The 251,052-nt window shown below is 42.4% G+C and overlaps 5 protein-coding genes and 1 pseudogene across 10 annotated transcripts; 4 read left to right on the forward strand and 2 right to left on the reverse strand.

Annotated features, from left to right (window-relative positions):
* The first annotated feature begins 1,736 nt into the window (after positions 1 to 1,736).
* On the forward strand, positions 1,737 to 43,826 carry mrpl48 (mitochondrial ribosomal protein L48). 2 transcript variants are annotated; one of them, XM_080197956.1, is made up of 8 exons: positions 1,737 to 1,822; positions 4,656 to 4,711; positions 10,076 to 10,116; positions 18,272 to 18,357; positions 22,713 to 22,882; positions 23,611 to 23,713; positions 31,159 to 31,248; positions 43,563 to 43,826. In XM_080197956.1, the coding sequence occupies exons 1-8, from the start codon at positions 1,802 to 1,804 to the stop codon at positions 43,635 to 43,637; spliced, it is 642 nt and encodes a 213-aa protein (XP_080054082.1). In that variant the 5' UTR covers positions 1,737 to 1,801; the 3' UTR covers positions 43,638 to 43,826. The 2 variants fall into 2 exon arrangements, with proteins under 2 accessions (XP_080054082.1, XP_080054084.1); XM_080197958.1 differs by having other exon boundaries at positions 10,076 to 10,113.
* Positions 43,827 to 59,773: 15,947 nt separating this feature from the next.
* Positions 59,774 to 88,567, forward strand: LOC145349151 (proteasomal ATPase-associated factor 1-like). Its single transcript, XM_080197545.1, has 12 exons — positions 59,774 to 59,862; positions 59,965 to 60,005; positions 68,997 to 69,100; positions 69,209 to 69,298; positions 71,824 to 71,922; positions 72,589 to 72,739; positions 73,934 to 74,128; positions 77,726 to 77,817; positions 79,895 to 80,010; positions 82,408 to 82,490; positions 84,198 to 84,280; positions 87,098 to 88,567. The coding sequence occupies exons 1-12, from the start codon at positions 59,813 to 59,815 to the stop codon at positions 87,173 to 87,175; spliced, it is 1,182 nt and encodes a 393-aa protein (XP_080053671.1). The 5' UTR covers positions 59,774 to 59,812; the 3' UTR covers positions 87,176 to 88,567.
* A 16,546-nt stretch (positions 88,568 to 105,113) lies between these two features.
* On the forward strand, positions 105,114 to 148,171 carry dnajb13 (DnaJ heat shock protein family (Hsp40) member B13). Of its 3 annotated transcripts, XM_080197959.1 has the most exons (8): positions 105,114 to 105,274; positions 110,642 to 110,745; positions 116,619 to 116,780; positions 126,599 to 126,753; positions 129,072 to 129,185; positions 135,486 to 135,599; positions 142,015 to 142,091; positions 147,889 to 148,171. In XM_080197959.1, the coding sequence occupies exons 1-8, from the start codon at positions 105,207 to 105,209 to the stop codon at positions 148,040 to 148,042; spliced, it is 948 nt and encodes a 315-aa protein (XP_080054085.1). In that variant the 5' UTR covers positions 105,114 to 105,206; the 3' UTR covers positions 148,043 to 148,171. The 3 variants fall into 3 exon arrangements, with proteins under 3 accessions (XP_080054085.1, XP_080054086.1, XP_080054087.1); XM_080197960.1 differs by lacking the exon at positions 116,619 to 116,780; XM_080197961.1 differs by lacking the exon at positions 142,015 to 142,091 and having other exon boundaries at positions 147,889 to 147,956.
* Positions 148,172 to 156,483: 8,312 nt separating this feature from the next.
* On the reverse strand, positions 156,484 to 207,918 carry ucp2 (uncoupling protein 2). Of its 2 annotated transcripts, none has more exons than XM_080197547.1 (8): positions 207,841 to 207,918; positions 188,396 to 188,548; positions 165,608 to 165,837; positions 164,099 to 164,306; positions 162,322 to 162,519; positions 160,168 to 160,269; positions 157,599 to 157,779; positions 156,484 to 157,104 (listed from the first exon to the last, which is right to left on the reverse strand). In XM_080197547.1, exons 3-8 carry the CDS (start codon positions 165,731 to 165,733, stop codon positions 157,008 to 157,010), a joined length of 912 nt encoding a protein of 303 aa, XP_080053673.1. In that variant the 5' UTR covers positions 165,734 to 165,837; positions 188,396 to 188,548; positions 207,841 to 207,918; the 3' UTR covers positions 156,484 to 157,007. The 2 variants fall into 2 exon arrangements, with proteins under 2 accessions (XP_080053673.1, XP_080053672.1); XM_080197546.1 differs by lacking the exon at positions 207,841 to 207,918 and adding an exon at positions 189,153 to 189,308.
* On the reverse strand, positions 204,813 to 204,953 carry LOC145349620 (U2 spliceosomal RNA; annotated as a pseudogene).
* A 9,752-nt stretch (positions 207,919 to 217,670) lies between the features above and the next one.
* Positions 217,671 to 243,175, forward strand: LOC145349153 (dicarboxylate carrier UCP2-like). 2 transcript variants are annotated; one of them, XM_080197548.1, is made up of 7 exons: positions 217,671 to 218,111; positions 220,685 to 220,868; positions 235,826 to 236,033; positions 239,895 to 240,092; positions 241,165 to 241,266; positions 241,344 to 241,524; positions 242,373 to 243,175. In XM_080197548.1, the coding sequence occupies exons 2-7, from the start codon at positions 220,743 to 220,745 to the stop codon at positions 242,482 to 242,484; spliced, it is 927 nt and encodes a 308-aa protein (XP_080053674.1). In that variant the 5' UTR covers positions 217,671 to 218,111; positions 220,685 to 220,742; the 3' UTR covers positions 242,485 to 243,175. The 2 variants fall into 2 exon arrangements, with proteins under 2 accessions (XP_080053674.1, XP_080053675.1); XM_080197549.1 differs by lacking the exon at positions 241,344 to 241,524.
* The last annotated feature ends 7,877 nt before the right edge of the window (positions 243,176 to 251,052 follow it).

The raw sequence follows: 251,052 nt of genomic DNA on the forward strand, positions 1-251,052 counted from the left end.
CTTCCCCCCTCCTTGATCATTGGCCCTTTCCTCCCACACCCCCTCCAGTCATCATCCCCTCTGCCCACCCCCAATCATCGGCCCCTTCACCCCCCCCCCAACAAATCCACCCATCCCCCCTCAGTCTGAGCTGCCACCCACCTCCACCACCAGTTCCCACATTGGCCATCATTAGCATCCCCAGCTCCTCCATCCATTCCTGGCCACCACCACATCGAAATGAATTCCCTCTTGTCTTCTATGAGGCTCCCACTAGGGCTTGGTCCAGATTGGTACTGCCAGATTGGCATGGGCATGCTATTATGGCAGTACCAAAGAGTTGCATTTGCCTAATACCTTTCACAACCACTGACATCTCAAAGCATTTTAAAATCCATGAAGTATTTTTGAAATATGGTCACTGCTGTAATGGAAGAAACATAACAGCCAATTTTATGTACAGCAAGATCCCACAAACAGCTATGTAATAAATGACCAGATTTGCTTTTGTGATGCAATCTGAGGAATTGGTCAGGCTACTCCCCTTCCCTTCCCTGGAATAATACCATGGGATCTTTGATGTCCCACAACACCAGTTTAAAGTCCAAACAGGTTTATTTGTAGCAAACGCCGCAAGCTTTCGGGACAGCCTGTCTCTTCGTCAGGTGGCTGTTTTACCTCAGTCCAACACCAGCATCTCCACATCATCTTTGATGTCCACCAGAGAGGGCAGATGAGGTTTCAGTCCAATGTTTCATTGGGAAATACAGTATTCTCTCACTGTATAAATATATTCCATTGTTACATATTAGGAATTTGGATTAATGCAATGTTTGATAGAGTGGTGGATACAAATTCAATGGCCACCTTCAAAAAAAAACCCCTGCGGTCAGCAGTGAAGGGACTGCACTTGCAGGAAGAGTCTTGCTTTAGATGGGGATCGGGATACAAGCTCCACCTGGTTTGCTCATTATCATTCCCCAGTGAGATCATATTCAATGAGCCCAAGTGGGAGCTCAATTAATGATTCCCCATGCAGATCATGGGGATTATCACAAAAAAGGAACTAGATAAAATGCCTTGTTGAAAAAGAAGAAAAAATTGTTGGGATGTGGAGAAATTGGGGGAGTATGAGATCATCAGTGGAGGTGCAAAATGAACCTTCTGTGCTGTATAATTTATTTGTTGTATTAAATGCAGTTCTTTTACCTGCTTTATTGAAATAAGTTGCATAAATTATTGTACACACATGTATAGAAATGTGCCATAAGTCTGTGAGATCACCTAGATGTTGTCTACAAACTATCCATTCAAACCCAGTCAGGCAAAAATAATTTTATTTTCTGATGCCTTAAAAGAGCCAGATGGCCACTCCCTTACCACAGGTATATAATGAATTATATAATAGAGGAAAAAACGATAGATTCGACTCATTAAACGAGTAGGGTTATTTTTCTTTGCAAAGGTACATATGGTTTACGGGGGTGGTGACTGAATATTAACTATCAGTTAATTTAGTTCAACAAAGAATAAACATATCATTATAAAATACATTTGCTTCCTCCCCTGGAAAATCTCTTGACCCACATATTTAGTTACTTCTTACGATTTTATTTAATTTCTTCCTTAAAAATGGAAATTATTTTCATGACATTATTGCATTACGCGCTATTCAGGCTGAAAGCGAGCTGCGCTTTTCTACCCGGAACGCATCTTCTCCGGCTTGGTTGCTGGGGTGGGAGTTTTCCGGGCGGCTTTCGGGAGGGGGAGAGATTTGTGTGAAGGACATGAAGTAGTCAGTTCATCTCTGACTGTCTGAACCATGAATCCTGTTCTAACGAAGGTGATTTTGATTTATGGCATATGTGTGTGTATATATATAGCAGGACCGTTTCAGGTTTCAAGACATGTTTGTGGTGTCAGTGTATCAGTCAGCACTGTAGATTCACAATCTGCACCCCAGTGTGGGTGGTCTGGGGAGGGGGGGAAGAGTGGGCCCAAGGGCAGCTGGGCTGGAGTTTAGGAAAATAATAACATTTCTCAGGGTTGCCAGCAATCTTCCAGTGGTCCTGAGTGACACACATCCCAATTTCACCACACACAGGCTTCTAAGCAAAACCTCCCACAAATCACAGAACGTCTGTGTGGATTTTGCACATTCTCCCTGTGTCTGCAGGGGTTTCCTCCCATAGTACAAAGATGTGCGGGTTAGGTTGATTGGCAATGCTAAATTGCCCTTTAGTGTCAGGGGATTAGCAGGGTAAATGTGTGGGTTTAGGGGAATAGGGCCTGGGTGGGATTGTGGTCGGTGCAGACTCAATGGGTCGAATAGCGCCTTTCTGCACTGTAGGGCTCTAATAAAAGGGCTTCAAAGCTCCCACAAATGGCATGGTGGTGATAGGGGTGGCAGATGGTACAGTGGTTAGCACTGCTGCCTCACAGTACCAGGCACCTGGGTTTGATTCCCGGCTTGGGTCACTGTTTGTGTGGAGTCTGCACATTTAATGTGGGGAGGAATTGCACTTGTGTGGGCCTGTAGAAGCCTTGAGTGGCAGCAACTGGTGACCAGGGATTTATTGATAATATTTAGCAGCTCTTAGATGCTCTGTGTGCCCCTGTGCCCAGGGGAACTCCTGTGCTTCTGACACATGATCCTTTTGTATCCATGTTATCCCAGTGTCCACATGTCCACCAGGTCTACAGTGCCTAATGTGACCACAGGACAGCTCAAAGTGCTTTACCGCCAAGTGTAGTCACTTGTAGTGCAAGGAACATCAGCCAATTTGTGCCCAACAAGCTCCCACAAATGGCATGATGATAATAGGGGTGGCAGATAGCACAGTGGTTAGCACTGCAGCCTCACAGCACCAGGCACCTGAGTTCGATTCCCGGCTTGGGTCACTGTGTGGAGTCTGCACGTTCTCCCGTGTCTGTGTGAGTTTCCTCTGGGTGCTCTGGTTTGTTTCCTCCCACAGTCTGAAAAATGTGCTGGTTGGGTGCATTGGCCACGCTAAATTCTCCCTCACTGTAACCCAGAAAGGTGCCGGAGTGTGGCGATGAGGGAATTTTCAGTAACTTCATTGCAGTGTTAATGTAAACCTACTTGTGACAATAATAATAAACTAAACTAATCAAACAGCAACATAATGATGACCAGCTAATGTTAATTGTGGGATACATACTGGCTGTAACATCAGGGTAAACCAAACTGCTCTCCTTTAAGATAGCGCCACTAGATATTTTATCTCCAACTGAGAGAGTGGAATTGGCACTGATTTGGCATCTCTGACAGTGCAGCATTTCCTCAGTACTCCGTTGGAGCTAAGCCTAAATATTTGTGCTGCAGTCTGGCACTGAGACTTTAATCCACTGCAACCAGCTAAGTCGTGCTGACAATAACAATGAGGAGATCTTTCTTGAAGCTGTCTATTCCACTATACCAACCTCCCCCCCATCCCAATGAAATCCTTTTTTGCCAAGTTCCAGAATTTAATTGGAAAAGAAACCAGTTTTTGTTATCAAATGTTTTCTTTTCTGCTGGTGAAAATTTACCATCTTGAGCAACATTAGTCCATATCATAAGGCATGATTGAGTGACATTCAGTTTACAAATTAGATAGTTTCACTCAGCCCATTCAAAAATAGTAACTCCATGTACAGCAATATTTTATTTTGTAGAGTCTGACATAATACAAAATAGATTATATTTCACCAGAGTGAGCAAATCTTACGGCTAAGTATGAGACATGGCAGGTTTTGTTTCTGTGTTTCACTGTGCGTTGCATAACTTCAACACAATTCTTTAGAGCAGATTTTCAGTCAGTTTTTAAAAATTTTCTTATATAACATTATTGTTTGACAGATAGATCAGCTCTTTACTAATTCATTGTCTCTGAATTTATCTAAATGAGTAGCTGAGCCATAAAGAAGAGGAATGGGGTAACATGGCCACACAGTGGTTAGCACTGCTGCCTCACTGTGTCAGGGACCCAGGTTTGATTCCAGCCTCGGGTGATTGTCTGGAGTTTGCATGTTCTTCCTGTGTCTGCGTGGATTTCCCCCCACAGTACAAAGAAAGATGTGGGGGTTAAGTTGATTGGCTATGCTAAATTGCCCCTTAGTGTCAGGGGGATTAGCAGGGAAAACGTGTGGGGTTAAGGGAATAGGGCCTGGGTGGGATTGTGGTCAATGCAGACTCAATGGGTCGAATAGCCTCCTTCTGCACTGTAAGGATACTAGGAAGATCTTGGGGTTCTACTGGGGAGTAGTAGGAGTGCTACAGTTGGCCTCAGTGCCTCATATTTTGTGGCGAAAAATTTAGTCAGTTGTTGATTGCTTCCTAGCACTCTGCTGGAAGTGTGCACTAGTAATGGATGGACACGAGAATGGACCTTACTGCAGTGGCAGTCAGAAATAAAAGCTTTTGGCACAATCAAGGCCCACACATGAATAATGCATACTTGATTGAGGCAATGGGTGACTGTTGCCCATGAATAGGAGAGAAAACTCACTCTCCTCGTTTAACTAAACAGTTGTTTTCTACATTTCATGTTAACTGATGCGCTAAACTGTGACTGGTTCAGTTTAAAAAGTGCAGTTGATTTCAGTTTAATAAAGCAGCCAAAATTTTGATTTCACAGTATTTCTCACCATGTAATGGTAAATCTTACTTGCAGATCCTGTGTGAAAGACATGTCACCCTCTTAAAACAAGCTGCAGCTACAGTCTTCAGGTAGGGATTGATAAATGGAACCACCTGTTGTGAAACCTACAATTTACCAATCTGTTCTGGAATAGTACAGCCTTTGTTCTGTTTCTCCCTCTCACTCCCACTCTTATCAAGAGTACCTGGCTATGATTCACAAAAACTCATTTTCATCTTAACTGCTGAGCATGAGAGCTGGTCTGAATATTAAAAAAATCTTAAGAAATAGGAATAGGCCATCCAGCCCCTTGAGCAGACTCCACTTTTCAGTAAAATCATGGTTGACATCCGATCTCATCTCCACTTTCCTGCCTACTCCTATATTTTCTTAGTTTCCAAAAATCTATTGATCTCAATCTTGAATATACATAGAATCATAGAATCCTTACAGTGCAGGAGGAGGCCATTCAGTCCATCGAGTCTGCACTGATCACAATTGCACCTAATCCCTATTCCCAAAACCCCATGTATTTACCCTGCTAACTGCCCTGACACTAGGGTTATTTTAAAACGGTCAATCAACCTAATCCACACATCTTTGGAATGTGGGAGGAAACCGGAACACCCGGAGGAAACCCACACAGACACAGGACTCCACACAGACAGTCACCCAAAGCCAGAATTGAACCTGGGTCCCTGGAGCTGCGAGGCAGAAGTGCTCGCCACCATGCCCCCCATGAGGTCCACAGTCGTGTGCAATAGAGAACTTCAAAGATTCACAACCCTCTGAGTGACAATCTCACCCCTCTCATCTTAAATGGCTGAATCTTTATCCTGAGAGCATGACGATTTCTAATTAGCACCAATTAGCCCAATCAGACTCTTTCTCAAACCTCTGCCGCTGAAGATAGGTGGGGGTAATGTTTTCACCTTCAGTTAGCCTGTTTCTAAGTACACCATATATCTCAAAAACCAGCGCACGATTTCAACGGAACTTGGCGCACAGGTTATGGCCCAAGGAAGGACTGTTTTGATGAAGATGTGGATGTTGGAATTTTTTAAATGGTCAGTTAAAGTTGAGAGATGGGCAAATTGACATTTCTAAACAATATTGTTTTATTTAGAATTTTATTGATTGTTTTAGAATGTTGGGGATTGCCTCAGGTGCTGTGGTGGAATTTGTCACAGCCATCAAAATATGAACAGAGCTTTCAGAGCAGATTGTTGGCTATGGATGGGTCTGAAAGCCTCCTCAGTAGATTGGAAGCTTTTAATTAAGTTTTTTTTAAGCTTTGTCGTACAGAGCATCAAACAGGCAGGGAAAACCCTCAAAGAAGAGCTCTGTAATTGTAATAATGAGTTAACATAGTGTGGCAAAAGTATGCACTTTATTATGTGTCCACAGTAAGAAGTGTTAAAAAAGTGTTTCCTTTTGTTTGGATAATGAAGATGATGCGCCATAATTATGCAAGTTTTACATGTGTTAAACTTTGCTGAGCTTGGGTCTGTATACCTTGGCTCTGGGGTTAACAAGAACCAGTGGCACAAAATACAGAACGTGACCAGAACTTTATGCTCTTGTCCTCCCCAACCTGGTCACGATTTTGCACGTATACAGGCAGGGCCTTGGAAGGGGAGCCCGCCTTTGCCCTTCCTGTCTATCCTTACTCTTTAGGTTGGCAGGCAAATGATAGATGAGCGGGTGAAACCCAAAACTGAACCAAATTCAATCTCAGGCAGGAAGGCATGGAAAGTGCCTCCATCAGAATTATCCTTTTGACTGAGGGTGTCTTCCCTTAGGGTATGGTGACCTGTAGCCCTTGGAATGATCCCCAAGGTTCTCATCTCCCCCCGACGACTCCCCAGATTCTCCCCTTTGCACTCCCCAAACCTCCCTCAACTCTCCTAACTGTCCTCCTGACAGCTCCAGACCTCCCGACCAAACACCCCCACACCCCTGATCATGAACCTCCCACCATCTAAAAATTCTGGCCCATGCTTGTTTTGAACTAACCTGCTTGTAAAGCTTGTTTTGCAATGGAGAACATAAAACTCTTTAAAAAGCCTGCTATTTAAAATGAAATGTTTGCTCAGTGAAATATTTTTTCGAAGCCCTGAATGTTGAACTCTTAAAAGGTTTTGCAATAAAGTGTGATCAAGATTAATATTTTTGTTTAATATAGAAGGTTTGATGGCAGACAATTTCATTCTTACAGGCTTTTTAATGGATGACGTCCATGACATTTAAAATATGCACCAGAATCACTTATGTTTATAATTTATTTATCCTCTTTTATGACCTTGTTCTCTTGTGTCGTGTATCCTCCCTAACTAAGAGAGCAACAAAACAATTTGTCACCAATTTACTATCAGTGTGACATGGCAACTGATTGGGGATGTGACCGATTAGTCTAGGTTAAATTACTATCCATCATTCTCTTTGGGGAGGTTTCTTATCTATTTGTTCATTATATGTGGGCTTAACGAACAAGGCCAACATTTATTTCTCATCCCCAGTTGCCCTTGAGAAGATGTTGATATGCCATGTTCTTTAATTACTACAGTCTATAGATGGCACGGTGGCACAGTGATTTGCTTTGCTGCCCTACTGTGTCAAGGACCTGGGATCAAATCTGGCTTTGTGTGCAGTCCTCTCCATGTCAGTGTGAGTTTTCTCCAGGTGCTCTGGTTTCCTCCCACAGTCCAAAGATGTGCAGGTTAGGTGGATTGGCCATGTTAAATTGCCCCTTAGTGTCAGGACGATTAGCAGGGTAAATGCATGGGGTTCCAGGAAAAAGCCTGGGGGGATTGTTGTCAGTGCAGCCTTTATGGGCTGATTGGCCTCCTTCTGCACTGTAGGAATTCTATGTGGTGTAAGTATGCCTAGAGTGCTATTAGGACAAGATTTCCAGGATTTTAACCCAGCAGTTCTGAAGGACCAGCAATATGTTTCCAAGTCAGGATGGTGTCTGACTTGAAGGGGAATTTGCAGGTGGTGCATTCCCATGTTTCTCTTGCCCTTTTACATGGTGGAGTTCATAGGTTTGGAAGGTGCTGTTGAAGAGGCCTTGGTGAGTTGCTGCTGAGCACCTTGTAATGATACACACAGCAGTAGAGATGGAGCAGGTGCTTGGAGAGTGATGAATGGGGTGTCAAGCAAGCATGAGGCATATGGAGTTGGGCAATTGGAACCCTGAATTCTCTGAAGCTTGAAGGGCTGGTAAAGGTTACAGAACCAATGAGGGCAGGGCCATAAAGGGGTTTAAACATAATGATGACAATATTAAATTTGAAGCTTTAAGAGAATGAGGAGCAATATTAGGCCAGCATGGGCAGAGATGATCAGTGAGTGAGTGGCACTTGGTGCAGGATGAGATACAGTCAGCAAAGGTTTGACTAAATTGATGCATATGGTGGATGGGAGACTCGCTGGGAGAGCGTTGGAACATTCAAAACTGAGTGCGATAAATGCTGAGGGTTTCAGAAGCAGATGATTTAAGGTAGGGGTGCAAGCGGATGATGCTGTGGAGGAGAAAGACTGCCTTAGTGGTAGAGGGATTGTGAATATGGAAGCTCAAGTCACGGTTGAAAGGGCATTGAAATAGTGATCCATTTCATTCAACCTTTCAAGTAATAATAGACTGGAGGGTGTTAAATGTAATCCCGCTATTTAAAAAAGGAAGGAGGGAGAAAACGGAATTACAGACCAGTTGGCTTCACACCAGTAGTAGGAAAAATGCCAACTTCTGCAATGACAGGATATTTCAACAGGATTAGCCAAAATCAACATGGATTTATGAAAGGAAATCATTTTCACAAACCTACAGAGGTTTTTTGAAGACATAAGTAGTAGAATAGGTAAGTGTGAACTCGTGGGTGTGATGTATTTGGATTTTCAGAGAGTTTAAGGTTAGTGTGCAAAATTAAAGCACAGGATTGGGGGAATATACTGGCATGGACTGAGAATTGGTTAGCAGACAGGAAGTAGAGAGTAGGAATAAATGGGTCTTTTTCAAAATGGCTAATGGGGTTCTATTGGGATTAGTGCTTGGGTCCCAGTTGTTCACAATATACATCAGTGATTTCGATGAGGGAACCAAAGTAATATTTGCTGGTTTATTGGTGAAAGGAAACCTAATGGGAATGTGAATGGTGAGGAGGATGCTAAGAGGCTCCGAGGTGATTTAGACAAGTTGAGTGAGTGGGTAAATACTTAACATGCAGTATAACATGGATATATGTGAAGTTATTCATTTTGTATGGAGAAACAATATTATTTCAATGGTGATAGATTGGAAAATGTTGACAGAAGAACCTGGGTGTTCTAGTACGCCAGTCACTAAAGCAAGCTTGCAGATGCAGCAAGCAGTCAGGAAGGCAAATGGTATATTGGCCTTCATTGAGAGAGCAGCAGGGATGACTTACTGCAGCTGTATAGGGCGTTGGTGAGACCAGACATGGAGTATTGTATGCAGTTTTGGTCTCATCTATGAGATGATATACTTGCCATAGAGGGAGTGCTGTTTCCTGGGATGGCAGAATTGTCTTATGTGGAGAGATTGGGTCGACTGGACCTGTATTCAATAGAATTTAGAAGAATGAGAGGAGACCTCATTGAAGTGTATAAGATTCTGATAGAACTGGACAGGTTGGATGCAGCAATGTAGATTCCTCTGGTTGGCGAATCTGGGGTCACGGTCTCAGGATATGGGATAGGCCACTTAAGACTGAGATGAGGAAAAATGTCTTCACTAAGAGGATGATAAACCTGTGGCATTCTCTATCACATAAGTCTGAGGAGGCCAAATCGTGGAATATATTTAAGAAGGAAATAGATAGATTTCTGAATCCTATAGGTGTCAAGGGATATGAGGAGAGCACTGGAGTATGGTGTTAACATAGACGATGAGCCATGATCATGTTGAATGGCAGAGCAGACTCAAAGGGCCGAATGGCCTGCTCCTGTTCTGGTTTTCTACATTTCTAACTAGCAAGATCTAATTCCTATCTCATCCTGTATTTCAGGCGCTAGGTTGTTTAAAGGATGTATATGATTTTTGACTGCATCCAAGACATGCCGGATATGACAACAAGGGGACATGGGTTAAAATTAGTGAAAGGGACGTTTAGGATTGATGTCAGAAAGAGTATTAACACCAACGAATGGTATTCAGGATGGGATAGCTGGAAGTGATTAGGTGATGTGATAAGAGCTGGCAGGTTTTGTTGATGCACGCTTGTCCCACCAACAGCCCCTCTTTGGTACATTGCAAACCTCCATATATCCTAGCCATTAAGTTTATTAATTATAATTTCAAGTTGTCTCTAAGCACCAAGTGTTTTATACTTTGTGAGTTCTTTTTCTCAATCAAACTTTTCCAAATTTCAAAATTCAAATGAGCTATATTTGCAGCATAAAAATGGAATTTAATTTACCTTTTTCCTTTCTAGGTTAACATTCATCAGACATCCTCCTCTCTGGTATTCAGGTAGAAAGTCTTTATTTCATTGATTGTAAAATACTGTCTTGCTGAAAGGATTCAATTTGTTAGCAATGACATACACACTTTAAATGTAAGAAGAACAGAACATGCTGGAAAAACTCAGCAGGTCTGGCAGCATCTGTGGAGAGGGAAACTGGGTTGGCATTTCAAGTCCATATGACTCCTTCACAGCACTTTATAATGTACTTGTTTAACATCCCCCTGATGATTGTTTGTCCACAGTGCTTCTCCTTGTCTTTTCGTCTCCTGCTTATGATCGCTCCTACTCCATTTACTCAGGCTGCTGGCTCCAACAGCATTCACCTCAGGTCGCTCAGAGCAAGATATGGGGTGCAGTGAGCACCTGCTTACATATTCAATAGTTCATTACAGACTGATTTGACTTGATTTGTCACATGTATTAGTACACAGTGGAAAGTATTGTTTCTTGCGCACTATGCAGACAAAGCATACCATTCGTAGAGAAGGAAAGGAGAGGGTGCAGAATGGAGTGTTACCGTCATAGCGAGGGTGTAGAGAAAGATCAACTTAATGCGAGGTAGATCCATTCAAAAATCTGATCGCAGCAGGGAAGATGCTGTTCTTGAGTTGGTTGGCATGTAATCTCAGACTTTTGTATTTTTTTCCCGATGAAAGAAGGTGGAAGAGAGAACGTCCGAGGCGCATGAGGTCCTTAAAAAGCTGGCTGCTTTTCAGAGACAGCGGGAAGTGTAGACAGAGTCAATGAATGGGAGGCTGTTTTGACAATGGGACTGAGCTACACTCACGACCTTTTGTAGTTTCTTGCGGTCTTGGGCAGAGCAGGAGTCATACCAAGCTGTGAAACAGCCAGCAAGAATGCTTTCTATGGTGCATCTGTAAAAATTGGTGAGAGTGGTAGCTGATATGCCAAATTTCCTTAGTCTACTGAGAAAATAGAAGCGTTGGTGGGCTTCCTTAACTAAAGCGTCGGCATGGGGGGACCAGGATAGGTTGTTGGTGATCAGGACACTAAAAACATGAAGCTCTTGACCATTTCTACTTCATTCCCCTTGATGTAGACAGGGATATGTTCTCCACTATGCTTCCTGAAGTTGATGACAATCTCCATCATTTGATTGTTTCCATGAACTGGGGAGAGCCAATATTTAACAATGGTGGCAAACCAGAACCAGAAAATTACAACCCATTAATTTAGTGATTAAAAAGCTATTCAGAATCATTAGAGATGTTCTATGTGACCACCTGGTCATGGTGGGCATATTAGAGACTCTCAACGTGGCTTCTGGAAAAGAAACTCATGTCTCACCAACCTGGTCAAATGTTTTTCAGTTTGGTGAGTGTTGTTGACATTTATTTGGACTTTCAGAAAGAAATTTGAGAAGATGTTGTGCAGTTGGTTACTTTATAAGATAGAATCCTGGATTGTCACCCTTCTTGCAAGCAGAGGTTTTTTATTTATGTAAAGTGGTTCTGCACAGTGACTGGAGAAGTTCAATGTGGATTAGTTGCTCTTCATGATCTCCATCAATGATCAAAACAATGGGATTGTCATTCTGAAAGCACCTGTTGAACTCTCAAATTTTTTATGGAATCTGCCTCCTGCACCTTTTCAGATTCCAGAGTGTTCCAGATATTGACAAGCTGGGTGAAAAAAAAATCACCCCATCTCCTTCTCAATGCTTTGCCCACAATTTTGAATCTATGACTTCTCAGTACTCCATTAAATCCCCTCATCGTATTGAAATCTCTTTTTGAAGAAGTCACTAGGATAAAGGAAACAACAAATTGAGTGGTAACAGTAAGTTTTGGAGAGTAAAGAGAATTTATTTCAGGTGATTCTTAGCCATGGCTGAATTGATGAGAGTGAAATTGGCTGGGGGCAGTCCCAGTAAGCTGGACAACAGAGGAGAAGTATTTGAGGAGGGTGGCATAGTCTACAGTGCAAAAGACTGCAGACAGATTGAAGAGGGATAGTTTACCTTGTCACAGTCACATAGGATGTAACCTGATAGTTATTGTCCACCCGGGCTTTCAGAAAGCTTTTCTACAAGTAGGAATGTAGTGGACTAATGTCAACCTACTTCAACAGACTGAGAATTAATTGAGCCAGGCAGAGAGTTGTCGCCAGTAGATTTTGATTGAAAACCTGTTACCAATAATGTCTGATAGGGATTAGTGTTAACATCATTGCTATTTACTATTTTAATTGAAGGAACAGATGGTGTTGGGAGAATAGTCCACAAGATTTGTGCAAGTGTTAAGTCTATAAAGGATGCTTGACTACTCAACATATTTATATGTTGGAAGAATGGGCATGTGTTTAACAAATGATGTCTAACTTGTAAAAGTGTTATACAAAAGAGGGAGGTCTAATGCTAAATATACGTGCATCTTACAGGGATACAAATATTCTACAGAGAGTAGAACTGAAACCAGTGCCAACAGAGAGAGATCTGGGGTTTATAGTGCATCATTTTTCTCAAGGTTCATTGCAAGTACCATGAGGAGGCTAAAATAATCTAGATTGTACACAAAAGACAATTAAAAAGAACATTTTATCCTTGTATATAAGACCTTAGATTTGCTTCAGTTAGAATACTGTGTCCTGTCTCGGTCTTCTCCTAGAGGACATTTGAGGTTTTCGAAAGAGTACAGAAGGGCACGATTAATTCCCAGTGTAAAACATTTTATGTGCCAGATTGATTCAGTTGAATCTCTTATACTGCAGAAATGCTTAGAGTCAGGCTATTTGATTGAGATTTGTGGAGTAATAAATACAAGGACTGGATTTTTAACAAGGGAAACAGAGCTAGCCCAGGTAATTACGTGCAGGGGATCAGGCAAAAATGTTAGTCTTCCATTAGGGTTGAAATGAGCAGATATCCCATTGAAGAGAAGCAGTAGCACAGATCTCAAAAGAAAATATTACTCACTGACAAAGCGCAAAAATAATTTATTGCTGCGATAACAGATTGCTTGGGGGGGGTTTGCGAGGGAGGGTGCAATAATGGATCGAGTGTTTACATGGACCAATTATCTCAAATGGATAGGCTATGGATCACCAGAGGCCACACCTGTAAGATACATGTGGATAAAACTAGATTGGATGCCACAAGATGTAAAGGTTCCCTGAAATAGCTGGGACTGATTTAAATTCAAAAAGAATTTCAAATTTGAGGTGTTGGGTGACAGAGGGCAGTCATGTGGTAGCCTTGCAAACACCACCTCTGACTGATTAAAAGTAGATTTAACCACTCTTGGCTGACTGTGTGTATGAGCAAGTGTGTGTGCGTGCGTGTTAAAGCATGTGTGTCTGTGAGAGAGAGGAGATGAACTCAAGCTGTATTGAATATGGCCACCCAAGATCTTTTAACTTTTTGTGTGAATAAGCTCTGTGTCAAAGCCATGGTTTAATAGTCACAACAGTGATATTTATGTCCAGTCGGTAACTGCTGAATTGCTAATTTCACATTGGATGCATTTAACTCCTGGGAAAAGAATGAATGGAAGTTATGTCACTGCAATAATGCACTTACAGATGTGCTGTATTCTCTAGAGTGAGAGCTCAGCAGCAGAACAGCCATGAGAATAATTCAGTTAAGTGCTAAGGAACCAATTAACAACTCAAGTAAATAATGCTCAGCATGTGTTCCATCATTGTGTACAACTGAGATCTTAAATTTAACTTCACATGGAAATGTCAAAGATAAGGCATTTTAGATGTCAGACCTAATAGGCAACTAAAGGTTCCAGTCTGACAAATACGATCTTTGAGCTTTTATATTTGTTTGTTTTAAATTACCAAATTTAATTGGGTTTATGGTACTGCAAGAATTATTGTGGGGCCCCCAACTATACTTGTTTATTGCATGGAGACTTGGTGCTGCTACGTATTTTCCAATTCCTCAGCAAGGGTCCAACACCAGCTGTATTATTGAGGCTAGTGTGTGTCCGGGAGATGAATCAAACCAGGCTGCTCATCGTAGCAGTCAGTTTGCTGGCAATATTAGCAAAGACATTGCAGCAGATCACAGCAGGTTACACCAGGAATCATCTGTAATGTTACGAGACAATATGAAGGAAATAAATTGGCAAAAGAAAGATCTAGATTATTGTGGTCCTTGGCTTTGGATCTGCCTACCTGTTGAGAGTGAGATTTCAATGAACATCATTGTTTAGAGGCTGGCAAGATGGAGATCTTGCTTTGCTTTCTCTTCAGAGTTGCAGTGCCCATGATGTAACATGCTGTACGCTGGAAAGATCAGACAAAGATTCAATTATCAATTTGATGAATGCCACTATGCCCTCTAGCCTTCTTGTGACTTCCCTACTCCAATTTCACTCCTATTCCCATTCTCAATGTTCCCATTTTGGCCTCCTGCATTTTTCCAGTCAAGCTCACCACACATTTCAGTCTCCTGTCCTCAGTTTGCTCAGTCTCTCTGCTGCCCCCTGCTCTGGACGCTGACATTTGCAGCATTAAACCTCAGCTGGAGTTTCCATTTTCCTTTCCATTTCTCACATTAATTTTTTATTATTACTTTCAGAAAATTATTTTCATTTTATGTTGTTTTTTTTGCTTTATTGTGACAGGAGCTGGAGAGCCAAACAGCTGCTACTCTGTCCATGCTCCCTGGTTTTTGTTTTGCTTCTTCGATGAAACTTAGCTACCATCTAGTTTCTGGTTTCGATGGATCCATACCCAAAATGGTAATCTCCCTGCCAACGGACCTGCTTAAGTTATATTATAAATGTGTTTTTAAATTACGAACTTGCTTCAATTGATCATAGGGCTAATCTTTTAACTTTCTAACTTGTTCCTTTCAATTTCAAACATTCATCAGACTATACTATAGGTGGAAGTTTTCCCATCTCGCCCCCCACAGAATTCATAGTGGGCGGAACATGGGCCATGCAAAGGTTCATTGACTTTGGATGGGATTTTCTGACCTTGGGGCAAGCAGAGCTGAAAAATCCCGCCCAATGGGCCATACTTTACCATTTTGATTCAAAGTGCTGGGCAGACTTGAAACTGGGAGTGTTTCAGACCCGACTTTTAGACCCGTTCTCTGGCTCCCCCATACACACTCTGCCTGCAAAAATATCAGCAATTCCAAATTGTGCTGCACAAGCCTGTGGGCGGGGCTTATTGCACCCGAAACCCTGCAGATCGGCACCTCTAACTGCACATGTACAGAAAAAAAAGATAGAATGCAGCTGTCCTGCCACATCGCCCCTGAGCCGGATAATGCCTCCCCTTGGCTCTCACAGATATTACCCACAACATTACTGACCCCTTATCCCCCCAGTACCTTCCAGATTAATTGCAGGGCCATCCCCCCTTTCCTCCCACTGATCTCAGGCAGAGTGGCAGCGGATTCTCCACTTCCCCTCTCTAACCTCAGGCAGACTGGCAGCGGCCATCCCCTTCCCCTCACTGATCTCAGGCAGAGTGGCAGCGGCCATCCCCTTCCCCTCACTGATCTCAGGCAGAGCAGCAGCGGCCATCCCCTTCCCCCTCACTGATCTCAGGCAGAGCAGCAGCGGCCATCCCCTTCCCCCTCACTGATCTCAGGCAGAGCGGCAGCGGCCATCCCCTTCCCCTCACTGATCTCAGGCAGAGTGGCAGCAGTGCAGGAGGTGGTCAGGAAGGGATGCTGGCCTTCATAGTGAGGGGGATTGAATATAAAAGTAGGGAGGTCTTGCTGCAGCTGTATAGGTCATTGGTGAGGCCGCAGCTGGAGTACTGTGTGCAGTTTTGGTCGCCGCACTTACGCAAGGATGTTTTGGCCTTGGAGGGAGTGCAGAGGAGGTTTACTAGGCTGATGCCGGAGTTGAGGGGGTTGAGCTATGAGGAGAGGCTGAATAAACTAGGCTTGTACTTGTTAGAGTTTAGAAGAATGAGGGGAGATCTCATTGAGACGTATAAGATGATGAATGGGATGGATAGGATAGAGGTGGAGAGACTCTTCCCGCTCAGAAAGGACAGTAGGACTAGGGGGCACAGCCTCAAGATAAAAGGGGGGCGGTTTAGAACAGAGTTGAGGAGGAACTTCTTCACTCAAAGGGTGGTGAATCTCTGGAATTCTCTGCCCGTTGAAGTGGTGGAGGCTGCCTCGCTAAATATTTTTAAGACGCGGGTTGATGGGTTTTTGATAAGCGAGGGGATTAAGGGTTATGGGGAGAGGGCGGGAATGTGGAACTGAGACACGACAGATCAGCCATGATCTTATTGAATGGCGGGGCAGGCTCGAAGGGCTAGATGGCCTACTCCTGCTCCTATTTCTTATGTTCTTATCCCCTTCCCCCTCACTGATCTCAGGCAGAGTGTCAGCAGCCATCCCCTTCCCCTCAGTGATCTCAGGCAGAGTGGCAGTGGATCCCCTCCCTCAAGCAGAGAGCCATTGGACACTCTGCAGTTACATCCTCACTGACTGGAGCGGCTGATTCGGACTTTTGTGGAGCATGTGTGTTTCACGCCGATTCTAGATGGGTGAACGTGATGGTAAAGGGGGCAGTGCCGGTAAGGTTGGGCGTGCAGCCCGTTAAGTAAATTTAAATGGTCGTTGAGCCCATTTCGGGTGCGATCCTGATCGCGGCCATTTTCTTGCCTCGGTAAAGGGGGAACCGGCGCGGACTCAGGCACGAATCGCGCTACTTGCCTCACACGGAAACGGGTGCAACTTGATGGAAAAATCAGGCCCTATGTGTAACAATTGGCTTTGGTAAAGGGTTATCGACAGGAAACGTTAATCCTTTCTCTCTCCACAGATACTGCCTGACCAGCTGAATATTTTCTTTCAGATTCCCTGCACTGTTTTTCTTTTTTTAATATAACAAATCTACAATGGCCATCAAATGCTTAAAAATGCTTTCAATTCTGATTAAATGCCCCATCGAGACACCAGCTATCTTGTTCTTTGTCAGACGTTGACTGATCTGTGATGCATTGCAGGTTATTTTTTGGCTTATTATTCAGATTTTCATTGTTCATGGTTTACCCATTATCCATTCTTTTATTTATTATTTATTTCTGAAAAAAGACATGTCGAAGCTTTTCGTTTTGCACTCATCAAGACACTTTGAAAGAATGTCAGTGCAAGAGAAAAACAATACTTAAACTCTGTCTTAAAGAGAGAGTGCTGATTGGTGTTAAGTGAACACTGATTGGTAGAGGTGTTGCCATGGAACATGGTGGTGACTGATAGATAACTGCCACATGCTTAAAATTTAAACCAGGTAGCTTGATTGACCCTGATTGGTCAAGAATGAATCAGCAAATGGTGTTATTTATTTTGTTTAGCTGAAGCAAGCACAATGTGTGTATCTGTTCTTTCTGTCTGCAAAGGGCAGGGCCCTGTGTATTAATGTGTGTAGCTTCCAGTACCCACACATGCATCACATTGTGAACTCAACTGGCATAATCCTTAGCACACTGAAGATTATTTAGCAAATGTTGTCCAATTGTGAAGTCTCCAGTCAGCTTTCTCTTCTTGCACAGTATGATTGTTGATTTCCTCTTACACTGGTATTCTTCCACAGTGTCATGATAAGTGCAAGACAAAAATCTTCAACGTGTCTCTTTTTTCAATATTCAAGTTTCGTACAACCAAATGACTATTTAATATTTTCATTTACCTGAACTGTACATAATTTTAGGTAAAGTTTTTCCTGGATAAAAATACATAATAAGAAGTCTGACAACACCAGGTTTAAGTCCAACCGATTTATTTGATAGTAAACTCACAAGCTTTTGAGGTTTCCCTCTTCATCAGGTGAATGGAGAGTACTGGTTAGTTCTCTCCATTACCTGACAAAGAGAGAAACCTCGAAAGCTTGTGAGTTTACTATCAAATAAATTGGTTGGACTTAAACCTGGTGTTGTCAGACTTCTCACTGTGTTTACCCCAGTCCAACGCCGGCATCGCCACATCATAAAAATACATAATCATAGAATGTTGGATAACTTTTATAGAACAAGTAGACTTTAACCTTGTTAGGTTATTTGTACAAAAGAGCTATCTTAGTCTTTGAAGAGTGGTCTCAATTGTTTTGTGCCATTTTGTTTTGTCCTTGAACTGAAACCAGGCGATGAGACATCTCAGGAGTGTGACTTGGTAACATATTTTAATCAAATAAATTTTATATTCTGCGTACACAGGTAATAGCCTAGCCAGCAAGAGACATTACAGGTCAATGCCCACCCATGGGATTGGGAGGTATAAATACTTACTGCCAAAAGAAGTGGTAAGTAATATTTTCGTTTGTGTGTCTGGATTAAATTCTGTACAGGGAAGCAGGAACACTGGTGCAAAATTCACTAATTAGCTTAGTTTTAAAAAGGCAAATTTTATGGTAACTCTGTTTTTCAAATCAGCTATCAACTTTTTTTTGCCCCCTCCATAACTTACTGTCATCTTTCTCCTTCCTCTCCTGAAAGATTCTTATGGTCTTACTATTGATGCAGCAGTGCTCCGGGTCAGTGTTCACTTGTCACTTTCTTGAGTGGCCTTAGACAGTGAGTGCTGATTTGGATGGAGAACATTTCACACAATCCTGGTTGTGTTTTACCTGACATCCACACAGACACACTTTCTGTGTGGTTCAGTTACATATTGTCATTAGCAATTCTGGGGACTTTATTTTACCCCGTCCATTTTATGACCTGGCAATGATGTAATTTGCATTATATGTGCCTTTCACAATCTCAGGATGTCCTGAAGCTCTTGATGGCCAATTAAATGCTTTTGCAGTGTAATTCATTTTGTAATGTAGGAAGCCCGGCAGACAGACACTTTATGCACTGTAAGATTCAACAATCAGGCACTGACATTTGATATGGAAACAGAAAATGCTGGAAATACTTAACAGGTTTGGCAGCATCTGTGGAGAGAGAGAGAGACAGCATTAAGATTTCAGGTCTTTGGCCTTTCATCAGAATTGAAAGATCACAGACCTGAAGTATTACTTATCTATGTTCCTCTCCATAGACACTGTCTGACCTGCTGAGTATTCTCAGCGTTGTCTGTTTTTGTTTCAGCTTTCCAGCATTCACAGTATTTTGATCTTGTATTGAAGCTGTTTGCTGCCTCAGGTGCTCAATTTATAGTTAATACATTGTGGCAAGCCATTTCCTCTGCTGTAAACTTGTATTTGTTGGCAACCAATGTCCACAAATTTATCTGCGTTTTTAAGTAGGAGTCATTGGATGGCAATTAGAAGCAGGAACACTAGCCTGAGGCCAACTATAGTCGCTTCTTCATTGGCAGTTGAATTGTAATTATCCAGCTCAGCACAGATCAGAGATTGTACCTGGAACCTTCCCACTTTATCTGCCCACATCCATACCAGGAAGTACGCAGACTGAGCCATCGGGGAGTTAAATGGAATTCTTTCTTGTAATTCCTTTAGCATATAGACATTCTGAATGATCATTTTGAATCTCAAACTCAGTAAAGCACCACAGAGCTGACATCAGTTGGAAATGTAAAGTGAGTGGTTAATAGCGTCCTTATTTGCCTCATTTGCCAGTCAGGAAATGTCAATTTTGTTACAATTATGAAGCTTATAAGATTATTATGCTTTGGAACTGTCTCTTTCATTTAAGGTAAAATGAAGAGAGTCATATTGGCTTGTTGTGGAGTCTGTTCAACTACAAGCCGAGGGCAGTTAAGGATCAAAAGCAGGCTCAAATTGTACTAGGACTATTATGTTAGATGTTCACAGTTGTAGATCCTGGCAATAGTCTCTGAGTTCACAATGGATTGGCCAAGAGGCTGGAATTTTCATGGAATCACAAATAGTAAGCAGGACCTGGATCCAGAAGTTTCCCCAATTTCCAACGGATCTCATTTTCACTAGTAAGGAAAAGTGAGTGGGGCCGACTCTCTCAGGCAGGAGGATTGAACTTGGCTTGACCATTTGAACTCTACTGAATTCAAACGGACACGTTTTCACTGTGGCAAGGGTCTTACCCTAATTTTAAGAGTTATGAACTTTTAGTGTACTTGTAAAACCTTGTGATGGGTGGGTAAGGTCAGTGAAACTGTCAAGGTGTAAAGTTATTTATATTGCAGCTATTTTAACATTTAAAAAAATTAGGCTGGCTATTGTCTGTGAGAATTGGAAAAAATCTGGTCTAGTGATTAAAAAAGCTGTTTGTTGACATTACTGCAAAAATAGTTATAAATGTCTGGCTGTTTTCAATTACATACCATTATCTCAGTGGGGGTTGTGTGTTCATAGTTTGATTACTCAAGGAGATTATTAAAGGATCCATTGTCTTTGTGAGATTGTGGATACAAAAATTTGTTTTTATAAGGGATAAAGTACTTCAAAGGAATTAAACGTTTTGAATCAGTATTCATCAATGAGAGTTTTTTTTATAATAATAATGGCTTTAATAGATACTTAGAACTTTATTTTATTTCATCTCAGCATGGCTCCTGAGGATTACACATGGTGGATGAGGGTGTGAGGAGCTAAGGAATGGTTGCCAGTTAGGGCTAATATTTAACAAAACAACTGGGACAAAGTCCCAGAGAACCAAGACAGGCCTTTTAACCAATTTGTCTTGACACGTGGCAACCCTAGTGGCCTCCTTCATTCTGCGCCCATGTCTCCTGGGACAAAGATCTCTCCAGTCAGGAGAGTTTGTCCCAGAGTGGGCGTGACAAGCCAGGAGATTTCCGAACTTGAGCTACCTGACTCAGGAGTGAAAATCCAAGTCTGAATCTCCTAAAGGCGTAGAAAGATGTTATTGGATTATAAACAGTTGTGCTGTAAACTTGCATTTACTTTTACTTGTACGATGAAAATGAATTTGCAGCAGAAGAATAACTGATCAGCCTACAAGCTTCCCTACAATTCAGTAAATATCACGGATGAATGGAAGTGATTTGCACAGGTAGAAGTGTTTGGTGTGCTCGGCAGAGAGAAGAGACTGCTTGGCTTTACAAACTACCAGAGCCAAATAGAGGAGGGAGATGTGGTCTCTAACTGAAGAGAAGCATCCTGCAGCTGTCTCAGAATTTCTGGAGATTTGTCTTGGTGTGGCCATAGGGGGAGAGTCTTGATATTGGTAATAGTTTCCAGAAAGTATCTTAAATCTAAGGGAAGCACCCTTAGATCACTTGAAATTACAGCTTGGCAAATCAGGGAAATGCAAATCTATTGGAAGCAATTATGAATTGCTTGTTATAAGGACTTTCTGTGGAGAAAGTGCAATGTGTAATAAGTGTAAAAGAGTAGTGTTCCTTTTCGTAATGCAAAGTATAAATTGTTTACAAAAAGAAAATAGGGTGTATGTAATAAAGCTTTGAGTCATTTGTTGTAGTAAAAGTTTTAAAACATAAAATCTTGTTGTGTCATCCTTTTCAACTAATAACTGTTAGTTCCAAGTTTACTTTAAATGTTATCAGTTTCTACAGAGATTGTAACAATTTATGTGCCAGTCAAATATAGCTATAAAGAATTTCAGGTTCAAAGCAGTTACCATTTTGTTTCTCTTCTTGGATTGTTGCTTGTTATTCACAATATAGGTCTCCCAAAAGACATAATAATTATTAGTGTTGCTAGCAACCTTTGTCTTCTTCAGTAGCAGCCTGGCTGTGATCATATAGTTATACCGATACCCCGGCTGCCATAGTCAAGCCATTGCAAGCCACGTCAAGAACTTGCATTTGTATAGTACCTTTTAATGTTGCAACATTGAAGATCATTGTGACCTAAAATCCTTGACAAGAATTTGCAACACTTAGACTTCTTAGTTCAGTTGACCATTTGAACACAGTCCTATAACTTTCCCTATTCAGCAGTCGTCTAATGCACAGAGGAACCCACTAATGTCCTTGAGAGAATAAGCTCAGAGAAGTGGTAAGGCTATGGAATGCATTAGCCTGGGTTAGTGACTGAAGCAGCGAGTGTGTCTTTTTTTTAGTCCTTTTCACACGTTCTGTCCAAATGGACCTGCTTCACTTACCGAACTCCAGAACCTTTAAGTGCAGTTTTATGACCATGAAGATTTTGAGAGGCCCAAGCATACAACAAGAGCATTGTAGGAGCTTAACTAGCTAAAACCGCACAATTAACTAACACAAGGAAGCTACCCATTGTTTAACCAGCTAGGGCCGCCTTACCTTGGCTTGCAGGACTGTGTAGGAAAACCTGTAGTTCCCTGTGAAAGATTTAATTAATCTTCTGACCATTCAGTCACACCCATGTCCTGCAATATTGTGGAGCTAATGAAATCAGAGGTTTAGACCCAATCTTCTGTGGCAGTGTGCTCCCACCCCCATAGTGATGTAGTTTACCCAGCTGTGCAAGAAACATTGTTACTAGATTGTAATTAGACCACTGACAAGTGTGAATTTGAGCCCTCAGCAGGTACCAAGAACTTCTGACAAGTGGCACAGTTACCAGCACAGTTCCTTATAAACTGTGATAGCCTATTTTCGCCATCCCCCTGATAAACAGTATGGAGATGCACACAAGGTTCAGAACATCGCTCTGCATGCAATCACAGGAGGCTATTGTGAATCTAACGACCTTTAAATTTTAGCGTAAATTACATGAAGATTTCAGCCAGTTAATTTTTCCAACAGCCACGGAAGAAAAGAGAGAGGCTGCAGATGAAGCAGCTGAAGCCTGGCACTGACACAGAATACGGTGTCCTAAATATCCAACTTACCGGCTATGACATGACGCTTGTAGAACACTACAGTCAGTATGTCCACCGGCTCTGCAATCAACTGAAGATCAAAGTGGAGGAAAGGTAGAAATCAATGCTAAACAAATCACCAGTTTGCAGTCAGCCAGCCAAAACAATTTGCATTTATGTGGCTTTTAACAGAGATAAATGTACAGAAGTAATTCAGAGAAATGATTGAATTTAATTGATTTATTATTGTATTGGGATACAGTGAAAAGTATTGTTTCTTACGAGCTATGCAGACAAAACATACCATTCATAGAATACATGGTGGGGGAGGAAAGGAGAGGGTGCGGAATGTAGTATTGCAATTACAAATGTGGTCAAAAAAGTAGAGATTTGGAGGGGCGAGCAAAAGAAATCAAAGGCCTTTTTGATTTTAAAGAAAGTCTTCCAGGAGAGGAGAGAGTAGGTTTAGGACCTCAAAGGTTGAGCACGTTGGTGGCTGCAGAAGGACTGTGGCAAAGGGTAGGTCTTAGACTCAGCATCTGTAAGTCTGATACTATAATTGTAAGTGAATTGGGAGAAGGTCATGGAGCTGTCGGGTAAGGGTTAAAAGATTCTCCTTTTTAGCCTCATTAAAAATGAAACAGTAACACCCCCCTCCCCCAACCCTTGTTCCCGAAACAAAACCGCAGACGTTTCATAAATGTCTTTGTTCACTCTGTCCCTTTCTTCTCAAAAAACAGAGATATTAATATTTAATCTTTGTTCTTTATTCTAATATTATTGTGAATGTTCAGTGCTGTTGAAATGATAAAATATATAAAAGTGTTTTTGCTTTTTCACAGCTATGCAATGCCGACTAAATCCACTGAGATCTCAGTGTTGCAGGAACAGGGCACAAAAATGAATGTGGAAGGTGTTATTCAATCTCATGAGAGAATTGTACAGGTATTGTGTGATTTCTCCACTTAAAATATTTCTCATTTTACCCATTTAAAATTCCTCCAATGTGATGCATTTTTCATTAGCCCGCAAGGTGGAAGTGAATTTTGCTCCCAGACTGTGTGATAGCCACTCCCAAACAGTGGATTTGCAGTAATAGGCCTGGATAATCTGTGTTTTTTAAACCTCTTCCTGTGGGAATGTGGTTTATCCAGTATTGCTTCAGTCAGGAATACACATCAGAAACATTAAGCATTAATTTGTATTAAGCCACTCACTGACACAAGTTGTGTCCTCGTGCTGCTGTTTACTTAATTTTAACAAGAACTTTCAAAGTAATTGGTGTCATCATACGTGGCACCGGGAGAGTTAAGACCTAAATTGGTTCCAAATGCAAATTTTACTTTATTTTTTAAATGGAGGTTGCTAGATGCAGAGCGATGTCATTAGAAGAACAACCCTTCCTTTTTATAACTCAGTTCACAGTCAGGTCAGTTATTGCAGCTTTTGGCAGTCTGGGAACAAAGAAGAGTAAGTCTGCCTATTGTGATGACCTTGATAGAGACCAATAACTTTTAAAGACAAAATTCAAAAGTCCCAGTTATTTGAACAAGAATCAAGATACAAGATCTCACTATTTAAAAACAGTAGAATTGTTTTTGCAATACAAGAGTCAACAAAGCAAACAGTAAATGCTATAGCTGGAATTTTACTGTCCCACCTGCCACAGGAATCAGAGCAGGTGAGGGGCAGAGCATCCCGTTGACCTCTGGTGGGATTTTATAGTTTCATGTTGAGCGAGATCGTAAAGTCCTGCCCGTATATCCCATTCTCAAACATCTGGAGCTGACATGAGTTAAACGTGAAAATCGTGATCTAATTTAAAATATAAATTTATAAACTTAAATGGCAGATTCAATTAAGACAAATCTTAACGATTGGCTCCACGGGCCACTCAAATTTCAGTGATGACAGTGGGTCACAGAGTTCATGAAACTCTGTTTTCCACACGAGGAATCTCAGCTGCTCTCCTCTTCTTCTTGGAGCTAGTCTGATCCTCAACTGACGGCAGTGCCGTTTGCTGACGACATCACTGTAGTGGGTCAGACCCCAAACAATGACGAGACAGAGTACAGGAATAAGATAGAGAATTGGTGAACTGGTGTGGCGACAATAATCTCTCCCCAATGTCAACAAAATGAAGGAGATTGTCATCAACTTCAGGAAACGTAGTGGAGGACATGCCCCTGTCTACATGAACAAGGACAAAATAGAGATGATTGAAAGCTTCAAGTTTTTAGATATCCAGATCCTCAACAACCTGTCCTGATCTCCCCCAAACCCACATTATAATTAAGAAAGCCCACCAACACCTCTACTTTCTCAGAAGATAAAGGAAATTTGGCATGTCTATATGACTCTCACCAACTTCCACAGATGCACCATAGAAAGCCTGCTTTTTGGTTGTATCACAGCTTGGTATGGGCTCCTGCTCTGCTCAAGACTGCAAGAAACTACAAAAGGTTGTGAATGTAGCCCAATCTATCACGCAAACCAGTCTTCCATCTATTGACTCTGTCTATACTTCCCGCTGCCTCAGCAAAGCAGCCAGCATAATTAAAGATCCCTACACCGTGGGCATTCTCTCTTCTATCTTCTGTCAAGAAAGAGATACAGAAGTCTGAGATCACGTACCAACTGACTCAAGAACAGCTTCTTCCCTGCTGCCATCAGGTTTTTGAACGGACTTACCTTGCATTAAGTTGATCTTTTTCTACACTCTAGCTATGACTATAAACACTACATTCTGCACTCTGTCGTTTCCTTCTCTATGAATGGTATGCTTTGTCTCTATAGCGTGCAAGAAACAATACTTTCACTGTATACTAATGCATGTGACAATAATAAATCAAATCAAAATCAACCTGCCTGAGTTCCATGGGCACAGTCTTCACCACAAATGGCACATGTTTGCAGAAAATGCTCAGCTCTGGGTGGCACAGATCCATCATGTTATCTTCAAGTAACAGAAACAACTGCAGCAACTTATTCTCAGCTTCTGGATCAAGTGCTTCCTCTTGAATCTTCTACAGCTTCTCTCTGGTGCTCCAGTGAACTCAACAACTACTACTGTACAGTTTGGAGTAATCTGCGTCCTTTTATATCTTCCAGCAAGGTTTGATTTCCCAAACTCTTGATTAGGGAAAGCATCATGGCCGTACTGAGAGGGGATATATCTGCAGGTTCGGTCACTGAGTCTATATGGATAGAACTGAGAAATAAGAAGGGGGAAATCACTTTGATAAGGTTGTACTATAGGCCCACTAATAGTTGGTGGGAAACTGATGAGCAAACATGTAAGAAAATTACAGAAAGCTCCAAGAAAAATAGGGTAGTAGCAGTCGGAGATTTGAACTTTCCCAACGTTGACTGGGACAGCCATACTATTAGAGGGTTAGACGGAGAGAAATTTGAGTATATTCAGGAGGAATTTCTCATTCAGTATGTGGATGGCCTGACTAGAGAGGGGGCAAAACTTGACCTTCTCTTGGGAAATAAGGAAGGTGACAGAAGTGTTAGTGAGGGATAATTTTGGGACCAGTGACCATAATTCCATTGGTTTTAAAATAGTTATGGAGAATGATAAGTCTGGCCCAAAAGTTAAAATTCTAAATTAGGGCAAGGCCAATTTTGATGATATCGATTTTAATGATGTAATTGGGGGAGCCTGTGGGAAGACACAGGGACGTATGGTAAGTGGCACACTTTCAAAAGTGTGTTAACCAGTGTTCAGGGTAAACACATTCCTCTTAGAATGAAGGGCAAGGCTAGCAGAAGTAGGGAACCCTGGATGACTCGAGATATTGAGGCCCTGGTCAAGAAGAAGAAAGAGGCACATGACATGCATAGGCAGTTGGGATCAAGTGAATCCCTTTAAGAGTATAGAGGGTGTAGGAGTAGAGTTAAGAGAGAAATCAGGAGGACAAAAAGAGGACACGAGATTGTTTTGCAGATTAGGCAAAGGAGAACCCAAAGAGCTTCTACAAATACATAAAGAGGAAAAGAGTAACAAGGAAGAGAGTTGGGCCTCTTAAGGATCAACAAGAGATGGTGAGGTCCTAAATGAATATTTCTCATCGGTATCTACTGTTGAGAAAAGCATTGATGTTAGGGAACTTGGAGAAATAAATAGTGATGGCTTGAAGAGTGTACATATTACAGAGAAGGAGGTGCTGGAAGTTTTAAAGTGCATCAAGGTAGATAAATCCCTGGGACCTGATTAAATGTATCCCAGGACATTGTGGGAGGGTAGGGAGGAAATTGCGGGTCCCCTAGCTGAGATATTTGAATCATCGATAGTCACGGGTGAAGTGCTTAAAGATTGAAGAGTGGCAAATGTTGTGCCTTTGTTTAAAAAGGGCTGCAGGGAAAAGCCTGGGAATTATAGACCAGTGAGCCTCACATCTGTGGTGGGTAAGTTGTTGGAAGGTATTTTGAGAGACAGGATCTACAGGCATTTAGAGACGCGAGGACTGCTTAGGGACAGTCAGCATAGCTTTGTGAGTGGAAAATCATGTCTCACAAATTTGATTGAGTTTTTTGAAGGGGTAACCAAGAAGGTAGGTGAGGGCAGCGCAGTTGATGTTGTCTACATGGACATTAGCAAGGCTTTTGACAAGGTACCGCATGGTAGGTTGTTACATAAGGTTAAATTTCACGGGATCCAGGGTGAGGTATCTAAATGGATACAAAAGTGGCTTCTTGACAGAAGCCATAGGATGGTTGTAGAAAGTTGTTTTTCAAACTGGAGACCTGAGACCAGCAGTGTGCTTCCAAGATCAGTGCTAGGTCCACTGTTATTTGTCATTTATATTAATGATTTGGATGAGAATATAGGAGGCATGGTTAGTAAGTTTGCAGATGATACCAAGATAGTGGCATAGTGGACAGTGAAGAAAGTTATCTCCAATTGCAACGGGATCTTGATCAATTGGGCCAGTGGGCTGACAAATGGCAGATGGAGTTTAATTTAGACATATGCGAGGTGATGCATTTTGGTAGATTGAACCAGGGTGGGACTTATTCAGTTAGTGGTAGGGCGTTAGGGAGAGTCACAGAACAAAGATATCTAGGAGTACATGTTCATAGCTCCTTGAAAGTGGAGTCAGTGGTGGACAGAGTGATGAAGAAGGCATTCAATGTGCTTGGTTTCATCGGTCAGAACATTAAATACAGGAGTTGGGACATCTTGTTGAAGCTGTACAAGACATTGGTACGGCCACACTTGGAATACTGTGTGCAATTCTGGTCACCCTATTGTAAAACGATATTATTAAACTAGAAAGAGTGCAGAAAAGATTTACTAGGATGCCACTGGGACTTGATGAATTGAGTTATGAGGAGAGACTGGATTATCTGGGACTTTTTTCTCTGGAGCATAGGAGGCTGATGGGTGACCTTACAGAGGTCTATAAAATAATGAGGGGCACAGATCAGCTGGATAGTCAATATCTTTTTCCAAAGATAGGGGAGTCTAAAACTAGAGGGCATAGCTTTAAGGTGAGAGGTACAAAAGTGTCCAGAGGGGCAATTTTTTCACAGAGGGTGGTGAGTGTCTGGAACAAGCTGCCAGAGGTGGTGGTAGAGGCGGGTACAATTTTGTTTTTTAAGAAGCATTTAGATAGTTACATGGCTGTGATGGGTATAGAGTGATATGGGCCAAATGCAGGCGATTGGGATTAGCTTAGGGGTTTATAGAAAAGGGTGGCATGGACAAGTTGGGCCAAAGGGCCTGTTTCCATGCTGTAAACCTCTATGACTCTATGTCTATGAATTCAGTTTGCTTTTGACTTCCTTCAAGTTTGAGAAGTTCAATTTCATTTCTGTATTCATCTTTTCTGCTTTTCTTTCAAATTTAATAATATAGATTCCTTCACTAACAACTGAAAGTCTACATGGCTTTCCCACTCTGCTCTATGCAGCAGACTTGCACTGCGTACTGCCAGTGTAATATGCTATTCAAAAAGGAAGGGAGGCAAAAAGGGGGTAACTGTAGGCCAATTAGCCTAATGTCTATTGTTGGAAAAATGGTGGCATCAATTATGAAAAAAGTCATAGCAGCACATTTGGAAAATAATCTAATCAGGCGGCGTCAGCTTGGCTTCATGAAAGGGAAATCATATTTGTCTGATTTATTTGAGTTTTTTGAGGAAGTCTCAACCAGAGTGGACCGAGGGGAACCAGCAGATATGTTGTATTTTGACTTCCAAAAGGCGTTCGACAAGGTACATCACAAAAAAGGTTAAGTCGTAAGATAAAGTGTATTGGCATGGGTAGCGAATTGGCTAATGACCAGGAAATAGCAAGTGAGGATAAAGGGTTCTTTTTCAAGATGGCATCCAGTGGGGTTCCACAGGGATCAGTGCTGGGACCACAATGTTTACAATATACATTAATGACTTGGAGGAAGGAAGTGAATATACTGCAGCCAAATTTGCAGATGACACAAAAATAGGTGGAATGCAAGTTGCAAGAGGGATACTAAAAACCTATAAAGAAATTTTGATAGATTAAGTAAGTGGGCAAAAAGTTGGCAAATGGAGTATAATGTGAAAAAATGTGAAGTTGTTCAGTTTGGAAGGAAGAACAAAAGAACGGAATACTATTTAGAAAGCTGCAACATAGAGGGACTTGTGGTTACTGTACATGAAACACAGAAACTAGCCGACAATGTAGCAGCTTATCAGGAAGGCTAGTGGAATGTTGGCCCTTTTTTCAAGGGGCTGGAGTAAAAGAGTTGGGAAGTCTTGCTGCAACTATACAAGGTACTGATGAGACCACATCTGGAGTACTGAGAGGAACTTTGGTCCCCTTATTTAAGGAAAGATATTTCATTGGAGACGGTTCGAAAAAAGTTCACTAGGATGATCTCCGGTATAGAGGGATTGTCATAAGAGGAAAGGTTAAACAGGTTGGACTCTATTCATTGAAATTTAGAAGAATGAGAGACGAACTCATTGAAACATAGGAGATTCTTAAGGGGGTTGACAGGCTAAATGCTAAGAGGATGTTTCTCCTATTGGGAGTATAGAACCAGGGGGCATAGTCTCAGAATAAAGTGGTGCCAATTTAAGACTGAGGTGAGGATGAATTTCCTCTCTCACAGGGTTGTGAATCTTTGGAACTCCTTGCCACAGAGTGGGGGCAGAGTCCTGGTGTATATTTGAGACTGAGATAAATAGGTTTTTGATCAGTACGGGAATCAAGGGTTATGAGGAAAGGGCAGGAAAGTGGATGTGAGGAATGTTGGATAAACCATGATCCTGTTGAATGGCAGAATAAGTTCGAGGGACTGAATGGCCTACTCCTGTTCCTATTTCCTATGGTCTTATGCCAAGAAGCTGAATCACTTTTACCTGAGCTATCTTTGGAAGATCCTGAAAATCAGATGGCAGAACAAATATGAGACACTGAGGTGCTCACCTGAGCTGGAATGCCAAGCGTGCACACCACACTGAGACAGTCACAACCGAGTTGGTCACGTAGCCAGAATGCCTGACACTTGCATGCCAAAATTAATCTTCAGCAGAGAGCTTGCTGTTGTCCTGTCACCACAATTAAAGGAAGCGCTACAAGAACAAGGCTTCATTCAGAGTTTTGACATTGACTTCAAGTCCTGGGAAAAGCTCACCTAAGATCGCTGTCTGCCACACAACCAAACAAGAAAATAGTGTGACCGCCTTCAAAAGCAAGCATATATCAAAGGCACAGAAGAAATTTGAACTTATCCCTAACTCAATCGTTTGCTGTACCCTGTACAATGTGAAGCGGATAAGCCTTAGCAGTTACCTACATACCGACCAGAACCCTAACAAACTCTTCAGATGATGAATATGGTCATCTTTACCTCGAAGAACGAACAAGACGTATATGATGAGGTGGACCATTTGGCCTTGTCCATTCAAAATGGCCTCACTATCTCGCACGCCATTTTAGCAACCATTTGTTTCTTAAATGATTCCACAATTTTCATTCCTACTGTCCAATTTTCCCCGCTCCTCCCAGAGGCTTTGGTTAAGTCAGTATTTAAACACAGGAAAGGAGCGAAGTTGCAGTACTTTTCACTGAAGATAGCAGAAAGAGTTGAGCCAAACCTTTAATGACATGATGAGCCTTAACGCTATCAGACAATCTCTCTGGCATTCTGCAAACCAGTGGAATTTATAATACCATGGGGAGCAGTGTGAACAATCTGCGATCAGCAGTGCTCTTTTTATAAATTTTTTAATGTCTACCTTTCATTAATTGAACCAGCACTGGGGAATCCTTCGTGTATAACGGTACCTTGTAGCATGTTGTGCAGTTTGTTTTATAATGTGTATTAAATATTTTTGCAAATGTTAAATAAACTTGTAGAGTATTGACTTTTAAAAAATATCTTATATTTTCAGATTAGTGGTTTGAGTTCACTTCTCGCCCCAATTGTTGTGGAAGTCCTTCAAACTAATCAGCCGGAAGGTATACAGCTGTGCATTAAGGAGGTAAGTGCCAAAGCTGATCATTTTGGAAAACCTCATGGTCCAATTAACCTGCAAGCACAGCTGTTACTTCTTCCTTTTAAATTGTATCTGCAATTTCTGAGAAAAATCAAAAGCAACAGGAGTCTCAGACATTATTCAGTCTAATCAGTACCATTTCCCTTCAGAACGACACAGTTACACAGCATTCTGCCTTACTGACCCATGCCAGTTTTTATACTCCATACAAACTTCCTCCCACTTGAATGATCTCTTGCCACCCTCCCCCCGCACACATATCCCACTATTCCTCGCTTCCTCACGTATCTCGTAATTGTGCTGAACTACTGTTTAAGTACCCAACTGTAATTAAATCTGCCTGTAACCTAGCTTGAGGTTTTAAGTAATTTGATGAACACAACTGGAAATAGTTATACTTGCACGGACCTGTGCAATGGTTCATTGCATTTTGTAGTTCAGGCATACCCAACTTTTTGTTTCCCCCTACCCTATGCTCATGCATTCTGACGGATTCTTGTTCTCTCAGCAGATTGAGATCATCTTGTTTTCCTTTATATTGCTGGTGTTCCCACAAGGTTTTATTTCCTCCCTCCGGCTATTCCTCTGTGAGAGAAATAAACAACCTGCTCCAGGTCTTGGCCGATGGGGTTTTCCACCTGGTTTTTAGCAGTGCAGAAGACTGATCCTGGATGTCAGTTATTCCTCCCTCAGCTGAAGAATCTGACCTCTGCTTGGCACATTCATTTTCTCCTACAACCCCCCTCCCCACTCCTACATTTTAATTGAGAATGTGAGTGCAATTGAGCAGCATGTTCATTTATAGTAGTGAGATGAAGAAATTCGATAACACCCAAATTTTTTGTGCTTCAAGGAACTGAGTGTCAGATTTGGTGTTTCTAGTGTCTGATTTCTATTTATAAAGTGTGGGAAAAGGGAAGAATAACGAAGAAGGAGGAGGAAACATAAACATAAGAACATAAGAAATAGGAGCAGGAGTAGGCCATCTAGCCCTTTGAGCCTGCCCCACCATTCAACAAGATCTGAAGTGGATCAGTTCCACTTTCCCACTTTCTCCCCATAACCCTTAATTCCCTTGTCTATCAGAAACCTATCTACCCGTGACTTAAATATATTTAGTGAGGTAGCCTCCACCACTTCAATGGGCAGAGAATTCCAGAGACCCCCCACCCTTTGAGTGAAGAAGCTCCTCCTCGACTCCGATATAAACTGCACCCGCCCCCCCCTTATTTTGAGGCTGTGCCCTCTAGTTCTGCTATCCTTTCTAAGCGGGAAGAATCTCTCTACCTCTACCCTATCTAGCCTCTTCATTATCTTATATGTCTCTATAAGATCCCCCCTCAGCCTTCTAAACTCCAACGACTACAGACCCAGTCTATTCAATCTCTCCTCATATGCTAACCCCCTCATCTCCGGTATCAGCCTAGTGAACCTTCTCTGCACTCCCTCCAAGACCAATATAGCCTTCCGCAAATGCGGCGACCAAAACTGCACACAGTACTCCAGTTGCGATGGAGTTGCAATAAAGCAATGAAGTCTAAAAGGTGGGAAAGTAAAAGAAATAGGAAGGCAAAATACAAAACTTGACAAAACAGAGATATTAAAAAGGAGGCAATCCAAAAAACGAAATTAGCTTTTTTCATAGAATAGAGTAGAATCCCTACAGTGCAGAAGGAGGCCATTTGGCCCATCGAGCCTACAGCGACAACAATCCCAAGTAGGCCCTATCCCCATAACCCCATGTAGTTACCCTGCTAATCCCCTGGATACTAAGGGACAATTTTAGCATGGCCAATCAACCTAACCTGCACATCTTTGGACTGTAGGTGAAAACTGGGCACCCACAGGAAACCCATGCAGACATGGGAAGAATGTGCAAACTGCACACAGAGTGACCCAAGGCCAGAATTGAACTGGGTCCTTGGCACAGTGGGGCAGCAGTGCTAATCACTGTGCCACCGTGCCACCCTAAGCGGGAGGCCATTGGCCCATCAAGCCTGCACCAACCACAATCCCACCCAGACCCTATCCCTGAAATTCCACATATTTACCCTGTTAATCCCCTGACACTAAGGGGCAACTAAGCGTGGCCAATCCACCTAATTGGCACATCTTTAGACTGTGGGAGGAAACCGGAGCACCCAGAGTAAACCCACGCAGCCATGGGAGAACATGCAGACTCCCCACACACAATGACTGAACCTGGGCCCCTGGCACTGTGAGGCAGCAGTGCTAACCACTGTGCCACCGTGCCGCCTCATTATTATTAGTCACAAGTAGGCTTACATTGACACTTCAATGAAAATCCCCTAGTCCCCTGGATCCACACTCCAGCACCAGTTTGGGTACACCAAGGGAGAATTTAGCATGGCCTATTGAGCAGTGACTCAAGCTGGGAATTGAACCTGATCCCTGGTGCTGTGAGACAGCAGTGCTAACTATTACGTCGCCTCTCATGCCACTACTTAAATAACAGTCATGAAAGTGCTATCAACACTTAGTTTGACATTTGTGTTTACCACAGCTTTCACATTGAATGAATTTCCATTATTAAAGAATAATCAGCAGTGGAAGGCTTTTAACTATCGAGCAGAAGCTATTATTTAATCCAAAGGGAAATTATGTCAGATGACTGACCTGACAGTATAGGAGGTGGTCCCACGGGGATCCTCTAGCTGACATTGATTGACATTTACTTGGGCTTTTACCACACCCGTTGAGATCCTTTCAATACAACTTCTTTTTGTTGTTTGGTCTTAGCAGAAATTAATATTGCTGCTGTTGCTATTTGGAATGTAAGGTAATAAAACAGTATTCAGTTCATTATGCTATTCACGTTCACATATAACTCTTTAAGCTTTTTATTCATTATGATTTTTTATTTTGCCTGTATACGTTTTAAGTGGAGCCTTTATAATTTACTTAACAAATAAATTTGCTGTTAGAAAAGTTGTGGAGTTTAACTCCTGGGTTCAATATAGAGAAATGGAGGCAAAATATCCTCCATTGAAAAATAAATGAAGCCTCCAAAGTATCTTGAATTTGACTGTCTTTCTGGTCTTTCAATGTTAGTAAACATCAAAGTAGAATACTGTTGATAGTTAAAAGATCATTTGGAAATGGGATAACAGAACCTATAAACTGAAAGCAGTGTGTGCAGTGTCGGGCATTGGGAGAGTAGGGATTATGAGGAAATCTTAGGACTGAGTGAGTCTGAAGAACAACCTACTTTGAAATTCTGCTAGAAATTTCCTTACTGATATCAAATAAAGTTTATATTTGAGTAGGCACTGTCTGCCATGGGATATCTATCAGTTCTCCTCAGTAATATCCCTCGCCACTAAAGAGTGTACAGAAACAAGTTCTTGATTTTGAACACAGAAGATTATTGAAACAATATATATTTTTAAGTTATGTAAAAGTTTATTAAAGAACTAAACATGCAATCCACATTTGATGGGAAAGTAAATCGCAATAGTTTTAGGAAAATAAAGTATAATCTTGTTATTAATGAATAATCCAAGTTTTGAGTATAAATGTTTCTTACAATAAGATATCCAAGATATCCAACATTTAACGTAGCATTAATTTTAAATTCCCAAGTAGAAAGATACAGAGTTCAGCGAGAAACCTCTATCCCAATTAAGTGGAGAAATTGGGGCAGCACGGTGGCACAGTGGTTAGCACTGCTGCCTCTCAGCACCAGGGACCTGGGTTCGATTCCCAGCTTGGGTCACTGGCTGCACATTCTCCCCATGTCTGCATGTGTTTCCTCCGGGTGCTCCAGTTTCCTCCCACAGTTCAATACTCGTACTGATTAGGTGCATTGGCCATGCTAAATTCTCCCTCTGTGTATCTGAAAGTGCAAATAGGGGATATGCTTAGTAACTACATTGCAGTGTTAATGTAAGCCTACTTGTGACACTGATAAATAACTTTATCACTACACTACAGTATCAGTACCATTATTATGAGAAACACTGGAGTGAATCTAAAAATCGACCGTATGATTCCAATGTTAATACTGTTTGTAAGCTGGATAATTAATCTTCTTGATATATGGGGTGTTACCTCTTGACAATAGATTCATTCCTAACTATTACTCAAATAAGACTGCATAAGTGTCAATTTCTAGTTAAAAACTAAATTATTTAATTTAAAAGGAAATGCTGACCCTTCAGGAAGCTGTGAACACACCTATTGGTTGGCATCCTTCGAGCTTCATAGGATGCTGAGGGATGCAAATTGTGATGACATCCTTGCCACATAGTTGTGTTTTAGGATAAGAACTCAATTTCCTGGATTCAGAAAATTAGAGGCATCTGTAGAAAACCAGGTTATCCCTTTGTGCATTGTGGTAACTTAGAATGACTAGTTACAAAATCTGCATTATCTGTGTCTTACTGAGGTGATATATACATGATTTTCAGGAGCTTGTTCCTGTTTCTCAGTAACTGATGAGTTAGGGGATGAGAACAATATGCCATAGAACGTTGGTGGCCTTGAGCGGGTAATTATGTCCAGAAATGTTTATGAAGGTCTACTTATAATTTTCAAATGCTCATTTCATCAAAAAAAACACATTTAGTCTCGTAACTCCTTATTATAGCTGGATTCTGTCACACTCTTAACCAGATCGAATCTGTTTCACGTTCCAAGACCACCAAAATCCCACTTGAGTGGAGGCAGCTGATGATTTAGATGGCCAGCTGCCTTTCTGCAAAACACATGCGAAACATGCTCAACCCCCATTCCCGCCCCTGCAAAACTGGGAACACAATGTTTGGGAGCAGGACTTAGGATTTTTGACCACTTCTGCTGATTTCGCCACAACAGAGAGCCTCTTTTGCATTCTATTCTTCCAGAAATGAATCCCAGTACTTTACTTTCGTTATGGCCTTCTCAACTTGCTATATTATTGACTTATTTATCTGTATCCCCAAATCTCTCTGCTCCTCTTCCCCATTTAGTTCCTTATCTTTCAAGGAAAAGTGGTTTCCGCATTCTTTCTACTAACCATCTCACACTTCACTATATTGAATTTCATTTTCCAATTAACTATTCATGCGGCAAGCCTGCTTGTGTATCCTGTATTTTGCCACAATCCTCTACATTTATTAGCTGTATCCTGAAGTCAGTGTAATCTGCAAATTTTGACATTATTCCTCCAATTCCTTAATTCTGATCATTACGTATGTGGTAAACAACAGTGCTCCTGGCATGGATCCCCTTTTTTGCCTGCCTGTGATACCTCCCACCCATTTCCTTCAATCCATTTTATCAACTTGTTCTGACCAATGTCATAACTCCCTTACTTGTCACTATACAAAGGCCTTCTGAAAATTTACCTGAGGAAGGAGCAGTGCTCCGAAAGCTTGTGATTTCAGATAAACCTGTTGGATTATAACCTGGTTTTGTGTGACCTCTCATCCTGAAAGTTCATGTATACCACATCCATTACTTTGCCCTTATCAACCCTTGCTGTTATTTTTACAGTATAATTAATCATTTGCAGATTAATTATTCTATTTTTCACCAGGAGAGAATTGGAATTATCCTTGTTAGCATCTAAATTATTCTAATTTTGCAGAATTGTTGCAATCATTAGAGGAAATAGTCCTTCCTTTAGTCTGAGTTGGGTTCAAATTTGGGTCACATATGTAAAAGCACAGCTTGTGTACTACAGTAGTTATCAGGGAAGATTATAGTTTAGGTTGTTACAGGCATAAATTTAAAATGAGAATTTGCTGTTTAAAAATTCAATGTTAGAGGTGTATTTCAAGCAGACTTGGAAAAGAGGCTTTTCTGTGACCTCGGAGTTTGTAGTGTCATATTAAATTCCTGCTGATCAAAATAAAAAGATGAATGACATCAAGTGACATTCTGGGGATTTGAGAAAAGTGCTGAACAAATTGACATTCCCCATATTGATTTGCTAGACATGGTACTGGTTTACTTCTAAGCAAATGGCAACTACCAAGGGAAGCTAGTTCTAAGTTCTGTTAACCTTTTCAAAACACACAGATTGTGTTGATGCATAGTACATTTCAGCATTTGCAATGTTACCTTTAAATGTTGCTTTTTTCCATTTGTTTCACTTTCTATTCATTGCTTGAAATTTTTTTTTGAAAAAGGAACCCAAAAACCTCATGGGTTTACATCCATTTTATGATGCTAAATATACATTATCTCCTTGCATCATGATGCATATGGCATTATCTCAGTACTTGTGAGGTATATATTACATATTGAATCAGCATGGTAACCAGATTCATTTATATAGTGATGTCCTTGAAGGAATGGAATTGGACACCCCACATAGTCTAGTTTTACACATATTTCCAGCTCCACAATATGTTGTTGGCTCATCATACCCTCAGGGCAACAATGGATAGGAGATAAATATTGGCCTTGGTAAACAAAAACATAGAAAATAGAAGCAGGAGTAGGCCATTTGCCCCTTCAAGCCTGCACCGCCATTCAATTCGATCATGACCAATCATCAAATTCAATATCCTGATCCCATGTTCCTTCCTCCTCTCCCCCCCCTCCCCTAGCCCCCCCAACACACACACACACACACACACACACACACACACTATCCCTTGATGCCTTTAGTCCCAAAAACTATATCTAATTCCTTCTTGATATCGCACAATGTTTTTGGCCTCAACTACTTTCCATGGTAGTGAATTCCACAGATTCACCACTCTCTGCATGAAGAAATATCTCCTTACCTCAGTCGTAAAAGATTTATCTCATATCTTCAAACTTTGACCACTGATTCTGGACTTCCCACCATCAGGAACATTATGTCATCTAAATCCCTGGATCCCAGACAGGTTCAAAGGCTGGGAACCTGCAGTGAGTAACTCCGTCCCCAGAAGCCTGTCCATCATCTGTAAGACAGAAATGTGGTGGAATACTCTCCCCTTGTCTGAACGAGTACAGCTCCAGCAGCACTTAAGAAACTCAACATCATCTAGGGCAAAGCAGCCCACTTGAATGGTATCACTTTCACAAACATTCTTTGCTGGGACCACCAGCTGCATGTGCCATCTACAAGATGTACTGCAGGAACTCTCCAAGATTCTTTAGACAGCACCTTCCAAACTAACAAACATTACCATCTAGATTGAAGGATAAGGGTAGCAGATACCTGGGAGCACCACTACCTGGAGCTTACACTCGAAGAGCTCTCCATGCTGACTTGGAAATATATCCGTTCCTTCAATGTCATTGGGTTAAATGTTGGAACTCCATCCCTAAAAGCACATGGCTGTACCTACATCATTGTAACTGCAGCAGTTCAAGGAGGCAGCTTACCATTACCTTCCTAAGGGCAACCGAGGGATGGGCAATAAATGCTAGTCTGGCCAGCACCATCCACATCCTAGAAATGAATTTTTAAAAAATAATAATTAAAAAATATATTGCTGACAAAGTCAGTTCATCGCATTGAACTTTGGCTTCTCTCTCTCATACAACAAGATCAGTTATCCCAGGCCGTTTTAATATTTCTCCTAACATTCAATTCCAAAGCAGAATCTGCAGAAGCCTGGAAGCATTTCCATTACTGTCAGCTAAAAAAAAATTATGCACAGCATAGGCAGGGGAGATAAATATGTGTGAACATCATGACGAACACACACTCTCTGCACAACCTGTGAACGTCTATCCCTGCTGCCTGACATGAATTAATATCATAGCCTAATAAAGATTAATAATCGTCATGTTATTCACGTTATTCATGTCTAAATGAGTTGGTCCAGACTGATATTTTATTGCAGTACTTAGGGAGTGAGTGCAGCCTTGTCAATGAGCAGTTAAACTGAAGCCCCACCTGCCTGTTTCTAAGCCACTATTTGAAGATGAGTAACAGGTTCTGCCAGTGGTCCTGGCTAATATTCTGTCAAAACCAGATTTATCTGTTTAATTTGCTGTTTGTGGGATTCTGCTTTTCACAAATTAGCTGCCACGTTTGGGTGGCAATGGTTACATAGTGGTACTTTCACTTGACTAGTAATCCCAGGCTCTGGGGACATGAGTTCTGATGCAGATGGAGGAGGACAAAGTGGGTTCCCGGACATGTGTCCTTTGTTTGAACAGAGGGGAGTATGGTAGGATGAGAGAGGAATTGGCGAATGTTGATTGGGGGAGTGCGTTGGAAGGTAGGTCTGCTGAGGAACAGTGGAGGATCTTTAAGGAGATCTTTCTTGGTGCTCAGCAGAAATTTATTCCGATGGTTAAAAAGGATCGTAGGAGGAGAGATAATCAGCTGTGGATAACGAAGGAGGTGAAGGAAAGTGTTAAATTAAAAGCGGATGCGTTTAGTGTAGCTAAGAGTAGTGGGCGAGAAGAGGATTGGGAGAGGTTTAAATGTCAACAAAGAATGACAAAGAAGTTGATAAAGAAGGGTAGGAGAAACTATGAAGCTGGGCTAGCGCTTAATATAAAAAAGGATAGCAAGAGTTTTTATAAATACATAAAAAGGAAGAGGCTGGCTAGGGTGAACGTTGGACCCTTAGAGGATGAGAGGGGGGACTTAGTGATAGGGGATGGGGAAATGGCTGAGGCCCTGAATAACTTTTTTGTTTCGGTCTTCACGGAGGAGGACGTGAATAATTTGCTGGGTGTTAGCGATGGAAAGATGGTAGGAGTGGAGGGCCTGAATGACATTATTGTTACTAGAGAGGCGGTGCTCGACAGACTGGAGGGACTGATTGTGGACAAGTCCCCAGGACCGGATGGAATGCATCCAAGGATTCTGAAGGAAATAGAACATAGAACATTACAGCGCAGAACAGGCCCTTCGGCCCACGATATTGCGCCGACCAGCTTTCTAAAAAAAAAACAACACTAACCCACTAATCTAAACCAATCCCATTTCGTCCATAAACCTATCCACAGATCTCTTAAACGCCCCCAAACTAGGCGCATTTACAACTGCAGCTGGCAGGGCATTCCAGTCCCTCACCACCCTCTGGGTAAAGAACCTACCCCTGACATCAGTCCTATAACTACCCCCCCTTAATTTAAAGCCGTGCCCCCTCGTGCCAGCTTTCTCCATCCTAGGAAAAAGGCTATCACTATCCACCATCTAAACCTCTAATCATCTTATACGTTTCAATAAGATCCCCTCTTAGCCGCCTTCTTTCCAGCGAAAACAACCCCAAATCTCTCAGTCTCTCCTCATAGGATCTCCCCTCCATACCAGGCAACATCCTGGTAAACCTCCTCTGCACCCTCTCCAAAGCCTCTACATCCTTCCTGTAATGTGGGGACCAGAACTGCACACAATACTCCAAGTGCGGCCGCACCAGAGTTGTGTACAGTTGCATCATGACACTGCGACTCCTAAATTCAATCCCCCTACCAGTAAACGCCAAGACACCGTATGCCTTCTTAACAACCTTATCTACTTGATTCCCAACTTTCAGGGATCTATGTACACATACACCTAGATCCCTCTGCTCCTCCACACTATTCAAAGTCCTCCCGTTAGCCCTATACTCAACACATCTGTTATTCCTACTGAAATGAATTACCTCACACTTCTCCACATTAAACTCCATCCGCCACCTCGCGGCCCAGCTCTGCAACCTTTCTAAGTCACCCTGCAAACTATGGCACCCTTCCTCACAATCTACCACACCTCCGACTTTGGTGTCATCAGCAAACTTACTAATCCACCCAACTATACCCTCATCCAGATCATTAATAAAAATTACAAACAGCAGTGGCCCCAAAACAGATCCCTGAGGCACACCACTCGTAACCGAACTCCATGACGAATATTTACCATCAACCACCACCCTCTGTCTCCTATCTGCTAGCCAATTCCTGATCCAATTACCTAGATCACCCCCAATCCCATACATCTGCATTTTCTGCAGAAGCCTACCATGGTGAACCTTATCAAACGCCTTACTAAAATCCATATACACCACGTCAACTGCCTTACCCCTATCCACCTCTTTGGTCACTTTCTCAAAGAACTGGATAAGGTTAGTAAGGCACGACCTACCCGCTACAAAACCATGCTGACTGTCTCTAATCAATTCATCACTCTCCAAATAACTATAAATCCTGTCTCTAATAATCCTTTCCAAAACCTTACCCACCATGGCGGAGGTGATAGTGGATGCCTTGGTGATTATTTTCCAAACGTCGCTGGATTCCGGGGAAGTGCCGGAAGATTGGAAAACGGCTAATGTTACGCTGTTGTTTAAGAAGGGTGGCAGGCAAAAGGCGGGGAATTATAGGCCAGTTAGTTTAATGTCTGTTGTAGGAAAAATGTTAGAATCCGTGATCAAGGAGAAAATAGTGAGGCATCTTGAGGAGAAATGTTTGGTAGAGCAGACGCAGCATGGTTTCGTTAAGGGGAAGTCGTGTCTGACGAATTTATTGGAGTTCTTTGAGGATGTGTCTAGGGCGGTGGATAGAGGAGAGCAGGTGGATGTGGTGTTTCTTGATTTTCAGAAGGCGTTTGACAAGGTGCCTCACAAGAGGTTATTACAGAAGGTCAGGGGGCATGGAGTTGGGGGTAGGGTGTTAGCGTGGATAGAGGATTGGCTGTCAAATAGGAGGCAGAGAGTGGGGGTTAATGGGTGCTATTCGGATTGGCGGTTGGTGACTAGAAGAGTGCCCCAGGGGTCGGTGCTGGGGCCTCAGCTATTCACCATTTATATAGATGATCTGGAGGAGGGAACCGAGTGTATGGTGTCGAAATTTGCTGATGACACTAAGATTAGTGGAATGGCAAATTGTGCGGAGGGTGTGGAGAGTCTGCAGAAGGATCTAGATAGGCTGGGCGAATGGGCCAGGAACTGGCAAATGGAACTTAATGTTGGCAAATGTGAGGTTGTCCACTTTGGTAGCAATAATGGTCGGAAGGACTATTACTTACATGGCGAAAAACTGCAGCATGTGACGGTGCAGAGGGACCTCGGGGTCCTTGTGCATGAGTCGCAAAAACCCAGCCTGCAGGTGCAACAGGTGGTCAGGAAGGCAAATGGGCTGCTGGCCTTCATAGCGAGGGGGATTGAATATAAAAGTAGGGAGGTCTTGCTGTGGCTGTATAGGGCACTGGTGAGGCTGCAGCTGGAGTACTGTGTGCAGTTTTGGTCGCCGCACTTACGCAAGGATATTTTGGCCTTGGAGGGAGTGCAGAGGAGGTTTACTAGGCTGATGCCGGAGTTGAGGGGGTTGAACTATGAGGAGAGGCTGAATAAACTAGGCTTGTACTCGTTAGAGTTTAGAAGAATGAGGGGAGATCTCATTGAGACGTATAAGATGTTGAATGGGATGGATAGGATAGAGGTGGAGAGGCTCTTCCCGCTCAGAAAGGACAGTAGGACTAGAGGGCACAGCCTCAAGATAAAGGGGGGGCGGTTTAGAACGGAGTTGAGGAGGAACTTCTTCACTCAAAGGGTGGTGAATCTCTGGAATTCTCTGCCCGTTGAAGTGGTGGAGGCTGCCTCGCTCAGTATTTTTAAGACGCGGGTTGATAGGTTTTTGATAGGCAAGGGGATTAAGGGTTATGGGGAGAGGGCGGGAATGTGGAACTGAGCCACGACAGATCAGCCATGATCTTATTGAATGGCGGAGCAGGCTCGAGGGGCTAGATGGCCTACTCCTGCTCCTATTTCTTATGTTCTTATGAGTTCAAATCCCACCATGGCACCTGGCGGAATTTAAATTCAATTAATGAAAGAAGTCTGGAATTGAAAGCTAATATCAGTAATGGTCACCATTAAACTATCAATTGCCATAGAAACATTTTTAATTCACTAATGTGCTTTAGGGAAAGAAATCTGCCATCATCACAGTCTGGCCTACATGTGACTTAAGATCCACAGTAATGTGGTAGACTCTTAACTGTCCTTTGAAATGGACAATCAAGCTAATCTATTCAAAGGTAATTTGGGGATAGGCAACAAAGATTGACCTTGCCAGTGATGCCCACATCATGAAAGAATACCTTTTAAAAAATTGCATAGAACAAAGAACAGTACAGCACAGGAACAGGCCCTTCAGCCCTCCAAACCGTCGATCATGTTTACCTATCTAAACTAACCGCTTATGTCCCGCTATTCCCCATTTGTTCAAACCTTTTTTTGTAAAAAATTTTAACCAACAAGTTTAAAAGCTGAAAATGTTCCAGGATATCCAGTTGTGAAAGGGCTGATGTTCCAGATGTTTTACTGAGAAATGACACCATCTCTAATCTTGGCCTCCAAAATGCAATGTTGAATATCCACATGGCAAATAATAAATGCTTTTCACTGTTTTCGCAGCATACTGAAGCTGATTTCAAAGCCCGGTTCAAGGCTCGACCAGAATTAGAAGGACTGATGGCACAGATGAATTAAGAAGAAAACTAAAGGAGGTGACCATTTTGGCTTAGATCATCAATTGGCCAAAGGTTAATTGATGACATCGGGAGCTGCGATTTGAAAATAATAGGTAATAATCATTGTTTCAAGGATTTAGGAGCAAGCAGCAAAAAGTAATGTACATGAATTGTGTGATGTATTGTGAATAAAAGATTCTAAAATAAATTGGTCATCTAATTTACTTAATAAATCTTCCTTGAAATTGTCCACTACAAGTCAGTCAGCCATTTCATCGTTTCCAGAATGTGGACCTGATTGAGATGTCAGAAATGTGCTAATGTTATATTGTACAGTGCCCATGGTCAGTTGGATTAGAGTGGTTAATAACTTTAACCTTCCAGTTGCAACAATAAAATCCTCTACATCCTGTTTAGAAAGTTGTATGTAAGCAGCTGATTCCTTATTTTGTTTACCCTGTTGTGAAATAGAAATGGGTATATGAAGGAAAATGGATACATTTCAGTAGTGAGAGGGCTCAAGTTGCATCCTAAAAATGGAATATTTACAATTATTATCTGAATGCTGAGATTAAATTGCGACCTTCAAGGGTTCACATCACCAGATTTTGTCTAATTCTTATCAGCTTTAGATTTATGAGTAGGCTTCCAGTTCCGTTTTGAGCATTATGTTGGCTGGTGTTTCCCAAACACATTGGGCAGAATTTTGCATTCCCCCCAAGGTGGGTTCTGAGGCAAAGGGGAGCGCAAAAATTGAATTATTTAGCACTCATTGCTCTCCATAGCGTAAAATTTCACCGATTGACCACTAGCCTCAGCGTTTATATTAAAGAAGGGTTGGGACATGATGTAAGCAGCATTAATTTTTTTGAATGCATTATGATGATTGCTGTGGGGAAATTTGAAGGTAGCCAATTGTGTCTTAACTTAGACAATTGTCTAAGTTAAAACAGAATTGGCCACCTTCAAATCTGTGCAAAGACGTTCCAAAATTTATTTAACAAATAAAACAAACAAACGGACAGACTGGGGACTTCCAAAGGGTTAAGTAGCTCTAGGAATAGAGCTACAGAACCTCTCCAAAAGATCTTAAGTACAGAGTCAAAGACAGATGAATTATAGTTTTTTTCTAATCAATAATTCCGCCTTTCATTAGCTTAAAATCAATTTCATTTCGCAGTCATGCATCAATACGAATCTCTGTCAAGTACCTCAGCCAACTATATGATACTTAATAGCATAGTGATATCTTATTCATCCAACTAATACCATGTCGCCTCCTTTCTTGGCTCTAACTATTTCCCTGTTACCTGGTAATGGCAAACTCTACCATAAGATCACAATAGATATTCTCACCAGCTCACTGCCAGGTGAATAGACAGGTGTTCCTACGTCCAGGGACATATTTATGCTTGTGTCTGGACAGTAAATGCACCTATGCATTAAAGTTGCAACATACGTTTCCTTATAGGAATCCTCCTGATATGACCACTGCTGACTAACAGGTTTTCAGAATTGATGACCTGAGCCAGACCCCTGGCTTTAAACTATTGACATTTACCACCATGCCTTTTGGTAACTTTGCTTGGCTCAAGTGAACAACACATTTAAAATATCAGTATATATGTTTTGAAATCATAACTACTACTTTTGATTGTCTTACTGCATTCACATATGTGAAACTGTGTTAGCCTGTGTTAAGAATCATTTAACTCTTTCCTGATTTCTTGTCCTCTGAAAGACTGCATTCTGCCTATAAATCCTATTAGCTGGTTAGAAATCCTCTAATTCAGTGATGTATTGAGAAGATTAATACGTGGGTAGAATTTTACGTTTCCCTGGGAATTTGCCAATCAGAATGCTGCAGAGGTGGTACAGCAAGATTTTGCCTCAGTCTAAATTCTGGGACATTTGAAAAGGTAAGTGCTGGGTTGGGTGGGTGGAGAGATGGTGGGAACCCGCTTGCCCAAACCTAGATGCAATTTCAGTCTTGGGCAGGCAGGGCTTTGGGCAAGAAACCCGACCATTTACCTATTAAGGCCCTTAAGTAGCCACTTAAAGGCCTTATCCCGCCTGGCTTAAATTTTTATGCTGGCAGGTGTGGGTTTGGTGGAAAAGTGACACTTGCACTTTTCCCCAACTCAGATGGTGTCCTTGCTACATCCCCTCCCCCTGTGCATGGGGCATCAGAGTTTTGGAACCATCCTCCCCATTCACCCACCCACCCTGATCAGGCCTATTCCCTGATGCTGTGATCACCTACCCTCTCCAGCCCCAGCACTTAGCTTTTCAAATGTCCCAGAATTTAGCTCGAGGCAGAACCCTGCAGTCCCGTTTCTGGCCACTGCAATGCTGTGATTGGCTGACAGCTCTCCTGGATGGGACTTCCTTCCAAGGGAAACTTAAAATCCTACCCATGCATTAATTTTCTCAATACATGGCCATAATTCAAAAAAAATTAATGCTGCTTACATACTGGCCCATATTTCTTTAATATAAACACTTAGGCTAGTGGTCAATCAGTGAAATTTCACACTATAAAGAGCTCTGAATGCTAAATAATAACAAAGAAATGTTCTTTCATAAAGTCACTCCTTGTACATGGCAGTGCAATGAGAAATCAGCCCTGAGTTGGAACAGTGTTGTCTAATAGAATCCCGGGGATAGTGTATACCCTGTTTTAACCACATGTAGTAATTTTGGTAGAATACCCATGCACACAATATAAATAAATGTGCTTCACAGAATTGGTGAACAACTTGACAGTAGGGAGCATCTTGAAAATAGTGACCATAATATTGCTGATTCTAAGACTGGGAGGGACTTAGGACATAGTTTGGTGTGAGGTGGAAGTCACCTAGTTTGGATCCAAGATAAATCATATTTTTTTCCTTTCTTGGGACGTGAGTACCACTGACATTTGTTGCCCATCCTTTCTTGCCCATAGATGGTGGTGGTATGTCACCTTGAAATGCTGAAGCCCATGTGTTTGAAGGAAAAGTGCGAGTGATGATGTTCCTATGTGTCTATTGCTCTTGTTCTTCCAGGTGGTAGAGGTCATGTGTTTGGTAAGACGGCTTGGTGAAGCGCTCCGGTGTTTCTTGTACATGATACACATTGCTGCCACTGTGCATCATTGGTGGAGGGAGTGAATGTTTAAGGTGGGGTTTGGAGTCCTGATCAAGCTGTTTTGTCCTAAATGGTGTCAATCTTCTTGAGTGTTATTGGAGGTGAAGTCATCCAGGAACATGAAGGGTATTCTATCACACTGTTGACTTGTGCTTTGTAGATGGTGGATTGGCTTTGGGAAAAACATGAAATAAGTTACTCACTGCAGAATTCCCAGCCCCAACTTACTTTTGTAGCCAAAATATTTATGTAGTTGGTCTCATTAAGCTTCCAGTCAATGGTGTCCCATAAGGTGGGGTTTCAGCGATGGTAATGTCATTAAATATTGAGAGGAGATGGTTAGAATACCCCTTGTTGGAAATAGTCATCGCCTGGCACTTGTGTGGCACAAATGTTACTTGTCACTTATTAGGGGAAGTCTTAATGTTGTCCAGATCTTGCTGCATGCAGGCATAGACTGCTTCAGTATCTAAGGGAGTTGTGAACAACAATGGAAACTGTGCAATGAGGGAAAACTGTAGGATGAAGCAGATGGCTTTACCTAGAACATTACCATGAGGAATTCCTGCTGTAATGTCCTGGGATTGACATGATTGGCTTCCAACAGCCACAATCTTTCTTAGTGCTGGGCATGATTCCAACTAGTAGATAATTTTCCCCATGATTCGCATTGGCTTCAATGTTGCTAGGGCTTCTTGTTCCACACTCTGGACTTGAGATGTCCTGGTGGGACTCTAAATGAACCTGGATGAGCAGGTTATTGCTGAGTCCGTGCCACTTTATAGCAGTGTCAGCAATACCATGCATCACTTTGCTGATGATTGAAAGGAGGCTGATGGGGTGATAATTGACCAGATTGGATTTGTCTTGTTTTTTGTGATGGGACATACTTGGGCAATTTTTTGCATTGTCAGGTACATGCCAGTGTTGTAACTGTACTCAAACAGCTTGGCAAGAAATGCAACTGGTTCTGGATCACAAGACATCAGTTGGAATGCTGTCAAAGCCCATCAATTTTACTGCATCCAGTGTCTTCAGTCATTGCTTGATATCATGTGAATTGAACTAGGTGAAGCTGACATTTATGATGCTCTGGACCAAAGGAAGAGGCTGTGATGGATTATCTGCTCAGCACTTCCAATGAAGATGGTTGTAAATGCCTAAGTCTTGTTTTTTGCATTAATGAATTGGGCTCCCCCGTTACTGAGTATGGAGAACCTCCTCCTTCAGTTAGTTTATTTGCTCACCACCATTCACAACTAAATGTGGCCATACCAATACTGTCAAGGTCAGCTGTGTCTGCAATAGGTAGATTGGTGGGAGCAAGGCTTTTTTCTTTCTGCGCCAGTCTGGCAGGTATATCCTTCAGCTTTGATCAATACTGGTGTTACTGAGCCATTCTAGGTGAGGGTCATCGAAGACACCCATAGTATCCCCAGTATACCTTGCAGATGGTGTTCAACATGGAAGAGTACAGAGTCATCAATTGAGGACAAGCAGTGGGTGGTAATTACCAGGTGGTTTCCTTGTCCACGTTTGACTTGAGACTTCACGGGGTCTGGAATTAATGTTAAGGACTCTCCTATAGCCACACTCTCTGAATAGTGTGCTAATGGCCACCTATGTTGGGTTATGCCATGGGTAGGCCAGGACATAATGAGGGTAGTAATGTAAGTGCCTGGTTTATTAGCCATAAAGTATAATTTGATGAATATGACTGTCAGACTGTTGTTTGACTTGTCAGTGGGCCAGCTCTCCCAATTTTGGCACACCACAGATAGTGTTTGTGATCTGTCTCCGTTGCTGATGTCTAGGTCAATGCTGGATGGTCTGTCTGGTTTTATGCCTTTTTTACCTTTTCAGTAGCAGTTTGGTACCAGTGCAGCAAACTCATCAAGTATCTTTGAAACTGCCTACAGCAGTCAGACAGCAGTGGTCCAGGAAGATGACTCACCACCATCATCTCAATAGCATTATGGATGAGCAACAAGTGCTGGCCCATGCTGTGACACACACATCCCATAAAGGAACAATAAATGAGTGACTTGGTAGACCATTGTGGAGGACAGTTGCGTGTCAACCGCATTGCTGTGGGTCCAGAGTTGCATGTAGGCCAGACCAGATAAGGATGACAGATTTCCTTCCCTCAAGGACATTAGAGAACTCAGTTTATTTTCCTACAATCCAGTAATTTCATAGTCACCATTACAGAGACTAGCTTTTTAATTGAATCTAATTTCCACCAGCTGCTATGCTGGGATTTGAACTCTATTTCTGGGTCTCTGGATTATGAATCCAGCAACAATAACACGATAGTATCATACCCCTAAAGTTGCGACACAAGGATCAAAAAGGATTTGGTACCTGTATTCAAAATTAACTAAAATCTAATGTGCAAGCACAAAAAGTATTGAAAAAGGTTAATGGAATGTTAACTTTACTTCCAGGGGTTTGAATTCAAATGGAAGCCAGTGATGCTTTAGTGAAATCAGATGGAACTTTTTACAGAAAGGACATTAAAACCTGGAACTTATTCCCCCAAAAGTCCCTGGATATCAGGTCAATTAAAATATCCTCTTGAGATTGGTGATGTACTCAGGGATATGAAAGAAAGGCAAGTAAATGGAACGGAGACAGAGTGGCCATTCATGATGCAGGTTTTGCTTTGAGAACATGAGTTCAAACCTCACATGGTGGAATTTGAATTTAATTAATGACATATTTGAAAGCTAGTCTCTGTTATGATGACTGTGAAACTATCATCAATTAATTAATTAATTATTGTGAAAAACCATCTGGTTCACTTACGTCCTTTAGGGCAGGAAATCTGCCATCCTTACCTGGTCTGGCCTACATAGCAATGTGGTTGATTCTTAACTGACCTTTGAATTGGCCTAGCAAGCCACTCAGTTCAAGGGCAAATAGGGATGGGTAATTAATACTCGGCTTGGCCACGATGGCCATGTCCCATGAAAGAATAAAGAAAAAAAAAGAATGGCTTTAAGGGACTGAATGACACATTCCTGTTTTTATATGCGTATTAAACATTGATTACCATTCAATGCAAATCTCCTTCACTGAAGTTCGGAATTCTGACACGAGTTTACCAGAATTAGTGTGGCTTCTAGGATTTGGTCCAACAGCAGCAAGCAGCACTTTAAGTTTCATCAGATTAATTGCTGAGAATGTTGTCTTGCACAAAATGCACCCTATTTGGCATGGTATTGAACTATTAAAAGCTGCCTACTTCCATCAACCTGGAGTGATTATTCTGACTCATCACTATGACAGCTCCGATAACGTCCTGCGGGCGCTTCCATGGTGCTTATGTCTGACAGTTTCACTTGTGTTCCACACCATTTTAAAACAGAACACTTAAATTGTGATAGGCAACCTAGGCTAGTGAATGGGCTGCATGAGCAGCCCTCCTCCATCTCAATGGGCTGCCAGATTGCAATCAGGCTTGTTCACTAACCTTGATCCCATGAATAGGATTAAATACATAAAATACATGCTGAATATTTCATAGTGAGTTATAGAAAATGCTTAATTATTCACCGCATTGTGGCACAATGATTACCACTGCTGCTTTACATTGCCAGGCACCCGGGCTGGATTCCTGGCTTCAGTCACTATCTGTATGGAGTTTGCATGTTCTCCCCATGTTTGCGTGGTTTCCTCAGGGTGCTCTGGTTTCCTCCCACAGTCCAAAAGGTTAGGTGCTTTGGCCATACTAAATTCTCCCTTAGTGTATCCGAACAGGCACCAGAGTGTGGCAAATAGGGGATTTTCAAAGTAACTTTATTGCTGTGTTAACGTAAGCCTACTTGTGACACGAATAAAAAAAAGAACTATCATCAATTTCAAATGGTAAAAACAAAATAAATGTTTACGCTATGGATGCAGAGGGAAGGCACTGCTCTCATAGTCAATGTTGTGTGCAATCAGCATGCACCTCACTTGTACTTGTTTCGCACGCGTTATCACTTCAGTCATACCAGTAGGAAGGAAACTACGAGGATGGAAATCAGTAGAATTTGGTAATGCTGTGTGTGGGCAACAATCAATAAAATGTCTTGTGGGTCACACTCAGAACTCAGATGGGACACAAATGGGCTCTGAAGTGCTTTGAAAGGCTAGTCATGGTACAAATCAATTCCAGCCTCCCGGACTACCTGGATCCACTACAGTTTGCCTACTGCTGCAACAGATCCACAGCAGATGCCATCTCCCTGACCCTGCACTCAACCCTGGAACACCTAGATAACAGGAACACCTAGATAACAAGGACACCTATGTCAGACTCCTATTTATTGACTATAGCTCAGCCTTCAACACTATTATTCCCACGAAACTCATCTCCAAACTCTATGGCCTGGGCTTCGGCACCTCCCTCTGCGACTGGATCATGAACTTCCTAACTCACAGACCACAATCAGTAAGAACAGTCAACAACACCCCCTCCACGATCATCCTCAACACCGGTGCCCCACAAGGCTGTGTTCTCAGCCCCTACTATACTCCTTATACGTCTATGACTATGTGGCCAAATTCCCCTCCAATTTGATTTTCAAGTTTGCTGATCATACCACCACAGTGGATTGGATCTCCATCAATGACAAGACAGAGTACAGGAATAAGATAGAGAATCTGGTGAGCTGGTGCAGCAACAATAATCTCTCCCTCAATGTCAACAAAATGAAGGAGCTTGTCATCGACTTCAGGAAACGTAAAGGAGAACATGCTCCTATCTATATCAATGGGGACGAAGTAGAAAGGGTCGAGAGCTTCAAGTTTTTAGGTGTCCAGATCACCAACAACCTGTCCTGGTCCCCCCATACCGACACTATAGTTAAGAAAGCCCACCAATGCCTCTATTTTCTCAGAAGATTAAGGTTGACACCAAGATGGTTGGATTGGCGGGTACTGAGGAGCAGTGCCTGGCAATGCAACAGGACATAGACAGGCTGGTAGATTGGGCAGATAGATGGCAAATGGAATTTAATCCGGAGAAATGCGAGGTGATGCACTTTGGCCGGAATAATGTGGAGGGGAGTTATACAATAAAAGGTAGAACTATCCGGAGTATAGATACGCAGAGAGACCTGGGGGTGCAAGTGCATAAGTCCCTGAAGGTGTCGGTACAGGTGCAGAATGTGATGAGGAAAGCGTATGGTATGTTAGCCTTCATAGGAAGAGGTATAGAATATAAGAGTAGGAGTTTGATGTTGCAGTTGTATAGAACGTTGGTTAGGCCTCACTTGGAGTACTGCGTCCAGTTCTGGTCGCCGTACTACCGGAAGGATGTAGAGATCCTGGAGAGAGTGCAGAGGAGATTTACCAGGATGTTGCCTGGTATGGAAGGGCTGTCTTACGAGGAAAGATTGGATGAACTTGGGCTGTTTTCCCTTGAGAGACGTCGGCTGAGGGGGGATCTAATAGAGGTTTATAAGATTATGAAGGGGATAGATAGAGTAAATGGTGGTAAGCTTTTTCCGCTACAAGAAATGGATAGAACGAGGGGTCACGGGCTTAGGGTGAGGGGGGCTAGGTATAAGACAAATATTAGAGGGCAGTTTTTCACGCAAAGGGTAGTGGGGGTGTGGAATGCACTGCCGAGTAAGGTGGTGGAAGCAGGCACGCTAGGGTTGTTTAAGAGTCACTTAGACAGCCATATGAGCGGGCTACATATAGGGGGATATAGTAGGCCTTACTGAACATTGTAGGCTTGGGAATACGTTTTGCCTCAGGAATGTTAGTCTTTGCCTGTTTAATAATGAATTTTTTTGTCTCCACAGGCATTTAAGTCCAGCAAGGGGCATGCAGGCGGCAGGTTGTAGTGGGCTGCTCTTGGATGTTGCTTCGGGAGTTGCCTATTGCTTCATGTCGTTAGTGTGCTTAAACTGGACCATCTCGAGGGCAACATGACAGCTCAGAGACTATCTCTGTTGCTGTGCAGACACATGGATTTGGGCCTGTGTCTGTGGGAGTTTGCACGTTCTCCCCGTGGTTGCGTGGGTTTCCTCCGGGTGCTCCGGTTTCCTCCCACATCCCCCAAAGATGTGCTTTTAGGCTGATTGATTGGGTACTAAAATTGTCCCTAAATTGGACCTCCCTGATCCTCGCACGTTAGGCGTAGACTAAAATCATGAATAGGTCACTGAGATAGTAGGACGGCGGCGCGGGCTCGTTGGGCCGAAGGGCCTGTTTCCCGTGCTGTGTTGTTCTTTGTTCTTTGTAATCTGGCATGTCAGCTACTATTCTCACCAACCTTTACAGATGGACCATGGATAGCATTCTTTCTGGTTGTATCACAGCTTGGTATGGCTCCTGCTTTGCCCAAGACCGCAAGAAATTACAAAAGGTCATGAATGTAGCCCAATCCATCACACAAACCAACCTCCCATCCATTGACTCTGTCTACACTTCCCACTGCCTCGGCAAAGCAGCCGGCATAATTAAGGAAACCACGCACCTCAGACGTTCTCTCTTCCACCTTCTTCCTTCAGGAAGAAGATACAAAAGTCTGAGGCCATATAACAACTGACTCAAGAACAGCTTCTTCCTGCTGCTGTTAGACTTTTGAATGGACTTATTAAGTTGACCTTTCTCTACACCCTTGCTATGACTGTAACACTACATTCTGCACTCTCTCCTTTCCTTCTCTATGAATGGTATGTTTTCTCTGTACAGTGCACAAGGAACAATACTTTTCACTGTACGTTCATACATGTGACAATAATAAATCAAATCAAATGGCCTCTGAACCATAGGTTGCCCACCACTGCACTAAAAGAAGTCACCAAAGGAGTAAAGCGCACACAATGATCAAAATATATTCACATACTCTGCTTTCGTCTTGTACTATTCTAGCATCTACAGCACAGAATGTTCATGTATACATAGGCACGCAATGCAAAGGAGCATTAAGATCATATAAAAGCTTATGTTTATATAGCACCTGGAATAATAAAATGTCCCAAGGCTCTTCACAAGGGAATTATAAAATACGTATGACAATGAGCCACATAAGGAGATATTAGATCAGATAACCAAAAAGATATTTTAAAAGTTTGAAGTTTATATATTAGTGTCACAAGTAGGTTTACATTAACAATGCAGTGAGGTTACTGTGAAAATCCCCTAGTCGCCACACTCCAGTGCCTGGTTGGGTACACTGAGGGAGAACATATCATGACCAATGCACTTAACCAGCACATCTTTCATGACTGTGGGAGGAAACCAGAGCACCTGGAGGAAACCCATGCAGATGCAGCGAGAATGTGCAGACTCTGCGCAGACAGTGACCCAAGCTGGGAATTGAACCTGGGTGCCTGGCGTTGTGAGGCAGCAGTGCTAACCGCTGATTGGGCAAAAAGGTAGGTTTTAAGCAGTGTCTTAAAGGAGCAAAGTGAGGTGTAGATCGGGTATTTTAGAGCTTTGGGCGAGGCAGCTGAAGACACAGATATCGGTTCTGGAGTGATTAAAATCAGGGAAGATCCGGGGCCAGAATTATAAGAGTGCAGATATCTCCCTTGAAGGGACGTGGGCTGAAGAAGATTACAGAAGTGGAGAGCGGGGGGGCGAGGCCCTAGAGGGATTTAATAACAGGGAAAACAATATGTTCTGTAACTATGTCTCAGTGCAATTAGTTACATCTGGATTTTTTTATTGGTCACATGGAGTTGGGGTAACATTTTGTGCAACATTGCATTAGAAAAATAAATGACAAATAAGTTTGAAACAAAGATATCAATTTGCAGAACATGTGGGTGTTTTGCTGCCAAAATTAAATATTCTTGTCCTTCTACTAGTCAAATATGGATAGCAATGTCAAACATTGAAAAGTAGCCCGAACCAGCAAAGTTCAGCTGTTCCTTTGTATATTCCTGAGGATTAATTGGCTGATTTGCTAAACTAAAAAGTTTTTCTGGGCTAAAGAGAAGCATATGTTTTACATGTGCAAATGTGAGTTTGGGAAGATTGCTTTTCTGGCTCAACTGAAGTTCAAATCTGTGCATCAGCTGCTGTGGAGATTATATTTTCCTGTTTATCAATATGTCGGGGAAGATATACCAGCTGCTGTACTCTCAGTGATTAACAAATGCAGATAGTGCAGCTTTTAGGACCCTTGGCATCTATTTCTTTGCTTGCAATAAAGAAATCTAAGTTATAAACAAATCTGCCACCAGTTCCCATCCAAGCGTAACAGTTACCACTTCGGCATCTGTATAGACCCAATGGATTACGTTTATTGAGGCAGTAGCACTTAAGTAACATCAATCCGAGAAAAGTCTGTCATGTTCCAGGACATTGGGCTGACTGGATAGATGATCCAACTCAAATGTGTACCTGACCTGTTACAGAATTGGATTATAACAATGCACATTTAATGTAACACCCTTCATTGACCATTTCAAAGCACTTGATGGGGAGGGAGAGGTGGTATAACAAATAGGGAGATTTACAGTTCTGAAATTGCTGAAGTCAAAGTGAAAAACGATCTTTTTGTCAATCTGGAAAATGGAAGGCTGGAGACAGATGGTCCGTGGCTCCAAGCCAGTTGATTGGGTATGCAAATTACTTAGGATGGAGAGGCTGGCCAAGATTTTCTGAGCCCATTGGAAACATGGCCTGTCCACGTGATCCTTTCAGCGGCCAACAGTATTTTCCCAAGAGAAGAGGACCTGCATTGATATGCGAAACAGGAATCTTACTCCTAACTGCTGTTCCACCAGTGACAGGAAGGGAAAAAGTAGTTATGCTACAGTAGTTGGAAGACTCCAAATCCATTAGGGGAGGGGACAAGAAGTGAAAGGGATTTAAAATGACAGGGACAGTCGGAGTTGCCTATGGTGACCAGAGCTCAGAGTTCCCAGAAGTTTTAGTAACCACTTAAAGGTTATTCATGAGAGTTAGATCAAGTGGATATGATTGGAGCTGGCACAAAGCAAATTTAGACCTGATTGTGTCAGAAAGTTCTTTGTGGCTAACATTTAGGATGGGACTAACATTTAGGATGGGCGGCACGGTGGCACAGTGGTTAGCAGTGCCGCCTCACAACATAAGGGACCCGGGTTCGATTCCCAGCTTGGATCACTGTCTGTGTGGAGTTTGCGTGTTCTCCCTATGTCTGTGTGGGTTTCCTCTGGGTGCTCTGGTTTCCTCCCACAGTCCAAAAGATGTGCTGGATAGGTGCAGTGGCCACACTAAATTCGCCCTCAGTGTACCTGAACAGGTGCCGGAGTGTGGCAATTAGGGGATTTTCACTGCAGTTAATGTAAGCCAACTTGTAACTAATAAATAAATTTAAATTTTCAGCCAGAGTAGTGGGAATGAAAACCTTGGATTTATTTGACGTAGGGGAGTCTAAAACTAGAGGGCAAAGGTTTGAGGTGAAGGGAAAAAGATAGAAAAGGGTCCAGAGGGGCAGTTTTTTCACACAGAGGGTGGTAAGTGTCTGGAATGAGCTGCCAGAGGTAGTAGCAGAGATGGGTACAATTTTGTCTTTTAAAAAGCATTTCGACAGTTACATGGATAAGATTGGTACAGAGAGATATGGGCCAAATGCAGGCAATTGAGACTAGCTTAATGGTAAAATCTGGGTGGCATGGACAAGTTGGGCATAAGTCCTGTTTCCGTGCTGTAAATCTCTATGACTTTAAACAGTTGAATCCTGGAGAACCTGCAGATTATTCTGGTTGGATGAGTCATGATTTTTCTAACCCATAATTATCTAGTGGGCTTGAAGACTTTACCTTTTGCATGAGATTGAGAGAACTGGGGAGAAACTCTGAAAACTCCAATTGTGCATAATCTGTGGAGGGAGGAGGCTCAACAAATGAGGAAACGGCCAGATATAATTAGCAATGATATATAAAATAAGAAATGCATCAACTTTTGTCATTGTCAACTCCTCTAAACCCATTTTTTAACTTCTATTGTCTCTTTACCTTACGTACAAGGCAGTCATCTCCCAACTCCTCTATACAGCTTAGAAATTTAGGATACGTACAGATGCCACCTCAAGGCCCTGGAGAGGTACCATCAATGCTGTCTGAGACAGAATCCTTGTATCAGCTGGGAAGACAGGTGTACTAACACTAGTGTCCTTGAACGAGCCAAGAATATCAGCACCAAGACCATGATCATCCAAAACCAACTCAGCTGGGCCAGCCATGTGCTTAGGATGTTAGAGTCCTGACTGCTAAAAGCAAATCTCCTTCACCCAGCTCAAGGAAGACTCCTGAACAAAAGGAGGATAAAGGAAGCATTTCAAAGTCATTTCAAAGGCTTATCTCAAGAAATGTAACATTGATGTCTTTGCCTAGGAGACCCTTGGTCAGAAGGGACCTACTTAGACAGAACCTATGACCAGCATCACAGAGTTTCTTAGGTGGATAATCGTACTCATTAGTGAGCAATCACTACAGAAGAAGACCACTCTCTTTTGTCTTGCACCATCATCCCATTTGTCATTCCTACCTTCCACCCTATCACAAAGCTAATTTCAATTCTTAACCTTCAGAATATGACACACTCTTCACGGCAATAATATACTTTGAAGTATAGTCACTGTAGTTTTGCAAGCAAACGTTGTAACCAACAATGCACAGCAAGATGACCCAAACTGCAGATCTTATTCATTCTTGGGATGTGTTGCCATTTATACCAGCATTTATTGCCTGCCCCTAAATGCCCTTGAGAAGGTGATAATAAACTATCATCTTGAATTTCCGCAGTCACCCAGGCTGTTGTTTGGCAAAGTGAGTTCCATGACTTTGATCCAGTGACAGTGAAGGAGTGGTGATATAGTTCCAAGTCAAGATGGTGAGCGACTTGGAGGGGAGGTTGTAGGTGGTGATCTTCACACGTGCCTGCTCCCCTTATCCTTCTAGAAGGTAGAGATTGTGGCTTTGGTAGATAATGTCAAAGGAGCCTTGATGAGCTGCTGCCCTCCATCTTGTAGGTGTATTTAATCTGTTTTGGTAATGTTGATGAAGGGGTGAACTCACTGCAAATAGCACCATGAGATTCATTTATACACCCGAAGAGGCAGGTGGGACTTCAGTTTAAAATCTTATTCAATTGATGATACGACACTCCCTAAATACTGCATTGAAGTCAGTCTCGTTTAGAGACACAAATTGTGAAGTGAAATTTGATATGACAACTTTTAGAGGCCGGAACGCTATCATTGAAATAAAACAGAAAGTGTTGGAAATACAAAGCATGTCAGTCAGCCTCTTTAACAAAAAAAAAATCTTATGTGGAAATATTGGATGATTCTTTACCAAACAGCATTGTTGGAACTTCAGATGGACTGAAGCTGTTAAAGAAGGTTCATCACCACCTTCTCAAGGGCAAGTATGGATAAGCAATATAATACTCACTTTCCCCATATGTCAAGAATGGCGTTTTTAAAATGATACCCAGGATTCCCCGATCTTGTCCATGGCTAGGATTCTCCAATCCAGCTGCTATGAGTGCAAGTTTAGCTGAGCGCCAAATTCTCTGTTCTTGCAGGTACTGATTGCAGCGTGTGGAGACCAGAGAATTCCGCCAGATATTTTAAGTGTGCACCCTTAAACTGAATGTGGTGGCACAATGGCACAGTGGTTAGCACTGTTGCCTCACAGCACTAGGGACCGGGGTTCGATTCCCGGCTTGGGTCATTGTCCATGTGGAGTTTTGCACGTTCTCCCCGTGTCTTTATGGGTTTCCCCAGGTGCTCCGGTTTCCTCTCACAATCTGAAAGACATGGTGGTTAGGTGCATTGACCTGAACAGGTGCCAGAGTGTGGCAACTAGGGGAATTTCACAGTAACTTCATTGCAATGTTAATATAAGCATTACTTGTGATTAATGAATGAATGAACAAAGCAGGCATCATATTGACTGGAAGGTCCCAAGTATGAAATCTAATCTACACTAAGTGAATTAAGTACAGCTGAATAAAAGACACATATTGCTGAAGCTGCCTATCACAGAAATGAATAATAGGGTGTATGAGAAATATGGTATATGAATTTCGGTGCTGGTTTGATGCTAGGTATATAGACCACACATCTGAAAGCCTGACAGATCATATAAAATTTCAAGTCCCTTCCACTGTTTCAAATAGGCAAGATACTAACTGACCTTACCCAATCAACCTTGCAAAACTCAAAACACAGGCCTGAAATTTCCGATCGCATTGTGGCAGGAACTGCCCATCGATGTTTGGCAAGACCATTAAGTCCTGGCGGCAGGCTGTACTGAAAAGTCCCACCCATAGGACGGAATTCTATTATCCCACCCACAGCAGGCAGGAGGGGAAAATCTGGTGGGAGACGAAAAGTCAGAAACTCACCAACATAAAAACAGATTGAAATTCTCCCAATGGTGGGTCCATTTTCCCACTGCTTGGTGGCATGAATCCATTGGCATCTCCTGAATGCTCATTAAAACAGCTGTTAGCTGAAATTCCACCAATCTTGAGTCACACCAGCTGGTTAGGTGCATTGTCTATGCTAAATCCTTCCTCAGTGTAGCTGAACAGGAGTGTGGCGACCAGGGGATTTTCACAGTAACTTCATTGCAGTGTTAAGGTAAACCTAGTTGTGACACTAATAAATAAAGTTAAAACTTAAACTTACTCCCAGCAATATCCGGTGTCCATGGGCGCAGTTGACGGCCCCCGCGCCCGCAGGGGCTGGAGTTCATTATCGACCGTAATAATCACATTTTAATTTGATGTTTTCAAGTTTCTTTGAGTTTGTTCGGGTTGTTCCCCCTCCTTCTGGGGAGCTGCCCCTTTTACTTTGTCCTGATTTAACTTGAGTTTGTTTATTTGGTTTGACCTTAAAAGAGGCCAGCAATATCAACTCCTGCACCTGCTAAGAGACTCTTGTATGTACACACTTGTCTACACAGATCACATCAACACACTTGTCTATACAGATCACATCAACACACTTGTCTATACAGAGTGTGTCCCTCCAGGGGGAGGGAGGCGGAAGAGCCGAGAAGGGCGCTTTGCGACAGTGGCCGGTGGCCGTTCGGTTTCCGGCAGTGTGGCGCCGCCATGGCAGGAGGTCGAGTCTTCATCCAGAGTGACTGGGCTCGGGCCTTGCGGTAAATTTCTCCGTGCCGAAGGCAAAGTATTTACAACAAATGTTCCTCTGTGGCTCCGGGTTTCTGCCTTTGTGTTAATGACATCTCGGTTTTATCCCACAGGGAGAATGAGAGGGAAGCGTGGGTCTCCTGTAAAATACCCGGTAAGGAGCCGAGGCAGAGCAATAATAATAAACACTATAACACTGGCTGCTGTGCCAGCCTCGGATTGTCCACTGTGTGATTCCCAACACTCCCCTCTTATAACAATATCAACGCCAACCAGCATTTGAGTGTTTCTCTGCAATCCACGAGAGGTGTTTTCTCTCTTGGAGCCTGTTGACCCAATGCTGAGGTTTATATTCAGAGCCTCTGGCACAGTGGTTGGCACTGCTGCCTCACAGTGCCAGGGACTCAGGTCCAATTCCCAGCTTGGTTCACTGTCTGTGCGGAGTCTGTACGTTCTCCCCGTGTCTGCATGGGTTTCCTCCGGGTGCTCCAGTTGCCTCCCACAGTCTGAAAGACGTGCTGGTTAAGTGCATTGGCCATGTTAAATTCTTCCTCGGTGCGCCAGAACAGGTGCCGGAGTATGACGACTAGGGGATTTTCGCAGTAACTTCATTGCAGCGTTAATGTACATTTAGGGTTAATGTAAGCCTAAAGCTTATTTGTTATTAGTGTCGTGAGTAGGCTTACATTAACACTGCAATTAAGTTACTGTGAAAACCCCCTAGTCGCTACATTCCGGCATCTGTTCGGGTGCACTAAGGGAGAATTTACCATGGCCAACCACTTAATCAGCACGTCTTTCAGACTGTCGGAGGAAACCAGAGCACCTGGAGGAAACCCATGCAGACACGGGGAAAATACGCAAAAGCCGCACAGTGACCCAAGCTGGGAATGGAACCCAGATCCCTGATGCTGTGAGACAGCAGTGTTAATCAGGGTGCCACCCACAGACGCCAAGGTTAGTCTTGTTGGTGAATAGCAACAAGAATGTGGGTGTGTTTGTTCCTTTGCTATCCAGGAAATGTGTGTTCCCTCCCCGTTCTGATGACTGCCTCCATTCCACAGGCAGGAACTTCTATCATTTTTGTTCAGTCCCTGGATTTGGGTTGCAAGTCTGTGCGGTTCCCAGGTTAACTTTTTGTACTGGCCTTGTTGATTTACACCCATTCCCAGGCCTGTCTCCTTCCTGCCAGTCAGTCAGATCTTGAATTTCATCCCCGAACTATGTTGACCCCCACCAAACCAAGCTCTACCACTAATGCCAAACAAGATTTTATGCTATGGGGTTTTACGGCCGGAAACTCCTGCCCCAGGTCAATGGAGCTCTCTGTTGTTGAACCCTCGTCTGCTCCAATTCTGTGGCGGGCAAGGTGGTAAGAGTTCCGGCCATATATTAGTTTGTTAGCATTTCGCAGAAAATGTTCCTGCTGGGATATAATATTGCTGTATCAACCAATCCAGTTAGAATACATTCAGTCAGGTCTGCCCGAGAGGACCAAATTCAGTTCCCAGTGTCTTGTTCCTACAAACTGTACTTTTATGGGCATTTGTGATTTTTAATGAATAAGAGAGTTAGACCAGTACATGCTCTAAGTTACTGTCAGCTGAATATTTAATGCATTTGTCAGATGCTGTTTGCAATTAACACACACTGATATGTTTATTTTAATTGGGATTAAACTGCCATTAAAATAGTGGATAGAGGAATGCCATGTGAGTTTTGAAGAGGTTAGAGGAATGAGATGTGATTTCATTCAAACATAACAAAATCTTACAGGTTAGGTGCAGGAAGGATGTTTCCCCTGGCTGGTGGCAGGAGGGGTTGGGATTGCCCTAGAATCTGGGAACACAGTCTCAGAATAAGGAGTAGACCATTTAGGCTTGAGGTGAGGAACATTTTCTTCACTCAGAGAGTTGTGAATCTCTGCCACAGAGGGCCATGGAGGATTAGTCATAGAGTATGTTTAAGATTGATAGATTTCTATATATTGTAAACATCAAGGATGTGGGAATTGTGTAGGAAAATAGTGTTGAAATAGATGATCATCCATGATCTCATTGAATGGCTTGGTGGGTTCGAATGGTTGAATGGCCGATTCCCCCTATTTCCTATGTTCTTATGAATACATTTCTCCAGTTGCCTGGATGGGTGCAACTCCAATAATGCTCAAGGCTTGACACCATCCAGGACAAAACAGTTCACTTGATTGACACTATCTGAAACGTCCACTTCCTTCACCACTGACTGCAACATACGCATCTACAAAGTGCACTGCAGCAACTTGACAAGGCTTCTTCAATAGCACCTCCCAACTGTGACCTTAACTGTGTAAAAAAAAAAGACAAGGTTAGCAAGCAATTGGATCACCGCCACCTGCAACTTCCCCTCGCCTGCCATCTTGACCTGGAACTCTATTGCTGTTCCTTCTTCACCAATGGTTCAAACTCCTGGTAGCACATATCTAGCACCACTGTGGGTACATCTTCATTATGTACTACAACAGTTCAAGGATGCAAATCAACACCACTACCTCAAGAGCAATTAAGAATTGGCAATAAATCCTAGCTTTGCTTTCGATGATCACTTGCCATGAATGAATTTTTTAAAAAGTTGTCTGCTATTAATTCCAGGACTGAAAATGTTTGAAATGCACGTTAGTTTGATCTGATCTAAAAGAGGTGGTACTCGGACTAAGTTGTAGATATTTACTAACCCTTACCTTGCTCATGCAGTTTATCTTTTGCTTCCCCAATTGTCACCATTTCCCTTTGTCATTAAAGGTGGCCATTTCTTGTGTGAGTAATGCAATGTGGTGTGCATTCTAATGGGGCAACGGAGTCTGATTACTGACCTGCTTGGCTTTCCACAGTGTGGGCTAGGATCAGTTGTCTTGTATTGTTTTGGGACTGAGCAACCTTTCTAGCTTGCCTTTTGTTCTTCGCTGTCTGTATTCTGCTGGAAACAATGCCATTACTTGAGATTTTTCACCAGCTAGTTCTTTCTGGCTATACTTTTCGCCCAGCCTGTGGTCGACATGCCCCATTTCCTGAGATTTGCCTTCAAGGAGTCCTTGAATCTTCATCTCGGCCTACATGACCGCTTTAGGGATTTTATCATCAGTCATATGTACTATATGTCCATTCCGTCAGAACTGGGCTCTGATGATGATGAGTGCTTCAATTCCAGACGTTTTATGCCCTTTGAAGTACCCTGGTGTTGGGCACTTTGTCCTCCCATTTGATGCCCATGATGTTCTGAGTACGTCTCATGTTTGACTTGATTTATTATTGTCACATTATTGGTGTACAGTGAAAAGTATTGTTTCTTGCATGCTATACAAAACTACTTTCTGGGCAGAATTGTACGCTTCCCCACTTGCAGGTTTGTAGATATGGGGTGAGTTGAAAACTCCTTGGATGGGCTGGGCTGCTGCAAGCCTCATCAATCTGCAGTTTTACTCTGGAGCATACCCTTGCATCAATTCAGGCCCTCAAGTGGCCAGTTATTGACTCCTTGAGGCCATTTCACACTCAACCTCAATTTGCAGGTGTTTGGGGGAAGCCCCAAAATAAATCAGGTTCATGGCTTGAATGGGAGGGGGAATGCCTTGATCAGCAACCCTCTTCTAACATGGGCAACACCGCCCCCCTCGCCAAAGTCTGGGGCCACCCTCTTTCTCCTTGAGATCCACAATACTTAACTGCTGCTGTAATCCCAGACCTTTGAGGACTGATTGCAGTCACAGCTCTGCCCACTGCAGCTTCTGGTGCTGCATGGATTAGAGAGCTGTCGGTTGGACAGCAACTCTCTAAGGCAGGACTTCCTCCCAAGTGAGGGGCAAGGGTCCTGCCTTCAGGGAATTAACTCTTGTTGCAGCATGAAACGGTTGTGGGGCAGGCAGTGTAGGTGGGGGAATGTGTTCCCTGCTGCCCCTTTGGATGGTGGCCGTTGTTCCAGTTTACGTACCCACTCTAAGCCATTGGTTTAGCTGCTTCCACTCATTTCTACTTTCATCCATTTCTGTAAATCACTGCCCCACTGCTTCCTCGGCTCGTCTTCCACTGCAGCCATCGTCAATGGTTTTGTGACTTTACACTTCTGGAATTTCCTACCCATTCTCCAAGTTCTGTAAATTTTAGTTTGAAAAAGCTTTCTTGACATATCCTATCTCTGTCTAACCAGGGCAAGCTTTTGCACAACCAAAATATCAAAATATTTTGCTACCACCAGAGAGTGACCCAGATGCTGCGTCACTAACTTGCCCACCAATGTGAGTCTCTGGGATGGTGAGTTGTGAGGTAACAGCTGATGCAAAACTGGTGCCAGCCTCGAAGATCTCTTCCTCCAATTCTTCCAAGGAGTCTTCCGTGTTGTCAGGGCGAGAGCAGCAGTGGGGACCACGATGGCAGATGAACCGGGCGCATCAGGATACAAAATTAAATGCAAGAGAGGGAGAGGAATCTGAACTGCATGCAACTTACTTGAGATATCTCCAACATGTGGAGGATTGGAAAGTGCTCACTTCTGTGCTTCAGCCTGACCATGCTGTCACTAATGTTCCGCATGCCCCTTTGTACCGTAAGATCCCGTGCCTGCTCCTCAAAGGGGGTGAGGACCCAGATCTTAGGCACATCTTCTCCTGGCAATTTATGGCTATCCTCCTGTGGGGACAGAAGGAGCCATGTAAAATCTGATGGCATGGATCCTGCAGTGTTTCAGGGGTTGACCCTCAGGGCAAGAGTTGTGATACTCCTAGGTGGGAGAAGGGAGATGCCTGGGGGTCAGGGGCTGAAGGCATTCAGGGTGCTGGGGTTGGAGGGAAATCTGGGGGTCATTTAGGGGGAGATGCTGGATAGGTGAAACACTCACCCTTGCTGCCCAGAAGAGATCATTCAGTTTTTTGCAGCACTGCTTTCCAGTTCTCCTGACCAGTGCCTTGGCACTAACGCATGCTGCCACTGCCTCCCTGGCTGCATTTCTATCTCTTCCTCTGGGACAGCATCCTGCTAGGGGTGAAGAGAGTGTCCTGCTTTGCCTGTACTGCCTCCAGCAATGTGGCCAGGTCAGCATCGACAAAATGGGGAGTTGTCTTCCTGGAGGCCATTTCTTCTTGCATTGCCTGCCTATCTGTCTGTTCATCCTTGTGGGTTTTTATGGAGCTGGCCCTTATTAGGGCAAATCAGTTGCCTGCAGTTTGGGGGATTGGGGTAAGGGGGTCAGTAATATGGGGAGGTTGGTCTCTGATGCCCAAGAAGGGGTGGGTGGGTGGAGGCTGTATCTGGACCGCGGGGTTCTGTCAGTAGAGCTGTTTTTTGCTTTTACTATACATGCATAGTTTGTGGCTCCGATTTGAGCTACTGGCTGTCTGGCGAATCAGGCCCTGCCCACTGCCTCTAGTGGCTAGCGATGGTCTAGCCCATATTTTCAAAGAGTAAGTACATAAAAGTGAATAGGGAGTGAAAAACAGACCAGCAACTCTCCCGTTTTCATGCTAGCTGGTCACTAAGAAAAAAGTCTCATAAAAGTCCACCATTGACTGACCTCTGATTGCCATTTGAGGAATACTAATGTTATTGTCTTTTTACTCACTGTGGTGTTATTAATTCTGGACAATACTTATTATACCCCTGAATCCCATCATTTACCTTGTTTCAAAGCTGGTGTCCAATTTTTTAAAAATGAATTCTATTACTTACTATTCCAGACTGTTCTCAATCGCCCCTCCCTCTCCACAGTAAAGATTTTATTTTTTGAAGAGACTGGAGTTTAAGTAAAAGTTAGGTAGAGTTGATCTTTTTAGAATCTTTGTTCTAAATATAGAATAGGGAGCTTTTTTTTTAATGGCAGTCATGTACAATAAATATTGGAAAGCAAAGTGAGATGTCATCTCCCATTCCCACATAGCGACAAATAGACTGCACTGGACTGTGGAAACAAAAGTTGCAATACTGTATAGGAATATATTTGATGCACAACTTGCTTCAACACTGCCATAAAATTCCATATGGCTTAGAAGTTATCTGTTGTCAGTTTTACTGATGTAGAAGTGGTAGGGTTGACTGCTTCCTCAGATTTTTCTTTTTACTGAGTGATGAATGGGGGCAGACATTGTTCATATATTTAAAGTAAGTACATGAAATATGAATGCTGACAATTTTTTTAGATTGAATTGGGAATATACAAGGGAGCATTGGCTGAAAAATACAGCAATTGCATTGCAAAATTTGGAACAAATTCCTTGTTTCAAATTATTAACTTGTGAAATAAGACATTACCTGGTGCAGAATCTATAAATCCTTTGAACCAGACTGATTTATTTTTTGCACAGATGCTGTATCTGGATAGCATCATTTTTTTTGAAATGGAGATTTTGTTTCTCCAGTTTTTCTTCATGACATTGGCCTTAATGCTAGGGAATTCCATGCAGTGTTCAAACTGTGGTCGGGCCAAAGTGCCATACAATTTGATCGTGATTTTTCCTGACATGTAATCTATTTTGACTTGAAAAACAAAATCCTAAGCAACATAATATTTAAAAGGGTGGATTTTCCCAGTTCTTAACAGAATTCCTGTGCTGGCCTGATAAGTTATGAATTCCCCTGAGCTGAGAAACTTGAAGGGTGATCTAATTGAGGTGTTTTAAAGGATAAAGAATCTGAGACACTAAGTACAAAGAAGCTATTTCTTATGGCGAAGTCATCGAAAGCAAGAGGGCATGCAGGAAGTGCTATATTGCAAAATATAGAAGAAATCTGGAATTCTTTCCTCAAAAGACTAGTAGCTCAATCAATTCAGATTTCCAAGTTGAATAAGAATATGAAACCAAGGTGATTAAATTGAATTGAGGTACAGATCAACCACGGTCTATCTGAATGGCAGAACAGGTTTGAGGGGCTGAATGCCTACTCATGTTTCTTTATTCCTGTGATGTACTACGGTAGTAGGCAAGGAAATGGATTATCTAATCTGTGATGTCTAATTGGAACAAATCCACCAAGGATTAATATACATCTCTATAGGAAATTGCTTCTCACAGCCTATTAACAGGTAGAGTAGACTGTTTTGACGTACTCCAAATTATTTCAGAATTCCTATGCTCAACTTATCCAAAAGAGGCCAGTGAAGAGGAGGCTGAATAGTCTGAGAGGTTTCTGAGATAATGAGACTGTTTACCCTTTGAAGATCTTTGGAGCAGTTAGATGATCAATCATAGAATCCCTACAGTACAGAAGGAGGTCATTTGGCCCATTCAAGCCTGCACCAACAACAATCCCACCCTATCTCCATAACCCCACATATTTACCCTGTTACTCCCCTTGAAAGTAGGGTCAATTTAGCATGGCCAATCAACCTAATCTACACCCCTTTAGACTGTGTTAAATGTTAACCCAGTCAACGTGATAATCATTAAAAAATACTGACATCCTCAGACCTCTCTTCCTCCTGCCCTTCAATACAACTTGCATCTGTTAAAGTTTGCATTTTAAATTTTCAGAAAATTACATATCACCCATTAAAGTAACAATATTGTTTTCTAAAGGTGACTTTTTATCCTGTTAATTGATCGTCTTTTGTTTCAGAGTTTTGGTGCCAGCACCTTCCATTTTGAGCCCAGTTAATTAAACAATATGCAGAATTTCTGTTTTCTGTTACAGCTGTTTGTGATGTAAGAAATAAGTGTTGGTATCAGTTATAGATGCCTTTTTTAATTTCTATCTCCCTTCATGAAGTCGGTGATTCTCAACAGTTAACACAGGGCTTTCACCCTAATGCCGTACTCAAATGGTGGTTATTCCTATGTGGCGTAACATGGGTACTTCACGACTCAGGTGCTGGTTTGCACTTTCAGCAGGAAATCTGGAGATAAGCAGATGTAGGAGGAGCCTTGTCCTTTTTCCATTGCCACCATTGCAATCCTAGAAACTATTAGCAAATTGCAGCACCCTTATGACTGCCTTGGTTGAAATTAGGTGACTCATCCTAGACCAGAGATTGAATCTGGAATCTTCATAGCTCATATAGGCTATTACAACACCCTGCAGCATGTTGAACCTTTTATCATGAACTACTTGGAGTGTTCAAATGTTTGTTAAATCAGAGCTGAGTCTTTGGAATAAATGTAGTCTTCATTTTAGAATGACTTACAATAGCAACAATTAGATACACTGAACAGTAGCATTTAAGTTCTAAAGCTTGCTTTCGGAGTGAGTTTTACAGTTACTGACTATTACTGAGCGGCAGTTGCCAGTCCCAATGTTGGCGTTCAATCTGCAGTGGTCTAATTTCAGTAGATGGTACAATACTGGAAGTTATCTGCAAATTGGTACACTTTTTTTGATCTTTGCTACATAGCCTTGCAAAAGAAGGATATTCATTTTTATTTAACACTTTTAATCACCTTTGAACATCAGGAAGCATTTCATAGCCAATAAAGAACTTTTCATTAGAAGTCTGAACACTTAGAATCGTAGAATCCCTCTAGTACAGAAGGAGGCCATTCAGCCCATCAAGCCTGCACTGACTCTGCAACAGATCATCTTAAACAGACCCACTCCTGTGCCATATCCCCATAATCCCACACATTTACCCTGCTAGTCCCCCTAACCTACACCATTTAGCGTGGCAATCCATCTAACCTGCACGTCTTTGTACAGTAAGAGACAATTAGCATGGCCAATCCACCTAACCTACACATGGGAGGAAATCAGAACACCCAGAGGAAACCCATGCAAAAAGTGCAAACTCCACATAGACAATTACTTGAGCCTAGAATTGAACACAGGTCCCTGGCGCTGTGAGGTGGCATTGCTAACCACCGTGCCACTATGCACTTATAGGAAAAGTGGTAGCCAATTTGCATAGTGCAATGTGATAATAACCAGGTAATCTGTATTTAGTGAAGTTGTATGAGGAATAAATATTGATCAGTGTGCACCAAGGAGAACTTCCCCGCTATTTGAAATTCATGTTTTGGGATCTTTTTGGGTACATCTAAGAGGGTGGATGGGGCTTCAGTAACAACCCATCTGAAATGCAGATTTTAGAAGATGATAGTTTATTTGTAGTGGACATCTCACACAAATGAGGAATTAATGATGTGTTTATAATTGAGGACAATATAATCTTATGTCAGTTTTAAATTTAGGAGCAGCTACTTTATATGGCTGTATAAAGTGTCAAGGGGTTGGCAAAGATGGTATCCCAGTGGTCACAGCTTCAGAAGGATTTGAAGTGACTGAGATTACAAAGGTAAGATCTTCCTGCCCACATTATTTCTCCCCATTGCCATCCCTCAATATGCAGTACTTAAAAAATTGAATGTTTCATTGTTTTTAAGGCTTTTTTTTCCCATTGCAGAAAAGTATTTTAATTTCCTGTCCTGATGGAAATGCAGCCTCAAAATTTCTCATGCCTTACACAACCTTTTCCAGAATACACATGAGAAGCGTAAGTCCATGTTTTCTTGAAATTGTTTCTGTGTAAACTGAAGGATGTTGCCAATTTTCTCAGGGTAATCACAGTCGCTAGCTTTGAAATCAACTTTACAATTGATGTCTTGTGATTTATTTGGAAAATGCTGCATTTGGAGACATCTATTGAGGATTTTCCATGATTAGCCTATGATGGCAATTCTTGTTATAATTAAACATTTGAGGTGAAAACTCTCAGTTCTGGCTTCAGTTCCCACTAACCATGTGTTAGTGCTGGTTGCAAATTTTCTCAAGACTTGGAGCTCTAAGGTGGCAGGAATTATGTAGTGTAAGATTTTTAATGGAACTAATAACATTTCATTAATTGGTGTAACATTTTTAAGAACAGTGTTCCAGCAAGAGTACATTTAATTGCAAGTGATATTACTATGTGTCTTTTAGCTGTTGAGTTCTTGCTTCCAGACAGCTTTTTGCCGAAGCCCCGACTAGGAGATGCGTGTCCCATGTTTGCCTCCCTTTTCCTAAATAGTCCTTTTGCATAGAGCAAGAGTGTTTATTTTGGTTAACAGTGTATTGTTTAAGGTCCTTCACCTGCCTCAAGTCTTTGACAAACAATGCCTGGAGTTCTCCGGTTGTTCGCACTCCACTGCTGCTGCCAGTGAGAATGTAGAATTTAGTGCTCAGCCAAATCTCCTATCACAGCAGCGGGATCCAAGAATCACAGCATTCTTTCTGGTTGTATCCCAGCTTGGTATGGTTCTTGTCCAAGACTGCAAGGAACTACGAAAAGGTGTGAATGTAGCCCAATCCATCACGCAAACCAGCCTCCCATCCATTGATTCTGTCTACACTTCCTGCTGCCTCGGAAAAGCAGCCAACATAATTAAGGACTCCATGCACCCCAGACATTCTCTCTTCCACTTCTTCTGTTGGGAAAAAGATACAGAAGTCTGAGGACATGTACCAACCGACTCAAGAACAATTTCTTCCCTGCTGCTGTCAGACATTTGAATGGACTTACCTTGCATTAAGTTGATTTTTCTCTACACCCTAGCTATGACTGTAACACTACATTCTGCACTCTCTTGTTTCCTTCTCTATGAACAGTATGCTTTGTCTGTATAGCGTGCAAGAAACTATACTTTTCACTGTATGTTAATACGTGTGACAATAATAAATCAAATCAAATCTAAACAGCTGTGGGCGATGTCGGAGGATCCAGCCCAGGGTTTTCTTTAAAGACCACAAAGGCTATTTTCATGACACTGTACTCTCAACTGTGGGTGCCAGTGAACAAATGCTATGTTTTATCCATCACTGTCTCCTGTTGATTTTAATTCATTCCCAGTGCCAACATATTAATTGGAGTTAAGAGAGGACTTGACAGTATAATTTGATCAGACCATTTTGTTTCAAAAGTCTGAAACCAAACCCCGATGTTACTACTCACAGTGAATGTGACCCAAAAACTCATTTGCAGCTTCTTCACATGTGATTCTTTATCAGCTCCAGTTACTTAACCTGTCAGAATAATGAATCATGTTCTAGTTATTGTGCTATTTTACTACAGCAGAAATTTCATCCAAATAACATTTTCATCAGTAAAGGCAGATTTTTAATTCAGTTGGGTCCTAAACTCCCTGAAATCTTTTGCCCACATCTCCTGAAAGTAGCAACTTATACTGGATTGCAGTTCCATAGCACCAGCAGTCCTTCAGCTTCTTGCCCAAGTAACTATTTCCACATTTCAGTTTGATTTCTGATATTTGTTGACTGGCAGTTGCTTGTATCAGGTTTGCAGTTAAATCAATGGATTTCAATTTTCTGACTTCTATCCATAAATCACGACTTAGTGTGCCATGGAGTCCACCTCCATTCCCCTCTTCATCTTTGCCTCTGCTCACATTTGCTGTCTATTCATAAAGGCCTATTAGTCGTCCAAGTGTTGGGAAGGTGAAGGAATGTTGCCATATCTCCAACCACCATGAATAAACATTAAGTGAGCAGTAATCCAGCTGATCCTCCAGATGCCCCTATTAAATTCCGATTTTCCCCCAATTGGGATCTTGATTACAGGGTAGACTGTAATACGTGCCTTTTGCTGTTGCAAGTTCCTACAGTTTTGGCCTCAGCTCCCATATTCCATACCACTAAATCTTTTGTCAGCCACTACGAGGCATCCCTGAGCTACATCGAGATGGTTGTCCCTTTGACTTTTCTTCCCCTCGCATGGAAACACCTGGCCTCTCCTGATCATCTCATTGAAACATCGTGCTCACGAATAATAAGTCTAAGTAATGGAAAGTTGAAGGTGTTTCCCTGAAGACATTCTGTTTCTGAAAAATATTGTCATTCGTGACCCCAATTGTTGCTAAGTTTTAGTGAATTTGTTTTTTTGGGGAAAAAAGTACATTTTGTTTTAACAGTTTTAGTTACATTTGGGAAACAGATTCTGGAGTTATGATTTTTTTACAACCTGAAATGAGGTTGAATTTTCCAGAGCTATCTCAGTGTTACCTTTTTCAACCTTGCCCCCTCTAGATAACCAGCATGGATATTTCCAGCGGTGGAGGGCTTGGAGTATCTTGTAGTACCGATGGAACGATGCGAGTTTGGCAGACCAACAATGGAGAATTGAGGGTTTGCATACCTTTATTTGTTTTATACTTGTTAATATTTCCTTCAAATTTGGTAAATACTTGACCAAGTGGTAAACGTTTTATAGCTCAAAGCTTGTCCTTGGTCAGCTTCATTCGAAAGATTGTGTGATCTTATCATTCACTTCAAATTACCAATCGCTGTTTGACATTAAGCATCAAACCAAATTGTGCATTTTGAATAACTTGAGGATGTGAGAATTTTCTACCAAAGCTTTTCAGTGGACAATAGTGGGTACCTAGGGGATATTATAAAGTCATAATCACATCATCCAGAAACAACATAAGTGGGGAAACTGCAGATCAATTATTTTATAATTATTATTGGTGAATCTCGAGGTTAGACTTTTGTAATTCTGGTGTATTCATTATAATTTGTTAAAGCTGATCCCAGATTGTGCAAGTAATTTAGTTACATGTTTGATGCAGCTGTTGTGGGCACCAATGCAAATTGGATAGTCAGAATACTTCATCAGTAGTATCATCCAGACTAATGGATTCAGTGTTATAATACAATCATTGCCAATTCATCCAGGATCATCAGGAGTGGAACAGTTGAACAGCCGACATGCCAAAGTGTGTGCATATTTGTGTGCATATGAATTGGAAGCATTCATGTATCTAATCCATTATTGATTTTAATTTTCAGCGAGATCTGGTTGGCCACATATACGATGTGAATTGCTGTCGATTCTTTCCCTCGGGCATTGTGGTTCTAAGTGGTGGAATGGATGCTCAGTTAAAGATATGGTCTGTTGAAGATGGAAATTGTTCTGTAACTTTAAATGGACACAAAGGAGGTACACATAACTATTAACAGAGTCTGTTTGAGAAAAAAAAATAGCAAAGATTCTGAAAAAAAATCATTTTTAAAATAAATTTCTACAAGTTCAGATTTAGATTTTAGAGCAATTAAATTGTTTGCTGAAAACCTATCTAGGTTACATTCAGTTTCTGTTGTAGTGGTCTTTGATTTTCCTTCAACCCCCTCCAGAAACTGAATACATGTCACAAAGCCAGTCTGGAACAAATCAGACAGTAATGTTTTAAAAATCCACCCAACTTGGGCTTGTGACTGTGTGGTTGAAAATCACCTTTTGAGGTATTGAGGTACGGCCCCAGTTCAAGCAATCTTAATAAATCCTCCACTGCTAACACCTTGCAGGTATAATTGATTCATTTAATCTTTGTCTATTCAAAGCTTGTCATAAATCCTTAAACATGAGTGTTACTCCTGCCCAAAAGATATAATCCAATAAAGACTAAACCCAGGAATACTATAAAAATCATCATTGCTATTCTGCTGTGACATATGCAGTCACTTTTCACGTTTGTCAGAAGGAGCAGTTCTCACCATCTCTCTGTCCCAATAAGCAGCAGTAAGAAGTCTCACAACACCAGGTTAAAGTCCACCTGATGAAGCCAGTTCCAAAAGCTAATGACATTTGCTACAAATAAACCTGTTGGACTTTAACCTGTGTTGTGAGACTTCTTACTGTGTTTACGCCACTCCAATGCCAGCATCTCCACACCAGTGAGCAATAATAATGTACAGTGCAGTCTTCTGTGTTGGGCTAAATGATGCACATTAACTCTGTGGCCCAGTGTTTTATGATGACAGTTACAAGCCTTTATTATTTATGGCATTGTTTTGTCCATTCAGAAATTGTTATGCTGCTTTAAGTCCAAGATTTTATGGTTATACTGTTTTATTTTTGACAAGTAAGGCGTATACTTGTTCACTGCAAACATTTTTTTAATCCACTCCCCCAAATTATTCTCTGATTAATGGCAGTGAATAATAATAATGGAACAAAAAGATAGGTGCATTCTGCATGTAATTCCAACTTTAGGAGGGGAGCTCATTTTATCACCTTATAAAGTTGTATTTTGCTTTATATTCTCCAAACAGATGTCATTGTATTTATTAATGTTAAAGGAAGACATTTATTTAAAATTAGATTTTCTTTTGTAAATTGATTTTTTTTAAAAAGGTATTCTTGATACGGCAATTGTAGAACGTGGACGAAATGTCATCTCGAGCTCCAGGGATGGAACAGCAAGATTGTGGGATTGTGGCATGTCTACTTGCCTTGCAGTTCTAGCAGACTGCGGGAGTCCCATTAATGGCTGTTCACTTGGCGTTGCTGAAAACACAGTGAATTTGGGTTCTCCTGAGCAACCACCAAGTAAGTAAACTGTTGTTGCAAGCTTCCCAACATATTCCAATAGATACTTGAAGCATACAGACCAGAAAAATGTGAGTTTCATTCTCCAGTTTGTGCAGTTACACAATCTCAACAGGGGCAGTGGTAGGATGCTGTAATTGACCCTGGGATGGGGGAATTGGGTTAGAGTGGAGAATCTCCTACAAACGCTGTTTCAGTTTAGCATCCAAATACTGGTGTTATGCTGACTTGAAGCCAGCTTAGTTCACAACCTAAATGGTGAGGCGATGGCCAAGTGGTATTATCGCCAAACTATTAACCCAGAAACTCAGCTAATGTTTTGGAGACCTGGGTTCGAATCCCACTACAGCAGATGGTGGAATTTGAATTCAGTAAAAAATACCTGGCATTGAGAAGGTACCAATGACCATGAAACCATTGTCAATTGTCAGAAAAAACCCATCTGGTTCACTAATGTCCTTTGGGGAAGGAAATCTGCTGTCCTTACCTGGTCTCGCCTACATGTGACTCTCAGACCCACAGCAATGTGGTTGACTCTAAACTGCCCTTGGAACAACAAGGGATGGCAACAAATGCTGGCCAGCCAACAACGCCCATGTCCCATGAATGAATTAAAAAAAAGAATAAAATAGCATAGTTTCTATCTGTTAACTCAATTTTGAGAACTGGGATGGAAAAGTTTGTAATCACATCTTTTTAAATTTTAGATTAAACAAGTGACTTTAGGAAACACACTGCAATCTCCTTTTTAATCCAGCAGATAAAATCATCATCCATAATATTGCTGAACATTTTTCTCTCTCTCCCACTTTCTCTGTTTTCCAATGTGTTCCTCACTGACTCCTGCTGGGGTGTATTTGTGAATATTGCAGGAACGTTGAGGCCAAGATCTGAAATATGCTCAGATTGCCCTATTAAGTTTACAATGGTTGTAGATGAAGAATTATTTGTGAAACATTTCTCTTAGTACCTGTTAAGGAAGCTGTAGTCATATCTGGACTAAGATTTATAATTGGCAGCTGTGCCCATAGCTGTCTAGGCATTATTTCCTGGAATTTCATGTTTATGCCCCTTTGCCTCTCCATCTCCTCTGTTAAGGCCCTCCATAAAACTGGTCTTCCCTCATAATATCTTTAGTCCACTATCCAGGAATTTCTGATTTTATCCCTGGTATCACTGGGATACCTTTTCTACTTTAAAGGTATAAGTCCAAGTTATTGTTGTGGTTCATTACTTCCAAATGTTGCCACTCATCCAGGGTTTCTACAGAAGTTATAGCGGATGAGTTGGAAATTTAACCACATATCCTTTATTCTACCTATCAATGAATTTTCAGTATTTGTTTAAAGTGAAGTACTTTCTGCGCCATGCTCAAATTAGCCATTTGCAATTATTAGTTTTCATTTAATTTTAAATTTTGTAAAATGCAGTTAAGTATACAAAGCCATTGGCACTGAGGAAACACTTAGGGGTGAGTTTTGTGGTTGCAAGTTAGCCATGATTCCTGAGACTAAGGGTTGTTTTATGAGGAAAGGTTGGGCTTAAACTTATTGGAGTTAAAAGAATGAGAAGCAATGTTATTAAAACATAAAAGATTCTAAGGCGGCTTGATAGTGTAGATGCTGAGGGGCTGTTTAATATTATGGGGAATCTAAAACCAGAGGGCACTTTTTAAGGATTAGGGGCCTCTCATTCAAGACAGAGATGAGGAGAAATTTCATCTGTTGGAGTTGTTTGTTCCACTGAAGAGCTGAATCATTGCATATATCCAAGGCTGAGTTAAGCGGATTTTTGATTGACAAGGGAGTTGAGGGCTATGGAGGACACGCAAAAAGTGCTGTTAAGGCCACAATAAGATCAACCATTATTTAGTCAAATGCTGGAACAGGCTCAGTGGGCCTAACAGCCTCCTCCTGTTCCAATTTTTTTATCCTACATATTGCCTCAAGCAAAATTCTTTTATGTCTTTTGATCAGTTACCAGAGTTGGTATGGAGATGTGCTGAATAGCCTTGTGGTAGTGATTGAACACTGATGTCTTGGTGCTTGTCTCCTGAGGCAGAAGATCATTCTCAATCTCTGCTATTAGTCTGCCTTCCTTGATAAAAAATGTAGGCTCACAGTTGGAATGGGATGGCAATTTGTTACATCCTTTTTTCCCTGTCTCAAAACTAATCTTAGGCTCTGCAACTTTGAATTTGATTGTAAAATAGACAGGTTTTTTTTACATAAAACAGCCCTAATAAAGAAAAGTTAACATTAGCTGCATCTGCAACACTGCACTGTCATTTCCAGGGACAAGTGCCTATATGATCTCCTGAATCTTGAGGTTCATTCACTTGAACCTTGCTGCTTATTTTCATGCATTTGGAGTGCTAATAGCACTGATTGGAGTCTACCTATTGGAGGTGAGAGTTCTTGAAGAAACATGAGCTCCCACCACCTATATACAGCAATCAGAACTGTTAACCCTGGAAGCATATAAATAGAGAGCTGGGTTGTTCAGTGCATAAAAAAAACTTTGAGTTGCAGAATGTAATCCCCAAACACTAATAAAAATCCTGAAATCCAATGTAATAAAAATGAACTTAATTTATTCTGTCACCTTGAAGCAGTGGCCCTGATCGTAGGCCTTTATTCAGGGCTGTTTTGCTGTTGTATGAGCTTTTGATTTGTTAAGCTTTTTTTATGCAGCTGTGTCAGCTTTTTAAAAAGTCATGAGCTTTACTGAGATTTGTAGGCTGGCACGTATGCAGTTCCACAGCAGAATGGTGAAAAGTCTCATGATGCATCTTTCACACACAAAGCACAGGATCTGTCAACAGCAATTCAAAAAGCTAATACCCAGGTCCAAGTGAAATTTGCAACCCAAATCTTCGGCTCTAGATAGAAGGGCAAGTCTATTTTGGGGACATTTTTGGCAGACATTTCCTATGTGATGGTGCTTCATGTATTTTCTAGAAGAATGAGGGCTGGTTTCATTGAAATTATAAAAAAGGATTCTGAAGAGGCTTGACAGGGGAGACACAAAGGTTGATTTCCCCAGTCTGGGGAATCTAGAATACAGGAGCCTCAGGCTTAGGGATCAATCATTTAGAACTGAGATGAGGAGAAATTTCTTCACTTAAAGAATTGCCAGTCTTTGGAATTTTCTACCCCACAGGGTTGTGGATAACTCCATTGTTGAGCACACTTAAGACTGGGATTGTTAGATTTTCGGTATCTCAAAGAATCAATGGATATGAGGAGCTGGTAGGAAAGGAGTTGAGGCCAAACATCAACCATGACCAAATTGAATAGCTGAGCACAATTTAGCGGCTGAATGGTCTAGTCCTATTTCTTATGTCCTTACAATGTGGTATGTATTTTATTTCTTGCTCTACATACCATTGTGAAGAAGGAAAATGGCAGTTGAAAACTGTGCAGTGTATAATGTGGCCAGTGTTGTGGTTCATGCTGAATAGTAAATGATGCTTTCAAAAAATATGTTGAAGACTTCAAAATTTTATGTAGATCTATACGATTGACCTAATTCATATTAGAAATATTATTCCTTTCATATTATTAATCAGTTTAAAAACAAAATTGTACTTAACAGGTGAACGTGAAATAGGGACTGAGGGAAAAATGTTACTTTTAGCCCGGGAAGACAGAAAGCTACAAAGTGTTGGACTGCTCAGTAGGCAACCAGTAAGTGCTTTTTATTGTTTAGAAGCTTGTGTGAAAGATCATGTTATAAATTAACCTGTCAACATTGATGCAGATTGTGCACACAGTGATAAAATAGAAAAAAAGTTGAATGTATAATACAGATTTTGAAACCTCCAGTTATACCAAAGTATCTTACAGCCTTTTGAATATTCTGGAGGTGTGGTTACAGTTGAAGCAAAGGAAACAATGGCATCAATTTGCGCACAGTAAGATACCAGAGTTAGGTAATGACGGGTTTAGTTGACATTGCTCGAGAGATAAATATTTGATTAGTCAGAATGTTTTCAGTTTTTATCTATGAGACAGTTTACTTACCTAATTTAAGGATTTTCATTTTTATTTCCAAATCAAGCACCCAATTAGGGTAAAACGAAGAACCCCATAAACCTTACAAGAATGAGATAAAATTATACAATTAAATGTATGTGGGTAATTGAGTATGTAAGCCTGGATCCTCATTATTAGCAGGGTGACTGGAAGTAATGGGATACTGAAGCCATTCCTGAAATAACCTGATTGAGACTTTATAAACAGAGACAAAGAGTACAGAAGTAAGTAAGGTATGCTACATCCTCATAAATCACTGGTTAGGTCACAGCTGGAGCATTATGATCAATTTTCACACCACACTTTTGGAAAAATGTCAAAGCCTTGGAGCAGTGCAGCATTTATTTACTGGAATGGTATGAGGATGCAAAACCTGTGAGGAGTTATGTGAAGAGATTGGAAAAGCTGAGATTGTTCTCCTTGGAGCACAGAAGATTAAGGGTAGGAACTTACAGAAGTATTCAAAATCATAAAGTATTTTGATAGCGCAAATAAGCAGAAGCGATTTCCCATGACAGAAGGGTCAGTAGCCGAAGGATATAGATTTAAGGCACTTGACAAAAGAATCAAAACTAAGATGAAGAGAACCTTTTTTAGTCCCAGTGAATTACGCAGTATCTGAAATGATGGTGGAAATTGGATAAATACTTAAAGGGTTGTAAGGAAATAGGTTTATTTATTAATATCACAAGTAGGCTTACATTAACACTGCAATGAAGTTACTGTGAAAATCCCTACTCAGTGAACCTGAACAGGCACCGGAGGGAGAGATTAGCATGGCCAATGCATCTAACGAGCATGTCTTTCGGACTGTGGGAGGAAACCAGAACACCTGGAGGAAACACATACAAACATGGGGAGAACATGCAGATTCCACACAGACAGTGATCCAAGCCAGGAATTGAACCTGGATCCCTGGCACTGTGAGACAGCAGTACTAATCACTGTGCCACCATGCCACCCATTAGGGCAGACATATGGGACTAATTGGATAGCCTTTCAAAGAGCCAGCTCTGAGCTGAAACCAATGTAAATATGGTATGGTTTACGTAAACTACATTATGAAGGCAATGCAAATTCCAGTGAGGGATATGGAACAAAAAAATTGTAATTGTAATTCCTAACATATACTTACTTAATTACTATCTAGATAGAAAGGGTCCGTGCACGAAAAAGGCATCCTTTCTCTATTTTGTACAGATGAAACTGTTCTTATATATTTAACTATTGATTTACAGTAGAAAATATTTTAATTTAAATCTTAATGCAAATTTTACTATTTGCGTCATTACCACCGATACCACAATGCACATGTTCAGATATGTTTGTCTGGAGCCAATTAGTGTTATTGTTTAATATGGTTTAACCTGTGGATTGTGTCATGAGTTTTTGCAGAAGGCTTGTTGTTTCCTAAGGGAAATTAAATTTGCTAGGTAACTTGAGCTGTAAAGCTCTGCTTGTCTTGAAGCTTGTCTTGTCCTTATGGGTCAGAAGAGCTTAAAAATGACATTTTTGCAAAGGGAAGAGGAGCTATATAACAGAAGATATCAGGTGTTTTGTGAGGTTGAAATGAGCTTTGCTGTGGGCAAACTGGAGTGCAATCACAGTATCTCCTCTCCTGACATCTTTTTAAATCTCAAAGTGTCATCAATATCGCAAAGCCTTAATATTTTCTACATTAGAGAATGCAGTCAAGTCTGACATGTTTTTCTGCGTTGTGAATTTTCAGATATTTATGTTTGAGGGATCCGATGCTTTCAACTGTTGTACATTCCTTTCAAGTACATATATCCTTGCAGGATCACAGGATGGTAACATTTATCAGCTGGATGTTCGAAACATAAAGTAAGTATGCTGTGTGACAGTTCATTAAATCAATTTGGTGATTAGCCTGGATGTTTCCCTTTATTGTGTGGCATCACTTACCACTTTAAAAATAATTCTTCAGAAGTGCATCATTGATTAGTGGTGGGATATGGTATTCCACAAGGATCTGTACTGGAACTATTGTTCACTCTTTTCATCAAAGATTTGGACATGGGAATCGGAAGCACGATTCCATCATTTGCCGATGACACCAAGTTATGGGGGTACAGTTAATACAAAAGAGAACTGCTAATAAAAATGTGAAACTCCACCACTACAGGAGTAGTTGAGGCAATTAGCACTGTAGCGCCAAGGGGAAGCCAGATTAGCGCACGCAGAGAAAGGACTAGAAGGATTGGTAATTGATGTTAGATAAAAGGTGGGAGGAGACTTTGGTGTATAAAGATGTTGGGCTTGATTCTATTGTAAATACTTCATAATTCTTTATAATGAGTGTAAAATTGCACTACATTTTATGAAGAAAAAGCATTATTATCCTCTACAAATCGGTTAATTTTTGTTTACTTAAAACTGAGAGCAAATATCCTTAAATTTGAATCTTTATCCAGAATAAATCAGAAATTCCCATAGTGCAGAAAGAGGCAATTGGGCTCATCGAGCCTGTGCTGACAACAATCCCACCCTGGCCCTATCCCTGTAACCCTAGGTATTTACCCTGCTAATCCCCCTGACGCTAAGGGGCAATTTAGCATTGCCAGTCAACCTAACCTGTACTTCTTTGGACTGTGGGAGGAAACCAGAGCACCTGGAGGAAACCCACACAGACATAGGACGAATATGCAGGCTCCACATAGACAGTCACTCAAGGCCAGGATTGAATTTGGGTCTCTGGTGCTGTGAGGCAGCAGTGCTAACCACTGCGGAATTGGGGAAAACTTCTTTGGAAAGGAATAAACTTCAAATTAGGATTTGTTCACTAACCTTAGCTGTTCTGTAATGCATTGGCAAATGTCTTGTAATTGTTCAGATCATCTCAATATGGTGCCTGTATTTTAATTATTTCTGGGTCTTTTTATTGTAAATTACAGTACTTGAGCAGCGAATCAATTGACAGGCTTCGTGGAGAGATATCCCATTAGAACAAATCACTTGTAATATATTTTAACAAAATTATTTGCAATTCGATAACAACCTGCATTTATAGAGCAGCCTTATCACACTAAAATATTCCTAAACAGAAGTATGGAGAAAGGATACTCAACCAGAAGGAAGAAGTATGTGAGATTTTTAAAGAGATCCAGATAGGGAGTTCCAAAGAGTAACACTGAAGTCACTGAATGCTCTGCTAATTGTGGTTGAATCAAGGGAGGGGTAGTACACGAATGCTGGAAGCATTTGGAAGGAGTGAGGATGACCATGGGTTTGTGCAATAAATCAGCTGATGCTGCGCTAAAGGACACTGATCCCGATCTTGATGTGTGACTGTAATTAGATCTTCTCTGAATCAAGAGAGATGGTGGCGAGTTTGTGTGTCTTCACATACCTGCGAAAGCTGACTCTGTGCCTGCAGATGTGCTGCTGCAGGACAACATACACAGATGAAGAAGAGAGTGCAGAGGATAGATTCTTGGGTAACTGTGAAAGCAGTAGAACAATTGCTGGAGATGTGCTCAGATTGGTGTGAATGAAATCATACACTCCAATGATGCTGGACTAGAGAAACTTTGGAGGAGGATAGAGTGGTCAACTGTATAAGATACAGCAAAGAGAAGTGTCGCAGTCGAGACATGACATCATCAGCATAAAAATGAAAAATTACTGAGCTAACACGTGGTTCAGCCAGTCACCTGGTGCCTTGAAGCAGTTTCAAGGTAACACTGGCCATGGGAACGAGGAGTCTGTCCAGCTAACTCTGAACAAAGGGAAACCTTCAAGTCGGAATCTCTCATAATGGTGCTAATGGCCAAAGCATTAGCAGTCCTAACAACAGTTTCAACAAAGAAAGTGTCAATTAAGTTAACCCAACACCCATGTCTCCAAAAACAAAAGGATCCCAACTCCAATTGAACACCAAGGTGTGTGAAGGTATGAAGTCCTGTGGAGTTCAGTAGAGGAGTATGGTTATGGGAGGAAGGCCTTGGAGAGGAAAAGGAGGCTGCATGTTGGGCAGATGGTGAATGAAATTGTTTATGGAAGGTAATTCTACCAATTTTTATGGGGGGAGGAACAGTTTGTGGGGTAAATAAACCATTAACTAATGTGAGGGTCAAAAGGAGAGTTGCGTAGTGAAGAACTGAATTTCATAACTTTACATTAAATTGAAAATCCTGCTTACTGGAGAGGAGCTAATGTGCCACAGTCTTCTGCGAGTGTGGTAAATGGTAGGAGTAAACTCAATTTATTTTGTTTTTGCAGAACTCCTGTGCAGCTTATCCATCGATCAGGTGCACCAGTGCTTTCCTTGTTGCCTTGTAGAGAAGGCTTTATGGCTAGTCATGGTAAGATAGCATTTATTTCTCTTTTTACATGTTCTTTACACACACTATTGGAAAAACGTGTTTTATCTTAACAAATGTGTTCGTGTTAGAAACATATTAGTCTAATATAGAAAAATATTAAAAAGCTGGAAATACACAGCAAGTCAATTGGCCTCTGAAAAGATTTTTTTAAAAAGGTTAAGCCTCCCCCATAACTGAAATAGAATGTAATAATTTGAACACACTGCATTCATATTATCTCTCCACTCTCAATGGTGTATTCCTCTTCGCTGTCTCAATTCCTTCCACTACGGCCCTCCTCCCAAATGAAGCGCTTGGTTTCTCCAGGCTGTTAGAGTTTCTCCAGGCTGTTAGAACTGAAGGCTGCTGAGTTCAAATGACCTCACTGCAAATGATCATGGACACCCCAGAGTGAGAAGAGATTCCAATCATTCGCTATTCAAACTTTCTCTATGTTTTTCTCTCCTAATTGGCCTTTCGAATTCTGCCCTTTGCAGACTTGAGGTCATGCAAAACTGCTGCTCGGGTCCTTATTTGCACCAAGTCCTCAGTCACTGATTACTTGTGTGCTTGCTGATCTACATTGGTTCCTGGTCAAACAATGCCTTGAATTTAAAATTCCTATTCTGGTTTTCATATTCCCCACCCCTCCCAATCTCTGACCTGTGATACACAGGAGACAGAGTTAGAGTTTGAAACTGCTTGCTTCAGCACTCGCAGACCTGATACTTTGATCACTGGCTCAGCTGAAAATTGACTAAATTCATCCCAAGAAAGAAAGCATGTTGACCGTAGATAGCCAAGAGATCTTTTAACTGGGTGCTATATATTCAACTGCCTGGGAAAACTTAAGACTATGGAAACAAAAATTAAACAAGCAGTAACCCAGGAGGCATGTTTCTGATCATTTTGACTCCGGGTGGTAAGTGGATGTCGTGGGAGAACAGGTATAAGAACATAAGAAATAGGAGCAGGAGTAGGCCATCTAGCCCTTCGAGCCTGCCCCACCATTCAATAAGATCATGGCTGATCTGTCGTGGCTCAGTTCCACATTCCCGCCCTCTCCCCATAACCCTTAATCCCCTCTCCTATCAAAAACCCATCAACCCGCGTCTTAAAAATATTTAGCGAGGCAGCCTCCACCACTTCAACGGGCAGAGAATTCCAGAGATTCACCACCCTTTGAGTGAAGAAGTTCCTCCTCAACTCCGTTCTAAACCGCCCCCCTTTTATCTTGAGGCTGTGCCCCCTAGTCCTACTGTCCTTTCTGAGCGGGAAGAGTCTCTCCACCTCTATCCTATCCATCCCATTCATCATCTTATACGTCTCAATGAGATCTCCCCTCATTCTTCTAAACTCTAATGAGTACAAGCCCAGTTTATTCAGCCTCTCCTCATAGCTCATAGTATAGGCATGTATATTAGCTTATTGACACTCAGCGACCAGGCTGACTGCTTAAGTGAATTGCTGGAATACATTTAGCATTGATGGACCCGTGTCTCCAACAAAAATTTAAAATCTTCAGAAGAGGCGAGGAGAAAACTAAAGAGGAAAGACAAATTCTCATCAGAACTGGGAGTTAACCTTAAATGTATGATAATATTCTTGTTTATTGGAGTATGGTCAAATCCGCTGAAACTGTAGCAGATGTAACCTGCAGCCAAATATTGGAATCTATCTTGATTTGTAACTTTCTTATTGTTTCAGCTGATGGAAGTTGTTACATAATTCAACAGGATCAAGATTATGTCATTGAATTTACAGGGCCTGACTGTGACCCCATTTACAAGGTAAGCAAAACAATGATAGCTCATATTTCTGTCAGCTATGTTTGGTCGTATCAAGCATGAACATAATAAAAAATTAATATCTCTGAGCTAGATTTTTCAACCTCTGACTATGAATGTTTGGAAAATCAAATCCAGACATTATGAATAATGCTTTAAATATATCATTTTATATCCAGTGTTGAGTATGTAGCAAGGATGTTTTTAATTAAGGGTATTTAGATGGAGATGTTCAGTGCAGAAGGAGATGGTTCAGCTCATTGAGACTGCACCAATAACAATCCCACCTCCATAACCCCACATATTTAACCTGCTAATCTCCTGACACTGAGGGGCAATTTTAGCACGGCCAATCCATCTGACTGCACATCCTTCGAGTGTGGGAAGAAACCGCAGCACCTGGAGGAAACCCACGCAGACACAGGGAGAACGTGCAAACTCAAATTAAATGTTCATCCTGGAGTTCAGTTACTAGTGTACTGCAAGGATCTGTTTTGGGGCCACTGCTGTTTGTCATTTTTATAAATGACCTGGATGAGGGCGTAGAAGGATGTGTTAGTAAATCTGCGGATGACACTAAAGCCGGTGGAGTTGTGGACTGTGCGGAAGATGTTGCAGGTTATGGAAGGTCATAGATAAGCTGCAGAACTGGGCTGAGAGGTGGCAAATGGAGTTTAATCTGGAAAAGTGTGAAGTGATTCACTTTGGAAGGAGCAACAGGAACAGAGTACTAGGCCAATGGTAAATTACTGATGACACCAAGATTGGTGGAACGGCAAATTGCGCGGAGGGTGTGGAGAGTCTGCAGAAGGATCTAGATAGGCTGGGCGAATGGGCCAGGAGCTGGCAAATGGAATTTAATGTTGGCAAGTGCGAGGTGGTCCACTTTGGTAGGAATAATGGTAGGAAGGATTATTACTTACGTGGCGAAAAACTGCAGCAGGCGACGGTGCAGAGGGACCTGGGGGTCCTTGTGCATGAGTCGCAAAAACCCAGCCTGCAGGTGCAGCAGGTGGTCAGGAAGGCGAATGGGATGCTGGCCTTCATAGCGAGGGGGATTGAATATAAAAGTAGGGAGGTCTTGCTGCGGCTATATAGGGCATTGGTGAGGCCGCAGCTGGAGTACTGTGTGCAGTTTTGGGCGCCGTACTTACGCAAGGATATTTTGGCCTTGGAGGGAGTGCAGAGGAGGTTTACTAGGCTGATGATGCCGGAGTTGAGGGGGTTGAGCTATGAGGAGAGGCTGAATGAACTTGTCTTGTACTCGTTAGAGTTTAGAAGAATGAGGGGAGACCTCATTGAGACATATAAGATGATGAATGGGATGGATAGGATTGAGGTGGAGAGACTCTTCCCGCTCAGAAAGGACAGTAGGACTAGGGGGCACAGCCTCAAGATAAAGGGGGGGCAGTTTAGAACGGAGTTGAGGAAGAACTTCTTCACTCAAAGGGTGGTGAATCTCTGGAATTCTCTGCCCGTTGAAGTGGTGGAGGCTACCTCGCTAAATATTTTTAAGACACGGGTTGATGGGTTTTTGATAAGAGAGGGGATTAAGGGTTATGGGGAGAGGGCGGGAATGTGGAACTGAGCCACGACAGATCAGCCATGATCTTATTGAATGGCGGGGCAGGCTCGAAGGGCTAGATGGCCTACTCCTGCTCCTATTTCTTATGTTCTTATGTACTTAGTAGTGTGGATGAGGAGAGATTTCAGTGTCCATGTGCATAGATCCCTGAAAGTTGGCACTCAGGTTGATAGAGTTGTTGAGAAGGCGTACGGTGTGTTAGCTTTTATTGGGAGAGGGATTGAGTTTCAGAGCCATGAAGTCATATTGCAGCTGTACAAAACTCTGGTGTGTCCGCACTTGGAGTATTGCATACAGTTCTGGTCACCGCATTATAGGAAGGATGTGGAAGCATTGGAAAGGGTGCAGAGGAGATTTACCAGGATGTTGCGTGGTACGGTGGGAATGACTATGAGGATAGGCTGAGGGACATGAGGCTGTTTTCGTTAGACAGAAGAAGGTTAAGAGGTGACTTAATGGAGGCATGTAAGATGATCAGAGGATTAGATAGGGTGGACAGTGAGAGCCTTTTTCCTCGGATGGAGATGGCTAGCACAAGGGGACATAGCTTTAAATTGAGAGGTGATAGACATAGGACATATGTCAGAGGTAGGTTCTTTACTCAGAGAGTAGTAAGTGTTGGAATGTCCTGCCTGCAACAGTAGTGGACTCACCAACATTAAGGGCATTTAAATGGTCATTGGATGAACATATGGATGATATTGGAATAGTGTAGGTTAGATGGGCTTTAGGTTGGTTTCACAGGTCAGCGCAACATCGAGGGCCGAAGAGCCTGTACTGCGCTGTAATGTTCTACACAGACAGTCACCGAAGCCGGGAATTGAACCCGGGTTCTTGGTGCTATGAGGCAGCAGTGTTAACTACTGTGCCACTGTGCTGTTTACTGCGACTTGGGATGATTGGACATGGCTATGTGCCTTTTAGGTTTTGCTGTATATATTTGTTTTTAATTCTGAAGAATTGGATGCCAAGATCAATATTTTGAGTTAAAATTTGTCAACTAAATGCTGTAATGGAATTATAGTTGGGAAAGCTAATGATGTTGTAAAATATTTATGTTAACGTAGCTGCTGCATACCCTGCAAAACTATTTTTGCTCCTGAAATGAGTTCCCATAAGAATTAACAGGAGTAACAGTTGTTCTTCACCTTAGGGATGCTTCTGTGCTACAATACCTTTTTGCTATCTCCTCCCATTTTTGATATACTTACCTTTCAACATGTATTGCATTTCAGGTAGTTTTGTGGGAGAAGTTTGCCTACACATGCTCCAGAGATGGCATTGTGAGGAAGTACCAACTGCTGAATTTCTGAACACTGCGTCGTTCACAAGGAGGACACTTCAGACAAAGAACTGCAACCTCGCATTAACCTTTCAGTTGCCATCGTTATAACTTCCAAACAACAAAGAACATCTTTGGTGGCAAATAATTCAGAGCCGTGGGACTGCAGGCCATTGTGCAGTCCCTGAGAATTGTTGTGTCACTTGAATTAGACTCGTCAATATGTACAAAGGGATGAATTTTACCAAAAAAAGTAAATGAAGTTGTGCTTTTGTGAAAATTACAGTCAACGTTAATTATGTTTTTTTATAAGCAGGATGATAAAAAAAATCACAAAATATTCAGCAGGTCAGACAGCATCTTGAGAGCAGTTTCTCTGACCCGCTGAATATTTCCAGTATAGTCTGTTTTTATTTCAGGTTTTCAGCATCTACAATATTCTGCTTTTTGATCGTAAAAATCATAATATGTTCTCTATTCTTTTAAGTTGTGTGTGAAAATGTGGAGTTTAGTCCAAGAAATTGAACTGTCATTACCAAGAAAATAAATGCAATCCTACTAGTCTCTCTTGGCTTTTAAAACAAATATATACACTTATTGCCATATCATGTGAATTTAAGAGGACTAGGAATTGATGTTGCTTTAATATATTTCAGCATTTTTATCTTCCACTCGTAATTATGTCTTGTGTATCATTCATCATTTGCTGGTCGCCAAGAAATTCCCAAGTCTCCTTATCTTAGCTGGGGATTTCATAAGAAAAATGGTTTTCTTGATGGGCAGCTATGAGGCCATGCCTTGGATGTGCAATGCAGGCAACAGATGCTTTTGTTGCACCAAAGAGTATTTAGATTGCACAAAGACTAAATATCTTATAACATAAGCTGTACAATATGTACCAAATAATTACCTACTACAAGTAATAATTGTATTGAACCTTTTGAGAATCACATTTCCACTAACTGTGACTCTAAATAAATCTGTGCACATATCTGAATGTGTTGAATTTTGAAGGGACATAAAGAAATATGGAACACCATTTTTATGCCCTGCACAGAACATTAGTTATTACGCAAGGAAATCAAAATTTGGCACATGAGGTTTGCAGTCTGATCACAAATTTAGCAGTTGTTGCTTACGTAGTGGACCAAAAATGTTTATCATGTAATATACTTTTTTGACTGTTTTGAAGGCCTCGATTATTTGCCCCTTCAATCTTTTCTCCATTAGAAGCAAGTCTAGTCAGTGTTTTTTCACATGTTGAAATTATTCTTCCTGCTTTCCTCCCCCACCCCCACCCCCACCCCCACCCCCGAGGGAAGATGTCAAGAATTGATTACGATATTGCTTTGTTGTCACCAATGAATTTCAGTCTAATTTGATTACAAATAAAAAGACAATGAAAATTTGTTTCAGACCTTCATCAGTCTTGTGGACAATATCCTTTTGTTAACTGGATAATTTCAATGGTTGACTATCAAATTCAAATACTTTTTCACTGTAGCAGTTGAGGCCCATCTATAATGTGTATATTACATTGATCTCATGCTACATTGCATTACTTTTATTCCAACATCAAATTCTATCTGACATATCTAATACTTGGCAAAGAAAATGTAAAAATATTTGTACATTTCAATTGTCCTTGTAAACAAAAATATATTTATCAAAATACTCCTTGACAATTTAAAGGCAAATTTCTGACCTCACTGAAAATCCATAACTTTGAGCCCGGCACCTCCGATAGGCAGGGACCACCTGTATCCCAAATGAATTAACAATACTTGAATGGGGCCTCTAATTCAGCATCGTCCTGGAGGTGATTTAGAGGAAATCATGTACATCTGTTAGTTAGTGGGCACAGAAATGAACCATTCGCTCAACAGTAGAAAAAAGAACACCTAAGTAAGAGGAGAAATTTTGGTTGAGGAGGAGAAAAAGGAAGATCAAGAGTACTCATCACAACTACAGACACTGAGGCTCATCAGGGGGAGAGAGGGTGTCATTGTCAATGGGGTGCAAGTGACATCCACCCCCCCTAGACTGTCTAAATCTAAGGGTCAGGAACAAAAGGGGGCTGCTGGGAGGAGGAAGGGGGGTGAGGAGCGGAGGCCTCAGCCTCTTAATCTGCATAACAGGTTTGAGGTTCTTGCTTCCAGTCTGGAAGAGGACGAGGCAGGTGAGGTTGGTGAGCAAACTGCACACGGTACAGTGATGCAGCAGGACATAGGCAAAGAGAAGGGGAAAAGGAACGTAGTAGTGATTGGAGATAGTGGGGTGAAGGGTATTGACACTGTCCTTTGTCACAATGACAAAGTGCACAGAAGGGTGTGTTGTCTGCCTGGTGCTCGGGTACGGGATGTCGCAGCTGGGCTGCAGAGGAATCTGGAGTGGGAGGGTGAGAACCCAGTTGTGGTGGTACATGTGGGTGCCAGCGACGTAGGCAAAGTGCGGACTGAGGATCTGGGGAGGGAGTATGAGAAGCTGGGAATGGAATTAAAAAGTAGAACCGACAAGGTGGTCTTCTCTGGGCTACTGCCTGAACCGAGTGCAGACGGGCGTAGGGTTGACAGGATAAAGGAAGTGAATGGGTGGCTCAGAGATTGGTGTGGGAGGAATGGTTTTGAATTTATGGGGCATTGGCACCAGTATTGGGGTAGGTGGGACTTGTTCGGGCGGGATGGGGTTGGTCTGAATCGTGCTGGGACCAGAGTGCTGGCGAATCGAGTAAAGAGAACTGTAGACAGGGCTTTAAACTAATTAGGGGGGGGGAGGGTGCGAGGGTAGGTGATGTTAGGAGGTCTACAGTTAAGGATAGGGTACAGGTAAGGGAAGAGGCTGAGGATGTCCCAAGTGGTGGCGTTACGGCAAATAGGGTCCAGAAGAAGGCTGGGATGAAAGCGCTTTATCTGAATGCACGAAGCATTCGGAATAAAGTGGATGAGCTGGTGGCGCAGATCGACACAAATGGATACGATCTGGTGGCCATTACAGAGACGTGGCTGCAAGGTGACAGGGACTGGGAGATGAATGTACAGGGCTATCAAGTGTTTAGGAAGGATAGGCAGGAGGAAAGAGGGGGTGGCGTAGCTCTGCTGATTAAGGACAGCATCAAGGTGGTAGCAAGGGATGATATCGGAGCCAAAGAGCAGAAAGTGGAATCGTTGTGGGTGGAGATTAGGAACAGCAAAGGGAGGAAGATGCTGGTGGGTGTCGTCTATAGGCCCCCGAATAATGATCTGGAGGTGGGGCGGGCTGTTAACGCGCAAATAAGTGCGGCGTGCAGGAATGGGACGGCAGTAGTTATGGGGGATTTCAATCTGCATATTGATTGGTCGACCCATGTTGGACGAGGTGGGCTCGAGGAGGAGTTCTTGGAATGCTGCCGGGATAGTTTCCTGGAACAGTGTGTGTTGGAGCCGACGAGGGAGCGAGCTATCTTGGATCTGGTGCTATGTAATGAGGCGGGTAGAATTAGGGACCTTGAGGTGAAGGATCCTCTTGGAGAGAGTGATCATTGTATGGTGGAGTTTCTGTTGCAGATGGAGGAGGAGAAAGTGGGTTCCCGGACACGTGTCCTTTGTTTGAATAGAGGGGAGTATGGTAGGATGAGAGAAGAATTGGCGAATGTGGACTGGGGGAGCGCGTTGGAAGGTAGGTCTGCTGAGGAGCAGTGGAGGATCTTTAAGGAGATCTTTCTTGGTGCTCAGCAGAAATTTATTCCGATGGTTAAAAAGGACAGTAGGAAGAGAGGTAATAAGCCGTGGATAACGAAGGAGGTGAAGGAAAGTGTTAAATTAAAAGCGGAGGAATTTAGAGTAGCTAAGAGCAGTGGGCGAGAAGAGGATTGGGAAAGGTTTAAATGTCAACAAAGATTGACAAAAAAGTTGATAAAGGAGGGTAGAAGAAGCTATGAAGCTGGGCTAGCACTTAATATAAAAAAGGATAGCAAGAGTTTTTATAAATATATAAAAAGGAAGAGGCTGGCTAGGGTGAACGTTGGTCCCTTAGCGGATGAGAAAGGGGACCTAGTGGTAGGGGATGGGGATATGGCTAAGGTCTTAAATAACTTTTTTGTTTCTGTCTTCACGGAGGAGGACGTGAATAATTTGCCGGGTGTTAGCGATGGAAAGGTGGTAGGACTGGAGGGTCTTAATGACATTACTGTTACTAGAGAGGTGGTGCGCGACAGACTGGAGGGGCTGATTGTGGACAAGTCCCCAGGACCGGATGGAATGCATCCGAGGGTTCTGAAAGAAATGGCGGAGGTGATAGTGGATGCCTTGGTGGTTATTTTCCAGACGTCGCTGGATTCCGGGGAAGTGCCGGAGGATTGGAAAACGGCTAATGTTACGCCGTTGTTTAAGAAGGGTGCCAGGCAAAAGGCGGGGAATTACAGGCCGGTTAGTTTAACGTCTGTGGTAGGTAAAATGTTAGAATCCGTCATTAAGGAGGAAATTGCGAGGCATCTTGAAGGGAATTGCTTGATAGGGCAGACGCAACACGGTTTCATTAAAGGGAAGTCGTGTCTGACCAATTTACTGGAGTTCTATGAGGATGTGTCTAGGGCGGTGGATAGAGGAGAGCCGGTGGATGTGGTCTTTCTGGATTTTCAGAAGGCGTTTGATAAGGTACCTCACAAGAGGTTACTGCAGAAGGTCAGAGGACATGGAGTTGGGGGTAGGGTGTTAGCGTGGATAGAGGATTGGTTGTCAAATAGGAGGCAGAGAGTGGGGGTCAATGGGTGCTATTCGGATTGGCGGTTGGTGACTAGTGGGGTGCCCCAGGGGTCGGTGCTGGGGCCTCAGCTATTTACCATTTATATAGATGATCTGGAGGAGGGAACCGAGTGTAGGGTGTCGAAATTTGCTGATGACACCAAGATTGGGGGAAAGGCAAATTGTGCGGAGGGTGTGGAGAGTCTGCAGAAGGATCTAGATAGGCTGGGCGAATGGGCCAGGAAATGGCAAATGGAATTTAATGTTGGCAAGTGTGAGGTGGTCCACTTTGGTAGGAAGAATGGTAGGAAGGACTATTACTTACGTGGCGAAAAACTGCAGCAGGCGACGGTGCAGAGGGACCTCGGAGTCCTTGTGCATGAGTCGCAAAAACCCAGCCTGCAGGTGCAGCAGGTGGTCAGGAAGGCGAATGGGATGCTGGCCTTCATAGCGAGGGGGATTGAATATAAAAGTAGGGAGGTCTTGCTGCAGCTGTATAGGGCATTGGTGAGGCCGCAGCTGGAGTACTGTGTGCAGTTTTGGGCGCCGCACCTGCGCAAGGATATTTTGGCCCTGGAGGGAGTGCAGAGGAGGTTTACTAGGCTGATACCGGAGTTGAGGGGGTTGAGCTATGAGGAGAGGCTGAATAAACTAGGCTTGTACTCGTTAGAGTTTAGAAGAATGAGGGGAGATCTCATTGAGACGTATAAGATGATGAATGGGATGGATAGGATAGAGGTGGAAAGACTCTTCCCGCTCAAAAAAGACAGTAGGACTAGGGGGCACAGCCTCAAGATAAAGGGGGGGCAGTTCAGAACGGAGTTGAGGAGGAACTTCTTCACTCAAAGGGTGGTGAATCTCTGGAATTCTCTGCCCGTTGAAGTGGTGGAGGCTGCCTCGCTAAATATTTTTAAGAAGCAGGTTGATGGGTTTTTGATAAGAGAGGGGATTAAGGGTTATGGGGAGAGGGCGGGAAAGTGGAACTGAGCCACGACAGATCAGCCATGATCTTATTGAATGGCGGGGCAGGCTCGAAGGGCCAGATGGCCTACTCCTGCTCCTATTTCTTATGTTCTTATGTTCTAATGTGAACCAATTCTAAACGCTCCTTGTGCTTGCATCAAAAATGCAATTTCCATATATTGACCTCTTTCCAGTGAACTGAAAACTTAATTTTATATACATAATGAATGGGATGTGGTATGCCTCTGGACTAACAAAATGTCCTTTTGCCATCAGGTTATACTGAAAATGGCAATATTTGCTGTAGTCTGTTCCAAAAGTAGATTATGTATTTCAGGCCAGATTAATTTGATAAAATATATACATGACTTCAATGGCAATATAATGCTTATTGTAAAACCAAACCAAAGAAATGTTACAAGCATAGTAATTGTAACCTCATTTTGACATAGTTCTATGCCATAGTTGCTTAGATAAGAGTTTGAACATGTAAACAAAATAATTGAAGGCCTTTATCATAAAAAGATGCTATACCTATCAGTGATGCTAATTTTGAGGCACTGATTTGTCTATCAGCGTATCTCCTAATAGGACTGCTAGAACAGATAATGGTTCCCTTTGTGGCAAATTTGAATGTATTGTTTGAAGAATCAAAATCAATATTGTCCTGATGTATACCAGTTTGAAACTGATACTTAATATGTCACATCTCTCGTACCTGGAACGGATGGGTTGTCTTATGAGGAAAGATTGGACAGATTATGCCTGTATCCAATAGAACTTAGAAGAGTAAGATGCTTCATTGAAGCATTAAATATTCTGGAAGATGAAAACCAACTGCTTCTATTGGTGAGCTGCCTTCCCTCAATAGCTATCTCCGACTGCAATCAAATTAACTAAGCTAAAACTTAAAACTTTCTCTACCTTACAAGGCCTCAGTCGCTAAGCTACCACTGCTGGTTTATTTGTTCTTCATGCTGTTGCCCTATCTAAGCACAAAAGAATCACAGTTGGAATTGAAACCAACCCCCACCCATTCAGATGTCTTTGACCAGCATGAAACTAACCGCATTTATTTTTCTAACACTTGTATGGAGCACAAACACTGACGTAGACTTGCTGAGCTAAATGGCCTGTTTCTGTGTAGTAAATATTTGGTGATACAAAGTGCCATACCTGAGCTTCCTCCTTTGTTCTACTTTATCTGATGCTATTAATGTGTACCCTACTCCTTTCTCCCTTGTAACTTCTCCTTAAATGTGTGCAGGCCATTTGCCTTCAACTACTTGTGGTAGTAACTAACCACTACTTGAATTCCCCACTAGTTTTATTAAAGCTGGGGCTCCTAGATTTGGTCACCCCACAACTGAAAACATCTCCATGTTTATCCTGTCAAATTCTTTTGTGATCTTAAAAGAGCTCTATTAAGTCATTCCTCAAGTTCTCTTTTCTAAAGATCTTGCCTGATTGTTAAATCCTTTCATCCTTAAATCATTAAACCCATTATCCCTGTAGATATTTTTGTACTTTCAGCAAGGTTTCCATGTCCTTTTTCATATTTAGAGACCAGACTGATGCACAATACTCCAAATGTGGTCTAACTAAGCTTCTACACATATTTATATAACTTTTTAATGATCTGAGTTGGTGTTATAACTGGATGAGAAGATCTCAGAATGGAGCCCTGGCTCAAAAGACCATAACTACAGTTTTAGGAAACGTGGAGGAACAGAGTCACAGGACCATTAATTTGTTTTAACAAAAAAAATTAAACATGAAAAGTTGGATTATGATCCTTTACTTCCCCCTATCTTCACAAATATACATAGTGATTAAGGTTAATACGGGTTACAAAGTATATCTTAAACTACAATGGTCTCAGTAACACAAAGACCCTTTAATTACAATCTATGGTTAAACACTCACTCCACTCTGTACCCAAATGAATGGGGATTTTTCCTCAAAATCTCCCAGGTGATTCTTATACTGTGAGCTACCTTGTCTCATTGAACTCCAGTTTCCACACGAATGATCTTAAATTCTGCTTTAAAGAAGACACACTCTCAAGTCTTTTAAACAGTACTTTCTCTCAACTGTTGTCCATTAAGGATTTGCTTAAGGTTTTGTATCTTTCCCCATCAGGGTTTCTTTGCCTTCACAATTGCTTTAACGATCTATTCCCAGACTGTATTAAAATGGCATCAAAAGTTTGATTTACCTCTGAAGTTTATTGTCCCATTTTAATTCTGGTTGCTGCAGCTGTCTCATTCACTCACAGCACTGCTTTTCCCTGAATGATATCTTCGTATCTGTTCTCTTAATTTTGGTCTTCCTAACATATTATTTCTATCCCAATTCCCTTGTTAGCTGGATTTTTTTTCTGGTTCTTTAGGAAGTCTGCCTCCCTGCTGTCCCTTTGTTCTGTTCAGCCCATCTTCTCCTGGCAAAGTTGAGAGATGTTCACTCTTGAGTGTCATATCTCCAGCTGCAAACAAATCCAGCTAAAACTAAACTCAAAAAGTCTTTTTATCTTAAAATGGCCCCCTGTTGCTAAGCAACAGCCACATGCTTCTGCTGGCTTTTATTTATTCGTCATGCTATGACTTTCTCTAAAGACAATAGAAGCACGGTTGGGACTGTCAAACCCTACACATACAACCACATTTGTCCAACAGGAACTTAACTAGAAGTTTACCTTTACACAGAAACATTTAATTAAACCCACATAAAATTATATCTTATTTCTAAGGTTTACCAATACAAATATAAATCCCTTAAACAATCTTTGTTTTCCTAATACTTTGTTTTTCAATTCTGTCCCTCTAGAAATGAACTCTCTTGCTTTGCTTTTTTATGGCTTATTAATGTGTCATGACTCTACAATTTGTGTATTGTACTCTTAAATCCCATTGCTCATCTGCCCCATTTGACTCCAATTTAAAGAAGAATGCAGTTGTATTCCTCATACCAAAATGCTCCACCTTACACTTATATACATTGAAATTAATTTGTTAATTGAGACTTCAAAGATATAACAAAGATTCACCATAAGGATATAAAAAATAGGAGTACATCATATTGCCCTCAAGTCTGCTCTAACATTCAATAGGATCATGGCAGGTCTTTGATCTCAAACTCTGCTTTTCCACCCATTCCCCATATTCCTTGATTTCCCAAGGGTTCTTACCCTTAAACGTACTCAAACATCCACAAGCCTCTGGGGTAGACAATTCTAAAGATACATAACCTTCAGCTTGAAGAAATGCTGCCTCATCTTGGTCCTAAGTGATTATCCCTTATGCTGAGACTATTCTAGATTCCGCATTCAGGGGAACTAATTTTCTGTCTAACTTGCCAATCCACTTCAGAACCTTGCATGTTTCAATTAGACCACTTCTCATTCTTCTACATTCTAGAGGGTACAGATCAATTTACTTTGTCTCTTTGTACAATACTCTCATCCTGGAAACCAAGCTAACAAACTTTCACTGTACTGCCTCCAATGCCAGTATAACTTCTCTGAAATAAGGAGTCAAAATCTATGCATGCAGTATTCCAGATAAAGTCTCACTAAAACCTGACACAACTGCAACAAGACCTCCTTATTCTTGCACTCTAATCTCATTGTAATAAAAGCCAAATTGCTACTTACATCCCAAATTACTTGTTGCACTCACCTGCCAACTTTGTGCTTCTTATACAAGTATACCCAAATCTATCTGAACATCAGTATTTAGAACTTTCACTGCTGCCAATCTCCTATCAAACAGATTAACCTCATAACTTCTCACATTATAATCCATCTGCTACCTTGTTGCCCATTCACTTAACCTGTCTATATCTCTTTGCAGTCTCTTCATTCTTCTTACAGCCAACATTCCCTTCTAGCTTTGTATTGTCAGCAGTCCTCCATACATTGCTCTTGATCTCTTTATCTAAGTCAATGATATAGATTGTAAATAGCAAAGATCTCAGTGCTGACCTCTGCAGCAATCCACTAGTTACAGCCAGCCAACATGAAAATGCCCTGTTTATCCCTACATTCTGCTCCCTGCTCATTAACCAATCATCCATCCATGCAAGTATATTGTCCCCAAAACTATGAGCTTTTATGTTGTGCATTAAAATTTTGTAAGGCATCTTTTTCAATGTCTTTCAGAAACCCAAGCATACAATATCTACTGAATCCCCTTTAGCTAGTTTATTAGTTACATCCTCACAAAACATTTAGCAAATCTTCCCTCTCTTCAAACCATGTTGACTCTGCCTGATTATTCCATGATTTTGATGACTGTTTCATCATCAAAATTCTGACTCTTCATCATCATCTGTCATCAATTCTATCATCATTCTGTCCTCCCTCCCAAGGACTGATTTTGCTTAACTGGCCATGTTTTCTTTATTCCTCCCTTCTCGAATGGTATGAAGCTACATAACTACAAAAGAATATTTAAGAAACTGGACACTTTTAATTAAAAAAGGGCAATGTGATAGATTTAAAAAATAATAATTATGGAGAATGAGACAGGGTAAATAGTAGAAGACCAACAGTGGAAGGATATGAGTCGTGGACCATGCATTCAAGCTGTGAAAGAAGGCAGACATTGTTTATAACACACTCTGCCTTAAATATTGTAATGTTCTAAACATCTTACCATTCAGCATCTGGGAAGAAATGTTTCATTCATTACTGCATAGTAATTACAGAATCTTTCCCGAAAGGAATAAAAGAAATAATGATTGTACAAAATCTTTCTAACTAAAATAAAACTAAATTTCCTTTAATCTTGATGACCATTTGCTGTGTGTCAATTTTTTATCTTTTCTAAAATAAACAGTTTAAAACATTTAGGCTTGTTGAATCAGCTCAATTTTACACAACCACTGTATATTTTTTAAGAAGCAACTCACTCTTTAATTTGAAGGCGGGAGAGTTCTACTTTTAACTTGTTAAAAATAAAGATTTGCAACCACAAGAACATATGTCAAGACATTTGCTCATATATATTCAATGCAAGTTCTTGGAAATGACAATATACGTACAGATACTATGTATATGCAAGAGGAAGACTGTTGCACCAGAAAATGGTCAATCTGCGCTGTTGGAAATCCATCAGCGCAGATGATTTGCAAAGATGCCTGGCTGATACTGTCAGATGACTTCTAAACAGTCTTGACAATTATGCACTATTTGCTATATTCATACAAAAGCAAAATGGTGAAAATGCTGGAAATTTGGGCAAAGGAGAATGGGATGTTGGTCAGGCAGTACATATGGAGAGAGAAACAGAATTAATGTGACAAAGTGTGAAGAAAGGTTATTGGCCTGAAATGATAACACTGTTTCCCACTCCACAGATGCTGCCTGACCTATTGGAGCATTTCCAGCATTCACTATTGGTATATTTATGAACTAGAAGGCTTCTCCTTATTCCCCTAAACCTCATCCAGTGTTTAGCTGACTAATGTTCTAAAACATGCCTTTGTAATGGCATTTCTAACATAGACATCATGGAGCACTGAACAAAATTGGATTGAGCAGGAATGAAAGAGCAAGTTAATGAAAGCATAATCATAGCGCTTTAAAGCGGCTTTGGATGTAATAAGCTGGGAGGGGAATGGAAGCTTCAGTGTTGGGGGAAATAGTGGATGAAGCAGACAAGGGAGTCCCAGGTTCTAGCCCAGGTCTTTGCTGAACCAACTATACAACAAAGAACAAAGAAAAGTGCAGCATAGGAACAGGCCTTTCGGCCCTCCAAGCCCATGCCAATCACTAAACTAAACGAGAAACCTTACACGGTCTATATCCTTCTATTTCCTCCCTATTCATGTACCCATCCAGATGCCTCTTAAATGTTGCTAATGTGCCTGCTTCCACTACATCCTCTAGCAGCACATTCCAGGTACCCACCAGTCTCTGCGTGAAAACGTCCCCTGCACATCTTCCTTAAACTTTCCCCTTCTCACCTTGAATCTGTGGACCCTTGTAACTGACAGTTTCACCCTGGGGAAAAGCCTTTGACAATCCACCCTGTGCCCTCATAATTTTGTAGACCTCTATCAGGTCACCCCTCAGTCTCCGTCTTTTCAGTGAAAACAATCCTGTTTATCCAACCTCTCCTCATAGTCAACACCCTTGAGACCAGGCAACATTCTGATGAATCTTCTTTGCACTGTCTCCAAAGTTTCCACGTCCTTCTGGCAGTGTGGTGATCAGAACTGCATGCAATACTCCAAATGTGGTCTAACCAAAGTTTAATGAATGAAGTTGTTGTATTTAATTCCTACCCACAAATCTAGAATGGAAGGGCACATAATGTCCCAACAAGGCCTTAGTCAGAGTGCTGTCCTCCTTTCCCTGTTTTCAAAGGCCCATACTAAGAAGTGGCTATGGGAGCACCAATCACAGCCTAGTAGTTCTGATGATAGGCTCATTCTTGAGTTTGTAAGTTCCAGGCAAAGCCTCAGCTGGGACACATTTTCCAGTTGCGGCACCTTCATTATGGCTCCTCGCTTCTTCGATTCTTTATGCAACCTTCGCCATCAATAACATGACCAAAGTACTCAAATGAGTCCTTAAAAAATTCACACTTGTCTTTCTTAATCTGTAGTCTCTTAAGCATCTCTATTAAGTTCTACAAACGTTTCTCATCTGTGGAACCTGTCAACAGGATGTCACCCGAGCATCATTGGACTCCTGGAAGACCATTCAAAATCTGATCCATAACATTTTGAAAAGAGCTGACGTGATCCTGAAAGGCAGTCATTTATAACAGAATAACCCCTTCTGGGGTAAATGGTGACCGGGAGTCTTTGGCCACCTTCTCCTGCAAACACATTTGCGAGAGGTGCAACTTTGTAAACTTCTACCCATCAGCAAGGCCACTAAACAAGTCTTCCATAAGGGGTAACAGATACTGATCCGCACATAAGTCAGGGTTCACAGTGACCACAGACGAACTGAGATATGACAACTAGGAACACCCAAATCAGCAGGAAATACAAAGGAAAAAATGTTAACTCTATGTTTTATATCATTGAAAGAGGTTCTGCTATCCTGAAGTTGTGCAGTTGTGGAGAGCTGCAGCTTATCTCAGCAAACCATGAGATGAAGAAGGCAGCACTGAGGGTTGAAGGCTGCAAAAGCTATTTCCAGAATAATAGAGCCAATAGAGCGGGTAAAGTCCATCGTTATGGTGCAAAGCTGAATGAGCTATGCTCAGGTATTAATATTTTCAAGTTCAATATTGAAAGATATAAAAAGTGCTTGATATAAAAGGAAAGAGAGCTTTTGGGAAAGTTCAGGCATTTAGTGAAGAAGATTTCTAGAAACTTGCGACACTCCATGATGAAAAATTAGAATCAGAGAATAAAGTCAGTGACTTGAAAAGACTAAAGATTGAGCAGAACATATTGCAGGACATATAACATAGAACATAGAAAACCTACAGCACAAACAGGCCTTTTGGCCCACAAGTTGCGCCGATGATATCCATACCTACTAGGCTTACCTATAACTCTCAATTCTATTAAGCTCCATGTACTCATCTAGAAGTCCCTTGACAGACCCTATTAAATTTGCCTCTACCACCACCGACGGCAGCCAATTCCACTCACCCACCACCCTCTGAGTGAAAATCTTACCCCTGATATCTTCTCTGTACCTACTCCCCAGCACCTTAAACCTGTGTCCTCTCGTAGCAACCGTTTCAGCCCTAGGAAAAAGCCTCTGAGAATCCACCCGATCTATACCTCTCAACATCTTATACACTTCTATCAGGTCACCTCTCATCCTTCATCTCTCCAGGGAGAAAAGACCGAGCTCCCTCAACCTATCCTCATAAGGCATGCCACCCAATCCAGGCAACATCCTTGTAAATCTCCTCTGCACCCTTTCAATAGCTTCCACATCCTTTCTGTAATGAGGCGACGAGAACGGAGCACATGGTTCCAAGAGAGTTCTGAATAGGGTCTTATACAGCTGCAACATTATCTCCCGACTCCTAAACTCAATCCCTCGATTGATGAAGGCCAGTACACCATACGCCTTCTTAACCACATCCTCAACCTGCAAGGCCGATTTAAGAATCCTATGGGACTCTTATATTGGGACAAGCATATGGAAGAGAAATGCAAACTGTACAATTAGCAGAAAAAGTACCCAAAAGGGAGATCCTGACCCTCTGGTCAAAATTTCCAAAGCACATGCTTTGAATAGAAGAACTTGAAAAAGAAAATACTGACATTGTTGAGTTCAGACGGCAAGTTAATTAACTGCAGATGCAGCTTAATGCTATATCACAGCCGGAAAATTATTTATTGACAACTAGTAACAAACGGCGAGTGATGCTGGATAGTTTAAAATAGGAAATATGCAAAAAGCCAACAGAATTTGCACAGCAGGACACTGAAAATTTTATGGAAGATAGACATATAGAGTGGTTGGATGAGAAACATGAGCTGGAGAATCACAATGCAGAGCTTGAGGAGAAATATTTCCCTGCCAAAGACAAACTGCAGCCTGCTAATTTAGCTCAGAAAAAGTGGCACATTTTACCACTAGGCAAAACTGTGAATAATCTTCTTTGATAAAAAAAACAAGCTCTAGAAGTGCCTGATGGTGATTAGTCTTTATAAAAATCGATCGTTAATCTTCACTTTAGAAAAAGATTAATGATTGGAACAGTTATATTGATATAGAAGCATTGTAGAAAGAAGGGTGTTAAATTGTTAGATCATTCGTAGAATTAGGAACTAATTGTTATGCAAAGTGTTACGTTTTACGATTGCACTGCAGTCGGGTGCCAAGCAACAAAACATCAGCCTGCCAGTCATATGGAGAATTCTAAGAAATACACTCAAAATGCTAGCATTTTGAATCTAAAGAGGGTGATTATTTTACACTTTTGGGAACCTGCAGGCAATATACCCCTATTGTCACTGTCATAGTTGAGAAGAATAAATTCATTTTTGCATTTGTCTAACTGTTGGTAGGTAAGGAAATTGGCACAATCTAGTCTGTGAACACATCTCTCAGGCCAAACATGCTAACTTCCAGTTAACCCTGACAAATGCAATAGAAGGTCCAAATATTTCAATGCTAAAACAGAACCAGAAATTTAATTTAAACTCTAGCTAAACCAAAAACTGTAAGGCGTTGTTTTTGTTAGAACCGTAGAAAGATTATAGTGCAGAAAGGGGCCATTCAGCCCATCGTGTCTACAGCAGCCAAAAGAGAGAAAAAGAAGATGGACCCTCATTTTAATCACATTTTCCAGCACCTGCTCCTTGGCTTTGGCGGTTACAGCCGATTTCAGATGCCGAGCTGGGTACCTTTTAAATGAGTTGAGCGTTTCAGCCTTAACCACCAACTTGGGTAGTGAATTCCAGATGCCCACCATTCTCTGGGTGAAAATGTATTTCCTCATTACCCCTCTCTTACTTCTACCAATCACCTTAAATATATACATTCTTGTAACTAACCCCTTAGCTAGGCAAAACAGGTCTTTCTTGTCTACCCTGTCTAGACCCCTCATAATTTAGTATACCTCAATTAGGTCTCCGCTTAACCTCCTCTGTTTTAAGGAAAACAACTCTAGCCTATCCAACCTCTCCTCATAACAGCAATTTTCAGGTCCTGGCAACATTCTTGTCAATCTTCTCTGCATTCTTTCTAGAGCAATTATGTCCTTCCGGTAATATGGTGACCAGAATTTTACACAAAACTCCAGTTGCTGTCTACATTGTGAACCTCGCTGATGTTCAGTGCGAGAGCCTCCCAAATCCCAGAAGGGAAATTTGGAACACAAGCTCTTACTTATTTATTTTTGTAATTTGGAAATTTTGTAATGTGAGAAAAGAGATGAAACTCAGTAAGGAAAAGGGGTTAGACTTGTAAATATTCAAATGACAAAACATTTATTAAATTTTAAAACACAAAGCAAGAAAGACAACAGTACAAAACAACATCACTGCAATAATGGTTATCCAGAGAATATGCTTAAATTACTAGGGAGTTTAGTTAGCTGGACAGCTGGTTCATGATGAAGAGCAATGCCAACAGTGCAAGTTCAATTTCTGTACCAGCTGAGGTTATTCATGAAAGCCAGACTTCTCAACTTTACCCATGCCCAAGGTGTGGTGGTCCTCAGGTTAAAATCATCATCACCCTTTGAGGGGAAGAGTGGCCTATGGTCATCTGGGACTATGATTACTTTATTTTTTACTTAAATTAGCCCCTCAATCCAAACCTATCTAATTTCCTAAACTCTGAGAATACATTTACCACAAATCAACATCACGGTTTTAATACTATGGGCCAAATTCAGCAGAGAATTACTGCACAGGACCTATAGCTTTCTTCTGGGAACTTTTCTTTTAGTTTAAAGTATAAATTGTTGGGTCTCACATAGTCAGGCTTTTTCGGCTTTTTTTTTGCACCATTACTTGATTCTTTGCAACTGGGTGTAGCTATGGTCTAGGTCCCTAGACTGCTAGAATCATAGAATCCCTACACTGCAGAAGGAGACCATTCAGCCCATTGAGTCTGCACCAACCACAATCCCACCCAGGCCCTATTCCCATTACCCCACATATTGACCCGGCTAATCCCCCTGACATTAGGAGCAACTTAGCATGGCCAATCCCCCAACCTACATATCTTTGGAGTGTGGGAAGAAACCCATGCAGACTCAGGGGGAATGTGCAAACTCCACACAGACAGTGACCTGAGACCAGAATTGAACCTGGGTCTCTGGTGCTGTGAAGAAGCAATGCTAACCACTATGCCACCTTGCCACCTGTGCTAGTCTCCATTTTTCTTCACAAAGTGTTTCACCCTCCTATTAGACTAATTTGCATCTCTCAAGTTCTCAGTGCAGCTAAATCCCCATCAGTTTATATTTTATCCAATTCTTTGCATTTCATTTCATTCCAATTTCCTAACAGCTAACTAGAGTTTTATACAGTTCCATCATTACATCCTTGCTTTTTTGTTCAATACCTCACTCAAAAAAGGAAAGAATATGATAACCTTTCTTGATCACCTTGTCCCCAACTATCCTGCCGCTTTCAGGGATCTGTGAATATGCACTCCAATGTCTCATTACCTCACAAATTTCCAGTTGGATTCCATTTACAACTTTTCTGCCAGTTCAATCAAATCATTTATATAATTCTGGAGCTGACAGCTATACTCTTCACTATCAACTACACAACCATTTTTTATATCATCTGCAAATTTCCTAATCATGCCCCCCCCCCCAGATAATAGCAAAATTATTAATATATACCACAAACAGCAAGGTCCCAACACTGAGCCTCGTGGAATACCACTGGAAACTCTTCCATTAGCAAAAAAACATCAATTACCCTTCGTTCCCTGTTACTGAGCCAATTTAGGATGCAACCTGCCATCTGCCCCTGCACCCCATCAGATTTCATTTTTCTGACCAGTTTGCCATTTATGATCTTGTCAAATGCCTTAATGAAATCCTTATAGGCAATATCCACTGCACTAACCTCATCAATCCTTCTTGTTATTTCCTCAAATAATTTTACTGAGTTATTAAGACAAGATCTTTCTCTAACAAAACCATACTGATTATCCCTGATCAATTCGTACCTTTCTAAGTGACAATTTAAGGGCAGCAGATACGTGGAAACGCCATCACCTGAAAGGGCCCCTCCAAGGCACTCACTGACCTAAGTTGTAAACATAGAATCGTTCCTTCAATGTGGCTGGGTCAAAATCCTGGGACACTGTCCTTAATGGCACTGTGGATGTAACCATAACCACATGAACTGCAGTGGGTCAAGAAGACATCCGTTCAAACAACATTTAAGAGATGGAAAATCAGTGCTGGCAACACTCACATTCCCTGAAAGGATAAATGAAAAATAAGGTGTGATTTTAACATGATCAAAAATAATAAAGCAGACTGAGATTTTCTTTGTTTGCAAAACGTGTTTGAAAAAGAAACTTAAAATATATGAAGTAATTTCAGAACCACGGAGAGCAGTTGGTTTTGTTTTTTTTGTTGTGATTCCAATTCAATCAAGTCCAATTCAGAGTCTCAACAAGTTGAGACATTCCCGATCCAAGCTGACAAGACAGGGCTCTCACCTCCTGTCTTAAACTTAAAAAGGGATAAATCCTGAACAGAACCCAACCTTCACCCAGAGGAACTACAACTCCCAGAAGGCCGTGCGGCGGTAACCATGGCGACTGGCTAAACCATCGCCGCCATTTTGTGGCCGGGCGGTTGCCACAGCAACGGAGGTCCGGCGTGGGGCCGGGAGGCGGCGGTGCCGGTGGAGAGCGGAAAGCCAGCGAGCACCCTTCAAATTTAATATAGTGAGGAAACCGCAGGGCTGAAGAAGATGGGTCAGGATTATTACATTCTCCTGGGCATCCTCAGGAACGCAACGGACGCGGATATTAAGAAAGCGTGAGTGATCCTTCCTCAGCACCAAGGGCACAGGGAGGGAGTGGGCCAACATCTCACCCCTCAGAACTACTCCTCCATTCACTAAAATCAGGCTGATCAGCCTGCTCACTCCCAAATCTAAGCTGGAGATTTGCCAAGCATTTTGCATCCCAAACTTCCTTTCAGCTTTCACGTTTTGGTTTCCCTCCATTGATTCGATTTGATTTATTATTGTCAAATGGTTTGGGATACAGTGAGACAGTATTGTTTGTCTCTACAGACAAAACATGCCATTCATAGAGTACATAGGGGAGAAGGAAAGGAGAGGGTGCAGAATTTTTTTTTATTCATTTGTGGGACATGGACGTCACTGGCTGGCCAGCATTTATTGCCCATCCCAAGTTGCCCAAAGGCAGTTGAGAGTCAACCACGTTGCTGTGGCTCTGGAGTCACATCTAGGACAGACTGGGTAAGGCAGATTTCCTTCCCGAAAGGGCATTAGTGAACCAGATGGAGTTTTCCGACAATTGGCAAAGGAATCATGGTCATCGGTAGATTCTTAATCCCAGATATTTTTAATTGAATTCAAATTCCACCATCTGCTGTGGTGGGATTCGAATCCAGGTCCCCAGAACATTAGCTGAGTTTCTGGATTAATAGTCTAGGATAATACCACTCAGCCATCACTTCTCCATAAAGGTAATATTATAGTGTTACAGTTCCCATAGGGTGAGGTGAATTTTTGTTTTAAAAGAAGTTTTGTTTATTAGTGTCACAAGTAGGCATATGTTAATACTGCAATGAAGTCACTGTGAAAATCCTGTAGTCATCACACTCCAGTGCCTCTTTGGATACATTGAGGGAGAATTTAGCATGGCCAATATATCTAACCAGCACGCCTTTCGGACTGTGGGAGGAAACCGGAATACCATGACAATGACCCAAGCCAGGAATTGAACACGGGTCCCTGGCTGTGTGCAAGGCAAAAGTGCAAACCACTGTGCCATTGTGCCACCCAAACTTTAAACTTTAAATTTTGGTCGTCCTGGATTGAATTTAATTGAGTCAAATTGATTTATTTTATCATATGTATTGAGATATAATGAAAAGTATTGTTTCTTGCACACTATAGACAAAACATGCTGTTCATAGAGTACATGTCATAGAAGGAAAGGAGAGGATGCAGAATATAGTGTTAAAGTCATTGATAGGGTGATGAGAAAGATCAGCTTAATATATGGAGGTCCATTCAAAAGTCTGATGGCAGCTGGGACAGAGCTGTTCTTGAGTCAGTTGGTATTGTTTTTAGACTTTTCGGAGTAAAATTAAAATTCTATTCCCTTTCAATATTGAAATATTTGGATCTCCTGTTGCATTTGGTCTGTGTTAACTGGAAATTCAGTTGTTGTTTTGCCACATATCCTTTAATACCCTTCAAAATCAAAAATCTAACAACCTCAGATTTACATTTTACAAATGATCTTGCGTCAATTGCCCATCATGGAACAGAGTTCCAAACTTCTTTTCTTTCTTGAACACTCTTTTTGTGTAGGAGTGTTTCTTAATTTCATTCCTGAAAGTTCTGTCTCTAACTTTTAGACTATGCCCCCAGTCCCAGACTCTCCAGTCAGCAGAAATGGATTCTCTCTATGCAATCTGTTCTTCTTACTGAGGTGAATTTTACTTCCCTCCTGCCTCCTGCCACGGGAATCGGAGCGGGCAAATGGTGGACCATGGAAAGGTCCATTGACCTTGGGTAGGATTTTCCAGTTTTGGAGCAAGGGTAGCTGGAAAATCCTGCTTACTGTGTTGAAGCTTGGATCAAATGTAGTTGGAAAGGATGAGAAAATGGTTAAAATGAAATATGGGATTCTACATTTTATAAATAGAGGAATAAAGTATGAACGCAAGAAAATGATGATGAACCTTTACTAAACACTGGTTTTGATTTTGACTTGATTTGATTTATTATTGTCACATGCATTAACATACAATGAAAAGTATTGTTTCTTGCATGCTATGCAGGCAAAACATACCATTCATAGAAAAGGAAACGAGAGAATGCAGAATGTAGTGTTACAATCATAGTTAGGGTGTAGAGAAAGATCTATTTTACTAATATGGATCACTCTCACCTGGTGTTTTGTGCCCAATTCTGGACATTGCACTTCAGGAAGAATGCAAAGACCTTAGCGAGGATTCAGAAAAGATTTGTGAAAATGTTTTCAGGGATGCGAGAAAAATTATGTAGGTAGCTGGGAGAAACCAGGGCTGTTCTCCATGGAGAGGAGACTCTGATCACAACCTTTGATGATTGAACTGTCAGACTAATTGTGTGAAAGTCAGAACATAAGCATGCCTTTGGCTTCTACATTATGGTGACCGTTATTGATCATTATTGTCTGCATGAAGTCTTCTGCTATTCTCATGACAAGATGCATAGGTTAGCGGGATTGGAAATGTATTGTCTGAGAGTGTGATGGAAGCAGGTCTAGTCATGACTTTCAAAAGGGAATTGGATAAGAACCTGAGGAGAAAAGAATGCAGCGCTAGGGGGGAAGAGAAAGGGAGTGGGACTAGCTGATTAGCACTTGCAGAGAGTTGACACAATCATGATGGGCTGAATGACCCCTTTTTATGTTGTAACTATTCTATAACTATATGAATTTGCCCTTTAGCCATCCAAGTCCCATGGAATGTTTGAAATCTCTCTTCGTTGTTTAACCCTTAGAATCCAGGTATAATTTTAGTAAATCTACACTGCACTTCCGCCTAGGCCTGTAGTGGTTCAAAAAGGCAGCTTGCTACCACTTTCTGAAGGCCAACTAAGAATGAGCAATAAATGCTGGCCTATCCAGCGACACCCACATCCCATAAAATTATTTTTTTTAAAAGGTCCAATGTGTGGCTCCCAGAACAGCTTACTGTACTGATTGGTGTTCAATAACGTAGAGCTGCTTATATCAAAGTATTGGAGGATAAGATACCGGTCTGCCGACCCCATCACCCCAAAAAACCTGCAAATTTTTGTGGTCTACATTCTATGATGCTATATTATTGGCATATTAACCATTGAGATGAAAAAAGTTAATGTAAAACTAACAAGAAGAGGAAAGACCATCAATTTGAGGCCACAGTTCAATTCCCTATCATCCTATGGTTGATGCATTAAGATGCATCATTTGTGTACATTTTTAACATAATCTTTTCTGGTAAATTTAGTAAAACTCTCCTTCATGAATTGCATTGTTAAAGAGTCAACTATGTCCATTTCGTTTTTCTCTCCTTGCTTGAAAGCGGCTATAGTTCCAATGAAAATCGAGACATTTCTTCCATCTGTCCTGAGTAATTGGGACTGAATATGTTGGAAAATTATCCCAGAGTCCATCCTCAAGGTCTCTACTTTCCCCTTACATCGCATTTCTAAGTTACATTTATTTTGCAGCACTGGCACATTTGTTTGATAACTAATTAATACAAGCTGATATTGTGGTGAGGCTAGCAAATGGAATTGTTACATCAAGTATTGCGTTCAATAAACATGTATACGTGCCAACTGTCAGCATTTCACAATGTTTCTACAGGTTGTCCATATAAAATGGTGTTGGTAGAAATCAATACTTCTAATGCTACCAGCAATTAAGGGTCAAATTTATCTCAAGTTACTGCAATTGTTGTTGATGCTTGAGGTACTGCTCTGAGTTTTCATGACATCTACATTTGGATGCTTTAGAAACCAACAAGAGCAATCAAAAAGGAACAGGTCGTATTTGCTGTCATAAGGAATCCAGCAAGTCCTGGCGCAATGCTAGATTGCGGATGTTTTCAAATCGTTCCATAACTTCACCTCTTCCTCTCTGTGATCTCCTCCAATCTTATAGCTGTCCAGGATCAAGATGCTCTGCTATTTCTCTTGAGCATTCCTGATTTTAATTATCCTGCTGTTAGCCAAGGCCCTAGGTTTTGGAATGCCTTCCTCAAATCCCTTGGTCTCCCTACCTCTCTTTCCTTCTTAACATGCTTTTTAAAAACCTACTTCTTTGACCAAGCATTTGATCTGATTTGGTATCCCCTTACATGGTGCACTGTCAAATTTTGTTTAATAAAACTTGTAAAGTGCTCTGTGAGATTTTATTATGGTGAAGGTGCCCTGTAAGTGCAAGTTGTTGTAAGGCTCAGGGGAGACCCACTTACATTGTTTTTGTAAGGTTTAGTCATAGTGCCCTTTTGCAATCCTTACCAATAAATGGATTTGCAGCCCTTACCAATAAATGGAAACAATATGAATACATGGTCAAATATTGATTTGAATTGGGATGTACTTCACTGACATGGTCAATGTAAAGGCTTAATGAATGAGTGACAGTGGAAAAGGTTGTCTTTATTAATGGCTTTGCTATGATTGTAACGCTCTCTCCTTTCCTTCTCTATGTACAGTATGCTTTGTCTGTACAGCGCAAGAAACAATACTTTCCACTGTATACTAATACATGTGACAATAAAAAATCAAATCAAATTTTAAAAAAATGCCCAGTCTGATCATTCTGAATGGCACTGGTTTTTGTAGAGTTTATGAGCACGTTCCCCTGAACATGTAAACATGCCACTCACCATTAATTTTGGTTTCAAATGCAAAATCACAATCATCTTCAAAATACTGGAAAATGCATCAAAAAAGGGTCAAAAATCAAAATAATTTGGCAACCTTGTTGCCAGACCCCTCTATAAATTTAGTTTTGCATTTCTAATGTTCACATTCCCATTCAGAAATGCCTAAACCGATCATGATTTCAAACACACTTCTGTGTGCTTAAATTTTTATCCCTCTACAATTAATTTAATGAAATGTTGGGTACAATTGCAATTAATGCCATGGCAAGCTTGTGACCCATTGTATTCTCATTATAATTTCTACTTTTAATATGTCACAGGCCAGGCCACTGGGTTTTACCTTTCATAAAAAACAAACTGAGTCATGAATCAGATCACAAAACACTGATAAAAGTTCAGAGATTCAACTCAATAAAAATTAAACACACTTAGTCACCTTGAACCTGTAGCCTTTGCTGTAAATGTTTAATTTCAGATGAAGGATCATCAACCTGAAATGTTAACTCTGTTTTTCTCTCTCCACAAATGTTGACTGACCTGCCGAATATTTCCAACATTTTCTGTTTTCATTTCAGTCTTTACCTGGGAATATTTTCCAGTTGTAATTTGTGTTATTGAGTTTTTTGAAATTGTGCCAGATTTTTGGAAGCCTTTGTGGGTTTTGTAGGGTGGCATGTATGAGAGAGAAGTACATTTCTTCATTAAACCATCAGGGCAATAAATGGAAAGGGAGAAGACTTATTGCATTTTACTGAGTATGTTTATTTGCCATTGTAGGTACCGTAAATTGGCCCTGAAGTACCACCCACACAAAAGTAAGGATCCATGTGCAGAGGAAAAGTTCCTACAAATTGCAGAAGCATATGATGTTCTAAGTGATTGTGAGTATTTCAATCTTTCTAACTAGGAGCTGTAAAAATGTATGAAAAATGAGTACATTTCAGGGTCAGATGAAACAAGACAAATATCTCCACATATTGTCCCTAAATTAGGCGTCCTTCAATCTGGTTATAATTCCTTTATTGTGGAGTCCAATAGGCATAGACAAAGGTCATAGGTAGAAGAGGGCACTCACAATGTTAAAATGGTGGCGCAGGCTTGTTGGGCCGAAGGGCCTGTTCCCTGTGCTGTGTTGTTCTTTGTTCTATTTAATTCATGTGAGCATTGCAACCTTAATCATGCATTTTTGTTTACACTTTGATTGGCCCTGATACATTCAGATTATAGATTTCATAGGTTTTAAATTAAAATACAAACTGAAACATTACTTCTGGAGTTTTATAATACAGTTGATGCTTATTTGTGAAATCTGAGTTTTCTTTTCATTAATATCCCCCAGTAATTAGCTTATTAAAATCCTGGTCATAGCAAGTTCAAGGCCCACAAAAGTCCTGTGGGCAGGCATCAGGGCTGTGAAACATGAGCATTATTCCTTCACTGCTGGCTGAAAATCTGGGTAAGTAGCTGGATTCAAAGGATCAACAAATTCAAAAAACTATAACTAGCTCGAAGGCTGATTCACTTCAGTTATGAAATCCAGTTCTGGTTAAACTCAACTGCCTTCTCCCTCTGCAGGCATCTTACAACATGATTACCTCTCATTGATACATTCCACTTAAATCTTCTGAGAAGACAGACATTATGGACACATTTACCTGCTCTGTCCTGCAGATTTAGACTAATTATTTCAAGGCGCTGAATTCCTGTTTCAGTCAAGTTAATTCCTGTATTTTTTCTCAGCAAAATCTCACTCATTCAGCCTCTCACAAGAGTATCCATTAAACTTGAAGGAGAAGGATTTCATGGAACCTACAGTGCAGAAAGAGGCCCTTCGGCCTATCGAGTCTGCACCAAACACAATCCCACCCAGGCCCTACCCCTACCCCCACACCCCTACATATTATACCCACTAATCCCTCTAACCTACGCATCCCTAGACACTAAGGGGCAATTTCTCAGCATGGCCAATCAACCTAACCCGCACATCTTTGGACTGTGGGTGGAAACTGGAGCACCCGGAGGAAACCCATGCAGACACGAGGAGAATGTGCAAACTCCACACAGACAGTGACCCAAGCTGTAAACATAATTATTTTAATAAGATTCAGGTTTTCACAATGAAAAGTCAATTTTTTTTATGAGGTGGAGATGCCAGCTTTGGTCTGGGGTGGGCACAGGAAGAAGTCTCACAGCATCAGGTTAAAGTCCAACAGGTTTATTTGAAATAAGAACAACAAAGAACAAAGAACAACACAGCACAGGAAATCACGAGCTTTTGGAGCACAGCTCTTCATCAGGTGAGTGGAGGTTAGTTCACAAACACAGCATATATAGGCAAAGACACAATTGCAAGACAATTACAGATTGGAATGAGAAGAGCGGTTGGAATGCAAGTTTTTACAGTTACGAATAGTGTGAGTGGAGCAAAGGATAATCACAGGTTAAAGAGGTGTGAATTGTCTCAAGCCAGGACAGTTCATAGGATTTTGCAAACCCAGGCAGTATGGTGGGGGTTACAAGTACTGTGACATGAACCGAAGATCCCAGTTGAGGCTGGAACTTGGCTACCAGTTTCTGCTTTGCGATTCTGCATTGTCGTGTGTCTTGAAGCTGCCTTGGAGAACACTTGCCTGAAGTTTGGAAACTTCTTACAATGTTTGTTTATTATTACTTCTATCCGTTTCCTGCTGCATCTTAGCAATTCAGCTGTAGTGGTTAGTGCTTTGCGATTCTGCATTGTCGTGTGTCTTGAAGCTGCCTTGGAGAACACTTGCCTGAAGTTTGGAAACTTCTTACAATGTTTGTTTATTTTTACTTCTATCCGTTTCCTGCTGCATCTTAGCAATTCAGCTGTAGTGGTTAGTTCCCTCATGTGGCAAGTTAGACTAAGCATACATGGTCTAAGTAACCATAGAAACTCTACAGTGCAGAAGGAGGCCATTCAACCCATTAGGACGGCACCAACTTCCAACAGATCATTCCACTCAATGCTGAAATCAAACCCAGGTCCTTGATATTGTGAAGCAGTGCTAGTCACCGTGTCACCAATTGATTTTGGAAAATTTTCTTTGTCATAGACAGCAGAGAAAAATAAACTTACTGATCTGATACTACATTACCTGGCAGCTGGCTTGAGAAGAGCACAGGCAAGAGAGACCTTTGTGTTTGGCTTTCTAGCTTTCCAGCAGAAGCAGTGCATGGCTGGATATCCAGACTCTCAGTGGGCAAGTGCACTACCGAATTGGTTAGATAGATTGGACATGCTAAATTGTCCCTTTCTGTCCAAAGATGAGTAGGTTAGATGGATTGGCCATGCTAAATTGTCTTTTATTATCCAAAGATGAGCAGGTTAGGTGGATTAGCCATTCTAAATTGCCCCTATATTGAGATTGAAATGTTCCAGTGTTACTTTGTTGTATAGGTACACCCACAATGATGTTAGGAAAGGAGTTCCAGAATTTTAACCTAACGGTGAAGAAAGGGTAGCATTGTTCCAAGTCATGGTGGTGTTTGACTTGAAGAGGAATTTAGAGGTTGTGTTCCCAAGTACCTGGTGTCCTTTATGTTAATTCTCTGGATGTACATATACATTGCTGATTAGGCTGGTAGATTGTGCCCACCTTTAGATGACTAGAATTGGGACATCTTGAACAGCTGTCTTCCTGTGATGTACACTTTGATTCAGCTAAGTGGTATGCTATGCCATTTCACAGGGCAGTTAGAGACAAGTATATGAGTGTAGGATTGTTGTGTCATATGGGTTAGGGCGAATACAGATGGCAAGTTTACTTCACAAAAATAATAGTGAATTGGTTGACTTTGTAGCAACACACAATTACTTCTAGTGATATAAGCATTTTATTTTTGGACACAAATTTTTAAACCAAATTTCAAATCCTCAAACTGTCATGATGGAATTTGAACTCACATTCAGGCCTTTGCATTGCTAAACCAGGGACACGACCACAGTTTCCAGTGTAACAGTGACTCCTGTATCAAATATTTCTGGATCCTTCCAAGATATGACCAGTGATTTCTACCAAATCAGTCGGCACTTAAATGATGACTCAAACAAGTCACAGAATTCTTGGCCTGGATCTTCCAATGGCAACAATGGTGAATGTTCAGATGTTTGTCATTGTTGCACATCAGGACCCTAATGTCACGCCAACCCATGCTGTTTAAATTTCTGGTGGGCAGAATTACGTAGCCCGGACTTGAGAATGTCTCTGATGCTGACTTTAACATCAGAGACTTGAGCTTTGCATTTTAATTTGTGCCAGGACACTTTCACTGTTTATCACAAGTTTCCAAACTGTAGGACCTGGGTTGACATGATTAACAGCGAAAGCTGTGTCAGGAAAACTTACATATTTATTTTAAACTAAACCTGAACAATTAACACCCAAACACAATGCCCACCCTCTCATAGCTGCACCATGTACCATCTGCACCACCACAACCCTCCACCCACTACCACTTCTACCCACACCAAAAACCCAGTTTGTTTTAGCATATCTTCACACCCACACTGTTTTCCCTTTGGAGAATAGTGGGGGAATGTTGTGCAAGGATTCTTGAGCTGATTATCAGCCTGTTGAACCATGTTATGAATGCTTCTTCCATGGCCAACAAGTCCTGGCATTAGACTCAAATCCGGAGGTTCTGATCCAGCGGTAGGGACCTGGAGACTTCCTATAAAAACGCCATCACCAGCCATTAACCACTTTACAAACATTTTATCTTCCCATGTTGTAAAAGCTGCAATAAATGCAGTACCATTTACCTCTATGAAAACAAATGCAATTAAAAAGACACCTATTCAAACATTTCTGCTTTATTAAACAGCTCTACAATAAATAAATAAATCCACATTCCTCTATCTGAACTCAAAACATAGGAAATCAATTGAAAGTATTTTAAACATTAGCAATTGTTTTTTATATCAGTGCTGAACAACAATCAAAGTTTTCGAAGGATTAGGGATAGCTAAACATAAACCTTAAAGACATTAAAAAAAACTCATCATAACACTTCAAATTTGCTGGACCTTAAAGAAAGTTACTTGAGTTGATGATGTCAAAGGGAAACAAGGTCCCTCTACTTCACGTACATCCCTGTGACAATGGCTCGCTTCTCATTCCAGGACAGGAAATGCCAACTGCAACAATGATAAAAGGAAGGGCCTCACTATTAATTACGGCTGCCACAGAGAGGGTTGAAGTCCGTGGCTATGGATTAAAGTTTGTGATGAGGACTGAAGATAATTTGATCTTCCCAATATTTAGTTGCAAGAAATTTCTCTGCATTCAGTACTGAATGTTGGACAAGCAATCAGGTCAACTGGAGGCAATATAGAGGTAAAAAGAGATGGTGGTGCAGTACAGCTGGATGTTAAAGTGAAATGTCTTCAGATTATGTCACTTAGGGCCACCGCTGCAGTCCTCTTAGCCAATGACTAACTCATAGCATACCACTTAGTTGAATTAAAGTGTACATCACAGGAAGACAGCTGTTCAAGATGTCCCAATTCCAGTCATCTAAAGGCGGGCAAAATCTACCAGCCTAATCAGCAATGTATATGTACATCCAGAGAATTAACATAAAGGACACCAGGTATTTGGGAACACAACCTCTAAATTCCTCTTCAAGTCAAACACCACCATGACTTGGAACAATGCTACCCTTCACTGTTAGGTTAAAATTCTGGAACTCCTTTCCTAACATCATTGTGGGTGTACCTATACAATAAATGCTAACAGTGATGCCCACATCCAGTGAGTGAAGAAATTAAAAAACATTTTTGTTGTTCTCATGACTTGGTTGTAATGCATTTTTTTGAACCCACTGCAATCTGGTTTGGAAATACCATCTTCTAAAACATGAAATTCTGATGTACCCTGTTTGATGCCTAAATTCAGTCTTTGGTAAACGTTGATAGCTACAAGTATGAAATCAGTGAAAATACATTTATCTTGTAGTTTGCTGTGTTGATACTAGGTGTTTAAGAAATGTATTTTGTGTCATTTTTCTTTTAAAGGATATGTTAAGATTCAACTCTGTTAAACAGTGCTGCTTTGTTTGCTCCAGACAGCCCACCTGCTAAGAATGTTGAAACATAATTGACCCCTGATACTGGGGTGTTTGTTTTAATCTGAGCTAATGCAGTTTTGTTTTTTTTTAGGTTGTCCCCTGGGATTTCAGAGTAAGGTTTAATTAGGTTGATTGACAAAAGCACATCATGTGTCAATGGGAGGAACTGGGCTTACGGAGGAAAGAAGCAGGGAGTTTCTGTTTGCAAGGAGCAGTAGCTCTTCTCCCCCTCTCCCCTCTCTCTGGAGGTTGAATTCTGGGACCTGCTAGAAAATAGGCATCTCTCTCCAGAGGTGTTAAAAGGCTTGAGGACTAGAAACCCACATAAGCCTGTGTGTTTTTCCTAACTAATTCTGAAGCGGAGTTTAAGGCTATGAGGAATGTTGCTTAAATTGGAACTAATAGAGATAGACTAGCAGTTAAGAATTGAATCTTGACATGTTCAATTAGTGACGGTCATGCTACTTATTTTGTTTTAGTTAAACTGCTTGGTAAATAAAGTTTGTATTGATAAAAGCCTCCTAGTGAGTCAATAGAATGACACCGGGGTGAAACACCTTATGCCCATGTAGAAGAAAATTGGTAGGATTGGGCATTTTAGTGAAGTTTACAAATTTAGATAAATCAATGTGTGAGAAATGTTCAATCGTACTTTTTTCAGTAAGAAAGAAAGCAACGTATGACAAATTTGGTGAGGAGGGATTGAAAGGAGGCATTCCCATTGAATACGGTGAAACTGATGCTTGGACATTTGGATATACTTTTCATGGAAATGCCTACAAAGTCTTCAGGGACTTCTTTGGTGGAGATAATCCATATGCAGGTACTTCCATTAAATTTTGAAATAACAATGTGAGAAGTAATGTTAACACAGAGATGACATTGTTCATTATCTACTGAATCATGAATGCTTGTCTGCCTATGCCAACTGGAAATGTATGCCAGTTGGTGGCAGTTTGTAAAGGGACATGCTACCAATTGATGCCAGAATATATCTTGTTTCAACCAAGATATTGCAGTTCACGATCTCAGAACGTTCCATCTGGGTAGCCTCATGTTTCGTTTTTGAAAATAAAAGTATGCTTATCCAGTGTTTCTTCATAACTCAAATCTTGACACTCACAACTGCCTCGAGTACTTAAATGCCATCATTGTACCTCAGTGACCAGAACTGCATGTAGCATTCAATCTTAGGTCCGAACAGAGTGCTATACAGTTTGATCACAACTTTCCTTGACTTGTGTTCTACTGTTTTAGCTGTCAAAAGCTAGATACCAAGCAGTGTAAAACATTTATAAGAGTAGGTACTTCCACTCCTTGACAGCATGTCTGTGACGCATTTATAAATGACGAGGACAGATTGCATGAGCTACCTTGTGTTCCCTTGAGTTTATAAGGTTGCAGAATAATGTAATTGAGGTTTTTAAAATGATTATGGGATGCTTCAATATTAACTGCTTTCTGAGACACTACTTAATTCATCATTGGCTGATTGTCATCCATCATCCATTTGGAACCTAGGAGACACCATCTTCAAATTTGAACCTAACTATTTAAAATAAGAGTCAGCCGTGGCTTAGTCGGTAGCATTCTCGCCTCTGTGTCAGAAGACTGTAAGTTCAAGTCTCACTCAATGTTTCCTGTAAGCTATGCAGCCATGTAGCAATTTGGATGTTGACGCACTGGTTGAATGTAAGTTACTGCATGTGTGTGGCTATGCCAAAAACAAATTCCATCGGCTTTAATGAATAGACCACGTACAACAAAAAGGAATTAGGAGGCATGTTGGTCTCACTCCAGGACTTGAGCACAAAAATTAAGGCTGATCCTCAAATTCACCACATGTCAGACTTTCACTCTGATGCCTTATTCAAACATATCTATTGTTGAGCAAGTCTGGGTATTTCATGACTGCCCAACCATGGATACCTCACAGCTGAGAAAACACTCCTAATTTTCCTGCAGAACTTTCTGAGCAAAGAAGAAGTAGGAAGCTGAGCTATTTCCTCTCTTACCACCCCAATCCTGATGATGCAAGAGCAAATTGAAGCACTCTTATGACTATTTCATCTGAATTTGGCATTATATGTTCACCCAAAAGGGCAAGTTGGCTTCAGTTTAATATATTTCACAAGACAGACTTCCGAAAATGCCCCACTCCCTCAGTACCACATTGAAGAGTCAACTAGGATTATGTGGTCAAGTCTCTGGATTGGAACTTGAATTTACAATCTTCTGATTCAGAAGTGAGCGTGGTACAACTGCACTGTGGTTGTCATCCTAGGTCTACTTTTATGTTATCTTAGTAGTTTGCCTGTGGTGTTGTTCCTGAAGAGTTGTTTACATTTTCTTTGCTGAGAAAGTGGTATCATAGCCTTAGGAGAGAAGCACTTCAGAAACCGTTTTCATGGAGCCAGAGGTTGCAACTATATTGTGATGGTTAACATAACATAGGAAATGTTGACATGGCAATTTGCAATGATAACTGGATACTGTTAGGTAATCATGTACTATGTCTTAAAAATATCATTTGGGTTCTGTCAAATCAGACATAACTAAATATATACAAATTAAAAAAAAACACTTTAACCTTTATTGATGACACATTTCACGTGTACCAGCAAAGCATGAACATTTACCATAGGAGTAGGAGAACGTTGCATTGGAATTCATTATTTACAGAATACCATTGTCATCCTCGGACATGGCCCTCTTTTTGTTATAATTTTTGATCATAACACTTAGTATCCTACTGCAGCAGCAACTTCCTTCTTCTTCCAGGCTCTATCTAAATTTTAATTACATAAAGAAAGTAAATCTTGTTTAAAGACTGGTCTCTTTTGCTGAACTAGTGCAATTAAAATTTATATTAGAAAGTAACAATTACCACATCAAATGGAACATCTATTCTATTTTCAGTTATTATTCAACCACATGGATCTGCCAACCATAAATTTGATCGCTATTCATAGAATTATAGAATCATAAAATCCTATAGTGTAGATGGAAGCCATTCAGCCCATTGGCTCTGCATCAATCACAATCCCACCCAGGTCTTATCTCCATAACCCCATGCATTAACCCTAGCTCATCCCCCTAATAAGAGGCAATTTAGCATGGCCAATCCACCTTCCCCGCATATTTTTGGACTGTGAGAGAAAACCGAAGCACCCAAAGGAATCCACGCAGACATGGGGAGAATGTGCAAACTCCACACAGATAGTGACCCACATCGGGAATTGAACCCAAGTTCCTGACACTGTGAGGAAGCAGTGCCACTGTGCTGCCCCATTTTTAAGAATTTATCACCTTCCAAGTCTACTTGCCTCATTCTACATGCAATACTCCATTATAAAGAAATACCTTACTTGTTTTCACAACATCAACATTCAAGTTTCCAACCACAGATTTTACTTCATTATTCTTTCACTCTCTCATAAAAACATGTTGTTAAACATGTCTGCAAAATATTAATTATACATTAATGAGTTAATTTAACACATTGGACCAGATTTTGCTGGATCAAGCCATCTTGTGTTGTGTCTGGTTAGTTAGACTTATACTGGATGTGTAAGGTATAAAAACCTGTGCTGACAAAGTTGTTAGAAGTTGCAGAGCTTATACCTGCATTAGATCAGTCACACTGACTCAAAATGTTAACTCTGTTTCTCTCTCCACAGATACTGCCGGCTTGATGAGTTTGTCCAGCATTTTCTGTTTAATATTATATATTGTATTGAGTATCTGTGACCCTGGTGAACAATTGAACAAACTGTGTATCTCCTTAACAAAGAGAGGAAGAAACTGAGAAAGAGGATAAAATAGAGTCGATGCATTCAATGCAAGATTAAATATTGAAAGATAAAAAAGAGAGGGAAGGGTAGATTGGATTAAGAGAGAGGGAGAAAAGAGACAGGAGGAAAAAATTAAATTAAAAAAATAACAAATTTAAAATCTAAAACAATACACAATCCAAAAGAATCAAACTCCACATTACAATTGTTTACTTTCTGGACTAGTTAGATTGGTGTCATTAATAATTACCATGTGGATCTTAAGGATTGGATTATCATGTTTGACTAATAAAATTCAGAATGTGCACTTGTGTAAAACAAAGTCTAGTATTGTTAAACCTGTAGATTCCCTCATCAGTCATGTCAGCAACTATCCTGATTATCCCTTTCCATATTTGTCTACCATTGTCTCAATAAGAATTTTATTGAATACATTACAGCAACAAAAGACAATTCAGTCAGTAAATTTAATCTTGTTCCTGTCAAATATTTAATTTGATCATATTGCATTTTATTTAAAGCTTATTTTGGAACATTAGAAATTTCAGTTACTGAAACAAAAATGGCAGATAAATAAATTAATATTTTGAGCAATTTGGAAATCCAGAAGCCAGACTATGCAACTACTGCCTGATAAATTCACTACAAAATAGTAACAATAATGCATTACAAAGTGACATCTTTAACATTAAAAAGGCCTATCACATTGTCATCTACACTATTAATAAGTACTATGGATACTTATGAATTTTCAATGTAGTGAATTTAATTTTCAGTTGTTTTCAGTACATACTTTTTCTGTTTTCTTCTGTATTCTTTTATCCCTCACTTTTTATTCCCTGAGCTAGAGAGAGATTTTAGAGATCAGATACCCAGTCTAAAAGCAAGAGATAGAGGAAAAGATTGAACACAGTCCCACTGACATCTAGGCTTAGGCCTATGTTTCCTCTGGGTGCTCCAGTTTCCTCCTACACTCCAAAGATGTGCAGGTTAGGTTGATTGGCTATGCTAAATTGCCAATTAGTGTCAGGGCAATTAGCAGAGTAAATAAGTGGGGTTACAGGGATAGGGATTGGGTAGATTGTCGACAGTGCAGATTTAATGGGTTGAATAGCACCTTCTGCAATTTAGGAATTCTAAGAATGAATATTGAGGCAAGTTCTAGAAACAGTTCTAGAAGATAAAATAAATTGTAATTTATTCTTTAAGTAGGGGGTGGCATAGTGGTTAGCACTGCTGTTTCACAGTGCCAGCAATCCAGGTTTGATTCCCACTTTGAGTGACTGTGTGAAGTTTGTCCATTCTTTCTGTGTCTGTGTGGGTTTCTTCCGGGTGCTCCAGTTTCTTTCCACAGTCCAAAGATGAGCAGGTTAGATGAATTGACCATGTCAAATTGCCCCTTAATGTCCAAAGATACACAGGTTAGGTGGATTAGCCATAGTAAATGCACAGGGTCACAGGGATAGTGCGGAGTGTGGGCCTGGGTAAGATGCCCTTTTAAAGTCAGTGCAGACTCGATGGTCCAAATGGCCTCCTTCTGCACTATAAGAATTCTATTCTATGGTGCAGAATGAAAAAGAGCATTGGACCTATACAACATCTTTTGTTCCTGGACTGTGTACAATTTATCATATATTTAACCCACCCACTCAGTCACTGCACAAAAGGGAAAACCTACAAAAAGATAAAGTTCTCTGATATTTTGTCTTGATTCTGAAAGGCAATCATGTGGAACTCCAGTACATTGACCTGACAACATACATCATTCATCTCTAACCAGTTGGATTCTATGTGTTAGATTGCCCAATCAGCTGAGGAATAATTGTGTTTTATTCAGAATTTGATATTCTTATGACCCACAATTCTATTCTTCACCAGGTTTTCTGGAATTGAGCCAGTTTCAGGTTGACAACCTCCCCTGTCATCAAAATGTGAATGAAGCAGCATTTCCTCCAGATAAATATTTCATTGTCCACCTCACTATAAATTCTGCTCCATCTTTGCAAAGCTCTCAAAACCCAAGATGATTCTTCCATCCCTTAGCACCATTCCTTCATTCGTTTTATCCATTTTCTCCCTTCTGTAAAGTGCCATAAATGTGTCCTCAACATTAAAAGTACTATTTAAATAAAAGTTGTTATTACTGCCAATCTAAGTCAAACCTATCCACTTATGTGTCACCTTGCCTGCCATATGATGCCATGCACTCAGTGGTGAACTAATTTGATAATTGGAATTCACTTTGAATTGGAATTCAAGAATAAAAAGGATGCAGATCTTTGTTGAGACAATGCTGATGGAAACTGTCGTAGGTAAGATGCCAGTTCCATTCAGAGTGCGTCATCTCCCTGGGTGATGCCATGACATTAAATAACTCTTCTAACAAATGAGAGACTTCATTTTTTTTTCCCCTTTGTTGAGGTGAGCAATGTTAAGAATTTCTTTTTCACTTTTGATTTCCGGTTAGAATGTGACAGAGTAATGTTCACTTTACTCTGCCCCGTCGATGTGCCTAACCTCAATTTCAGAAAGTCAGCCTCTGCACCCATGTTAATGGGAGAAATTTAATGCCCTCCCCTCAGGAGAATTTGGAAACAAACAGCATTTAATCGGGCTACATGGTGTGTGTGAGAACTCCACCCCTTTCCTGCCTCTACCCCAATCAAGTCTGAGTAAGCCTAATTAAAACTCACTTAAGGGCCTGATCCCACCTCTGTTGGTATTGAAGAACAGTGGGTGGGGCAGTCACCATGCTGGGAGCCTGAAAATCAAAACTCTTTGTGTTTGCTAAAGGCTCCCAGGGAGGAGGTCTCATGTTATCAGGTACTTAGTGCCTGATTGGTAAATTGTGCATTGATTTGGTTGATTTCATTTATTATTGTCACATGTGTGAACATATAGTGAAAAGTATTGTTTCTTGTGCGCTATACAGACAAAACATACCATTCATAGAGAAGGAAATAAGACAGTGCAGAATGTAGTGTTACAGTCATAATCCAAAATCTTAGTTAATGTTCTGGGGACCTGGGTTTGAATCCCACCACGGCAGATGGTGGAATTTGTATTTAATAAAACATATCTGCAATTACGAATCTACTGATGATCATAAACCCATTGTTGATTGTCGGAAAAACAGGAAAGGAAATCTGCCGTCCTTACCTGGTCTGGCCTGCATGTGACTCCAGAGCCACAGCAATGTGGTTGACTCAACTGCCCTCTGGCAACTAAGGATGGGCAATAAATGCTGGCCAGCCAGTAGCATCCGTGTCCAACAAATGAATAAAAAATACATCAGGACACCCAGAACCCATACCACCGGTTTCTGCAATCCTCCTCCAGTTAAATGGGACAGCTACCACTGCTCTTCAGTGAAGCTAAAGGCAATATACTCTCGGGGGTGGGATTTCTGCCCTTGGGGTCCGTGATTCCAGAGAAGTCCTGCTGCTGGCCACTTAAATGCCTGACTAACATGTAATATAGCCAGCCTTCCTCAAAGAGGGTGAGGCGGGGCTCTCGGTGGCTCTCCAGCTGGCAGGTAAAATCCCAGTCATCTGAATTATGTTCCACTAATGTCTCCGTTTCCCATTCAGACTATTCTTGTGGCTTCATTAAAGTGAAATAGCCAATTTAGTGTTCAATTATGGACATTTTTTAAAAATCAATTTCTGTGTTGAAAATTCCCAGAACACAACGTTAGGTGGCACAGTAGTTAGCACTGCTGCCTCAGCACCAGGGCGCCAAGCTTGATTCCTGATTTGGGTCACTTTCTGTGTGGAGTTTGCACGTTCTCCATGTGTCTGTTTGGGTTTCCTTCAGGTGTTCTGGTTTCCTCCCATAATCTGAAAGACGTGCTGGTTAGGTGCACTGGCCATGCTAAATTCTCTCTCAGTGTACCTGAACATTTGCTGGAGTGTGGCGACTAGGGGATTTTCATTGCAGTGTTAATGTAAGCCTACTTGTGACACCAATGAATAAACTTAATCTTAAAATTTAAATGAAAAGTTGCTACAACTTCAAATGGAAATATTTCCAGAATCCGCCATGGCATTTCAGAGTCATAGAATCCTACAGTGCAGAAAGAGGCCGTTTGGCTCAGCGAGTCTGCACCGACCACAATCCCACCAGGTCCTATCCCCATAACCCCATACATTTACCCCAGATAGTCCCCCTGACACTACGGAGCAATGTAGTATGGCCAATCCACCTAACCTATACATCTTTGGACTGTGGGAGGAAACTGGAACTCCTGGAGGAAACCCACACAGATGCAGGGAGAATGTGCAAACTCCACACAGACAGTGACATAAGCCAGGAATCAAACCTGGATCCCTGGCGCTGTGAGTTAGTTAACCTTCCTAGTTTTATGGTCTGGTAAGTAGAAAACAATGGTGGGAACTTGACTTGCCTCACCTGGTTTTTGCCTATTTCTAATACAGTAGACATTTCCAAGCATTGGTCCTGCTGGATACTGGAAATGTCTGTCCAAAAATAAACGAAATATTGCAATACATAGCATTTTCTCTCTGAACTACCATAGCAGCATTACATGCATGGAATACTAATACTCTTAATTCAGCTTGCCTGACAATTCAATTTTTTAAAGCACGAAGTTGGTGCTTTGCTGTGTTATTAACATTGCCTGATTCCAATTATTGGATAATTAAAGTTTTTAAGTGCTTAAAAATGACTGGATTATCAGATGTGTATAGTAAATACCCAGCATAGCCAGGGCTGAGGAGACATATTAAAACTGGAAGTGTAGTGCAGGGAGATAATTTATTGGGAGCTCAGTTTGAAAAAAAGGTTCTATTTCAATAAATTCACACCTGTCAGGCAGGCAGAAATTCTGTCCCACGATGCTTTTAGCAGCCAGTGGGAAATACTCACCTTGAAGGTTTGATATTTTAGAAATTCTATTTATAAACAATTTGTTTTGCACCTTGAAGTAAAACTCTGAAAATGTTAACACTGAACATAATGTAAACGCTTAGAATTTAGTATTTTCCCAGTTGAGTATAGGGTGAGAGGAACATCATCATGATTATGCAGATCATGCACTACTGACATTGATAAATCTTCTGAGATCCAGCCTCCTTAAATATTTAGAGTGAAGTCCCAGTATATCATCTCTTCTCCTCTTCTCAGGCAGTACCTCAGAGTGGAGGATGAATTATTACTTCCACATTAACAGTGACTGCTCAGCTGACTGAGGAATCCAAAGCATGACACAGTCTCTGTCATACGTGGGGCAGATGGTGGTTGGAGGAGTGGGTGGGTGGGGTGCCCAGGTTGCCACGCACTCCTTTTGCAGTCAATTTTTGGCTTCAGCTTGCTTTTGGCAATGAAACACAAGGTGTTCAGCTCCTTCCTGAATGCTTTTCCTCCACTTCAGGTGGTCTTGGGCAAAATATTTCCAGGTGTCAGTGGGGATGTTACACTTTTCAAGGAGGCTTTGAGGGTATTTTTGAAACATTTCCTTCACTTTCCTGGGGCTTGCTTGCTGTGTTGAATTTCCAAGTAGAGTGCTTGTTTTGGGAGTCCCGTGCCAAGTATGTGCATATTGTGACCTACCCTGCGGAGCTGTTCCATGGTGGTCAATGCTTCGATGTTGCAAGAACATTGATGTTGGTGTGCCTATCCTGCCAGTGTATTTGCAGGCTCTTGTGAAGGCATGCTGATGGTACTTCTCCAAGGTTTTTGAGGTGCTAGCTGTACATAGTCCACATACCTGAGTCATATAGAATAGCAGGAATCACATCACTACTGCGCTATAGAACTTGATGCCAGCTCTCAGGTTCTGGTTTCAAACATTCTGGAGTGAAGTTTCTCTTCCCACCCACAATGTGCATTGTGGCGGAGGGCAGACCCTGCAAAGGTCCATTGACCTTGGGCAAGCTCTTCTCGTTTTGGGGCAGGCACATCCAGAAAATCCCACCCTCAGTTCTCAGGCAACCTAGGGCTGTGCTGGCACACTGGAGGTGGTGTTGAACCTCATCGTCGATGTCTTCTTTCAAGGTATGAAAAGTGGCCCATATTGTCCAAGGCCTGTGGATTTTGATAACCAAGTGGCAATGCTGTGTGACAGGGGCAGATTGGTAGAGGATCCTTGTCTTATGGGTGTTTAGAGTAAGGCCGCGCTTTTGTACGCCTCCATGAAGATGTTGGAGCTCAGCCTCTGAGTATGTGCAGATGCAAATATTGTCTGTTGTTCAGTGATGGAGTTGGGACGTTCTTGAACCTGGTCTGCAGGTAGCAGAAGTTGATCAGTTACCCATTTGTTTTGCGGTTTAGGTCCACTCCAGCAGGGAGCTTGCTAAGGGTAAAATAGAGCATTGTGATGAGAAGGATCAAGAAGAGCGTCGGTGTGATGACATAGCGTAGCTTGACCTCAGCCTGAACGTTAATCAGGTTTGTGGTAGATCTGTCAGTCAGGATCAAGGCTTGCATGGCATCGTGGATGAGGGAGAGGATGATTAACTTTGGGAGCAGCTGAAATGGAGGAGGACACTTCTTAATCCACTGCAGTGTTGAAGGCCTTTGTGATGTCAAAGAAGGCCAAGTACAAGGGTTGGTACTGTACCCTGCAGTTCTTTTATATTTGCAGCACAGTGAAAATCATATCAATTTTGCCCCTTAGTGGGCAGAATCCACACTGGGACTCTGGGAGGAGTCAGCCAAAAAGTGCAAAAAACAATATAGCAAGCTGAATTATTTTTACATACAATTGGAAGGTGAAGTGAATTTTGCAAGAAACTCACTAAAAAGGAACATACAAAAATGTGATGAATACATCCAGTGCATTGCCACAGTTGTCTATTACTGAAAATCACCACACTTTACTCTGCAGATTTTTTTGATGTGAAAGGAGACATAAGCCTGGGATTTGGAGGGCTCCAGGGGCGAGGAATTCAGAAACAAGATCCCCCTATTGAAAAGGAACTATATTTGTCTTTAGAAGACTTGTTTCATGGATGTTTGAAGAAGATCAAAATCTCACGTAGGGTAAGTTACTATTATTTCACTGAGCTACTATGAATATTATAGTTTTTTAAAATCTTTTTACATAGATTGAGATTGGAAAATTGAAGGGGACGGAATCCGGTGAATTGAACTATAGCACTCTGACTACTGTCTGAATAAGATAAACTAACTCAGAATTGATCTGAAATTTAGCCTCAGACCTCCTGGCATGTATGACCTAGTATTGCAGTAGGTGGAACATTTATTCACTGAATCATTGAGAGGAAGGTTTTTTTAATGAATAATGAAAGAAAAATTATAATGTGAACATTAAATTATTATCACCAGAAACTAAAATGTTGCAGTTGTTACATGTGATGCTGGCACACATTGATGCCCTCCATTCATCTTTGCCAAGGAATATCATGACAGATGTACATTACCAACAGACCAGGTTCCAGGACTTGGCTGTGCACTTCCCAGCACTGTCCAGAGGGGAGCATTTAGGATTTGAAACTCAGGGCATTTTTCATGTCTTCTCTAACAGATTAAAGGTTGATTCCCATTAACAGCTTGGTGGAGATCAGCAGACATTCCAGGCAGCTTTTAACAAGCGAACAAACCCAGTATCTATATTTCCAGCCATTTGATAAGCAGAAAACCAACAAAAAATTTACTAACATTTACTACATCCTCCAAGGACAACATTGTATTGTATATAGGTCTAAAAAAGATGGATTTAACTTTAAAAGGCAAATTTAAATTTATGACTAAATTGATTACACGTCTGACTTTTCATGGGAACAAAAAGGGTCTGCAGCTGAACCGAGGGTGCACTGGTTCCTTGATTCTGGAAGTCCATGATCCCAGCACTCATTTTCGCCAGAGAGGTGGAACAGGTGTGAGTGGTTGTTTGCACATCTGTGGTTTATGGGAGCAGTTACAATTGCAAAGTCAGCTGCATTTAAACAGATCCAATTTTCATCAGTGGAATGTTCAAAACGCAACTCATGGGCTTTAGACCTTTGAAGAGCAGACCTAAAGCTGCTAGAGTTATTCAGAGAGGTCACCCTTCGGGAGTGGTTCAGGGACTCCTTTGAGATAGGTAAGGTGCCCTGTGAGAAAAATAAAGTGCAGTTTAAGAAAGATAAGATTCCCTTTGAGATGAGTAAGAATAGATGTGAATGTTTGTAAAAATTGGATAAGCTCTGAAAAGTTGTCAAAATTATCAAAGCATTTAAATCTTTCACCCTTTATTTTGAAAAGCAATCTGCAGTTTAAAAAATATCAGTTTTTGCTATTTCACCCTGTCTGTTGACATAGGCTCTGAGGATTATATTGTAGGATTAGTGCTGCATGACTGATTTCACAACCTATCATTATTACAGTCAATTCACAGTTTGATTGATAGCTCCACGTGGTTAGAAAGTCTTTGCTGTGGACTGTGAATACAAATGTTGTTTTCATAAGGAATTAAGTACTTGAATGAATGTTGCTTTTATAATGGATTAAATCGTTGAAGAAATTAAAATGTACAGAATAGATTTTTATGAATGTGTTTTTTAAAGTAGTCTTCAATAAACACTTCTTATTTAATCTCAGCATGGTCCCTGGAGTCTACCATTGTGCATATTGGGTGATTTGACATGGAAGCTGTAAAAGCAAAAGGTGGTGGGTAAGAGTCTTGGATTGGCATGAATTGGCACTAAGTTGGATGAGGGGCAATAAAGGACCATGGGGTTGATTAGGGACATAGGTAGGCATGTAGGGTATGAAGAGCCATGGAGGTGGGTTGAAGGATGTAGGTTAATATGAGGAGCCACAGAGGGAAGGGTGGGGTACATGAGTTTGCATGGAGAGATTCAGAGGATGTGAGAATTGAGGTCTTGAGAGTTGCTTTTTATTTGTTCTTTTTCTTATCAATCCCAGAGCACTGAGACAAATCTTTCACTTAGGCCTTTCCCACAACCAGCAGCCCCTGTGGCTGCCTCCAATCTCTTTCTGTAGGCAGGGGGCCTGACATCTGTTAACACGTGCCCCCGCTGAACACAAATTAGAATAATCAAGGAATTTCTCCAAAAATTGGGCTTGCTGAGTTGGGAATTTTTCTAACTCTGCACTCCCAACTCCAGAGCAAAGGTTCAGTCGACAGCATTATTTTGTTAATGCCTTTGATGCACGAAGAAGATCAAAATCTCATGCAGCATGTGATGTAATTATACAGGCTACTAAGAATATTACAGTTATATTTTTATCTTATTGTGATTGGAAATCTGTAGGAGAATGGATCCAGTGAGTCTAACTGTTTAGTACAAAGTTTTTAATGACAATTTCTCCATTCCATTTTTTTTAAAAATCAGACTATGAATGAAGATGGTCATACTTCAAGCATTAAGGATAAGATTCTGACTATTCAAGTTAAACAAGGCTGGAAAGCAGGAACCAAAATCACATTCCCAAGGGAAGGAGATCAGGTACAGTTTATGTAATCTCTACTCTTAATTTAATCCTTGGAACTAGGTATTATCCTGTTAAATCTACATTGCACCACCCCCCCCCCCCACAAGATCTTTATATCTTTTTGAATGTCTTGTACCCAGAACTGCTCACAGTACTTTTGGTGTGGTCTAACGAGGGCTTTGTATAGCTGAAGCACGAGTATGACATCTTTGTATTCTAGTCCTGTGGATATAAAGCTCGCATTCTGTTAGCCTTTTACCATCTATTCATGACATTTTAATAACCCGTATAGCTGGACCTCATGTACCCTGTGCTATGCCTTTTTGCTTGTTATTGATTGATGGGGTTGTGAGGAAGCAGCCATGCTGTTGGGGACACTGCTTACTGCTTCTGCTGTCATTGCTTTGGTTCAGCACTTTCATCGCTTTACAAGTGAGTAGACTACAAACAACGAGTGACACGATTAAAGCCCCTAATATTTAATCTGTCAATGACCTGGGATTAATCCCATCCAGGCTGAAAGAGGACTCTTCACATTTTCACCAATGGCAGTTGTCATCTGCCTCTCTAAGGGAGAGCAGGGGTTTGCAGTCAGATCCTTCTTGCCCACCATTTGAGCTTCCACCAAGTCGTGGACTCCTGTTGTGACAGCCTATGTTGTAGCTATGTTCCTGGACTAGGCTACATTTACCAAGGTTGACTTCAGAGTATTGATGCCCTGGGAGCTGACTCTATGCAAGTGGGAGGATGACTCACCATATTTTCAGCAATGGTGGTGAATCTCCTTGACAAGCCTTCCAATATTTGATATAAGTGTTTGTACAAACCAAGCAGTCTTCTTTTCATTGCTAGTCCCCTGAAGTGTACACCTCTGTCATCCTCAGACGAGGTAGGAGAGCACGTTCTCCTCCAATGAGCTGTCTTCTGATTTCTTTTTGCCACAAGTACCTACTGCAGCAGAAGTTGCACAGTTTTAGTGAACCTTAGAATACCTTTTTTAAAGTAAATGCATTTTTAGCAATGTTTTCTCTTACACCCACACACAGTCAACTCTTGAGTCCTTCAAGGGTCGATTTTTGGTTCCCCTCCTTTCTCATAATTACTGCCCTTCAGGGACATGGTCAACAGGCATTAGGCCCCTTCCAGATTTGTATGGTAACCCCAAGTTTCACCTGTCTACCCGCCCTTGGTTTCCCAATCTCTCTATACCGTCAGTCCAATATCACAGCTCTATATAGATCAAAATTTACTCCACAGATTTACTCAAAGCCTTGGCATTCTGTTTGATTCCAACCTGAGCTGCATCCAAAAATTCCTGTCCATCAGCAAGACTGCCTCCACCTCCAAACAGCATTCACCTCAGCCTCATTTAAACTGTTATTCACTCTGGAATTATTACTTCAACACTTTCTTGCTTTCCGTCCTCCATTTTCTGTTAATTTAATGTTTAAATCCTAGTTATCCATAACCTTCTCTCCAATACGTTTCACTCACGCATTGGCTGGAATTTTACTGACCTGCCCGCCACGGCAATTGGAGCAGGTGAGGGATGGATAATGGGCAGGTCTATTGACCTCGAGTGGGATTTTACCATCTTGGGATGAGCGAGGCCATAAAATCCCAGCCATTATCCCACCTCTGCGATCTACACACGCTGCTCCCAGTAAATTAAATGTTTTCCTTATTTTTTAAAGTGCTCCATTGCTTCATCCCATGCTACATTCACAGCCTCCTCTGCTGTAACTTCAATTATCCTTCATTCTCCTGACTGCCTTCTGCTGCCAGTTTCCATCGCTCTGCTCCACCGTTGGTGGCAGGGTCTTCAGCTAGGATTTATTCTCTCGAAATTCTCCCTGAACCTTTTAGCTTCTCTCTTTCTCGTCATCTTTGAAGTTTCAAAACTCTTACTTTCAATCAAGCTTTTGATCACATTTTCCAGCTCTTTCACCATAGCTCACCAATAACTATATTTGTTATATCTATTATTTTTTTCCTCACTGTAAATCCTCTTGGAATGTTTTTGGCATTAAAGGTATGAAAAATGGCCTTTATTTTTGTCTTTCATCTACCAGATACTCCATTTAAAAAAAATATTGTTTTTGGCTTGTGTCTGCAGTTCCTTAAGTGTCGAAAAACAAAAGGAAGCTGAATAAAAGATGTCACGTTCATTGCAAAATATTTAACACAAAGACACATCATTCTGGCAACTCTTTGCTGCCCTCTGTGAATTTATACTGTGCACTCAGTATTGCTTATAGGATTCACAAGCACTTTAATCAGGACCAGATATAATCTATATAAATTTATATTCTTAATTTTTTTATACTTTCAAGATTAACAATTTGTTTATCAATTAAATGTCTATTCATAAGCTTTTGCTTAAACTAATCCATTCTGTCTCAGTTTATTAATTTATAATTTGTCACAACCAGATGATAATGCAATCGAAGTGGAAGGAGTGTTTTTTTTCAGCCTTGAGGGGTGTACGTCAATTTCTAAAACTGTTTATTCGAGTGGTTGCTAACTGTGAAGCCTGCTACATCTGTCTTGACTACTAAGCTTGAGATTCTACTTGATATTCATCCTTAGTACGCACTTGCCTACCCTGTCATGTGTTTGAGTTTTGTGTTACCTGACATTCATATTCATCTGATATGTGCTAGCTGTAATGAGCTGCAGCAACTCCTGGTTCTTATTTCTTGTGCTGAGTCATGCTTAATTACAAATTTTTATGAATTTGACATGTTGCTTCTCTTGTCCCTTCTCCCTCTGCTTCTCTGTCCCCCTCCTTGCCTTTGTGGCCCTAAATGTTTATGCCATGAGTTTATTTCAGGTTTTGGCAGGCGATATCAGTGACATCTCACATTTTCAGTATACTTTCTGTATTAATGAATTCACTCAGGCTCTGTACACCCAGAGCAAAGCCTACATTATTTTCCTCATGCATACAGCAAAGTAGACAGGACAGCACCTGAAATTGCAGCATCTACTTCTTTCCCAAGGTGCAAGGTTTCATAGATTATATCTTCATTGCCTTGCATACACCCCAAACCCGCCTGCCATTTTTATTAATCGAAAGAATTCCACCCCCTCATTATCCATCTGGTTTGTGACCACAATCAGTGCATTATGCAGGGTTATACCTTGCGGCAGCCGCGATACAGTCTCCATGTGCCAGTCCTTAGGCCTGCCTTTTTGTTTTATTTATTCATGGGATGTGCTGCTGGTTAGACCATCATTTATTGCCCATTCCTAATTGCACTTAAGAAGGTGATGATGAGCTGTCTTCTTAAACCGCTGCAGCCCATGTCGTGTAGGAACACCCACAGAACTGTTAGGGAAGGAGTTCCAAGATTTTGACCCAGTGACAGTAAAACAAAGCCAAACATTTCCAAGCCAGGATGGTGTGTGGTTTGGAGGGGAACATTAAGGTGGTGGTATTCCCATGTGTCTGCCATCCTTGTCCTTCTAGATGGTAACGGTCGTGGATTTGAAAAGTGCCATCTACGCACCCATTTTTTGGGTGAACTCCCACATGCAATCATATGCCATTGGTGCAAAAAAAGGGGTAAAGAGTAATTCATGCAAGCAGTGGAAGTGGACAGAGTGTATTCTCACCAGGAAACTGGCTGCTGACTGCAAAGGATGCTATTGCACATGCGCCTTGATCTCTCAGTATACTATGTACAAGTGTACATGGTATACTGGGAGATATGTCACTTCCATCCCCCTGCGCACCCTCCTGCCCTGGACATCACCCTGCTTGAGCACTAGCCTCCCTGGCCAATCACTGCCCCAATATCTTCCCCCTTACACCCTGGCCAATCGCTGTTGCTGGGTCAAAATCTTGGAATTCCCTTTGTTATTGCACTGTGCAACACAGGATCTGCAGCGGTCTGAGAATATGGCTCACCACCACCTCTCCAAGGGCATTGAGGGATTGGCAATAAATACTGTTCTGGCCATCGGCACCTGCATCACATGATAGAACTTAAAAAGCAAAGACCTATTATTACCACTACCTGGGCAGTGAAAGGAGAATCATTAAGAAGACTTGACTAGCAGTACATATAGCTGTTGGTGATGCAAAATGTATAGGGTAAGGTCAAAGTAAGAAGAAAATTGTGAAGAAGCGCATTCCCTCCAGGGTTGCAATCACCACTGATTTGCCACGGTTCTGAAAGATTGGGTGGAGTTTTACCAGCTCACTCTGCTCATTAATCATAGAAACCCAATAGTGCAGAAGGAGGCCATTCAGCCCATCGAGCCTGCACCAGGAACAATCCATCCAGGCCCTATACTTGTAACCCTACATATTTATCCTGTTAATCCCCTTGACACTAAGAGGCAATTTAGCAGAACGAATCCATCTAACCTACACATTTTTGGACTGTGGGAGGAAACATGAGCACCCAAAAGGAAACCCACACAGACATGAGGAGAATGTGCAGATAGTCACAGACAGACAGTGACCTGAGGCCAGAATTGAACCCGGCTAACCACTGTGCCACTATGCCACCCCAACGGGCGGAGCGAGCCAGTAAAATTGCATGACAGCCGAGAAGTCAAGATCACACATGATTTCTTGGCTCTTCTGGGGCTGAAGAGTAGGTTCGTAAATTTGCTGATGACACCAAGATTGGTGGAGTAGTGGATGAGGTGGAGGGCTCTTGTAGGCTGCAAAGAGACATTGATAGGATGCAGAGCTGGGCAGAAAAGTGGCAGACGGAGTTTAACCCTGATAAGTGTGAGGTGATTCATTTTGGTAGGACAAACTTGAATGCGGATTACAGGGTCAATGACAGGGTTCTGAGGAATGTGGAGGAACAGAGAGATTTTGGGGTGTATATCCACAGATCTCTGAAGGTTGCCACTCAAGTGGATAGAGCTGTGAAGAAGTCTTATAGTGTGTTAGCGTTTATTAACAGGGGGTTTGAGTTTAAGAGCCGTGGGGTTATGCTGCACTGTACCAGTCCTTGGTGAGACCACATTTGGAATATTGTGTGCAGTTCTGGTCACCTCACTATAAGAAGGAGAGAGTGCAGAGGAGATTTACCAGGATGCTGCCTGGTTTGGAGGGTAAGTCTTATGAGGAAAGGTTGAGGGAGCTGGGGCTTTTCTCTTTAGAGTGGAGGAGAATGAGAGGCGACTTAATTGAAGTTTATAAGATGATGAGGGTGATAGATAGAGTGGACATGCGGAGACTATTTCCTTGGGTGGATGTAGCTGTTACTAGGGGGCATAACTTTAAGGTTCATGGTGGGAGATATAGGAGGGATATCCTCGGTAGATTCCTCACTCAGAGAGTGGTTGGGGTGTGGAATGCACTGCCAGCTGTGATAGTGGAGTCGGACACTTTAGGAACTTTCAAGTGGTTATTGGAGAGGCACATGGAGCACACCAGAATGATAGGGAGTGGGATAGCTTGATCTTGGGTTTGAACATGGCTCGGCACAACATCGAGGGCCGAAGGGCCTGTACTGTTCTATGTTTCTATGTCTACGTTTCAACCTGATTTCTGGCGAAGTCAGCCTCTTGCTGGAAATGGACGAGGGGCTGAATAAATTATGGCAATGTATTCTATTGATTTCATTCTCATTATTTAATGAGCCTGGCACTCAATTGTCTGGGCTCGCTTGTCTTTACGGCCTCTCTGGGAGGGATTCTCTCCAGCGAGGAAAACACTTGCTCTCCATGAACAGGGAACATTTGTGTTGGCCTTGCCAGTGGAACTGGAGCCCATTGAGGCTTTCTTGGGAGGCTGAGGGCATGGGGGGTGCCCCTTGAGCAGTGCCAGCCTAGCAGTGTCACCCTGACACCTTGGCATTGCCAGCCTGGCACCTCAGCAATGTCCAATGGGTGGGGCCTAAGGATGCAGGGCCTATGAGGGTGGGCTTTTATGTGTGGGGCTTATAGGGGCAGTGCATGAAGGGGCGGCCTAATCGGGGAGGGAGGGGTGCTGCTGTGCACTCTGCATTGCGATCAAATTGAGGTGGGGGATATGGGCAGCTCTGCATCGTGATTAGTTCGATGGGGGAGGGGATGGTGGAATTGGTCTGGGGGGCAGAGGCGGGTGATATTTCCAGGCAGTGTGGGGCTTGCAGTTGGCTGCTATCTCTTTCCAAGCAGATTATTCAACAGCATAATCTATACCGATACGAGTTGTAGTGGACCTTATGATTAAAGATGTTGATCAAAGACACATGCAATGTTCTTAGAGTAGAAGAATGGTTGTGACTATGACATTATTAAATATGAAATTTTAATCATATTTTGTGTGGGTTAAATTAATTTACTGCTTTTGATTTATGCAGGGTCCAAATAATATTCCATCAGACATTATATTTATTGTGAAAGAGAAACCACATCAATTCTTCTGTCGAGATGAAAATAATCTAATTTTCTGTGCTCCTATTTCCTTGGCAAAGGTATGTGTAATGTTCAGGTAGATTGCAATGTCAATTCAGGGCCTGCATTAGAAAGGGAGAATAGAACATGTTTTTCTGTTGCAGCATATGCTTAGATGACTTTGATTAGTTTCAGATTTGATTCCTTAGTTTCAGTAAATACGTATCAACAGCATTATTCTAAAAGCCATATCAATCTGTGGGTATTCTGCAGGGCAGACTGGTGTGAAGTTCCTCTACATGGTTAAGATTTTAAATTATGCCTTTTCTTCAGTTCTCACTCCTTGAAAACATTACATTGGGGTGAAATGATTGTTTAGGAGTCCAATGAATGATCAAAAGATAGAATTAGTTTAAAAAAGCATTGACAGAACCAAGAAACCACAGACATGTTCATTTATTTTATTTAAAGACTTTTGGAAAAGTAGGCCTCATCTCGTCAACTTGATTAAATATTTTGAAAGGTTAAAAAAATGAGCTGACTGACAGAAGTCAAGTAGATGTTATATATTTTGATTGTCAAAAATCCTTCGACGAATCCTATAATTAATCAGTGGTTATGTTAATTGTTAATCAGTGCAATGGTTATTGTGGTAACATGGCCCCTTTAAGAGGGCAATCCTTTGAGGGCCACATGATCGAGCTGGACCCTATGGAGAGGGAAGTCGAGCCAATCGGGAGCAAGGGTGAGCATCCTGGGACAGGAAGAAACTTCAGCTGGAGCCAGGGAGAAAAGAATAGATGTGTTTTACGATTCTATCAGACCCTTATCTTGTGTATATATAAAGCTGCAACGAGTCATAGTTATAGAGTCATAGAGGGTTACAGCATGGAAACAGGCCCTTTGGCCCAACTTGTCCATGCCGCCCTTTGTTTTAAAACCCTTAAGCTAATTCCAATTGCCCGCATTTAGCCCATATCCCTCGATATCCATTGTACCCATGTAACTATCTAAATGCTTTTTAAAAGATAAAATTGTACCTGCTTCTACTACCATCTCTGGCAGCTTGTTCCAGACACTCATTACCCTCTGTTTAAAAGTTGCCCCTCTGACCACTTTTGTATCTTTCCCCTCTCACCTTCAACCTATGCCTTCTAGTTTTAGACTTCCCTATCTTTGGGAAAAGATATTGACTATCTAGCTGATCTGTGCCCCTCGTTATTTTATAGACCTCTATAAAATAACCCCTCAGCCTCTGACGCACCAGAGAAAAAAGTTCAGGTCTACCAGCCTCTCCTTATAACTTAATCCATCAAGTCCCAGTAGCATCTTAGTAAATCTTCTCTGCACTCTTTCTAGTTTAATAATATCCTTTCTATAATAGGATGACCAGAATTGCACACAGTATTCCAAATGAGGCCTTACCAATGTCTTGTACCACTTCAACAAGACATTCCAACTCTTGTATTCAATGTTCTAACCAATGAAACCAAGCATGCCGAATGCCTTCTTCATCATTTTATCCACTCTGACTGTGGTAAAGTCGCTTTCGACTTTACCACAATCATGCAATTCAACTTGAGGATTGAGTTAATAGTTCAGAGCATGTAAGTTCAAATCCCACCCCGCACCCCCCCCCCACCCATGACTGTATTAAAATTTGACATCAATTTTAAAAACCTTGAAATAAAAAAGCTTAAGCAACAGTATAAATGACCATGAAGTGACATAATTGTTGTAAAACCCCAACCAATTCATTTAGTATCCATATGTGGTCTGGGCTGTATATGAGTTTAATTTCATATTAACGAGATTGACTCCTATGTGGCTTAGAAAGCCAGATGTATCAAACAATGAATAAAATTCACCACTATTTTTGCAGGACAACTCGGCATCAACTTTGCCAATGATGGTTATATCCCGAAAATAGATTTTAAAAATTCAAACTGCCACACACCTTGATGTTTCCCATGCATGTTTCACATGTCACGGCAGTTGCTTTCCCTATGCCTGTATCGAGCTCTGTATCAAAGGACAAATTGTCGCAGTGGCCCAAGGTGGCAATGGGGTTTTATTTAATGTGATCAGGGTTGGAGACGCAGTACTTGTCCTATGATTCTGGTTTGCTTGATGCTTATAGCCAAAGGGAACAGGTTACAGGCATGGGTAAAACAACCCATGAGTCTTTGCATCTGAGTTGCCATGTGAGCAACTAATGCAGTATTGTCAATGTAGAGGAGTTCTGTGATCAGATTATGCTGTGCTTTTTATCTTTGCTTTCAGCCTTGATAGATTGTAGTGCTTGCAGTATGACCTAATGTCAAGTAGACTCCTTCCATATCTACAGGGAAGTTGAAGGTCAGGAGCCTGGGGAAATAGATATCATGAAGTGGAGATGCCGGCGTTGGAATGGGGTAAACACAGTAAGAAGTCTCACAACACCAGATAAAAGTCCAACAGGTTTATTTGTCAATTAAACCTTGAAATAAACCTATTGGACTTCAACCTGGTGTTGTGAGACTTCTTACTATGAAATAGATATCAAACAGAGTGGGGGTTAGGACACAGCTCTGTTTCATTTCATTGGCCAAAATTTTTAGAAGTTCAGCCATCAAACTATACAGTGCAGCGCGTGTTGTCATGGAAGTAGTAAATGAAACTGAGGAGTTTTGGTCATCAGTCAATTTTTCCCAAAATCTCGTAGAACCCTGCTCTGCTGACAGTGTTGAATACCTTAGTGAGATCTACGGAAGTAAGGTAAAGTTCCCTACATTCCTCTTGTAGCTGGTATGTGGGGAAGAAGATACCCACAGTAGATCTGCAGCACAGAAACAACATTGTCCTACTGGGTACACTCTGCAAGTAGATAAGTCTTTTAAGCATGATTCTAATAAAGTCCTTCCCTGTAACACTAAGGAGTGAGGTACTCTTATAGTTGTTGCACTCTTCTCACTTTTTGCTTTTGAAAAAAGTGATGATTTGGTGTCATGCATCTCCTGTGAAATGGACAAGGAAAAGGTCATAAAGGTGTGACATAGATGGAACTTCTCAATTCCTTGCTGGTCGCCCTTCTGTTTGCTAGGTGGTCTAGGGCCTTCTCACAGTTATGTGATGAGGGTTCTTCATCTAATTTATCCATGACAGGAAAATGGAAGTCTCACAACACAAGGTTAAAGTCTAACAGGTTTATTTGAAATCACAAGCTTTTGGAGTGCTGCCCCTTCATCAGGTGAATGGAGGGTAGGTTTAGAAACACAGCATATTTCCATCTCAGGAAAATGGAAGAGCATCAAGCACAAACTCTGAGATGTCAACTCACGTGAGTACAGTTCACGATAGTGTTCAGAGGGCTATTTGTTTACTTCTGTCGGTGAGCACTTCATCATCTGTTGGTTTCAAGGGAACAATTTTGGTGGGGGCAGGCCCAAGTGCCCTCTTGATCCCTTTGTATAGAGCTAATAGAACAGTTTGGATTTCTTGACATAAGATTTGCAGTGTTTATTTGCACAGTATTTCCTTGTCTTTTGTATGGCTGTCATGGCTACTTTTAGGTTGCGCATGTCATCTCCCTGTGGCTATCCTTTTAACCCAGATGTACTTATGCACCAACTCTGTATTCCAGCATCTCAGTCAAATAAAATTTCTATGACTCCCTAGGTGCTGAGGAACATTCCAAATAATGAGAAGCTATTCAGCCTGAGTGACTTCAACACATATGCTGGAGCAGAAAGTGATTCATAGCCAATGTGCCACAGTTGTCATGGGGTGGGCAAGGTGCATGATAATAGACAACATCTTCTGGAGCTTTGTGCCCTAAATGAGCATTTCCAGGGCAGATATTGCCACAAACTATCATGTGACACCCAAGCCCTGGACATTGGCACCACCTAGACCTTATCTAAAGGTGGCCCAGCAAACTAAGCAACATGAAAGACATTACAACTGGCTCATACATTGTCCTCTCTGATTTCCACAATCCATTTCCAGAAAGCAATTGTTGGATATTGGTCAGGATCAGAAACTCTGACTGATTTTCCATTGTTAAATAAAATTTGCTTTTGCCTAAAGATGCTGAAGTGAACTGAAATATCCCACCATTACCTCAGTTGAAGTTAGCTACTTCAGTACAATTCATTGATTCACTGTCAAATTTCCTTGATCTACTTGGTTGAGTACCATAACGCCTTATATCATACTCAATTTCAAACATTGCTATCCTCATAAGCTAGAAATAACTCTTTGCAATATTAGCAGATGAACTATTAATAATTTTCCTATATTTACTATTTCAGACATAAATCCATTGAAGCTATTTGGAATACAATTAAATAATCCAAAATAAAATTTGTAATTAAGTGACACTGTGGCACAGTGATTAGCATTGCTGCCTCACAGTTCCAGCGACCCGGATTCAATTCTGGCTTTGGGTGACTCTCTGTGTGGAGCTAGTACATTTTCCCCCGTGTCTGTGTGGGTTTCCTTAGGGTATTCTAGTTTCCTCCCACACCCCAAAGATGTGCAGGTTAGGTGGATTAGCCATGCTAAATTGCCCCTTAGTACACCAAGATATATAGGTCAGTTGGACTAGCCATGGGAAATATGTGGGGTTTCAGGGATAGGGTGGGAGAGAGGGCCTTAGGTAAGATACACTGTCATAGAGTCAGTGCAGACTCAATGGGCCAAATGGCCTTTTTTGCACTGTACAGATTCTATGATTCTGTTCTATGATTCTGTTCTATGATTCTATTCTATGATTCTCTGCTGGTGGCTTCTAGAATTAAGTTGAATCTCATCTGCACTCGAGCCTCTGTGTGATTTAGCTCAAGAACTCAGCATTTAGGAAATCATCGGAGCGCACTCAATATCCTGCCATTTAATAGTGAAGTCCATGAATGCATTAATGTTGTGTATTTTGTGATTTATGGAAATATTTTTGCACCCTTCTCATGATCATTTGTACACCTTGTTAATAAGAGATAATAAACAATACAGATTAGGAAAGCCGGAAGCCCTGATTCAATGTAAGAAGTCTCACAACACCAAGTTAAAGTCCAACAGGTTTATTTGGTAGCACAAGGTTTCGGAGTGTCGCTCCTTCTTCAGGTGAGTGAGGAGTTGTGTTCACAAACAGGGCATATATAGACACAAACTCAATTTATAAGATAGTGGTTGGAATGTGAGTTTTTACAGGTAATCAAGTCTTGAAGGTACAGAAAATATGAGTGGAGAGAAGGTTAAGCACAGGTTAAAGAGGTGTGTATTTTCTCCATCCAGGACAGTTAGTGAGATTTTGCAAGGCCAGGCAAGTCATGGGGGTTACAGATTGTGTGACATGAACCCAAGATCCCAGATGAGGCTGTCCTCATGTGTCCAAAACTTGGTTATCAGTTTCTGCTCAGCGATTCTGTGTTGTCGTCTATTGTGAAGGCTGCCTTGGAGAACGCTTACCTGAAGATCAGAGGCTGAATGCCCGTGATTGCTGAAGTGTTACCCCACAGGAAGAGAACACTCCTGCCTGGTGATTGTCGAGCAGTGTTGATTCATCCGTTGTCATGGCCTAGCTAATGCACCATGCCTTGGGACATTCTTTCCTGCAGCGTATCAGGTAGACAACATTGGCTGAGTTGCAAGAATATTTACCATGTACCTAGTGGATGGTGTTTTCATTTGATATGATGGCATCCGTGTCAATGATCCAGCACGTCTTGCAGAGGTTGAGGCAGGGTTTTGTGGTGTCATGGTCATGATTCTCCTGAAGGCTGGGTAGTTTGCTTGGACACTCTGAGATTGTGCAGTTGTTTGAAGGCAAGAAGTAAGGGTGTGGGGATGGCCTTGGCGAGAATTTTGCTTTCATCGATGACATATTGAAGATTCCAGAGATGATGTCGTAGCTTCTCCGTTCCGGGGAGCTACTGGATGACGAAGGGTACTCTGTCTGCCGTGTCCCATGGCCTTGCGTCACTGTCTGTGTGGAGTTTGCACATTCTTCCCGTGTCTGCATGGATTCCTCCAGTGCTCCAGTTTCCTCCCACGGTCCAAAAATGTGTGGGTTAGGTTGATTGGCTATGCTAAATTGACCCCAGTGTCAGGGGGATTAGCATTGTAAATGTGTGGGGTTACAGGAATAGAGTCTGGGTGGAATTGTGGTCAGCGCAGACTCAATGGGCCGAATGGCCTTCTTCTGCACTCTAGGGATTTTATGATTCTATGAACCAGGACTGTTAGCCAGCAACCCTGCTGGAAAACACACATGGATAAATGTTGGATGAAGACAAAATCGAGCTCAGTCTGTCAAGGCTTACTGACAAGACATACACGCAAAGATTTGTTTAAGGCACTGGAAATCTGTGAATAGCCATGGAACTATGAGTGAAAAGCAACCCCCAAATTTATCAAACTGTCAAAAAAAATCTGAAACTAAAGAATGCATGTTTTCAATTTTTAGAGATTTTGTACAATTCACGTTTTAATATTTAATGGTTATTTTGATTTCAGGCTCTAACAGGTTATACTGTGCAAATTGAGACACTTGATGGTAGATTTCTCAGCATCCCAATCAATGACATTGTTCAGTGAGTATCCATAAGCTATTTTCATGATTTTTACTGTGAGCAGAAATCCAAAAGCTTTTCCTCTGATTGCTCAGCTAGGTGGTAGGGAACACTGTGCAATCATCAGTGAACATCCCCACTTCTGATGTTATGATGTAAGGAAAGCCATTGATGCAGCTGAAGATGGTTGAGCCTAGGATATTACCACAAACAACTTCTCCATTGAAGTGCTGGCATTGGGATAATTGGCCTACAAAACACAACCATCTTCTTTGTGTTAGGCATGACTCCCACCAAGTGGAGATTTTTGCACCATTTTCTCACGGATCTCAATTTTGCTAAGGGTACTTAATACCACACTTAGTCAAATGCTGCCTTGATATCAAGATCAGTCGATCTCATTTCACAGCTGGATTCAGCTCTTTTATGTGTTTTTGGATCAAAACGATAATGAGGTCACACTAGCGGACCCAAATGGAGCATAAGTGAGCAGGTGTTGCTGAATAAAGGCCATTTGATAGCATTGTTGACATCATTTTCCATCACTTTGCTCATGATTGAGAGTAAACTGATAGGGGGATAATTGGCCATGTGTGTGAACAGACGTTTTTGGGTAAGTGCTAGTGTTGAAGCAAAACTAGAACAACTTGAATAGGGGTGTGGATTGTTCTCCAAGTCTTCAGTACAGCACTGGGATTTTGTCAGTCTGCCTGTTTGTAAATTGAAAACAAGCTATGCTTTCAGTTTCAATCGCTGTTTGTTGATGTAATGTTAAGTACAACCATTATAACGTATTATTTTTTGACTGCTTCCAAAACCTATCACTGTCATAGTGAGGAATGTAATTTCACTGTTTGATTAACAGCTCAAGAGGTTATTAAAGGATTAGCTGTCTTCGATGCAGGGTTATGAGTACAAATATTCCTGCCATTTGGGGTTCGTTTTCTTGAGTTCCAAGCTAAAGAGTGCAACCTTCCCAGAATTGCACAGTGTGTTGGATCAGGTGAGAGAAGTTGTGTGAAAGTTGTTGTATTCACAGCAGCCTTTTCTCACCTGATTCAACGGCATTCTGTACAATTTCAGAATGTATGGAAATCAGGTTCACACCCTTCTGAGGTGTAAACCTCATCACATCACCAGCAGGTGGCGGGGGAAGATCTCAAACTGAGATCTCACTGGTGCAAATCCTGCTTTTGGCTGCTGACAAGATTTCATGGCCATTATAGGATTTGTGCCAGAGGCCAGCAGAGTCGCTAGATTGTGCCCAAGGTGCCTAAATAATTACTCATTATCCTTATTTGGGAAACTTGGAATGCAGGGAAGAGTAACTCAGGGTTTTAAAAAGTTTATTTTTACTATAAATATCAAAGGTTGTTACTCAGTTTCAGCAATTTCCATTGCAGATCAGAAATAAATAATAGCTCAAGTATTAGACCTATTCATTCTGAGACTTTGTGTCATTTGTTCTTTGATTTATGATTAATATTGGTCCACTTGCTGTACTCAGTCAAACTAGAAACTCAAGAGCTATCTTGGCAGGACATTCTGAAGCGGGAGGGCGAGCAGCCAGTGGTCATAATACACATTGGTACAAATGACATAGATAAAACAAGGAATGAGGTCCTAGAAGCAGAATATAAGGAGCTATGAAGAAAGTTAAGAAATCAGACCTCAAAGGTAGTGATCTCAGGATTATTACCGGTGCCACATGCTAGTCAGAGTAGAAATGACAGGATATATCAGATAAATAAGTGGCTGAAGAGGTGGTGTCAGGGGAAGATTCCTGGGGCATTGGGACCGGTTTTGGGGGAAGTGGGACCTGTACAAATTGGACGAGTTATTCCTGGGCAGGACTGGGACTGGTGTCCTAGGGGGAGTGCTAGAGCAGTTGGAGAGAGTTTAAACTAATATGCCAGGGGGATGGGAACCTATGTAAGGAGTCCAAAAAGGAGGGAGCAAGAACAAAATGCAGGGAGAAGGTTCCAATTACATCAAAAATCAGGAAAAAAGTTAAAAGGAAGGAGAACTCAGGAGATGTTATTAATGGAAGTATTAGAATTCATAAAGAAGGTACAAAAAAAAGCATTAGAGTACTTTATCTGAATACTCAGCGCATTTGAAACAAGGTAAATGAATTGACAGCGTAAATCATTGTGAATGAGTATGATTTGGTGGCCATTACAGAGACATGACTGCTGGAAGGTCACGACTGGGAGTTGAATATCTAGAGGTATCAAACTGTTTGGAGGGACCGACAGGAAGCTAAGAGAGATGGTGTAGCTCTGATATTTAAGGATGACATCAGGGTGGTAGTGAGAGATGATGGGGGTTCTATGGAAAAAAAGGTTGAATCCATTTGGGTAGAAATTAGGAACAGTAAGGGGAAAAAGTCACTGATGGGCATAGTCTATCGTTCACAAAATAATGACATCATGGTGGGGCAAGAAATAAACAAAGAAATAACTGCATGTAAAAATAGTACAGCAATTATCACAGGGGATTTTAATCTACATATCAATTGGTCAAACCAGGTCGGTCAAAGCAGCCTTGAGGAGGAGTTCATAGAAAGTATCTGTGATAGCTTCCTTGATCAATATGTAATGGAACCGACAAGGGAGCAAGCTATCCCAGATCTGTTCTTGTGTAATGAGATGGGAATAATTAATGATCTTGCAGTTAGGGATCCTCTTGGAAAAAGCGATCACAGTATGGTTGAATTTAAAATACAGATGGAGCATGAGAAGATAAAATCTAATACCAGTGTCTTGTGCTTAAACATGGGAGACAACAAAGGATGAGGGAAGAGTTGGCTAAGATAGACTGGGAGCAAAAACTTTATGGTGGGACAATTGAGGAACAGTGGAGGACTTTCAAAGCGATCTTTCATAGTGCTCAGCAACAGTATATATCATTGATAAGGAAGAACCATAGAAAAAGAGATAATCGGCCATGGATATCTGAGGAAATAAAGGAGGGAATCAAGTTGAAAAAAAATGCTTACAAAGTGGCAAAGATTAGTGGGAACGGAGAGGATTAGGAAATCTTTAAATGTCAACAGAAAGCCACGAGAAAAGCTATAAAGAAAAGTAAGATGGATTATGAGAGTGAACTAGCTCAGAATATAAAAACAGATAGCAAAGGTTTCTACAAATATATAAAAGAAAAAGAATGGCTAAAGTAAACATTGCTCCTTTAGAGCATGAGAAGGGGAATGTAATGACTGGAAATGAGAAAATGGCTGAGGCATTAAACAGTTTGAGTCAGCCTTCACAGTGGAAGACACAAATAACATGCCAAAAATTGATGACAGGAAGACTATGGCAGGCGAGAACCTAGAAACTATCATTATCACAAAAGAGGTAGTGTTAGGCAAGTTAATGGGAGCTAAAGGTAGACAAGTCTCCTGGTCCCGATGGAATGCATCCCTAAGGAATGGCGGGAGAAATAGCAAATGCAATAGTGGTAATTTACCAAAATTCGCTGGACTCTGCGGTTGTTCCCACAGATTGGAAAATAGCAAATGTGACGCCACTGTTTAAAAAAGGCTTGTAACAATAGGCCGGTTAGCTTAACTTCTGTAGTAGGGAAAGTGTTTGAATCTATCATCAAGGAAGAAATAGTGAAACATCTGGATATTTTTGTCCCATTGGTAAGACGCAGCATGGGTTCATGAAGGAAGATCATGTTTGACTAATTTGGTGGAATTCTTTGAGAACACTACATGTGCAGTGGACAGTGGGAACCTGTGGATGTGGTGTATCTGGATTTCCAGAAGACATTTGACAATTTGCTGCACCAAAGACTGTTACATAAGATAAAGATGCATGGTGTTATGGGTAATGTATTAGCATGGATAGAGGATTGGTTAACTAACAGAAAGCAAAAAGTAGGGGTGAATGGGTATTTTTCTGGTTGGCGATCAGTGACTAGTTGTGTGCCTCAAGGATCAGTGTTGAGACCACAATTGTTTACGATTTACATAGATGATTTGGAGTTGGGGACCAAGTGTAGTGTCTCAAAAATTCGCAGATGACACTAAGATGGATGGCAGAACAAAGTATGCAAAGGACACTGAAAGTTTGCAAAGGGATATAGATAGTCTAAGTGAGTGGACGAGGGTCTGGCAGATGGAGTACAATGTTGGTAAATGTGAGGTCATCCATTTTGGTAGGAATAACAGCAAAATGGACTATTACTTAAATGGTAAAAAATTGCAGCATGCTGTGTGCAGAGGGACTTGGGTATCCTTGTGCAGGAATCTCAAGGAGTTGGTTTGCGGGTGCAGCAAGTAATTAAGAAGGCAAATGGAATTTTGTCCCTCATTGCTAGAGGGATGGCGTTTAAAAACAGCAAGGTTATGTTGCAGCTATATAGTGTGTTGATGAGGCCACACCTGGAGTACTGTGTACAGTTTTGGTCTTCTTACTTGAGAAAGGATATACTGGCACTGGAGGAAATACAGAGGAGATTCACAGGTTGATTCTGGAGTTGAGAGGGTTGGCTTATGAGGAGAGACTGAGTAGACTGGCGCTATACTCATTGGAATTCAGAAGAATGAGGGGAGATTTTATAGAAACATATAAGACTATGAAGGGAATATATAACATAGAAGCAGGGAAGTTGTTTCCACTGGTGGGTGAAACTAGAACTAGGGGACATAACCTCAAAATAAGGGGAATAAGATTTAGGACTGAGTTGAAGAGGAACTTTTTCACACAAAGTTTGTGAATCTGTGGAATTCCCTGCTCAGTAAAGCAGTTGAGGCTATCTCATTGAATGTTTTTTAAGGGAAGGATAGATAAATTTTTGAACAGTAAGGGTTATGGTGAGCAGGCGGCTAAGTGGAGTTGAGTCCACAAAAAAGGTCAGCCGTGATTTTATTGAATGGCGGAGCAGGCTCGAGGGGTCAGATGACTTCTGCTCCTAGTTTTCATGTTCTTTTGAAAGCAAAAAGTAGTTGGGGGTGATCTTAGCAAAAAAATTCTTTGAGCATGAAAATGGAAGAGAATCATGCCCATTTTTTTCACTAGGGAAATATTCAAATCTTATGCCAAGTGTGATTCTCACCAGGAGGGAGGAGTCTATTCACGCCAGGAAACCGGATACTGACTGCTAGAGGGTGTCATTGCACATGTGCATGATCTCCCAGTGCACTATGTAAAGTGTACATAGCTAGTGCACTGAAAGATCTCACTCCCCCACCCCACTGATCACCCCCCCCAATTGCATCCCCCACCCAGCAGAACACAGCACCCTCCCCGATTCCTCCCCACTCCAGCCTCTTGCAGCCCCCATGCACGTCCTAGCCAACTGCCGCCTCCATTCACCACATGCCCCCACCCCCCCCACCTTACTACAACTGGCCTACATGTGACTCCAGACTTTAAGATTTAAACCAGCAGTGCAATGCTGACCTTGGCAGCAATCCAGGGCCGGTATCATCTTGAGGGACGGAAATTGGGCACAAACCTCATTTTTCATCTCTCTCTCGATCTTCCTGGCTCACCACACTAATTGACCCTTTTGTCTTTTTTTTGCCCTTTGATGACCTAGTCAATAGTTATCCCTTATCCAATATCACAAAAAGAACAGATTATGTAGTTATTATTAGATTGTTGATTGTGGGACCTTACTGTGCACTCATCACCTACTAGATATATTAGTAACGACTCTACTTTCGAGGTACTTCATTAGATGTAGATGGCTTTGGAACATCCTGAGATGTGGAAGCTGCTACATAAATGCAAGTTTTTTCTTTTTCTACTCTCTAGGAAGTGTATCCTGATTCCTTGTAATTCCTACTTTTTTTTTCCCCTAGTCCTAAATACACTAAAGTTGTCCCAGGAGAAGGAATGCCCTTATCTAAGGATCCATTACAGAAAGGAGACCTTGTGATCCAGTTCAACATTCAATTTCCAGAAAAGCTCACACCATCAAAGAAGAAGCTGGTTATTCGAGCGTTACAAGTATGAAGTCAACAATGGCAATAAGAATGATAGCAATTAAAGGATCAGGATGGTGTATCTATCCTTCTGTATTGATATATAGCATATTAATGTATTTACAACATAAACTCTATAAATAGGGATTGCAGAAACAAACTTTTCATTTTTGATTATTGTGTGTGACATTTCCTATAAAAGTTGGTGAATGATGATAAGCACATATTGTAATTAAATCACATAATTATAACCTTTGACTGGGAAACCATGGATCAACACAGGAGTTCTACGCAAGTAAACAGATATTATTTGCAGAACTGAAGATAAAAATTGTGAATTTATAAGCGTCAGCCTTGTTTGTGAAAAACTCCATGGCCTCACTCTCCCCTATCTTTGTAATCTCCTCCAACCCTACAATCTGCCAAGAAATTGACACTTCTCTAACTCTGGCCTCTTGTGCATCCTGATTTTAGTGTCACCACCATTAGCGGTCACCCTCTCAGTTGCTTAGGCCCCAAGCTCTGCAACTCTACTCTCCCTTCCCCCCAGCCCCCCCATCCCATACCTCTCTACCTCACTTTTCTCTTATAGACAGTCCTTTAAACCTACATCTTTGGCCAAGCTTTTAATCATGGAATCATAAGAGAATCATAGAATCCCTACAGTGTAGAAGTGGCCGTTCGGCCATCTGACGCTGACAGAGTATCTCATCCAGGCCCTCGCCCCCACCCTATCCCCATAACCCAACACATTTTCCATGGCTAACCCATCTAACCTAAACATTTTAGGACACTAAGAGTCAATTTAGCATGGCCAATCCATCTAACCTGCACATTTTCGGTCATCTGACCGAATATCTCATGATGTGGATTGGTGTTATACTTTGCCCTTCTGAATGGGGAGGCAGTGGCCTAGTGGTGTTATCTCCAGACTATTAATCCAGAAATTCAGCTAATTTTCTGGAACCTGGGTTTGAATCCTACCTTGGCAGATGGTGGAATTTGAATTCAGTAAAAAGTATCTGGAATTAAGAATCTACTGATGATCATGAAACCATTGTTGATTGTCGGAAGAACCCATCTGGTTCACAAATATCCTTTAGCGAATGAAATCTGCCATCTTTATCTGATCTGGCCTACACGTGACTCCAGAACCACAGCAATGTGATTGACTCTCAACTGCCCTTGGGCAACTAGAGATGGGCAATAAATGCTGGCCAGCCAGCGACACCCATGTCCCAGGAATAAATAAAGAAATTGCTTTGGGATATTCCCGTATTTGAGTTGTTATGAAAACTGAAAATCTAAATTGCAATAGAAAATGCTGCAAATACACTGGAAGTCATCTGAGATAAAAAGGAATTTGTGAAGAATTTCCATGGACTCACCCAATGTCCCACTGTAAGATCTGTAGAAGATCACAGAAACTCTGGGAATGGGCCATTTTTAGATGTTTATGCCCTTCCATTTGGGATTTTGCCAGTCACCTGACAGAGAGATGCCAGCAAAATTCCAACTATTCGTCTGCGTTTAGTTTTTAATTTGAGCAAGTCCATATCCTGAGAATGATTTTTGTTAAGTGGCATAGATTTTCACGACTTAAATTTATCTCTCGTTACTTTGCCTGTTTGGCTAATTATGGTGTTACTGTTCCAAGTGCAGTTTCTATATCCAGTTTCACATAGCTATTATGGCTTTGCATATGGTGACTGACATACCAGTTAATTATTAGGGAGCATGAATAAACTGAGCAAACTTTACTTTCTTGCATTAAATTTCTCTGTATTTCGGTGGGAATTCTAAAAGGTCACAATCAAACTTGCTTCAAAAACAACCGTCATATCTTGACTTCTTGATTTGTGGGTTGTTTTGAACACTTTTTGAGAGTGGAATTTTTAAATGATTGCCTTTGCAAGCAAAGAGACTCAAACAGATGCAAAATTATTCCTTCTTAGGGAATTTGGAGGAACAAATTATTTGACTTTATTTCCCTTTTTTAAATAGGTTCTCAACAGCAAGTTATTTGTTATGCATTAGCCTGGAAATAGCACTTTAGATATTTTCCATAGATGTAAATTCTCCTCCAGGCATAAGATCTCATAGTCAATGCTGTCCATTTCATTCCATGCACTATTACAGTCCAGAGGAATAAACGTATATAAATATTCTATTTTTAAAATATTATGAGAAATGTTTAACATTGTGTTTCATTTGCTTTGGGACTGCTAATGCAGTTACTCAGCATCAATTTGCATAGGTTGAAGATAATGTTGAAGATAACTGGAACTCTGTGTCCATGCAAAACAGGTGCTGGATGATTTAAGAACATAAGAAATAGGAGCAGGAGTAGGCCATCTAGCCCCTCGAGCCTGCCCCGCCATTCAATAAGATCATGGCTGATCTGAAGTGGCTCAGTTCCACTTTCCCACTTTCTCCCCATAACCCTTAATCCCCTTGCCTACCAAATACCTATATACCCGCGTCTTAAATATATTTAGCGAGGTAGCCTCCACCACTTCAACGGGCAGAGAATTCCAGAGATTCACCACCCTTTGAGTGAAGAAGTTCCTCCTCAACTCCGTTCTAAACTGCCCCCCCCTTATCTAGTCCTGCTGTCCTTTCTGAGCGGGAAGAGCCTCTCAACCTCTACCCTATCCATCCCCTTCATCATCTTATACGTCTCTATAAGATCCCCCCTCATCCTTCTAAACTCCAACGAGTACAAGCCCAGGCTATTCAGCCTCTCTTCATAGTTCAACCCCCTCAACTCTGGTATCAGCCTAGTGAGCCTACTCTGCACTCCCTCCAAGGCCAAAATATCCTTGCGCAAGTGCAGCGACCAAAACTGCACACAGTACTCCAGCTGCGGCCTCACCAGTGCCCTGTACAGTTGCAGCAAGACCTCCCTATTTTTATATTCAATCCCTCTCGCTATGAAGGCCAGCATCCCATTTGCCTTCCTGATCACCTACTGCACCTGTAGGCTGGGATTTTGCGACTCATGCACAAGGACCCCCAGGTCCCTCTGCACCGTAGCATGCTGCAGCTTTTCGCCCTTTAAATAGTGGTCCCTCCTACTATTATTCCTGCCAAAGTGGATAACCTCACACTTTCTAACATTGTATTCCATTTGCCAGGTCCTCGCCCACTCACTCAGCCTATCTAGATCCCTCTGCAGACTTTCTACACCCTCCACACAATTTGCTTTTCCACTTATCTTTGTGTCACCAGCAAATTTCGGCACCCTACACTCAGCTCCCTCCTCCAGATCATCTATATAAATGGTAAATAGCTGAGGCCCCAGCACTGATCCCTGGGGCACTCCACTAGTCACCAACTACCAATCCGAATAGCACCCATTGACACCTACTCTCTGCCTTCTATTTGACAGCCAATCCTCTGTCCACGCTAACACCTTACCCCCAACTCCATGCCCCCTAACCTTCTGTAACAACCTTTTGTGCGGCACCTTATCAAACGCCTTCTGAAAATCGAGAAACACCACATCCACCGGTTCCACCCTTAATCAAACAATTTGTTTGTTCTATCATGTTATTACCAGACTGTTTAAACAGAACTGCAAGACACCTTAACCTATTGATTTCAATATTTTAGAAGGGCCACACTTGCAGCCCAAAAGGCAAATTTTGCCTGTCTAGTTTATTGACATCAGTTGTTGATGATCCTAGTGGCCCTTAAAGGTGCTGAAAAATGTTTGGGTGGCTGAACAACTCAATTCAATAGCAAAGCTTTGGATGTTCTGTTGCAAGAAGTCCCTCTAAAACTTGAACGGGTGGAATTTTGCGGCTGTGCTCACCCCAAAATCGGAGAATCCCACCCGAGGTCAATAGCCTGTTGCATGGTTCGGCCCTCTGGTTCCTATTTCCTTGGTGGGCAGGACAGGAAAATTCCCCCACTATCTCTTGCTACCAATTCCATACCCCCGTGATGCTTTCTTTCATGCCAAATCTGATGGTTTGAAATCTTGAAACCCTATTCGATCCAATTTGATCTTCAGTTCCATCGAAAGGAGTTCCTACTTCTATTGCGGTAACATTTATCCACCTTAGTTCATCTGCCATGAAACATTCATTCATGCCTTTGCTACCTGATTTCCAGCCACCCATCCTTGTCGTTGACTTAAATTGGCTCTCATGCCCCCGATTTGAAATGTTAATTCACATATAGATTGCTTCATGGCTTAATTTCTCTCCATCTCCTCCAGCCTTGCAATGGACCACTCTGTTCTCAAAACTCTCTATTCCTCTGGCCTCTTGTGCATCCCACCCTTCCTTCAGTCCAAATACGTTCAGACCTTTGAGCATCACACTCTGGCGTTCTCTCCCAACCGCTCTTCCAAGTTGCTCCTCTTTAATTGAGTACTGGTCACTCAGCCTGAGTATATCCTTCGTTTGCTCAGCAACAACATTTGTCTGAATACAGTTGTGAAACACCTGGAGACATTAAAGGTGTTACATAGATGCATGTTACTCATAGTATTGGCAAATTGATTTCTTTTGCTGGAACAAAGTATGCAGAGGATACTACTCCCAGGGTCTGTATTAGGATCATGCTTTTTAGTTATATACAAATGCAGGTCATTTATATACATGTATCAGTAAGGCTAAGCAACCACACCTCCTCCACGATCATCCTCAACACCAGTGCCCACAAGGCTGTGTTCTCAGCCCCTACTATACTCCTTATACACCTATGACTATGTGGCCAAATTCCCCTCCAGTTTGATTTTCAAGTTTGCTGATGACATCGTAGTGGGTTAGATCTCAAATAATGACGAAACAGACTACAGGAATGAGAGAGAATCTGGTGAACTGGTGTGGCAACAATAATCTCTCCCTCAATGTCAACAAAACGGAGATTGTCATCGACTTCAGGAAACGTAAAGAAGAACATGCCCCTATCTACATCGTAAAAAGTCTGACAACACCAGGTTTTAGTCCAACCTATCTATTTGATAATATACTCGCAAGCTTTCGGGTTAGCCCCTTCATCAGGTGAATGGAGAGTTCAGAACTCTCCATTCACCTGATGAAGGGGCTAACCCGAAAGCTTGCGAGTATATTATCAAATAAATAGGTTGGACTAAAACCTGGTGTTGTCAGACTTTTTACTGTGTTTACGCCAGTCCAACACCGGCATACCCACATCATGCCTATCTACATCAACAGGGACGAAGTAGAAAGGGTCGAGAGCTTTAAATTTTTAGATGTCCAGATCACCAACAACCTGTCTTGGTTCGTGTATGCCAACACTGTTAAGAAAGCCCACCAACACCAAGACTAAGGGAATTTGGCATGTCAGCTACAACTCTCACCAACTCTTACAGATGCACCATAAAAAGCATTCTTTCTGGTTGTATCACAGGTTGGTATGGCTCCTGCTCTGCCCAAGACCACAAGGAACTACAAAAAAGTTGTGAATATAGCACAATTCATCACGCAAACCAACCTCCCATCCATTGACTCTGTCTACTCTCTCATTTCCTTTTCTGTGAACAGTATGTTTTGTCTGTATAGCGCGTAAGAAACAATACTTTATGTTGATACATGTGACAATAATAAATCAAATATGTCTAGGTTTGTGAACTGTATAAAAATTGGCAACCTAAGACATGATGAATTTTGAATTCTATCAAGATAGATAAGTCGCCGGGACCAGATGGGATGTACCCCAGGATACTGTGGGAGGCGAGGGAAGTGATTGCCGAGCCCCTGGCAATGATCTTTGCGTCATCAATGGAGACGGGAGAGGTTCCAGAAGATTGGAGGATTGCGGATGTAGTCCCTATTTTCAAGAAAGGGAACAGAGATAGCCCGGGAAATTACCAACCGGTGAGTCTGACCTCAGTGGTTGGTAAGCTGATGGAGAGGCTTCTGAGGGACAAGATTTACGAGCATTTGGAGAGGTTTGACATGATCAGGAATAGTCAGCATGGATTTGTCAAGGGCAGGTCGTGCCTTACGAGCCTAGTTGAGTTCTTCGATAATGTGACTGAGCACATTGACGAAGGAAGTGCCGTGGACGTGGTGTACATGGACTTCAGCAAGGCGTTTGATAAGGTCCCCCATGCAAGAATTCTTGAGAAGGTGAGAGGGCATGGGATCCAAGGGCCTTTGGCCTTGTGGATCAAGAACTGGCTTGCCTGCAGAAGGCAGAGAGTGGTTGTGGATGGGTCTTTTTCTGAATGGAGGTCAGTCACCAGTGGAGTGCCCCAGGGATCTGTTCTAGGACCCTTGCTGTTTGTCATTTTCATAAATGACCTGGATGAGGAAGTGGAGGGATGGGTAAGTAAGTTCGCTGATGACACGAAGGTCGGTGGTGTTGTGGATGGTCTGGAAGGATGTCAAAAGTTGCAGCAGGACATAAATAGGATGCAGGACTGGGCGGAGAAGTGGCAGATGGACTTCAATGCGGATAAATGCGTAGTCGTCCATTTTGGCAGAACCAACGGGATGAACGAGTACACTGTCAAGGGCAGGAGTCTTAGTAGTGTTGAAGAGCAGAAGGATCTTGGGATCCGGGTCCACAGGACTCTTAAATCGGCCTCGCAGGTGGAAGAGGTGGTCAAGAAGGCGTATGGTGTACTGGCCTTCATTAAGCGAGGGATTGAGTTTAGGAGTCGGGAGGTAATGCTGCAACTTTATAAGACCCTTGTCAGGCCTCATTTGGAGTACTGTGCGCAGTTCTGGTCGCCTCACTATAGGAAAGACGTAGAAGCTATTGAAAGGGTACAGAGGAGATTTACAAGGATGTTGCCTGGACTGGGAGGCATGCCTTATGAAGTTAGGTTGAGGGAGCTGGGTCTCTTTTCCCTGGAGAGACGAAGGTTGAGAGGTGACCTGATAGAAGTTTATAAAACGTTGAGAGGAATAGATAGGGTGGATTCTCAGAGGCTATTTCCCCGGGTTGAAATGGTCGCTACGAGAGGACACAGATTTAAGGTGCGGGGAGGAAAGTACAGAAGTGATGTTAGGGGTAAGTTTTTCACTCAGAGGGTGGTGAGTGAATGGAATCGGCTGCCGTCAGTGGTGGTGGAGGCGAACTCGCTGGGGTCTTTTAAAAGACTTCTGGATGAGTATATGGGGTTTTATGGGATTGGGGGTTATAGATAGGTCTATAGACTGGTAGGTGTTGATGTGATCGGCGCAACTCGTGGGCCGAAGGGCCTGTTTGTGCTGTAGTGTTCTATGTTCTATGAGTATAATAGCAGTGGACTTCAAGACTTAGATTGATGAAATGGGAAGGCATTTGGGAGATGCAATTTAATGCAGATGTTTAAAAGGAAAAACCTTGATGTAGCACAATTTAAATAGTACCTTTTTCAACTAAATAATAGCTTGAGAGACAGCCATTCCATGGTTCATCCTCATGGCCTTCACCAAGTTCAACTTGCTTGGTTTGAATTTAAACAGAATTTTGTTGGTTAGCTGCTAGGCAGTTAACAATGTGGTCTACATTGTTGTGCCCTTTGAGACTTGACATTCTTCCAAATTTGTCCTCATGCACAAGATGATAAACTTTGACAGCAATACTCAAATTCTGTACTGCCAATTGACTATTTTCTCAGCAAATTTAACAAAATATTCATAGGGAATTTGGTACTATATATCCTGATTTGTCAAAGGCCTCAGTATTAAGAACAAGATGAGGTACAAAAAATAGAAAATGGCCGAAATCTAACTGACAGCATAAAAGGTATCAATGGAGTTCAATCCAGAGAAGAGTGAGATAATGCATTTCGGAAAGGCTAACAATGGAAGGGAAAATATAATAATGCTGAAAAGTGTAGACGAACAGTTTGTGTCCTCGTAGTCCTGAGGTGGATGGAGGTGTACAGAATGTTTGCCCTTAATGGCCGAAACATAGATTATCACAGTTGTTACAGTACAGGGCCACGATTCAGCCCGTCAGGTCTGCACCAACTCTCCAAATGAAGAGTACACATAGTGCCATTCTCCTGCAAGTTCTTCTGTCTAGATAATCATTCAAAAAGGCATTTTGAGTGTTAATTTCATATGCTTTAATTAAGATGGGTTTAGATCAAGTGGAGAGGAAGGTCCTTGGTTGAGAAGTGTATAAACAGGGCAACAGTGGTTGGAGGTCTCAGGGACATTTGATGGATAATTCTTTTGGGATGTTAAAATGCTCTGCCTCTTGTGATGCCATAACCTATACAACTAAGGACCAAGAGCTGGAAAGTGGCATTCAGATGGCTTCTCATCAACCAGTGTGGACATGGGCTGCATAGTCTCCACCTGTGCTGTAATTTTCTACAATTTCTATAATCAGAGGTCATGACTAAAAAGACCAAAATAATTAAACTGATTCTATAATTTAAAAATTCTTCAAAAATAGGTTGCAATGAAATGCACTAGCTACAAGCACAAACCTGGTTAAAAAAAGTTTATATTGTTCATCATGAGAATCCGCTTTTATTATTTGAGACAGCAGTGAGACATAATAAAAAAGTGTTTTATTTCAAACAGAACAGCAACAGAACTATTAAAAGAGTTATAAAGTCAAGCACATTACTCCAAACTGGAATCGAGGTTCTTCCTGCGTGGTATTTTAATCCCACACAGTGAAATTTGCCAACCGCTAATAGATTTTCCAAAACAAATTTACAATAGCTGTTTGCTGCTGGTGTATCACATTTATTTGTGGGGTGGGAAAAGAAAATTTGTCAGAGACAAGGTCCATGGTAAAACAAATGTCATGACCGTCTAAAGGAATGGACATATTGTGCCAATGAAAGATATGAAAATCAGTAAAGAAATTAAATATCAGACAAAACAATGAAACATTTAAGATTTAAATCTGAAGTCGTTCCCAAAGTCTTGCACAACCTATTTTGGAGTAAGTATGCAAAATTCTAATGAAAGAGGTAGAAGGAAGTAAAGAGTTGTTACTGGTGAACAAGTTGTGCAAACTCAGCAGCTAAAACGAAGCATTATTTTTGTTTACGAAGAAGATTCTTAAAGCCTGGCCACCATCATAGCTCGTTTCAGCTGTTCATACGTAATAAACATCACGATGTTCCATGACCCCAGACGCAGAAATGAGGGCATAAACCTGAAATGTAATAACAATTGCACTTAAATGATTGTACAAACATGCATGGATATACATTTAAAACATTTACTACACAGACTGCACACAGCAGATTAGATTTGGAAGCGGTATCATATGATTGCAACCCCTTAAGATTATTCTAGAAGTGAATAATTGGAATCCATTTTAAGCAGAGATGTTGAAGTCATGCAATATTCCATGCTTAAAACAGGAAGCAGCTCAAACATAAACCAGCTTTGTGTTAAATTAATTTAGCGGAATATCAAAAATAAGCCCCAACTTCTTTCAACATCCTCCACTTCCTAATTGCTGATATTCTATTAAATAGAATCCTTGCTTTTCTCCTCCATACCCTCAAGATCCAGTGTTCTATCTGCAACCCGAGTACTGACATTCATCCCTCATTTCACCAGCTTGTATACCCCCGCCAAATGCAAGCATGAGCCAACATTTGCATTTCTACCGGGTTAGAAACATTAGTGTTAAGAACTTACCCTTTATAGAAGGCTGTAAGACCCTCCTTTGTTAACATGGTCACTGCACAGTTTAAGGCACAGCTATATTGGCCAGGGGCAGAGTTCATGTATCTTGTCTTCACTACATCCACAGGCGAAGCAATAATGGTTGTACAGAATCCAGCACCAATAGCAGAAGAGAAATGGCATGGGAGGTTATCTGTAGGGAAAGCATCAAAACGCTGGTTGGGAAGACATTAACAATATATTTTAATTTGAATTGGTGTGATTAGAGTCATGTGAACATTCCTCTCAAAGGTTTAGAACCATTTAAAAATCAACAGAAATATAAGTGAGTGGCACATGGTTAGCACTGCTGCCTCATAGCACCAGGGATCCAGATTTTATTCCAGTCTCGGGTCACTGTTTATGTGGAGTTTGCACATTCTCCCAGTGTCTGCATGGGTTTCCTCCAGGTGCTCTGGTTTTCTCCCAAAGATGTACAGGTTAAGTTGATTAGTCATGCTAAATTGTTCTTTCATGTTGGGAGATTAGCAGGGTAAATACCTGAGGTTATGGGAATAGGGCTTGGATGGGATTGTTGTTGGTGCAGGCTCCATGGGCTGAATGGCCTCCTTCTGCATTGTGGGAATTCTATGATTCTATTCCAAGCAACTGAGAAAATTGGCGCCTTGAACTCAATTTGCAGACTTTGATGACCTTGTAAAACCCCATCAATATATGGCTATAACATCTGAGCATTTCCCATTAAACAGATTAGCTACAAATCAAAAACAGATCTGGTGTTGCCCAAGTACATCTCACAGCACTCCAAGTGATCCAACATGTCCAGCTGTAGGAAGGCATTTATTCCTGTTTGCTCTCCCTGGTACAATGGCCAGACAGGGCCATTTGGGACTGCTCACCCATAGTCCCATTCTGCAAGGATGGGTCAAATAAAGCAACTTCCTATCATTCATCTTTCTCTATATTTAAATAAATTGGATGCAAATCTTAAACCAGAAATGGTCACATTTTTAAAATATATAAAAAAGTATATTAGACAAACTATATTAACAAGTCTTTCCAATCCCTGGAACCTTTCCTGAATCTGGGGAAGTTTGGAAGATTACAGCCTATGCATCCACCAACTCTGCAGCCACTTCCTTTCAGACCCTAGAATGCAGACCATATGGTCTAAGGGAATGACAGCCTCAAATCCCATTAGCTTTCCTCGTATTTTTTCCCCCTGTAGTGATAAAACATTCCTGACCCTTTCTACTATTCTCAGGATGCTTCTGCCATGAAGACAGATACAAATACTTATTTGAAGACTTCGACAGTTCCTTGTATCCCCATTATTAATTTCCTAGTCTTATCTTCCAAAGGACCAATATTTAATTAGCCACTCTTCCTTTTTAATATTTGTAGAAGCTCCTGTCTATTTTTATATTCCCACTAGTTTATCCATTCTATTCCTTCCTTCAAAGCTTCCTTTGTTGGTTTCTAAAATTCTGAGTCACCTGGCCTCCCACTAATCTTTGCAGCATTCATGCCTTTTCTTTCAGTTTGAAACGGTCTTTAATTTCCTTAGCCATTTTATTGGTTCCTAAAGCAACTATTGAAAGACAAAATTAGTCTTGCATAAATAGGTTTCTTTATAACCATATTTCCACTTCATTGGTAATGCTAATTATTATATTAGGGTAATTTTTCCACTCCCCGGCTGTGGGAATTGTCACAGGCAATGTGGAAAATTTGGCAAATCATTTAATGGTCCACTGACATCAGGTGGGAATTTCTGGAGTTGAGGCAGACACACCAGCAGAAAATCTTACCCAATATGTACAGAATGTCTGTTAGGAGCGAGTGTAAGCAACGGGTCAGCTGGTTTGCTCATGCATTTTGAAACTACAATTAGATACAGGAACCATGTACAAAATATTGGCAAAATGTCTAGAATCATAGAATACCTACAGTGCAGAAGAGGTCAGTCAGCCCACTGAGTCTGCACTGACTCTGACAGAGCATCTTACCCAAGCTCTCTCCCATCCTATTCCTGTAAACGCACACATTTCTCATGGCTAATCTATCTAACCTCACATCTTTGAACGTTAAAGGGGCAACTTAGCAAGGCCAATCCATCTAACCCGCACATCTTTGGTCTGTGGGAGGAAACCTGAGCACCCGGAGGAAACCCAGGCAAAACATGAGAACATGCAAACTCCACATAGTCATCCAAGGCTGCAATTGAACCCTGGTCACTGGAGCTGTGAGGCAGAAGTGCTAACCACTGTGCACCCACCTGCAACTGGTACAACTCAAGACTGCTACCAAAGAACTGCTTATTTCCAGCAGCAGCATTTTGAAGACTATTTAGTTCTTTATAAGCAAAAGTCACCTTCAATTTCAGAAGGTAATATCAGTGCGAATGACATACTTTAGAACATAGTCAAAACTTTCCTAATTTAATTTCTCCTTGAATTAATAAACGGAATAGATCCCTTAAACTAGCTCAATCCAAACTGGAAAATTCCACATTATTCAACTATAATAAGTTCAGAGTGTCTTAACATTCCAATGTTAGAGAACATTTGTTAACACTTACCACTTAGGAGACCATTCTTCATCAACAGATCCTTGATCAGATCATAGGTAACGAGTTCTGTGCAGTTCACAATAGCATTCCGGGCAATATTTGGCATGGTTCCTGGGGAAACGAGTTATATCTTGATTTTAAACAATATCCATACCAATCTAGAAACTAAAATCTACATGTTTACACTTAGATCCTCCCTCTTACCCTCCCTCTCTTAAAACACAAAGCTACCTTATTTCAACAGATTTGCACTGAAAAATTAAGAAAGAGAAAGGTAGAAGACCCTTGGATATTGGATATATTGAATATTATGTCTCTAATGGCTGCAAGAGTTTTAAAGGTTTAACACAGCTGACAGGACAGGCCACAGCAAGATAATCGAGCTTCTTTTGAAGATTGCTAACATGAACCTTCTGATTTAATTGAGCAAAACATTTAATTGAATTCCAGCTCGAGAAAGTTGGCAGATTTCTAAGTTGAGCCCCCTAGAATTTTCTTTGGGTGGTGGATGCAGGACTGGAATCAGGTGTGACTCTAGGCCAGCATGCCAGTCTGTTCCTGTCTCCCGTGCATTTTCATGTAAGTTAAGTGTTTTGAAGGAGTGAGGGGAGGATGCTGACGGCAACTTACCCCCCATAGGAGGGTGGCCATCTAATGTGCCTAGTAAGGACATTCGTAATCAGAAGACAAGGAAAATCATTTAGGTCACTCTGGCTAATTTATAAAAATATTTTAATTTAAACAAATGGATGGACTGATGGTAAATGTCAGCTTCCTCCAACTTGCAAATTGTGCACCAAGAGATCACATGATCTTTCTGGAAGTTTCTGAACAGATTAAAAATGGACAAAGGATAACAGATCAAACCCCTGGAATGCAACACTCCCTCCCTGCATTGTATAAACATTTCAGCTGAGCCAATACAAAGGATAATGGACAAGATGTCTGCACCAGACGGCTTAGGCAAAGGCAGAGTTATTTATGACTCCTCATCGCACACATTGCGTTTATGCTTCAACCGTTACCTACTCAAACCACAATGGGTTTTAATCACTGGCTGAAATGCACCACCTGAAATAACCCTGTCTCACAACTGAGATTGGAGCTGTTTGAATTGCCCTAATTATATAGCTTTTGGGCTTTATCTTCAGTTGTGGTTTAACCACCAAAGAGAAAATTAGGCTAGCAGCCTGCCTGGTGACTTCCCTCTTGAACTCTTGGCCTCCAGAAAGAGCCCTTCATTTTGAACTAATTACAAGAATACTTTTTTGGATCTTCAATGGATTCAATCTGTAACTAAGTTCCTCGGACCAAGATCAGGAATTCTGTCAGACAAAAGCCACCTGAAACCAACTTCACTGGACGTTGACTTACTGGACTCGCGTGAAACCATAATTACTACTTTATCACGGTCTTTGCCCTGAATCCCTTATTCCTCTTTTGTTGGATGAGTGCAAAAAGGGGTGGACGTTGCGAAACCCTTTCCAACATTGTGTGTAGAGTAAGACAACTCTCATGTTACCTTACCTCAAGTTTGCTGTGGGGTGATTGAGAGAATTGGATCGCTCCAAAATTTGAAGAAAATCAAAAATACCTTTTTACAGATGAGTGAGGAGAGGAGAAATCAGAGCTATCTAAATTAATCCCCCCTCCTGCTTCTAACAGCACTCAGTGGCTGTCTGGCATTTCTCAGGTGATAAGCAGGATCCCATCCCAGAAGGCCAGAGCAAGGCTGATGAAGCAGACTGAATGGCCAGTAAAGCCTCATTTAATTCTACCCCCAACACCACCACCACCCCGGCCTCCTCTTTTTTAAACATTGACTTCTAAAATTTTTAGAGCGTCCTCCCAGTTGTGAAACTTGGTGGTCATCCTTAATTGAATGGGATCCCCTGGAGGCAGCCTTTTAAATCATCCCAGTCACCACAAAGCCTGCCTTAGGATCCCGCTGCCAATATTTCTGTGTTTCCCAACCCAGCAGCAGCAGGTTCAGGACCCGGGGACAAAATTTCAGTTCCCCATTTGACCCGTTAAGAATTTTCTCTTCTTGCAGACAGCTGAAAGAAACGACCGACAGCCTGTCGGGCAACTGAAAAAGTTAAAAGGCATCAGCTATTGCAATACGTCACTCCAAATAAAACTGAGGATCGACAGGACACGTACCTTTCCATAACCCTCGGACACCTTCTTCCTTGGCAATGGTTTTGTAGGCGTCAATGGTGCCATTATATCTTCTGTTTGGACTAGACACATTGGCTTGTGCTTGAAACCTCACTTTCACCACGTCAGTTGGTTGGGCAAAGGCCACAGCCATGGCTCCTGTGGTGCAACCAGCAAGTAGGCGACTGCCAACGCCAACATCTAAAGAATTAAACCACGTATGGAAAATTGATCACATTATTTTTACCAACTAGAACAGTGCGTTTAGGAATTTTCCTCAAATTAAAGATGAGTCAAAACAGGTGGAGAAATGTGTGTCAATAAACCATTGAGTCTGTTGCACAACTCCACTTTCCCATCCACTCCATGTCCCTCGATTCAAGGCACTTTAGTCCTAAACGTATTAAAACGATAGAGCACCTACAACTTCTGGGATAGAGAACGCCAAAAGATTCAAAACTCAGTGAAATAATTTCTCCTCCCAGCCCTATATGATCGACCTCTTTACCTGGGGACTCTGCCAGATTTGCCAGCTGGGGAAAGAACAAAATCTGTCTATATGATCAAACCCCTTCAGAATCTTGTGTGCTTCAGTGAAATCACTGCTGAGGCTTCTAAACTCCAGAGAGTAGGGGCCCAGTTTGGTGAGCCTCTCAACAAAGGACAACCTTCTCAACCCAAGGACCAAATCAAGTAAACCTTTGCAGTTCAGCCTCGAATGCCAGTATATCCTTCCTTAAATATGGAAACCAGGATTGCACAGTATTCTAAATGTGATCTCAAAGCCCTGTCCAGTTGTAGCAAAACATTTTTACTCTTCTACCATTCCCTTTGCAATAAAGGCCAACAGACCATGGCTGGAATCTTACCACTGATTTGGCTGTCTTGGCCAAATTCTCCAACTTTGCTGCAGCAGGAGCGTGACGTGAATTGCCGCTAAGATCATGCCCCATACGTCATTTGACAAATGCTGTACCTGCATGCTAATTGTATGAGCACACCCACGTTTCTCCAAACATTAACGTCCATAAGTTTCACACCTTTTTAAAAAAAAATTCTGCTCTTATTATTCTTACAACCAAAGTGAATAACCTCACCGCCCCCAACATTACATTCCACTTGGAATCTTGTTGCCCACTCACTTAACCTGTCTGAATCTCTTTGGCAGCCGCTCCCCTCAGCTTTCAAACATCAGCAACCAAGGTAAATCAAACACATTTGCGAGGCCTACCTTCCCAAAAACAAAAGGTCCCAAGTGATCGGATATTGAAGATCTGGCCAGGTTTTCAATGGGTGATTTCAGTCATGCAAAAACAAAGTTACTTCAGGAAAATTGGCAATAAAGAGAGACTAAATTAGTCAGCATTGAGCAACCTAGAAAAAAAGCACACTCCTCAGTAGCCAGTCTTTCCCCAATCAACCTGCCAATCAAAAATGCATCTATCTGCCTTTTGATTTTTTTCTTCACCCTTAAGTCTAATTAGCAGCCTTGCCCTGCATCTCGTGGCGTAAAGAAATGAATTAAGTTGGACGGTAAAGTATCCAGAAGACTGCCTATAGGAAAAACATCTTTCATTCTAACCATCATTAAGCGGCATAAGCAACTCAAGACATGGGCCAGAATTCTCTGATTTCACTTACAGCTGGAATTCTCCAGTCCCGCTGTAGTGAAAAGGGTTTTGGCTGAGTGCCAAATTCTCCGTTCTCGCTGGCAGGGCGAGTGAAGTTGGAGAATCCCAGCCATAATATTTGAGAGCTAGTTACAACAAGCTATACTCACGTTCAGATCCTTTGGTATAGAATTGCTTCACAGAATCGTAAAGTCCAATGCGCACTGAAGCGAAGCTCATCTGACGTTGGAGACCGGCTACCAAGCCACTGTAGAGACTTCTCGCTCCCTCAGTCTTAACCATTGTAGCCATAGTGCCAAAGACACCTCTATACTTTACGGTGGTCAATTCTGCAGCAGACTTCACTTCTCCTTGAATCTGTGCAGGACAAAAATCGGATGAACAGGCACTTATGTGATTTGGGCTCAGCCCAACTCACATGTAGACTAGTCTAATACTTAGGCATCCCAGATCCAGGACTTGATCATCACAGGGTAATTCCAGCTCGGGGCTTGTAAACTGTTATTTGTAAAAAAATTACATATATAGAAATATCGTAAGTAGAGATTTGAGGAGGAGGAGGAAGATTCATCATTTGCTATTTCTTACTGTTGATAAAAGGCCAAAGTGGGCAATGTAACACAAGCACTAAACACCAAGCCAGGACAAGATTAGCAGCTATGAGAATGACAATGAATTCTACTACACAAGGAGTTTTAGTTTACCTTGTGGAAGAACAGGTGTCGTCTATTGACTCCCCATATTTACACAGCTAATATTGGGTCCGTTTTCATGGCAGAATGGGAGATAATAGTTTAAGCAGTGTAATGCAAATGAACTTGTGATAAAACTGCTCCTCCTTAATCTGGATGAAATAAACCTCATGCATGCTTAAACACAATGAAAACATGCAAGTCTATCGAGCATCTATGCCTCAGAAATGCAGCCAGCATAATCAAGGACCCTACGTATCCCGGACATATTCTCTTTCATCTTCTTCCATCGGGAAAAAGATACGAATGTCTGAGGTCACATAACAACTGACTGAAGAACAGCTTCTTCCCTGCTGCCATCAGACCTTTGAATGGATCTACCTTGCATTAAGTTGATCTTTCTCTACACCCTAGCAATGACTGTAACACTGCACTCTGCACTCTCTCCTTCCCTATCTACAAGATGCTTTGTTTGTATAGTGCACAAGAAACAATACTTTTCACCGTATACTAATACAGTGACAATAACAAATCAAAAGTCTATCGAACACCTGGTTCATGAAAGCCCTTCAGGGAAGGAAATCTGCCATCCTTACTCAGTCTGGCCTACTTGTGATTCCAGCATCACAGCAATGTGTTTGACCCTCAACTGTCCTCTGAAATGGCTTTACAAGCCATTCAATTCAAGGATGACTACGGATGGGCAATAAATGCCAGCCAGCAATGCCCATGCTCCACAAATTAATTTTTAAAAAGATATTGCCAAGAAGTTTCGGTGCTTTTGGCACAATTAAATGAGACCAACAAGAAAAAGTTCCTGAAGGTTGAAAGTGAAGAATTCACAATGTATCAGATGAAGTCAGATGGTATGCCAATGTCCAGGCTTGTCCAAGCCATCTGCTTATCTATACACACACACACACACACACACACGGGCACACACAAGGACATGGCTGGCGATCTTACCTGTAATCTGACTTTAGCAGTGTCCAAAGGGAAGGTGAACAGGTCAGCTATGCAAGCAGCTGTCCCAGCGCCAATGAATTTCACTGTGGCTGTTGGAGGAATGTCTGTGGGCTTGAATCCAACCATTTTCAGCAAAGTGACGACTAGCAAAGGGCGATGAAAAAAATTCTTGCTGTGCCTTGCAGGATTGCAATATAGTGATCAACAAGACAAATGGACTCTGCCCGAGCCTGCAGGGGAGAGAGTAAAAAACAAAGCAATATTTTAGCTTCTACGCTTTGCTTACTAATGGCTGCACAATGTGATGGGAGAGACAAGACCAAGATTAATTCCTTAGCTAGGGTCAAAGGAATATTAGCTAGGTTACAATTCACAGCAAATTTGGTTTAAGCTCAATATTAAAAAGGATCAATGGCCTAGTGTATTTTCGCTAGACCATTAATCCAGAAACTCAGCCAATGTTCTGGGCACCTGGGTTTGAATCCCATCACAGCAGATAGTGGAATTGAAATTTAATTAAAAATCTGGAAATAAGAATCTGCTGATGACCATGAAGCCATTGTCGACTGTCGGAAAAAACCCATCTGGTTCACTCGTATCCTTTGGGAAAGGAAATCTGCCATCCTTTCCTGGTCTGGCCTACATTTGACGCCAGAGCCACAGCGATGTGGTTGACTCTCAACTGCCCTTGGGCTACAAGGAATGAGCAATAAATGCTGGCCCAGCCTGTCACACCCATGACCCACAAGTGAATTAAAAAAAAACTTGTGTCTCGCACCACTTCTACTGCAATAGAAATACAAATGGTTGCAAGTCGATTCCAGTCAAACTTATTCTCTTTGATTCTGGGAAAGATTGGTTACCTGTTGGAGTCTTATGAACTAACTCACCTTTTCCTGGCACATATCAATAGAGCTGCACAATATGAAGGTTGGCTAGCAGATAGGAGACAGAGGGTGGTGGTTGATGGTAAATATTCGTCATGGAGTTCGGTTACGAGTGGTGTGCCTCAGGGATCTGTTTTGGGGCCACTGCTGTTTGTAATTTTTATTAATGATCTGGATGAGGGTATAGTTGGGTGGATTAGTAAATTTGCTGATGACACCAAAGTCGGAGGTGTGGTAGATTGTGAGGAAGGGTGTCATAGTTTGCAGGAAGACTTGGACAAGTTGCAGAGCTGGGCCGAGAGGTGGCGGATGGAGTTTAATGCAGAGAAGTGTGAGGTAATTCACTTTGGTAGGAATAACAGATGTGTTGAGTATAGGGCTAACGGGAGGACTTTGAATAGTGTGGATGAACAGAGGGATCTAGGTGTATGTGTACATAGATCCCTGAAAGTTGGGAATCAAGTAGATAGCGTGGTTAAGAAGGCATATGGTGTCTTGGCGTTTATTGGTAGGGGGATTGAATTTAGGAGTCGCAGCGTCATGTTGCAACTGTACACAACTCTGGTGCGGCCGCACTTGGAGTACTGTGTGCAGTTCTGGTCCCCACATTACAGGAAGGATGTGGAGGCTTTGGAGAGGGTGCAGAGGAGGTTTACCAGGATGTTGCCTGGTATGGAGGGGAGGTCCTATGAGGAGAGACTGAGGGATTTGGGGTTGTTTTCGCTGGAAAGAAGGCGGCTAAGAGGGGATCTTATTGAAACATATAAGATGATTAGAGGTTTAGATAGGGTGGACAGTGATAGCCTTTTTCCTCGGATGGAGAAAGCTAGCACGAGGGGGCATGGCTTTAAATTAAGGGGGGGTAGTTATAGGACGGATGTCAGGGGTAGGTTCTTTACCCAGAGGGTGGTGAGGGATTGGAATGCCCTGCCTGCTGCGGTTGTAAATGCGCCTAGTTTGGGGGCGTTTAAGAGATCCGTGGATAGGTTTATGGACGAAAAGGGATTGGTTTAGGTTAGTGGGTCATTGTTTTTTAACTGGTCGGTGCAACATTGTGGGCCGAAGGGCCTGTTCTGCGCTGTAATGTTCTATGTTCTAAGTATTTTTTACTTACATTTAAATACATTTAAACTAAGCTGGCCCCCTATATCTGCATTGTATCTTCACAAGAGTCTAAGCAAGTTTTGAACTCTCAACAATCCCAGCAATTGAAGCTCCCAACTCCAAGTTTGGAGGTGACAACGGGATGCATAATTGTATGATTTTCCTTCAATATTATTATTAGAAAACAGAGCTGCGATATTTGGAAGTTTCGTTTCTCATTAGGATTCCCCACCCCCACCACCCCTGTTCATTTTTGCCTTTTGAGAAATCAATCTTAACTGACAAATAAACACTACTGTAAGATCATAAGACATGGGAGCAGAATTAGGCCACTCAGCCCATTGAATGGCGGAGCAGACTCAATCATGGCTGATTTTCTTCTCATCCCCATTCCCCTGATCCTCTTAAGAACCTATCTCTGTATTAAAGACACTCAATGACTTGGCCTCCACAGCCTTCTGCAGCAAAGAGTTCCACAGATTCACTACTCTCTGGCTGAAGAAATTCCTCATCTGTTTTAAAGGATCTTCCCTTTAGCCTGAAGTTATGTCCTGCTGCCTTAGCAAAGCAGCCAGTGTAATTAAGGACCCCATGCACCTTGAACATTCTCTTCCACCTTCTTCCTTTGAAAAAAAAAGTACAAAAGGTCTGAGGTCACGTAGAAACCAACTCAAGACCGGCTTCTTCTCTGCTGGTCTTGCATTAAGTTGATCTTTTTCTACACCCTAGCTATGATTGTAACACTACATTCTGCACTCTCCCGTTTCCTTCTCTATGAACAGAATGTTTTGTCTGTACAGCGCGCAGGAAACAATACTTTTCACTATGTTAATACATGTGACAATAATAAATCAAATCCATCATCATGAAATAATGCAATATAAAAGGAAGCCATTGAGCCTAACCTCTTTGCCTAGTTCACTTCCTGACTCTTACCCCAAATTCCTGCAACATTTTTCCCCCTTTCGTGCCTATCCAATTCCCTTTCAAAAGATACGACTGAATTCATTTCCAGCACCCTCAGATAGTACTGTCCAAGTGCTAACCACTCATTGCATTGTGAAGCTTTGCCTCATGCTTCCAGTGCTGTTGCCAATCACTTTAAAATGGGGTCCTGTGGTTATGAAATTGTCAGCCTTTGGAAACTGTTTATTTGATGGTTTAAGACTTCAAACAGCTTTCGTTAAATCTCCTGTGGTGCAGGAGCAGCATTCGTACATCAGAAGCTCCAGGTTCAAGTCCTACTTCAGTGCTTAATGGCCAAGGAAGGTGCGTTCATGATGTGGCCAAACAGGTTCATTATCAGTAGTCAATCCTTCCAACTTGCCTGGTAGCAGACGGTAAGAGTGGGGGAGTTCCCTGATCAGCCACGCTACAGACGGCAACAGCAAACCACTGTAGCACTTTGCCAACCATAATCATGGACCAATCCATCTGGAAGTCCATGGTTGTCAATGTTCTCAGAGCATGGTACCCAAGCAGAACACCAGCTCCTCCAGTCTATCAACATAATCCCTCAATCCTGGATGAAAGGGTTGTCATGTGAGGAGCAGTTGAATAGCTTGGGCTTGTATTCACTGGAGTTCAGAAGAATGAGGAGGATGGGGGCGGTGGGGGTGAGGTAGAAGCCTGATTGGAGGTATATAAAATGCTAAAGGGGGTTGATAAGGTGGACATTGAACGAATGTTCTCCCTTGTGGGACAGCGTAGAACAAAGAGGACAACTATAGAGTGAGAGGAGATAGGTTCAAAACTAAGATGGAGAAACTACTTCCCTTAGAGGGTTGTGAATCTGTGGAACATTCTGCCCCAGAATGCAGTGGAGGCAGAATCAAACAGATTCAAGAGATAAATATGCTTCTGATAAAAAGCGGGATAAAGGGCTATGGGGAGCAGGCAGGAAAGCAGAATGGAGACCAGGATAAGATTAACCATGATCATGTCAAATAGTGGAGCGAGTTCGAAGGGCTGAATGGCCTGCTCCCGCTCCTTATTACTGTGTTCCTATTCTAGTAAATCTCTTCTCCAAAGCCTTTGCATTCTCCCTGAAGCATCATGCCTAAAATTAGACAAGGGCCAAATGGTTACTTTGTGATAAGTTTAATTAAAAAGTTATAGCTTTTGTCTTTGATTCTAAAAAGAGTCTTTATTTATTAGTCACAAGTAAGGCTTACATTAACACTGCAATGAAATTACTGTGAAATTCCCCTAGTCACCATAGTCTGGTACTTGTTCGGGTCAATGCACCTAACCATCACATCTTTCGGAATGTGGGAGGAAACTGGAGCATCCAGAGGAAACCCACGCAGACATGGGGAGAACATGCAAACTCCATACAGACAGTGACCCAAGACGGGAATCAAACCCAGGTCCCTGGCACTGTGAAGCAGCAGTGCTAACCACTGTGCCACCCATATTTATAAAGCTTAGGATCTCACATGCTTTGATAACGTGTTCTGCCAGGATGTGCACAAAAACAAATCACAGGTTTCTCAGTTCCTGCAGCTACTTTACAATTGTACTAAAGTGCATCACCTCACATTCTTCTGTGCTGTATTTTATCAGTTGTGTCGCTGCCTGTTCTGCCAGCCTGTCTATTCCCATCCTGCTCACTGTGCCCTCCACTCCCAAGTCTCGCATCAGTTACAAATCTCAAAACTGTAGCCTCCACTCCCAAGCCATCAACTAAATTAAAAACAGCAATGGCCCTATAACTGAACTTTAGGTAACACCAGAGAATACTTCAGTTCAAAAAACCAGCAATCATTCACATCAAATTATATTTCCATCACTTTGACTTCCAGATAATGGTGGTGGGGAAATAAATTACAAAACAAAATAAAGGATTTTTTAAAAATCTGGAATGCTGGATATCCTATAGTTGATTTCTATGTGGAAGGTCAAAAAGGTCCCAGCTCAGAGGCTGAGTACCTGTTGCCTACAAGATGGTTACATCTTCCTCTGCTTCCAAAAGGTGCACAAAAACAAACAGGGTATTTTGACTAACAAGAGATATGCAGCAACATATACAACTTGTTTGTGCAGGTAAGGGACTTGGGCCAGGATTTCATCTTTGACAAGAAAGTAGGATAATCCGAATTTCCAACACTTTTCAGGTCATAAGACCATAACCGTAGGAACAAAAGTAGGCCATTCGGCCCAGAGTCTGCTCTGCCGTTCTGTGAAACCATGGCTGAACTGATCTATTTCTCATCACCACTTTCACGCCTTATCCCCATAACCCTTGATTCCCTTACTGATTAAAAATCTGTCTGTTTCAACCTTGAGCATTATTAATGACCCAGCCTCGACAGCCCTCTGCAGTAAAGAATTCCACAGATTCACTATCTTCAGAGAAGAAATTCCTCCTCTTTGTCTTAAATGGGTGACTGCTTACTCTAAGATTAATGTCCTCTGGTTCTAGGTTCTCCCACAAGGAAAAACAACCTCTCAGCACAAGAGGTCATCTTAATTATTGGGGATGAGGAAGAGAAAGAAACAAGTGCAAGGATCACAATAACTAACCTGATACCTAGAACTTCTCATTTTTACATTTAAAAGGTATATGCATATATCACCTACTACGCAATCCCCAAATTGATAAACAAATTTTGAAATTTACCATCTGCTGACTTTATTTTTCATCAGTTCCTTTGTGGTTGAAATACCGAAGAGATAGTGAAACACTTCTGGTTTTTAACAAAATGGTTGCTAAGCTTATTTTCAGACCTGCCACTGACTGTTAACTGAAATTCAGCTGAGGTAATGGCTTGGTCAAGCTGATGTAATGGGTGTCATGCTGGGAACTTTGCTTATGAGTCACAAACATGTACACATTAATAAAAGCACAACTGCAGAAAGGGAACCAACTTCTTGGTGGGGCTTTATCACGGGGTCTCCTAGTTCCTTTGATGCATTTCTGAAGTCCAGTGTCATTGGAAACAATCATCCGCACTAACGCCCCAGCAGGAAGTGAGGGGATGGGACAAAGAACGGGCAAAGAGCAGATCTGAAATATTTTGTGCACACAAGGACCTAAAATTTTTTTCCTAAGGAGGGCCTGGGTGGGATTGTGGTCAGTACAGGCTTGATGGGCCAAATGACCTCATTCTGTACTATAGGGATTCTATGATAAGCAGTGGGATTTGTACCTTATGGAAGAACGTAAGAAGGCAGTATTTGGGAATCAGTGTAAGAGGCCCAGCCTTCAGATTACCTTCAGCAGGAGAGCAGGATACCATTTGCATTGTGGTTTTAGTTAACTTTGTGCTCACAATTGATTGGATTCGGAATCAGAAAAAAAGATTTGAAAAGTTGGCCTCATGCAGTGTAGAATGAGGAGTGGGCTCTTTCTGTGCTGTAATCACTCAGCCCACTATATTCATGCTGGCTTTCTGAAAGAACTTCCACTATTCCCATTACCTCACTGTTTCGCACAACTCAGCAAATTTTCTCTTCATGTAATGATACCAATTCCCTTTTTCAAAACCACGATCGAATCTGCCTCTACTACACTCTTGAACAATATGTTCCATAGAAATTCTAACAGTGCAGAAGGCAGCCATTCGGCCCATTAAGTCTGCACCAACCACAATCCCATCCAGCCACTACCCCCATAGCCCCACTTATTTACCCTAGCTAGTCCCCCTAAAACGAAGGGGCAATTTACAAAGAACAAAGAAAATTACAGCACAGGAACAAGTCCTCCAAGCGTGCACCGACCATACTGCTCGACTTAACTAAAATCTCCTACCCTTCTGGGGGCCATATCTCTCTATTCCCATCCTATTCACGTCAAGACGCCCTTTAAACATCACTACTGTGTCCGCTTCCACTACCTCCCCCGGCAATGAGCTCCAGGCACCCACTACTCTAAAAAAATCTGCCTCTTTTTAAGGTGTGAGGGGCAAGGTTTAACTTATGTCCCCTAGTAATTGACTTTTCCACCCTGGGAAAAAGCTTCTGACTATCCACTCTGTCCATGCCTCTCATAATCTTGTAGATTTCTATCAGGTCTTCCCTCAACTCCGTCGCTCCAGTGAGAACAAACCAAGTTGCTCCAATCTCTCCTCCTAGCTAATGCCCTCCCTACCTGGCAACATCCTGGTAAATCTTTTCTGTACCCTCTCCAAAGGTACTGTGGTGACCAGAATTGAACACTATATTCCAAGTGCGGCCTAATTAAGTTTCTATAAAGCTGCAACATGACTTGCCAATTTTTAAACTCAGTGCCCTGGCCGATGAAGGCAAGCATGCTAAATGCCTTCTTGACTACCTTCTCCACCTGCATTGCCACTTCCAGTGACCTGTGTACCTGTACACCCTGATCTCTTTGCCTATCAATACTCTTAAGGGTTCTGCCATTTAGTGTATATTTCCTATCTGTATTAGACCTTCCAAAATGCATTACCACACATTTCTCTGGGTTAAGCTCCATGCACATTCTCTCCGCCCAAGTCTCCATCTGATCTGTATCCTGCTATATCCTCTGATGGTCCTCATCACTATCTTCAAATCCAGATGACACCTTTGTGACATCTACAAACTTACTAATCAAACCAGTTACGTTTTCCTCCAAATCATTTATATATATATTACAAACAGCAAAGGCCCCAGCACTGATCCTTGTCACAGCCCTCCATTCAGAAACACACCCTTGCAATGCTACCCTCTGTCCTCTTTGATCGAGTCAGTTTTGTATCGACCTTGCCAGCTTACCTCTGATCCCACGCAACTTCACCTTCTGCACCAGTCTGCCATGACAGACCTTGTCAAAGGCCTTACTGAAATCCATGCAGACAACATCCACTGCCCTCCCTTCTTCAGTCATCTTTGTCACTTCCTCGAAAAACTCAATCAAATTAGTGAGACACCACCTCCCCCTCATAAAACCATGTTGCCCCTCACTAATAATTTATTCTCACTTATTTCCAAGTGAGAATAAATCCTGTCGAAGAATCCTCTCCAATAATTTCTCTACCACTGATGGAAGGCTCACCAACCTGTAATTACCTGGATTATTCTTTCTACCCTTCTTAAAGGAAGGAAACAACTTTGGCTATTGTCCAATCCTCTGGGACCTCCCCTGTAGCCAGTGAGGATACAAAGATTTCTCTCAAGCCACCAGCAATTTTCTCCCTTGCCTCTCAGTATTTAGGGTTATATCCCATTAGGCCCTGGGGACTTGTCTACCTTAATGTTTTTCAAGAGCCCCAATGCCGCCTCCTTTTTTATCTCAACATGGCTCAAACTATCTATATATCCTTTCCCAGACTCATCATCCACCAAATCCTTCTCTGCGGTGAATACTGACACAAAATATTCATTTAATACCCCACCCATTTTCTCTAGCTCCATGCATAGATTCTCTCCCTTGTCCTTGAGAGGACCAACCCTCTCCATATCTGTATAAAAAGCCTTGGGATTTTCCTTAATCCTGCTGGCCAATACTTTCTCATGACCCCTTTCAGCCCTTCTTACTCCTTGCTTAAGTTTCTTTCTACTTTCCTTGTATTCCACACTAGCTTAGTGTGTTCCCAGCCTCCTAGCCCGTTATCTAAGGTTCCCAAAATTGTCCATACTTATCTTTACAGGAAAGTGCCGGTCCTGAATCCCTATCAATTTACACTTGAAAGCCTCCCAATGCCAGATGTTGATTTGCCCTCAAACATCTACCCCCAATCTACATTCTTCAGTTCCTGCCTAATATTATTATAATTAGCCTTCCCCCAGTTTAGCACCTTAACTTGAGGACTACACTCATCTTTATGCATCAGTACCTTAAAGCTAACTGAGTTGTGGTCACTGTTCCCGAACTGCTCCCCTACTGAAACATCGACCATCTGGCCGGGCTCATTCCCCAATACCAGGTCCAGTGTGGCCCCTTCCCTAATTGGACTATTTACATACTGTTTCAGCATGGCCAACCCACCTAATTCGCACATCTTTGGAGTGTGTAAGGAAACCCACACAGACACGGAGAACATGCAAATTCCATACAGACAGTGACCCAAGCCGGGAATTGAACCTGGGGCTCTGGCGCTGTGAGGCAGCAGTGCTAACCACTGTGCCACCATGGCAAGTTGCAGATCCCAGCCACTTACTGCTAAAAATGTTTATCTTCATTTTTGCCGCTTACATTAAATTGGTGTAGTCTATTCCCCAATCCTTCCAATGGGAACACTTCCTCCTCATCACGATTACTAATCTCCTCCCAACCTTTATTGAACAGAAGAGTGGCCCCAGCTTAATCAATCTATCCTCATAATGGAAGCCTGAAACTATCCTTGTAAGTGTTTCTTGCTAAAGCCTCCACATCCTTCCTAAAGTGTTCTGCCCAGAATTGAAGACAAACCCGTGTTTTGTAAAAGGTTCTTCAGAAAAAGGTTCACGGGAATAGATTGGAGAAGTTAAGGATTGTTTTCCTTGGAGGAAAGATGGCTGTCCAGACATGAAATAGAGATATGCAAAATTGTGAGGGGTCTGGACAGAGTTGATAGGGAGAGTGCATCCCCACTCGTGAAGAGAGGCCCAGATTTAAAGCAATTTGTGATAGTGTGTGAAAATCTTTTCTCCTTGAGTGGTTGAGGTGTGGAATGCACTGAGAGAGAGAGAGAGAGACAGTGGTGGAGGCAGATTCAAATAACGCATTCAAAAGGGAGCTAAACTGTTATTTGAAAAAGGAAGAGTGTGCAGGGTCATGGGGAGAATGGTATTAAATTACTCAGGGACACAATGGGCTAAATGGTCTCTGTTTACAGCGTAAACCTCTCATTTCAGGATCCTAGAATCCCATGTGCCCTTTTAACCACTTTCTCAACCAACTGCCGCCTTCAAAAACTTGGACATATACCCCAGATTTCTCTGTTCCTACATTCTATTTAGAACTGTTCTGTTTATTTTCATGGAGTCTCTACAGTGCAGAAAGGGGGCCAGTCAGCCCATCGTGTCTGCACAGACTCTGACAGAGCATCTTATAAGACCCTATCCCCGTGATCCAGCATATTTACCCTGCTAATTCACCAAATCTATACATCATCTTGGGACACTAAGGGTCAACTTACCATGGTCAATCCACCTAACCTGCACATCTTTGGGCTGTGGGAGGAAACTCATACAGACACGGGGAGAACGTGAAAACTCCACACAGTGGCCAAGCCGGGAATCGAACCCAGGTCCCTGGCGCTGTGAGGCAGCAGTGTACCTCTGTGCTGATTTTTATATTGTCTCTCCTCCTTCTGCCTATGTATCATTTTCCCGGCGTTAAATTTAGTCTGTGATTTGTCTACCAGCCTGTCTCAAGTCTATCACCATCTACAGCATTTTGCTCTGCAGGTGTTTGTTACTGTTACTCACACTCGGGTCTTCAAAAACATGTACTAAAAAACCCACAGGTTTAGAAGCAAAATGCTCAACTTGCAGGAAGTTAGATTTAATTAACCAACCTCAAAACAGCCATTTCATTTCAGATTTCCAGTTCAAAAGGTGAATTGGCCATGCTAAATATTCCGTCAGCGTACCCGAACAGGAGCCAGAGTGTGGCAGCTAGGGGATTTTCACAGTAATTTCATTGCAGTATCAAAGTAAGCCTACTTGTGACACTAATAAATAAACTTTCATTAAAAACTAAAAAAAGATCCCCCTGCATGTCACTGGGATTATTTGGTTTAAAGTGGTTTTCCTCAGATTAACAAATTCAGCAAATTGATTTTAGGCGTTGCCATCAGCTGTGTGTGAGCTGGTGTAAGCAATTCCACCCCACGAGGCTCGTTAACGTGCACTTCACAAGGAATCTAGTTGGTAGCAAAAAAAAATTTACATGCAAAGTCAGATGAGTCTATCATTGTTTTTTTTATATATAAAATCGGACAGGCCACCTGTTTGTTGTTCTAAATCAGTATGACAACATGTGTCTGATATTAGATACATGCAAAATTTCTGATCAGAATACATAATATAAAGCTATTAAGAACGACAGCATTCGCTTTTATATTTGATTGATGTCAGTACTGGACAGTCATGTTACTCGGTTCACATTTTACCCATCCAAAACCGACCGGGAGTAGTCAGTCTCCAATGATTGGCCAGAGGGGTATGGCAATTCAAAACCTTTAGCCAGGTTCTCTCTGTCCTCTGACAGGGTGGGCACAGTAAGAGGTCTCACAACACCAAGTTAAAGTCCAACAGATTTATTTGGAATCATGATTTATTTGGGTGACACAGTGATTAGCACTGCTGCTTCACAGTGCCAGGGACCCAGGTTTGATTCCTAGCTTGGGTCTATGCGGACTCTGCACATTCACCCCACGTCTGTGTGGGTTTCCTCTGGGAGCTCCAGTTTCCTCCAGGAGCTCCGGTTTCCTCCCCCAGTCTGAAAGACATGCTGATTAGGTGCATTGGCCATGCTAAATTCTCCTTCAGTGTACCTCAACAGACGCCAGAGTGTGGCAACTTGGGGATTTTCACAGTAACCTCATTGGAGTGTGAATGTAAGCCTACTTATGACACTTAAGTGTGATACTAATCAATAAACTTTATTACACTATCATGGCACTGGTTGAAGACTGGAATGTGGGCTTTGATTCAAAGGCAGCACCGGCTCCGAGTGCCCCCACAGCGGAATAGTTTGCCAACACTTTCAATGATCGAAGATGCTGGAAGAATGGGTTATGGGTGAATTAATGGAGGTGACCATTGTCCGTGGATCTGCTTCCCTGAATGAGCAGTCCCTTCAGAAAGTGGAACTGGGAAGTTGGGAAGACAAAAACAAAAACAGATACTCTAATCACAAAGAGAGCTGAGTGATCAGTTTCCTGCTTGAACGAAGTGGAGATTAACAATCGACACAAGATAATTTCAGTGAAGGAATGGAAGGTTATTACAGCCCAAAAGATAAATAACAATCTGATAGAAAGGCAAAGTAAAAGAATACAGTTCATGAAGTGTTCATCACACAAAATGTGGAAGCCGAATCAGAAATGGTGTGGGTTGGGAAGATTTATAAAGTTGCCTGATGAAGGGAGGGAGCATGGACTCATGAGTACAGACAGGAGAGATGGCAGAATGGATTGGGACAGATATGGCTGAAGGTAACCCATCAAATACAGTACGGCTGGAATGAAAGGATGGAAAGCAAATACAATCCATGACTGTCTTGCAGCTTACTGCTTGAACTCCCATTGTCACGCTGCCTTCTCCATTTTTTGCCTCCCTAACACAGCATTGAGGCCAACCTTTAGGAACATTAAGACATCTTTCTCTCAGATACTCTGCAGTCTTCAGTCTGATTTTTGTCACTTTGTACCTTAAATTTATAACTTAAACCTCGGCAAGGTATGCAATGTTTTGGATTCAGATCCTTCATTTGCACAAAATTCTACTGCAGGGGTAGGGAGATAGAAGTAGAAAGGAAAGAACATTGAACCTGTCATTCTCTACCAAGACTAACCCATCTTCCTCTTTTTTAAGCATTTCAGTGTACTAATGTCCCAGGTTCTTGATTGCCCAACCCTTTACCCCAACACACTATCTACCTTTCAAATGTGGTCATAGAACCTCTACAGTACAGAAAGAGGCCCTTGAGTCCATACCAACCACAATCCCTCCCAGGCCCTATTCCTGTAACCCCACACATGCCAGCTCCCCTGACACTAAGGGGCAATTTAGCATGGCCAATCAACCTAACCTGTATATCTTTGGATTGTGGGAGGTATCCTCACTGGCTACAGGGAAAGTCCCAGAGGATTGGAGAATAGCCAATGTTGCCTCGCTAAATATTTTTAAGAAGCGGGTTGATGGGTTTTTGATAAGAGAGGGGATTAAGGGTTATGGGGAGAGGGCGGGAAAGTGGAACTGAGCCACGACAGATCAGCCATGATCTTATTGAATGGCGGGGCAGGCTCGAAGGGCCAGATGGCCTACTCCTGCTCCTATTTCTTATGTTCTTATGTTCTTATGTTCCTTTGTTTAAGAATGGTAGCAAGGATAATTCAGGTAATTACTGGCCGGTGAGCCTTACATCAGTGGTAGAGAAATTATTGGAGAGGATTCTTCGAGACAGGATTTATTCCCAATTGGAAGTAAGTAGACATATTAGCGGGAGGCAACATGGAGTGGGGGGGGGGGGGGGGGGGGTCGTGTCTCACTAACTTGATCGAGTTTTTCAAGGCAGTGATGGAGATGATTGATGAGGGGAGGGCAGTGGATATTATCACATGGACTTCAGTGAGGCCTCTGACGCTACGACAACGGATGAATGAACATCGCTCGACAGTCACCAGGCAAGACTGTTCCCTTCCTGTTGGCGAACACTTCAGTGGTCACGGGCATTCAGCCTCTGACCTTCGGGTAAGCATTCTCCAAGGCGGCCTTCACGACACACGACAGCGCAGAGTCGCTGAGCAGAGACTGATAGCCAAGTTCCGCACACATGAGGACGGTCTCAACAGGGATCTTGGGTTCATGTCGCACTATCTGTAACCCCCGTGACTTGCCTGGGTTTGCAAAACCTCACTTACTGTACTGTCTGGAGACAATACACATCTCTTTAAACTGTGATCAGTGCTCCTACCACTCACATTGTCAGCCACTTCAGGTCTTGAACAGCAGGTTAGGTGTAAGGATTCGCATTTTAATCAGTAATCTCTAAACTGTCTGTGCTTTATATGCTCTGTCTGAGGCCAGAACTCTCCATTCACCTGACGAAGAGGCTGTCCCCTCGAAAGCTAGTGAGAATATTATCAAATAAATAGGTTGGACTAAAACCTGGTGTTGTCAGACTTTTTACAAGGTCCCCCATGGCAGACTGGTGCAGAAGGTGAAGTCGCACAGGATCAGAGGTAAGCTGGCAAGGTGGATACAGTACTGGCTCGGTCATAGAAAACAGAGGGGAGTAGTGGAAGGGTGCATTTCTGAATGGAGAACTGTACCATGTGGTGTTCCTCATGGATCAGTGCTAGGACCTTTACTGTTTGTAATGCAAGGAAAAGATAACTGGCTTGATTAGTAAGCTTGTGGATGCCAAAGATTAATAGAATTGTGGATAGCAATGAGGACCATCAGAGCACACAGCAGGATATAGATCGGGTGGAGAGGTGACAGATGGAGTTTAATCCAGAGAAATGTGAAGTAATGCATTTTGGAAAATCTAATACAGATAGGAAATATACAGTAAATGGCAAAACCCTTAACAGTATTGATAGGCAGAGGGATCTGGGTGTACAGGTACACAAGTCACTGAAAAGGGGCAACGCAGGTGGAGAAGGTGGTCAAGAAGGTATACGGCATGCTTGCCTTCATTGGCCGGGGCATTGAGTTTAAAACTGGCAAGTCATGTTGCAGCTTTATAGAACCTTAATTAGGCCGCACTTGGAATATAGTGTTCAATTCTGGTCACCACACTACCAGAAGGATGTAGAGGCTTTGGAGAGAGTACAGAAAAGATTTACCAGGAAGTTGCCTGGTATGGAGGGCATTAGCTATGAGGAGAGGTTGGAGAAATTTGGTTTGTTCTTACTGGAATGACGGAGATTGAGGGGCGACCTGATAGAAGTCTACAAGATTATGAGGGGCATGGACAGACTGGATAATCAGAAGCTTTTTCCCAGGGTGGAAGAGTCAGTTACTAGGGGGCACAGGTTTAAGGTGTGAGGGGAAATGTTTAAAGGAGATGTACGAGGCAAGGCTTTTTATTACAGAGGATTTTGAGTGCCTGGAACTCGCTGCTGGGGGAGGTAGTGGAAGCAGATACAATAGTGACTTTTACGGGGCATCTGTATAAATAGGATGGGATTAGAGGGATATGGTTTCCAGCAGAGTAGGGGGTTTTTACTTCAGTCGGGCAGCATGGTCGGTGCTTAGAGGGCTTAAGGGCCTATTCCTGTGCTGTAATTTTCTTTGTTCTCTGAAACTGGAGCACCCGAAGGAAACCCACACAGACATGGGGAGAAACTGCAAACGCCACAGACAGTGACCTGAGGCTGGAATTGAACCCGGGGTCCCTGGCGCTATGAGGCAGCTGTGCTAACCACTGTGCTGCAATGAACTTGGCATCCTAGCTGTTTACCTGAGCACGTTAAAATGTACCTTCATTTGCCACCCCTCCCATTTTACTAAAGCATAAATTTATTCAGGTTATGGTCCTGAAGCTATTGGTTCTCTCTGTAGTGGTAACACTATAGGCACTGATCAACCCATTGTAGATTGCCAAACATTCTGTTTCTGGCTTCCTTCACTTGGCTTTTTTTCATGAAAAACAGACCTCATTCTAAACCACATTCAAGGCCTCAGTATTGCTGCCGGGAAGATGAAAGGTAATCTGCCACCACCAGATAGTGTTTAACGCACCATCTGATTGCTTCAAGAGAGAGAGCAAAGCTGATGAATAATGGAAGGGCTGGAGCACAATTGGTCGATTCTGTTGCTAGGGCCGGACTGAAATATAAAGTAACATCTGCTTCACCCTGCGAAACCAACACAGCAAGACAAACAACTATCTCCTCTGTGTCATTTAACATTTATAGCTTCAGATAAAAGGGACAAAACAACTTGAAGCCGCGATAAAATCTCTTGCAAAACAGGACATTCAATACCTTGTTTATACGCTAAAATTCACAATGAGGGAAAGTAAAAGGCCAGGAGCATTTCAAGGTAGCAAGTCCTGTTAATAACAGCAGCCGAGCTTGTAACTACAGCCAGGGCGGGTCATGGAATAATTTTTTTAATTGCATGGTGGTTGTATGCACAAGAGGAAAATAATGCAACGTTAAAACTAGGTGGAAATATGATCGAGTGGCTATTCTCTTTGCTCCAGTAATACATTGCAACTTGTTAGCAAACCTGCCTACAGGCTTGACATTAACTAACACACAGATAAGTTTACTGGGAATAGGATTGAGGGAGCAGTTAGGGGTCTCAAGGGCAAGGTGGGCATGAGGGGAGAAACAAGAGAGAGAGAGAGAGAGATATCACTGGAGTTTATTTATTAATGTCACAAGGTGGCTTACATTAACACTGCAATGAAGTTACTGTGAAAATCCCCGAGTCGCCACATTGCGGTGCCTGTTCGGGTACACTGAGGGAGAATTTAGCATGGTCAACGCACCTAACCAGCACATCTTTCAGACTGTGGGAGGAAACCTGAGTACCTGGAGGAAACCCACACAGACACATGGAGAAGGTGCAGACTCCACACAGACAGTGACCCAAACTATCAAACTCAGGTCCCTGCTGCTGTGAGGCAACAGTGCAAACCACTGTGCCACCCATATTATAATTAATTAGAATTGTTTCACCATTGGAGGTCATGCCTTCAGTTGCCTAGGCCCCAAACCCTAGCCCCAGGAGTCATTTCAGCAGCCGGAAAAAATAAAAGAAAGAAAACCAAAACAGGAACCCACCAAACACAGATTATGCTTGCTTCAATAAAGTTCAACAGCAGTTTGGTTTCCTTTGACATCATTCAAGCAGGGTTATGTGGCAAACCTGGCTGAAAGAAACTGCAGGTTATAAGCTCAAAGACCAACAGTAGTTACATTAACTGGCCACAGCGAATCCTGCTCCGGGAAATTCTAAATTCCACACGGCCCTGGTTTCAGTGTCATTTTAATATTATTTGTTTTCAGGGTGGGGATAGTATTGCTAAGACGGTCCTCAATTGCCCATTTATTAATCAACAGCATTTTCAGCCAAGTATCTAGCTAGACCACTTCAGATGGTATTAGCAGTGAAGCTCAAGACAGACAGAAGTATCAAGTTCACTTCCCCCGGGGAGAGATTAGTTGTTTACAACAATACAATCCCTGTTGGGACCAGGTTTTAAACAACAATGCAAGTCATCATGTGGCCATTTTTTCCCTCTCTAGTGTCTCCCTGTGAGCCTACGAGTTACCAGATTTAGTTACTAAAAACCAGCTGATTCCCTCAGCCACCTGGATTACAACTACCTCCCACCCGGGTTCCGGAGAAGCAACTGTTCCATTCTCTCAATCTCCCCATTGCATCCGCTCCGATGATGTCACCTTCCACATCAGCACTGCCAAACAACTTTATAAAATCGCACATTAAGCACGACAGAATCTTCCCAAGAGAGTCCACGGGAGCACTGCACAACATTCCATACCGGGCCATATAAAAGGGGCAATTGATCAAACAGCTAGGTTTTGACAAGCGTCTTTAAAGAGGAAAGAGGGATAGAGAGGAAATTATTGATCTCAAAAGTCTTGGCAGTTGGATGCACAGCTACCAATGGTGGAACGATTAAATTTGGCGGTACTCAAAAGGTTAGAATTAGATTTTAGAAAGTGGTGGGGCTGGAGGAAAATACAGAGATAGGGAGGGAAGAGGAAGAGAGATGAGATGATAAGGAGGGGATTTCAAAACAGGGATGAAAACTATATATTTTTTTAAAATCAAGGCATCACTTAACTAGGAGCCAATGTCACTTTGCAGGGGGTGAAGGAGTGAACAGCTTTAGTATGAGTTAGGATATGGGTCGCAAGGTTTTGGATAACCTCAAGTTTATGGAGGTTACAGTACAAGATGTGGAGTAGGCTGATTAGTCATTCATTTTCTTCAATTTAGGATTCCCCTTTACTTTGGTTGACCTTGGATCATGTCTGTCTCATTGGCTGAACTTCCTCCCTGGACCACGCGAGGTTCCCCATATTCTCACCTTCTACATGAAACAGCTGATCTTCAGCTATTTCCATCATCCAGCCTGCAACACAAAGTCCCCTTCCCAGGAGAGGCAACGCCTGCCCCTTTCACTATCACTGTTCCCTCATCCAGAGCCCCAAAAATCCCTGGTGGCATAGTGGTTAGCACTGCTACCTCACAGCACTAGGGACCCGGGTTCAATTCCAGCCTTGGGTCACTGTGCGTGCGAAATCTGCACATTCTCCCCGTGACTGTGTGGGTTTCCTCTGGGTAATCTGGGTTTCCTCCCACAATCCAATGATATGCAGGTTAGATTGATTGGCCATGCTAAATTGATCCTAAAGTTAGTGTGTTAGCAGGATAAATGTGTGGGATTATGGGAATAGGGCCTGGGTGGGATTGTGGTTGGTGCAGACTAAAAGGGCCAATTAGCCACTTCCTGCACTGCAGGGATTCTGTGATTCTGCTCCATTTTCTTTTAATTTAGTATATTGCTAGTCGCAGCATACTAGATAGTGTTTTCCGCATGGGTAACACCACACCAACAGGCTGCTTTTCTGAAACATCTGTTCAGCCTGTTGTTGTGCCCTGCTTCCTGTTGCTTGTCATTCTATTCTTAGCCTAGACCTTAGCTCTACTGAAGTTCAGTAGAAACTAAGAACAGCACCTCCATGTTTGATCAAACACTTTATAACCTTCGGGACATTTGCACCAAGTTCAACAATCTGAATGATAACCACAACATCCATTTTATACTCCTTTTAGACAGCAAGGTATTGGGACTTCCTGTCACCTTGTTGCCTTACATGTCCCATTATCACCCACTAGCTTTGCATGATGTGTCACTGACTCACTTCTGCTTCCCACATTATCAACCAGTTTCTTTCCTTCCGCACACTTGACAAAATACCTATTTACATAAAATCCCTATAGTGCACAAGAAACCATTCAGCCCATCTAGACTTCACCGACTCTGACAGAATATCTTACCCGGGCCCTCTTCCCCCACCCTATCCCTGTAACCCCACACATTTACCATAGCTAATCCCATCTAGTAAGAAGTCTCACATTACCAGGTTAAAGTCTAACAGGTTTATTTGGTAGTAAAAGCCACCATTGGCGTTTACTACCAAATAAACCTGTTGGACTTTAACCTGGTGTTGTGAGACTTTTTACTGTGTTTACCCCAGTCCAACGCCGGCATCTCCCCATCATAATCCTATCTAACCTACACATCCTGGGACACTAAGGGGCAACTTAGTATGGCTGATTCATCTCTAATCTTTTCCAGTGCTGAAATGACCTGAAACACTGTTTTCCTCTCCACAGTTGGTGTCTGGTTTGCTGAGTAGTTCCAGTATCTTTTTTTGATGTGAGATTTAGTGAACAGAATTAAGAGGAAATCAGTTCATCCTTTCCTTTACTGGGGTCAAATACAGTCAGTACAGACTATTCTGATCAAGACAACAATATGAATGACATTGGCACCACACATACCAATACCATAGGAATGCCCATGAGGTGCAGAACGCAGGTGAGGGAAGTCGCATTGTGATAGATGATCAGCCACTATCTAATTGAATCATAAGAATCAGGATTAGGCCACTCAGCCCCTCAGCCTGCTCTGCCATTTAATACCATGATGGCTGATCACATCTTGGCCTCAACTTCACTTATCTTCCTGTTCACCAGAATCCTTATAACTAAAAATCTACCTCTTCCTTAAATTACTCTTAAGTCCTGGAATCCACCACACTCTGGGAATTCTACAGACTTGCGACCCTTGGGGAGAACTGGTTTCCTGTCATCTGTTTTAGACCTGCAAAGTAGTTCTGCCTTTTGACCAGCGCAGATTGGATGGGCAAAGGGCCATTTTCTGTTCTCTTTTATGAGTAAGATCATAATGAGATAGGAGCAGAAGTAGGTCATTCAGCCCATTGAGTCTGCTCTGCCATTCAACTGAGACTATCTGATATTCATCAACTCCACTTTCCCAGTTTATCTCCATAACCCTCAATTCCCTTACTGATTAAAAATCTGTCTATCTCAGCCTTGAACACATTTAACGACCAAGATTCTAAAGAATTCCACAGATTCACTACCTTCAGAGAAGAAATTCCTCCTCATCTCGGTTTTAAATGGGCGACCTCCTTACTTGGAGATTATGCCTTCTGGTCCCAGACTCTCCCACAAGGGGGAAACAACATCTCATCATCTAGCCGGTCAAACCCGAGAATCCGACAAGTTTCAATAAGGTTGCCTCTCATTCTTCTAAACTCCGATGAGTTCAAACCCAAACTACTTAACCTCTCCTCACAAGAAAAATCTGGAAGGCTTTGGTTGCTTATATAATCCAGCATGGCACCAAGACTTGAAAAAAGAATCCAGCCCTTCGCACCCAGTGGATATTTCGATCCTGCCAAACTAAACAGCAATTTAAATGGTCCACCACATCCAGGGGGCATGGGGGTGCCACCAGAGGAAAACACACTGTGGTCGGTCCATAAAATCCTGTCCTTGTGTTTATTTACTATCTGCCACGTAATAAGAACATAAGAACATAAGAAATAGGAGCAGGAGTAGGCCATCTAGCCCTTCGAGCCTGCCCCGCCATTCAATAAGATCATGGCTGATCTGTCGTGGCTCAGTTCCACTTTCCCGCCCTCTCCCCATAACCCTTAATCCCCTCGCTTATCAAAAACCCATCAACCCGCGTCTTAAAAATATTTAGCGAGGCAGCCTCCACCACTTCAACGGGCAGAGAATTCCAGAGATTCACCACCCTTTGAGTGAAGAAGTTCCTCCTCAACTCCGTTCTAAACCACCTCCCCTTTATCTTGAGGCTGTGCCCCCTAGTCCTACTGTCTTTTTTGAGCGGGAAGAGTCTCTCCACCTCTATCCTATCCATCCCATTCATCATCTTATACGTCTCAATGAGATCTCCCCTCATTCTTCTAAACTCTAACGAGTACAAGCCTAGTTTATTCAGCCTCTCCTCATAGCTCAATCCCCTCAACTCCGGTATCAGCCTAGTAAACCTCCTCTGCACTCCCTCCAGGGCCAAAATATCCTTGCGCAGGTGCGGCGCCCAAAACTGCACACAGTACTCCAGCTGCGGCCTCACCAATGCCCTATACAGCTGCAGCAAGACCTCCCTACTTTTATATTCAATCCCCCTCGCTATGAAGGCCAGCATCCCATTCGCCTTCCTGACCACCTGCTGCACCTGCAAGCTGGGTTTTTGCGACTCATGCATGCCAAAACACTTTATAGTCAATGCAGCAGAGTCAGGATTACAATGTCGGAAACGCGTTTGGTAAGGTACCGCAAACAGCAAAATGACGATGGCTGGGCAATCTGGTTCTGTGATGTTGCTGGAGTGTTAGCCACGATACCAGGGATAACTCCTCTGCCCTTCTTGAAAAGAGTGCGGCAGGATGTTTTACATCCACCTGCGCAGGCAGACGGGGCCACATCTCTTCCAAAAGATGGTACCTCGACAACGCAACACTCCCTTAGTATAGGACACGAGAATGTCACCCTCACAAACACTTGCGCACAATTCCTAGAGTGGGACTTGAACCCGGAACCCGAATGAGGGGCAAGAATGCCGTCAACTGAGATACAACTGACAGTCGCTGTTATTGCCAGATTTGAACTCACGATGAGTCCAGTACTGTGACCACTGAACCAGCTTCCCTAGTCATTTCCCCAACATTCTAGGGTTACCATTGACCAGAAACTGTACTGGACTAGACGTACGAATACTGTGGATAGCACAGCAGATCAGGGGATAGGAATCCTGCAGCAAGTGACTCGCCTCCTGACTCCCCAAAGCCTGTCCACCATCAGGAGTGTGATGGAATACTCTTCACTTGTCTGGAAGAGTGCAGCTCCAAAAACACTCGAGAAGCTCAACACCATCCAGAACAAAGTAGCCCACTTGATTGCTATCCCTTCCACAAACATTCAGTCTCTCCACCACTGATGAACAGCGTGTACCATTTACAAGATGCACTGCAGGCACTCACCGAGGTTGCTTAAATAGCACCTTTCAAAACCATATCAACTTCCATCTATAAAGATAACAGCATGGCCTGCATGGTGGCAGTGGCTAGCACTGCGGCCTCACAGCACCAGGGGCCTGAGTTCGAATCCCAGCTTGGGTCACTGTCTGTGTGGAATTTGCACATTTTCCCTTGTCTGTGTGCGTTTCCTCCAGGTTTTCTCCCATAGGCCAAAGTGTGTGTGGGTTAGGTGGATTGGCCATGCTAAATTGCCCCTTAGTGTCAGAGGGACTGGCTAGGGTAGATGCATGGGGATAGAGCCTGGTGGGATTGTAGTTGGTGCAGACCCAAATGGCCTCCTTCTGCATTGTAGGATTCAATGATTTTAAGAGCAGCAGATACCTGGAAACACCTCCAAGCCATTTACTACCCTGACTTGGAAATGTGTCACTATTCCTTCACTGTCACTAGATGAAATCCTGGAACTCCCTCCTGAACAGCACTGTGGGTGTGCCTACACCTGCAGGGGTTCAAAAAGACAGCTCATCACCACCCTCTGAAGGGCAATTAAAAACAGGCAATAAATGCTGACCTGGCCAGCGAAGTCCCCATCCAGAGATGAATTTTTAAACATTTGCGGCACAAATTTCAAACTAAAACACAACTACAGGGAAATAGGACACATGTAAAAGTTAATTTTTTTTAAAAAAAAAGTGTCAGTCAGGCCTGAAGCAACGAGGAATATTTGGTACAGTGGATGAGGTTAATTCTAGGGTGATTCAGATAGCAGTGGATTATAACGATGGTGGGACTCTGGGTTAGATTGCTTAGCAACAGTTTCCGCCTACGACCACATTGCCTCCTTGCTGCATTACTGACGATCTGAGATGGCGGATGACGTACTGCTAACAGTACATTCTGTTCCCACTTCCCCGGAATAGGTGAGACAGTACCCGGCAGCTCAAAGCAGGGGAGGGGAGCAGATTGGAATGAGTCAGAGCAGGAAATCATCAGGCAGGAAGTAGGAGGAGTGAGTGATTGACACACACACACCTTCACACACACGGATGGTGTTAAAACTAGAAACTAGAAAAGGTTTGGAAGCCCCAGGCAGTAAGTGGTCTTAGGAAAGGTACCTGTTGTCAGAGCCAGTGTGCCAGGGTAGCTCAGAGAATCAGGATTCTCTAAAAGTATCCCGCGCGTTGAAGTTCTCTTTAACTAAGCTTTGGCTCTGCCGCTGTTCCATAGAAAGTTCAGAAATGAAACGCCGAATGATCATAATACAGGTTCTGCAACAAAAGGAAGATAAAACAGTTTAAACTCACTGCCGTTACTGAGTGCTATACAGAACAGAGACTGGTTACTGCTAACCATCAGTGTCTGAATTTAACAGTCCATCTTCAGTGTAACAATACAGGTTATTATTACTAACTAATTTTAACAGTTAATCTTCAGTGTAACACAATACAGACAGGCTCATTACTATTAACACTATATCTTCAGTGTAACAGTAAGTCTCACAACACCAGGTACATCCACATCAGTGTAACACAGTACAGGTTATTACTAACTAACTTTAACAGTGAGTCTTCAGTGTAACACAGTAGACAGGTCAGTTATTACTAATTTAACACTCCATCAGTTAAACAAAATGCATGAGCTTATTGGTTAAAATTTAACTTGTTTCAACAATTCATATGGAAGCAGTTAAAAGATAAATATAATCCCATCTATTCTGATTTCGAGTTAACTTAAATTTATAAATTAGAAACGCACAAGACAGGAATTGTGTTACCAGCGATTGTTTAAAAGATAACTTTATAAAGTCTTTAACCAAGTTGAAACAAAAGTTGCATACTGATGTTTCCTGGAATCACAGAATTGAAACATTACCTGGTAACTAAGTGAATTCTTTTCTTAACGAGATTAATACTGTATGGTTCTTTTTGCCGCTGTTTATGAGCTGGAGGCTTTACACCACTGTCTGTGTGGCTCCAACTTCGATCTGTGGTCTAGGCTGCCGGCTCCAGCCTTTCTCTCCCGCACAGCCTCTTAAATATTCAGCATCACAGCAAACCTCACTGATGTACAACAATAGAGGCGGGGCTCTTCACCCTGCATCCCTCCTACAATTGTGCAAAGACAGACTAACTGTTCCTCCTCCTCCTGCCCTTCCCAGCAGCTATATCGGCACCAGAGGTTGCGTTTCTAAGTTGCACCTTGTTACTTGTTTGTCCAAGTGTCACACCAGGGGTTATTACCAAATAAAGGCTTGTCTGTTGTGCTGAGCTGCTTCACACCAAGCTCCCTCACACAGGAGCGGTCTTGTGAGCAGCTGCAGTGTGTGAGGAATATTCTTGGGGCAGCAACGGGAAGAAAGAGATTGGGGATGCGGTTCAGTGGGAGCAGATGGAGGGACAAGGAGGCGTAAACAAGGGGGAAAAGGTGGGGGAAGAGGGGGATGGTGGGGTGCAGAGGGGGAGAGGGTGTAGAATGGGGCATAGAGGGAAAGGGTTTTGAGGGATGGGGCATCAATGTGGAGGGTGTGGAAAAGCAGGAGTTACCATGGGGAAGTTGGGCATTGAGGAAGATCTAGAGTGAGAGAGAGTATAGAGAGTGTGGCAGTAGCATAGAGGGGAAGGGGGTGCCATTAGGGGTGGGGAGGAGAGGGTGCAGTGGAGGGGGGACGGGGCGCAGTGGAGGGGGGGGACGGGGTGCAGTGGGGGGGAAAGGGGTGCAAGTGGGGGGAAGGGGGTGCAAGTGGGGGGGAAGGGGTGCAAGTGGGGGGGAAGGGGTGCAAGTGGGGGGGAAGGGGTGCAAGTGGGGGGGAAAGGGGTGCAAGTGGGGGAAAGGGGTGCAAGTGGGGGGGAAAGGGGTGCAAGTGGGGGGAAAGGGGTGCAGTGGGGGGGAAAGGGGTGCAAGTGGGGGGGAAGGGGTGCAAGTGGGGGGGAAGGGGTGCAAGTGGGGGAAAGGGGTGCAGTGGGGGGGAAAGGGGTGCAAGTGGGGGGAAAGGGGTGCAAGTGGGGGGAAAGGGGTGCAGTGGGGGGGGAAGGGGTGCAAGTGGGGGGAAAGGGGTGCAAGTGGGGGGAAAGGGGTGCAAGTGGGGGGAAAGGGGTGCAGTGGGGGGGAAAGGGGTGCAAGTGGGGGGAAGGGGTGCAATTGGGGGGAAAGGGGTGCAAGTGGGGGGGAAAGGGGTGCAAGTGGGGGGGAAGGGGGTGCAAGTGGGGGGAAGGGGGTGCAAGTGGGGGGGAAGGGGTGCAGTGGGGGGAAAGGGGTGCAAGTGGGGGGAAAGGGGTGCAAGTGGGGGGGAAAGGGGTGCAAGTGGGGGGAAAGGGGTGCAAGTGGGGACGAAGGGGGTGCAAGTGGGGGGAAGGGGTGCAGTGGGGGGGAAAGGGGTGCAGTGGGGGGAAGGGGTGCAAGTGGGGGGAAGGGGTGCAAGTGGGGGGAAAGGGGTGCAGTGGGGGGGAAAGGGGTGCAAGTGGGCGGGAAGGGGTGCAAGTGGGGACGAAGGGGGTGCAAGTGGGGGGGAAAGGGGTGCAAGTGGGGAGGAAGGGGTGCAAGTGGGGGGGAAAGGGGTGCAAGTGGGGACGAAGGGGGTGCAAGTGGGGGGAAGGGGTGCAAGTGGGGACGAAGGGGGTGCAAGTGGGGGGAAGGGGTGCAGTGGGGGGGAAAGGGGTGCAGTGGGGGGAAGGGGTGCAAGTGGGGGGAAGGGGTGCAAGTGGGGGGGAAGGGGTGCAAGTGGGGACGAAGGGGGTGCAAGTGGGGGGGAAAGGGGTGCAAGTGGGGAGGAAGGGGTGCAAGTGGGGGGAAAGGGGTGCAAGTGGGGGGAAAGGGGTGCAGTGGGGGGAAAGGGGTACTGTGGGGGGGGAACGGGTACTGTGGGGGGGACGGGTACTGTGGGGGGGAGTGCAGTGGGGGGAGGGAGTGCGGTGCAGGGAGGGAGAGGGGGTGTAGTGGGGGCATAAAGGGGGAGGGGATGTAGCAGAGGGAGTAGTGGGGAAGGGGAGGAGATGAAATGGAGATGAGGTGAGTGGGTTGCAGAGCTGGCAATAGGGGATACAGAGCGAGCGGCTGAGGGTGCAGAGTGGAGGGTGGTGGGATGATAATGTGGGGGATTGGGGATGGGAGTGCAGGATCAGAGTGGGGCTCAGATGGGGTTAGAGGGCAATGCAGAAGTAATAAAGGTCTAGAAAATGGGAGAGGATATTTGGTAGAGCAGGAAGAGGGGGTAAGGGAGGGAGAGATTGAGGAAGGGGGAGGGAGAGATTGAGGAAGGGGGAGGTAGAGCAGGGTGAAGGTGTGAGGAAGAGGGAGTTAGAGCAGGGTGAGGGGGTGGGGAGGAGGAGGTAGAGCAGGGTGAGGGAAGAGGGAGGTAGAGCAGGGTGAGGGGGTGGGAAGTGAAGGGGTGGGGAGGGGGAGGTAGAACAGGGTGAGGAGGTGGGGGAGGGGGAAGTACAGCAGGGGTGGAGGCATAGAGGGGGGTGGGGGTGTGGGGAGGTGGGTGAGGGGGTTGGGGAATGGGAGGTAGGTGAGGGAGTTGGGGAGTGCAAGGTAGAGCGGGGGGGTAGAAGAGGGTGGGGAGGGGTAGTTAGAGCTGGGTTTGGGGATGGGGAATATTAGAAGACAATCAATATTAAAGGTCCAAAAGTTGAGAATTGAGAGGCTGAACACTGACATCTAAACTCAGCCAGACTGGCGCTGGCCTGAGGGCTGGAAGCGGAGAAAGAACAGACAGATTGATTTTCTGTCTTTCATGGTAAATGTGCTTAATAGTCAGTTAAACACATTGAAAGTATTGTCACTGTTCTGTCAGAAGACACTGAACATTTTGCACACAGCAGGATTATTTTATGGCTTTGGTTGGAGGTTAAATGTGAGCTGGGGGCAAAAGGACAAACGATCCAACCCCAACTGACACCCAAACCTTTTCCAGACCCTAAACCCTTCATTAAATTGTCAGCATTGCCCAAATCCAAATCTTGCCTTGGCCGTTAACCCCACTCCTACCCCAACTTTAAAGACACTCTGTCCCCTAATCCAAAATCAACGTTCTCTCTTTCTAAACCCTGGGAGGGTTTCATTCAGAAAATTGGCATCTTGCAGAAATTCTCAAGGTTCCCATGTAGCTAAAAGCAAAATACTGCGGATGCTGGAATCTGAAACAAAAAAAGAAAATGCTGGAAAATCTCAGCAGGTCTGACAGCATCTGTGGAACGAAAGTAGAGCCAATGTTTTGAGCCTGGATGATCCTTCGTCAGAGCTGGGCAAAGGGTCATCCAGACTTGAAACATTGACTCTATTCTCTCTCCACAGATGCTGTCAGACCTGCTGAGATTTTATGGCATTTTCTGTTCTTGTTTATTGGTATAGCTATGCAGATTTAAGTTTGGGCACATGTAGAAACTGAGTTATTGTCAACAATGAGGAACAAGATCCTGGATTGAGGAACATTCATTGCTTTCCACAAAAAATCTAATGTACTATTACAAATAGGTGGGATACAGAGTTATTAGAATTCTGGTGAGAAATTTGGTAAATGACAATACAGAATCGTCTGAAATTGTTGCAATGAAACCATCACCTATTAAATGGAAATCTACAACTAACATTACATCATATAGAATCTATAGCAACTTGTATTTATGAAGTGCCGTTGGCAGAATAACACATCACAAGGTGCTTCAAGGGGGGTGTTACCAAATAAGGTTTGACACTGAGTCACAGGCCAGGTGGGGCCAAGTAACCAAAAACTTAATCAGAATGTGGGTTATAAGGAGTGTTACAATGTACGGGAGAGGGATAGAGAGGTCTAGGGAGGGAATTGCAAAGCTTGGGCACAAGGGAGCTGAAGGCAGGGCAATCAGAGGTGGAATGATTAAAGTTGAGGACCTATAAGAAGTCAGGACTCAAGCCCAGTTTTAGTCGGTTATAAGATTGGTTGAAGTTACAGGGTTATGGCTTTGGAAAGATTTGAAAACCAGTATGAGTATTTTAACACAGAGTTATTGTTGGACATTGAGACAATACCCCCATGTATCACAGCTTGGTGTGGCTCCTGCTCTGACCAAGAAACTACAACTGAAGCCCAGTCCATCACACAAACCAGCCTCCCATCCATTGACTCTGTCTAGACTTGCCACTGCCTCAGAAAAGCAGCCAGTGCAATCAAGGACCCCACACACCCTGGATATTCTCTCTTCCACCTTCTTCTGTCAGGAAAAAGATACATAAATCTGAGATCACATACCAAATGACTCAATAACAGCTTCTTCCTTGCTGCTAACAGACTTTTGAATGGACCTACCATATGTTAAGTTGATCTTTCTCTGCACCCTGTAACACTACATTCTGCACCCTCTCCTTTCCTTCTCCCCTATGTACTCTATGAATGGTATGCTTTGTCTGTATAATGCGCAAGAAACAATACTGTTCAATATATCCCAATACATGTGCTGCAAAGTTGAGTTGGTGAAATTGAAATTTGATGTTGATAAAAAAATTGTAAAAATGCTAGAGGGGTAAAACCATTGTAATATCCATTTAAAAGCTGCTGTTTTGTTTCAGTGCTTGGAGGTTTAAAATGCAAAGTACATCCAGAATCCAAGCTGAAACATTTGTATCGAAAAGTCAAAGCAGTAGTCTTGACAAGACAACCTTTTTTTTAAATTTTGCCCAGTCAATTTAAAGCTGGCACTCAGCTACCAGGAACCTATAACATTTGAATTTGATAGTGTTGACAAAATCAGACCAATCCCATGGTCGGAAAATTGATAGGTCATCACAGGTATAAAAGAGAGTGCAAATGGGAAAAACAGCAGATAGCAACTCCCACCTCTCAAGTCTGGAGAGGGAGAGAGCAGCTCTCCACCCTGCCAAATTCAAATACCTCCTAACAGAATGCACCATCTGGGAATCATAGAAACCCCACAGTGCAGAAAGACGCCATTCGGCCCATCGAGTCTGCACCAACCACAATCCCACCCCCTTATCCCTTCATATTTACCCGCTAATCCCTCTAACCTACGCATTCAGGACACTATGGGACAATTTTAGCATGGCCAATCAACCTAACATGCACACCTTTGGATTGTGGGAGGAAACTGGAGCACCCGGAGGAAACTCATGCAGACAAGAGGAGAATGTGCAAACTCCACACAGACAATGTCCCAAGCCGGGAATCGAACCCAAGTCTCTGGAACCGTGAAGCAGCAGTGCTGACCACTGTCCTACCGTGCCTCCCTAACCAGCAAAAGGTATCAAATCAGGAGGAACTTACAGACAGAAAAACCAACTGAGAAACTCCAGTAGATTCTGAAATACACAAAACCTGGTTGTATATTTTTCAAGGGACTAACTTCTTTTTTTGTTAATAAATGGGCATTGCGTTTATTTGAACAGCATTCCAGTGTAATCTAATTTATTCAGTATGTTATTTGTTTAGTTAAAGTTCCCTGTTAAACAAATAAATTGTTAAGTGTTCATTGTAAAGTGAGTGTCAGGTATTTAGTTAACCATTAAACATTCCTGAAGGGCGGTTCACCTTCCCACACACTTTTAACAGATTACAAGGTGAAGGATTCCTCTTTTGGGGATTCTGCGTTACATTCTCAAAAAGGGGGGGGGGGGCAACCTCTGCATCATAACACATGTGACAACAATAAAATCAATGGAACTCACAGCACAAACACAGGTATAAACAGCTTTATGCAAATGTTTAAGAGAAGCCTTCCCTCACTGTCCAACCCATTTCCCAAGTCTCTCTACCCCCTCCCTTTATGTGTTGCCACTGATTATAATCTGCCACCCTTTCTCAATGAATCAATATTTCTCCATATAGAACAATATTTGGAAGGTGGTGAAGATAGGGAACCTTGAGGACCATCACAAAGAGTGGCCTGGTAGCACTACTATTGACCAAACTACCCCTGTCAGAATGGACAATGCAGAAGGTGGTGAAAGAACCAATGAGAAAAACATATCAACATTTCCCTCACCAAGTTATCCGACATAGACACCTAAATTTGATGGTTGACTCTAAACAGGAAGTTAGCTTTGGATGCAGTGTTTGGGGCAACAGTTAAGGCTCAAAGTGTTATTATTGTAACATTATGGTTACTGTTACAGTTAGGGTCTTTGTGCTTGGATCTGCATTAAGGGTTGGGCTCGTGTTGAAGTCGAGAGATTTGTGGTTTTCTGGTTAGTGATGTTAATCCATCTAACCGACAGATCTTCAGGTACTAATGGGCAATTCAGCATGGCTCCTCCATCTAAACTGCACATCTTTGGACTATTGAAGGAAACTGGAGGGAACTGATGCAGACATGGGGAGAATGTGCAAATTCCACACAGACAGTGATCCAAGGCTCAAATCGAACCTGGGTTCCTGGCACTGTGAGGCAGCAGTGCTAACCACTGTGCTACCTTGTCTTGCTTTAACTATCAACAGTCTCTCCTCTTTCAGAAAGTCAGGAATCGGAGTGTTTGTGGACCAGTCTGGAGTATTCACCACAGTTCAGAATTTTTTGATAATATGGTTTACTCCTGATGGGCCACAGATCTTAGAGGGGTGGGGGGAGGGAAGCGGCCAGCAATGTCCAAGGGTGGGGAGAGGCTGGTGACCGGAGGCCAGCAACTGGGGGGTGGCATGTCAACTGATCTCCAACTATACTGAGAGATCGGTGCATGCTGTCTGATGCTGGTCTTTTGAGTGGGTTTAAGCCCTGCCACCCCTCCCAACCCCCGCCACCTGGCGTGAATCAGTCTCCGTGTTGCACAGAGTGCTGTAAATTCATTTTACTGAGCTCACCCAAAAAACGATGGGAGAACCTCCCGTTTTTACTGCCTGATGGACACTTAGAATATTTTGGGGAAAATCACACACTGTGTCTGCCAAATCTTCGCCCACTCACTTAACCTAAATATATCCCTTTGCAGATTCCTTATGTCTCCTTCATAACTTACTTTCCTCTATACTTTTGTATCATCAGTAAATTTAGCAACCATTCATTTTATCCCTTCATCCAAGTCTTTGATGTAGGTTGTACATAGATGAGGGCCCAACACTGATCACTGTGGCACTTCATTTGTCACATCTTGTCAACTGGAAAATGACCCATTATCCCTACCTTCTACTTCTTGTTAGCTTACCAATCTGCTATCTATGCAAATATGTCACGCCTACATCATAAGTTACCTTTGATGTGGCACATTGTCAAGGCCCAAACCTCTGTGATATCCTACTAAACCTTCTCCAGTTCTCTACCCCAGTTTCTTCCTGTGAGACCTATAGCCCCTCAGGGTTCCCAATGAAACCCATGAGACATTTTGTTGACCGTTGCTCATACCCAAGGTTGCCAGATTCCACTAATTTCAGTCAGTGTTGTTTTTTCTATGGCTGAAATGTAAAGCCAAGGGCATGTGAAATGAGGTGTATGCTGATTGCTCACAACATTGACTGTGAGAGCCGTGCGCTGTCTCTGCATCCAATCAAAGCATATTTATTTCATTTTTACCATTTGAAATTGATAACGGCTCTATAAATATATGTATGATTAAACATTTTCTGCAACACGTTATGAAATATTCAGCGTGTATTAAATTTATTCATGGGGTCACGGTTAGTGAACAAGCCTGATTTCAGTCTTGTGGCCCACTACGATGAAGGAGGACCCCTCATGCCGCTCACTCACTAGCTGAGGTTGCCTATCAGTGCTCTAAAAGCCACCTCTTTGATCAAGCATTTAACCATCTGCCCTAATAGCTGCTTGGCCTATTTTCATTCGCCCCCGCCCTAGTGGCATTGGCAAACGAGGGCTGAACTATGCCATGGACACCACCTAGCACCTACCCACCCCCATCATGGTGGGTAGATGAGGGGTGGGTCCATATGCCTGTGGGCCAAGTGATGCCCTTAACTGGGCAATCGATGCCATTTAAGGGCACCATCCTGTGATTTAACCCCAAGCATCCAGACTGGCAGATTTTACCACGTGGGCTGGGAGTGGGCAAGAGGGAGGTTGCCTCTTCCCATCGAAGGACACCCTCCCTCGGCCTGCACCCTCTTTGCTGCAGTACCAGCAGTGACCACAGCTCCCAGTGGCACTGCTGGTAACGGAGAGCTGAAGTCTCTGTTTGGCCAGCAGCTCTGACGCAGGACTCCCTGCTGCTGAGGGGTAGATGCCCCGCCTCAAGCAATTAGCTGCAGAGTAATCCCAGAATGGGTCACCCCCACCTTCCGGCCCCAGACTTTACACGTGGGGCAGGGAACACCATCCCCAATGCAAAATCTAGCCCCAGCTTGTAGCTCAGTGTCAAATTTTCTTTTAAAATGCTCTGAGTAGCACTTTTGTTTTAATATGATAAAGGTACCACAAGATGTGGTTGTTAATCAATCCTTTACCTGTGCTGCTACACAACCAGTTCCCCCTTACACATGCACAATGTTAGATTTCTCCACAAATGACAAGTTAAAAGGGGAAAATGTTCAATATAAACAGCAACCTCTGAAATTTAAATGAATGTTTTCAAATAGACAGCCTGGGCAGATTTTGACCCTCTGATGTGAATGAGCACAGAAACACCATCCTTCCCTCAGGCCCCTCTCCCAGTGATAGGATGGGGGTCAGCAGCTCACCCAGGAACTGTAGGTAGCCAATTCTGATGGCCTGACAGGTTGACTGGAATTTTGCTGTCAGCCTACAGACATCCTGAAGCATCAAGTAGCCACTCACCTGGGGGCCCAGGGCTCCACGCAGGCCCTCCCTACACTCCTGGTCTTGTGTAGATACAACCACAGGCTGCCCTTTGGAGGACTTTCCCCTTTTCAAAGGTGGCCTGGCTGCTGAAGACAATTGGACATGTAAAAGATGGAGAGAGGGTGTCCTCTCTCTCTTTTCTCGGAACTGCAGGCTGCTGGCCCTCCAGCTTTGGGAGCAGGCCTGCTGACCTTGTTGGAGAGCAAGTCTGCCCTCTGGACATCAGTTGGCCAATTTAGGGAGATCACAGGCAGGGAACTGTTCCCCAGTGTGGTGTCAGGATCCTGACTCAAAACTCAGCCCCCTCAGCCAGAATGAAAGCAGAAGGAGCCTCTTTATAGGACTGACCAATATAGAGAAGAGTGAAGACATGGCAAGTGCACAAATATTAGAACTATTGTTGTTTTAATATTCATAGAAAACCATCATCAAACCAAATTCAGATAGAATTCCTGCTTGCCCAAATTAGAGTGCACACTTTCTCCCTGGAATTTTAACTAGGTGGCACAGTGGTTAGCACTGCAGCCTCACAGCGTCAGAGGCCAGGGTTCAATTCCTGGCTCAGGTCACTGTCTGTGTGGAATCTGCATGTCGAACCCGTGTCTGCGTGGGTTTCCTCTGGGTGCTCCGGTTTCGTCCCACAGTCTGAAAGACGTACAGGTTAGGTGCATTGGTCATGCTAAATTCTCCCTCTGTGGACCTGAACAGGCGCCACAGTGTGGCAACTAGGGGATTTTCACAGCAACTTCATTGCAGTGTTAAGGTAAACCTATTGTGACACTAATAACTAAACTTTTAAACTTTACTGCTTGGGTGTATATTGGCTGCAACATTTCCCATATTGCAGAGACTATGCCTCAAAATTACTTTGTTGACTATAAAAGTACTTTGGCACATTCTGAGGTTTAAAAAGACGCTATATAAATGTAAGTCTTTCTTTCTTTCCTAACCTTCTTTTGATAGGCAGGTTTTGGAGACATGGGCTAGAATTCTCCGGCCTTTCATGCCCCACTGGTGACGATGGAGACAGTCCCCCTGATCCCATCACCTGCTTTGCTGCAGTACCAGCAGTGACCACAGCTCCCAGTGGCACTGCTGGTACTGGAGAGCTGAAGAATTTGGCACTCAGCTCAATCTCCAATCACTGCAGTGGGACCAGTGAATCCCACTGGTGTGAACAGCCAGAAAACTCCAGCCACCTTCCCGATCTACCTACAGAAAGATGGCTGGTCTTTAAAGTTTATTTATTAGTGTAACAGAAAAGCTTACATTAACACTACAATGAAGTTACTGTGAAAATCCGCTAGTTGCCACACTCTGGCACCTTTTGGGTCGATGCCCCTAACCAGTACACCGTTCTGTCTGTGGGAAGAAACCAGAGCACCCGGAGGAAACCCATGCAAACATGGCGAGAACATGCAAACTCCACACTGAGAGTGACCCAAGCCAGGAATCGAACCTGCATGCCTGGCACTGTGAGGTAGCAGTGCTAACCACTGTGCCACCCCAATTGTTCCCAGTTAGACAATTGATCAAGGCGGATTCAAGCCTTGCTAATTTTACCAGCAGCACACCACACTGTGAGTGAAGTTGTACCTTCCTCTTGACCCAACTATTGATTATACCCCATTAAATAATACTCCCATCAGCTGGAGTTGGAGAGCCTCAGCTGTTTGCCTATGTTCCAGTCTTGACGTTTCAAACCGTGCCTCCTATCAGCAACCGACCTACAATGTCCCAAGTTCCATCAATGAATCAACATCTCTTTCTTCAGCATGATGGAAGGACATATACGGGGGGGGGGTATGGGAGTGTCCAACACATACCAGCCGCATTGATTGTCTCAGTATCTAAATCCAGCACTGCATGTCACACTTACTCAGGAACTGTTTAATCCATCAAATATTAGCACAAGGCCATTGTGAGATTGGTTTCCCTCAGGCCTGTCGGTGCCTGGTCAGTTTAGAGTGGAACCCGCTCTCTTTATAATGATCTCTGCTCTTTTTTTTGGTCACAAACTTCTCAGAACTTTGTCCTTGGATTTGTGCACTGACCAGAGGAAGCCCCTTTGTGGAATGTTCATAATCTTCCACAAGCTTAACCTGCACTGGAACTCTGCTGCTCCTGAAAGAAGTGGCACAGTGGTTAGCATCACTACCTCACACCGCCAGGGACCTGGGTTCAAATCCTGGCTTGGGCCACTGTCTGTGTGGAGCTTGCAAGTCCTCCCCATCTCTGTGTGGGTTTCCTCCAGCTGCTCTGATTTCCTCCCATACTCCAAAGACGTGTGTGTTAGATGGATTGGCCAGGCCTCTTTGGGCCCAATTGCACCATTTTGACTCTAAGTGCTGAATCTGGGAGTGTTCCAGATCCAACATTTAGACATGTTCTCTGACACCCCCACATGCACCCTGCCTGAAAAAATAGCAGCAATTCTGAATCGTGCCGCACAAGCCTGTGGGCAGGGCTTATCACACCCGAAGCGCTGCTGCTCTAATTGGAGCTTTGAACTGCGCATGCGCAAAAAATAAAATAGAAAAACACTCCCCTGCCACATCACTCCCAGGCTGGATAATGCCTCCCCCTGACCCCCACATGACCCCACCCCCTGCCATCTAGACCGATCATGGCCCCCGCCCCCACTTCTCCCCACCAATTGCACGCAGAGTGACAGTGGATTCCCCCTCCCCCCACCACCAGAGAACGACCTGACCCACCTCCCTCCCCCTCCACCAATCAGACTCAGAGAACTTATCTCCTCAGAAGCTGGAATGCCCGAATCAGACCTTTGTGGGCCATATCTGTTTTGCACTGAATCTGGACAGGCGAATGCGGTGATAAAGGGGGCAATGTCAGTAAGATTTGGCATCCAGTCCATTACGTCAATTTAAATACATGCAAATGCATTTAAATTAATGTTGCACCCATTTCGGGTGTGGTCCCAATCGTAGCCATTTTAGGCGCTTGGTAAAGGGGGAACAGGCCTGGAGCCAGTCGTGGATCGCGCTACTCAGCTCATGCCCGACTTCATTAAGTTGGTTTGTTCTCACTGGAGTGACGGAGGTTGAGGGGCGATCTGATAGAAATCTACAAGATTATGAGAGGCATGGACAGAGTGGATAGTCAGAAGATTTTTCCCCAGAGTGGAAGAGTCGATTACAAGGGGGCATAGGTTTAAGGTATGAGGGGCAAAGTTTAAAGGAAATGTATAAGGCAGATTTTTTACACAGAGAGTAGTTGGTGTCTGGAACTCATTGCTGGGGTGGTAGTGGAAGTAGATAGGATAATAACTTTTAAGGGGCATCTTGACAAGTACATGAAACCAGCAAAAGGTCACCAAAATGTCAATAAAAGTGGGAAAATCAGTATGAGAGAACATCAGCCAAAAATATGAAAATAGATTGTAAGAACTTGTACACATATATCAAAAAGGATAGGATTTAAGGTAAACATTAGTTCCTTAGAGGCAGAGACAAGAGAATGTTTGCAAAGTTTTAAGTTCATGTGTTAGTGTCACAAGTAGGCTTACATTAACATTGCAATGAAGTTACTGTGAAAATCCCCTAGTCGCCACACTCTGGTGCTTGTTCGGGTACACTGAGTGAGAATTTAACATGGCCAATGAACCTGACCCAGCACATCTTTTGAATTATCATGTGGAATGAGAAAATAGTAGAGATGCTGAACTAATAGTTTGTACTTGTCTTCATAGTAGAAGACACAATTAGATACCAGAAATACCAGACCAAGCGTTTCTGTAATATAATTAATAGCAGCAGAGAAAAAATATTTGAACAGTTTAAGAGACCAAAAAGCTGACCAATCTTCAGGGTCAGAGGGTCAACACCCAAAAGGTATTTGCAGAGAGAAGAGCTGAACTGATTATGATTTTCCATAATTCCCTGGAATCTAGTATGGTTCCAATGGTTTGGAAGTTATCAAACCAAAATCTGCTATTCAAGAAAGGAGGGAGAGTGGAATCAGGGAACTTCTGGCACAACTGCACTCGAGTCCTCGGGATTGACACCTGGTATTGAACCCCTTGGCTATATGCTCCCACCACACCTTTCGACCATGAATCTGGAGGTCTCCCAGTCCCCTGTGAGTACAGGACATCTCTACTGCTTTTAACTAGCTTTAAGGAATGCTGGATCTTGCTACTTTGGCCCCTTTGCATCCTTTTAATTAAATATTCCAGAAATACTGAGAGCTTTCGACAAGTGATGTTGCAGAACTCCTGAAGACCAAATAAATCTTTACAGAAAAAAAATAACTGAAATGTTATGAGAACTTGGCAGGAGAGCTTCTGCTGAAGATTACGGCGTATTTTAATTCTAAATCAGAAATAGGTAACGTTTAAATTATTGCAAATTTTTAAAAAATGAAACTGCTAATCCACAATTATTTCCTGTTCCCCAGATCAGATGCCAATAATTCTGCAAACAGCATTCTGCAACTTCTACACGCTATTATGTATCTTATAAAAATTACAGACTTCAGTTGCAAGTACCCAAGTATAAATGCATACAGATTTAAATAAAGTTAGATCATAATTATGAATTGTTAATTACATTAATGTTTAGGGTACTAGTACTAGTAGGTTCTAGTACTACTACTAGAAATAGTAGTAAAATCTCTGCTACCTCTTATATTAGTAGTCCTAAATTTGCAAAGCTCTGGAAAGAGATGAGGTGGTTTTTGGCGAGGTTCATCCTGAGCTGCTCCGTGACACAGGACTCTGCTCTATGGGCTGTTTCTGTTCCCAGGGACACATAAGAACGTAAGAACATAAGAAATAGGAGCAGGAGTAGGCCATCTAGCCCTTCGAGCCTGCCCTGCCATTCAATAAGATCATGGCTGATCTGTCGTGGCTCAGTTCCACATTCCCGCCCTCTCCCCATAAACCCTAATCCCCTCGCTTATCAAAAACCCATCAACCCGCTTCTTAAAAATATTTAGCGAGGTAGCCTCCACCACTTCAACGGGCAGAGAATTCCAGAGATTCACCACTCTTTGAGTGAAGAAGTTCTTCCTCAACTCCGTTCTAAACCGCCCCCCCTTTATCTTGAGGCTGTGTCCCCTAGTCCTACTGTCCTTTCTGAGCGGGAAGAGCCTCTCCACCTCTATCTTATCCATCCCATTCATCATCTTATACGTCTCAATGAGATCTCCCCTCATTCTTCTAAACTCCAACGAATACAAGCCTAGTTTATTCAGCCTCTCCTCATAGCTCAACCCCCTCAACTCCGGCATCAGCCTAGTAAACCTCCTCTGCACTCCCTCCAAGGCCAAAATATCCTTGCGTAAGTACGGCGCCCAAAACTGCACACAGTACTCCAGCTGCGGCCTCACCAATGCCCTATATAGCCTCAGCAAGACCTCCCTACTTTTATATTCAATCCCCCTCGCTATGAAGGCCAGCATCCCATTCGCCTTCCTGATCACCTGCTGCACCTGCAAGCTGGGTTTTTGCGACTCATGCACAAGGACCCCGAGGTCCCTCTGCACCGTCGCCTACTGCAGTTTTTCTCCACGTAAGTAATAATCCTTCCTACCATTATTCCTACCAAAGTGGACCACCTCACACTTGCCAACATTAAATTCCATTTGCCAGTTCCTGGCCCATTCGCCCAGCCTATCTAGATCCTTCTGCAGACTCTCCACACCCTCCGCACAATTTGCCTTTCCACCAATCTTGGTGTCATCGGCAAATTTCGACACCATACACTCGGTTCCCTCCTCCAGATCATTCCAGATCAACACACTCTGTGACAAACATCAGATGTTGCTGGAGGATCAAGCACAGTGGCACAGTGGTTAGCACTGCTACCTCACAGTGTCAGGAACCCAGGTTTGATTCCCAGCTTGGGTCACTGTCTGTGTGGAGTTTACAATTCTCCCTATGTCTGTGTGGGTTTCCTCTGGGTGCTCCAGTTTCCTCCCACAGTCCAAAGATGTGTAAGTTAGGTGGGTTGGCCATGTGAAATTGTTCCTTTTTAAAAAAGTTTTATTCCAATTCAATCAAATCAAGTCCAATTCAGAGTCCCAACAAGTTGGGACATTCCCGATCCAAGCTGACAAGACAGGGCTCTCACCTCCTGTCTTGGGCTTGATCTACATGATCCAAGCTGATTGGAGTAGGTATAGCTCCTCCTCCAAGGTTGAGATGCAACTTTTAAAAATTGCTTCAAATGAAGCTAAAATGTAACCTAATGACTTCAACCAAGCACAGCATGTCGATACTACATTTGATCTTAACCAAAAGGCCAAGAATTCACAATGACTATTGTATTCAGCACTTTGCACGAGACCAATCTGTGTTCTTCACATATCCAACCTCAAACATACTCTGAAAAATCTTCACCATTCCACCTTGAGTCTTATAACTGTGCAGTACTTTAAGGCTTTGCTTTTGTGTTATTTTTGCTCATCAGTCACATCTGATAACACCCTAGATCATAAACTGCACCTTGTCTCCTGTGAAAAAGATGAGGACACTCCCTTCTCTTCAGTCACTCTTGCCAAGAATTTTCAAATGTATATTTACAAGACCCACAACAATCTATATTCATATAGCATCGTTAACATAACAAACTGTCCCAAGGAGCGTTATAGAACAAAACTTTTTTTCACTCTATTCCAATCCAATCAAGTCAAATCAAGTCCAATTCAGATTCCCAACAAGTTGGGACATTCCCGATCCAAGCTGACAAGACAGGGCTCTCACCTCCTGTCTTGGGCTTGATCTGCATGATCCAAGCTGATTGGAGTAGGTGTAGCTCCTCCTCCAAGGCTTGATCTAATTTGCATCTTTGCCAAAAGGCCGAGATGCCGTTTTAAAAAATTGCTTCAAATGAAGCTGAAATGTAACCTAATGACTTCAATCAAGTGCAGCATGTCGATACTACACTTGATCTTAGCCAAAAGGCTGAGAAGCGGATAACATTAACTTAAGTCTGAGGTCATGTTATAGAATGAAATATGACACTAAGCTCCATAAAGAGATACTGGGTGGGATATTCCAAGCCTCCCCCCCTCCCCAAACCACTCTCATCCTGGACATTTTTTTGTGGCGATACAGTGGCCTGCTCTTGAAGCTTTTCATCCTGCCACTGTCAACGGGGTTTCTTGTTGTTCATAAAAGAGAAAAGCAATTTAGGGAAGAAATTCTTGGGTTTGGAGCCCAGGCAACTGAAGGCATGGCCTCCAAAGGTGAAACAATTCTAATTAATTATAACATTATATTATGGGCAGCACAGTGACACAGTGGTTAGCACTGCTGCCTTACAGTACCAGAGACCCGGGTTCGATTCCTGGCTTGGGTCACTACCTGTGTGGATCTGCACATTCTTCCCATGTCTGCATGGGTTTCCCCCAGGTGCTCCAGTTTCCTCCCACAGTCTGAAAGATGTACTGGTTAGGTGCATCGGCCATGCTAAATTCTCCTGAACAAGCATCAGAGTGTGGAGACTAGGGGATTTTCACAGTAACTTTATTACAGTGTTAGTGTAAGTTCACTTGTGACAATAATAAATAACTTTAAACTAATTATAATTTATACATTCTACTTGACAATATTCTATCTTATCATGTTTTATTTAAAGTCCTTGAAATGTTTCTCCTCTTTTAACCAACAATAGTGAAACTGATTTTTCAAACTTTTTTCCTCTTACCTCAAAGATGGACACTCATCCCAGAACCTGGTTTCACAGATGGAATCAGTCTTCATGTATCATTTCATTATATTGCGAACCTAAACACTGCATGCTTGAGATTACATCAGAAAGTAACCCAATTCAGATGTACTTTCCAGAGAAGTTGGCTGGATGTTGATGAAGAACCAACCTGTGAGCACAGCAAGAGCAACGAAGAACCCCTGGTGTTAACCAGTCTGGCAAAGACCAGGGATGAACTCTAGACTCTTCCTGGCAAATTATCTATCTGCGAACTGGTAAGATGGCAGCACGGTGGCACAATGTTTAGCACTCACAATGCAAGGGACCCCGGTTCAATTCCTGGCATGGGTCACTGTCTGTGTGGAGTCTGCACATTCTCCCTGTTTCTGCGTGGGTTTCCTCCGGGTGCTCTGGTTTCCTCCCACAGTCTGAAAAATGTGCTGGTTAGGTGCATTAGCCATACTAAATTCTCCCTCAGTGTCTCTGAACAGGTGCCAGAGTGTGGCGACTAGGGGATTTTCACAGTAACTTCACTGTTAATGTAAGCCTACTTGTGACACTTATAAATAAACTTTAACTTTACTTTATATCATGGCTAGCAAGTTAAGCCAAGCACCACTGAGTAACCAAGGCAGGTAAATTCGGGGTAGATTTTCACTTGCTAAACCAGGGAATTCATTTTGTGATCTGGGACTTTCTCCTTGTTGCTTTAATAAAGTTTCCTTTGGTCCTTCCACAATTACCAGGTCCATAGTGCAGAGGTCGTTGGCATATTCAGAACAATATTAGTGTCACAAATTAAGGTGAATTTGGTGTTATATTTTTAAATCTGATTTCGGACAACGTAAATATAAATTTTGAAAAATATCTTTGGACTGTTTTGCCCAGAATCAGTTGATCTAAGTGATTTGGAAATAGTTGACACATAATTTTTCAGATCAATAACAGCTGGCCCACATTCACTGTTGATATTATCTATTGATCAACTCCTTGGCAAATCCCAGTTATAACAAAGGCAAGGCCATTGCATTGTGCTGGAGTCTTTGTAAGGGGGAAGTCTGTGCACACTTTAACACAGGAGGTCCGGTAATCTGCACAATGTTTGTTTGCTTCTTTATTAGTATAAAGTCTGTTTCATAATAAGCATGGGTCTTCAAAATAACAAGTAAATAAGATGAAAGAAAACCCGTTCTTTGCTGAGCACTATGCAGACATGAATTATTTTCCCTATATCTTTAACCAGACACGTACACTAGTTTCCAGTGCAATCAAACCAAAACAGAAAAAGACTCTCTTGTCTGTGTATAGAAACTTCAGGTCCTACTAGGGCCAGGTTCTCAACCAGTCTCCATTAATATTCCAGTATGATGTTATCTGCGAGGGTGTCCCAGCTTGATACACCGGTTTGCGGTGGCGTATAGTTCTGTTTCTGGAATGGTGTGATGACTCACATGAATCCTCACTGAGAATAGCCAGTCCAGTCGTCATGTAACAATTACTGAAGACTATTTATTCAATTAAAGAAGACAAATACACCCACCATACCCACACACACACAGGACTACAATACTCTAAGACAATTAAGTATATGAATCACTGAATGCACACACAATTTATGCAGAAATTACCCCTTGTTCCAAAATATATGAATGGTATGTTTGTCTGTATCTCGTGCAAGAAATAATACTTTTCAGTTCTTACATGTCTTTCAGCCAGCATGCCCACATTCCTGTGGCGCTGACTAAATTCTGCAGGGCTGAGGTAGCAGTCAATGAGAACCTGAACCTTCTGAACAATTGGTAAAAGAGCCACATTAATACATGTGACAATAATAAATCAATTAAAATCAAATATATCCACAATCCCAAAACTCCTCAAGACTTCTCCTTTCCCAAACAACAACCAAATTAAATAAATCTATGGGTTAAATCCAGCTTATAGTTACCTCATGATACCAGGCTGAGGATCAAGGCGAGGAAATATAGTTTCCTCGTCCTGCAAAGATATTTAAATTGCCATTATGAAGGTTTCTACACTGCCTTGGCTCTAAGGCTTGGATGTGGGCCTCACTTCCTGTCTGTGAGTGATGGACTGGCCTCTCAGGCTCAGAGGTAAGCCCTCCTCTTGGCTGCTAGATGTAAGTTGGCCTACCTGCTTCTGAAGCAAGTACATAATTTCCCTCTTTGATTCTTCATTGGGCTGTTTGCATTGCTCAAATTCCATAACTAAGAAATTAGCATCTGTACGGCTCCTCTGATCTCTCAGCTTGGTAAGCTGTTTCCTTCTGACAGGGTGATTTACACCTGGTTCTGTCGAGATGCCTGCTAATCGCATTACTGAAAAAAATCACATGTTTTGATTGCTGGCCACATCGCTGTCACTAGGCAGATCAAACTACCAGTCTTCAGGAGAACAGTGACCACAACACCACACAACCCTGCCACAGCAACCTCTGCAAGACATGCCGGATCATCGACATGGATACCATCATCACACGTGAGAATACCATCCACCAGGTACATGGTAAATACTCTTGCAACTCGGCCAACATTGTCTACCTGATACGTTGCAAGAAAGGATGTCTCGAAGCATGGTACATTGGGGAGACCATGCAGACGCTATGACAACGGATGAATGAACATCGCTCGACAATCACCAGGCAAGACTGTTCCCTTCCTGTTGGCGAACACTTCAGTGGTCACGGGCATTCAGCCTTTGACCTTCAGGTAAGCGTTCTCCAAGGTGGCCTTCACGACACGACACGCAGAGTCGCTGAACAGAGACTGATAGCCAAGTTCTGCACACATGAGGACGGTCTCAACAGGGATCTTGGGTTCATGTCACACTATCTGTAACCCCCGTGACTTGCCTGGGTTTGCAAAACCTCACTTACTGTACTGTCTGGAGACAACACACATCTCTTTAACCTGTGATCAGTGCTCCTTCCACTCACATTGTCAGCCACTTTAGGACTTGAACAGCAGGTTAGGTGTAAGGATTCGCATTCTAATCAGTAATCTCTAAACTGTCTATGCTTTATATGCTCTGTCTGAGGCCAGAACTCTCCATTCAACTGACGAAGAGGGAAACCTCGAAAGCTTGTGCGTTTACTATCAAATAAATCGGTTGGACTAAAACCTGGTGTTGTCAGACTTTTTACTAGGCAGATTTCCACCGGCCACCACTAGAATCAGATGGGCGAGAGGCGAACAGTAGGAAGCTCTGTTAATCTGGAACAGGATTTTCCTGTTATGTGTTGGGGTTGCTCACCAACTCTCCTCCTCCACATTGTTTACCTCTGCAGGCATTCAGGCAGGCACAACTTATGTTCCTCTGCAGACACTCCACCAGGCCCCTGCAGGCTCTCGCCCTCTGTCTAAGCGCCCTCTTTTTATACCCACCCCTGTTTCCTGTTCCTGTTTCAGCTGTGTAGTTCTGGCAAGAGTGAGTGTATAGAGAGGTACCACCCCTTCTCAATTCAGCCCACTGCTCTGTCATATAGCTTAAATTTAACATATGTAAGTATAGGTGGCACAGTGGTTAGCACTGCTGCCTCACAACAGCAGGGACCTGGGTTCAATTCTGGCCTCGGGTCACTATCTGTATGGAGCTTGCACATTCTCCCCGTGTTTGTGTGTGTTTCCTCCGGGTGTTCCTTCTTCCCATAGTCCAAAAATAGGCAGATCAGGTGAATTAGCCATGCTAAATTGACCCTAGTGTCAGGGGGATTAGCAGAGTAAACGTATGGGAACTAGGCCGGGGTGGGATTGTGGTCGGTGCAGACTCGATGGGCCGAATGGCCTCCTTCTGTATTGTAGTGATTCTATGAAGAATGGGGAAATCGGGGAATTCATTATTGCCAATGGCTAAAACAACAAGAGAAGATTTTGGCCCAGTATCCATACTCACAATGTTAATTATTTTTCAAACTGAATTGGGGAATTGTTTCTGCCAATCAATTTCCTATCTTTGTCAGTCATCAAAAGAATCATTTCACCCCACTCTCAGCATCTCATTGTTAATTGTCCACAACATATCTTGTAATAATGGCCTTCTTGAGATGTCAAGTCACATGCTCTTCGTGAAACTGCTGCATAATCTTTCATGGTGATGTGGTGTTTACTCCTATTTGGAGCAGAGGGAACGCTCCAGATTATTGGTTTCCTATGCTCTATAGCTTACGATGAGAGAGCAGTCGATCCCACTGGCAGCCCGTCCACCATCTTCAACATTCACTCCCCATACCACTGTGGCTGCAATGTGTACGTTCCACAACTAATCACCAAGGCTTCTTTGATAGAACCTCCATAACCCTTCAGGACCTAAGAGGACAGAGGATGCAAACTGATGTGAATACTGCCACTTACAAATTCCCTTCCAAATCACCAACTTAAACCGCCATTCCAACTTAGATATTTATGGAATCATAGAGCACAGAAGAGCTCTTTGGCCCATTGAGTCCACACCGACACATTAGAAACACTTGGCCAACACTTGGCCTGTAGCCCTGAATGTTATGACGTATCCAGCGCTCATCCAGGTACTTTTCAAAGGAAGTGAAGCAGCCCACCTCTACTAAACTCCCAGGCAGTGCATTCCTGACCATCACCAACCTCTGAATGAAATATGTTTCCTTACATGCCCCTTAAACATCCTTCCCCACCTCCACCTCCCCCCCCGACACCTTGAACCCATGTCCCCTCGTGACTGACCCTTTAACTGAGGGGAACAACTGCTCTCTACCCACTCTGTCCATGTTCCTCATTATCTTGTACATTCAATCAAGTCGCCCCTCTGTCTTCTCTGCTCCAATGAACTCAAACCTACCCAACTTCTCTTCATAACTTAAATATTCCATCTCAGGCAACATTCTGGTGAATCTCCTCTGCACCCTCTGCAATCACATCCTTCCAACAACGTGGTGACCAGAACTGCAGTAATCTAGCTGTGGCCTCACCAAAGTTCTATACAACTTCCACATGACTTCCCTGCTTTTGTAATCTATGCCTTGATTGATAAACGTTGCCAACATTGTCTACCTGATATGTTGCAAGAAAGGATGTCCCAAAGCATGGTACATTGGGGAGACCATGCAGACGCTATGACAACAGATGAATGAACATCGCTCGACAATCACCAGGCAAGACTGTTCCCTTCCTGTTGGCGAACACTTCAGTGGTCATGGGCATTCAGCCTCTGACCTTCGGGTAAGCATTCTCCAAGGCGGCCTTCACGACACACGACAGCGCAGAGTCACTGAGCAGAGACTGATAGCCAAGTTCCGCACACATGAGGACGGTCTCAACAAGGATCTTGGGTTCATGTCGTACTATCTGTAACCCCCGTGACTTGCCTGGGTTTGCAAAACCTCACTTACTGTACTGTTTGGAGACAATACACATCTCTTTAACCTGTGATCAGTGCTCCTTCCACTCACATTGTCGGCCACTTTAAGACTTGAACAGCAGGTTAGGTGTAAAGATTCGCATTCTAATTAGTAATCTGTAAACTGTCTGTGCTTTATACGCTCTGTTTGAGGCCAGAACTCTCCATTCACCTGACGAAGGGACTAACCCGAAAGCTAGTGAATTTACTATCAAATAAATCGGTTGGACTTAAACCTGGTGTTGTCAGACTTTTTACTTGATTGATAAAGGCAAGTATCCCAAAAAGTGTTTTTCACCACCCTACTAACCTGCTCTTTTGCTTTCGGAGATATGTAGACAAACACACCAAGGTCCCTTTGTTCTGCAGAACTTCCTCGTGTGCAACCATTCATTGAATACTTTTGTGTCAAATTACTCCTTCCAAGCTGTATCACCTTACTCTTTTCAGGGCTAAATTTCATCTGCCACTTATCTGCCCATTTCATCTACATCTCCTTGTAGCCCAAGACACCTCATTGTTAACCATCTGTCCAATCTTTGTGTCATCTGCAAACTTATTTATTTTACCTTCCACATAGCCATCTATGTCATTTATATAAATGACAAATAATAATATCATTGTTCCCTCATCATGCCAGGTCAAAACCTTGGAACTCTACTTAACAGCACTGCGGAAGTACCTTTAGCATACAGACTGCAGCAGTGCAAGAAGGCAACTTATCATCACCTTCTCCAGGGTAACCAGGGATACACTAAACAGTGATGCCAATATGCTGAGAATCAATATAAATTGAGGTGCTCTGTCGCGCTTACTGAATACATACTGTCCACGTGTGGGATCAATGACAGATGAACATGACCACCAGAGACCACGGACATCTTGTTTCATTAGAGAAAGAGAGAGAGAGACAATGATATGTTCTCATGGAGCTTGGAGAAACACTCCCCAATAAGCGTGCAGCAAGATGAGGAGGCAAGGCTCCAAAGGCTATCCTAGCTGGTACAGGGATTGAATCAGTGCTGTTGGCATCATTCTGCCCTAAATACGTCTCGCCAGCTGATCCAGATGAGATGTTACAAAGGTAACAAGAAGAAAAAACATAAGACTCTGTATCGGAATGTGCACAGAATAAAGTAAATGAATTGATGGCGCACATTGAAGTAACTAAATATGATCTGATAGACATTATGGAGACATGGCTGCAGCATGAACATAAGAACATAAGAACATAAGAAATAGGAGCAGGAGTAGGCCATCTAGCCCTTCGAGCCTGCCCCGCCATTCAATAAGATCATGGCTGATCTGTCGTGGCTCAGTTCCACTTTCCCGCCCTCTCCCCATAACCCTTAATCCCCTCTCTTATCAAGAACCCATCAACCCACTTCTTAAAAATATTTAGCGAGGCAGCCTCCACCACTTCAACGGGCAGAGAATTCCAGAGATTCACCACCCTTTGAGTGAAGAAGTTCCTCCTCAACTCCGTTCTAAACCGCCTCCCCTTTATCTTGAGGCTGTGCCCCCTAGTCCTACTGTCTTTTTTGAGCGGGAAGAGTCTCTCCACCTCTATCCTATCCATCCCATTCATCATCTTATACGTCTCAATGAGATCTCCCCTCATTCTTCTAAACTCTAACGAGTACAAGCCTAGTTTATTCAGCCTCTCCTCATAGCTCAATCCCCTCAACTCCGGTATCAGCCTAGTAAACCTCCTCTGCACTCCCTCCAGGGCCAAAATATCCTTGCGCAGGTGCGGCGCCCAAAACTGCACACAGTACTCCAGCTGCGGCCTCACCAATGCCCTATACAGCTGCAGCAAGACCTCCCTACTTTTATATTCAATCCCCCTCGCTATGAAGGCCAGCATCCCATTCGCCTTCCTGACCACCTGCTGCACCTGCAAGCTGGGTTTTTGCGACTCATGCACAAGGACCCCGAGGTCCCTCTGCACCGTCGCCTGCTGCAGTTTTTCGCCACGTAAGTAATAGTCCTTCCTACCATTCTTCCTACCAAAGTGGACCACCTCACACTTGCCAACATTAAATTCCATTTGCCATTTCCTGGCCCATTCGCCCAGCCTATCTAGATCCTTCTGCAGACTCTCCACACCCTCCGCACAATTTGCCTTTCCCCCAATCTTGGTGTCATCAGCAAATTTCGACACCCTGCACTCGGTTCCCTCCTCCAGATCATCTATATAAATGGTAAATAGCTGAGGCCCCAGCACCGACCCCTGGGGCACCCCACTAGTCACCAACCGCCAATCCGAATAGCACCCATTGACCCCCACTCTCTGCCTCCTATTTGACAACCAATCCTCTATCCACGCTAACACCCTACCCCCAACTCCATGTCCCCTGACCTTCTGCAATAACCTCTTGTGAGGTACCTTGTCAAACGCCTTCTGAAAATCCAGAAAGACCACATCCACCGGCTCTCCTCTATCCACTGCCCTAGACACATCCTCATAGAACTCCAGTAAATTTGTCAGACACGACTTCCCTTTAATGAAACCGTGTTGCGTCTGCCCTATCAAGCAATTCCCTTCAAGATGCCTCGCAATTTCCTCCTTAATGACGGATTCCAACATTTTACCTACCACAGACGTTAAACTAACCGGCCTATAATTCCCCGCCTTTTGCCTGGCACCCTTCTTAAACAACGGCGTAACATTAGCCGTTTTCCAATCTTCCGGCACTTCCCCGGAATCCAGCGACGTCTGGAAAATAACCACCAAGGCATCCACTATAACCTCCGCCATTTCTTTCAGAACCCTCGGATGCATTCCATCCGGTCCTGGGGACTTGTCCACAATCAGCCCCCGCCATTTCTTTCAGAACCCTCGGATGCATTCCATCCGGTCCTGGGGACTTGTCCACAATCAGCCCCTCCAGTCTGTCGAGCACCACCTCTCTAGTAACAGTAACGACAAGGATTGGTCCTGAATGTTGAGGGAAATATGACATTCAAGAAGAATAGGGAGTTGGGTAAAGGTGGAGGGGTAGCACCATTAATTAAAGATGGCATTGGTGCAATACTTAGAGATGGTTCCAGAGATTAGGATGTGGAATTGGTTTGGGTGGAGATGAGGCTTAATAGGGGATAGAAGTCATTAGTGGGAGTGGACTACAGGCCCCACAATGTAGGACAAAGTGCACAAGAAGAGATGTAGGGTATGTGTGATCAAGTGGTGGGAAAATCATGGATTATTTTAATCTATACATAAACTGTAAAAACCTGATTGGCTGCAATAGTCTGGATGAGGCATTCACAGAACACTCTGAAGATAGTTTTTCAGAGCAACATGTTCCCAGAACCAACCAGAGTACAGATTATATTAGACTTGGTGTTGTGTAATGTAACAGGATTAATTAATGACTTCAGAGTACCCCTTGGTATCAGCGACCACAATACGACAGAATTTTACATCCAGTTTGAAAGAGATAAGAATGGGTTTAAGACTATTATTTTAAAATTAAATAAAAGCATGTATGTGAGCATGAACTCTGAGCTAGATGTAGTGAACTGGGACACAAGCCAAAAGACAGATAAATAGAGAAGCAGTGGCAGACTTTTAAGGAGATACTCAATACTCAAAATAAGTATATTCCCACAATAAAGAAGAATTCTAAGCTATGGACTCACCATCGTAGTTAATTAAATAAGTTAAGCAAGATATCAAATTTAAGGAAAGAAAATATAACTGTGCAGATATAAGTGACAGATCAGATGATTGGTCAGAATATAAAGAATGGCAGAGAATGATAAGATGATATAAGATGATTAGAGGTTTAGATAGGGTGGACAGTGATAGCCTTTTTCCTCGGATGGAGAAAGCTAGCACGAGGGGGCATAGCTTTAAATTAAGGGGTGGTAGTTATAGGACGGATGTCAGAGGTAGGTTCTTTACCCAGAGGGTGGTGAGGGATTGGAATGCCCTGCCTGCTGCAGTTGTAAATGCGCCTAGTTTGGGGGCGTTTAAGAGATCTGTGGATAGGTTTATGGATGGAAAGGGATTGGTTTAGATTAGAGGGTCATTGCTTTTTAATTGGTCGGCGCAACATCGTGGGCCGAAGGGCCTGTTCTGCGCTGTAGTGTTCTATGTTCTATGTTCTAATGTTTAAAAGGTTAATCAGGAGACTGACCTGATGAAGGATCGTGATTCCAAATCAACCTGTTAGACTTTAACCTTGTGTTGTGCAAGCATGCCATATGGCTACCTTATCTACTTGTGTGGCCATTTTCAGGGACCTATGGACTTGAACCCCAAGACTCCTCTGCACATCAGTGGTCTCCTCATCATTGATGTCCTTTAATAGTGATGTGCTCTCCATTTTAACTCCAAAAAAACTCAGAATCCCTGCAGCATAGAAGGAGGCCACATTTGGCCCATCCAGCCTGTACTACAATCCCACCCAGATTCTATTCCTGTCATCCTGAGGCAGAGAGTGGGGGTCAATGGGTGCTATTTGGATTGGCGGTTGGTGACTAGTGGAGTGCCCCAGGGGTCGGTGCTGGGGCCTCAGCTATTTACCATTTATATAGATGATCTGGAGGAGGGAACCGAGTGTAGGGTGTCGAAATTTGCTGATGACACCAAGATTGGGGGAACGGCAAATTGTGCGGAGGGTGTGGAGAGTCTGCAGAAGGATCTAGATAGGCTGGGCGAATGGGCCAGGAAATGGCAAATGGAATTTAATGTTGGCAAGTGCAAGGTGGTCCACTTTGGTAGGAAGAATGGTAGGAAGGACTATTACTTACGTGGCGAAAAACTGCAGCAGGCGACGGTGCAGAGGGACCTCGGGGTCCTTGTGCATGAGTCGCAAAAACCCAGCCTACAGGTGCAGCAGGTGGTCAGGAAGGCTAATGGGATGCTGGCCTTCATAGCGAGGGGGATTGAATATAAAAGTAGGGAGGTCTTGCTGCAGCTGTATAGGGCACTGGTGAGGCCGCAGCTGGAGTACTGTGTGCAGTTTTGGTCGCCGCACTTACACAAGGATATTTTGGCCTTGGAGGGAGTGCAGAGGAGGTTTACTAGGCTGATACTGGAGTTGAGGGGGTTGAACTATGAGGAGAGGCTGAATAAACTAGGCTTGTACTCATTAGAGTTTAGAAGAATGAGGGGAGATCTCATTGAGACGTATAAGATGATGAATGAGATGGATAGGATAGAGGTGGAGAGGCTCTTCCCGCTCAGAAAGGACAGTAGGACTAGAGGGCACAGCCTCAAGATAAAGGGGGGGACAGTTTAGAACAGAGTTGAGGAGGAACTTCTTCACTCAAAGGGTGGTGAATCTCTGGAATTCTCTGCCCGTTGAAGTGGTGGAGGCTGCCTCGCTAAATATTTTTAAGACATGGGTTGATAGGTTTTTGATAAGCGAGGGGATTAAGGGTTATGGGGGGAGGGCGGGAATGTGAAACTGAGCCACGACAGATCAGCCATGATCTTATTGAATGGCGGGGCAGGCTCGAAGGGCTAGATGGCCTACGCCTGCTCCTATTTCTTATGTTCTTATCTCGTGTATTTATCTTGCTAATTCTCCTAAGAAGGAACATAAGAAATAGGAGCAGGCGTAGGCCATCTAGCCCTTCGAGCCTGCCCCGCCATTCAATAAGATCATGGCTGATCTGAAGTGGCTCAGTTCCACTTTCCCGCCTTCTCCCCATAACCCTTGATGCCCTTGCCTATCAGCAGTCAACATAACCCCCACAGACCTACTTCTGTTTGTGGGGGGAATACAAAAGTCTGTCCAGGTACCAACTGACTCAAGAACAGCTCTGCACATCAGTGGTGCTCAGGGTCCTGCCATTCACTGTGTATCCTTAACATTTGGTTTGGTTTCCAGCCAAGTTCCTCAAGTAAAAATGTCAGCCCACATTGGCAGCCAGATGCAATGTTCTCCAAGCGGATGTAAAGGGGACACACCTCCTCTAACTATTGGCTGATAAAATTAGGAAATTCTGGACGCTGAAAGGTTTGGACGCCTCTTGTGATCCCTTCAGGCATCACCAGCCAGCGACTAGAAACTGAATCCGGGAGATAAGTGTTGGAGGTTTGTTTTCAGATGCTAAGTATTAAAAGCTTCAACCCCAAGCAACCTCTACAGCTGTTCTACAAAATTCAAAAACTTTATTCCTAGGCATTGTGAAAAATACAGAGCCAACACACGAAGAACAGGAATTGGAAAACGCAGATAGACGTTGTCTATTACTTGATATTACACTGAATGAGATCCTTTTTATTCCTCCTGATAGGGCTATTCGCAGAGGGATCATACATTCTAGCATCGCCAGCGCAAGTCAAAATTCAATGTGTTATTTTTTTTAACAAGGAGGCAGTGCTTTTCAATGTGTTATTGGATTTAATCACCAATGTGGAATCCAAATGGGATGTACAGGTTAATTAAACAAATTATTTCAACTCACATAAACACGGAGGAAAGTATACCAAACATTAAAATGAGGTGGGAGGGCATCATTAACTTCAACTGTTATCTTCCCTCTCCATATGTGTATACACGCCCTTTGCGAGTATGTATTGCATAATTTAAAAAATCTGGCAGAAAATCAATTTGAATCGAAACTTGTCAGAGTGGTGAACTTATGTTACTTTTTAAACCTTTCCAGAATAGGTCAACAGTGAATCTTCCAAACCTCAACGCAGACGGTTAAGGAAATCACATCATTTATTCCCCCCCTCCCCTCCTTTCAGACTGTGTGGGTCCCAGTTTGACTGGTTCTGGGTCGTTGATTCACTTTGCAGTCTTTTAGGTTCTAATTGTCCCACGGGATCGGGTGATTGTACCTTCACCGGCGTTTAATTGATGGAAGTGGCAATGCGAGACGCTGAATCGAACTTGAAGAAGTCAGTCAGTCCCTGAGAATGTCCCGCCCTGGTATAAACATGTATAAATAGAGATCGGGACAGCCTGTTTACAAGTTGGCTGCGGAAGAAGTTCAGGGAAATTTAGTTCTTTTGGAATAGTTTTTCTTTTAAATGTGGCATTTACCGTTCCGTTTGTTTTTATATACATCAGGTAAGAAAGTGAATTTAATTTTGTGTTTTCCGTTTGGATAGCTGAATCAGGGAGATCATTATTTGATAATGCTCCACTAAATGTTTCATTAATCTCTTGTACATAACCTGCTCATTTGTACACTGTTATTGTTGTTAATGTCGCCAATATCAAATACGTTTGTATTTTGTTAATAATGTCACTAGTATCAAATGTTGACTTTAAACTGTATAGTATAGCTGTGACAATCATAACTTGTCCAGACGCATCTTAGTGTAATATTTTCTCCACCTGTCCCGCGGCCCCCGCCCCCCATTAATGGGTATTTGGTAAATGTTAGGTCAAATTTGCTTGTTAACCTGTGAGGAAAAAGGTTTTTCCAGCATTTTTTCGTTTGGTTAAAAAGTTTATAAATTTGTTGCTCGTTTGCCTCATGGCCACTGGTCTTTGGAAGCGGTGACTAAAATCGGCTAACATTTAAATATTTCACTGGTGATGTTTGTAACTCTTGAGGAGGTATCCTTCAGTGATGTGCATAACTTAAGTCATCTGGAGAAGGCATGGATCCCTGCTTCCCCGAAAACGCTAATACATTCTAAACTGGAATGTGCACAAAGCACACTTGGAAGACAGAAAAGGGAGAAGATGATGGCCTAGTGGTATTATGGCTAGAATATTAATCCAGAAACTCAGCTAATGTTCTGGGGACCTGCGTTTGAATCCTGCTACAGCAATTCCATTTTATAAAAAAAATCTGAAATTAAGAATCTATCAATGACCATGAAACCATTGTCGGAAAAACCCATCTGGTTCACTAATGTCCTTTTTTTTTAAGGGAAGGAAATCTGCCAACATCACATGATCTGACCTACATGTGACTCCAGAGCCACAGCAATGTGATCAAATCTCAAGTCCCCTTCAAGGGCAACTAAGAATGGGCAATAGATGCAGGCCAGCTAGTGATGCCCATGTCTGACGCACAATCTAACTACAATCCAATCCGTAGCCAAAGAATCTTATTTGCTGGCTTTTGGCAATCTGCAGTATAACTATAGTTTTAAACTAAATATCTGGGTTACGCTTTAGTATGTAGATAAGGACCAGGAATGACCATTTTGTGTTGTTCACCCCTGAGATGTAGGGTTGTTGGAGAGACAAGTGTTTATTGTCTTTTCTTTGTGTCCCTTGAGCCACTTTCTTGAACCACCACAATTTGTGCCCCTGATGTTAAGGACATTACCGATTTCCAATATGTGCCTTTGAGTGAAACTTGCATCTTTTGCCCATGTTTCCCCATAAGGATATGTGTTTGAGGGTACTGTATTGCTGCAATGCATCTTTGTGGTTGGTATATGGTACCCAAAAGGTGGAGGGAGTGAATGTTTAAGCAGGCAGCTTTGTCTTGGATGGTGTTGAGTTTCTTAAAACTGCATTCACCCAGGCAAATGAAGTGTATTGTTACACTCCTGACTTGTGCCTGGGTAATGGTAGACACAGCAAGAAGTCTCTCAACACCAGGTTAAAGTCTAACAGGTTTATTTGATAGTAATCCCATAAGCTTTTGGGGTTTGCCCCATTGTCAGGTGAGTGGAGAGTTCTGGTATCTGACAGAGCATATAACAGTCCGTCAGAGACCAGAAGTCTCCACTCACCTGACGAAGGGGCAAACCCTGAAAGCTTGTGGATTTACTATCAAATAAACCTGTTGGACTTTAACCTGGTGTTGTGAGACTTCTTACTGTGTTTACTCCAGTCCAACGCTGGCATCTCCACATAATGGTAGATAGACACTGGAAGTCTGTGTGAGTCTGTTGCTGCAGAATACCAGCCTTTGGCCCACTATGGTTGGTCTAGTTAAATTCCAAGTCAGTGGTTGCCCCTGGGGATATTGAGATACTTCCCCAATACACCTGAGATTTTATTTGGGTTTTTGTGCCTTTCCCAGGAGATCACATGGTTTTAGGTGGAATGGGGAATTGAAGGGCATGGTCTTTTTTAACCTTCTGGGGCGGCACTGTGGCTAGCACTGCTGCCTGTTCAATTCCTGGCTCAGTGCAGAAGGAGGCCATTCGACCCAGCAAATCTGCATCGACAACAATCCCACCCAGGCCCTTCCCCTGTAACCCCACTAATCCCTCTAACCTGCTCATCCCAGGACGCTGAGATAATTTAGGTTGGCCAATGCACCTATCCTGCACATCTTTAGACTGTGGGAGGAAACCCACGCAGAATGTGCCAACTCCACACAGTGACCCAAGCCAGCAATCAAATCCAGGTCCCTGGAGCTGTGAGGCAGCAATGCCAAGCACTGTGCCACCATGCTGCCCTCTGTCTATGCAGAGTCTGAATGTTCTCCCCATGTCTGTGGTGGGTTTGCTCTGGTTTCCTCCCACGGTCTAAAAGACATGTAGTTGAATGAATTGGACATGCTAAATTTTTCCTCTGTACCCAAACAAGTGTGGAGTGTGGCGACTAGGGGATTTTCACAGTAACTTCATTGCAGTGTTAATGTAAGCCTACTTAGGACACTAACAATGTCAAATTGCCAATTGTATTCTTATTAGTTTGTTTATTAATGTTGCCTTCCCTTGTAGGTTTGGCTGGAGAACAGTGTAAATTTCCCAAGCATCTGGAATAAGGCTGCACTTCAATATGGTTGGATTTAAACCGACAGATGTCGCTCCGACAAGTTGTGTGAAAGTTGTTGGTGCTGGTACAGCAGCCTGCGTAGCTGATCTTGTTACATTCCCTCTTGATACTACCAAAGTGAGATTGCAGGTAAAATTAAAATGTATGGAAACGTTGCTAACTATGCTGCTTGCAAACGTTTGTTTTTCCTTGTTGATCATCACTGTGGTAATAACAGATTGTAGCAGTAGATTTTTCCAAATGGAGAAATACACTACTGTGGGAATCAAAGATCCTACTAAATCTGCATTTTGAAGTTGGTGACTGAATAAAAATAGAGTAGTGCTGACCTTTGCTCTGGGCAATGATCTAGTGATGTGGCCCTTGTTATACCCTATTTCCAATGTCAGACTATTTCCAGGCATCCAACAACAGTAATAGCATCAGGACATGCAACCAGTCACTTTGATGTATCCTTACAGACAGAAAATCGGGCCATGAAAAGTATTGATTTTCCTTTTTTCAATTTAATTTTACAGAAAGGAAGTGATTTGTTTTTCTAAAGGTTAAAATATTAAAGATGGATAAATTTTAATTGCCATAAAATTAGTTTTCTAGGCAGAGTGAGTATTCAACAACAGTTATGAAGTTAGTGCTGTTTAAAAATCCAGTTACACTTCGTCCAATAAGATGCACCTTAAAATCATGCAACACAGAAGAGGCCCATTGAGTCTGCCAATTAGAAACTCCTAATCCCATCTATCAGCACTTGGCCCATAGCCCTGAATGTTATGATGTGCCAAGTGCTCATCCACGCACTTCTTAAAAGATTTGAGGCAACCCACCTCTACAACCCTTCCACACAGCACATTCCAGACTGTCACCACCCTTTTTTTTTCGTGACACATTCCTCCTCACCTTGAACCTAAATCCCCTCGTGATTGACTCTTCAACTAAGGGGAACAGCTGCATCTCATCCATTTTGTCCATGTCCTTCATAATCTTGTACACCCCAAACAGGTTGTTGCTCAGTCTTCTCTGCTCCAACAAGAACAAACCAAGCTCATCCAACCTCTTCTTCATAATTTAAAGGTTCCATCCCAGGCAGCATCCTGGTGAATCTCCTTTGTACCGCCTCCAGTGTGCTTGCATCCTTATAACATGGAGACCAGAACTGCACACAGTACACTAGCTGTGGCCTCAGTTCTGCACAAGTCTGATATGACTTCCCTTCTTTTGTAATCTTTGCCTCAATTGATAAAGGCAAGTGTCCCATATGCCTTTTTCACCACCCTATTGACATGCCCTTCCACTTTCAGAGATCTGTGGACAACACACCAAGGTCCCTTTGCTTCACAGCCGCTTCTAACATCCTACCATTCATTGAATACTTCATTATCAAATTACTCATTCCAAACTGCATCATCTCACACTTTTCAGGGTTAAATTCCATCTGCCACTTACCTATTTGATCATTCCTTCTACATTGTCTTTGTAGTCCAAGATTTCGCACCCCCACCCCCCACCTCACTGTTAACCACCCATCCAATATTTGCATCATCTGTAAACTTATTAATCCTAACCCCACCAACCCCCTTAATCATCAATGCCATTTATATAAATAACATATAATAGGAGGCTCTGTGGTAATGCCACTGGACACCTTTCCAGTCAAAAAAGCAGCCTTGTGTCATTGCTCTCTGTCTTCTACAACTGAGACAATTTTGAATCCAATTCATCAAATTACCTTATCCCACATGAATTTACCTTCTTTTACAAGTCTTCCATATGAACTACATCAACTGCACTGATCACCACCTCAAAAAAAAAGTCAATCAAATTTGTTAGGCATGACAAAGCTATGCTGACAATCCCTGATCAAGCTTTGCCTCTCCAAGTGGAGATAGATGATCTCCTTCACAAGTTTCTCTAACACCGATTGTGAGCGTCACTGGCCTATAGTTCCCTGGTTTATCTCTACAACCCTTCTGAAATAGCAGAATCACACTAGCTGTTCTCCAGTTGTCTGGTACCTCCCCCATGGCCAGAGAGGAATTGAAAATTTGGGTCAGACCCCCTGCAATCCCCTCCCTTGCCTTCCACGGCAGCATAGGATACAGTTCACCTGGACCTGGAGATTTAACCACTTTTAAGGCTGCCATCCCCTCCAATACCTTGTTCTTCCCTATGTTAATTTGCTCAGGAACCTCAGTCTGAGTTCCATATCTTCATCCTCCTTCTCTTAGGTGAAGAAAGATATGAAATATTCATTCAACATTCAATATCTTCTGGCTTTACCCATTGCCCCCCTTCCACCAGATCCTACTCTTTCCCTTGTTATCCTCTTTCCATTGATATACTTGTGAAATGTATCTTGGGACTTTCTCTGCTTTTCTAGCCAGAGGTTTCTCATATTCTGTCTTTGCATTCCTAATTTATTTCTTAAGCTCCGCCCTGTGCTTTGTATACCTCATTTAATACCTCCACAGATCTGCTCCCCTTGTACTTTTGAAAAGCCTTTCTTTTCATTTTGTATCCTGAATATCTTTGGTTATTCCTGGAACTCTGGATTTGTTGTTCTGATCCACCACCCAAGAAGGAACATGCTGGGCTTGCACCCTCTGCACTTCCTTTTTGAATGCCAGCACCCACCACCCCCCCCCCCCCACCCCCACCCCCACCCCCATTAGATTTTTTGTGGCTTGTTTATTTGCTTGTCCATAACCAGCTTAAATTGTACCATGTTATAATTGCTATCACCAAAATACTCCCCCACCACCAACTCGGTCACCTGTCTGGCTTCATTCCCCAGAATCCAGTCCAGCACTGTCTACCCCCGCCTTGTTGGAGCTTCCACATACTGATTTTAAAAAGTTCTGCTGTGCATGTTTCAAGAAACCTGCCCTTAACACTGTCTATTCCAGTTAATGTTGGGAAAGTTGAAATTGCCTAATATAATAACCTTTTTTTTTACACACCTCCCCAACCTGAGCAAATATTTGCTCCTCAATATTCCTCTGATTACCTGGGAGTCTATAATAAAACCTAACAATATGGCTGCCTTTTTTTATTCCTAAGCTCTACTCTCTCAGCTTCATTTGATGCCCCTCCAAGATGTCCTCTCTCCTCATTGTAGTAACGGACTCCTTAACTAATAATGCAATGCCTCCTCCCCTGTCTTGCCTGAAGATTCTATATCCTGGAATGTTGAGCAGCAAGTCATGCCTTTCCTTCAACCATGATTGTATTATGGCTACAATATCACCCTTCCACGTGCCAATTATTGCCCTTAACTCATCTGTTTTACCTGCAATGCTCCTGGTGTTAAATAGAGGCTGTCTAACCTGGCCTTACTCCCTTGAAACTTAATACAGCTGCACTCCCTCTGACTTGTTTGTTTTTTTTGCTTGTATAATTCCATGCCCTTATTCTGTTAACAGTCTGTGTCCCCTCCCTCTGTCAAATTAGTTTAAATTCCTCACAACTGCACTAGCAAAATGTCCCACAAAGATGTTTGTCCCATTCTGGTTCCAGTGTAGAGTTTCCCACTTGTACAGGTCCCATCTTCCCCAGAAATGGTCCCAGTGATCCAGGAATCTAAAGCCTTCCCTCCTGCACCAACTCTTAAGCCACACGTTCATCTGTACTATCCTCTTATTTCTGTGCTTGCTAGCACATGGCACTAGGAGTAATCCCAAAATTGCAACCCAAATGGTCTTGCTTTTTAGTCTACTGCCTAACTCACTGAGTCTCAATGCAAGAACTCATCACTCTTTCTATCTATGTCATTAGTACCAACATATACCATGACCTTGTTCAAGATTTAGGTACAATGTAAAAATAGATGATCCTTTAGGCACTACAAATGGAAAATTAGAGCTAAACAACTGGGTTGGGTTTTTGGATGGGATGAGGTTAGGCAATAAGTATTTTTAGCAAAACTGAGCAGATGGACAAAACTGAGCTGTGGATGCAAATTGAGCTTGAAGAGATGGGGGGGGAAAATGATTGAGGGGAAGGATTTGTTTAATGATCAGAGAAGATACAACTTGTTTTTTTTTTGAAAGGGTAACCAAGAAGGTAGATGAGGGCAGTGCAGTTGATGTTGTCTACGTGGACTTTAGCAAGGCCTTTGACAAGGTACCACATGGTAGATTGTTGCATAAGGTTAAATCTCTCTGGATCCAGGGTGAGATGGCCAATTGGATGCAAAATTGGCTTGATGGCAGCAGCCAGAAGGTTATTTTACAAACTGGAGGCCTGTGACCAGCGGTGTGACTCGGGGATCAGTGCTGTGTCTGCTGTTATTTGCCATTTTTGTATTAATGATTTGAATGAGAATATAGGGGGCATAGTTAGTAAGTTTGCAGGTGACACCAAGATTGGTGGCATAGTAGACAGTGAAGAAGGTTATTTCAGATTGCAATGGTATCTTGATAAATTGGGCCAGTGGGCTGACGAATGGCAGATGGAGTTTGATTTAGGTTTTGGTAGATTGAACAAAGACAGGACTTGCTCAGTTAATGATAAGACATTGGGGACAGTTACAGAGCAAAGCGATCTAGGGGTACAGGTTCATAGTTCTTCAGAAGTGGAGTCACAGGTGGACAGAGTGGTGAAGAAAGCATTGTGTGCTTGGTTTCATTGGTCAGAACATTGAATACAGGAGTTGGGACATCTTGAAGTTATACAAGACATTGGTAAGGCCACACTTAGGGTGATCAGAACTGTACACACTATTATAGAAAGAATATTATTAAATTAGAATGCAGAAAAGATTTACTAGGATGCTACTGGGACTTAATGGTTTGAGTTATAAGGAGTGACTGGATAGACTGGGACTTTTTCTTTGGAGTGTAGAAGGCTGAGGGATGATCTTAGCCTGTAAAATAAGGGGCATAGATTGGCTAGATAGTCAATATCTTATCCCAAAGGAGCCTAAAACTAGGGGGCATAGGTTTAAGGGGAGAGATACAAAAGTGCCCAGAGGGACAATTCTTTCACTTGGAGGGTGGTGAGTGCTTGGAACAAGCTGCTAGAGGTGGATACGATTTTGTCTTTATAAAAGCATTTAGACAGTTATGTGGGTAAGATGAGTATAGAGGGATATGGGCTAAATGTGGGCAATTGGGACTAGCTTAGGATTTTATATATTTTTTAAAAAAGGGCACATAATCAAGTTGGGCTGAAGGACCTGTTTCCATGCCATAAACCTCTAGGACTCTGACAACAAGAAGTAAGCAGGCAGTGGAAAATTTATGGAAAAGGAGTTGAGATTGTAGGAAGAGTTATGTCCAGATGGCAGCTTGTATAAATGTGGAGACCAGACAAACATTTGAAAAAGGTGGAGTGAGGAGGAGTTTGATGTTTGGATTTGAGCAAACTTAGAAAGGGAGTGTCCAGGATAGTTTTCAGCATCAGTGCCTCATAGTCACAGAAGGGACAAGCCCATTATGGATTTAATTGACTGCATGAACACTTAATTATTAGGTTTCCTTGAAAGGGAGAAATGCATAACAGCTACTAAGGTCCTAGTAAATTGAGCAAACTTGTTAATCAATAAAATGACAGATTTGAGAGGCATTTAAAACAAATTTAGTGTGAGCCTACAGCATTACCTGACTGGCAGCCAATACAAGTCACTGAGCACAGTGATTGGTGATCAGGACTTTGAGTTCAGACATGGGCAGCAGAGATTTGGGAAGTTTAAGGATAGTGTTGGGGACCAGAAGGGAGAGTTTTGGAATAGTCAAGTCTATAGAGGTGTTGAAAGCATAAATGCTTCTGGATGGCAGTGGTTAGCACAGCGCCAGGGTGCCAGGTTCAATTCCAGCCTCGGGTCACTGTCTGTGTGGAGTTTGCACAATCTCCCCATGTCTGCGTGGGTTTCTTGGGTGCTCTGGTTTCCTCCCACACTCCAAAGATGTGCAGGTTATGTTGATTGGCCCTAAACTGACCCTAGTCTCAAGGGGACTAACTTGGGGTTGCGGGAATAGGCCTCGGTGGGATTGTGGTTGGTGCAAACTCGATGGGCTGAATGTCATCTTCCTGTACTGTAGGGATTCTATGAACATTCTAGGTGCAGATGAGGCTGGGACTGTGGAGGGGGAAATAGGCAATTTGGTGATTGGAGTCAGTGTCTTGGATCGAATTTGGCAGGAAGTTGTGAACTATCTTGGTTTAATCTCTGTTACCATGGAGAGAGATGGAATCAGTAATTCGGGAACAAAGTTTGGAGTGGGGACTGTAAGACTTCTCACCAATGGATGTCGGATAGACAGTCCAATTTAATTTAACAATAATGGGGGAATCATGAGAAGTTGATGGTGAAAGAGCTGTCAGTGACAATGTGAAAACTAGCACTCTGCTTTTGGAACTGTGGGGCAGCTTTACGAGGCTAAAAATAAGAGGTGGGTGGGTGCAAGGATAGATCCTTGGGTGACACTAGAGGGAATGATGCAAGTACGAGCAGACATTGCAAGTGATATTCTGCCTACAGTTCAGGAGAGGTCTAAGAGTCAGGATGGTTTGCACAGCTGCATCAAAGGCTGTTGACATGTCGAAGGAATAGTTTCAGTCGTGTAAGATGTCATTTGTGACCCATAGTTAATGGGAAGAAGCCAGTGGCGTGACTGAATTTTTTTTTAATTGTAGGTGGGGCTTGCTCCTCCAGCATTCTGTTTTAATTTACTCCTTCAGCCTAATGACTGTTTAGTTACAAATGATAAAGTCCCAAATTAGATTCACTAATTGGCACTGTCTCTGCATGTGCAAGAAGTGCTCCACCTAATGTTGTGGCATTAGCAAACGCAGTCTAACAACAATACCTGACTTTTCTAACACCTTCCTAATCAGAATATTTAAAATAAAGAGCCAGGTAATGGTCACAGATTGAAATCCAATTAAAAGACCTGCATGTGGTTGTTGGTGAATATACAAGGCTCCTCACTGGAGGATGCTGTCATGTCTCTTTGTAAGTCTTCTGTTGCTTTGACATTTGGAGCCATGTGTTTGAAGCTGTAGTGCAAAGGCACCTCTTTTCATTTTGCAGTTTATAGACCAGGTAACCAGATTCGGGATTTTCCTACAGCAACGTGTGTGAGGACAAAAAGGATGATAGAAATTCACAGAAAAATGGATAAGGAAAAGTCTGAGAGAATTGGTTAAATTTCTGACTGGGGACAGAGTTTACAGATAATGTGCAAAGATATGGCATGAATATTGTGGCTGTAAGTCCCTGCAGCAATTGACTCAGAAGAATCTTGCGTTGATTGCCTAAGAAGAGTACTTCAACAATCAACCAAAAGTTGACCACTTCTCTGGCACCAACAGCCCATGCAAAGATGATTATTCATTCGTCTGTGGGAATAATCACAAAAATATTTTCATGTGGGTGGCACGGTGGTTAGCAATGCTGCCTCAGCACCAGGGATCCAGGCTCGATTCCTGATTTGGGTCTCTATGTGGAATCTGCATGTTCTCCCTGTTTCTGCATGGGTTTCCTCCAGGTGCTCCAGTTTCCTCCCACATTCTGAAAGATTGTGCTGGTTAGATGCATTGGCCATGCTAAATTCTCTTGAGCCTATTTGTGACAATAAATGAACTTTAACTTTTTGCAGTATGATGGGCTGCCAGCCCTGGAAAGGACAACTTGATGCTTTTTGTTTGCACACTTGAATGTATTACTGTGCAGAGAAAATGGCATTCATCAAGACTGAAGATTCTGAGAGCTCTTCAGGTATTGCATAGGAATGTCCACGATGCACATTCACTCTGGTGACATGCTATAGTATTAAACTGAGGGTTCCTCAATGTCACTTTGTGTTAGCAATTTGACAAATGGGTGAAACCATGATCAAACAAGGGGTGAGGTCATCCCATTGCACTGGGGGTGTACTGATGCCCATGACTGTGGGTTTTCCTAGGATAAGATAAAGGATCAGGGTAGCCAATGAACTTAAACCTAGGCTTCACCTAGTGCAATTCTTTCAAAGCCATTTTGATTATTTTTGGCTAAGATGATGTGTTAGATCAAGCTTGGGAGGGGGTGCAAAGTCTTGTCAGCCTGGATCTTGTTTTATTCCCATCGTGGTCCCCAGATGAGGACCTGATTTGAATTGGCTTTTCTGATTTTAAAAGTAAAAATAAAGACTATATTGCAGAAGAGAGACCTCTTGTATTATGATGTGCACTAAATATGAAATTGCTTCTCTTAAATCCATTTTGTGATATTTATGCTCAAAGTTTTGATTTGAAGACCAGGGATGTCCATTAGTGGCATGGATTCACAGTTTAAGGGCATTGATTAAGCACCTTGAGCACATATAAAGAGAGACTTCCTGGGTTGGACCAAGATGGCTGTGAACAGGGTCAGGTAACAGGTGGTTGAGGGGCCTTTGACCCTACTGTCTGCCCCTTCCATAGTTGCCTCTGTAGGTCTCCTTAGAGAAGAAGAGGTGGTGGTGTCTGGCATGAGATCTTCTATGACTAGTGAGTGCTACAGGGGTTAAAGTGCATCATCAACCCACAAAACATTGTTTTGCCTTTGGATTCACTGTCCTTTTAATGGGCTACTAACTTGTTATTGTTTATATTGGTTTGCTCTGGTATGAAGGAGGGATTTGGACACAGATTAACTAAAACAATAGCAAAGATTGGAAAAATTAGAGAAATGAGGAACCAACAATAGTTCCTTGGGGGGAATCCAGTGACGATGGGGAGGGAATGATTAGAATGATTGCAGAAGATTCTTTGGCTGGGTAAGTAAGAGTGAAATTGGATGAGAACAGTGCCATTCAGCTGGCCTGTAGAAGAAGTGTTGTAACATGGTGCAGTCAAAGATTAGAGGAATTGAGCACTTTGCATACTGTCATGGGAGTATATCATCTCTGCTATAATAGCCTTTTTAGTGTTGTGATAGGGACTGGGCAGGAACATGCATTTGTGGAAAAATGAGCACTGTTCTGGGGGATCAGCTTTTTAGAGAGGAGTGGGAAGTTGAAAATGGAATTGTAGTTTTCATGGGCAGAGGGGATGGAAAAAGTGGCTTGTTTTGAGGAGGGGGGTGGGGGGGACAGATGTGAGAAGAGAGCCATTTACATTGGCTAACACCAGGTGCTAGAAGAAAGGTTTGCAGAGTGTTTAGCACTGCTGCCTCACAGTGCCAGGTATCCGGGTTCGATTCCGGCCTCAGGTCACTGGAGTTTGTACGTTCTCACCGTGTCTGCATGGGTTTCCTCTGGGTGCTCCTGTTTCCTCCCACATTCCAAAGATGTACAGATTAGGTGCATTGGCCATGCTGAAATTGTCCCTTAGTGTCGGGGGGAATGTGTGGGATTACAGAGATAGGACCTGGGTGGGATTGTTGTTGGTGCAGGCTGTATGGGCCTTCTGCACTGTAGAGACTCTGAACAGCTGATTAGTAAATTGGTGGGAATAGGTTAGGGAGGATAGGCTAGATCTCCTAGACCAGAATAGCTTGATGGGATGAAGGGAGTTGTAGGAGAGAAACTGAAAGCTGTGAGTTCAGAACTAGAACAAAGGGGAGGCTTGGCAATACAGTGAAGTGATAGATTTAATCTCCTTTAAAGAAGGTCCGTGGGCTCCTGGTATTGAGGGAAGAGAGTTTGCTTTTGGAATAATCTCCAGCTTTTCTCTATCCTGGAATAGTGAACTGTTTTGATAAGACGAGAGCACAAGCAGACCCTATGCAGTGCTTGGTGTAGTGGCAATGAAGCACTTCAGCCAATTGTGCAATCCATACGTTCAGGTCTGACGGGCAGGAGACTTCACGAGTGCTTCGCATTTTGAATGTGTGTGGACGGGGCAGAGTCATGGACTACAAGGAAGGAGGTTTGATTTATTATTGTCACATGTACTAGTACACAGTGAAAAGTATTATTTCTTGTGTGCTATACAGACAAAGCATACTGTTCAGAGTACATAGGTCTATAAGGCTATAGTTTGCACCCTCTCCTCCCCTAAAAAGATCAGCTTAATATCAGGTCCATTCAAAAGTCTGAATTGAAGAAATGTGTTGTATTATTGAAGAACCTGCTGACTTTCAATGAAGGAAAAGCATAACTGAGGGATTTTAAGACACTTTGGGGGAACGATACATACTTGAGATGATATGTGGAACTTGATCATTTTGCTGTCCAAGGGTATGATTTTGTGGTATTTTCATTTATTTAGAAGAAACTTTTGGTGCTGCAGGGAAATTGGAAAGGACAAAATTTCAGTCTTTTGGACTCCTGTCAATGAAATATTAACGGGCAGCTCAGTATCGAGCAATAGACAAAGTCTTTTGCATGAACCGAGATAGCCAGTCTACACCATATCACCGGCAGATATTGAATTAAAGGTGCCATCTCTGTCACGTCCAGTTCTCTGGCAGAAGTTCACCAGGTTCTGACATATTGAGACTGCAATGTCCTTCAACAATTGTTCCACCCCACCTGAAGTTTCCCCAATCCTGTTAGCAGCAGGAAGGCACATCTCAATGAATTCACTTGTTCTGACATTAGAATTTGAGATTCCTGTGTCCAAACCCTTTAACAACTTCAGTTAGTTTTGGCAAAACTGTTTTCTCCATTATTTATAGTTGAGGGACAGGCTGGATCTCATCTTTTTTTCCTTGAGAAAAGATCCTGAGGGGTACAGACAGGGCAAATAGTGAGAAACTGTTCTCTCTCCAGAGTACATGAAGAACTAGAGGGTAAAGATCCAAAATAATGGGCAAAAGGAGAAGGGGATAAATTAACTAAGGGTGTTAAGGTTTAGCATTAAACTGAAAGGGGAAAAACCATACAATATGGTAAGCCAGACGAAAGTCAACAAAAGATGCCCAAAAGGGAAGATAAACCTGAGAGTAAGGGTTGTGGGGGTAGATTAGAATCTGACTCTGCAGAATCTGCTTGTGGTTGATGCAGACTTGATGGACCAAATGGGGCACAGTGGGGATTCTGAGAAGAAGGCCATTCAGCCCATCGAATCTGCACAATCTCACCCAGGACCTACTAGTGTAACCCCATGTATTTATCTTACTAATCCCCCTCATACAAAGGGGAAACTTAGCATGACCAACCCACCTAACCTGCACATCTTTGGACTGTGGGAGGAAATAGTCGGCATGGCTTTGTCAAGGGTAGGTTGTGCCTTATGAGCCTAGCTGATTTTCTTTTGAAAATGTGACTGAACACATTGACGAAGGAAGAGCGGTGGATGTGGTTTACATGGACTTCAGCAAGGCATTTGAGAAGGTCCCCCCATGCAAGACTTCTTGAGAGAGTGAGAGGGCATAGGATCCAAGGGGCTTTGGCCTTGTAGATCCAGAACTGGCTTGCCTGCAGAAGGCAGAGAGTGGTTGTGGATGGGTCTTTTTCTGCATGGAGGCCAGTCACCAGTAGAGTGGCCCAGGGATCTGTTCTAGGGACCTTGCTGTTTGTCATTTTCATAAATGACCTGGATGAGGAAGTGGTGGGGTGGGTTAGTAAGTTTGCCGACGATACAAAGGTTAGTGTTGTGGATAGTCTGGAGGGATGTCAGGAGTTGCAGTGTGACATAGGATGCAAGACTGGGCGGAAAAGTGGCAGATGGACTTCAATGCGGATAAATGTGTTTGGTCCTGCCAAAATGGACCACATGGGATGAAGGAGTACAGTATCAAGGGTAGGAGTCTTAGCAGTGTTGAGGAGCAGAAGGATCTTGGGGTCTGGGTCCATAGGATGCTCAAATCCTCCTCAGATGGAGGATGTGGTCAAGCAGGCGTATGGTGTACTGGCCTTCATTAATCGAGAGATTGAGGTTAGGAGTCAGGAGGTAACGCTGCAACTTTATAAGACCCTTGTCAGACCCCAGTTGGAGTACTGTGCACAGTTCTGATCGCCTCACCACAGGAAGGATGTGGAAGCTATTGAGTGTAGAGGAGATTTACAAGGATGTTGCCTGGATTGGGAGGCATGCCTTAGGTTGAGGGAGCTAGGTCTCTTCTCCCTGGAGAGACGAAGGATGAGAGGTGACCTGATAAAGGTTTATAAAATGTTGAGAGGAATAGATAGGGTGGATTGTCGGAGGCTATTTCCCAGGGCTGAAATGGTTGCTACGAGAGGACATAGGTTTAAGGTGCTGGGGAGAAGGTACAGCGGAGATGTTAGGGGTAAGTTTTTCACTTGGAGGGTGGTGAGTGAGTGGAATTGGCTGCTGTCGGTGGTGGTAGAGGTGAACTCACTGGGGTCTTTTAAAAGACTTCTGGATGAGTACATGGGATTGGGAGTTACAGATAGTTCTGTGGCTTGGTAGGTATGGATGCGATCGGTGCAACTTGTGGGCTGAAGGGCCTGTTTGTGCTGTAGTGTTGTATGAAACTGGAGCACCTGGAGGAAACTCATGCAGACACTGCGAGAACATGCAAACTCCACACAGTGACCCAAGCCAAGAATCAAAGCTGGGTCCCAAGTGCTAAGAGTTAGAAGTGCTAACCACTGTGAGACAATGCCAGTGGGAAAGCAGAGTTGACAATTCTAATCAGATCAGTCATTATCTCATTGAATGGCAGAGCAGACTTGATGGTCTACTTCTGCTCCTATCTTTATAGTTTAAGTAATATCAGGAAATATTTTTTCAATCGGTGAGTGGTTGGGAGTCAAACAAATTTCCTGAGAGATTAGTGATGATGGGTTTGATTTGGGATATTGCAAAAAGGAATTTTTGGGCACAAGGCGGGAAAATGGGATTAGATAGAATGCTTTTCAGAGAGCAAGTGCAGACTCAGTGGGCTGAATGGCCTCCTTTTATACACTAAAAGATAGTGTAATTTCCTACAGAGTTTCTGGGAGGGCCAGTTCTAACTTTCTCCTCTGCAGCAACATTTCCTGCTCAAAAAGCCTCAGGTTCTGTCAACAGCAACTCGACACCTCAATGAGTTTCTAATCATGTTTCTGTCCCTTCTCAACTCCTATTGCCATAGCAACCTGGAATCACATTCTCCAAACTGAAAAGGGTTTACCAGGAATTTGCTCCCCACCTGTAAGAGTTAGAGATATTTTTAAACATCATTTTATAAAAGTTGAGCATTCATGACTGTTTATAATATCCTTTTTGTCCATACTCAAACTGCAATGTTCCTAAATAAAGCATTTTTAATTGAGCCTCATCAGCATCTCTTGTTCTTTCATTTTTAAAAAAAAAAATTCCTATCACATCTGTTAACAGCCATCTATCTATAACCTTTTATGCTATACATTCCTTTAACTAGCAGTCTGACAAGAACCAGGGGCATTTTCTACCCAAAATATTTCTGTAACCTTCTCATTGGTGCTCTCAATGCATCCTTGTTGGTCGACTACATGTCTACATTTTCCATGAGTACTAAAGTCAGTTGTCTCTGAAAGCAGCCAGGGTGACATTGTTCTCTCTCACTCCCCCTCTCCCAATCCTAATCGGAAGAAATGTAACTGGTTTTTTCACTGGTTCTTCAGCAGCTCCTGTTTTGTAAGGTGAAGAGGCACATATTTAGCTCGAGGTCTTTCTGCCTTCCATGGAAGCTATTCTGCCTCAGGTTATGGGAGAGTTGGATCAGTTACCTTCACGATAAGGTCTGGAGAGTCTATCAAAAAGATCTTCACGGTACTGGTAGGTCTTGGTGAGAGAGGATGGAATATCTCTCAAACAGAGGCAGACTACTAATGAAATTCATTTGTATCTAGGCACAAGCCCTGACCCATGAGGGGGCTCTGCTTGGTGGAAACCCTTAGAGTGGGAAAACACTGCGATATCATTTGACAGGTTGGTGACTTTGGAGGGGAAGGTGTGAGGGCCAAGGGTGCACTGGTGGTCATCAAGGAGAGCAGAGGGGTGACTCAAACTGGGCTATGAGCTGAGGGTGAGATGAGGAGGCCAGTGAGCCAGCAGAACAGCAAGGTCATTGAGTGAGCAGGAGCAATTTGAGCCTTAGCCAGGGCTGGACGGCTGAGGCCATACCATAGCCAGGCAGCCATAGCACCAGCGCAACAATGAGATAGTTGAGTGAGCAGGGTCAACTTGAAACTCCAGGCTCAGCAGAGCAAAAGAAGAAACCTCTTCAAAAAAATTTGTTCATTAAAATCAGGAAGCAACACTATCAATCTGGCAGTCAAAAGCAAGGCAAGGGGGTGAAGCTGGACAAGAAGACAGCTTGTCACTTTTACTTTAGAAGATTTAAATTATTGAGCAGTGCACAAACTGCACATTCATCCTCGAACACCCAAAGTATGGGGGAGTTATCTGACGACTTGCCAATTTCTGGAGATACCGCATTGCCTGAAAAGGTTGAACAAGAAGAAGTGGACTGTAAAAGGGGAAGGGAACTACAAGATGCTGATGATTCTTTATTATTCTGACTTGAATGGGCTTGGATTTCAATTTAGTAATTACAGGCTCTTTTTAAAAAAGCAGCATTCGATTTTGTCTTTTGCATTCTGTGGGGTGGGGATGGGCAGACAGGAAGGGAAATGGCTTCACCGTGTGGGAAGGGGTGTGAGGATGAGCACAGGACCCCAACAGTGTAAACCCACTATTGCTTCCACTTAAAGTCCATTCTGAATTTTATTTCCTTTTGTTGGCATTTGCCTTTATCCTTGCATGACTTTGGTCACTGGACTAGTATTGGTCAAGATTTGTGCCCTACACTCTGACATAGAATGGCTATTGGTACGATTCTCCACATTGCTGCATGATTTTGAGTGGGGACTGAAATTCCTTGTCAAATAAGTGTGGCTGAAAGCAAGTTCTGCAGCACCATGTTGGCTTGTGGGATATTGTGCAATCTTCATCAATATTGAACACACTTTGTTGCTGAGTGAAACAGAAAGGTAACTGTAGGGAATGCATTGACTGTAGTATTGGTTTTTCATCTTATGACAAGAAAAGGAACTGACCAGAAATGAATAACTATCTGGTGGGGGGAGGGAACATTCATGAAATGTTTATTTTTCTCCAGAAGCAAGTAATGAAAGCTTGAGTATTACACTTTCGGGTAACAAACGACATATAACAACCAAGATTATAGAAACTTAATAGTAAAACTCTGCATTAAGGGTAATCTAAATTAAATCCTGTTCACCATGCAGATTCAAGGAGAATCCAAATCTATCAACAGTGTGACTTCTCCAAAGTATAAAGGCGTCTTTGGTACCATGGTTACAATTGTGAAGACAGAAGGTGCGAGAAGTCTCTACAATGGCTTAGTGGCCGGTCTGCAACGTCAGATGAGCTTTGCATCAGTGCGCATTGGACTTTATGATTCTGTCAAACAATTCTATGCTAATGAAGCTGACAGTGAGTATCTGTAGGACAGTGTATTCCAGTTTTTCTATCCCTTTGTCTTGATTTTTGCATCAAGGTGGTCAACTGTGAGCATTTTCTGCTGTGGCCATGACCCCATTTCTGCCACGTGGGTTGAGAAGGTGCAGGTTTCACAGGCTGGCCTTCTCTGGACCTTCTTTGCCAACTTCCAGTATCTCTCCAAGCAGTCAGTCATGGACATCAGCCATTGACAATGTCCACCATCTTATCCCACCTCCAGGTATTCGTGGAGGTTTGAATGCCCTGGAGTTGTTAACCATTGACTAATTCACCATATAGAATATCTTTGGCTATAAGCAGTCATGCATCTATGTCTTTTGGTCTAAATTGAATAATTGAGGGTCAGTGTGTGGGTGGGTGCATGTGTTGCTGGCAGACTCTTTCATTCAGTTTCTCGCTCGCACATCCACACATTGTGGCATCATCAGGCCAGTATCTACCTATCCCTCTCTGGGCCTGATATACCCGGAAGCTGTTGTTTGGCTTCCCTTGGCCTGGCAGTACTCTGCACACACCCCAATACTCCTCCAGTCAGAGACTGAGGCAAATAGGAGGGAAACAGTCCATGAAGAATCTTGCGTTGAAACTCACCCTTTGACTGGGAGTTTGGAAACTGGTGCTGGGAGCTGTGGAAGGGGGGGGGGTTGTCCGGCCCCCACCTTGAACAGGGCTGGTGTAGAACATCCTACGTTTTTGAGTTCAACTTGTTTTGCCCATCTCGCCCAACTGTTTAGAGGAATGAGAGAGGATCTACATTGACAGAGTAGATACCAGGATGCTCGCATTCCTGGAAAGACTAAAATTAGGAACATATTGTTTAAGGATTAAAAACTCTACTATTTAAGACGTGAGTTGAGGTTTTCTTAAGGGCTGTTACTCTGAAATTATTTTCTCCAGAATGTGGCAGGAGCTGGGTCATTAAACTTATTCAAGGCTGAATTACAGATTTTTAACAGACACTCCTGTGGAGTGGAATGAGAGGTAGGTGGCAAAGTGGAATTGAGCCTACAGCCAGATCAGCCTTGATTGTATTGAATGGTGGAGCAGGCTCAGTACGAGGGCCTGCTCCTATGTTCCGATTGGTGATGACCTCCCTGCCCTTGTTTTCACTGGCGTCATTATCTTCCCAAAAAATCCTATACATCTTGCTCAGCCTTGAGCAGCTCCCGTGCCAAGTGAACACTCAAGTAGGCCTGGTCTCTTGGGCTGAGTGTCCAAAGTGCCTACAAGTTCCATGCAATTGTGCGGCACAGTAGCACTGCTGCTTCACAGCTCCAAGGACCTGGGTTCGAATCCTGTCTCGGGTCACTGTCTGTGTGGAGATTGCATGTTCTCCTTGTGTCTGCATGGGTTTCCTCCCACAGTCCAAAGATGTGCAGGTTAGGTTGATTGGCCGTGCTAAATTGCCTCTTAGTGTCCTGGTATTAGTGGGTAAATGTGTAGGGATATGGGGGTGGGGTTGTGGTCAGTGCCGACTCGAAGGGCCGGTTTCTGAGTCTATGGCTGTCTTGCACATATTATCAACCCAGCTCAGTCATCTGTTAGTGCCAAGTACATGTTCCTGATGTTCCAGCTTGCCAGTCAGTTGTCATTTTTTTTTTTTTTGCCTGGTGTGATGGGTTCCATCCACTTAAGTTTCAAATACCCATTGAAGCAGGTGGCTCTGCCTGTTGTGGGTCAGCATCTTGCTGATTGGGGGATTCTGACTTGAGATAGGTGCTGGCTAATAGTGGGACATGGCGTCTCCCATTGGACACCCCCTACCAGAGTACCCATTAATTTCTCCATCAATCGAGCTGTGCAGTGAGCCTAAGTGATGTTTAGGTTTGATTTTATTGGTCAGAACGTTGAATACAGGAGTTGGGACATCTTCTTGAAGTTGTACGAGACATTGGTAAGGCCACGCTTGGAATAATGTGTACAGTTCTGTTCACATTTATTATAGGGTATTAGCAAATAGAGTGCAGAAAATATTTACCAGAAGTTACTGAAACTTGATGGTTTGAGTTATAAGGAGAGGCTGGATATGCTGGGATTTATTCCCCTGGAGAGTTGGAGGCTTTGGGGTGATCTTATCGAGCTCTATAACATAATGAGGGGCATAGATATAGTCAACATCTTTTCCCAAAGGTAGGGGAGTCTAAAACTAGGGGGCATAGGGTTAAGGGGAAGAGGGGCCAATTTTTTTTTTCAGAGGGTGGTGAGTGTCTGGAACAAGCTGCCAGAGGTGGATATAATTTTTTGTCTTTTTAAAAAGCATTTGGGCATTACATGGGTAAGATTGGTATAGAGGACTATTGGTCATTGGGACTAGCTTATGGCATAGACTCAACTTGTTTAATGGCCTGTTTCCTTGCTCTAACTGTGATAGAACTGGTGAAGTAAAATTTGAGCTGTACTCTTTGGGGGACACATCTGGACATAAAACATGGAAATTTCTGGGCTTGCCGAATGTCAAATCCCCCCACCCCATGGAGGACTTGTATATTTGGCCCCCTTTTTCTATTAGCATTGCCACTGGTGCGGGCTAAAAATGAGGTGCACAACAAACTGCATTGAATTCTGCATTCTCACATCTTATTGGACATGCAAAGTAGGAAACAAGTGAGAAGGATGGGAGCAGACTTCAGGAGGACATAGGTTATTGAAACAAATTGAGTCATAAAGTGAGGTGATGCATTTTCAAAGGCAAGGAAATAGAAATTAAATGGGGCAATTTTAAAGGATGTGCAGGAGCAGAGCCCTCTGTTTACACACCTTTGTGGCCAGGTGAGTTGTTAAGGTAGGGTGGCATGATAGCAGACACTGCTGCCTCTGTGCCAGGGACCTGGCTTGGGTCACTGTGTAGAGTTTGCATGTTCTCCCTGTGTCTTTGTGGGTTTCCTCACGTGCTCCAGTTTCTCCCACAGCCCAAAGATGAGGATTGCGTGGATTGGCAAAACTAAGTTGACCCTAATGTCAGGGGGATTGGCAGGGTAAATACATGGGGTTATGGGGATGAGGCCTGAGTGGGATTGTGGTTGGTGCAGACTTGATGGGCTGAATGGCTTCCTGCACTATAGAATTCTATGATTCTACAAGATCCTTGGTTTTATAAATAAAGGTATTGAGTAGAAAAACTTTTATCATTGGTTAGGTCTTGACAATATAGTATCTAATTTGAGACACCATAAAGTTTAAGTGCAGATCAGATTGATAATGAGGATGCGAGACTTTGGTTCAAGTGAGTTCAGAGACATTGGAATTGTCTCCCTTTTTTTGAGCAAAGCAGTTTACTGAGGAATTTGTTCGAAATTGAGAAATATTGACTGTCAATGGGAAGAAAGTGTTTTATCCAAAAGGAGAGGCAGTAACCCTGAATTGAAGTGACTGGCAGATGCCCTGGAGGGTGTGGGTATACCTGTGCAAATTATGATCTGGAATGTGCACCTTTTTAAAAAAGGTGGTGAAAACTGACTTGGTAAATTTCAAAAAGTATTTGCTTGCATCATTTGAAAGAGAAATTTACAAGGCTATGGATGATGGGGAGGCACTATTTGGAGGATTTCTTTTTGAGGCAGCACTGATACAATGAGCTGACTGCACCACAATCACCAACCCCACCCCTGAACTTCCCCATCTCCACCATATGAATCTATAATTCCAAGCTACAGCACGGTATTTTTCCTCCACGCAAGTAACTAGGTCCAATGCACCTGTTTCCCATATGATTAACTTTTTTGCCCTTTGCGCACACCCAATGCACAGCTTTGCCCCATTCTCCTTTTTAGAAGTGATTTCTATTTGCTGCACTCTAATGTAATCTCTCTGCTTTTTGTTTTTGTTTTGTTGCAGCCATTACCATTGCCAACCGTTTGCTTGCTGGATGTACAACAGGTGCTATGGCAGTCGCCATGGCTCAGCCAACAGATGTGGTGAAAGTAAGGTTTCAAGCACAATTGAACCTAACTGGTGTGAGTAAGAGATACACTGGGACTATTGATGCCTACAGAAAAATCGCTAAGGAGGAAGGACTTCCTGGATTATGGAAAGGTCAGTGACGGTCTCAACCATAATTATTTTTGAATCAACTTGCTGAGCTATTGGCTGGTCTGCATTTCACATGATTATTGATGTGGTGGAGTCTAATTCTCTTCCCACACCTAAGGTGGACTTTTGTCTGTTTCCCTAGCTGGTAATTCCTGGAACACAATGCCAGGGGATTGTATCTTGAGAGGTGCCACTCTGCGTTAGGCAGGGCTAACCAGGAGTCTCTCCTGCTCTTGCTGCCTGTCAGTGGCATGTTTTGAAAAATGAGCAGGTTGACACATTCTATCTGTTTTGACCATGTTATGAATGTACCTTCCTTGACCATCAAGTCCTGGGGCAGGATACAAACCCTGAGCTTCTGGACAGAGGCAGGGATGTTATCCACTGCAACACAAGACCTCCATGTGCCAGATAGTTGTGCTATTTAACACCTGAAGATTAAAATGGGAACTCTGTTTGGGGCACGTTTATTGGTGTGTACTAGCCAGTCAGAGTGGTCCCTGAAGTGACTGAATTCTCTAATGAGAAGCTCTGCCTTGTTTTCCCCCTCCCTCTAGGGAGTGAAGCAACTGAGTTTAAAAATCCTAGTTGATGTAAGAGTGGGAGTGAAATATGGGATGAATTTCTAGATTGAGAGAGCAAAGTACTATGTTGGAAATCGGCAATCATCCAGCAATGCTGGAAATATTTTATGGGTCTGGTCTCCTCTTCTGAGATTATGGCTGGAATTCTCTGGCTATTCACATCCCACTGCCAGTGATAGTTAGGATGGAGAATTTGGCTCTTAGCCAAATCTCCATTAACTGTAGGGAGATTGGAGAATCCTGGCAGCAAGGGAGGGCTAGTTTCACTACCAAACTTGTGACCTCTCTCCCACATTTACTGTTGAATTCATGAAGATAACACGCAACTTTTAATTGCTTTATAAATATGTATGCAGTTTCATTTCTTTATCAGTTAAATGGTTGTTTAATATGATTCAGCATGGGCTGAATAAACTTCCCAGTAAAGTTATGTAATAGAATTGAGAAAAGGCCAATCTAGGTATCACCTAAAGCATTTGTTGGTTTGGCAGGTACGTTACCAAATATTGTTCGTAATTCTGTTGTCAACTGTTCAGAACTGGTGACTTATGATCTGATCAAGGATGCACTGATAAAATATAATCTTCTGACTGGTAAGTGACACCCATTGATTAAATATATAAAGGCTGAAACTTTAATAGCACAACATAATTTAAGGTTTTATTTGCAGATAACCTTCCATGTCACTTCTGTGCTGCCTTTGGTGCTGGATTCTGCACAACCATTGTAGCTTCACCCGTCGATGTTGTGAAGACCAGATACATGAACTCTCCCCCTGGCCAATACAGAAGTGCCTTGAACTGTTCCTTAATCATGTTAACAAAGGAGGGTTTCACAGCTTTCTACAAAGGGTAATACTTGTTGATTTTTAAATGTTGAGAATGTGAACAATAGGCAGACTTTGGGATTAAAATCCCATAAAGTCTTGTACCATTTTCACATCAACCTATAAATATAGCAAGTCCCTTGGCTCCCATGCCAATTTGGCCAATGGCTTGCTTTCTTCCAGGGCAATCCTACTCTGACCCTAATCCCAATCATCGTCCATTTGAGCCTTTTTCTGACTGCCACCCCATAACTGACTTTATTCTCCCTCCAAGATCCATGGATTGTTTCCTTTTAACTGTTCTTGATATCCAGCCTCCTGTTTTGATTCATTTCAGATAATATCTGTCCTTGCACATTCTCACACTCTTTACCTCCCTAACTCATGAGTGATCTCTTTACTGTCTGATGAACAGTCACTGATTCTATCCACTTGAACCCAGAACTTTGCTTCATAACTCATCATATTCCATATCCAATTCCTTGTATCCAAGTCTGCTTTCTAGGATAGAAGGCCAATCTGCATACCACTAAAGCTCAGTGGTTAGCACTGCTGCCTCAGTGCCAACCACTAAAGCTCAGTGGTTAGCACTGCTGCCTCACAGTGCCAGGGGCCCAGATCTGATTTCCCTGGTTGTCACCATCTGTGGGAGCCTCTCATTCTCTCCAAAATGCTTGGGTTTCCTTCCATGATCTGAAAGGTGTGCTGATTAGGTGCATTGGCTGTGCTAAATTCCCTCTGTGTACCTGAACAGGTGCAGGAGTGTGGTGACTAGGGGATTTTCACAAACTTCATTGCAGTGTTAATGTGACTTTTTTTTGGGAGGTTTCTTCTGTTTTTCAGTTGAACACTGATTATTTTATTCTATAACAGGTTTATGCCATCTTTCCTACGGCTGGGGTCCTGGAATGTGGTGATGTTTGTCACTTATGAACAGTTGAAACGCGCCATGATGCTGGTTAAGCAGTCCTGGGAATCTTCCTAATGTTCTCTAACCTTTTTGAAATTAATTTGTATAAACATGACAAAGGGCATGGATTTCTTAAGCATTCTGTTCTAAAGGATGATAACATGTTCATAATCGCTGGTCGATTTTATTATAATGCGCCAAATCTTGCTGCTGGCTTTATTTCTTAAATTGAGGTACTTTTTTCCTAAATTGTTTTTTTTTGTGTGAATGTATTTTTATAAAGTGAATAAAGGTTTTTTTGGAATGCAAAAGCACCTTAATGAAATGCAGTTTGTGGGTGAGTGAGGGGACATCTGTATGTCTGCTCTTTATTTATACAAATACTCCCAAAGTTTTGACACAAGGACCATGTTACTAAGCAGGGGTTGGTCCACATTTTAAAATGTGCACGTCCCTTTTTTAATATCGTCTTAATCAGTGCTGATGTGTTTAAGAAAATAAAATATTTTAATTGCCTCATGTGAAATCAAATGTTGCAGTTGTCAGGATGGGAGGGAAATTGCTTTTAGTGATAAGAATGTGTGTGTCACAACAGCCTTGTCATAGGGTTACCTATCTTGGCTGTATTTTTAAAGAAGTGTACAAGTTCAGATCCTAACATGTAGGTTTTTAAACCTTGTGGTGGTTTTGTTTAATTAAATGCATATCAACACTTGCAGAAAGAATTTGCACATTGTTAAAGGACAATAAAATACTTTTGAACTGCTGTTGGTGTTTTTAATATGGACATGAAAGAGCCACTTTGTACTCAGGTCCCATAGGGAACAGCAGACCCCAATCCCCCTAGTTTCCATGACAATGGGAGTCAAAAATAAATCAAGAACATTGTTAATTTCAGTGGTTTTAAGTATGAAATAAACAGGTTCCTTGATCCACTTTTTTTTGTGTAAAATATAGTCTAGTTCTTCATCAACAAACTACAGCAAGGATGATCAGTGTTTGCAATAAATAAAATATGTAATTGCATTTTTAATTTGAATAATTGACATTTGCAGGGAAGGACTGAGGTGGTAGCGTGAGTTTAAGCTGCTGTTCTACTTGCACAGGAGCTGGCTAAAAATAAAACATGTCTTTTCAGTAGCTGGTTTTTCCCAGAATGGCTCAGAGGCTACAACTTGAGGAGCATTAATGAAGAAAGGCTGCTTATATGACTCTCCCATTCTTGCTGCTTGCCATAAGTGCAGTTGAAGGATTGACTAGTCCATTACCTTGTTTGGAAGCATTGAGTGCACCTTCTGTGGCAATTAAAATCCTAGAATGGGACTCTGCTTGGAGCTTCCAGCCCTTTGATCCCTGGAAGGATGCGTTTGCCATATGAGGAATGGTTGAGGACTCTGGATCTGTACTCATTTAGAGCTTGGAAGGGGTGGGGGGGGTGAAATCTTAATGAAATGTACAGGATACTGCAAGGTCTGAATAGAGTGGACATGGGGAGGATGTTTCCACTGGTGGAAAAACTAGAACCAGAGGGCACAACCTCAGGCCAAAGGAATGATCCTTTAAAACAGATGAGGAGGAATTTCTTCAGTCAAAAAATGGTGAATCTGTGGAACTCCTTGCCGCAGAAGGCTATGGAGGCCAGGTCATTGAATGTCTTTAAGACAGAGGTGGATAGGTAGGCCCTTGGTTGATAGGGGGATCAGGGGTTAAGGGGATGAGGAAAAATATCAGCCATGATTGACTCTGACTCTGATCTGCCATTCAATGGACTAAGCAGCCTAGTTCTGCTCCTGTATCTGATGGTCTGAGGCAGGGATGCTGTCCAACAAGCCATCCTAAAATTGCTGTTAGTCCTGAGAAACTAAGAAAATATGAAATCAACTTCATGAAGTTTTGTTTCCTTTCTACAAGAACAGGAGATAACTTCAACTGCCTTTGTGGAGCAGTATTGTTCACTATATCTCTAAAAATCTCCCACACATGACATCTCTTGTTACCAAGCATGAAACATGTACTAAAACATTAATTTTTGACAAATTGACATTAAAACAGTAATAGCATTCATAACTCATTTAGCAGTGCAGAGAATTACTAAAGCAAAAAAATTGCATATGACTGTTGCTCAGGCTGCGTGCTGTTGAAATTGTAGGGAAAATATTTAGACAGCAGAAGAGAAAGGACTGGAACATATACAGATAGTGATTGATTTGATTGTAGAAAACAGAATATTGCTGGGAAGGTCAGTATTTGTTACCCATTCCCAATTGCTCTTGAAGTGTGTGGCTTGTTTGGCCATTTCAAAGTCAGCCATGTTGTTTGGGTCTCGAGTCACATATAGGCCAAATCAACTGCAAATTTCCTTTTCAAGGGCATTAAGGAACCAGATGAGTTTAAAAGAAAGACTCTTATAATTCCAGATTTATTAACTGAATTTTAATGCTGCCAGCTGCTGTAGTGGGATTTGAACCCACAGCCTGGTCCAATACCATCCCCACACTGTCACCATTGGTCTCTTGGGTGACAGTGTTTGATATTTAAATCCATTGACAACCTGCTTTGCAGCACTGCCTAAAACAAATTTTGATGCCTGGAGTTTGCTGTACTTTGTAAGGATGTGGATGTAGTACACAATTCCACACTCCTACATACAGGCCAGATGATTATCCTGAAGCAGAATGCTTTGAATTCTACCTCCTGCCCTTGTTGTCCCCATTGTAAAGCACTGAAACACCAAGGCAATAGTAACATATTTCCTGAGACAATAAGAGTGTGAACTGCTGTTTGATGAACTATGATTGGATTACCTCACAGTGGATTTTATAAAATGACCAAAAGCCAACACAAGATGAGATAACCACTACTTTGATCCAGCATGAACAAAAAGGAAACTGCAAATCTGGAAGGTTTGTGTCTGTGCAGGTGCTACACTGCCCTGCAGTAGGGGGAAAAAAAAATCAATTTTTATACAATCAATCCATAGTTGGTAATGCACCTTTCATGTCTACCCAACAAATTTAATATTTTCTTGGACTCCTGATGGAGCAATCTGCTTCCTACAATTGGTGAGGACACCTATCTTTCTTTCCCAATTCTCAAGTTTTTGTAATTTTCAATACAAAAGCATCGATTTGGTGGCTGCACTCAATTGTTTAACACACATAGCAAAGAACTCAGTTTGCCAGGTCTTTCTTGGGTTTAATGGCAAAGGGGGGGGGTTAGTTTTTTTTTATTGGGCCAGAACCCACCCAGGGTAAAGACAAAGGGATTTAAAAACCTAAACACACATCCTGAACTGCAGAACACACACACACACGCACGCACAATTGTATGTTATACAGTAGATGATTAGGTTAACTTTTGGTCAAATTATGAGTCAATGAAAATAGAGAGTTCACTGTTTTTGATTCCTTTGCTAGTGTGTGTATGTAAGGCAGCTTTTTTTTAAACGGTGATCTTGAAATTCCAGTGGGGTTGATGCTGATGTAAACTGCAATTTCTGGTAATGGTCTCGTTCAAACCATAATCCTTCTTTTCCAAAAATGACTGCCATTACCCCCAAGGTTCCTTTAAATTGATCATCTCTATCTCAGTGCTGGTTTCAACAATGTACAAGAGATGGAATTTTTGAACTTGAAAGAGAAGGGAGAAAGAGATGGTCTTATTACTCTGTTTTCAGGCTGCATCTTTTTACGACAGTCCAGCGGTGGTGTAATAAAAGACATTTCAAAATGACTATTCTGATTGCATGATCTCTTTCTTAAATGGTATTCCATAGAAGGTAAGTGATTAGCTCATGTCTGGACAGACCTCGGCTAGTGTCTCATGGCCCAGATGATTATTAGTCCCTTAATGTGCCAGGCACCACTTCTGATTGATTAGACCATTCTTCCATATGCTGAGCTAGGAAGATCGTATTAATACCTATATAACCACTGTCCCAGTACCCTTTGTCTCTGCCTGAAATATAGCTTTATAGAACCACAAGTGCTGACAGCCAGTTACAAGTTTCAGTTCTTGAAGGAGATATCTGAAGAAATGTCAATGATGTTTTCCAATAGTTTTGATGATGGGTTGTAGTTGCTTAGTTGCAATTTTCCCACCAGAGAGGTTTTTAGGCCTCAAGTGTGCAGCAGGACTTTTAAATTAAGCAAAGACACTGACTTAAGATGGTTGCCATAAGTCACGTGATGTGTCTGGAATTACAAGTTGGTTGGTTTCTGGAAATTTCCAATGTAAATTGCAATTTGTATCTCCCAAGGCAATCATCAGTTGGGAAAATTGCAACTAAGCAATTACAACCCATCATCAAAACTATTGGAAAACATCATTGACATTTCTTCAGATATCTCCTTCGGTGAAATACTGCTGGTAAGAGTGAATGTGCTGATGGATTCAGCACGGAAACTGTTGATTCCATTTCATTAAAAACTACTTACGTTAAGTTGGATTTCCAGCAATGACATCACTGAAAATAACTAAGTCAAGATGAAAATTGACTGTGACATTTGCATATCCCTGTCAAAGATATCTCAATGCTTTGACATATTTGTTAATTAGAACATAAGAAGTAGGAGCAGGAGTAGGCCATCTAGCCCTTCAAGCCTATCCTGCCATTCAGTAAGATCATGGCTGATCTGAAGTGGCTCAGTTCCACTTTCCTGCTTTCTCCCCATAACCCTTAATTCCTTTCCCTACCAAAAACCTATCTACCCGTGACTTAAATGTATTTAGTGAGATAGTCTCCACCATTTCAACGGGCAGAGAATTCCAGCGATTCACCACCCTTTGAGTGAAGAAGTTCCTCCTCAACTCCGTTCTAAACTGCACCCCCCCCTTATCTTGCTCAGTATTAGCAACAAGTCTCACATTATACAAGTAAAACAAAAATAATACATACATATACTTAAAAGCACAACTTTTTACATGTAAAATATTGTTTTGTGCAACATGGGCCTGTGGAACTTTTAATACAACTCATGACGGACCTTATAAACAAATAAAAGTTCTGAATTCCTGAGAATCCTATACAGAAATTGCTTAGCTCATTAGCATTGAACCAGTTTTTAATTGTTGTTCTGTTTTACATAGCGTCTATTGGCTTTAATACATTAGCCATTGAGTTGAAGAGGTGGGATTTAGCAGCAGGACATGCAATAAACCAAGTCTATTTCACTCAGTCAAGATCAAAACCAATTCTTTGAGTATTGCTGAAAAAAGAGAGATGTCAAAGTGTTTCATCTTGCACTCATCAGGACACTTCACGAGAATACCAACATAAGGGGCAATCAACAATTTATACTGGATGAGAAGGAAGTGCTGATCGGTTGGCAAATACACTCTGGTTGTCAGAGGCGTATACAGTAAGAAGTCTCACACCACCAGGTTATTTGCTACCAAATAAACCCATTGGACTTTAACCTGGTGTTTTGAGACTTCTTACTGTGTTTACCCCAGTCCAACGCCGGCATCTCCACATCATGGCAGCAGTGTTACCATGGGGAATACACCAGGTTAGCTGTCAAGAATTGTTTGAAATTTAAAGCAGGTAGTTTGACTTTGGTCAGTGGCTTTCCCCGAGACCATAACTCATAGGAGCAGAATTAGGCCACTCGGCCCATCGAGTCTGTTCCACTATTCAATCATGGCTGATACTTTTCTCATCCCCATTCTCCTGCCTTTTCCCCATAATCCCTGAGGAATGAATCAACAAATGATTATCACTTATTTTGTTTAGCTGAAATGGGCGCAATGCGTATACGTGTTCTTTCTGTCTACAAAGAACAGGACCTTGTGTATTAATATATGTAACTTCCAGCACACATAAATGTGAAGGACCAAGGGACTGATTAAGAAGGGGAAAATACAGTACAAAAACAAGCTTGCAAGGAACATAAAGACACTAAGAATTTCTATAGATATGTGAAGAGAAAAAGAGGTTGGTGAAGATAAATATATGTCCTCTATAGACAGAAACAAGGGTGTATAACAGAGAACAAAGAAATGGCTGAGCAACTCAATACATACTTTGGTCCTGCCTTCATAAAGGAGGATGCAAATCAGATGCCAGAAATGTTGGAGAATGCAAGATTTAGTGAGGAAGATCAATATTAGTAGAGAAACAGTGCTGGGAAAATTGATGGGATTGAAGTGAATAAATGGATAAATCCCCAGTGCCTGATCATCTACATCCCAGAATACTTAAGGAAGTGGCTCGAAAAAGTGAATGCATTGGTGGTCATCTTCCAGGATCTATAGACACTGGAACAATCTCTGCAAATTCTCAAATTCATTATCAAGGATATTAAAGCAGAGCATTTAGAAAGTAGTGGCAGGATCAGACAGTCAGCATGGATTTATGAAGGGGAAATTATGCTTGACAAATCTGTTGGAATTCTTTGAAGATATAACTAGTAAAGTTGACAAGGGGGAGCCAGTCGACACGTTTGGACTTTCAGAAAGGGTTTGACAAAGTCTCGCATAAGAGATTATTGTGCAAGATTAAAGCACATTGGATTGGGGGGGGGGTGGTGTGGAAGTGTATTGCGATGGATAGAAAACCAGTTGGCAGAGAGGAAACAAAGAGTAGGAATTAATGGGTCCTTTTCAAACTGGCAGACAGTAACTAGTGGGGTTGCCACAGGGATCAGTGCTGGGACCCCAGCTATTCACATATATTGATTTGGATGAGGGAACAAAATGTAACATCTCTAAGTTTGCCTATGATACCAAGTAGGGTGGGAGGGTGAACTGTGACGAGGATGCAGAGATCCTTCAGCATGATCTGGACAGGTTGGGTGAGTGGGCAAGTCAATGGTAGATAATAGTATAATTTGGATAAATGTGATGCTATTCACTTTGGAAGAGAAAAACAAGGTGGCAGATTACTACCTGAATGGCTATAAATTGGGAGAGGGGAGCGTGCAGCAGGGCCTTGGTGTCCTTGTGCACCAATTGCTGAAGATAAGCATGCAGGTGCAGCAGGCGGTAAAGAAGGCAAATGATATGGTGGCCTTCATTGCGAGAGGTTTTGCATAGAGCAGGGATGTGTTGTTGCAATTATAGGGCCTTATTGAGGCTATGCCTAGAATATTGTGTGTAATTTTGGTCTCCTTTTCTAAGGAAGGATGTTCTTGCCCTCAAAGGAGTGCAGCAAAGGTTTACCAGATTGATTACGGCAACGGCAGGACTGATGTATGAGAGATTGACTAGGTTAGGATTGTTTTTGCTGGAATTCAGATGAATGAGGGAGGATCTCATAGAGACTTGCAAAATTCTAACAGGACTAGATAGGGTAGATGCAGAAAGGATGTTCTCAATGGTTGGGGGGGGGGGGGGGGGGAAAGGGCGGGGAGGTGGTGTCTAGAACCAGAGGTCACAGTCTGAGGATCCAGGATAGATGATTTAGACAGAGATGAGGAGACATTTCTTCACCCAGAGTGAAGAGCCTGTGGAATTCCTTAGCACAGGAAGTATTCATGCCAAAACATTGAATGTATTCAAGAAGCAGCTAGATATAGCACTTGGGGTGAATGGGAGCAAAAGTTATGAGAAGAAAGCAGGATTAGGGTATTGAATTGGCCATGATTGTAATGAACAGAGGAGCAGGCCTCCTGCTACTCTCTTCTATGTTTCAATGTGTCACATTACAAGCTCCACTAACAGTCTTAAATTGGTCGCCAGTGTTTTTCTTAGCACACTGAGAATAATTTAGGAAATGTCCAATTGAGGAATCATGCTGCTGTTTGATGTGATCTGTCAGTCTTTGGGACTTATGGCCTACATACCTAGCAGTCCCCTGACATTGAATCAAACAGCACTTGCTCTACATACAGTATAAATTGTTGATTTCTCCTTATGTTGGTATTCTTGCAAAGTGTCCTGATGAGCACAAGATGGAAACCTTTACGTGTCTCCTTTCAGCAACACAAATTATTTCTATTCACGCAGCAGAACCCAGTGGACATTGAATTAAGGTGATTGGTGAAAGTACCACTAATATTATGAGGAAAAACTTTTTACACATCAGGTAGGTCTTGTTCCCAGATGTTCAAAAGACCAGAACTCTTCACTCACCTGACAAAGGGGCAAACTCCGAAAGCTTGTGGGTTTACTTCAAATAAACTGGTTAGACTTTAACCTGGTGTTGTGAGACTTCTGTGTTCACTCCAGTCCAACACCAGCATCTCCACATCAGCAAGACTGCTGCCAGATTATACAGTTGGTTTTCCAGTGATGTGGTAGAAAATGTTCAACTATTTTCCAATAAAATATTGCCAATGTTTTCATCTGAATAGAAAATTGAACAAAATAAACCAGAGTGACTTAAGTGAAAGAAAAGTTAGTAATTGTGTTTGGGGGGAGGGGGGGGGTTAGAATTGGAAGAACAAAAATACAGAAGAGTAATTACTTTCAGAGCTCCAAAGAACAATATCGCTTGTGGATTTGATTTTGGAAATAAGTGTGATTGAAAAGGTAACTTTTAAAATGCATGTGTGTGTCAAAACCAGCATTGTTAAGCTTCTAATTAATGGTCACAATCTCAAAAGAAGACATTCCCAGAATACAATCCCAGTAATATTGTGTGCTCCTGATTTCAATCTTGATACGACGGAGGGCTGTCAAATCTAGTCCTGCCTCTTCTCA

The sequence above is a fragment of the Carcharhinus amblyrhynchos genome, chromosome 10, assembly GCF_965287045.1.
Source record: "Carcharhinus amblyrhynchos chromosome 10, sCarAmb.v2.hapA, whole genome shotgun sequence".
In the NCBI taxonomy this organism is placed as follows: domain Eukaryota; kingdom Metazoa; phylum Chordata; class Chondrichthyes; order Carcharhiniformes; family Carcharhinidae; genus Carcharhinus; species Carcharhinus amblyrhynchos.

Coding starts and splice junctions, on each gene's coding strand:
- mrpl48 (XM_080197956.1), top strand. CDS start 1,802: ATGAATCCTGTTCTAACGAAG. Junction 1,823..4,655: donor TGAATCCTGTTCTAACGAAG/GTGATTTTGATT, acceptor TCTTACTTGCAG/ATCCTGTGTGAAAGACATGT. Junction 23,714..31,158: donor CTCATGAGAGAATTGTACAG/GTATTGTGTGAT, acceptor TTATATTTTCAG/ATTAGTGGTTTGAGTTCACT.
- LOC145349151 (XM_080197545.1), top strand. CDS start 59,813: ATGGCAGGAGGTCGAGTCTTCATCCAGAGTGACTGGGCTCGGGCCTTG. Junction 74,129..77,725: donor TTCTCCTGAGCAACCACCAA/GTAAGTAAACTG, acceptor TGTACTTAACAG/GTGAACGTGAAATAGGGACT. Junction 82,491..84,197: donor AGGCTTTATGGCTAGTCATG/GTAAGATAGCAT, acceptor TTATTGTTTCAG/CTGATGGAAGTTGTTACATA.
- dnajb13 (XM_080197959.1), top strand. CDS start 105,207: ATGGGTCAGGATTATTACATTCTCCTGGGCATCCTCAGGAACGCAACG. Junction 105,275..110,641: donor GACGCGGATATTAAGAAAGC/GTGAGTGATCCT, acceptor TTGCCATTGTAG/GTACCGTAAATTGGCCCTGA. Junction 110,746..116,618: donor ATATGATGTTCTAAGTGATT/GTGAGTATTTCA, acceptor TACTTTTTTCAG/TAAGAAAGAAAGCAACGTAT.
- ucp2 (XM_080197547.1), bottom strand. CDS start 165,733: ATGGTTGGATTCAAGCCCACAGACATTCCTCCAACAGCCACAGTGAAA. Junction 164,307..165,607: donor CTGCTAAAGTCAGATTACAG/GTAAGATCGCCA, acceptor TGTCCTGCACAG/ATTCAAGGAGAAGTGAAGTC. Junction 160,270..162,321: donor TGTCCGAGGGTTATGGAAAG/GTACGTGTCCTG, acceptor TCGTTTCCCCAG/GAACCATGCCAAATATTGCC.
- LOC145349153 (XM_080197548.1), top strand. CDS start 220,743: ATGGTTGGATTTAAACCGACAGATGTCGCTCCGACAAGTTGTGTGAAA. Junction 236,034..239,894: donor CTATGCTAATGAAGCTGACA/GTGAGTATCTGT, acceptor GTTTTGTTGCAG/CCATTACCATTGCCAACCGT. Junction 241,267..241,343: donor AAAATATAATCTTCTGACTG/GTAAGTGACACC, acceptor TTTTATTTGCAG/ATAACCTTCCATGTCACTTC.